The sequence below is a fragment of the Narcine bancroftii genome, chromosome 8 (assembly GCF_036971445.1).
Source record: "Narcine bancroftii isolate sNarBan1 chromosome 8, sNarBan1.hap1, whole genome shotgun sequence".
Taxonomy (NCBI): Eukaryota; Metazoa; Chordata; class Chondrichthyes; order Torpediniformes; family Narcinidae; genus Narcine; species Narcine bancroftii.
The window spans coordinates 133,525,851-133,814,208 of record NC_091476.1 but is presented as its reverse complement, the minus strand read 5'-3'; the positions used below and the strand labels follow the sequence as shown (position 1 = coordinate 133,814,208).

Genomic DNA, 288,358 nt, shown 5'->3' with positions numbered 1-288,358 from the left:
CTGCATTGGTAACCTTGTACTGCTGTCATAAATCTCGTATAACTTGTACAATGACAATAAAAAGCTATTTGATTTGATTTGATTTGATCAAGACCTTGTCAAATCCTTCCTAAAATCCATATGGTTAGTGCCTATTACCCTCCTCCAAATATTCACTCAATGAGGTGACACAGGATTTACCCTGAGCAAAGCCTTGCTCACAATCCCTGATTAGCCTCTGCATTTTCAAATACACATAAATCCTATCCCTTAGAACTCTCCCCAATAATTCCCAATAAGTTTAATATCTCTGGTATAAATCTCGCTGACCTGTTGTTACCTGGCTCTTCTTAAATTAGCTATTCCCTTGTCTCTCCTGTCGATAATAAAGATGGAAAGATCTCTGCCAAGGCCCATGTAATCACCTCTCTTGCTTCCCATAGCAACCTGGATAAGATCTCATCCAGCCCTGGTGATTTATCAACCTTTCTGTTCCATACCATTTAATTTCCCCACTTGATTAAGTCTGACATGTTGCAGAGTACTAATGTACCCCTCCCCATACTCACAATCTTCATCACCCTTCTTCTTGTTGAACACAGATGAGGAATATTCCTTAAGGACTTCCCCACATCCTCAAGCTCCACAAATCAGGGGACTCATTCATTCCCTGTCTACCATCTTGATACATATAAAGAATATCTTGAGACTCTTCTTCATCTTACATGCTAAGGATGTTTCATGACACCTTTTTGTCCTTCCAATTTCCTTGTTACATTCTTTCCCACACCCTCCATATTTATCAAAAGTCTCACTCAATTCCAGTTGCCAATACCTATGCAAACTTTCCATTTTTTCCTGATCAAACCTTCAATAAACGTTGTCACCAAAAGTTTGCTAATCTCACCGTATTTGATTTTCATGCTTACAGCAACATGCTACCCCTGAACTCCTACTAACTAACTCCTAATGGAAAGACCACAGGCTGTCCAGGTTTCTAGCAGAATATTGAGTCACGCTGAGAAGTGGTGCCCTATAGGGCTGTGTTCTCATCCCGCTCCAGTTCACGCTACTGACCCACAACTGCATCAACAGATCCAGCTCCAAGTGTCATCAAGTTTGAAGATGACACAACAGTCACTGGCCTCATCAGCTACAATAATGAATCGCACTACAGAGAAGAGGTGGAAAATCTCGTGCAAGAGTAACAATGTGAGTCTGTTGGGGAAGAGGGCCAGCACCACCAGGCTGAAAAACAGCTTCTTCCCACAGGCAGTGAGAATGCTGAACAACCAAAGGAACTGCTCGTACTAACCATCTGAGAGTCTCATATGTGCAAAACAATATTTATTCATTTATTTATTTGTAGAGATGAAATACTTGTCCTGGATATGTGTGGTTTATCTGTATGTATGTTATTTCTGGTTTTGTGTCTGCAATGTTTTGCACCAGGGACTGGAGAACACTGTTTTGTTGGGTTGTATTTGTACAATCAGATGACAATAAACTTGACTTGAGTAACTCTCATTTAAAAGGGATTTCACTTGTACTGTGTCTCTTTGACTGAACTGATCTATTCTCAAATAATTCACAACTAAAATCAGCTTTCCTCCCAGTAGGAACAAACATTTGTCTTTTACTTGGGAACAAACCTTATCCCTTATCTAAGAAAGAAAAGTTCAGGAGATTGTGCGTGAAGCTTACTGCTTATTCGCTGTATCTCACAAACACTGGGTGAAGGACAAAACAAGGAAGCAAGTATCCTTTTCAAGCCAAGGCATGAAATTATTTTCCATGTACTATCACACTGTCATGGCATGTTCTGAATTTTAAATATAGCCATACAGCATGGTAACAGAGCCTTCTAGCCCTCAAGTTTGTGCCGCCCCAATACCCCAATTAGCCACCAACCCCACCCCCATACATCCTAAACTTTCCAATTTTCAGGCAATGAAATTTGTCCCTGTGATTAAACTTACAGCATATTTCCTTGTCTGGCACAATCATTCTTTAACCTGAAAGAAATGAAATCACTTGGGGTAATTTTATTTAAAAAAAGATTTAAATTAACCTAACGTTATGTTTTAGTAATAAAATTGAAGAGACCAAACCAATAAATATTCCACATAATCACTTCCAGGGACATCTGCAAGTGATAAAGATGATTAAATGCCCAGACAATGATAAAGTTGAGGGTATCTTGGCAGCGCCATTATATAAACCCCATTGACCTATTTAGCAGTCTGTGTGTACCTTGTCTTGAACACTTTACATTTCAATGTATTTTAAGAATTTTTCTTGGAAAAGGTTTTGACTCTCCTCCCTCCAAAGGACGAATAAATCCTGAATGTTCCAGGCCTTCCTTTAATCTTGTTCCCAACTCTTCTTGTGCCAGGATCCAGGCAGCTGATCTCCGTGGTATTGGTGATGACAGAATGAAAGATTATCTTGCTGGTTGGTGTTACATTTCAGGCTGGAAGTTTTTATTGCTGATTACCTTTCCTCTTTTAAGGGGCTCACACACTGGTGCTTCCACATGTGCCTGGAACAGTCCCGGACTCAGACTGGTGACAATGAAAGTCACCACAGAGACTTAGTGCAGATCCTATGGATATGGATCCACCCAAAGATCATGACCACAGAAAGGACCATCAAGGAGCTCCAACTGCAACTGGGGTCTTATCAATTCAAACACATTACCTGTTGTATGAAAAAATCCAAAAGGTTGTGGAATTGATGCAAACATCCACAGAACGTAGTGTAGCCCTCTCTGAGGAAATAAAACACTTGCACAGACTACATTCCAAACTGCATTGGTTTCCTGAAAATTTGTAAAATAGACAAGATTCAGGGGCAAGCTGAGCCACAGTTGCTTACCTACTTACAGTCTCTGCCTGAAGGTACTTTATCAATCCTTTAGCCCCTTTCACACTTGGAAGTGATCCCAGGAATTAACCACCAAATGCCCTTTAAAGTGTCTAGCGTGAAAGCAAAATCAGCTCAACGCCGACGTCAGATGACCTCATGTCACACTGGAGATTGATGGCCTCGACTCCTAGTACAATCCCCAGCCGACGGTGCAATCATGAAAGTGTGAAATGGGCAATTGAATTGTGGGATTGAAATGACCCAAATTTTTGCGTGAGTGCAGGAATGTAAAGAAAAGATTAAAATGAAGGCATAAACATTGCCATGGGAAAGTCTCAGTGAGAAGGAGAGAGAGGAAATAAATAGTCATAAATAGCAATAGCGGACAATTTTTAAACCACGTGGGAAAGTTGGACCTGACTTCCCAGAATTCCATGTGGCAGAGAACCCCCCCCCCCCCCCCCATAAAACCTCCATGCATGCAGCTGTGCATACAGCCTTTTCTCTGTCACAAGGAATTCTGGGAGGGCAGATCTGCCATTGCTTTTTCCCACAGTCTTTATAAATTGTGCACTATAGCACTACCAACTTTCCCACACCGTTTAAAAATTGTCCACTATTGGTATTTATTGATAGCTCCTTTCCACAGTCCCTTATAAAGGTTTATATAGGTTGACACAATAACAAGAGCTGAAGGGCTCATACTGTGCTGTGCATAAAACTTAATTATGCTATAATTAAAAATGATTAATTTTGTTCAAATATAAGATCATAATACATTGATCAGGATTTAGGGCAGGTTCACCATCACTCAATGCATCATAACATCACCGGTAGAAGGTAAAACAGTCCTAACCCCAGGAATGGCTCCTTGCAAGTATGAAAACGTTCACTGTCCCAGTTTGGAATGGTCAAGTGTGAAGAGCCAAACCCCCATTCCTGTCCCAGGACACTGAACATCCAATTTAGTGGGACCCAAGGGTGAAAAGGGCTTTTGAAAAAGGAAGAATTTGCATTTATATAGCAAATAGCACATCAGCAGGACATCAAAGAAATGTGCAGCTAATCAAATACAAATTGCTGTGCTGTCACTGTTATACAGTGGGAAATGGAAGAAGACAGTGGCACATAGGCATCTGATCATGACCACCTGGGAGGGGATAGTGTACTACTGAGGAGGCCAGCATTTATTGCCAGCTCTAATTTCCCTTGGGAAGGTTGGGGGTGAACCATCTTCTTGAAACACTGCTGTCCTTCAGTGAAGGCACTCCCACAATCCCAATGGGGAGGGAGTTTCAGGATTTAAACCGAGAAGATAAAAGGGCTGACAAGATATTCCTATCCTGGCGTGACTTGGAAGGAGACCTGTAGTGGCAGCATTCTCCCTTGTCTGCTGCCCATGTCCATCTTATCCAGGTCATGGTTTTACAAGGTGCAGTTGAAACAACCTGGGTAAACAAATTCCATGTATTTTGTAGATGACATAATCTGCAGCCTCAGGGAGTGATGGAGGAAATTAATATTCAGGGTGGTAGATGGACTACCAATCAAACAGGCTGGTTTGTCGAGGGTTATCCAAGATGCAATTATCCAGGGAAGTAAAGAATATTCCATCACACTCTTGCCTTGTAGATAGCAGAAAGACCTTGGGGTGTTAAGAGGTGAATTACCCTGCAGGATACAGGGTCTCTGTGGCTACAAACTCCAATACAAGGTTTGTAGCCACAGTATCGATATTGCTGCTTTACTTGAGATTCTGATCAAGTGGTGGGCCTCAGGATGTCTAGGAGGTAATATTCTTCCTGCAAATGCTCTCTGCAATTCTTCTCAAAAGGTTGAGAATTTTACAATCTAGATACTGCTGCCCCAGATATACAGTCTGTTATTGCATGCCAAGAGATAACATTTCAACACCTACAGACAGGGAGCAGGGAAGGGGGATTAAGCTAAGGTCCACTGCTGGATAGCAGAAACACAATGAACAAAGTGTCCTCCTTCTGGCCACTCGTGTTCTATGATACAAAGAGGAGTTATGGAAGAAGGGCTTTAGATGTTGGTAGGGAGGTTGCCCAGGCATGTAGATAGTAGTCTCAAGACGACAGGAGCATGGTTGTGCATTTCAGTAACAAATGAACTGAAGCTGGGGTGAACTCTGGCAGAGGGGGGAAAGTACTGATTGGGAAGATGGTGCCAGAGCCTCAGCTCGGCGTCCTGTAGGACATGATCTGTTTTAGCATTCGTGAGGAGCATTACTCATTTTTCACTACATTCCACAATGTGCCTTTACAACTGTAAATCACTCTCTAAGATTCTGAAAAGGATATTTTATTGGAAACAGTCACTGAATGATATGGGCCTGTTGATTTTACACCTTGTTGCTTATTTCCAGGCTGTTTAATTAACCGGAGGAACATTAAACATCAGAATGAACTTCTTTGAGGAAAGTTACCCCTTAAATGTGGACTCATGTTTGAGTTGGGTTAACCTTTTACTGAACAAACCAGAACTGAGTAGCCAGCATTTGATCTGTTGAGGGCACCTGGGACTATAAGCGGTCAAACAAATCTCCGAATTGGCGCAAGATTGCTACTAACCTCAAATTGATGGAGAAAAAGTGCATGAACAAGCTGAGATGACCAAAAATAAATCAGCACCGAAGCACCCGACCAGCTCAGCATAACGTTTGCACTGGCTCTACAGCCAGAGGAAGGTGAAGGACAGTTTTCCGACTCACTCAGTCAGAATCTCTTGACAATCTTTTCTGCCAAATGAAAAATGACATAATACAATTGGACCATTTCAATCAGGCTAAACTCACAAATTAATCCCTCATGAGAATTTCAGTGTCAATTATTTTAATCAGCTGCTGGCGATCAACTTGCAGCTTATGATCATTCACAAGTATTTAATTTACTAGAGAAATAAATCTGGATCAAAACGTCTGTGGACATGGCGTAGACATTTTATGGCTATTGTTTAAGCAGTGCCCCAGTATTCCAGCACAGCTGTGCTGACAGGAAGTAGTTCTATGTCCCTCCTGACACAACACGAACATTTCTCAGCATCTGTGCATGGGAAATGATGGCCAAGCAACTTCCAGCAATCGTGCAAGTATATCATTACAGAAAAATGAGGACAGAATGCAATGTCTCGGACTGATCTTCGAGTGATCCAACAATACCAATATTTTCAAAGGCAGTTGAAATCCATACATTTGTTCACATAGTTGCCATTTGAGGGTCCCAAAATGTTAACAGCCAGTGAGATACTTTTGAAGTATCACCTCCAAAGTCAGCCCACTCTTCCTAGAATCACCATCGTACAGCTCAGAAACATATCTGTTTTCTATCCTTCCTTTGTCCAAGGAAGCATTAGAGGTTGTCTCATTAAATAAAATTAAGACACAGATAGAATCGGAATCAGAAGCAGAATTTATTTTCATTTCATACGTCATTATTTTCCAGGAGCATTATCAGGCAAAAATTGGTCTGTCACATTTTTATTTAAATTGATAAATTAGTGAAAAAATGAGGTAGACTATTGTTCATTGTCCATTCATAAACCTAATGGCAGAGGGGAAGAAGCCATTTTTGTACCATTGAGTGTTGATCTTCACTCAATTTTTGCATTGTCGAGGAATTAAGGATTATAGAGAAAAGATGGGTAAGTGGAGCCGAGTCCACAGCCACATCAGCCATGATGTTTTTAATTGACAAGCAAGTACAGTGGGCCAGATGGTCTACACCTGTTCCTATGTTCTTGCTCCTGTCAGAGATATTCACTTTGTCCTGCCCATCTCTCGTCAGTCCTCTGCAATTTTTCCTGTTCAGTTAAAGAGTCATCAACCTGAACTAGTAACTATTTCTCTCTCCAAAGGTGCTGCCTGACTGGCTGAAGTTATTTTTTTAGCATTTTCTGTTTTTATTCTTCTCTTCTTAAGCTGCATGACAAAAGGGACCATCAGACATCTCAATCATAGATACAACTTCAATTAACGTAATGCAGTAAAAGGAAATGTGGTCGGTAATGTGACCTCTGTTTCACTTAATGAGGAGAAAGATATTCGGTCCACATTTCCCACAGGGATGCTTCAGATTCATTCTCTCGTCTCTGCTGCTAACTTTCAACTGCCTTACTGATTCAATCGTTCGTGAGAATGAAGTAGTACACAATAAAATCATCCTTGAATTCTTCACTTCATCCTCATTTAACTGAATTCCATTTCCAACACACAGAAGTGGCGATTAACCTTAGCCTCCTACTACTGACGACTCAAGGAAGAAAGTTGCTTAAGAAATTTTTATCACATCATACTGAGCATAGAGCAGACCTTTCAGCCCAACTTGTGCATGTCGACCAAGGTGGCATTCTGGGCTGCATTAGGTCCATTTCCTACTGATCCCTTCCTATCTATAAATCTGTCAGATTTGGAATGTCAGAATTGTGCCCACTAATAATGAAATTTTGACTCCAAAAAACCCTCAAATATCCATAATGTATTACTACAGCAACACCTTTCAAAATGGCTCATTCTCTATCCATTTTACATGTCAACGTTTCGAGTGGCTCTTGCAAGCTGAAATCACACATTTTTCATTGCCCAACAATGAATAATTGACACATTACATGTTTTCAGTGTATCCTCAGTCTAAAAGAACACAGAAAACTCCATATCAGGATGATAAAAGCCATATTAAATCTTATTTAGTAGCTTAATGATTAATGAAGCTTAATGAGCTTAATGAAGCTCCGAATCATGGGTCCTCTACCGGCACCACCTACGGCTCCTAGAACGCTTCCACCAGCGTTGTCTCCGCTCCATCCTCAACATCCATTGGAGCGCTTTCATCCCTAACGTCGAAGTACTCGAGATGGCAGAGGTCGACAGCATCGAGTCCACGCTGCTGAAGATCCAGCTGCACTGGATGGGTCACGTCTCCAGAATGGAGGACCATCGCCTTCCCAAGATCGTGTTATATGGCGAGTTCTCCACTGGCCACCGTGACAGAGGTGCACCAAAGAAAAGGTACAAGGACTGCCTAAAGAAATCTCTTGGTGCCTGCCACATTGACCACCGCCAGTGGGCTGATAACGCCTCAAACCGTGCATCTTGGCGCCTCACAGTTTGGCGGGCAGCAACCTCCTTTGAAGAAGACCGCAGAGCCCACCTCACTGACAAAAGGCAAAGGAGGAAAAACCCAACACCCAACCCCAACCAACCAATTTTCCCCTGCAGACGCTGCAACCGTGTCTGCCTGTCCTGCATCGGACTTGTCAGCCACAAACGAGCCTGCAGCTGACGTGGACTTTTTACCCCCTCCATAAATCTTCGTCCGCGAAGCCAAGCCAAAGAAAAAGCTTAATAAGTCAACAGGATTTGCGATTGGCATTGGGTTGTGAAGACAACTTGTCGTGTGGTTGAATTGGTATGTAGGGCCTGTTTCCAATAATTATGATTTTATGACTTCATAATATCTCCTTGAAATAAATATTCATGTTTCTTCACGAAACTCAAAAAGAAACAGAAATATCAAAGTCAGGGAACTGTTGTTATGGATATAACAAAGACAACCTGTCAGTGTCCTCATCCGTCTCTGTTAGAGGCCGTTTACAGTTTTACTCATCTCTCTATAAAAACAGCTGTCAGATCACTGGGCTGATTTCTAATTCTTTCTTCAGGCAACAAAACATTCACTCAATCCTCAACTTCCCATCAAATCTTGACAATAACAAGTGATCAGAACAGAAAAGTTCCTCAGCTCCAGTTACGTTCACTCAGAAGGCCAAACTCAACATGCCTGTGCATATTCTGACATCTCACTTTTCATTTTGAAATTATAAGATGACATGTCCGAGGAACTAGGTTATTAAATTTGCAGTTGACACAAAGATAGGTAGGTAGGCAGGTGAGCTGTGAACAGGACACATGGGTGAACTGAGTTGACAAATGGAGTAGATTGTGAATAAAGTTGAAATTCCCAATTAACGGAAAAAACACAAACAAAGCACATTATCTGAATGGTGAGAGATCTGACATTTCTTAAATCTTCATCAAAAATTTAAATCAGGACAAGACTTCTCATTGCAATCAATCTTTCTAAATCAGAGCAAATGGAACAGTTGAATTGGTTTCTAAAATACCCTTTCAGTTGGTGATGGTTTCGTGGTAGTCACCAAGGATCCATACCACCCAGGACATGCTCTGTTCTCGTTGATGATATCAGGAAAGAGGTACAGATGCCACAAGATGTGTACCCCCAGGTTTAGGAACAGCTGCTACCTCTCCACTATCAGACTCCTAAACAACAAACTCAATCAGAGACTCATTTAAGGATACTTATTTTGCACATAATTTATTAATGAATATTTACTTTCTGTATTGCACAGTTTGTTTATTTTTCCTTTCATTTTTTTTACATTTCTCTCCTTTGTGCACCCATCTTTTCTTGAATATAGTTTGCAGTACCGAACAGTAGAAACTCTGCCTGGCCTGCAGTAAAGAAAATCTCAGGGTTGTATGTGATGTCATGAATGTAATTCTGATGATAAATCGGAATTACCTGTCAAAGACTCACTGTTGTGAGTCCAATGCCAAAGAGGAATGTGAAAATAAACTAGCAAAAGCTGTTTCAATGGGTGGCAATGTGGATTGCCATTGATGGAGTCAGTCGTTGACACTGAGTTGCATCAGTCAGGCTGTTCTAAAGAAGGAGTTTAACTTTGCCAGCATTAGATTTTTCCTACACAGTGCAGCATACCCAATAATCTCACTCAGCCAAGGTAAAACTTCGTTTTTTTTAATTTGCAGATTCTGGTCCGAATCTCAGCAGTTCACCCAACATCTGGCTGTTTTCTCCCTTCACTGTCTCCAGCTGTGAAAACAACCAAACACGGTCATCAAATGGTGTCACCTCAGTCTTTGCTGCTTTCTCAATTATTTGTTCCGAATCATGGACTGCACTCTTTCTTCCTGATGCCAAGTTTGCAATTACTTCTGCCCAACTTCAACACTCAGTTTTTTTTAGAAAATATTTGGAATAGAGCCAATCAATACAAATCAACTGTAAATTGTGCTTGAGTTTTTCTTTTGGTCACAGTGCATGTTATAAGGAGCACTGGGGAAAAGGAGAGCGATGTTGAGAGGCAGAGAAAGAACTCCACAGCATTAGATCTTGACAATTGAAGGCACTGCCACTGCTGGAAAAGTGATTACAACCAGGAAGCTCAGAAGAAGTAGAAAACTGCAGTTAACTTGGAAGAAATGGAGGATGATCGTGGTGCCAAACAGGGATGAGAACTTTAAAATCAAAGTATTGTGTAACTGGGAGATAGTGTAGGTCAATGAACCAGAGGTAACAGGTAATTTTTATACACCATTTGTGTGATGAGGGCAAGCCGTGAGGATAGATGACAACACCTCCTCCACTACAGTCATTAACAAGGGAGTCCTGCATGGCTGTGTACAATCCCCCAGGTTAAGGATGAGTTTGGTTACCTGGATCTGTCCATAAGACAAATTTATACATAAGGTGGAACAGGTAATTACGGTTATTATTTAGTATTCCTGAGGTAACATGATGCTGGTTCAGTATCATGCTGAACCAAGCCATGAAAGACCCCAACAATGAAGACGCTGTTTACATCCGGTACCGCACGGATGGCAGTCTCTTCAATCTGAGGCGCCTGCAAGCTCACACCAAGACACAAGAGAAACTTGTTCGTGAACTACTCTTTGCAGACGATGCCACTTTAGTTGCCCATTCAGAGCCAGCTCTTCAGCGCTTGACGTCCTGCTTTGCGGAAACTGCCAAAATGTTTGGCCTGGAAGTCAGCCTGAAGAAAACTGAGGTCCTCCATCAGCCAGCTCCCCACCATGACTACCAGCCCCCCCCACATCTCCATCGGGCACACAAAACTCAAAACGGTCAACCAGTTTACCTATCTCGGCTGCACCATATCATCAGATGGTAGGATCGACAATGAGATAGACAACAGACTCGCCAAGGCAAATAGCACCTTTGGAAGACTACACAAAAGAGTCTGGAAAAACAACCAACTGAAAAAACTCACAAAGATAAGCGTATACAGAGCCGTTGTCATACCCACACTCCTGTTCGGCTCCGAATCATGGGTCCTCTACCGGCACCACCTACAGCTCCTAGAACGCATCCACCAGCGTTGTCTCCGCTCCATCCTCAACATCCATTGGAGCGCTTTCATCCCTAACGTCGAAGTACTCGAGATGGCAGAGGTCGACAGCATCGAGTCCACGCTGCTGAAGATCCAGCTGCGCTGGATGGGTCAAGTCTCCAAAATGGAGGACCATCGCCTTCCCAAGATCGTGTTATATGGCGAGCTCTCCACTGGCCACCGTGACAGAGGTGCACCAAAGAAAAGGTACAAGGACTGCCTAAAGAAATCTCTTGGTGCCTGCCACATTGACCACCGCCAGTGGGCTGATATCGCCTCAAACCGTGCATCTTGGCGCCTCACAGTTTGGCGGGCAGCAACCTCCTTTGAAGAAGACCGCAGAGCCCACCTCACTGACAAAAGGCAAAGGAGGAAAAACCCAACACCCAACCCCAACCAACCAATTTTCCCCTGCAACCGCTGCAACCGTGTCTGCCTGTCCCGCATCGGACTTGTCAGCCACAAACGAGCCTGCAGCTGACGTGGGCTTTTTATCCCCTCCATAAATCTTCGTCCGCGAAGCCAAGCCAAAGAAGAAGAAAGAAGAAGTATGAGTTGTTTGTAACCTGGATGTTTGAAACCCGGGGACTGCCTATACTCTGTGTACACTCACAATTGTGTGGTCAAACATTGATCTAACTCCAACCACAAGCTTTCAGATGATCAGAGGAGGACGGATGTCAAAGACAAGATGAATTTTAGGAAGGAAGTAGTGTCAGGTGGCATGGTATCAGGATAACAATCTCTCACTCAATGTCAGGCAAAGGAAGGGGAGGGAAAACACATCCCTGTAGACATCAACAGTGCTGAAGTGGAGATGAAGGCACGATTCAAGTTCTTAGCAGTAAATATCACCAACAACCTGTCCGAGTCCAACCACATAAATGTTACAGCCAAGAAAGCTCACCAGAGGCAATACTCACCAGAGACAACTCCCAGTTATGCAATACTCACCAGAGACTTTGTTTTCTGAGGGAATTCAGCATGTTCCTGATGTCTTTTATGAACTTTCACTGATTATATATTATTTGCTTTGAGACCTTGTGAGGTGGCAGATAAAACTGCAGAAGAAGATTTAGGAGTTAACTTGACATATGGAACAACTTGTGTTGTGCCAAAGGACTTTTGGAGAGTGAAGAGTTTCAGCAACATAAATTTACAACCAATGGGATACTGTATATTAACCATCATATGCGGTAGTATGTTTAACCAAAGTCAATCTTATCTTCTTACATATGGAAGAACAAACTCACTTGCCTAAATAAAGTCCACCTTCAATATACAAAATCTTTCCATGAAGACTCTCCAATATGGGTCTCTTTGGAATCTAATTCTAATTCAAAATTTTTTATTATTTCTCTTCTCTGATCTTCACTTCCCTTAACTTTAAATAAATTAACTAGCAATCCAGTAGTTAAACATACTTGATAATCTGGATACAGTTTAGAAAACATTTTGGTTTATTGAGATTTTCTCTCCCTAGTCCAATTTTTTTCTAATTATTTCTTTAAACCTTCCATGATTGATGTAACTTTGAAAGAATGGTATAGGTTAGGCATTAAATGTTTTAAAGGTCTATTTATTGAAGGGAGTCTCAGTTCTTTTGAACAACTGTCAGTTAAATATAATTTATCAATAACTAATTTTTTTAATAATTTACACATTTCTTAAGAGCTTTAATAAGAATTTAACAGATGTAATTTTTAATTTGCAACTTTTTTAAAATGTGGCTCTTTAGATAAAATTTAAAAAGCCTGAGAACAGCATCTCCACTTTACAAACTTTGAAGAAACTGGGAATCTAAATTTATCTCCTCATTGTTATAGATGCAACAATGGAGCTGTTTCACTAATTCATATGTTTTAGGTATGTCCACATCTTGGGAAACACAGGAAGGAAATATTTCAAACATTTTCTGTATCTTTAAAGTAAATTTTAAGCCTACTCTTTTAATTGCCTTGTTTGATATTGTTGGAGAGAGAAGTATAACTTTAATGGCATCTAATTTGCATGTAATAGGTTTTATTTCTCTTATAGCTAGGCATGCAGTTTTACTTAGATGGAAGGACGTTGCTCCATCTACCACCTACTCACACTGAATGGTTACATGACATTATGTCATGTTTAAATCTAGAGAAGATTTGATGCTCAATATAAGATTTGAATATAAATTTTGAGTTTTTGAATTACTTTCAAAATCTTTGATTTGGTATTTATGCAGAGGTCTTGGCTAATAAGGTAATTTATTAAGGCGACAGCTAAATTCTTTCTCTCTCTTTGCCAAACAGCTTTGGTTTTGGTAATGAGATTAGATTTTCTTTTTAGAGTAAAATATTATTATAATATTTGTTTGATTAAGAATTCGAGGTACAGTGGATGAAATAGTATGATTTGAGTGTATTCTGTACTTTTCTATTTTTTGTCTATTCTTATTCACTGTTATATTGTTTATATGGAATTTCAATTTCAATAAAAAAATATTGAATAAGAAGCTCTAGCGAACCCAAAACACTTCCACCTCTCCTTTCATCCAATGAACAGCCCTGATCCTCAAATAACTCCATGTCCATATGGGAAAAACCTGACCTTTCTTTAATATCTTCCACTGATGGAGAGAGGAACAATGTGATTCTAATACTGGAATTAGGACCGGTGCTACCACGAGGCAAACTAGGCAGCCGCCTTGGGTACAAACCACAGAGGGGCACAGTCAGGATAGCCAAACATCCTGTGTGCAAAAGTGTACTTACTTTATTAGTTGGTGTCCTGGAGTCCGTTCACTGGGCGCAGCCATCTTTATTCTTCTGCACATGCATGAGTGCCAGCTGGTGCACAGGTGATGGATTTGAGCAACTCTGGAGCTGCATGAGCCTCAAGCAAGGCAGACACAGGCTGCATCAGAAAGGGGAACAACAATTCATGCAATCTGGACATGTGAGAAAGTAGAAAAATTTTGGGATGATCTCAATCAGATATTAAATAAAATAACAGAAAACAATATACCAAAGAATCCAGAGATCTTTCTCCTAAGTAACATAAAAAATAAAGAATTTGGAATTGACTTGGAGGATGCACAAAAAAGATTTGTTAAGATAGCCCTAGCCGTAGCAAAAAAATGTATTATGTCAACCTGGAAATTGGAAGATAATTTGAAAATACAACAATGGTATATAGAAATGAATAAATGTATTCCATTAGAAAAAATAACATATAGTTTAAGAAATAATATTGAAATATTCGAACAAGTATGGGAGCCTTACATTAAATACAATAGCGAAAACCTACCGGGAACAAACATTACCTAAGTTGATGGAAGGAGAAGAGAAGAAAAGAATGGACTCAGTAGAATTTCTGGTGTATTTTTGTTGAATGACAACATTGTCTGACTGGCTTAATGCAACCTAGATTGTATACCTAAAATGGATGAGAGGGGGGTGTGGGGGGGTGGCTTGCTCCCAATAGCGGGGGAGAAAAAGTCACTGTATATGTGTGAAAAAGAAAAAGTGTATATCATGGCTAACGTGATTTATGGTGTGAAAAATAAAAAATTTAAAAAAAAAAGAAAGTAAATAAGCAACTATTCAGCGAGGGGCCAAACAAACCCAGTGCAAAAAAAGATGCTGGACTGGAAGTGCAGGCATCGCAATATGTCCCACAACATCGGGGCGCAAAATTTGCAAGGTTTGTTGGAAGTGACTCGATTTTATTTCACCCCTGCAATTGGGGAGGCCTGAAGATATAATGTTTAAAAGCGCTTTATAATTATTTGTGAACTTTTAAAGATTGTCTTTTCAGGGTGAGACTTTGAATGATACACACACACATACATTTACATATAGTGGGGTTAAGTTTAAGGTTAAGGTTAGAGTTAAGTAGGAAATGTTATGTTATTAATAGTTTAATAAAAACTATTATTTTGAATTTGCCATTTTCTGGCAAATTTTCCATTGCTGTTTCAGTGTTAGTGCTAACAATGTGCCTTTGTTCCGAAACATAATTAAAAGGGTTGTTAGTGCATAACAGAACTTATAGCAATAGCTCGAAGACTTCTATTGTCTATGCCACCACAAGGAGTACTTCACTTCAAATGACAACAATCATGTTCCCAATGTTTCCGTTGTTCTAAGGATCCTTCTCACACTTCCAGTATCAGTGGCAAGAGATGAACATAGTTTATCAAAGCATAAACTTGAAAAAACTTGCATACACTCAACAATGGCTTGGTAACTATATCAATTGAACATGCCTTGGCATCAGCACTTGATCTGATTAAATGGTGACAACATTTGCAAAGGAAGAGGCTCGCAAGTCAGGTTTGGATGTGCCTGAAATTGAAACTTTTATGAGATTTAAATTATAACAACACAATTCACAAGATTATTACCACCAACAAGGAGTTTATGCTTATAACCCTGTTTGTTTTGTGTTTGTTTCTCTGTCTGGTGTGTGAAGTAAAAGATTTTAATGTGTTGCCTTTGTTGGAGGTATGCATTCTACTGAGTGCCATTTGGTTCAAAATGATTTGTGTGCAAATTTTTGTATTTCAGAAAGATAATCAAAGATTGATGTATTGGTTATTCTTGCAATTTAAAATAAATTTAGCAGTTTCAAGTTTTGTGCCTTTCATTTTTTTTCCATAAAACATCTGTTTTTGAAAATCTAATTTGGCAATTATTTGGGGGGGGGTGAGGTTGGTGCAAGTACTGTAGTTGGCGTTGCCTAGGGTACAAAATAGTCTAGCACCGGCTCTGACTGGAACAATCATTGTGGTCTTTCCATCATCTACTGAGATAAAAGGAAAGAAAACCAGCCTCCTTAAGATCTCCCAAAACATTTGAGAAACAATAGGTCCCTTCTTAAGTCCAGATACTGTTGTAAAGTCGGAAAAGCAGCAGCCATTTTGTACATAACAAGATCCAAAAAACAGCAATAAAATAGTGATTAGATCATCTGCTTCTTATATAATGATTGTAGAATATTAAAGGTAATTCTCCTAATCAAAATATTGTCCTGAACTCTTCAACATCCATCTGGAAGAAAAGACAAAAGCTTGGTTCAGAAAATAAAAATCCTAAAACAGATACAGAAAACTCACAGAGAATACAATTGATTAGATCCAATGACAACTGTTCAAGTGGTATCTCTTTATTTGTTTGTTGTTTTTGTCTCATTGATAATTAAAACCAAGTACAAGATTTTAGACAGAGTGAACAATTACAGAGAGGGAGTGAGGAAATGCATGATTTACTGAAATTAGCATATTATTTAAAAGATTCTATTTGTTACCCGTGGAACTAGCACCCAATAGACCTGGTGTGCATAACACATGTAAGGTTATAGAAATCCCTGTTTATGGTTCAAACCCAAGGAAACTTTGCAAAGCTCAGTGCTAAGACAAACAGTAATTTAAAATTGTACAGCATATTTAATATAGTAAAATGTCCACAGATGGAGCGATTATTTAACATCTTATGAGGAGAACTGGCCAAAATCGATGTCAAAGTCAATTATAAAGCATTTCTTAAAGAAGCAGAGTTAGAGTGGGCAGATTTAGGGAAGGAATTCCAGAGCTTCAGGGCCAAGCAGCTGAAGGTCAATGGTTCAGTGATGAAAATCAGAGGTGCACAAGAGGCCAGAATTGGGGAGAACAAACGAACAAGCTGAGAGTTAGCTCACTCAATTTCTTACCTTATCTTCTGAGAGAGTGTAGGATTTATTTATTCCTATTCTAAATAAAATTAAAATTTACAGAATTTCAGCAGCGAGCTGCAACAATATTGTATAGTATTGTCATGAAGAACAACTATCCAAGAGATAGCTGTCCAGGTGCAAACAATAACCCAAAATGAACAATATCCATTCACTCTGGTCTAAACCTGAACTGGCCAAGCCAATCCAAACTGGAACTGAAGGGTCTAATCCAAACTTGATGTAAACCTGGCCTGACCTCACTAATCCAATCCATACACATCAGTGCAAACTTGAACTGAACCTGATTTGACCAAACAAATCCCAACCCAACCAAAAATAACACCAATCCAATTCAAACCAGACCACATCAATTAACTTGGGCCTAAGAGCTGAACTGATCACTGGTACAGAAAGAACAAAGGCCTCATCCAGTTTGTAAGTGAAACTCCAAATATTGATAAGCGACAAAGGACACATCAAAAGGAAAGCAGAAAGTTGTGAATTGAAAACACAATGGAAGGAGAAACAATGGGAACATTGGAAAGGAATTGTGCAAGTGCTCGAAACAGAAGAATTTACACTTTCTGGAGACTAAGCTAGGAAGGGGGACAGCACATCTTGAGAAAACAGATGTGAACAAGGCTACCAGTCACCATCCTGTCAACTTTCTACAGGACCTCTATTGACAGCATCCTGGATAGCTGTATCACAGTGTGGTACGTTTACTGACTGGAGGTCAGTCCACTGAATGATAAGAGCAGCAAAGAGGATAGAATCATAGAACACTACAGCACAGCCATTCAGCCCTTCTAGTCTGTGCCGAAACATCATACTGCTAGTCCCACTGATCTGCACCCACTCCATAACCCTCCAGACCTCTCCTATCCATGTCCCGCATAGGAGATTAGTCAGCAAAATTAGAGAGCATGGTATTGGGGTAGAGTGCTGACATGGATGGAAAATTGGTCAACAGACAGGAAACAAAGTGTTGGGATTAACGGGTCACTTTCTGGATGGCAGGATGTGACAATTGGGGTCCCACAGGGCTCAGTGCTTGATCCTCAGTTGTTTATCATATATATTAATGATTTAAATAAGGGGATTATAAATAACATTAGCAAATTTGCAGTGTGAAGTGTGAGGAGGATGTTAGGAAAATATAGGGAGAGTTGGACAGGTTAGGTGAGTGGGCGAATGCATGAAAGATGAGTTTAATGTGGCAGGAACAGGAAAGCAGATGATTATTTAAATGGAGTCAAGTCAGGGAGTGGGTAAGTGCCACGTGATCTAGGTGTCCTTGTACATCATTCACTAAAAGCTAGCTAGCAGGTTCAATAAGTTGTGAACAAATAGCCTTCATAAAAAAGGGGAATAGAGTATAGGAGTAAACATGTCCTTCTGCAATTATACAGGGCCCTGGTGAGACCACACCTGGAGTATTGTGTCCAGTTCTGGTAACCTAATTTGAGGAAGGAGATTCTCCCTATTGAGGGAGTGCAGCATAGATTCACAAGGTTAGTTCCCAGGATGGCGAGATTGACGTATGCCAAAAGGTTGAATAAACTGGGCTTGCATACGTTGGAATTTAGAAGGATAAGGGGAGATATGATGAAATATATATTATTAAAGGATTGGACACAATAGAAACTGATTACATGTTCCCGATGTTGGGGGAGATTAGACCTAGAGGCCATAGTTTAAGAATACAGGGAAGGCCCTTTAGGACAGAGATGAGAAAAAGATTTTTACCCAGAGAGATATTGGTTTGTGGAATGGTTTGCCGCAGAGAATGGTAGAGGTGGGTTCTCTGGATAAGTTCAAGAGGGAGTTAGATAAGGTTCTTGTGGACAGGGGAATTAAGGGTTATGGGGGAGAAGGCAGGGCCATGATCTAAATCACACATGTCAAACTCTGGCCCGCGGGCCAAATTTGGCCCGCGATATAAATATATTTGGCCCACAAGATCATTTCAAAAATGTATTAGAGGTGGCCCGCCCTGCAGCGAGAGCCGATGCTGTTTTTTGTTAATGTCACCCCTACCATCCTCCCCCTTCATTGCACATCCTTCCCCACCCCCTAACTATCCCCTCCCCCCTAAAACCACCCCCCTTAAAAGATGGCCAGAATATTCTCAAAAAGGAATCCAGAATGGTAAAGTTCCACAAACCTTCTGCTGGGAATCCTAACAACACCCGGGCATCAGATCCACGGGATGCAGAGGGAGCAAGAGTGTGCAAACTTTGAGAACGGGGAAAACAAAATTGTAATACGAGAAGTCTGTCGATGTCATCAGCCAGCAAGCCAGTTGGAAGGCTCCCCGCACAACCAGTCACTTCTCCCACCTGTCGAGCGGTGCGGCGGATTGGCGAGCGCCTGTGATTTCCTGTCGGCGCGACGGACATGGCAAGCTGCGCACGGCCCCCGCTGTTCCGCAAAGGCTGATCGGCAGCGCGCTGGGCCTGAGTGGGTGGGTAAGCGGGGTGGGCAGAGGGTGTAGATGAGGAGTAATGGGCAGGGGAAATTATGGTGGTGCGAGGGGCAGTTAGAGGGAGGGATGAGTAGAAGGAGGGGTGGATAGGAAAGAGGTAAAAGGGGAGGGGCAGGGTGAGTAGGGGAGGGGTGATTAGAGGAGGGGTGATTAGAGGGTGAGAGACGGGTAGAGGGAGGAACAGGTTGAGGGGAGAGGCAGTAGAGGGGCGTGTATAGGATGGGGTGGGTAAAGGCAGAGCGAGTGGAGTGAGGGGTGAGTAGAGGTTGGGTAAAGGACTGGTCAGGTAGAGGGATGGTGGGTCAAGGGTGAATAGAGGCCTAGAGCCTGAGGAGTGAGCAGGAAATGCTGAGTCCTGATGCAGGCCAAAATAGGCACAGCCTGTGAATGCTGACTACATCTCCACAGGGACCAAATATGTTTCCCTCAGGTCAAGCAAAGGGTGAACTTGAGCTACCTACTCCTGACCTGTAACATTATCCTCCTAAAGTTATATCCTAAAGTTTAACATTACATATGTTGAAAGAAGAGAAAACATGCAGATGTTGTTGAAAATTTTCAATAAATATTTAGTTCGGCCCTCGACTTAGTCCAAGTTTTTAATTTTGGCCCTCCGTGAATTTGAGTTTGACACCCCTGATCTAAATGAACGACAGTGCTGGCTCAATGGGCTGAATGGCCTACTCCAGCGCCTATTGTATCTCTCCAGTTTATTTTTAAAATTTTAGAGTGAGCCCGCATTTATCAAGTCAGATGGCATCTCATTCCACACTCCAGCCACTCTCTGAGTGAAAAAGCTCCCCCTAATGTTCCCCTAAACCTTTCCGCTCTCATACTAAGTGCATGTCCTCTTGTATTTACCTCTCCTAATCTAAGTGGAAAGATCCCACTCGCATTTACTCTGTTTACACCTCTCAAAATTTTGTAAACCTCTACCAAATCTCCCTCATTCTTCTACACTCCAAGGAATAGAGCCCTAACCTGTTTAATCTTACCCTGTAACTCAATTCATGAAGACTCAGCAACATCCTAATAAATGTTCTCTTCACTCTTTCAATCTTACTGATATCCTTCCTATAGTTTGGTGACCAGAACTACACATAACAGTCTAAATTTGATCTCACCAATATCTTGTACAGCTTCACCATAATAACCCAACTCCTGTACACAATACTTTGATTTATAAAGGGCAAAATGCCAAAAGCTTTCTTTACAACTCTGTTTACCTGTGACAACACCTTCAGGGTATTATGTATCTGAGTTCTCAGATCCCTTTGTTCCTCTGCACTCCTCAGTGCCCTATCATTTACTGTGTATGTCCTACCTTGGTTTGTCCTTCCAAAATGCAACACCTCACACTTCTCTGCATTCAATCCCATCTGCCACCTTCTGGCCCATTGTTTCAATTGGTCCAAATCCCTCTGTAAGCTTTGAAAACCTTTCTTGTTGTCCACAATGCCTCCAACCTTGGTGTCATCAGTAAACTTGCTGATCCAATTTTTCTACAATATCCCCAGATCATTAATATAGAAAAGGAACAACAATGGTCCCATCACTGATCCCCTGGAGCACACCACTAATCAAAGGCCTCCAGTAAGAGAAGCAATTTTCCACTACCACTCTCTGTCTTCTCCCATTCAACCAATTTCAAATCCAGTTTACAATCTATCCATGGATACCTAGTCTCTGAAATTTCTGAACTAGCCTCTCAGGAGACCATGTCAAATGCCTTATTATAAGTCCATGTAGACAACATCCACAGTATTTCCTTCATCTACTTTTTTGGTAGCCTTCTCGAAAAACTATGATTTGTTAAACACGACCTACCTCACACAAAGCCATGCTGACTATCCCTAATCAGCCCTTGGCTGTCCAGATACTTGTATACCTGATCTCTCAGAACACCCTCCAATAATTTACCTACTACTGATATCAGGCTCACTGACCTGCAATTTCCTGGTTTACTTTTGGAGCCTTTTTTAAACAATGGAACAACATAATCCCCCTACCCACCAATCCTCTGGCACCTCATCTGTGGATAACGATGTAATGAATATTTCTCCCAGGGCCCCTGCAATTTCTACCCTCATCTCCCTCAAGGTCTGATGGAATATCATGTCAGGCCAGGGGGATCTCCCTCCCTGCTCCACCTCCCATCGATGTGATCTACTGGGATCATTTTCTAAAGAGAGCTGACACCCTTCCACCCAGCATACAGCATCTTCCAGCTATTCCCATCGGGAAAGATATACAGGAGTATCAGAGCCAGAACCGCCAAGCTGAGAAACACCTTCTTCCCACAGACAGTGAAAATGCTGAATCAACAGCTCATACAAACCCTCTGTGACTCAAATATTTGTTTAACAATAAGATTTATTTATTTTAATATTTGTACATATGCACTGTGAATATGGATCATTTGTCTCTTTGTCTGCTATGTCTATGTGTGTGTTTGCAGTATTTTATATCCGAGGACCGAAGAATGCTGTTTCATTGGGATGTACTTGTACAACTGAATGATAAATAAACTTGAACTTGAAATTGAGGACCGTTTATCAATTCAATGGCCAAATAGAATTCTTCCATTTTGAATCACTTGATACAGTGATCTTTCCTGTCCCTATTGAGCTTCTACTGATCATTAGATGAATAATTTTGTTTTCGATGCATTTTCTCTTTATGTCCTTGGTGCCTTTGGTATATTTATGTCCACCTGCTGACACTCCAGGATACCTTTGGTCACTGCACAGTACATCTAGATCACCACCCACCTTCACCTCACCCACCAGCTGAATTCTGAACACCTAAACCAGTGGTTCTCAACCTTTTTCTTTCCACTCACATACCACTTTAAGTATTCCCTATGCCATATGTGCCCTGTGATTAGTAAGGGATTGCTTAAGGTGGTATGTGGGTGAAAAGAAAAACATTGAAAACCACTGTTTTAATTGTTCCTCATTGGCTCGTTATGTGCAGGGTTTCCTAACTCCAAAGGAAATGGGACAATGACAATTTTTTCTCAAGCAAAATATTTCAGTAACCATTGGGTCTAGAGCAGTAGTTCTCAACTTTCCCTTCCCACCTTAAACAATCCCTTACTAATCACATTGCATCAATGGTGTAGGGATTACTCAGTGGAAAGAAAAAGGTTGGGAACCACTGATGTAAAGCAAACTGGTGATGCCAGATGACCTACAGTGTCAAGGAGGATGGTTAAAATGATGGAGTCTATCTTCTGGGGCAGAGGATCACACTACTGGTGCAAAAATATTCTTCGTCAAGAGAGCTGGGGAATTTAAATTAATAGAATGAAATAGATCAAGAGGATGAAGCCCAAGTCATGACACTGGCAAGCTGCTGCTAGTCTTTTCACCTCTGGTTCACAAAGAGATGGAGCCACAAAACCTCCCTCTGAAATGATCCAGCTCAGTTCAGTTCAGCTCAGTTCAAGAGAAATTCAAAATAGGTAAAAAGTGATAACCCAGGCCCAGATCCTGAGAAGGGATGAAGTTCTGCACTGTTTAAAACCTAGCATTTTGTGTCAAATAAAACCACTCATGTTCCAATTCCATTCAGTAAACATGGTGTGGGATTGCAAATTTATAAAACATTACATGCCATTACGTGAAAGCTGGGAATGATTACAGCTCAGTAAACTCATCTCAGGGTTCAGAAGGAATCAGAAAACATGAGACAGAAACTTGGATAAATCACAGCCATCATCTGGTTCATCACTTCCATATAAACTATGGAACTTCATAATGGTTTTAATCCACTTTGAGAGGTCTTTACATATTTGTTACATTGGCCTTTTGTGCTTGTCTCATATAAGATCACATTGCACACCATGTCTTTCTTGTATATCTGTGATAATATTGCTGTGGTGTTTACCAAGCAGGAAGAATCAACTACGGGAAGTAACACTATTGATTTATATTAGAGTGAAATATGGCATGACTGTAGTTATTCCAGAAAGAATGTAAAACTGAGTAACTCCTTCCTGCCACGTTTTAACTGAATACGTTGGTCCAAGATATGTCGGCTTCGTGCTTTTTAGATTCCATGCATTTCACACATTTACTCACGGAAACTAGAATAAAATTCATTATGCCCCCAAAAGAATGCATGAAATGTTTATTCAGAAACAAAACTTGGGATTCTTAAATTTCACGAAAATTCAAACCATTTAAAGTAAAGTGTGTTCAAGTCACCACATTTGCAAATTGTGGAGAATGAATTAAGTTGCAGTTTGGTGCAGATATGCTATTTAAGCAAAGCACACATAAGGAAATGCTTAAAACACAATTTCTTTTAAATGCAGACATTTACTGTAATCATGGATCATAAAGCAGTCCTAAAATTGAATGACCTGAGTATTTATCTCACTATCTTCTGTTACTATGTAGTAATAATAAATTGTAAAATAATTTTATCTCCGTTATAACAGCAATCGTGATCAGTTTCAAAATATGTCTTTGTCCATCATCGCCAGTGCATTGTGTCCATCACCTCTCTCCTTGATCCCCCTTGAAATGAATGAATTCTGAGAGGTGAAATTCATTTCAGAGAGGTGGAGGTCCAATGACATTGCCTTGGATCTGCACTCACATAACGGGCCAGAACGGATAAAGTTGGCAGACATCCTTCACTAAAGAACGTCACTGAATAAAAAGTTTTTGTAACAATTTGGCATGAACATTCGCTATATTTTTCATTTCAGATATTCAATTAATTTAATTGAAACTTTGCAACTGTTATCTGCACTCATTTGTCCAGAAACAAAACCATTTGATCACCACGGTGTTTACAAATGGAAGCAACATCTGGGTAAATTTACTTTTACTCTAAACTGTAATGGAATTAATTGATGAGGAGAATTCAACATGTTTTTTACATATGTCAGACTGAACTCACCCAGTCATTTCAGCTGACATTCAGCAAATAAACTTTGTAAATGTTTCTCTTCATGCTCTGAAGCTCTTCAGACTTTTAACATGAAAACTCATCAACACATAAAGCTCAGGGGTGAGGCAGCAAATAAAAGGTCTGGATTGTTCACTGCACTCTCAGTTGCAACTTTCTTTGACCAAGGTTAGAGGAAATAATTCACTGGAGCCCTTTCACCAACCCCAAGTTATAGCAGCTGGGATTTTGGAATGGCCAAAAAAATGCACCAGTGCTTCTACTTACTCAAAGCCTGAGGAAATTTTGTACCTAACAACTTCTACAGGTGCACCATTGAAAGTATCTTGTCATGTAATAAAACAGAAATGTAATATTACACAAAATTACCTTTAGTCTGCCATGTCAGACAAAGATTCGCCATTAACATTTCCCTGTGCCCCTTACAGTCAGAGAAAGAGAGTCCCCTCAGATTCAGAGTGCCTCCAGCACTCCTGCAGCCTCTGCAGCCACACAAGACTCCAGTTCAGATCAAACTATCAGCACCTTGAGTCCAGATCCACACCTCTGACAGATTGAGGAAGACTTCAGCTCCAGAGCCCTTTGGGAGCCTTTCTTTCCCTCAACACCCTCTTAAATCCTGGTTCTGAAACTTGGTTCTCATGAACCAATCTCCAGCAGCCAGCAGCCTGTGTGAGTTCCTCACCCACAAGTCGGCAACATCTCACAGCCTGTGTGTGTACTTCAGCCGCTGTTCCATCACTTTGGTCACCAGCCTTAGGGCTGTCTCCTCTGTTTCTCCTTCTCCACATGGTTGTTCTCCCTGTTACTGGTGCCCTGCACCAACCAGCTGCTCCCCTGGAGTCTGCAACCCCTTGAGGCCACTGCTGATTGCAGGCATCATCACTTGGGCCCAGTCGCAGGAATTTAAATGAAACATCATCAGTTCCTTTAACAAGTCATTCTAAAGCTTGTCTGGAGCCATCAGCTGTAGGTCTGGGCAGTAGGACCTTTCGGGAAGCCCTGGGTCTCAACTCCCCACTCTCCCTGGGTTTGTACCAGCAGCAGCGCTGCCTGTGGGAAGGGAAAATCTCCAACCAATCCTGCAGGAAACTTCAGAAGGTTGTGACCATGGCTCAGACCATCATATAAACCACCCTTCCCCTCCATCAACTTCATCTATAAGTTCCATTGCCTTGGAAAAGCAAGCAACCTATGAAAGGACTCATCCCACCCCGGCTACGCTCTCTTCACCCCACTCCCATCGGGAAGTTTCAAGAGTATGAAATCACGCACCAACAGATTCAAAGAGTTTCTTTCTTGCTGTTATTAGAGTCCTGAATGAAACTCACACTAGGAAAATCATGTTGCCTTTGTCTGAAATCAACTGAATGCCCTCTTAATTGTACATCTCCACTGTGCCTTACTTGCTGTATAATGTACAAGATGGCTAGCTGGAATGCTCTCTAAACAAACTTCATCACTGAATCTTAATATACGTGACTTGAAACTTGAACTTGAAACACATAGGGCAAGGAACCAGTGTAAAACACCAAACGCTTTGCTGAAGGGAATTTTCCAGATGACACAAAGTGATTCACTAATCAGTTTGTACAAAAGCTACAAAAGAAGGAAAGCCAACTCCAGACACCCTCAATTCTTTTTAAAGGCAGGGACAGAGGGAAGTAGGGACGTGGGGGGAATTGATCAGCTATTGATGGAATGAAGGAACAGACTCAACGTGTTGAATGGCCCTATTTCCCCTATATCTTATGATGTTATATCACAGTGGGTGGTAATTGGTCTCTGTGCCCACGCCCTACACGGTGAAGTAACCTTCCACCATCCACATGGGGTTTGATAGTGTCTGGGTCATCACCAGGCTGCATCTTCACTCCAAAACAAAAGAAAACTGTTTGCTGAGAGGGACACACAAGTCTTTGGAGGGGCACAGACCTGCAGGGCTCAAAATGCTAGTCAGTGTGGGGAGAGGTGTAGGCTGGTAGGGCTTCACCATCTGGTGGGTACCTACTACCATGTGCCCATGTGCTGGCAACAGCATGCACAGCCTACCTGGATAGATCACCTGCACAGAGCACCTGGATGAATCACCTGCACAGCCCACCTGTACAAACCACCTACACGGATCATCTACACAGCCCACCTTCACAGCTCCCCTGCATAGCCCACCTGCACAGCCCACCTGCATGGATGACCTGTACAGCCCACCTGCATGGATCACCTGTACTGATCACCTGCATGGATCACCTGTACTGACCACCTGCACAGGCCACCTTACAACCCACCTGTATAGACCACCTGCACAGGACACCTTACAACCCACCTGTACAGACCACCTACAGAGACCACCTGCACAGGCCACCTTTACAACCCACCTGTATAGCTCATCTATACAGATCACCTGCACAGCCCACCTGTACAAACCACCTACACAGCCCACCTGTACAATCTAACTATACAGCCCACCTCTGCTATCTAAGATGCCAAATTAAACTCATCTGCCTGTGTGTGGCCCATCTCCCTCCATTCCCTCCCCCTGATCCTGCTCGATCTGCTGAGTTCCTCCATCAGATTGTGTGTTGCTCCAGGTTCCCTCCAATCGCTGCCTCTTTCCCTGCCTGTCTAAGTGCCTTTTCAACAATCACCAACCACTCCTCCCCTCCCTCCTTGGAAGTCTGAGCAAGGAACCAACTGCTCTCTATGACCAAAAAAATTGGCTTCTCTGTCTCCTTTAAACTTTTCCCATCGCATCTCAAAGCTATGCCCTCTTGTATTTGAAATGATTGGTTAAAAAAAACCAACACAAAATATTTCAAAGTGCAAAGCAAATCGAAGCAATTTGGTTAAGTTTCCCTCCATTGTATAATACTCTGTGATCAATATTCCATTCTCCTAGGTTTCAAGTCCCACAGTCAAAGCTATTATATGCAAAATGAAGACTCCTCATGTTTTGATGGGAACTATTTGTTCAAGTATAAAAATAAGTTCAAAAATAACAAATTAGTCACAGACTAGTGTTGCTTCTGTAATTATTAAATATATATTCATACTGAACCATTTCAAAAAGTGTTTTCAGATAAATATTCTGCAATGTGCAGACTCATATTTGTTCTTCAAATGTAAAGCGATGGCAAATCTTATCTTCACGATCAGTGAAAGGGAGTGGCTTTCTTGTGGCCTGTTTGATCATTTGTCTGTGCTTCACTCCATTTCCTTCCCATCCAGGTACCTGTCTAAACATCTTTAATGTAAAACACAATGCTGTATAAACATTGTAGGTCGAACAGTGTCCTTTATATAGTTAATATATAACTATATATAATAACCAATGTTTTGGGCTTGAGCCTTTCATCAAGGTGTGAGTAAAATGAAGACAGGCATCCAAACTAAATAGTGGTGGGGTGGGGGGAAGGTGAGGGTGTGGCAGGGGGAGAAGCACGGAGGTGGAGAACTGGAGGAAAGGAGACAGAGGATAGGAGGATAGGGAAGAAAGGGAGAATCGGGAGTGGGCTAACTCCCTCTTCCATCTCCGGCTGTCTCCATGCACAGAGCCAGTACCCCTCCCCCTATTACTGGTGTGCCCTCCCTTCCTTATCCACCTATTACATCCTTCCTCTGGGCCTGTGCTCCTTCCCCTGCCTCTCCCCCACCACCATTTGTTTGGGCCCCTGCCTACATTTTGTTCATACCTTGATGAAGGGCTCACGTCCCAAAACGCAGGTTATGTTTCTTTATCTTTGCTAAAAAAATACGGTGTTTGTCCAGCTGAGTTTCTCCAGCATTGTGTTTTACTTCAATTACAGTGTCTACAGACTTTTATGTTTTACTAGGTTTCTTTAAACATTGTCATTGTATCCAGCTCAAGACAAAGCTCATTTGGGCTGCTGAGTCACACTGAGTAGAGAAGCTTTAAGCACTTCATCTAAAATCTTAATCTTTCAACCATGAAGTAAATATGAATCTACTTGATTGGGTAGAGTCAGGATCTCCAACCAGTTGTAAGATTTCCAGTACATGAAGGGCATCTACCAACCCCTACCTTTCCTCTTCAACAAAATTCAGGGGCATGTTTCAAACAAGCCCCTTCTCTCATGCATTTGTCGAGTACTTTATATTTAATCTCTCTAAACCCATCAATATGTTTTTAAAAGATTCATTCAAAGGCAAATTTATTCAGGAACAAATGAAGCAAATCTGGAGGAGATCAGCAGGTCAGACACCAACCACAAAATAGTGGACAGTCAGCAGTGTAGGTCCAGACCCTTTGTTTGCCAAAAGATTCCAACATCTGCAGTTTCTTCCATGTCTTGAGGAAAGGAGATGGCTGAATTCAACCTTGTTTCACTCAGCCCTCAGCAAGTATAAAATGAAATGTTTGGTGATCTATGGGACCTAAAGATGGGCCCAGATAGAGAGCATTATATTTGCATACACACACTGAAACAAACTTATATTCTTTGACAAATAGCACTTCACCCATGGTTTGTGGATTCAACAAGATTTTTCTGCACAGCAACAATATCTGATCAGTTCTCTCTGCAGTTTGTTTGCTGATGTGGCCTTTTGGTTCATTTTGCAGAGGCCTTCTGGATCCCATCATTTCCACACACAGAAATGTAACATTTTTCATTCCCGAGCCCTGACTTTTGAAGCCTTAAAAGGAGATTCAAACACAACCAACAACCATAAGACATTGCAAAAATATGTGAATTCAATGTTCTCTGTTCAACAGTGAACCAGTGCCCCCTGAAAATTATTTAAATTTGCTTCACCTAAACCCAATAAAATTCATCAGAAGTGTCTCCCTTGTAATGCATTCCTGTGAGAATTTGGCTGGAGCAGGGAAGCAAGAGTGCAGTCAATCAGCTGATTTCTTCCAGCCAAGGAGCACACGACTTGTGGATAACCACATTTCACTATGTGGCCTTGCTCTAAGTGGGAGAAGCAAGTGTGAGCAGAAGCTTTATGCTCACAGACAAAACAGACATTATTCTGCACTTAAACACATCTTCAGCACCTAAATTAGCATGTAATAGAAGACCATGGTGAATATAATCGGTGGGACCATGGAATGGTCTCAAAAGGAGCTCCAACATGTATTTTGTTGGGTCCTTCGTTCAAAGCCATGACATAATCCACTAATCTTCCATAAATCTGCTGAACATGAATTAATATGATCTCTCCTCCATGACTTCTGTCTTAAATTAAGTGCTGAGAGGGTAAACGAAGTGTCTGTGGTGGTTTTGATCTGGCTGCCAGCAGATTCCAAATAACATCTGGATTACAAAGAGTTAAAGTTGACAATACCGCGCAGGCAAGACTGTTAAAAGAGATCGATTGGCATAGCTTCTTTACATTAATCCTTCAGTCAGATTCCGGATGGAGAAGTTTATGTGAATGGATGAATTAGATCATAGAAGTTCGTCTTCTCCCAGAGATCTTTGACAATTCAGTATCATTGGAAGTTAATGCAATTTACTCAAAGAAATGTTGGTGCAGCTCACCAAGTGAGTTCCTCCACTGAAGAGAAAGGCAACATGTTAAATATGAAAAGCAATCAGCATTGGGTTACATCGAATATCAATCATTTTAAAACTATCTAGACCTCTTTACATCAGGAAATAATTTTGTTCTGAGGAGTGTTGGACCATGCCACTCAAAATAATCACCTTGGCACCAGAAGCAAGGAGCAATTCCTGTTCATTTTTCACTTCCTGACTATGCGTATTAATCTGTAAAAACCTCTTGGCCAACTGGTTTTCATTTGTGGCTGATGAATTTGATCAGTTTTGAGTTGCAGCTGAGGTTTTGGAAATTAGAGTTTTGCAGTTAACCTTAGAATTTCAGCCTGAATCCTGAAACACCAGGTCTTTCAAATGTGAATCACAAACAAACCTGGGTCAGCATTAAAGAAAGGAATAATTGAGATTAGAAATAGATTATCCTGTTTATAGTGGACCCGACATGAAGTGTATATATGTCCACAGTTTAAGTACCAGTTTTATCACCATGACTGTCTGCAGCTAGTATTGGAAGAAAACTGTAAAAGGTGAGGGCAGGTAAATAAGATCAATTCATTTATTACACAATTGTGGCAATTCCTATGTTCAGCCAATTCATTTAGAAGGTAGTTCACTCACACAGATCAGCCATCACTGACGTCAGGCTCAGGCTGAGCTCCATTTTGTTGACCATGGATCTCCAACAGTTAGTTAAGGATGGGCTCGGACCACTCACAGAGTCAACAGAGGGCTGACATTGAGTAACGATTGCTTGGACAAGAGTGGAGAATAGCAGTATCCAAAGAATCACTTCCTTCCATCAATGCAGGGATGCAGAAACTGTGATGTGGCCACATTTTTCTGCAGATCGTTGATCCAACGGCATTCCAGAGGAACGTACGTATGACACTGGCGAGTACAATACACAGTGCCCACCAAGTTTGGGATAAAGACACTTTTTTTCCTTCATTTGCCCCTTTGGTCCACAGTTTTACATCTGAAATCAAGCATGTGATTAAGGTGCATATTCCAGATTTTATTCAAAGCTATTTGAATACATTTAGGATTGTACAGCACTTTTTATACATAGCCCCCTCATTGCAGGGCACCATAATGTTTGGGACACAGCAATAGTATGTATATTAAAGTAACCATGTTTTGTATCTTGCTGTATATCCCTTTCATGCAATGACTGCCTGAAGTCTGTGTGACAGATTAGGTTATATTTTATATTGTATATAGATATGCTGTAAAGGAGAAAAATTATGGCAAGTATTTTAGTGTAGGTCACAAACAAATACAAACACCTCAACACAGATCTCACTTAAAATGCAAGAGCTTGGATCAAGCCAGACAATCCGGGCTCCGTGTGCCTTTACAAAAACTTTGAAGAATGCCTGTAAGGACTTCACAAGTAGGAGTTAACTGGACATGCTGTGGAGTAATGGATTAGTGTTTTAGAAAGCAACAGGTGAACGGACTCGAAGATTAGGTCTGGGGCCGCAGTCTGTCTGAGTGCAAAGAGGGTCATGTGGTTTTCTCTGAGAGAGAAAGGGAGAAGAGAGAGAGAGAGAGAGAGAGAGAGAGAGAGTCTACAGTTCTACAGTTCAGCAACAGCAGCTGGGATTGGAACAGGACAAGCTGGCAAGCTTGTGGAAAACCCCATTATGAAGACAGGTTGTGAGTTCTTAGTTCAGCCTGTTTAAAGCCCTTGTGGTCCATACAAGAGGTGATGGCTGGCTGTATAACGTTTCACTTGAAATAAGGGAAACAGAAAAGGAACTCTGTGGTGACCTGAAATAAAGAAGTTATTATCTGGAAAACCCTGATGGGGCAAGTTTCCTCAGCAAGACACTAAAGTGGCTGATCGGAAGGTATCAATTCATTGTGTCCAACAAACAACAAATCTCTCTCTGAAAACCATTTTCCTTTAAAGCACCAAAGCCTGGTGAAGATTCATATATGTTAATTCTGTGCACAGTATAAGAATTGCCTGATACCAGTAAACTTGGAGGAGTGAGAAGTGAGATTGGACTGTGAATCAAAGAACTTTTCCGAACTTATCCACACATTACATACATGTGCGCTTAGAATTAGAAGGGGGGGAGGGTAAGTTAGGTTAAGTTAATAGTAATAAGTTAGAGTATGATCCTGTTTACATGTTTAAAGATAATTAAAAGTTCATTTTGTTTAAGTGACCATTTGTCTCGATGAATTTCTATTGCTGCTGGGTTTTGGAGTCCTTTGGGCTCATAATATCTATGATTCATAAACATCACCAGTTTCTGAATACCTTGTCATGCAAGCTCCTGCTTGTTTTGGGGGCTTGTCCCCTAAAGTTTTCTCTTCAGCATATGGAACATATGCTCAATTGGATTCAGGTCAGGTGTCTGAATTGGCCATTCAAGAATTTTCCTGCTTTTAGCTTGGAAAAACTCCTTTGTGACTTTAGCAGCATGTTTGGGATCATTGTTTTGCTGTCGGATGAAGCACCGTCCAATGGGTTTGGAGGCTTTTGCTCAAACTTAAGCAGATAAGAACTCATCTTGCTCCTGTCATCAATAGTTACATCATCAATGAAGATAAGTGCGCCAGTACCTGTGGCATCCAGACATGTCCAGATCATAACACCCCCACCGCCATGTTTCACAGATGGGGCTTTGGATCTTGGACAGTTCCTTTATGCCTCCTCACTTTGTTCTTGCCATCACTCTGTTACATGCTAATCTTAGACTCATCTGACCACAAGACCTTTTTCCAGAATTTTTCAGACTCTTTTAAATACTTATTGGTAAACAAATCTGGCCATCCTGTCTCTGTGGCTAATGTGGTTTGCATCCTGCAGTATAGCCTCCGTATTTCTGTTCATGAAGTCTTCTGTGAACAAGTAATTGGCATATCTACACCTGCTTCCTGAAGAGTGTTTCTGATCTGTCAGAAAGGCATTTGGGGATTTTTCTTCATTATATTGAGAATTCTTCTGTCATCACCAGTGAAGATCTTCCTTGGCCTACCAGTCCATTTGTGCTAACTTAGCTCACCAGTACACTCTTTCTTCTTAATAATGTTCAAATAGATAATTTTGGTAATCCTAAAATTATAGGATTAAAAATTTAAGGCAGGGGAGATGTCTCTTACCCTTTTGTTCTTGTTTTTATGCTTCATAATGGCTTCTTTGACTTTCATTGGCACAACTCTGGTCCTCATGTTGAAAAATGGCAACTACAGACTCCAAAGGTGATCAAAAGCTTAGAAGCAAGCCTAACTCTATTATACCTGCACCGATGAAGTAATTAAACATACCTGAGTAATCACAAACACCTGTGAAGCCAAATATTCCAAACATTATGGGAACCTGAATGAGGGGACTATGAATAAAGAGTGCTGTCATTTCTACACGGTCAAATCAAAATATATACAAATAATCTTGAATAAAATCTGGAATGTGTACTTTAATCGCATACAAAATGTTTGATTAAGAATTTAAAACTGTGGAGCATAGGGACAAATAAAGGGGAAAAAAAAAGTGTCTTTGTCCCAAACATTATGGAGGACACTGTATCTATTCTGCAATTCAGTCCCATTATTCTGGGAGGTTCCAACAATAATAATGTCCAGGAAACACCAAGAGATTCGAAGCACCATTTTGGAGACTAATAACCAATGTGTGCATCAAATAGACGGCGAAGTCATTAATTACATGCTCACGTCTTACCTCCCTTCTTATATACACATCACACTTCGCATATCCTCAGCAACCACAAGTTCAGTCTGCTAACATGCTTTCACAGATGCCCAGCCTTTCTTAATGAAGTTTGGGCCTTTAACCTTGCTTACTTCATGATCTGGAGATTGGGTGACATCCTGACTAAGCTCAGTGGCAACTGTCTTCTCTTTAGTAGCTGATTGGATATTCATCTGGACTCAGAGCACAAAACAGGCCCTTCAGCCCAACTCATCCATGCTGTCCAAATTGGCATTCAGTGCTAGTTCCATTTGCCTGCATTCAATCTATATCCTTGCAAGCACTTCCTAACTATATATCCATCCAAGTGTCTTTCAAACATCGAAATTACACCCAATACTAGTTTCCTCTGGCAGCGCTTTCCAAATACAGGCCTCCTCTGAGTGTAAAAAAACCCTTAAATCCCTTTTAAATCTTTCCCAATCACCCTAATTCCACGCCTTTGGCTCTAGAATTGCCTACCCTGTGATTTCTGGAATAAATTAGTCATCACATTTCCTCGACCTGTCTCAGTAAATCTCCCTTTGTCACAGATACTTCTGACCAGGTCATACCAATGTTGATCTGGACTGCAGACTTGTAAAATCTCATCCAGATCGATACGTCACACCCACCCATTAGGGGTGACCCTCTCCTCCTCGCTCCTCTCACTGAGGTGCAGTGGTTGTTCTCATGTTTCACCATAACTCTGCTCTGTGATTACAGCAATATGAATGTTAGAGTTGACCGATGAACTGCTCCCAAAAGAACCCCTCTGAATGAACTACTTTCATCTCCAGGCCGGATGGAACCAGTGCATTCGAAGTTTACCGCACTTCAAAAGCTCTGCAGACAAGTTGCACTGCATAATGCTTCAACAAGTTGCCTGACTGTTGGCTCTTCATCAAATTAAAGAACCCTGGGACATTTGTCTCTTTAAAGGCTTCAGTCAAAATCTGTACACATCATCCAGCTGCCTCATCAGAAGCTGGATGGCCAGCGGAAATAACAAGTGCAGGCAATCAACCACAACTGTGATCGCAGCCCGACACGGTCTTCTCAGCTGTGGATCCCATGGGCAAAGTTGCTGAGCCCTGTTTACAGCCCTGTTTACAGCCTGTGATCTCAGACAGCTGTGGGCTGAAACAAACCTCCAGTTTCCGTACCTCCTCTGTGAAAACAACATCTCTGATTTTTTGTGGGACACTCACATAAGAACATCTGCACAAAGTGAAGGGAGGAAAGTTTAGGGGAGACATCAGGGGTAACTTTTTTTAAACAGAGCTGCAGGTCCCTGGAAAGCCTTGCCAGGGGTGGTGGTGGAGGCTATAACATTAGGGGCATTTAACAGATTCTTAGACAGGCACATGGATGAAAGGAAAATATAGAGGGTTATGGGATAGGAAGGGATTCATTTTTTTTTTAGGATGGCTGAAGGGCATGTACTGTGCTGTAGTGTTCTATATTCTACGTACCAAGGACAATGACAGCAGGGTTCCCAATGGAATTTTCTACCTGAGAAATCCTGCTGGTCAAAAGACCTTTACTCTCTTTGCACATGGGCAGTGAGTGACTCACACTATCAGCTGTGAACCTCCAGGCTGTATGTGGCCTAGTATTCGTGTCCTGCTGGTCCTGATTATGTTTCCATCCATGCAATGTACAAAGCAACCCCCTACTATTTTTTTGTCTGATGATGCTGACATTTCTCAGCCCACTCCTTTCACTCCCCAAACACGGAATTGTCAAGACCTGTGGGAATTATTCTCAGTTTTCCATATGTGGCAAAGTTGTTATCCATGGTGGGGAAGTCAAAGACAAGAGGACATAATTTCAGCATTGTAGGGCACCCATTTAAAACAGAGATGCTGAGGAATTTCTTTAGCCAGTATGTGGTCTTTACTGGGATGGCAAGATGTGCTGGAATTTGCTGCCACAGGTGGCTGTGGAGGCCAGGTTGATGGGTGTATTTAGGTAGAGATTGATAGCTCTCCACTGGCCACTGTGACAGAGGTGCACCACAGATGAGGTACAAGGACTGCCTAAAGAAAGCTCTTGGTGCCTGCCACATTGACCACCGCCAGTGGGCTGATATCGCCTCAAACCGTGCATCTTGGCGCCTCAAAGTTCGGCGGGCAGCAACCTCCTTGGAAGAAGACCGCAGAGCCCACCTCACTGACAAAGGGCAAAGGATGAAAGACCCAACACCCAACCCCAACCCACCAATTTTCCCCTGCAACCGCTGCAACCGTGTCTGCCTGTCCCGCATCGGACTTGTCAGCCACAATCGAGCCTGCAGCTGACGTGGACTTTTACCCCCTCCATAAATCTTCGTCCGCGAAGCCAAGCCAAAGAAAAGAAGATAGGTATGTGAATAACCAGTTATCAAGGGTTAAGGGGAGAAAGCAGGGGAATGGAGCTATGGAAGAATGGATCAGCTCATGATGGAATGGTGGGCCGAATTGCCTACTTTTGCTCCTATATCTTATGTCCTTATAGAAATCCAAGGAACCACTTACCCCATCAAGTTAATATCAATGCCATCCTGTTTTATTTTCCTGTAAACTTATCTTTAATTCCCCACCCACCTCTACTGTGCATAATTTACAGCAGCCAATTAACCTCCCACCACCCCCCACCCACCATGTGTGATGTGGGAGGAAACTGGAGCTCCCAGAGACTGTTAGAATCATGCATTAGGACACCCAGATTCCTTTCACCATTTCAATAATCTGCTCCTTTTTCATTTTTCCAGCCAAAATGAACAAATACACATGCTCCACATTACACGCCATTAGCCAGATCTTTGCCCACACACTTAGGTATGTTCAAAATATACTGGGGGTGTAGGTTAATTGGGGGTAATTGGGCAGCACAGACTCGTGGGCTGAAATGACCTGTTACCATGCTGTATGTCGAAATAAAAAATAAATAAATATCCCTTCGTAACCTCCTTACATCTTACATTCCCAGCTATTTCTGTTATTAGCAAATTTACCAGTGTTAGTCACGTCTATAAATTGTAATAAGTTGGATCCTCAGCACCATTCCCTTGTGACATGCCTCTTCTTACATCTTGCCAATGCAGTAAAGACCCATTTATACCACTTAGTTTTCTATCCATGTCAATAGATTGTCCACGTCACTGTAAATGTTAATACAGTAAACCCCCCAGCACCTACAGGAATTGGTAGATGCTGGATAAGTGAATTTACCGGTTGCTTGAGATTGTGTGTTGTATGGATTGGGGAACTGTCTGCTAGGGGGCAGTAATTTTAAACTTTTGCATTTTTTTAACCCATTTATTTTCCACAATTCTTTTTTGCCGGTTGCTTGAATTCCGGATGACAGGGATTTTACTGTACTTACCTTGCATCTATCCTGGTAATCACAGCCAATATGCTTCTTCAAAGAATTTCAGTGAATGTTGACTTTGCTTAATTACTGTGATTTTTTCTGAGGCTGTTGCTATAATCTCTTTAACAACAGGATCTCATATTGTCCCAAGACAATCTAACTTAGAGATTCAAACGTTCCATGTAGCACCTCAAATATCAACTCTAGAAAAAAAATTCAAGAATGAGCAACAGGATTATTTACATCACCTGCGTTATTCTGATTACAAAATTATTTCTCTGAACTTCTTGAATCCTCTACATTCAAGAACAGTTTTTTACCCCCAGCAACTATCTGGTTCTTGAACTTCCCTGTACTACCCTAATCCTAACCATAAACTAGTCCAGGACCATTAGAAGATCTGTCTGTACTACTGAAATCTCGCTTTTCTTGCATTAATTGAATCTGTGAGTATTCACTTATTTGCCCGGTATTTCTCTTTTTGTGTCTCATGGTGTACTGTGGGCATTGTTTTGATATTATTGTTGGTCTATCAGTGCATTTGTACTTTGTACACTGTAAATGACCATCATCTATCATTTTTTTCTTTGGCTTGGCTTCGCGGACGAAGATTTATGGAGGGGGTAAAGAGTCCACGTCAGACATCATACATCATCATAAAATATCCACTTAGGCTTCAAATGCAAATTCAAGTTCAAATTTATTGTCAGAATACGTACTTAACATTATATCCAACCCTGAAATTCTTTCTTCAGTGGGCCAGGCAGAATTTCTACATATCAGTAGTGTAACCTGAACTCAAGAAAAAGAAATGTATACAAAAGATAGAAGTGTAAATTAAGAAAGAAATGTAAACAAACTGACAGTGCAAATACTGAAAAACAATTGAGAAATAAATAATGTGCAAAGTAAGAGTTTACCATGTGTCTCTGATTCATCTGTTGTTTAGGAGCCTGATGATGAAGCCTGAACTTGGTGGTATAAGCGTTGTGGCACCAATAACTCTGTACCTGTTCCTTCTACTGATGGCAGCTGCGGAAACAGAGCATGTCCTGGATGGTGTGGATCATTGATGATTGCTGCTGCTCTCTTACGGCAGCGTCCCATGTAGATTTTCTCAATGGTGGGGAGAGTTCTGTCTCTGATGCTCTGGACTGTATCCACTACCATTTGTAGGGCGTACCTCCATACCAGGCCATGATGCAGCCAGTCAGTACACATTCCACTGCACGTCTGTAGAAGTTTTCCAATGTTTGCTATTGCTAATTACTGAATAGTTGACTGAAATATTTTACAGTTACCTTTTGTGGAATCTTTGTGGTTTCATTTTCCTGCCTTTCTGCGGCCAATTCCTATCAGCAACAACAAACTCCATCAATTCAACAATGGGAAACTCCTTAACAAAATAAATCATTCAAATCTTTCTAGGTGTCACAGAGGTATAGACTGCCTGTGATGGCTTTACATTTCCTGGAAATTGAATTGGAACAAATTTTTAAAAAATCAAATCACATATTAGATTTTTCCCAGTGACCAGTTTTCTTCTTCAATAATCAACTACTGTATCATATATTTACCTCAGTATTACAAGCTGGCTATCTGTAACTTTGTTACTACCTTTTTATGAATTGAATTTGTTCTTTACCAATCATGAGATGCGCATCAACATTGTCTTCCGAAAGATAACTGTGTTCATCCTGGGAAACGATCAGCTTGAATGTTTGCTTGAAATAACTCGTTGGAGAGAGTCTGAAGCACTGGTCAAATACTCTTGTGGTCATTTCTAACAACAGCATTTTTGTGAAAGAGTATTTCAACAGAGACCTTATTGTCACTGAAGACTCTTACAAATTTCTACAGGTGTCATTCTGACTGATTGCATCATACTTCAGGTATGGAGGTGCCATTGCACAGAGCAGGAATAGACTACAGAGAATTGTAAACTCAGCCAGCGCCATCATGGGCATTAGTCTCCGCTCTATTAAGGACATCTTTAAGAGGCGGTGTCTTAAGATGGCAGCCTGTATCCTCAAGACCTTATCACCCAGGCCATGTCCTCTTCACACTGCTACCATCAGGAAGGAGGTATAGGAGCCAGAAGACAAATGCCCAGCTGAACAAAAACTGCTTCTTCCCCACTGCCATCAGATATCTGAATGGACAATGAACCACAGATACAATCTTACTTTCTCTCTTTTCCACTAATCTATTTTTTTACATGTAACTTATAGCAATATTTGCTGATACAGGAGATTGAATTTGGTGATATGTTTACGACAATAAATCCTGATTCTGATTCATTTTAATCGGGGTATTACTATTTAATGGAACAAAAAGGTACTCCATTTTAAAAAGCAGCCACTCAAAAGGAAAATGGAAAGTCAAGCTCCAGAATGTCAATGTCCAGATGGTTACCCCTCTGACCATTGCAGCTGATTTTATGGCTGTAGGCAAAATTCAGTTGGCTTGAAATTGTGGTTGGGGTTAAGTACAACGTGTTGCTCTCTGTGACCAGACATTCCGTTGACCTTTCTTTAACATGTGTGCATTTGGATCCTCTGAATTTTGCTTGGTTTATTAGATGTCTGGAAACAACAGCTGGGAAGAAGAGCACAGCTGGCGCAGGGCAATACACACTCACCAATAGCAGGCCTCCCTGTGACAGTGGCCACGAAAGAAATGATCGTCATTATGTGCTGGAAATATCAGACTTCTGTCAGACTGCCACAAGCTAATGTGTTCTTAGTAAACAGCTAATAAATTGAAAAACAGTAGGTCATGCAGCATTCTTTATGCAGCAATCCAAATTTTGGGCCTGAGCCTTTTATTAAGGTATGAACAAAAAAACAGCCAGGTGCCTGAATAAAATGGTGGGTGGAGGAGCACAGGGTCAATCTGCAAAAAGTCCTGCTGTCACAAGACCAATGACATCAGTTTGAGTATTTAAAGCACACATGTCAAACTCTGGCCCGATATAATTATATTTGGCCCGCAAGATCATATTAAATATATATTAGAGTTGGCCCGCTGGCCGCCGCGCCAGTATAGCGCATGCACACTGAAGGTGAAAATGAAGACGCCGGAGTTGTGGAGGGATCTCAGAGTCCCGAATCCCGGGGATCGGAGCGCCGCACTCAGTCCGCCCGGCTCCCGGACACACAGAGGCGGCTGGAGTTGGGGACCATCCTCACTGGGTCTGCGCTTCAGCGGTGACGCCGGACCGAACGTCTCGTTGGCGATGCCTTCCCCCTCGCTCCGTGCACGGTGGACCCTGCCTCCCGCTCCTTTTGTTGGAGACGAGCCTGGCGCCGTGAGATCGCAGTTTAATCCCTCTTCAACCATGGGAGGGGGGTGGGAGCAACGCGCTCTTCTCAGCCAATTCCTCCACCGCCCCGGACGCCAGCGTTTCAACGGGGGGTTCGGGTGCCTTCATCAGGCAATCGACCTGCTGGTCCAAGACAAGGGGAGAGCGTACAAACTCCACACAGACAGGACCTGAACTCGGGTGAACGTGGAGCTACGACCCCACATTCCACATCAGGACTGTGTGTAAGATTGGGAGCAGTGAGACGGAAGCTTATTTTGTCCCCATGATTTAAGCCTTTCTTGGGGTGGGGGGGGGGGGTCCTTCTCTGACCACTTGCCTAACAATTAACCTAATCAGATGTGGAGTTACCACAATACAACAGTTCTCAACCTTTTTCATTCCACTCGCGTCCCTGTGCCATTGGTGCTCTGTGATTAGTAAGGGATTGCTTAAGGTGGTCTGTGGGTGGGAAGAAAAAGTTTGAAGACCACTGCTTTAATCATCCCTCATTGACTCGTCATGTGCACGGTTTCAGAACGCTAAAGGAAATGGGCCAATGACAATTTTTCTCAAGCAAAATATTTCAGTAACAATTGGGTCTAGAGCAGTGATTCTCACCCTTTCCTTCCCACTCACTTCCCACTCACATCTGCTGGCCGCCACGCCAGTATAGCGCATGCACAGTAATACAACAAATCCCAGAATGCATTGGCGTCAGCCTGCTAATCGCCCCCACCTCCTCTGTTTACGTTGCAGGGTCTCACTGTGGACTCTGGTTTTGGGGCCTGGCCGGTGTCAGGGCAAGCCAAGGCCGCTTCGCAGCGCCCGGAACCGGAGGCCTCGGGTCTGACCTCGCCAGGACCGTTGCCCACTCCCCCTCCCTGCCGCAGGCCGATCCGCGACTCACGGTGACGGGGCTGCTGATCCGCCGAGATGCCGTCCTGCAGCGAGAGCCAATGCCCCCGCACTGTCGTTGTCCAACCCGATCGCCCGCAAACCCCGCCCTCCCGCACACAGGCCTGAGTAAGGATTATGAACTTTAATCTCAGGATAAAACAATCTTCCAATAGTTTCATGTCACAGTGATAAATATATTCCTGGTTAAAAATGGTCCTGCACCTGGATACAAGCTCATTAGGCATAAAACTTGAAAAGTGTGTAAATCAAAGGATATCTGTACCAATGGAAAAATGGCATGGCAAATAACCCTGCTAGAGTTCATGCCCACAATCAGTCACCCATTTGATTGTTTCAGGAATCATGTTATTCTCCCACATACTCAAAAGCCCTCAGATTTTACTATTCGACAGCACACTAGCAACATTTGACAAATCCTCTATAGAGAAATATTATTTATTGAATATTTTATTTCTCATTTGTTAATGCTTCTGGAAAGAGTTTATCCAAAACTATTATTAAACATTTATTTTAATAAGAAAAAGTTTAACATTACATATGTTGAAAGAAGAGAAAACATTCAGATGTTGTTGAAAATTTTCAATAAATATTTAGTTCGGCCCTTGACTTAGTCCAAGTTTTTAATTTTGGCCCTCTGTGAATTTGAGTTTGACACACCAATTTAAAGCTTGCGTATGATCACTTATGACAAATGCACGCTTTGAATAAGAGACTGTATATCTTTGTATCCTAACATTTTCCAATTTTTCCAATTGAACTCAGCAACTATGCAACTCTGTAAAGCTCTTCATTGCCTGAATAAAGCAGACTTTCCAGCCATTGGCACACACCTCAAGCCCAACTGCACTACAAGTTTGAGACAGCCTCTCATCTGCTCCTTGCAATCCTGAGATCACTCAGCTGCCCTGGCTTCAACATGCCACCATCACCTTGTGCTTGCTAATCTGCATCAATTCCTGGCTACCTAAACCTTAATCAGAACATTTTCTCTCTTTTTTTTCAGTTTGCGTGACTTCTCTTTGATCTCTAGCAATGCAATCCTTCCAAACCCAGCCTCTTGATCATTCCTAATCTTAGTTCTTCCACTACCGATGACCATGCCCTCAGTTTCAGATGGGTTGTGCTTTATAAGTATGAAGTGCCATTGACTGCACCAGTGTTTCGTTGATGATTCACCACGTGCTCACGACAGGGACAATATTCTGAGGAGAGAGTAATAACACAAAATACTGGAGAAACTCAGCTGGTCAATGTCCTTTATGTAGCAAAGGTAAAAATACATAACGGACATTTCGGGCCTGAGCCCTTCATCAAGGTATGAAAGAATGTCAGTAGGCGTCTGATAGAAAGTAGGGGGGGGGGGGAGGGTTGGCAAAGGCAGGAGATGATAGGTGGAGAAAGGAGGGAGGGGACAGCAGTGATCAGGGGGAGGAGGGATGAAAAGGAGGGGAGAACTGGAAAACCAGAAAGGAGAATGGGAAAGAAAAGGCAAGCAGGTTAGCAGAAAGCAGAGAAGTCAATGTTAATGCCATCTGGTTGGAGAATTCCCAGACGGAAAATAAGGTGTTGTTCCTCCAATTTGTGGGTGAGTTGGATGCGGAGGCTCATGGGGTGGTAGGTGAGGATGAGAGGAACTCTATATTTGTTGCATCTGGGGGCAGAGGGGGCCAGGGCAGATGAGTAGGAAATCAGGAGTTGCAGGTGAGGGCTGAGTTGATGATGGTGCAGGGGGGAAGCCACGTTTGTGAAAGAAGGCAGACTCTTTGGAAGATTTGAACAGGAAGACCTCATCAGAGATGGAGAAATTGAGAGATAGGGATGGAATCCTTGCAGGGGACAGAGTGTGATGAAGTGTAGTCAAGGTAGTTATGGGAGTTAGAGGGTTTGTAATATATGTCGGTGGAAAGCTTGTCTCCCGAGAAGGAGGCAAAGATCCAGGAAGGGGAGAGTGTTGTCAGATAAAGCCTTCTAGATCATCTTTCAAAGCCTTAAGAACTCTTCAGCCTCATTACACCAAGCAAAAACAGTTTCAAAGTGAGGCGCCAGAACTGTTGTAATCTCAGCCAACTTACACATAACCTCCCATAAATGATCACATGATAAAGGCCAGGAAAATACTTCTTTGATTTGCTTAAGATTTGAATATTGACTTAAGACATAATTTTTAAAAAAATATATAAATTATGGAATGCAAGGGGCATAGCGATTAAAGTAGGTCAGCACGATGAACGTAACAGTTAGTGCAACGCTATTAGAATGGCAGTGTCCCGGGTTCAAATCGCCCCATGACTGCATGAATTTTCCTGGGTGCTCCAGTTTCCTCCCACCCTTCAAAATGTATGGGCTTAGTAGGTTAATTGGTCACATTGGTATATTTGGGCAGCACAGATTCATGGGCCAGAAGGGCCTGCTATTGTGCTGTATCTCTAAATTTAAATTAAATTGAGTTGATATTGGAGAATGCATTTCAAAATAATACTTCTTCCTTTAACGAAGAAAAGTGGAGGGAGAACCCATTGGTGAACGGATCACTGCAGTGGAATGGTATGATGAATGTGACTTCATGACCCAGTATTTGGCTAAAGATGTCCTCTCAACCGTGACCTGCATCCAAATTGCTGAACAATATGATTCCACAAACATCCAATCCAATAAGATGCATTCCTTTGGCAGTAGCAAAAAAAAAAATGACAACATACTGTATTTAATTTCTGAATTGTCTGGGGAGGGATGATCTAAATACAAGGTTGAGACCTGTCTGCAAGTATAGTACATTTTGTATCAAATTAATTGTGTGCTTCCAACTGCTGTGTAGCCAAGACATGTGCAAGTCGTCTGTACTGGGTCATAATTGACCCCATCATCCCAGATCGAGTCCATTGTGCTCTGTAATGACTCTTCAAGGTACACATTTGCAGCCACACAGATGTATATTCAGGATAATGAGAGGCAGAAGGAGATGTGGTATATTTTCCCAATAAGATGTAGAGGTATAGCACATTTGGGTGTACCTATGGTTAACAACTGCAGACACTCTGGAAGTTCAGTCAGGAAGTTGTTGCTCGGTTAAATGGTCTCGTGTCAGGAGACACAAGAGACTGCCAGGTGCTGGAATTGGGAGCAAAAAAAACAAACAGCTGGAGGAACTCAAGGGGTCGGTGGATATTTTGGGTCGAGACTTTGCATCAGTACCCAAACTGTTGACTATACTTTTGCCTCCACAGACGCTGAGTTTGTTTGTTTTTATATCCCATATCAGAGTGATTGCAAATCTTTGTATCAGCTCCAATTCTTCAGCCTTCCTGTAACTCTTTACATCCCTGTTTATGACAATCATATTCTTGGCTTCAATAGTCTTTCATTGAGAGGGGACTGATTACTGAGTCAGGATGGAGATCAGTATTTGAGAAGGATCGGGATATTCTACTATCCCTTTGTGGGAAGCTACTACTTTTCCCCAAATGTAGCCAAATCTACATGTTACTGATTCACTGTTCAACTACAGCCTACTTTTATATAATGCCTTTAATGTAGTAGGTACCCTAGGATATAAATATCATCAGATGTATTTTGAGACCAAGCCGCACAGCAAAATATTAGGGTGGCTGAGCAAAAGCCTTGGTGACAGCGACAGAAATGTGTGCAAGGAAATAAGAGAGACAGAGAGGCAGAGAGTTTTAGGGAGAGAATTCCAGAGCTTAGGATGCAACAAGCTGAAGGCACAACAGAGACTGTACAGTGATCAGGCAATGATCAAGAGGACAGAACTATAGGCAAGAAACAACCTTGGAAGACAAAGAGGCTTGGAAGCAATAAAATTGATAGAGATCAGCTGGGGGTGCTGCAGAATAAAAACAGCTCCCAACCATAAATTGGTCTCATGTTTGAAAATGACTTTGCTGTTGCAGTGCCTGCTCTGAGCACACCTTATCGAACAATCAAACAGGGACACATTTGATTTGTCAGTCCATTGCCCAGAGACTGAAAGGCACATGTGAATGTTTTTTGGTTTGGGAAGGGAAATAAACACTTCTTTTGAAAATCTACCACTGGGATGTTCAGAGGCACTGTCGAATTTCCCAGTGGAACATCACTGTCTGGGCTTGACTTGATGTTCGTCATTGAAACAATGTAGGGGCTCAGAGGCAGTGAGGCCCGAGGTTTCTGAGGTTTAGGAAACCAATTCAGGCAGATCAAGACCTAGTGAAGCAGTAGAGCAGATGTGTGTGGCATTGGATATGTCATCTGATACCACTGAGCACACTGAGGGCCCTTTATGTATCAATGCTTCAGGAAAGGAAAGGGGTGTCATCAGTTCCCAATTTTCCACTTGTTTTAACATTGAAATTCAATGAAGCATGAAGTGAAGAGGCGCTCTAATATTTATATATAATTATTATTAATGCAGATCTATTAATTCCACTGTCCTGCTATTGGAATGCATTCAGGAAATATTTTGGTTGAACACAGAGATACCTCAAACTGATATTTCTTCAATTGTGATTCATTTCACTTTCTGATCCCTCCATGACACACTGCCCCAAGGGCACCCAAAATCTCTTCTGGCCTGAATCCATCTGACATTTTCCTAAACCGACCTCATGACTATTGCTACTTGAAATTATTCCACGATAAGCCATTGTGCAAGGCATCAGGATTCCTTTCCAAAATCTTTTTGCTTCTCTACCTTTTCCTTCAAGATTCTTCAACATCTTTGACCAACAACACCAATACAACATGCAGTCCAGCACCAGCGCTTGTTTGCCAACACGCCTGACTGAGACAGCATTAAAAACAGTATCTTCATTGTATCTCCACAGGACTGATTTCATCAAGGTCACATTCATTCGTATGTGCCTAATTTCCTCAATTAGATAAACTGTTACAGACAATAAATCTGAGAATATTCTTTTCCCTCTTTTAGGGGAATTATTATTGGTTAAACGATAATATTGTTTTAGAACAATAATCATTCCCACTAGAGTACAGCTTATGGGCAGATTTATGGGTCCAATCCATGACTGATAAATGTGGCCCCACAGTTTACACTGGTTGTAGTGAGCTGGCTGCTTTGTTTTACACTGACACTCCTCCATTAAGGCTCACTGAGTGATCTCACTGAAACCTTTGCTAACTGGCGAAACTCACAATCTGACATTGTTTCCACACTTTGGACAAAAATGAAGTGTATTTATTTATACATTAATACATTTATTAATGTATTCAAAAGTATCCTATGTTGGGACGTCAGACACCCAACTGAAACCAGCAAATAAATAAAATATTAAAGATTTATGGTGATCCAAATGGGAGCATCTCCTACAATTTCCTGCCGGAAACATGGCTACAGTGCCACTGGATTCCTAATTGTTGTCTCACCATTTGAAGACAATGTTTCTGCAAACCATCCATAACCTCTTTAGCAACCTTGGTTCTCTGGCCACCTGGTACCATTCCTCAGCCTCACCGAACTTGTGTCTTGTTTTGTCTAACTTCCTTGCCCTCCTCTCTAGATTTCCATCCTAAATTTGCATTGGGTGTTTTTTGCACGTTTAAATTCTTATGTTTTTGATGATCTCTTCCGGTTCTGTTCAATGATTCACTTTACAGTAAAACCCCTGGTATTCAGCACTTGCAGGGATTGGTAGATCCCAGATAAGTATGTTGAGTGAATGGAGAACTAATGGGGAGGTGTACCAATTCTAAACTTCTGTATTTCTTACCCATTTATTTTCCACAATTTTATTTTGCTGTTTGCTTGAGATTGCCCATTGCTTGAATTCTGGATAACAGGGATTTTACTGTAATTTAATTTTCTTCCTGCTGTTTCAAGTACAGTGTGATGTTTTGGGTGTTTAAAAAAACTGTAAAAGTGCTGTTGGATATCCAGGATGTGTATATCTTCAAATTCCACTGGATCACCAAGGCTTATACTCGCTGGAATTTAGAAGATTGAGGGGGGATCTTATAGAAACCTATAAAATTCTTAAGGGATTGGACAGGCTAGATGCAGGAAGGTTGTTCCCGATGTTGGGGAAAACCAGAACCAGGGGTCACTGTTTAAGGATAAGGGGAAAGTCTTTTAGGAATGAGATGAGGGAGAAAAAAAAATTCTTTCAGAGAGTGGTGAATCTGTGGAATTTTTTGCCACAGATAGTAGTTGAATCCAGTTCTTTATCTATATTTAAAAGGGAATTAGATTTGGTCCTTGTGGCTCAGGGGATCAGTGGATATGGAGAGAAGGCAGGTAGACAATCAGCCATGATCAAAATGAAATTCAGTTTAGGCTTGAAGGGGCAAATGTCCTACTCCCATACCTATTTTCTATGTCAACTGACTATAGACAAAACAGAACACAAATTGCGAATGATTCACAAATACCAGCTGCCATGATTTAAAGATCAATTTACAAGAATCCAAGAAAACCTGCACAATTTAGAGTATGAAGATCATTGGATTTAACTGAAGAAGTTTCTTCCAGGTTTTAGTTTAGGTTGTGAGAGAAGTTTAGGTTGTGAGAGAAGTTTAGGTTGTGAGAGAAGTTTAGTCTCATCTAGGATTAATTGACACCAATGGCTAAAAGAAAGTGAAGATGTTTTCTTCCCCATTCAACTTCAAAATTTATCTCAGTAAAATTGCCTGGTTCTAAAATATCTTTCCAGACGTTAGCTTCTATTTCATTTCTACATTGAGAAAATAATCTGAAAATCCACCAAATAAAACAGGATAAACATGTGTCAATATTTGCACCTTGTCCACAGAAACTCTTGGACTGAAATATTTTTAAAGCAAGCCAAATTTTAGCAAGCAGTAGTGGTCTAAAAAAAAGCTGCAAAGTAACTTTGGTGTGACTTTTGCCATAGTTCTCAGTTATGAATACAGACACAAATTCTACTTTGGTACAGCATGGCTGCCTGATGATACAATTATTAAACCAATTCACTAGACACAATTCAAATCCCATTGAAAAATTTGCCAATGACACCATGGTTATTGGCATAATTACTGATGTCAATGAGGAAGTGTACAGGAATGAGATATATCAGCTGGTTGAGTGGCATCACAACCACCACCTTGTACTCAACTTCAGTAAAACTAAGGAATTGATTGTGGACTTCAGGAAGGGGAAACCAGTAGGACACAACCCAATCTTCATCCAGGAGTCAGCAGTGAAGAGGATAAGAAACTTCAGATTCCTGAGTGTCAATATCTCTGAAAACCTATCCTGTGTTAATGCAATCACGAAGAAGGCACACCAGTGATATTTCATTAGTAATTTGAGATTTGGAATATCACCAAAGACCCTTGCAAATTTCTACAAGTGTACCGTGGAGAGTATTCCGACTGAGTGCATCACTGTCTGATATGGAGGTGCCAACAGACAGGACAGGAAGAGGCTACAGAGAGTTGTAAACCCAGTCAGCACTATCATTGGGCATTAGTATTTCCTCCACTTATGACATCATTAAGAGGCGGTGCCTCAAGTAAGTAGCTTCTATCATTAAGGACTGTCACCAGCCACGTCATGTCCTTTCCTCACTGCTACCATCAGGAACGAGGTACTGGAGCCTGAAAACAGGCAATGAACATTATAAAAACAGCTTCTTCCCCTCCGCCATATGATTTCTGAATGGACAATGAACCAATGGACCCTATCTCATTTTTGTCTCTATTTTCACACTATTTTATTTATTTAATCTTGTATTTGCAAAGTTGTAATTTACAGTCACTTTTGCACCTTGTTCTGAACCACGCTGCTGTTGTAAAACAACAAATTTCATGGCACATGTTCATGACATTAAATCAGATTCTGATAACTAATACAATTATTTCCTTCCTAATAAGAAAAAAGCGAAAAGAACACTCACTTGCTTGTGAATGGAATCAGTGGAAAATTGGTAATCTCTTCCTGCTGTATGATGGATGGAACATTTTGCTTGTCACTTCAATATTCTGCCCTACGTCATCCTCTCTGACCCTAACCTCCTGCAACTCAAGGGGAACTGCAACTGGGTGCAATACAGCTTCTGAATTCCAAACTATTCTCAACAATTTCATCTCAGGATCCTGCTGTTCCGTTTACACCTTCACTTGTCCCATTTTCATTTCATTTACTTGTCCTGTTGCCTATTTCCTTGCTTTATTGCCCATTTCACCAAATAATCTCTGCAGTCCTCCACAGTCTCCCTTTCCCTGTAAATTAAAATTACTTTAACTCTAACCTTTCCCACTTGGAATGAAAAATTGCTGACTTGAGATGTCACCTCTGAACATCTTGCTCCATAGTTACCATCCGACCTGTTGAAAATTCCCTCCATTTTGTTTTTATTTCATAAAATGTTTCCCTCATGGATTTTACACCCCTATGGGTCATTATACAGCTACAGTTCCCTTTAATGGGCACCCTGGGGAAATACAGCAAAAGATCCAACAAAGCAATGTTTAAGAGGTTATACAGACAGGAACAAAAACAGACAGGGGATGGAGTTTTAGAGATCATGTTCAGGCAGGTGGTGTTAATTCAAAATTAGCATCAGTTTTGTCCCAGATGTTGTGGACTGAAGGGCGTGTGCCTGTGCGAACTGGTCACATCAGCTGTATATCTCTGTGGTACATAGAATTCTTTAGAAAATTTAACTTGCATAACGATTTTAGAATCAAATTGGCAAGGATTTTTCTTTAATCTGAAAAGCAATATATTTTTTCCCCAATGTACATTTTACATTGTTCTCTCAATACACCGCTACCATCACTGTGGCACCTTGTCATTTCTACACATTGTCATTAGACATACCTTGTCTAAAAAAAATTATAAACAAGAGTTCGTCTTTTTACACTTATAACATCAATCATATCTATAAATTCTCATCAATGTATATTCTTACATTTGTTCTCTCAATACCCCTATACCACCACTGTGGCACCATGTTATTCTCTTCTCCCCCCCACCCCCCCAACTCCTGTTGGTTGAGAGGCTTTCCCTCAGTCTCAGCCCCTCAGTGTCCAGCAATGGGAGGCCTTTAGACTGTGCGCCCTTGCTCAGTGCATCTCTCAGCATGTACTCCTGAAGCCTGGAATGTGCCAGTCGACAACATCCCTGGACCGATATCTCAGTATGCTGAAAGACCAACTGGTTTCAGGCAGACTAAAGATTGCCTTTCACTGAGTTGATGGTCTTCCAGCAATTCTGGATGTCAGACACAGAGTGTGTCTCCAGGAACAGCCCATAGATCAGAAAGTCCTACTTAAAAACAACTCTGAATCTTGCTGCTTATCAATCAATATCAGCAAAGCCAGTGCTGATGTGACCTTTTACAACCTTTTATATGTACTTCACAGATTGACATTTAGGATTTCCATCAATCCCAGCACACACACACAATTTTCAGTGCAGCCACAAGACACAACTCAAAAGAGATTTACCAGCCAAGACATGATGAATTTCATTTCAATACAACACAAAATAAAAATCCCATTTGGAATACCACCCAGGCCTTGTTAAGGAACTCGCTCGTCGACTGTCTGCTTGGCTCCAACAGCTTGCTATTGCTGGGCACAGAGAGCCGCAGACGAAAGAGCCCCCTGACAATCATGAAATCCAACTGACACCTGCATCTGAATTAATTGAAGTTAAACGTCCAGTTTATAAGGAGAGGAAATGACCTGATCTAAAGTGTGTACTGACATTCCTACATTCCAACTCAGTCACTTTGAGTAAAATAAAATGTTACCTTGCTATTAAATGTCAAAAAGTCAGTAAGGTCTGGCCTATCTAGTTAAATGCTAGCATCTGGTAGTAAACCCTCTCCTGGCCATATTCAATATCATGTAATATGCTGCATGATGTTAAACAAGATGTCATAGCCTAATTGTCAAATATCAGGGACATTTTTTTTCTTCACAGACCGAGACTTGCAGAATTTGTTTGCTGCATTTTGGTTCTGTCCTGGAACATAGACATCACAAGCACAACCATTGATCGTGGACCATCCTTTATTGTTCCAAGATAGTGGTGGCCAAATATTCGTAATCAGTGATAGGATTTTGATATGTACATGGGCACAAAATGTCACTGGACACAAATTAACCAGACAGGATCAGGGGGACATTTCTTCATGAACATCAGGTCATTTAATCCTTCAAGCCTGTAATGTGCATAATCAACCCACCTTGGTCTATACCATTCAGTGACTTGGTTTAAGTATTTGTTGGAAAATTGATCGCCAGCCCAATACTTGTTGATAAGAGAGGACTCTCCACTAATTACCATTACTCCACATGACCTCATGCTTGTTATGGTCCCTTTTTCTGAACCCCCAAGAAAGACTCTTGTAAAGGGCATAAGTGAACCATGTTGCTTTTTGTACAAATGTAATAATCTCATGACCATTATATTACTGATTTTGCCTTTATTTTATCTCCAGAATTTTAAATCAATTAAAATATCTACAAAATACCATGCTGAACTCACATATCCAGGTCTATTACTTCTGGCCTCTGGTTTATTCATTTAGTAACATTAGCACCACACTCCCCTACACTGGTGTACAGATTCAAACCGCAGCAGTGTTGGCTTCCTTAATGTTTGCAGAGCCAGTATCCTCATATTTTCTTGTTTCCTTTGGGGAACATTAAAGAGTGTATAACATTACAGAAATATGCTTTTCACTTTTCCTGTGTGTATAAAATGCTTCCTCTCATGTCCAGTTATAATACGATTGACGTATGTGAAATTAATGTGTGCATATAAGATTGCATAAGAGAAAAGGCCAAGAAGATGCTGAACTCTTTCCAATTTGTGCTAAGACTCTTGCTTTTTATTTGGTTATGGAGAGCAAATAACTGGAATGTATCAAGACAGTAGAACATTTTCAGAGCAAGGAAATTAATATACAGTAAAATCCCTGTAATCAAGCATTCAAAGAACTGGCAACCTCAAGCAACCGACAAAAAAATCGTGGAAAATAAATGGGTCAAAAATACAGAAATTTAAAATGAGCATGCCTCACTGTTCGTTCCCCATTCAATCTTAAAAATGGGAAAACTGACTTATCAGGTATCTACTGTAATGGATTTATCTTAATCTTTAATTTAATGTTAAACTATATTTCTCATATATAAAAATAACTTAGTAAATTATAGAGCTAAAGCATTGTAGATGTATTCTTAGTAAGTTAGCTGTGGGTTGGTACAAGGTCACACACAGATCACAGCACATTTTTAGAGAATCATTGTTTTCTGAGAAGTGTTCATTCTCGGAGTCGACATGTCTTGGACAGTCAGAGATAATAGATTTCAAGTGGCTCTTAATTATTCAAGAACTGTTGAAGGAAGCCATCTCCTTTTACTCAAACCCACTGAAAGCCTCTTGAACAGAGATGAGGTCAGAGGTCATTATGGATATGGAATGGTTTTGAAAAAGGAACAGAATTTTGGTAGAGATAAAACTAATGGTTATGTGGTTTCCAAGAATCAGGATTCAACTCAGTGATGATGTAATGGTCACATGGTTTTGAGAAATATATTAACAAATTCAAACATTTTGAGTTCAGTTTTGGAAGAGTTTAGTTTGGAGTTGACAGAAGTCAAAACCTTGTGACATACAGGAGTTAAAACCTTGTGAAAGACAGAGTTGAGTTACAGAAACCAGAATTGGTGCTGTTGTTGTACATTACTCCTGGGAAAGGGGGAACACAGAATCAGTGGCTTTTGAAATAAGGACAAATCTCTATTGGGTCTATTTTTGAGTGGCCACTTGTCTAGGTTTGTGAATTCATTGTGGAATAAAATTATGAGTAAAGAGGTCTGAAGATATAATGTTTAAAAGCATTTTATAATTATTTCTGAACTGAGAATTTAAGACCTTCAAGCAAGACTAAAATGATGCTAACTTTTAAAGATTGATTTTTCAGAGTGGGACTTTAATTATAAACACACACATACATTTGCGCATAGTCTGCCAAATTTGCCATTGTCTGGTGAATTTTCCATTGCTGTTCCTGTGTTAGTGCTAACAAAGTCCTTTTAGTCCCAAAAATAATTGAAAGAGTTGTTAGTTCATAACACTACCAATCCCCATAGGTGCCGGATGCCAGGGGTTTTACTGTTTATATAAAGTATCACAACACAAATACTGTGTTTAAAAATGGGAATAACCATTAGTATTAAAAAAAAAATCACCAAATCAGCTGGCAGCTGCAATGTTAATTGGTATCTTTAAGTATTGTGAATTGTACGGGTTTTAACAATATTTTTACAATGTTACCTATAACACTGAGAAAATTCTCGACTGTATCCATTGACATCACATATTGCAGGTACTTCTGATTTGACCTTGTGAAAGCACTTGCTAAAATCAAAACGTTCAATCAAATTTATGAGGCAGTTTCCATGCACAAAATCATGCCATCTGTAATTTCTCATCTTTCCAAATGCATGTAGATCCTATCCCTCAGAATCACCTCCACCAACTTTCCTTCCCCTGAAATTCTGCTCACCAACCAGTAGGTAGCTTGCTGGCTTGTCCTTGCAGCCTTTCTAAATAAAGGCACACTAATTACCCTCCAGTCTTGCACTACTCATGCATGCCAATGATTTAAATACCTCTGCCTGCTCTCTGCAATTTCTTTTCTAGCTTCTCACAGTATTCTAGGATACACTTGATCAGGCCCTAGGGATTTATCGACCTTAATGTGCTTTAAGATCTCCAACACTTCCTCTTTTCCAATGTGGCCTCTTCACAACATTAGTATATCCTTCCCAAGCCTCCATATCTCTCTCCATAGTAAATACAGATGAGAAATTCTTATTGAAGACCTCGCTCATCTCCTGAGCTCTGCAAAGATGACCTCATTCATCTTCAAGGGGCCCCACTCTCTTCCTATTTGCACATAACACATGTAGAACCTCCTTGGGTTCTTCTTTACCATATATGCCCAAGTCATCCCATGTCCTCCCTTTGTCCTTCAGATCTCCCTCATCAGTGAACTCCTACATCCTCTAAAATTGTCATGGGATTCTTTTGATCCCATGTGACATAAGCCTCCTTCTTTTTCATGGCTAGAGCCTCAATATCTCTGGTCATCCAGGGTTCACCAATCTGGCCAGCCATGCACTTCATGCTACCCCTGAACACTCCCTATCTCTCCTTGCTCAACATCCTGCTTCTAATCAATTTTAGCAAGCTCCTGTCAGATGCCATCAAGGTTAGCCTTGTCCCAATTTAAGACAGAAACGTGGACCCATTCAAGCTTTGTCCAGAAAGGTTTCAAAACTAATAGAGTGAAAGTCATTGATCCGTAAAGTCTTCCCTGACTGACACCTCAGTACTTTTTCCTGTCTTGTTTCAAACCAGGAGGATGCACCCAGGATGCAGAAGCAAGCTCAATGGGCAGATGGCCCACTCCTGCTCTTATTCCTTTCATTCTTATCCAAGCTTTTAAATACTTAAAGCCCTGGAGTCGATTCCTGAATGAAAGAGAACTCAAGTAACAATAGAAACATAAAGAAAAAAACAAAATAAATCCAAAACATTTTCTTGGACATTGCTTTGAAACATGAAAAAAGTGACACAGATGAAGTATTTCTTTTGCCCATTTCACAGTGGTTCTGGAACAGTGATATCATTTGAGAATAAAACTGACCAGAGGAGCTGACCTTTAAAGCTTTATTCCATAGAACTTTAATGCACATGATACATCATAAACTCTTTTACAAAACCCGACCACATGGTTCTCCATATATTAATTATTTATATGTGTAAATATTGGTGTACACATTCTTTGAGCAAAACCAGCCCAGATGATTTTAACTGGTCCATTCGAATGGGATCAGCCACCCATCATATGTGCACCAGTTACCTTTCAAATTATTTCACTGTCTAGAGTGAAAATGAATGAGGGCCTTACTGGGTCTCAAATTTGGCGAATGGTTAAAACTGACTCCATTAATCCAAGACTAATGGGAAGATGATGTTTATATTTGACAGGTTCACAATTCTAAGAAACAGCAGGGCTCGAGTTTTACAACTGGGAACTCACTGAACACAATGATAGAGACAAATAACTATTATAATTGAGCAAGCATTAATATGTATGCCAACATACACTATATCCATGGTTACCCAATAATATTCTGATGCAAAACAGAGGCGCCTAACTGAAGTGTCACTTGGAAAAAACAGAAATGCCCAAAATAGCACCTTGTGCATCTGCCAGTATGGATTTGCCATAGGTTCCATTTTCAAGTACTTCAGCTTCTCATCAAACCGCAGTAATAGAATCAAGTCTTGATGTAATTTTCATCTCTTTATGCATGAATCCATTTCCACGTCTTATTCCTTTAGCCATAAAATGATACAATATTCATAAGTACAGTTGGTGGGCTTTAAAGTTCCAAAGATCAGATCCAAATGAGGAACATGTTCCACAAACACAGGAAAGAAATGAGGAAGGAAAAGAGAATGCAACAAGCTTACTTGGGTCAATTCAGCCTTTGGACTAATTGATTCCTGCTGCTTTTCCATAAATTATACAAAGCTTCTGATTCACTGTTGCACTGAGATACGAAGCTACCTGTTGTTGTTATCAGGTTTTGGGACTTCATATTTAAGGATCAACAACTCTTGTACCCCCTAAAAAGCTAAGAAAAAGTTACTCCCTGAGAGAGATTCAGATGCAGTCTCTAAATAATAATGAATTCTCCAGTTCAGGAAAATCACACGACTGAAGTTGACATTGCATAAACCATGAAAAGATCTAGAACAGCTGGATGTGAGGAAAAGAAAGAAGAGAACAGCCGAGAATCTGACAGAGATGATCAAGTTGTATTTCCTGTGGGTTTATTGTGCACACAAGACTCCGTTGCACCTTTCTGGGTATTAGTGTGAAAGAGGAAAGAGGGCTCGAGTAAATGTTTTAGTTCTGTAAGAAATAGCATTTGTTTGAACTCTCCACAATTTGGAACTTAAGTTCCTACACAATAATGTATTTTCCTGGTTTTAACACAATTACTTAAGATCCCAAATGGAGCTTGCTGGAAATGGAGTTTAAACTCCACAGCTGTTTGATTAATCTACATAATAAATTAACCAAATAGCATTCCCAAAGTCTGTTCTATTTCTAAAGCAAACAGCATGTTCTGCATGATGGGAGCGAATCGCTAACAATGAATTCAGGGAATTGTGCAACCTTGTATTTGTGCTTTGATGCTGCATTTTATTTCACGCCATATCCATGGAAGACAGACTTCCATACATGGTGAAAATAAAATGTTTACCAAAGTGAGGGACAGTGTGGCGGAGCATTCATCAAGGGAGTGGGCTGAGTCAGAGTGGAAAGGCCTTGGCTCAAGGGGCTTCGATGAATAGGAGCTGAGGTGGTGGTGCAGGAGTTCAAGTGAGAAAGAGCCATCCTATTCAAAACGTACCAGGTGTGAGGATAATTCGGCGTAAATTGGGCAACACGGACTAAATTTTTTGTTTAATTAAAAGGATTCAGCAGGTAGGCACAGGTAAGGGTAGGTTTTAGATCTCATTTTTTCCCCTCTAGTCATAAACAGTGGGAATGGCAACCATGGCAGGGGAATTCTCTTCATGTAGAATGTAGGTTGTCAGGGAAGCCAGCAGGATACCTGACGACTTCATCTACAAGAAGTGCATCCAGCTACAGTTCCTGACAAGCCGAGTTAAGGAATGGAGGCTAGAGTTGGATAGACTCTGGAGGCAGAGGGGTTGATAGACAGGAGTTACAGGGACACTATCACACCTAGGAGGCAGGAGGAGGGTAGATGGGTGACATTCAGGAAAGGGAAAGGGAACAGGCAGGCAGTTCAGGCCACTCCTTGTGGCCATTTCCCTCAATAACAAGTATACTGTTTTGGGTGGTGTGGGGTGGGGAGGACCTACCAGCAACAAGCCACAGTAATCAGTTTTATGGCACAGTCTGGTCCTGTGGCTAAGAAGGGAAGGGAGTAAAAGAGGTGAGTTGTAGTGATTGGGGATTCCACAGTTAGGGGGACAGATAAGAGGTTCTGTGGAAGAGATTGAATATCCCAGATGGTATGTTGCTTCCCTGGTGCCAGGGTCAGAGATATCTCAATTCGAGTTCACGGAATTCTCAGAAGGGAGGGTGAATAGCTAGATGTCATTGTTCATATAGGGACCAATGACGTGGGTAGGAATAGTGAGGAGGTCCTGCAAGGAAAGTTCAGGGAGTTAGGCGCTAGGTTGAAGGACAGAATGATCAGGGGTGTGATCTCAGGATTGCTACTGTGTGATTAGAAATAGAAGGATAATGTAGCCTAATATGTGGCCAAAGAAATGTACAGGAGGGAGGGCTTCAGGTTTCTGGATCTTTGGGCTCTCTTCCAGGGAAGATGGGACCTGCTCCAACAGGATGGTTTGCATCTGAACTGAAGGGAGACTAATATCCTTAAAGGAAGGTTTGCTAGTGCTGCTTCAGTGGAATAAAACTAGATTTGCAGGGGAATGGGAACCAGAGTGCCAGAGCACATAGAGGACTGGAGGAGGGAAAAGATTATGTGAAATTTGCATGCACTGTTAGAAGTCAATGGATTGTACATGGTGGAAATGTTCTCAGGTGCATCTATTTCAATGCAAGGAGGGTTGTAGGAAAGGCATGTGGAATTATGACATTGTGGCCTTTCGTGAAACTTTGTTGCAGGAGGAGCAAGACTGGCAGCTCAATGTTCCTGGCTTCCATTGCTTTAGATGTGATAGAATGGGGGGCGGGGGGAGGTGAAATTTTGAGAGTTTCTATGTTCTTGGCAAAGTTACAAAATTGGTCCCTTGAAGATCAGAGTGGTCAGCTTTGTATAGAGTGAAAAGAATGGGGAAGATGTTAAGCTGATTTTTGTTTCATCAATATTCACTCAGGAAATGGCACAGAGTCAGGGAAGTAAGGAAAACAAGCATTGAGGTCATAGAACCTATACAGATTAAAGAGGAGGAAGTGCTTGCTGTCTTAAATCAAATAAAGGTGGATAAATACCCAGATATTCCCTCGGACCTTGAGAAATTGTAGGGGTATGGCAGAAATATTTCAAGTGTCTTTAGTCACAGGTGTGGAGCCATTGGATTGGAGAGTAGCTCATGTTGTTGCAGTGTTTAAAATAGGGTCCAAAAGTAACCCTGGAAATTATAGGTCGGTGAGCCAGAGGCCAGTAGTAGATAAATTATTGGAAAGTGTTCTAAGAATCAGATATGCAATTATTTGGATAGTCAGAAACTGATTAGGGATATTCAACATGGCTTTGTATGTGGTAGGTCACGTTTAACCAATCTTACAGAGTTTTTGAGGAGGTTACCAGTAAAGTTGACAAAGGAAAGCCTGTGGTTGTTGCCTTAATGGACTTTAGTAAGGCCTTTATCAAGGTCTCACATGGGAGGTTAGTCAGCAAGGTTCAGATGCAAGTTATTAATGGTGAAGTAGTGAACTGGATTCGACAATGGCTGGACAGAAGAAATTAGAGAGTAGTGATAGATGATTGCTTCTCAGACTGGAGGCCCGTGACTAGAGGTGTGCCTCAGGGATCGGTGCTGGGTGTTTGTCATCTATATTAATGATCTGGATGATAAAGTGGTAAATTGGATCAGCAAGTTTGCAAATGTCACTAAGATTTGAGGCAGTGTGGACAGTGAAGAAAGTTTTCAAAACTTGCAGAGGGATCTGGACCAGCTGGAAAAATATCAGATAGAATTAAATGCAGACAGGTGTGAGGTGTTGCATTTTGGAAGGACAGACCAAGAAAAAACGTACATGGTAAATGGTAGGGAACTGGGGAGTGTGGTAGAACAGAGGAATCTGGGAAAACAGATACATCATTCCCTAAAAGTGGCATCATAGGTGGATAGGGTTGTAAAGAGACTTTTTGGCATATTGGCCTTCATAAATCAAAGTATTGAGTATCGGAATTGAGATGTTCAGGCGCCTTGCTGTTTAGTGTTGGTGATCAGCAAGGTATGGTAAAGTTGTTGTATAAGACATTGGTGAGGCCAAATTTGGAGTATTGTGTGCAGTTTTGATCATCTAACTACAGGAAATATATCAATAATATAGAAAGAGTACAGAGAGGATTTACTGGGATGTTGTCCAGACTTCAGGAACTGAGTTACAGGAAAAGGTTAAACAAGTTAGGACTTTATATAGGAAAATGAGAGGAGATTCGATAGGGGTATTTAAAATCATGCGAGGGATAGACAGAGTAAATGTAGATGGGCCTTTTCCACAGAGAGTAGGTAAGATACAAACCAGAGGATATGGGTTAAGAGTGTAAGGGGAAAGTTTAGGGGGAACATGAGGGGGAACTTCTTCACGCAGAGTGGTGAAAGTGTGGAATGAACTTCCAGCTTAAGTGGTGAATGCAGGCTCAATTTTAACAATGAAGAAGAGTTTGGGCAGGTACATGGATGGGAGAGGTATGGAGGGCTATAAACTGGCTGCAGATCAATGGGACTAGCCAAAAAAAATGGTTTGGAGCAGACTAGAAGGGCCAAAGGGGCCTGTTTATATGCTATAATGTTCTATGGTTCTACAACCAAATACAGAATGATTGGACACAATTGGGTACCAAAATTGAACTTCAAGGTGATTTTGTAAACTTTAAAATAAATAATGAAATAAGCATCAAACAACAGCTGGAACCACATTTCCTCTGCATTAGTTATTACTTATGAATGCCAACAGTGGAATGTGAAAGAGTGCAGCACAAATTTACAAATAATTAACTTCCATTGAAACTATAATTGGGACTGAAAATACAATTTTGTTAATACTTTATAAGCTATAACTTACACATCAAATTCACAAAAAGAGAAAATACTGCAAATACTGGAAATGTAAAATGAAAAAAATAAATGCTGAAGACAATCAGCAGATCAGGCTCTGATGACAGACCATTAAACAGAAGAAACGGTTCCTTTCTCCACAGAGTCTGCCTGTGCTGCTGAGTGGTTCCAACTTGGTCCATTAACATCATCATTACATCCAATCAAATTTGCAGAACAGTGTAGCTGCTCCTATTAGTCAAACATCACATTGCTCAAGGGATTCAACACACCAGAAAATATGTTACAATTTAATAATTTGTCAATGAATAAAGATCTTTATCCAATCATACCTTGAATAAAACTAGGTTAACTTTGATAACTTCTGTTCGACACAAAACCATTTTTCTACATACTACAAGGATCAACTCTCAGGCATCGTGTTATACCAAGAATGGATTTTTTTATTCCCTTCTTGGCCTGAGAAATACCTCAATGTTGCTCCTCTGTTGAAAGTGCAGAGTGGACGATCCATTTAATGTAAACCAAGAATTTCCTTCACACTTGTAGAATCCATATGAACTTTACTGAAACAATTTGGAATAATTTCATGGATTTTGTGATAGAGTAAGGGCACATTGTGCTACTCCATGTGCATATTTCTGCTTTAGGAATATTTGAATAAATCCTGTTTAATTAGTGCATTTGTGGAGATTGGCCTTGGCAACACAACCATAATAAAACACCTGTCATTAATGTGGAGGAATTATGAGGAGTGGTTTAGAAGCCTGCTATATAAACCACCCTCAGAGGAGTGGCATCTAAGTCACTTAAAACTCACTTTTTTGAGAAGCATATTAAACATACAATTACCTTGATTTCCTTATACACATATTCTCCACTGAAGAGTACCAATATTGTGTAGAAAGGTCATTCATATAATTTCTGATGACCAAAGCTGACTGCTATGCAAGATCATTTTTAACATGCATTACATGTTCAATAACTGGTCATTTGTTTAATGCTGCCATTTTACTATGAAATTGAAATCTATAATTTAGGCTTGGCATTTATCTTTAGAAAAAACATATTTATCCAATCTCTTTCAGCAACATTGCAGTGATAATCTTGAGAAACAATTCCCTTGTGTTCAGTTGATGGGTAGTGATGGTTCTTGGCTAGACAAGAGAGTAAAACCGAAAAGTGAATTCAGAGGTAAATTTTTTTACAACTGTTAATAAACAAAAACATTACAAATTTTCGACTAATTTCAGTGTTATGCAGTGTTATTCCAGGTCAGGTCACTCATCTGAATGCTACTGGTACCAGATAACCCAGTACTACCTGTCGCATGGTTGGGTGGTCGATGGCTAAACCAGCTCCCCTAACAGACTTGCCTGGTGTGGAGGGTGGCTAGACACCCTGCAGGATGAAAAACAAGACATGTCAAAGGGCGGATGAACCCTCTCGCAGGGTCAATGGCCATCCAGCAAGCACGTGCAGTGAAGCGCGGAAAGAGCAGCCCTTGCATCAAAGCTTGGTTTGGCCATTCACTGTAACAGAACTTCCCCCAGTTGTCTTGGACCTCACCATGCCCGCTAGATCCGGGAGATGTCGAGAGGATGGGTCTGGACCTGTGCAACCCCCTACTCACCTAAAATCCATTCACGTACGCGCTGTTCCTTTCTGAGGAGTGAGGTATCCTCAGTGCCTGTCAAGGTCTGGCTTGTACATATCAAACCCCACAAACTTACTGAAAGGATGGATAGCCAAAAGAAGAAGATGCAAGAAAAAATATCTTACTTCATGATTGGAATGTTATTGTGATCCACGGCTGTAGGTATAACTGAATCATACACCAATAGGTTAATGGCTGAAACAACTATTGATATGCCTGAACTGCTAATTTAGAAAATATACAATTGAACATACTTTAGATCGGAAGGCAGGCAACTCTTCTTTTAAGTTGTACCTGTAGCACTAAATCACATAGTTAAGGAGACTCATACCAGGTACCTTTCTTGATTCACAAGATGGAAATACCGTATATTTTGGCATATAAGTCGAGTCGTGAAACTCAAAACAAATCTCTCACAAAATGAGGGTTGACTTATACGCCGAATATACTTTTGAGACCTTAAATTCAGCTCAAATTCTAATCTGCGCTGATCCGGTGTATAAGTCGACCCTTGAAAAAACAAAATATAGCAATATAATTAGCACCCTTCAAACTCGCTATCATTGTCTGAAAACAACAACACGTTTAGAACTCTTCAAAATCACTCTCATTATCATCGTCTGAAGAAAAGATGGCAGCAAACACATCCATACTCTCAGAGTTTAAACAGCCATCATATGGGTCTCAGTCTGTATCTGATGAGATGGTTTCAGCTTTGTCATCAGTGTCCCACAATAAATCATCTTCCGTGCCATCAATTGCCCAAGAGATACCACATTTTTAAAATCATTTTATTACAGTCTCTATTTTAACTTTGTCCCACGCCTTGAGCACAAAGTTACACAGTATATCAAGTGATGCAGCACCCATTGCCTCGCTTTTTGTAAATGACTTTTCTGCACTCGATATCCATGTATTCCATTCCTTGTGCACGTGGTCTTTGAATGGCTTGTTAAAGCAGACATCGCGAGGTCAAGCCACCAGGGATAACTGCCATGTAAGTATGATGTAGTGCTAATCTACTTTTAGTGTTTTCAGTTAAGTGGCTATGAAACATATCCTAGACCAGCAAACTCCATTTTTTGTGTACACCTCTGGCCGTTCATGAAACAGTTGCACCAGCCTAATTTAGCCTCAAAATCACTACTGAGGTCTGGGTACAACTTTGTCCACTGTAGTGCAAATGTTCTTATTTTATTTATAGCAATCTTGCCTCTGTTCACATGTACATTCTGCAGTGTGATTTTCCAACTCTGGCCAATGAGTGATTTCTTTTCTCAAAGAACATTGCCTTTTTAGTATGTTTCTTAAAGTCTCCTTTCTTCCTCCAGTCTCTTACCAACTTCTCATGCCCATCAAATTTTCTTGCAGCAGCCCAGTTGGCCATTTCTATCATTTTCATTTTAAAATTCACTTCATATTTTCGTTGTGTACTGCTTTGTATTAATGGACTCTCCATGATAGCAATCACCTGCAGCCAATGCCCAGCAGATCAATCCGCACGATCTATGGAGTCCATGTATACGACAGTGAACAGCCCACCTCAGGCCTCGTGAGCTTTGGGAGTCAACTTATGTGCCAGTCAATGGGGCGCCTTGGGCAACCAGAAAATGGGGGTCAACTTATACACCAGATGTACCATAAAGCCCTTAAAATGAGACTGAAAAATGGGATCGACATACGCCGAAATATACGGTACTTGCAGATGATGCACTTAGTGGGACTAGTAACTATAATAGCTTGTCCATTAATTATAATTGCTTTTTTCAAGATTGGATGCTTTATTATAAAGGAGAACTAAAGATATTGCACCTTGGAAAGTATACCTTCGTAAAAAAGTAGGTGTGCACCAACATTACAACTTCGTAGAAGAAAATACAAATAATCATCTTCAGAAAGACCACTTACCTCAAACCAGCACTTTCTCTGAGCTTCCTTAAGCAAAAGTTAACAGAGACTTTTGGAACTCTTCGCTAGTAGTTTCTGGGATGAGGAACTCGAGCAGCAGATCCCACATGCAGTATACCAGATGTCTATAAATGGAGAATGTTCAATGATTGCAAAATTAGAGCAACAAGATCATAAAGAAAACAGAGATTTCTCAACAAAGGTTTCTGATTAAATATTGTGAGGCAGTATTGCACACATAGAGCTGCAGGTAACGTGAGCTTGAATGTGAAGGCAATATGCTATATTCATGACTTGAGAGTGTTCATTAAAAGAGTTGGATTATTTTGAAAATTTCACAAATTGTCAGCTGTAGGTAAATATCTGAGATGTGTGAAGTTCAGAGCTTGGGGTACCACCTAATTAAATTTGTCTGAATCAATCATTTCCACTGGAATGAAATATTCACATTGATTATTGTCCCATTAAGAATATACTGCTCCTACACAATCTGACCTACATGTGATGCTATATACAGAGCAATGTTGACACACAACTGTCCTCAAAAATGTCCCAGCAAGTAATTTCAATTGATCAATACCTGGTCTGCAGTAGCCCACGACTGCTTTCTTAGAGGTAATTGGACTAGGTCATAAATGCAATGTTGCTTTACCAAGAACCTATTAGTAAACATACTTGCTCCATACATCATGAGTGAGGTACTGGATATTTATATTTCCCTAGAAATAGAAGTTTAAATTTACAAAATGCATAAATCAATTACTTTGGGAAAAAAGCCACTCAAATTTGATTGAATTGAGAAAATGAGTTACGTTAAGGATAGATCCTTTTAAGATACCAGAAGCTAATGATGCAGGCTAAGCCATAACTGGTGACTGGATAGATTATCATGGAAACAAGTGATTGCAAAGGCACCCATGGTGGATGTTGAGATCCATCTCACCATAGATTGTAGACAGGTCAAGAAGAAATGGATTACTACTTTATACATATAATACACAAATTATAGCCACAGAAAATGTCAAACGTGATTTTAATCAGGGCCATGCCAGGACTGCAGCAATAGCAACTATCTGATTTAAAAGATTCATACAATCAGTTGCAGGTCAGACAGGTGAGCATTTGGTTGATGAATACTTGTTTAAAAATTCTAGATAAAAGGAAATTTGGAGCGGTTTTCAAGGGCTAAGTCTTCAAGGACTGGTTCCTTGAGCAAAGGACTGATGACAGTAGAGCAGGAGAGTACCCATGTGTATAGAACCATGATGAGCAAAATCAGCCAGCATGGAGCGAACAAGGGAAAGTCAGGTGGTCAGAGAATTATACAGAAGTTGAGGGAACAGGTTAGTGAAGATATGTTCAGAGACAGCCTTGAAGGGAGATTGGAGAAAAGTAGAGGAATATGCAAGTGAAAAGTCTTGACAGAAAAGGGTTAGGTCCAATTGCACTTATTTCCTTGTGACACATGAGGAGGCCAGTCACCTTCCTGAATCTGTACGAGCTCCCAGAATACTTCCATTTGTCTTATTCACCTACTTTTTTCCCCTTAAGTTATCTCCTTTCATATATATGTTCATTAACTCTCCTCTCAACAGTTTCTCAACAATTCTCCTGCCATTCACCAGGGGAAGTGTACAGTTGCTAATTTATTTACTTGTCTGGAATGAGGGAAGAAACTGGACCACTGTTCTGCCCATGGCACTTAATCATCCAACTAGTAGTGAATAGTTATATTACTGCTGGTCACATTTTCTTGTCTGTATTCCTTCACCTTTCATCCACTGTCTTTGTAATTAAATATGGCACCCAAAGGTTGTAAAAGGCATTCTAATCCACTGTAGTACATTTTAATTGAGCAGAATCAGAGACATTCTTCAGGCACTGAGACAAAATTTTAAAAATTCAAGAATACCCACAGAGACACTTGAGAAGTGTTTGTCTTTGAGGACTCTCAAAGAATAAAAAGAAACAATGATCATTATTTCTGAACATTGTACATAATGTATTCAAAGGAATTAGAACAAAAGGCAGCTTTGCACCATGTGGTATAGTTAGACTGGAGGCAGATGTGTGCATGAAATCTTGACAGTTCTTTGAATGTAGCTGAATTTCAATTTCAGTCCAAATAAAAACTTTAGGTATTTTTGATTAAAATGCAATACGGTTTCTGGAATTTTGTGCCAAATACTTGCTGTAAATGATGTCCAACACCAATTTAATTAGCATTTGGATCATCTCCCAGGAGGCAGAGGATGGAATCCAACCTGTACAAAATGGTATATACACCTACTGTATACCATTTACCGGTATTATCTACCAAACAATGTTAAAAGTTGCCCAGCTACATTCTGTTCACAAAAAAATCACTGCAATTCCAATCAGGCTAATTACCACCCATTCAATTTTCTCTCTGTTGTGGGCTAAATGATGGGTGATGCCAACATCATGCTTTCACCACTTACCACATCAGATTTCCAAAACAGATGCCAGATGTCATGGACCTCCAGGAAGAGTAAGATTCAAGGATGTGCTCAAAACTTCCTTGAAAATTGCAACATTCCCACTGACTATTGGCATTCTTTGGCCTACAACCATTTAAAGTTGTGAACGAGCATTTGGAATGATATTGAGAGCTCCTGAGTCCACAGAAATCCTGTATAAAGGATGGAAAGAGTGCACCACTTCACAAACCATCCAACCAGCCCAAAGTATCTCCTGCCCCAAATGTCATCTCAGAGCCCACAGGCCAGAATGGAGCAAAAACATCCTCACTCTCAAGAGACTGTCTCAGCAAGGCATCAGGCCCTGATAGCATACCTGGCAGGGCACTGAAAATCTGTGCTAAGCAATTAGCCTGAGCGTTCACTGACATTTTCAATGTCTCACTGCTGCAGTCAGAGGTTCTCATCTACTTCAAAAGGGCATCAATCACCCCAGTGCCCAAGAATGGCAGAGTGAGTGGCCTCAACAACTATTGCCCAGTAACACTCAGATCTACAGTGATGAAATGCTTTGAAAGGTTGGTCATGGCCAGAATTAACAAGTCCTAAGTCTGGGCCCACTGTAATTCACCGATCGTCACCATAACTCCACAGCAGTTGCAATATCTCCACTCAGCTCTGGATCAGCTGGACAATAGCAAATCATACATCCAGCAGAAGGCACATGACAACAATTCTATCTACAGTTCACACACCATCCTGTCCTAGAAACACACCGTTGTTTCTTCATCACTGCTGGATTGATTTCCTGGAACTCCCAAACCCACACCTTTGCAAAAGTATCAGAATCAGCATGAGATTGATTGTCCAGAATATGTGTCTTGAAATCTGTGGTTTTGTGGCAGCATTATTAGACATTGCAGGTGCAAAAAATTGACGTAAATTACATTTCTGTAAATACGCAATAAAAAAAATATTAATGCAAAAGAAGCGGAAAAACAGTATAGGTAGTGTCTGTGAGACTGTTGACCACCCACTTTCACAAGGCAATGCACACCTGCCTTATCAACGATACACATATCTCTAAAGCTAATATTTTAAAAAATGTCATAAAGGATCATTACACAGCAAAATGTCCCAAGGCATTTCACAAGAATGAATTTAAGATCAAGCCATTAAAGAAAGGTTGAAATGCAGAGAAGGTTATGAATTCCAAAATATAGGAGCAATACACAATCTGCTGAAGGAACCCATCATTTCCACATTAATACTATTGAAGGGTTTTAACCCAAAAAAAGTCAACAATTCCTCTCCCCCCCCATACTCCTTGACCTTTTCAGTTCCTCCAGTAGGTTGTTTTTTGCTCCACATTCCATATCTGTAGACTCCTATATCTCCAGAATGTGGGAGCTTAGCAGCTGATATTCAAACCTTGGCAAGAAAAGCAAGGGTCAGTTGCAGCTGTCCTTAGGTTGAGCCACAGACAGTATTATATTGGTGGCCTTTATGACGGTAGAGATCAAAGGCAATGTCAAATATAAGACCAAGGTTCCAATCAATCTAATTCAATGAAAGTAATGGAACTTAAAATTTTGAAATTATTAGAAGCAAGCAAGGTGATGTCAAAATCATTTACAGTGAAGGCTCAACAGTCAAAGATAATTTACCTTGAGATAGCTTATCATTCTAATGGATTTAAAAAGCAGGGTGACTTGGCACCGATGTTTATGGAATAATATAAATTGGCTTTGCTTTCAATTTCAGTCAGGATGGGGATATCTGTGTAGGCAAACACATTTTGCCCTTGGTCTTGTGGCCAAATCAAAAATTCCCCTGGCAGAAATCAGGAACAAGGAAAAGACATAAAGTGGAACCCCGATATAACACAAATTTGGATATTACATGATGAGTCACTGGACCCCTTAATGTTCACGTTCCATTCTTTGAGATAGGACGTTAAGCAAGCCCATTTTAAAAGATGCAGAACCATGGACGGCCGCCCTATAGCGCAACAGATGTTTAGAAGTTGCAAGTCTAAATGATTAAGGTAAGCACAGTAATGTTTATCTTGGTGGGAAATGCATTGCATTGATGGTGGGGGGGGGGGGGGTGGTGTGTGTTGATGTGAACAGGAGTTAAGGGATGAGAACAGGGGGGGGTAGTGAGCGCTCCCATGAACGGGGAGTGGGGGGGTGAGTGCTGCCACAAACAGGGGGGTGTGAGTGCTGCCTTGAATGGGGAGGGGGGGGGTGAGTGCTGCCTTGAATGGGGAGTGGGGGGGGTGAGTACTGCTGTGAATGGAGAGTGGGGGGGTAAGTGTTGCCATGAACGGGAGTGGTGGGGGTGTGTGCTGTCACAAAGAGGGGTTGGGGGGGTGGTGAATACTGCCGTGAGGAGGGGTGGGCGGTGAGTGCTGCCGTGAGGTGGGGTGGGCGGAGAGTGCTGCCATCAATAGGGCTGGGGGTTGGAGGGTGAGGAATGAGTACTGCAGCAAATGGGGGAGGTGGGTGGTGAGTCCTGCCGTAAATAGGGGGGGGGGTGAGGGGTGAGTACTGCAGTGAACAGAGGGAGATGACTACTGCTGAAAACGGGGAGAGTGGTGACTGCTGCAGCAAACAGAGGGGAGTGGTGGGGTTGCTGACACAATCGATGTGTGCATACTATATATTGTACACATTAGTGAATCCCGATTTAGTGCGACCCTACTTTTTCGCGATCCAATTTTTTTTGGATCTGAACCATAGCGTTATAACGGGATTGCACTGTACTATATTTTAAAAAAGGTATCAGGGAGAACAGAAATGAAATATTTAAGTTGCTGAGTGCCGATACATCTGTAAGGACTTGCATGAAAATATTGGTAAAATTTATTTCCTTTTCAAAGCACGTAAATAGTACCATAAAGATTACATACCAATGTGTTACTGCTAATTTTAAATAATGAACTGCTCGATTCAATGTGTAAATCATAAAATTCTGTAGATACCATGGCTGAAGTATTCAATTTGCTGCATGAAAATAGATGCAGATTTCAGATTTATTTCAGAACATACATGACATCACATACAACTTTGAGATCCTTTTTCCTGCAGGCAAGATAGAATTACCACTTAATGGTACTGCAAAAAATTACCACTTAATGGTACTGCAAAAAATTACCACTTAATGGTACACATGTAAGCAAATAAAGAACTGATAACGAATGTAAATACACTGACTGCAATACAGAGAGAATAAAAATAATTAGTAAAGTGCAAAAGAGTCCTTAAATGACTCCCTGATTGATTTTGTTGCTGAGGAGTCTGATGGTGGAGGAGTAGCAGCTGTTCCTGAACCTGGTGGGATGAATTAAGTGATACCTATACCTCTTTCCTGATGGCTGCAGCAAGAACATAGCAGATGCTGGGTGGTGTGAATCCTTGATGATTGCTGCTGCTCTCCGATGACAGCGTTCCCTGTAGATGTTCTCAATGGTGGAGAGGGTTTTGCCTATGATGACCTGCACTGTTGGAGGGCTTTACATTCAGGGGTATTGGTGCCCCCATACCACACTGTGATGCAGTTCATCAGCACTCTTTCCACCACACCTCTGTAGAAATTTGCTAGGGTTTCCAATGTCATATCAAACCTCCACAATCTCCTGAGGATGTCAAAGTGCTCGCGCACTTTCTTTACAATGCCATTAGTGTGTTGGGACCAGGAAAGTAACTCCCAAAAACTTACCTGCTCACCCTCTCCACCTCCAATCCCCCAATGATCACTGGATCGTACTTCCCTGGTTTTCCCTTCCTGAAGTCAACAATCATCTCCTTGATGACATTGAGTGCAAGGTTGCTGTTAGTCCACCATTCAGCCAAGTTTTCAAACTTGATAAGTACCTGGTCCTATCAAGAGAATGATTTAAACATCGTGTATTGAACATTTTGCCCAGAGTTGGTTTTATTGTTTGCCACTTCAGGCTGTCTGAGTTGGAATATATTTCTGTCTTTATATTCACTATTATGTTATCCATTACTTAATCTATAAGTCAAGTTTGGAAGTACAGTCATGATCTGGAGGGAGGGACAGGGTTGCGTCTGGAAGCACATTTGGCTCTGCAAGACTGAGATCAGTTCTCCAGATAACAAAAGCACTCCTTGTCAATGGGTTTGATGACAATATCAAGGATGGTTTCTTGCCAGCACCATCATGGGATTTAGTCTTCACTGCATTAAGGAAATCTTTAAGAGTCAATATCTCAGAAAAGCAACCTGTATCATCAAGGACCCTCAACACTCAGGTTATGCCCTCTTCTCACTGCTATCATCAGGAAGGAGGCACAGGAGCCTGTAGACAAACACCCAATGTTATAAAACAGCTTCTTCTCCTCTGCCATTAGATTTCTGAATGAGTGAGGAAAATGGAACAATCAAGGTCGTCGAGATCATGTCACCAGTTAGTAATAAACAGATCAAAAAACAGTAAGAGGCCAGCAGGATCAAGTGCGCTGGAGAGAGTCGAAAGGTCTGAAGTCTGGGGTGAAGATTCTTGGTTAAAGAAATGGACTCAGAAAGGGCAGTGGCAGAAAGAAGAGCTCAGCATCTTTTCGGGGTTGGAATTCATGAAGATGAGGATGTGGGAAATAAAGCTGAGAATTCTGCTGAGGACTGATCACTCAGTGCCAGAGAGAAAATCAGAAGGGATAGTGAAAACATGGCAGAGAGACGTGAAGTCAGAGGGAAGTAAAGAAAGAGGTCAGGAAAGGTATTGAAATTCAAAGATATTGAAGCCTGTAACATTTGAGATCTGAAAGGAAAGAAAAATGTACTGTGTATACTCGTGTAGTAGTCAAGCTTTTTTGGATTATCTTTCAGGAGGGAGGGCCCGACTTTTACATGGGTCATACTTTTGAACATGTGTACCTGCTTTGTTCAAGGCATTGGGAGCTTAGAAGGGCTGGGATCAGGATGTTAGGAGCTCAAATGACCAGGCAGCTGAGGTGAGGATCCACAGTCAAGTCACTGGGAGCTTGGGCAACCAGCCAGGGCCTTGGTGAGAGTCTGTGGCTGGGTCCTCAGGGGCTTCCATTGGTGGGCATCCACAGTTGTGCTGTCAGGAGATCAGATAGACAGGCGGCAGGACATCAGGAGCTCAGATGGGTGGGCAGTCTGGGCCAAAAATAAGGGGATCAACTTTTATATGGTTCATATGAAAAACGTGATTTTTTTTGGTCATAAAAAGGGGGAGGGGTCAACTCTTACATAGGATTGAGTATTACATGAGTATCAATGGTAGTGAGAAGTAAAGTGGAAACGTGGACCACAGCAGCATTGAAATACTGTTCCATAATGTATGGGTGAAAGACAATTTTTTTTGTTTTATTTGCCTGGTGCTCCATAATTTTAAATTTTTCATCAAGCAATTTACTTGTAATAAAAGTGGACATTCCTCATTTTATGAAAGAGTATTTGTGTACATTTTGGTTTGACCATGTAGAAATTTTAAGCTCTCTTCATACATAGTCATTTCAGGGCACCACAATATTTGAGACTTAGCAATGGTATGTATATTAAAATAGTCAAATTTCGTACTTTGTTGGATATCCCTTGCATGCAATGTCTGCTTGAAGTTGTGATTCATAGACATCACCAGGTGCTGAGTATCTTCTTTGGAGATGCTCTGCCAGGCCTCCACTGCAATTATCTTAAGCTCCTGCTTGTTTGGGAGGCTTGACCCTTAAATTTTCTCTTCAGCATATGGAAGGCATGCTCAATTCAATTTAGATTGGGTGACTGACTTGGCCATTCAAGAATTTTCCAGTTTTTAGCTTTGAAAAAATCCTTTGCTGCTTTACAGTATGTTTGGGATCATTGTCCTACTGTAGGATGATGCATCGTTCAATGAATTTGGAGGATTTGCTCAAATCTGAGTAGATAAAATGTTTCTATACTACACCTCAGACTTCATTTTGCAACTGCCATTGGCAGTTACATCATCAATGAAATGTGCCAGTATCTGTGACAGCCATACATGCCCAGGCCATAACAGCCCTGTAATGGATCTGTGTTAATGTGAGTTTTAGTTTAATGTTGAAAATATACTTTATCTAGATCTGTATTCTTAGTAAGTTAGTTGTGGCCTGGTACAGGGTCATACACAGGTCACATTTACACAGAACCATTGAACTCATGAAGAGGGTTCATTCTCAGAGTCACAGCATCTTGGAAACACAGAGCTAATGAATCTTAAGTGGGTTTTAATTATTCAAGAACAATGAAGTGTTTGCTTTATTAAAAACTGAAGTATCTATGTGCTCATTAAGAACTGCTGAGGAAGCCATCTGTTTTTAAACAAAACCACTCAAGCCTCTTAAACAGAGATGAGATTAGAGATTGTTATGGATTTGGAGTGGTTTTGAAAAAGGAACAGAATTTTGGTAGAATTAAAACTGATAGTCATGTGGTTTCCAAGAATTAGGTTTGACTTTATTGATGAGGTGGTATACTTTGGATCTTGGGCAGTTCCTTTATGCCTCCAACTTTGCTCTTGCCATTAGGGCAGCACATTAAACATAGTGGTTAGTGTTACAGCACCAACAAATGGGACTGGTGCTCTTTTCCCCCGCTTACTGTAAGGAGTTAGTACGTTCTCCCTGTATCTAAGTGGGTTTCCTCCAGGGGGCTCAAATTTCCTCCCACCATTTGAAATGTCCAAGGGGTTGTACATGTATTGGGTGGCATGGGCTCATGTCTATATTTAAACAATTTTAAATTTTAAATTTACTTTATCACTCTGATTCAGGTTAATCTTGGTCTCATCTGAGCATAAGACCTTTTTCCAGAATTTTACAGGGTCTTTTAAATACTTTTTGGCAAACTGTAATCTGGCCATCTTGTTTCATGGCTAACTAGTAGTTTGCATCTTGCAGTGTAGCCTATATATTTCTGTTCATGGTCTTCTGCAGACAGTAGTCATTGATCCAAACCTGCCTCCTGAAGAGGGTTTCTGATCTGTCAGACAGGCATTTGGGGATTTTTCTTCATTAAGATGAGAATTCTTCTGTCATCAGCATTGAAAGTCTTCCTTGGCCTACCAGCCCCTTTGCAATTACTGAGCTCACCATTATGCTCTTTCTTAAGGATGCTCCAAACTGCTGATTTTTATAATCCTAAGATTTGATAGATGTCTCTGACTGCTTTATTTTTGTTTTTCAGCTTCATAAAGGCTTCTCTGAATTTCATCGGTACAACTCTGGTCCTCAAGTTAAAAAATGGCAACTGCAGACTCCAAAGCTTAGAATCAACACGAGCTCTCTTATACCTTCACCAATGAAGCAATTAAACATACCTTAGCAATCGCAAACACCTGTGAAGTCATATGTCCCAAACATTACGGTGTCCTGAAATGGGGGAATTATGTATAAAAAATGCTGTAATTTTTACATGGTCAAACTAAAATGTATTGAAATAAGCTTTAATAAAATCTGGAATGTGCACTTGAATTATGTGAATTGTTTGATTACAAATTCTGGTGGAGCACAGGGGAAAAGAAAGGAAAAAAAAATGTCTTGTCCCAAACATTATGGAGGGCACTGCATGTAACTTGGGACCCAGTTATCAATAACAATAAAATTTCTGGACTTCATGATTGTTAATTCTGCTTAGGTATGTATAAGGTAGGGGATAATAGAAATTGAACGATGTTCAACACTGAAAACATTAAACCAGATTTGGCAATGATGGCATACATTTGGCATGCTTTTCCTATCACATTTTTGAAGGAAATCTAAAATTCTGATGCCTGCAGCCAGAGCCTTCCCAAGAAATGCACTATTTAAGGCAACATAATCTTATTCATGGCTATGATAGCTTGCTTAAATCCAATCCCACATGTCAAAAATGTGTCCACTTTATCATATACTTAATTCCTAATAATTTTTTCAACAAATGTATTCCAATGAAAGTGACAAGTAAATGGATCCAAGTCCTTTACTATGTATAATTTTTTTTTAAATGTTCAATGAGCTGCAGGTTAATTGAAAAATATCTGAACAGCTTTCCAAAACTGAGCTACAAAACAAGGCTTTTTTTTCTTGTTTTCCATTCCTGTGCAATGCCTCGGTCCTCATTGTGCTGATAGCATCTACCAGAGGCCAAGAATACTATAAAAAAAATAAAAGCAGATTTCATTTGGTCTCATAAAGATTGGCAAAGCAGATAACTTTGCTACCAAACATTTGGTTTAACTTACATACAATAATTTCAAACAATTTGATATTACTGTAACCAAAGTCCAATTGCAGCTGAGACTGGGCATTTCTGTACTTTGAGGTTTTGCTATCAATTTTTACTTTAAGCCTTTACAGTGGAAAGCAATAAGAACATCCTTTCAATATCACCACTGAGAAATGTAAAATCCTCTGACTGTTACACCTCGGTACATTCTATTGGAGAATGATTGTGCATTTCCAAAGCTTGTTGCCTTGAAACAAGAGGACACAAGTTGAGGGTAAGGGGGCAACATTTTAGGAGAAACATTAGAGGATGCTTCTCCACTCAAAGAGTGGTGGCTGAATGGAATAATCTTCCAGAGGAAATAGTTGAGGCAGAGTCAATTCTTTCATTTAAGAGGAGGCTGGATATATACATGGATAAGAGGGGGTTAGAGTTTATGGGCGGAGAATAGGCAGAGTTGTTTGAGTAAACTGGCATGGACTTGTAGGGCCGAGGTGGCCTGTTTCCATGCCGTAAATTGTTATATGGTTATATGTTATATGGAAAGGATGGGAAGCCAGTCAACACGTGCTCAGTTAATGTGTCTATATCATCAGATGGGCAAAACAGAAGGCAAGAGCATGAGTAAAAGTAAACAGATTACGAGGAAGGAATAATAATTGTAGGGATGAAACCCATAAAGCGGACAAATCTTTAATTTTAATGTCTCTATAACTGTCATTGGCAATTAACTTCAGTATTTCTGATTTTTTTTTTGCCACTTTACTTAATAGAGCAATTCGCCACTCAATTTAAAGAAAATTATAACAAATTTTGTTCAAAAGAGCAGTCGGCAGATTTTAGATGGAACATCAGTTTTCAAAATGTGTGCATTGCTACCATATTCACTTTGGAAAAGTGGATAATAGAGAAGCTTCAATTATATCATGCAGGATTAAGTGGTTGAAAAGTAAATTGAGTCCTGTGATTGGTTGAAAGAGCAGTTGGCCAACATTTTGCAATTCTCTGATTCTCCTACATTTTGTGAGCACAACTCAAGAAATTATGGAAATACCCTGGGTGAATTTATTTATGTGTCGTATGTTCCGCATTATGTCAGAAGTAACATTTTTTACATTGCAATAGTGAATCTTCTTCAAAAATCTTTGACTGTTTCTAAAGTGTGTTTATTTTGGCAAAAACATGCAGATGCGCTCAACTAGAAATAAAATGCTGGAAGTATTCACCAGATCAGGCAGCCCCCACAGAGAATTAATGTTTCAGATTGATCATTTATAATTGCGTCAGTTGAAAAATCATTTACATGAACATGAACTGTGTTTCTCTCTCCAAAGTTGCTGCTTGGCCTGCTGAGTATTTCCAGCACCCTCTGTCATGGCTTTGAATTTATGTATAGGAATTGGGCCTCACTAGTTAGGTCAAAATAATTTCCTTTTCAAAATTACCCCACCATAGTAGCTTGCTGGTCCATTTTAAAAAACAATTCCATCAATCGCATTGCTAATGGTCACTTTTCAGTCATTTGGTGCAAGAATGACAGCTTTCCTTCCCTACAGGATATTTGCAGACGGACCTTGCCACATTTTGAGATTGGCATATGAAACAAATTCTCTTTCTCTCTCTTTCCACTAAAGAGCAGTCAGTATTCAATTCATTTTAATTCATCCTGGATTCTAAATTTTAAAATATATCTCTGGAAACAACTTGCATCATATTTTATATGTTGTATTGAGATACCAAATTTTCAATCTCATGAGATACTCCATCCATCGCACACTGGCTTTGTGAGACACAAAAGTTCTTAAAATATAAATCAAAACATGGGCTTTTGTGGAAATCTACAAATTAAGTTGAAAATAAATAGATCTAAAATATCATATCATAATAAAGTAGTTTAAATTTTATTGGAGTAAATGTGAAAAAATTATCTTCATTACTCCTAACAGTCAAAATATTTTTCTAAATTTTATCAGGACAACAGTTCTCATTATTTTCATTAATGAAGGAATGTGTTTTGGATCGGTTAATCACTTATTATTGCTCAGTAGGATGCTAGTATGGTTCAATTTGCCTCAAATGTAGATGACTTGTTATGAGGTTAAACACATCACCTGAATGTTCTCTGTAGAATAACCTTATCCAATGACAGCCTCCCTCCACTCTAATATACACTATCAAATATCAAATTGGATCAGCTCACAGAATGATTTGGAAAAGCAAATATCCCATCTGGAAATCATTCTCTTTCTCTTTCTTTCTCTGATGGTTGTACTTATCTAAAACCTTGTGAAAGACTAACAATTTTGAAGGATGCACTGCTCAATTAGCAGGAGCTTTCATCTAAACTATGGAATCATTTGGTTTAAAAATGATTCTTTTTAATGCCAAATAAATTTGTGTTATTTGGCATTAAAAAGAATAATTTTTAAACTGCTTTAATCAATTGCAATTTTAATAAATACCACATACATTTTCCAACCTAATTCAGCCAAATTGGTGAGCTAAAGGGCAACATTCTAATCTGTATAACTTTATAATCATGCCGAATAGTGGAGCAGGCCTCAAGGGCAAAGTGGACCACTTCTAATCCCATTTTATTTGTCCCACAGTAGGCATGTGTGAACGAGAATAAGTTCCAGGGGTACAGAGAAACTAGGAGAAGAAATTAGACAGAGAGCAAAGAGCTGGTGGGCCAAATAGCCTTCTTCTATACTGTTATTGGCTCACGGCACAAACTAGGATGAAATCGCCCATGCCAACCATCTGAAATATATTTCTACATTCCACACCTATTCATAGGAGTTGAACAGGTTAAAAAGAAACAAGAGAGGCACCAACCAATTGCACAAGAACAATTCTTGCCTAATATCTGATAGATACGTATTAGATTTGAGTAACTGGGTACATCTTTCTTGTCATATCACAAGTATTTTAAACATAGCAATCTGAGAATGTTTTCTCCCAAAGCTGGAGCATTAACAAATCATTTCAATTCTGAGTGAATTCTCTGTGTGGCATCCTAGATCCAAGTGCAGAACCAAGCATGGTAAATTCCAAATTCTGTGTAGGGCTTACCTGTTTATCACAGGATTTTGTAGAGACTCCAGCACAAGTTGCCAACTTTTCTCATAACCATCCTCACCAAGAACCTCAGGAATCAGAGCTGTCAAAATAAAAGGCAGTTAATTCAAAAGGAATGAAATTAGACATTGCTTAAGATACTCTGGCTTCAAGAATATGTTATTCGATAATGTCATTAAGGCTTGAATATCATTCAGATTGGATGTCCTCAAGTGATTTGCAATAACCAAATCCATCTTAAAACATCTATCTATTGAAAATGAATGGACTCCAGACACGAAGTCCCCCTACCATCAGAGTGACATTTCCTGATGAGCGTAGTATTCATCAGACATACATTTCAAATGTAAATTCTGTGATTGTAGTGAAAACACAGAAATGCTGGAGGAACACAGCAGGTCTCACAGCATCCATTGGAAGGAAAGATGTATTAATGGCATTTCAGGCCTGAGCCCTTCCTCAAGGAGCTTCAAGGAAATGTCACAAATGAGGCACTGATAATGAACAAAGTATTCTCACAGTTAACAAGCTGATTGATGTAAACTGAAATGTATCTCTCAAAGACAAAATTTACACCGTGAAACAATAGCCTGCAGGCGCTGTGTGTGACTGTAATAAACACACCAAACTCAGTTGATCTTTTCAGCATCTGTAGGAGACAAAGATATAATGCCAATGTTTCAAGCCTGAGCTCTTCTTCAAGGAAAAATCAGAAAAGGCAGAAGCAGGACAAATGAAGTCTCAGAAAATGGGGGAGGAATCCAGACCAACAAAAGGTGTTAATTAGATGTGATAAGAGATTAGATAGAACTTATCACGTTTGTGCAAAAGAAGCCAGGGAATGGAGAGATGACAGGGGTCAGGGCGGGGTGGGGGGGGGGGGGGGGGTGGTATTTAATGAAAGTCAAAGAAGTTGATATTAATGCCATCTAGTTGGAGGGTGCCCAGTCAGAAGATGAGGTGGTGTTGCTCCAATTTATAGGTGGTCTCAGTCTGGCAGTATATGAGCTCATGAACAGACATGTAGGCAAGGGAATGGGATGGAGAACTGAAATGGGTGGCCACTGGGAGATCCACACAGACAGAATCAAGGCGCTCAACAAAGTGATATCCAGACTGCCTCCAATCTCTCCAATGTAGAGGAGACCACAGCGGGCGCACTGGATGCAGCAGATGACCCCTGCAGATTCACAAGTGAAATGTTGCTTGATTTGAAAGGACTGTTTGAGGCCCTGAATTGTGGTGAGGGAGCAGGTGTGGGTGTAAGTGAAGCATGCCCTGCAGTCACATGGGTAGGTCTCAAGGGAACGATTGTTGGGGAGAGAGGAGGGAGTCACAGAGGGAGTGGTCCCTGCAGAAAGTGGAGAGGGGAGGAGAGTTGAATATGTGTCTAGTGATGGGATCATGTAGTAGGTGGCAGAAATGGTGAAAGAGGGTGTGTTGGATCTAGAGGCTGGTGTGTTAGTAGGTGAGAGCAAGAGGAATCCTGTCCTTGTTGTATGAGCGTGCAGAGGGGACCAGGGCAGATGTGTGGGTAATGGAGGATATGTGGGTGATAGAGGGAAAGCCATATTGTTTGAAGAAGGAGGACATCTCTGATGATCTGGCAGGGAAGTCCTCATCCTGGGTGCAGATGTGACAGAGACGGAGGAATTGAGAGAATGGAATGGAATCCTTACAGGGGACAGGGTGGGAACAGAGAACAATTTACACCAAATTGTGCTAGACTTTAAAACCACGTGCTTGACGTCCTGTTTTGCGGAAACTGCCAAAATGTTTGGCCTAGAAGTCAGCCTGAAGAAAACTGAGGTCCTCCATCAGCCAGCTCCCCACCATGACTACCAGCCCCCCCACATCTCCATCGGGCACACAAAACTCAAAACGGTCAACCAGTTTACCTATCTCGGATGCACCATTTCATCGGATGCAAGGATCGACAACGAGATAGATAACAGACTCGCCAAGGCAAATAGCGCCTTTGGAAGACTACACAAAAGAGTCTGGAAAAACAACCAACTGAAAAACCTCACAAAGATTAGCATATACAGAGCCGTTGTCATACCCACACTCCTGTTCGGCTCCGAATCAAGGGTCCTCTACCGGCATCACCTACGGCTCCTAGAATGCTTCCACCAGCGTTGTCTCTGCTCCATCCTCAACATTCATTGGAGCGACTTCATCCCTAACATCGAAGTACTCGAGATGGCAGAGGCCGACAGCATCGAATCCACGCTGCTGAAGATCCAACTGCACTGGGTAGGTCACGTCTCCAGAATGGGGGACCATTGCCTTCCCAAGATCGTGTTATATGGCGAGCTCTCCACTGGCCACCGTGACAGAGGTGCACCAAAGAAGAGGTACAAGGACTGCCTAAAGAAATCTCTTGGTGCCTGCCACATTGACCACCGCCAGTGGGCTGATATCGCCTCAAACTGTGCATCTTGGCGCCTCACAGTTCGGCGGGCACAACCTCCTTTGAAGAAGACCGCAGAGCCCACCTCACTGACAAAAGGCAAAGGAGGAAAAACCCAACACCCAACCCCAACCAACCAATTTTCCCCTGCAACCGCTGCAACCGTGTCTGCCTGTCCCGCATCGGACTTGTCAGCCACAAAGGAGCCTGCAGCTGACGTGGACATTTACCCCTCCATAAATCTTCATCTGCGAAGCCAAGCCAAATAAAGAAAGAAAGAAATCTCACATTATCATACGTGAAGTATTACAGAACTCTTTCCGAAGATTTGTACTTTTACAGTTTGGTGTTTAGGCAGATAGTATTCTACCGATTTCCTTATCAGAAAACAGAACATAACGTATTCAGCCATTCACCAACAACTGCTTTTTGTAGATTGGGAGATAGCGATTTACAAGTATAATTTTTTTTAATTCACAAACCCCAAAACTTGTCATCAAATCTGATGTAGATCTTGCTATTTGTCTATAAAAGGTTGAGCAAGTCAAATAAATGGTTAAATATGCAGGGAATTAAAAGCAGACTTTAAGAAATACATTGCTATTAGAGGTGTGAATATTTGGCAAATGTGCTCAATAACAGAAATTTCATTAAAACATTTAGTTTGGCATTGGATAAGTTACATTATTTGATAACCGGGGAGAAAGATTGTTACGTGCACTGTTGAATTATGGTTAAATTTGCAAGTTAGTCGTGGACCAAATTAATAATTTTCATAGTGAATATAAACATTTTAATTGTTGGGGACATGCATCAATGTAATAACCAAAGGCTTTCAACAAGTACTAATATATAGTACAACTCCGATTATCCAAAATCAGATTTTTGAAAATCCTCATTTATCCAAAACTTTTTTGGAGCCGAACTGACCGGGAATGTTGGGTCCTGGCGGTGGTAGTAGCGGACCTCGGGTTCCCGGTGCTGGCAGCAGCGCAGCGGACCTCGGCAGCAGTGGAGACCTCAAGCTCCTGGGCAGGAGCAGGACCCTCGAGCTCCTGGTACTAACGGGGCCTTGGTGGGGAAGTGTCAGTGATCAGCAGTGGCCAGCATTTTTTGGTAAGAATTAAACTTTATTTTAATGCTTAAAAAGCCTTCCTTTGTTTGTTGTTGTATAAACACTGTTACAAAGGATTTGCTGTTGCTACTGGGCTGTTTTTAAAAAATGACTGTTCTCCGAAAAAAAAACATTTATCCGAAATGGGCCCGGTCCTGACCATTTGGGTTAATCAAAGTTATAAATGCAACATACCAAAAAATCCAGAGATCTTTCTTCTAAGTAATATAAGAAGTAAAGAACTTGGACTCGATTTGGATGGAGCACAAAAAAGATTTATTATGATAGCCTTAGCTGTAGCAAAAAAATGTATTATGTCAACCTGGAAATTTGAAGATAACCTGAGAATACAGCAATGGTACATAGAAATGGATAAATGTATTCCATTGGAAAAAATAACATAATTTAAGAAATAACATCACAGTATTCGAACAAATTTGGGAACCGTACATGGAACACAACAGAGAAGTCCTACTGCGGACCTCCACCGCCTAAAATGACAGGAGAAGAAGACAAAATGAACTGACCCAGTGTGTAAAAGTAGAAGACACAAATTTCTTCTTTATTTTCATTGTGTGATGACATTGTTTAATGGGTTTAATGTATCATATAGGTTGAAAGTTGAGTGGGTGGGGAGGGGGGGGTGAAGGAGGGATGGAAGGGAGGAGGGAAAAGGGGAGAAAATGACACTGTGTATATCCAAGAGGGAAATGTTTATGTGTATTTTGGTCAATGTGGTCCATAGCGTGAAAAATAAAAAATTTAAAAAAACAAAAACCAATACAATTAAAACAACTGGCTGATTATCAATCTAATTGTTGATGTAGTTACTAGTCTACAAAGTAATTCTGCATTTAACTATGAAGCATGTTTGATTGCACTTCAGATTAATATCTGCTGCAAAACTCTTCAGACATGCTGAGGATGAGACATCAGAGAAGCAAAAGAGAAAGCGAGAGAATGAGATAAAGGGGTAAAAAACAAATAACATGCATTACCAGTAAGGTTGCATCTGCTCCCAGGATAACCTCTGCCATTCATCAAAGAAATCCTCCTTCTTCAAAGAACAGGGCTTCCCACCATTAATTGTACCCTTTCCCACACATCTGTTCTGGGCCCCTCTGCCCAAAGATGCAACAAGGCCAGGATTCCCCTTGTCTTCCCCTCCAGCCTCTGCATCTTCTTCTCTACTACCCTCTCCACCTTCCAAAGGAACTGCTCCCTCTGTGACTCCCTCACCCACTTATTCCTTCCCACTAACTGCACACTTGGTGCCTACCCCTGTGACCGCAGGATGTGTTATACTTGCACCCACATCTCCTCCCTTGCTGCCTTTCGGGACTCCAAACAATCATTCCAAGTGAAGCAACATTTAATTTGTGAATCTGTGGGGGTCATCTACTGCATCCAGTGCTCCTGTTGTGACCTTTTCTCTACTTTGGAGAGACTGGATGCAGACTAGGAGATAGCTTAACTGAGCACTTTCGCTCTGTCCGCAGCAATATCAGGGATCTCCCAGTGGCTAACCATTTCAATTCCCACTCTACTCCCATGCCTACATGTCTGTCCATGGCCTTGTGCACTGCCAAACTAAGGCCACCCATAAATTAGAGAAACAACTCGTAATATTCCATCTGAGCACTCTCCAAATGGATGGCATTAGCATCGACTTCTCCAGTTTCCTTTTTGTCACTTCTCTCTCTCTCTCTCTCTCTCCTTTCCTCCAGCTCTCCACCACTTTCCCTTTCCATTCAGAGAACTATCCCCTCCCCCTATCCCTTCTCAGCTATTTTCTTCTGCCTTGTCATCCATATTCACCTATGACCTCTTGCCTCTGGTTGGGCCTGGGCTCCTCCCTTTGCCCCTTTATTCAGGTGCCTGTCTACTTTGATGAAGGGCTCAGGCCTGGAACATGGTTATATATGTTTATCTTTACCCTGGTTCCGAGCTGCATGATTTGCTGAGTTTCTCCAGCATGTTGTCCAAGTTGTTTCAAAACCAAACACAACTTAACTCAGGCATTATTTCTAAGAAATGTGGCCACTAATCTGCACACAGAGAGTTCCCCAAATTAGCAATAGAAAAGAAGTGGCCAAGTGATGTTTGAAAGATAAAAATACTGGAAGATCACCACGAAAAGTCTTCAACTCTTCCTCAAGTAGGGTCCTTAAGTCATTGCAGATAGCAGCTTTTGTATAAGTTAAACAAAAGACATTAGCTCTGACACTGTGGAACCACCTTGGGTGCTCCAATGAGGACTGTTTAGATTTTTAGTTCAAATCTCTGGAGTGCAACATGGACGCATAATTCAGAGCATTGATTCTCAACCTTTTTCTTCCCACTCACTTATCATTTTAAGTAATCCCTATGTCATTGGTGCTCTGTGATTAGTAAGAGATTGTTTAAGGTGGTACGTGAGTGGGAAGGGAAGGTTGAGAACAACTGCTCTCGACCCAATTGTTATTGAAGTATTTTGCTTGAGAAAAATTGTCATTGGCCCATTTCCTTTGATGTACATAACGAGTCAATTAGTTACAATTAAAACAATGGTTTTCAAACTGAGGGTAGGCGGCGGCGGCCCCGATCCGGGCAGGAGCAAGGGGGAGACGGCGGCCCCGGCCTCGGTCGAGTGAGGCAGGAGGAGACCCCGGTCCGGGCAGAGAGTGGGAGGCGGCGGCCCCGGTCCGGGCACAGGGAGAGCAGCGGCGGCCCCTGCCCCGGTCCGGGCTGAGTGTAGGCGGCGGCGGCCTCGATCCGGGCAGGAGCATGGGGGAGGTGGCGGCCCTGGCCTTGGTCGAGTGAGGCAGGCGGAGGCCCCGGTCCGGGCAGAGAGTGGGAGGCGGCGGCCCCGGTCCAGGCACAGGGAAAGCAACGGCGGCCCCAGCCCCGGTCCGGGCAGTATGGACCGACCTAGGAGGGGAGGCAGGCCCCTCCAGCCCGGGTAAGAAACCTGCATAGGAGAAGGCCACTCCGATATAAAACCTACGACCCAAGGACCTCGCTGCCACGTCCCAGCTTGCTTGGCCACGGCACACGGACTCACATACCACCTTAAGAAACCCCATACTAATCACAGAGCACCAATGGCATAAGGAATACTTAAAGTGGTATGTAAGTAGAAAGGAAAAGGTTGAGAACCACTGCTTTAGAGGCTAAATGTTTGACAATTGAGCTAAGGATGCCACCTAAAGGTACAATACCTATATAAGGACTTACCTTCACTTCAATCACTTTAGCAAAGATGCACCAGTTAAAAAACAACTTGCATTATTCAATTATTTCAATTTAAGCCCTTTCAACTTTGAAACAAAAAGCAATACTTCAAAAGTGTTACAAAAGCTCATACAGTACTTTTATGATATGATTTATTGTCTGAGATTAAGAAACACAGACCTTCCAAAACAAATGATAAGCAGTGCTTGGAACTCAAGTACTGTTTTGTCGAATTGTAAAAGTCTCCTCACAGCTAAATGAAGCAAATCACATTCCTGATGCGAAAGAATAAATGGTTTACACAACTGGAAACGAGAGAAGAGATAGGAATAACTATAAAACCACATCTTGGCAGTGGTTTTTATAGATGGGATGCAGAATTAACGAAACAGCCAAATATGGAACATTCGGTCAAAAAGAATTTGTAACCAATTAATGTTTTGAAAATCATAGTATAATTATTTTACACTTCCTCACCAAAATCAGTTAATATGTGCATTCCACACAAGCTATGTTGTGGATAATATACTAATATGCTCGAAAGGAAATCCAAGCAGAACCTCAACCATTCCTTTCACTCCACTCTCCCACCACAGATGCTGCTTGACCCCACTAAGTTCCATCAGCAATTTGTTTTTGTTCCTGATTCCAGCATCTGCAGTATCTTGTGTCTTCCAGACTAACAACTAATTGCTGCAGCTTGATGTCATCTTTGACAGTTTTCTGTACAAATCAGATTTCAGCAATTGAGTATCAAACAGCTGTATCCTTAAATTATACAGAGTTCCTTTTTATTTTTAAACATTGTTATCCCCATATATTACTATGAATGTTTGCTATTGTTAAGTGCTCAAATGCATCAGGTAAGAGAGTTATTTTTAAACCACCTTAGTTAATTTACTGTGTCTCTACTTAGACTCTATCACTAATCAATCGCAACCCCACAAGTACATTAAAAGTCTCCCATGTAATTACAAACATCAAGTTGTCGATTGGAGAAAATAATCAAACCTACCCAAATAACCAAAGCAGAGGATAAACCAAAGTTCTCTCCATTGACATGATCTTCCAGGTTTGTTATCTGAAGAGGGCACGCAAAATCTTTGAGGACCCTTTCCACCTTGCACCCAGTATCTTTCAGCTGCTCCCATCGGGAAAGAGATATAGAAGTATCAGAGCCAACACCACTAGGCTGAGGGACAACTTCTTCCCACAGGTAGTGAGAATGCTGAATGACCAAAGAGAGTGCTTACATTAACCATTTATTTCTTTATTTGTATGGATGAATACTTGTCCTGCATATGTGTTGCTTGTCTCTAAGTGCGTTATGTCTGGTTGTGTGTCTGCGTGTTTTGCTCCGAGGATTGGAGAATTCTGTTTTGTCAGGTTGTCCTTGTACAATCAAGGGACAATCAGTTTGGCCTGATGTGAGTTAATCATCCACTTCACTATTATTAAATTAAAAGATGGGCTCAAGTACAAATTGGTTTTCAAATGATTCATAGTCATATAGAACAGTACCCATCTAAGCTAATCATATTTGTCTGCATTTGGCCCATCTCTCTCTAAATATTTCCTAGTCACTGTTGTGTGTGGAGGAAACATGGCCTCCCTGCCTGTCTGGAATGTGTGCTTTGCAGGAGGTCCTCCCTATCTGAAACTTATTTGGAAGTCATATCCACTGTCATTCAAGGTTGGATTCCACCCACCCATTAGTCCACACCTTGCCGATGGGTCGTTTAAATCATCTAGGGTCATTATTGGCTAGATACCCAGATCAGAACTATATAAAACATTGATACATATAAAATTTCTTTCTCTCTGCTTCATGATCCAAGCTCTGGACATCAGTCCATGCCAGATCACTACTGTGGACGTCGCTGGAAGTGTCAAGAGTAAGGTGTGAACTACACTGAAGCTGAGCCATAGTATTGTGATCGATCAATACTTACAGAGAGAGCAACACCCATTTGTGCAGAGAACTGAGTATGTGTAAGAGTTCCTGTTTGTAGTGTGTGTAATCACATGTGTGAGCATGTCGGGTATAGGTTCACTAATGTCAGAGTCCAACCTAGGTCCAAGGTGAATGTCTATAACGTTGATTAATTGAGTATTGTTTATTGTTTTCCTGTTTGTCTCCTGTGTGTTAATTAAAGTTATGTGTGATTGTAACACTTGTGTCCAGACATGTTTCTCTGTGTATCCACAGAACCTGTTATTTTTCCCACTTGGTAAGCAGGGTTCAATAAGATTCAGCTGGACATATGTGGAGACTTAACCTTGAGGGGGTGGGATTTCGTACTAACAATGTGGGAGATCGTATTAACAAGTGAGAGTGAGTGTCTGTGTGTGTGTGTGTGTGTGTGTGTGTGTGTGTGTGTGTGTGTGTGTGTGTGTGTGTGTGTGTGTGTGTGTGTGTCTATCCTGTCGGGTATGTGTCTAATTGTGTACCTGATCACCAATGCGGTCAGCAGGTGACCCACAAATAGGAAAGGGACCTGGGTTGGATTATAAAATCCCCAGGTGGGCCAATGACCATTAGGGATTCAGCCGTTTGCCAGTGTGGCAGTAAGTCATGCCATGCCAGTCATTTGGGTAAACAGGTTGAATCGGAGAGAAGATAGAGCATCACATGATCTCCCTTCCAGAGGGTTTCCTGGGATCAGGGGGAGTGGTGGGGGAGCCTTATGGTTACTGATATCCCTACTGAGGTGTCAGTGGGGTATCATGTCTGAGTTAAGCACTCGGGACACTCAGAAAGATGAGCAAATAGAATCCATAATAATGCAGTGCAGGTCCCTGCATGAGGCACTGGACGCTGTCAGGGTGCACATCAGCTGCTTAGAAACTAGCTTGCCAGCTGGTCAAAGTGCAGCAGTTTCAGGCAGCCCACTGATCCGACTGGCAGGTTGACCCTGTTAAGATCAGAATGATCATTATGTGAGGGGAGGAAAGTGATGCGTGGTCGGGAGATGGGGATGTGTGGTTGGATGATGATGACTTTGCAGCGGCTAAGTCCAATTATGTGCAGCCCACACCCCCCACCCCCACCACATGCAAGGAAACCTTGCAAGCCCGGCCAGTGACCACAAGGTCCTAGACCTATCATGAGAATTCCCCCGTCATCTCTCCACAATGGGGAGAGTGCCGAGAACAGTGATGGTCCATGCGGATGGGAAAAGGGCTGGTGCAAGGTCTTAGAGAGGAAGTACTCTGCCAAGGAATTGGCTGTGCTGGCAGACAGATACAGCCAGCAATTGGGTAAGCCTGCAGCCGCCTGGCTACTCCGGCTGTGGGACTAAAGGACACCCATATTTGCCTTTCCCATCTAGAGGCTAGCACTTTGGTTAGTCTGTCCACACAGCACACAGCATCCTGCAAGTGCCTCCTGAGGGGATCAAGGAGGGAAACACACTGTGGGACCTGACTGCAATACAAGCCAGGTTCCCCATGCTGTTAGAATAGGATGTGCACAATAGCACACTGTTACTGAGGGCCCGGGGGTCATCAGGGAATGAGCACTTATCACCAATCTCAGGGCTCCTGAGTGCAACCTCCCTGAGGACATGATGGCAACCTCGACTTAGCGGGGCATCTAGTCACCACGGTCCACTCTGACCTCAGATGAGTGCCCTTGACGGAATGGACAAGCAGCAAAACTGTCTGTGAAGCCATTACCCTTCTGGAAGGGCTGGAGTATTTAGAACAGGAGCACCCAAAAAGAGGTGGTGGCAAAACATGGTGAAAGTAGGAATGGCAAGGGCTCATTCCCTTTGTCTTGTAGGTATATTTATTATGCCCTAGCACATGCTGGGGTAGATAATGTCTGCCTATATGGTATCTCCACCGCCACCATGTTCGCCATGTGACAGGAATACAGTTGAAAAAACTGCACATACCCGCAACTCCCATCTCACTGCCCAACACACCACCACCCCCCCAACCCCCCACTACGCGGCCTTCTGCGCCTCCCTCACCTGAGATGGCTCCTGCTACCCTCAGGCCACAGATAATCTCCCTGGTGCAACAGGAAATGACCAACAAAGGCACACTTCCTGAAATTAATGCACTTTCACCCCGACGGATCCGCTCAGCGGTCCTGTTCCACTCAGGTGACCTGAGGCCATGGAGGAGACAATGGCACAGGCACTGGACTGCCTCATCTCTGGGGTCCACAGACTGGGCTATTAATGGCTGGGCTATTACTGGCTGGGCTATTACTGGCTGGGCTATTAATTGGGAGAAGGTACATGGTCCCAGCCAGACAGTCCTCTTCTTGGGCATCCAGTGGCACTCAGGCCAGAGGAACATCCCAGAGACGGCAAGAAATAAAATTCTCAATACAGCAGTACCCACCAACAAAGCTGAAACACAAAGTTTCATCGGCCTTTTGGGCTACTGGCAATATATTCCCCACCTCACCATGCTGCTGCGCCTGCTGTATGCCTTCTCCAAGAAGAAGACCACCTTTCACTGGGGCCCTGAACAGCAGCTAACCTTTGAAAAGGCAAAACAAGCTGTGGAGCAGGCTCTGCTGCTAGCCTCCCTTCAAATTCTAGGTCACAGCCACCACCACAACAGCCAAGTAGAGCCTCTTGCAGAAAATCAATGGCCGCAGAGTTTCACTCGGCTTCTGTTCGAAATCCCAACCCAAGCCCTCCTCCTGCTACAGTGTCATCGAATGCCAGCTCCTGGTGTGCTAATTGGCTCTCTTCATCATGGAGCACAAAACTGCCAATGAGACCGTTATCCTCTGGCCTCATCTCCCCATCATGAGGTGGGTCAAGTCCTCTGATGCCACTCACAGCATTCCTCCATTGTGAAGTGGCATTGATATTTATTGCTGACCAGGCAGACGCAGGGCCAGAAGGAGTCAGCAGGTTGCATGAGAAAGTCCCTCCTTGAGAGTCCTGATTCCCTGTCCAAAGTCCCCACCGTCAATCCTTATCCCATATCCTGGAGTCAGCTGTTCAACTCCCTCACCAAGGAAGAACAGCACCAGCCTGGTTTACAGATAGCTCCAGTTGTTGGAAGAACATGAAGCAGCTATGGCGAGCAGTGGCACTACACCCAGGCACAGATAAGACCCTCCCTTACTCAAGAGGGTGTGGGGGGATCCATCCAGTTTGTGGAATTGCTGCGGTATCACTGGCAATAAAATCGGTGACAGGTCTGGTGCGTATCAATACTGACTCATGGACTGTGGCAAATGGAATGGCAGTATGGATGCCTTGCTGTCACGAGATGGGGTGGGAGATCCACAATCGCCCACCATGGGGTCAATAGCACTGGATATACATCTGGGAGCAGGCCAGGCAGAGGGCACTCACGATCCCTGTGACAGATTATAGATATGTTTTTGGGAGATAAATTTGGGCAGATTTTTTAGTGTAGGTCACATACAAACACTTTAAAATGGATCTTATTTAAAATACTGGAGCTCTGCTCATGTTAGACAGGCTGTCTGGAGTGGAACTTGCTGTTGTAAGTGGGTCATGTGGTTTTGCAAGCAGAGAGAGAAAACACGCTTTTCTCAGAGAGAGAGAGAGAGAGAATTCAGTTCTGCAGTGCTCGTTAGCAGCGGCAGCTGGGACTGGAACAGGACAAGCTGGAAAGCTTGTGGAAAAACTCCATTTGTAAGACGGGTTGTGAGTGCTTATTTCAACCTGGTCAAAGCGCTTGTGGTTCATGCAAGAGGAGAGGACTAGCTGCCTAATGTTTCACTTGAAATAAGAGAAACAAAAAGGAAATCAGTGAGGTCCTGAAAGAAAGAGGTTATTATCTGGTAAACCTAGATGGGTAAAGTTTCTTCAGCAAGACACTGAAGTGGCTGATTAAAAGGAATCAGTTGTGGGTGTCCAGCAAACAACAAATCTCTCTCTGAAAACCGACAAGAATCTTTCAAGCACCAAAGCCTGGTGAACTTTATAAATGTTAAATTCTGTGCACAATACAAGAACTTCCTGCAACCAGTAAACTTGGAGTGAGATTGGACTGTGAATCAAAGAACTTTTCTAAACTTACACACACATTACATACATGTGTACTTAGAATTAGAAGGGGGTTAAGTTAGGTTAGTTAATAGTGATAAGTTAAAGTGTGATCCTATTTTCATGTTTAAAGATAATTAAAAGCAACTTTTGTTTAAGTAACCATTTGTCTTGATGAATATCTATTGCTGCTGAGTTTTGGGGCCCTTTGGGCTCATAACAGGCCATGCAGCTCAAATCTGCACAACTTCCATCTGCTCCTATGATGTCAACTCTGTGCCCTGGCAAAAGGAAGAATGGTCACCTGGGGTCTGACAGAACGTGATAGTGGGCAGAGGGTTGAGGGGTGGCACTAACCCAGGATCAGGTGCGGATGGAGATAATAATTGCTCTACATCACAGCAGGTTAAACTGTAGGGCTGGCTTTCAGGGTCACAGGGGCATATTCGGCATGGCACAGGAGCAGGCCAAGTATGGCAAGTAGACTATGTCAGTCCTCTCCGACGCTAAAAGAAGAAGAAAAAAATTATATATACTAACAATGGTGGATACCTGCTTTGGTGTCCTGGTGGCAGTGCTCTGCAAGTGGGCTGACCAGGACACAAGCCATTTAGGGGCTGAACTACCTCTCTTTCATTTATGGAACACCATGAGAAGTACAGTCCGATCAAGGCTTACATTTTACTGGGGCTAAGATACAAAACTGGGCGAAAGAGGCTGGTATCTCATGGATGTTGTACGTCCCCAACCACCCACAAGCATCAGGGTTTACAGATTGTATAAACAGTCTCCTCAAGCAAAAGATACGCATGTTGACACCCAACAACATGCTCAGCGTGCTGCAAGAAACAGTGGACAGCTAAATTCATTCCCCTCTGCACAGTGGAGGGAGAGTCCCACTTTCTGGACATTTGTCCACATAGGCACATCAAAAATTAGATGAGTTTGACCTTCATGACCCTGAGGAATTTGGTAGGATGTGGGTGCAGTAGCCACAAGGTCCTCTCACAAAGGGGGAGGTGGTAGTGGCTCAAGGACCGGGAAGCACTTGGTGAGTTACATTCCCAGGAGAAATTGCATTAATATGCTATCGCAATGATAAACTCTCCAAGAGGGAATGAAAAACTCCACCCACCCACCCACCCTATAGGGCAAAGATCCATTAGCGATTGCATTTTGAGAGTGCAAGGATATTTCAGAGATTTGTATAAATTGAACATAAAGCTTCCCTTTATGCAGATGATCTCCTGCTTTTCATATCGAGCCCTGATTACTCTTTACCTCCCACGCTGTTATTACTTTCCCAATTTAGACAGTTTTCAGGATATAGGATTAAACCTGCATAAAAGTGAACTTTTCCCTTTCAATGCACCTGCATCAGTGTACACTAGTATTCCTTTTAAAATTGTGAAAAATCAATTTACACCTTGTTATTACAGTTACAAAGAATCATAAGTATCTTTTTAAAGAAAATTTCCTTACTTTATTTTTGCATGTGAAACAGTCCTCAAAACAATGGTCGTCCCTGTCTATATCTCTGGTTGGTGAGGACCATTCCTGAATTATTTCTACAACCTCTAGGCATAATATAAATCCTGAATTTCAGTACTTTGCCGTTTTACTCCAGGAACCTTTCTTTTAACCATTCAAGGTTGGTGTGGAGACATGGTTATTCATGATAAAATTATTAGATTTTCTTTTGTATTATGAATGCGCTCTATGTGCCTTTATATTTTGCTGAGCAATGTAATCTGTCACTTTTATTGTGCATTCCATAAATGTTTTGTACATATATGTTTATTTTTATAAAACCAATAAAAATATTAAAGATAAAGACCACTTGATGGTATGGAAGACCACTCTACAGGACAAAGACCTCTTCAGCACAACACATAGCTCCAATTCCCCACTCTGGTCTTCACAGCAGACTTTTCAATCTCATCACTAATTTCAGCCAGCTCCGTTCCAGCAACCAGCAAGAAACACTTGTCACTTATTATACCAAGAACTTTCAGCAAGACAAGCAAGCGGTGTTGCCATGAAAACCTAAATCTCAACATTGGGCATTCGATCACATCTTTTATTCTGCACATTCCAAGTGCAGATTTTGTAATAGATCTTTTGTTTTTCTCATTTTTAATCACCTTGAGCTATAGTAATAATGTCTTTAAGTCAACTCAGGGAATTTGAGTTATAGTTCATGGTTTCAAAGTTACAGTTTATAAGTAGTGTCACAAATCAAACACGATAAAGGAATGTCTATATTTTGTTTCAACTGACAATGACAGCATTGCCCCAGCCCTCCCATTAACAGAAACAAATACCTCATGGGGTGGGTGCTTCAGGAGCTTTTATTTAAAATCACTAATTGGCTAACTTTCAGTCCTGACTCCTCCTGGCTATCATTATATAGATCCAACACAGGAACAGCATCCGGCTGTTCAGATGACAGCCCAAGAAAACGGTACTCCAGGTACTCCCTGGATATAAGTCTGCTGGCCTACCCCCCTGCCTTACCACAGTATAGCACAGCAATGGCCACCTGGGCTCTGTGCTGAGGGAGCAATCTATCATGAGGGCAAGGCATGGGATGCGCAAGCCAAGAGAGGGCTCTGGCACCTGATGGATGACGTTGGTGGTAAGGGTGCTCACATTTGCTAGCCAAGCCAGAGAAATCAGGCATGCGGGTCGGTGACCAGACAAATTTCTTTCTCAACCCCCTCATCCCCCGACACTGTGGAGCAGCTCCCATAGCACCTTGCTCCATCGGAAACACAGCAACCCTGTTTGTTTTGGGTGAGGGGGAGCTGGTGAGGTGCTGTCATTGAATTTGAGTATGTGATTTGTCCAACATATGGACACTTGTGTGTATATTGATCTGCTTAATTGGTATCTTTTTTTAAAAAACACGTTTTGTTCTTTCATTTCTTTTCCTTTACTTTATAGTAATAACATGTACATGGAGTTATTGATTGCCTTTGTATTGATTGCAGATAATGTGACTTCCAAGAGGTAAATGTTGTGTGTGGAGGAAGCATAGCCTCCCTACCTGTCTGGAATGTGTGTACTGTGGGTGGTCACACGTCCTCTCTGTCTGAAACTTATTTGGAAGTCATATCACCTGTCAATCAAAGTTGAACAATCTACTGGACCAGTGACTAGCAATCAATGGCTTCAAAGGCGCATGAATCTGAATAAGAAGATTCATGTGGATCCTGGTTCTGCTTATCATATTTTCCTTGGTCACCAACTCAAAGATACTTCAAGGCCCTAGGACCACTACTTACTTAGATCCAGGATGCAGGCCACATCTTACTTCTCTATCATTTGACTACTCACCATTCTAACTGCCCAATATAAACTGCCACTGGACCCTATCAATCTGCAGGACAATGCCTACTACTTGAAAGGTGTCTCTGATGTCATCAATGAAAACCAGAAGGAGTATTATGGAGGTTGCAGCTGAAAACTGCAGCTGAAGAACAACACGTGCACTTGAATTTGGAGATAAAACTGATGCCATGAAGTAACTATCTATTGACCTTGGACAGAAAGGAAATGCTTACCCATGAGAAGAAAGGTAAACACAATAAATGTCTCAAAATGAAGACTGAACTGAAAAGGAGAAACTGCCATTGACTCTAACATCACTCCAATTTCGATGAAGATTCTTCACCCATTAACATTAAATCTGTTTCTCTTTCCATAGATGCTTTCATACCAATTGAATGTTACTTGCATTTGTTTTTATTTCAGATTTACAGCATCTGCAGCTTTTATTTTCATTAAATTTCAAATTTTGTATTTCAAATTTGCTTTCATGGCAGAAGTCCCAAAGGCTCAAGTGATGGCTATCTTCAAATTGAAAAACATTTTCCTTATTAATTAGAAAGAAGCTGAAGTGCTGTTAAACAGACCATGGGAGATGTTGAAAACCTAAGCCTGTAAATACAGTACTGGAAACTTGAATTGTCAGTGGCTGATCAGGGTTCCAACTTGAAATGTTGACTGTTGCCTGTCCTTCTCTGCAGAAGTTTTATTTTATGGGTGATTGACCAATGTAGAAAGTGGCAACAGAGTTTTAGTGAATGGAGCAGCAGGTCCGTGGGGAGTGAGCAAGGGGATAGTGAGGAGGCGCTGGGAAGGCAGCAAAGTGGTTGTGAGCGGAAAGACAAGGAGATGATGAGTGTACCGTGAGGAGAAGGTGAATGGAGTAATGAGAACCATGGCAGTTGAGTGTTCAAACATGACACAAAGAACCTAATCCCCCTGATCTGTAAATCTAGCCAACACCATGAAAAAGGTATGCACCATTGATCTAGAATATACTATATCTTTGTCCTGTTATTTTGTTAAGAAGATTATAATTACATATATTGTAGCTCTTAAACTGATGTATTTTTTCCAAATTTAATCAAAACACCCCATTACCTGGGTGTTGATTTGTGCAGTAAGGTTTTATATCATCTTAATTTGGCCTTAATAAATATTATTCTCTCTTCAACACTCCATAGCAACCATTGGAAATCCATTCTTCAGTGTTAGACAACACTTACTTCAGTTCTTGCAATTATTAAAATTTTAAATTTAGAAATAGGGCATAGCAACTGGCCCTTTTGGCCCACGGGTCTGTGCTGCCCAATTACATCAAACTGACCTACGACCCCGGCACATTTTTAAAGTATAGGAGGAAACCAGAGAAACCCCACACAGATACATGGAGAAAGTAAAAGCACCAGACAGACAGCATTGGATTCAAACCCTAATTGCTGGCATTATCAAAGCGTTAAACTAATCGCTAAGCTAACCATGCCGCCCCTTAAGAATTATGAAAAATAAAAGTCGGTTAACCTGGTAGCATCTTCATGAGGCATTTCAAGGCCAGCTCCTGAGTCTGAGTTTTCTGTTCTGGCGTTCTTGCAGGCTTTGGCCACTTAGGTAATGCTCCTCCAGGCCAAATAGCCTCCTGCAGAAGTCTGAGGTACACAACCCAGTACTGAGTGCTGGTCAAGTTAACAATCTGAACTTCAAGCCACCTAGAATGACAAAACATATAATCAGTCACCAGAATCCATCGCAAATGACATCTCAATTGTGTCAAAAACAAACACCAAAAGTTTTTTGGCTGATACATTAGTATTATTTGGTTTAACAATTCAACACCATAATAAAAAGCAAATTCTGTCAATGCAAAGTATTTCTCTTTCCTTTGCAGGTTAGCAAGGGGATGTGTTATTCTTTATAGTGAACATACATGAGGCAACGGTCAGTCTTGTTAGGTCTGCTTTGTTCATGAATGAGTGAGACAAACACCAGGCTGAGTCGAAATCAGGGTTCTTTGTTCTTTATTACCGGATTGTAACACTTGCGACTAAACATGTTAGTCGGAGAATGCATTCTGCCGTTATCAGCAAAATGGTGATTTTTTATACCCTTGGATACATGCTTAGAACATCATCATATCATTACTTGTCCAATAACTAAAACTGTTGCTATCCTTTCCCTGCTAGCTTCCTGCCTCTCAATCCATCAATGTCTCTCTTATCTTGTAAGTACAAGGATGCATTTACATCTTGTTACAGCCCTGTACAGGGCAGGGTAACTCCTTACACATTCCCATCTCATGATGTTTTACCTTACAGTCTACAACATAAAAGCAGCCAGGACTGTGACTGTGATAGACTGCTGATGACCACAACAGTTTTAGGTTACCTGAATACAATTTATTGAATGAAAGCAGCAGGTTCTGCTCAGGGAACTGTCAGGTGATAAAATATTTGACCCAGGGAGATCCTACAATCTGCAAAAATCCAAAAAGCTTTCTGCCTCTGTTTTCAGTTGTCCACATTCAGAAGAATGAGGGGGATCCATAGAAGCATTTTGAATGTTGAAAGGCCTGGACAGAGTAGATGTGGCAAAGTTGTTTCCCATGGTAGGGGTGTCAAGGACAAGAGGGCACAACTTCATGATTGAAGGGCATCCATATCAAACAGAAATGCGGAGGAATTTCTTTCACCAGAGAGCAGTGAACCTTTGAAATTTGCCACTACGTGTGGCTGTGGAGGCCAAGTCATTGGGTGGATTTAAGGCAGAGATCAATAGGTATCTGAATAGTCAGGGTATCAATGGCTATGGGGAGAAGGTAGGGGAGTGGGGCTGTTGGAGAATGAATCGGCTCATGATTCAATGGGCCGGAATGACCTACTCCTGCTCCTATATTTTATGGTCTTATGGAAGAGGACTAAAGTTTCAGAAAAAAAAATGGCTACATTTATCAATTAACTCAAGTAAATGTGAAATACAAAACTGTCACTGATAGAAGTCACACCTATGTGCTATCATTTCGATAGGAAAGTAATCAGACCTAAAATGAAAAACCAACATTCTGCCATGTAATGGTAATAATCATGATAGATGTGACACTGGATTCTTTGGCTTGGCTTCGCGGACGAAGATTTATGGAGGGGGTAAAAAGTCCACGTCAGCTGCAGGCTCGTTTGTGGCTGACAAGTCCGATGCGGGACAGGCAGACACGGTTGCAGCGGTTGCAGGGGAAAATTGGTTGGTTGAGGTTGGGTGTTGGGTTTTTCCTCCTTTGCCTTTTGTCAGTGAGGTGGGCTCTGCGGTCTTCTTCAAAGGAGGTTGCTGCCCGCCAAACTGTGAGGCGCCAAGATGCACGGTTTGAGGCGTTATCAGCCCACTGGCGGTGGTCAATGTGGCAGGCACCAAGAGATTTCTTTAGGCAGTCCTTGTACCTTTTCTTTGGTGCACCTCTGTCACGGTGGCCAGTGGAGAGCTCGCCATATAACACGATCTTGGGAAGGCGATGGTCCTCCATTCTGGAGACGTGACCCATCCAGCGCAGCTGGATCTTCAGCAGCGTGGACTCGATGCTGTTGACCTCTGCCATCTCGAGTACTTCGACGTTAGGGATGAAAGCGCTCCAATGGATGTTGAGGATGGAGCGGAGACAACGCTGGTGGAAGCGTTCTAGGAGCCGTAGGTGGTGCCGGTAGAGGACCCATGATTCGGAGCCAAACAGGAGTGTGGGTATGACAACTGCTCTGTATACGCTTATCTTTGTGAGGTTTTTCAGTTGGTTGTTTTTCCAGACTCTTTTGTGTAGTCTTCCAAAGGCGCTATTTGCCTTGGCGAGTCTGTTGTCTATCTCATTGTCGATCCTTGCATCTGATGAAATGGTGCAGCCGAGATAGGTAAACTGGTTGACCGTTTTGAGTTTTGTGTGCCCGATGGAGATGTGGGGGGGCTGGTAGTCATGGTGGGGAGCTGGCTGATGGAGGACCTCAGTTTTCTTCAGGCTGACTTCCAGGCCAAACATTTTGGCAGTTTCCGCAAAGCAGGACGTCAAGCGCTGAAGAGCTGGCTCTGAATGGGCAACTAAAGCGGCATCGTCTGCAAAGAGTAGTTCACGGACAAGTTTCTCTTGTGTCTTGGTGTGAGCTTGCAGGCGCCTCAGATTGAAGAGACTGCCATCCGTGCGGTACCGGATGTAAACAGCGTCTTCATTGTTGGGGTCTTTCATGGCTTGGTTCAGCATCATGCTGAAGAAGATTGAAAATAGGGTTGGTGCGAGAACACAGCCTTGCTTCACGCCATTGTTAATGGAGAAGGGTTCGGAGAGCTCATTGCTGTATCTGACCCGACCTTGTTGGTTTTCGTGCAGTTGGATAATCATGTTGAGGAACTTTGGGGGACATCCGATGCGCTCTAGTATTTGCCAAAGCCCTTTCCTGCTCACGGTGTCGAAGGCTTTGGTGAGGTCAACAAAGGTGATGTAGAGTCCTTTGTTTTGTTCTCTGCACTGCAGATGTGGCACTGGATTAGGATGTTGTTAATTTAATAAAGTGTCACATAAAGGTTGATCTCATCTAATTTAAACATTGGACGGTCACCTGAATGATCTAAGAAACTTGTGGAAAAGAATGTAATGTTGTTATATGGTCTGTAATGGCTTTTGACAAAAATTGCATAAAGATCAATTATATTTAATGCAAAATTAAGTTTTAAAGTTCAACAATATCAGTACTGAAATTAAAACTGATTTTAATTCAATTCTGAAAAAAAATAGATAGTGGTCTCCAAGTTCCCACTTTGACACACAACAATGATCCAAATACACTAATTAAAATTTCAACATACAGGTACATCCAATGTCTTGGTGTAGAAATATTCATTAAACCAAGGCTTCAGACAAATTCTGACAGCAAAATTAACTTATTACTCACTATTTTTGATTGCGGACTTCCTCTTTAAACCAATAAATGCCAACATCAACATGTCTAACGATATGCACCACAAATGTTTTGGCAACAGGATGAAAATATTTCAACACTTGGTGCTTAATTCACCTGGAGTGTCATATTGATGTGAACAATCCATCTAACTATGGATTCCTTTTATACTCGCATCACCAACTCAGTTAACTGCTGTGCAATATAGATTAATATTATATAATTAAAGTTTATTTGTCATTTTGTTAGAGATAATCTAACAGCAGGTGCCTTTTACATACCATTTTGTAAAGGGCACAATTAATATAAAATAGGATTACAAAGAAATAGAAGATCAACTACACCCACCAAGACAGCAGGATACTACTGTGTGGAATTCATTGAGGAGCCTGAAAGCTGCAAGAAACAAACTGTAAGCCTCACACTCTTAAGCCTTCTTAATTTAACAGAGTGAAGAGGGCATGGCCTGGGTGGTAGGGGTCTTTGAGGATAGAGGCTGCGTTTTTAAGACACCACCTCATGTAGTTGTCCTTGATAGAGTGAAATCTAATGCCTGTGATGTCACAGGCCGAGTTAACAATCCTCTGGAGTTCATTCTTGTCCTAAGAGTTGGCACCTCCCTATCAGGCAGTGATGCAACCAGCCAGAATGCTCTCCATGCTACACCTGTAGAACTTTTGGAGAGTTTTTGGTGACATACCAAATCTCCTCAGACATCTCACAAAGTATAGCCACAGGTGAGCCTCCATTGTGATTGCATCAACATGGAGGTCCAGAACAGATCCTCGAAGATGTTGACACCCAGGAATTTGAAGTTCTTGACCCTCTCCACTACTGAGCCCTCTGGTTCGTCAATTCTTGGTTTTGCTAACATTAAGCACAAGGTTGTTGTCATCGCACCATTCAACGAGCTGATCTACCGGGTATCTACCTCATTGCCATTTGTGATTCTGCCAACAACTGTGGAGCCATTGACAAACTTGTAGATAGCATTGGAATTGTGCCGGGCCACACAGGAAAGATCTCTGAGATAGTGACTCTCAAGAACTAAATTTGCTCACCCTCTCCGCCTCTGATCCCCCATTGATCTCTGGATTGTATACTTCTGGTTTTCCTTTCTTTTAATAACTTTATTTATTTGTTCAACAAGGTTATTACATACAGTAAAAAAAAGTTCATATTATGAACGATAAAAAAAAATTTATATATAAAAAAGAAGAAAAAAAAGAAAAAGAAAGAACCCCCCCCTCCCCCTCTCAGCCAGTTCTCTTTAGGAGAGCCAAAGAAAGAAAAAAAAACTGAAATATATTTACTAAAATCTAATCAAGGTAAATCTAAATGTAAATATTCTGAATATAAAGACCTCTTATTAAGAAAAAAAAGAATAATTATCATGTAAAACATACGTGATTTTTTTCCATTACCGAACAAGTTTTCATCTCATCATGCCATCTATTAATATCAATCACATTAGCATTTTTCCATGTACTTGCTATACATTTTTTTTTGCTACAGATAAAGCTAAATATACAAAACCAATCTGAAATTTGTCTAATCCCAAATCTTTCAAAGGCTTAAATTCACCCAACAAAAATATTGTTGGGTCCAGAGGTATTTTGATCTTATACAAATGTTCCAAAAACAATTGAATTGCTTTCCAAAAAGATTGTATATGTACACATAACCAAACAACATGAAAAAAAGTTCCAACCGAATGACCACATCTAAAACATCTGATTCACTGAAACCATTTTTTTTTAAACTTTTCAGGTGTTAAATACAATTGATGTAAAAAATTGTAATTAACCATTACATAACGAACATTTATCGATCTAGTAACACTATCGTGACAAATATCTAACCAGTCATCCTCGGAAAAAGTAAGGTTAATATCCTTTTCCCATTTAATCTTAGATCTATCCCATCCCTTTTTTTCCATTCTCTCCTGTAATATTTGGTACATCAATGAAATATATCCTTTCTTTGGTGCAATCACAAGAAAATATTCAAATTTAGTCAATTTAGGTAAAATCATATCTCTACCAAATATTTGTTTTACTAGGGATTGAAGTTGATAATAAACGAAAAAAGAATTCTCATTAATTCCAAAATCTTCCCTCATTTGATTAAAGGATAAAAATTGACCTTCTTTAAAACAATCTCCCAAGTTTTTTATACCTTTAGATTTCCAATGTAATAAACATTGATTATACATTGAAAAAGGAATAAGTTGGTTATTATATAACGGTGTTAAAGTCAATAATTTACCCTTAGAACCTATCGTTCTATTTTTCCTCATCCAAAACTTCATTAAATGTTTTCGTATAGGCACATTATATTGTTGTAATAAATTTAAATTCCACCGAAACAAAAATTGATGTATTTCAAATTCAGAAATATTCGCCATCTCAATTTTAGCCCAACTAAGGGGCCGTTCCAAATCCATTAATGAACTAATAAATTTAAATTGAGCTGCCTCATAATAATTTTGAAAATGTGGTGAACATAATCCTCCTAATGCATATTTCCAGGTTAGCTTATTCAAAGCTACTCTCGGAAATATACCCTTTCATAAAAATTCCCTAACCATTTTATTTAAATCTCGAAAAAAATTCTTATTAAGTAAACACGGAATTGACTGAAACAAATATTGTATACGTGGAAAGATATTCATTTTAATTGTATTTATTCTTCCAATTAAATTTATAGGAAGATCCTTCCACTTAATCAAATCAGCTTTGATCTTTTTCATTAATGGTACATAATTTAATTTATATAAAGATTGATAATCAACATCCACATTTATACCCAAATATTTAATTCAATCAGTCCACTTCAAATTAATAATATTCTTATAAATTGAATAATCTCCTTCATCTATCAGTAAAATTTCACTTTTTTCCCAGTTAACTTTATATCCAGACAAAGATCCATATTGTGTTAAACACTCCTTCAAGTGTAAAAGTGACTGAGCTGGATTTGTTAAATACACTTTACATCCAGACAAAGATCCATATTGTGTTAAACATTCCTTCAAGTGTAAAAGTGACTACGCTGGGTTTGTTAAATACACTTTATATCCAGACAAAGATCCATATTGTGTTAAACATTCCTTCAAGTGTAAAAGTGACTAAGCTGGGTTTGTTAAATACACTTTATATCCAGACAAAGATCCGTATTGTGTTAAACATTCCTTCAAGTGTAAAAGTGACTGAGCTGAGTTTGTTAAATACACCAATACATCAACAGCAAATAAATTAATTTTATACTCTTCATCTAAAACTCTCATACCTTGTATCTGTGTATTTTGTCATAGCAACTGTGCTAAAGGTTCAATTACTAACGCAAACAAAGCTGGAGACAAAGGACAACCTTGTCGAGTTGAACAAGTTAATTTAAAAGGTTCCGAGATCTGACCATTTGCCATTACCCTGGCTCTTGGTTTATTGTATAAAGCTTTAATCCAACCAATAAAAGAAGGACCAAACTTAAATTTCTCTAAGACTTTAAATAAAAAGTTCCACTCAACTCTGTCAAAAGCCTTTTTTGCATCAAGTGATATCACCTTTGGATGGTCAGGGCACTGTCGATATTTATTAATCAAACTAATCACTCGAAGAATATTATCTGAAGCATATCTATTCTTTATGAAACCTCTTTGATCAACATGTATCAACTTAGGTAAAAATTTAGCCAATCGATTCGCTAATACTTTAGCTATTATTTTATAGTCTACATTCAACAAAGAAATTGGTCTATATGAAGACACTTTTAACGGATCTTTATCCTTCTGAGGAGTTATAGCAATTAAGGTACTAGAGCGTGATTCAGGTAGATCATAATGTTCATTAATCTGTCATAACACATCTCCCAACACTGTAGATAAATCATCAAATACCTTATAAAATTCAACTGAAAACCCGTCATCACCAGGTGATTTAGCATTCGGCATTTCCAACATAGCCGATTTAATTTCTAAATCAGTAAAAGGAGCCTCCAGCTCCAATATGTCTTCTTCTCCTAGTACCGGTAATTTCAACACCGATAAAAAGGAGTCAATCAATCCGCTCTCCTGTTTTTCCTCAGAAGTATATAATTTCTTATATTCATTTTATATACTTACAAATTATATACTGGTGTTATTGTCACAGTCACAGGTGACAAAGATTCAATTAACTAATTTAAAGGTGAAGTATAATAAGTTACAGTCATATCGATTTGAATGTCTGTTGAATTGTTCAAAAAATAAATTTTATGAATGGGGTGAGAAAGCTCATAAAGTATTAGCTTGGCAATTAAAAAAAGAACAGTTATCTAGGATTATACCAGCTATTAGAAATAAATTGGGTATTACTTTTAGTCAAAAAGAAATTAACGATGAATTTTGTAATTTTTACAAAAAACTTTATTTGACTGAATGTAAAGAGATAAAAGATGCAATAGACTCTTTTTTGAAAAATATTAATTTACCACAGTTATCTCAAGAAGACAGACAAGAGTTAGATAAACCTTTTACGGATAGTGAAATTGAAATGGCTATAAAAAATATGCCAAATGGAAAAGCGCCTGGTGGAGATGGTTTTTCTATTGAGTTTTACAAGACTTTTTATGTTGATATATCTTCCTTATTTAAGAATGTAATACAACAACTTTATGATACTTTTCAATTACCTGAGTCCTGTTCTAATGCTATAATTACAGTTATACCAAAAAAAGATAAATATCCCTTACAGGTAGCTTCTTACCGTCCTATGTCTTTGTTAAATGTAGACTATAAAATAGTGGCTAAAGTTATGGCTAAAAGGTTGGCTTAGTATTTACCAAAGATAATACACCATGATCAAACAGGTTTTATAAAAAATAGGTATGCTTCGGATAATATTCTATGATTAATTACTTTGATAAATAGATCTAAATCTCAGAAGAATTATCCAATGGTGGTTTCATTGGATGCAGAAAAGGCATTCGATAGAGTAGAATGGAAGTTTTTATTTAAAGTACTTGAAAAGTTTTCGTTTGGTCTCTCATTTATTTGTATGATTAGGGCTCTGTATAATGGTCCGAAAGCTAGAGTTGTTACTAATGGTTTGCTTTCAGAATCCTTTAATTTAACAAGATCTACTAGACAAGGATGTCCATTATCACCCGCCTTGTTTGCTTTAGTTATTGAACCTCTAGCACAATTAATACGTCAGAATGATAGTATCAAAGGTATGAGAGTCTTGAATGAAGATTATAAATTTATTTGCGGATGACGTTTTGCTGTATTTGGTGGATCCTGATGTTCCTCTGCCAGCACTTCAAGATTCCTTAGAGATTTATGGTCAATTATCTGGTTATAAGGTTAATTGAACTAAAAGTGAAATTTTATCAATTAGTAAAGATGATTATTCAATGTTTATAAATATTACGAATTTGAAGTGGACGAAACAAATTAAATATTTGGGAATTAATGTTAATACTGACTACCAAAATTTATATTCACTTAATTATCTTCCTTTAATGAAGAAGATTAAGGCAGATTTAGTTAAATGGAAAGATTTACCTTTGGGTTTATTAGGAAGAATTAATACTATAAAAATGAATATTTTTCCTCGTATACAATATTTATTTCAATCAATTCCTTGTTGTTTACAAAAAAGATTTTTTAAGGATTTATATAAACTGTACTTCTTTCAAGGTGTCCACATCAGTCCCAGTTGTTTTTCAGAACAATTAAGTCAAACAGCATGGAAGCAGACCCCTCGGTCCAGTGAGTCCACACCGACCATCAAGCTCCCATCTACAGTTGTGCACCTCTAATATCACACTCTGCTGTTAATCTTTTTCAGTGTGTAATACCTCTTTTTCACCATGAATGCTTGTCACCATCAAAAACAGGAGTTTTCAACAGATATTTATTTATTACTATCGACAGGATTTTATTATTTATTCAGTCCCAGAGAAAGAAAAACAAACCTTAAAGCATTGTGATTCAAAACAATTTTGGTGACTTCCTTACTTCAAAAATTGGACAAGAACAGAGGACCCTTGAGGGTCCCAATCCATACATCTCTCAAGGTTGCCACACTGATTGATAGAGTAGTTAAGAAGGTTGATGGTATGCTGGGCTTCAGTAGTCAGGGGATTGAGTTCAGGAGTTGTGAGATGCTTCAGCTCTATAAATCTCTTGTGAGACCACACTTTGCATATTGTGTTCGGTTCTGGCAACCTCATTACAAGGATGTGGAGGCTATGGAGGGGATGCAGAGGAGATTTACCAGGATCTTGCTTGGATTGGAAATTATGTCTTATGAGGCAAGATTAACAGAGCTGGGGCTTTTCTCTTTGGGACTTAAGAAGGCTACAAGATTATGAGAGGCATAGATAAGGTAGACAGCAGGCACCTTTTCTCCAGGATGGGAATAGCAAAACACCAGAGAATCTGTGAACAAAGTGAAGGGAGGAAAGTTTAGGGGAGATATCAGTGGTAAGATTTTTTTACCCATAAGTTGCTGGGTGGCCTGGAATACATTGCCAGGGGTGCAAGTGGGGCATTTAAGAGACTCTTAGACATGTACATGGATGAAAGAAAAATAGAGGTTATGAGGTAGGCAGGGTGTAGTTATTTTTTAGGTATATATAGGCTGAAGGATCTGTAATGTGCTCTAATGTTTAATACTCTATGTCTGCCCAATAGGAGACCAGTTCTTTCAAACTTCCACCACTTTCATGTGATGGATGAGAACACAAAAGACACTGTTACTTATCAATCTGATGCTATCAGAAGAATTAAAAAATGCATATGTTGATGGTATATGTTGAACAGAAATGCATCTGGTTTTACTCAACTAAGTGCCAGTGTTTCTGACTGTTGCATACAAGAAAATGTTCATCATAAGACGAGCATCATTTTTTAACTTCAAAAAATTTCAGCAAGATCTAAGAATGAATACAATAAAAGCTCTGTAACAAATTTCTACAGTCAGGTTCTGCAATTAAAATGTATCTTTCTTTAAAATCACTATGCTCACTTTGCAGTACGGTACTAACAATACTTCCAATTAGAGAATTTATTGCTCATTGACGTGTCTCATATTTTCTTACAACAGAGGAAGCTATTTGGTGCCATATGCTCATGCTGGCTCTCATAACAATATCAATCCCATTCCCTTATTTCTCTCCCCCTCATAAATTTCCCCCTGCTTCTCCAGCCATGAACCTGGATTAGGAGTTCAAACAAGAATGCAGATGCTGGAAGCTGGAGCAACAATCAATCTGCTGGAGGAACTCAGTGGGATAAGCAGCAATCAACCACCCGAGGTCAGGAGTAGTTTGCAGTAGCCTAGTCCACAAACATGTGATATTAGAAGCGGGTGATCAGGAGCAAGAAAACTGTGGCACCTGGCAGAAACCCATGAAGTAATGAAGAGAATATGTTGAGCATCAGATATCAGGAATGAAACATGCCACCTGAGCTCTAAGGCAGCATTACTTGCTGTGCCAATCAGCTCTACTTGCTGTACCACACTGCAGATGGTAAAATTGAAATGAGGAGACAATCATTGCGATACAATACTAAGTTAAAAGCATGAGTAAGAGAAGTTGAGTTCACATAGGTTTGGCCTTGATCTCACTAAACTGCAGAGCAGTATCAAGCTTGAGCTCTGAAAGTGCATTCCAAGATTCCTCAGATTTAATTGGGGTGATCTACAAATCAAAGGAATGAACACTGAATTTCAGGTAACCCAGATTTCCCCCGTGTTCTTTTCTCATTCTTACTGCTCCACCTGAGTTCTCTCCCTCTTTGGAGGTAGGTAGTGGCATCCATCTGCCCATCATCCTGACACTTATTCACCTGGGTTTCTTCTCCCTTTGCCAATATTTTCCAACTGCCAGCTGATTCCATTTGCCCCATCATTCCTTTCTTTCTGGTTCCACTTTATCAACCACCAAGCCTTTGCATGCACTTCTCCACTGCCCTCTCCTGTCCATATCTTTTTTCCATATCTGTTTTCACCTATCATCCACCAGCCTGTCTCTTAATTTCCCCCACTCCCCTCCTGGCTCCATCATTACCCAACTCATCTGGTTCCACTCATCACCTTCCAGCCCCTCACTCATTCCCCTCTCCTCTTTACACTATCTATCTTCCCTCTTCCCTCATTTTTGATGTAAGGTCCAACCTGAATCGTCAACCTTTATCCCTTTATCCCCTCAGATGCTACTTGACCCACTTACTTCCTCCAGCAATTTGCTTTTGCTCCAGATGCCAGTATTTGTGTCTCCTAAAGCAAAGAACACTTCCTAAAATGTAAACTAACTCAAGATCACAGATACACAGCATTTACATTTTGATATCATCTGCTATTATTCCAAGCATCTCCAATAAAATAAAGTACTTCAATATCTTATTTATTTTACAAATTCATTTATTGCATGCATAGAAATAAACTGTTCTTCAGCCAAGCCTTTTATTGAACATGCAAAACACATTTATTACTTTGAAAGCTTGGCAGCATCAAGATGCATTGCTTGAACTTTTGGAAAGTTCAACACTATACCCTGGATAGAAATTGAAAGGCAGGTAGAATAGTTTTTAGCAAACATAAATTTTAAACTGAGTTCAAACACCTCACCTACTAATGCAAACGCATTTCTGGCTAATCATGTTTCAGAGTTTAACTTGTCACTTCTGTGAACCTAACTCTGCAAGTAATTTTCAGGATATTTACTAAAAAAGTATACACTTAAATATTGTAAAATGAAACTTACTAGTTTCATGGGATTTTATTGTTCTTTTTTTAATTAGCAGAGACATGTAGTGAAAACAGCAGAATGTTTTGTCTAACTATCTGCTCCGGTAATCAAGCAGCCTTTGCCGCACTCAGTGTGGACTTAGAACATTCAATACTGGGGTTAGAAGTGGATAATAATTTAAACATCACACATGCTAAGGAATAGACACCTTCCACCAGAGAGACATCATTCATCTCTTCTTGATATTCAGTGTCACTTACATACAAAGCCATCTTCTATTCCATCTGTCAGGATGGAGGCCAGTGATGAGCAGTGTGCCTCAGGGATGGGTGTTGGGTCCCTTGTTGTTATCATTTACATTAATGATTTGGATAATGGAGTGGTAAATTGAGTAAGTATGTGGATGATACAAAAATAGGGGGAGTTGTGGATAGTGAGGATGGTTTATGGGGACAGCAGAAGGATTTGGACTGCTTAGAGGAGTGGGCTGGAAGGTGGCAGATGGAGTTTAATGTAGATAAGTGTGAAGTGCTTCATTTTGGAAAGAATAACCAAAATAGGACATGTGTAGCGAAGGGGTGGGCATTGAGGAATGCAGAGGAACAGAGAGATCTTGGAATAACGGTTCATCATTCTTTGAAAGTGGAATCGCCTATGGATAGAGTGGTAAAGAAGGCTTTTGGTATGCTGGCCTTTATAAATCAAAGCATGAAATATAGGAGCTGGGAGATGATGTTGAAATTGTTCAAGGCATTGGTAAGTTTGGAATATTGTGTGCAATTCTGGCCACCAAATTATAGGAATGATATCAATAAGGTAGAGAGGGTGCAGAGAAGATTTACTAAAATGTTGCCTGGATTGCAGGATCTGGAATACAAAGAAAGAATGAGTAGACTGGGTCTTTATTCATTGGAACGTAGAAGGTTGAGGAGGGATTTGATAGAGGTAGTTAAAATTATGAGGGGGGGATAGATAGAGTGGATGTGAATAGGCTCTTCTCCTTGAGGGTAGGTGAGATTGGTACGAGGGGACACAAGTTAAGGGTTAGAGGGCAAAACTTTAGAAGTAACATAAGAGGAAGCTTCTTCACTCAGAGAGTGGTGGCTGAGTGGAATGACCATCCTGAAGAGGTGGTTGCAGCAGGGTCAATTTTGTCATTTAAGAGGAGGTTGCTGGACCAACCATGTAAATACTACCACTACAGGCATTAAAAAAAAACAGTATACTGGAAAAATTTAGCGAGTCAATTAGTATGGATGGAGGAAAAGATGGAAGTCAATGTTTCAGGTTGAGATCTTGCATAGGTACTGAGAAGAAAGAAGAAAGCTTGCTGGCATTTAGCAGAACAGTGGAGGAGGTAGGAGTAAGATGAAGCCAAGGACAGCAGGCCTGCTGTGTGAGTGGGAAGGGGAGTGACTGGAAACTCAAAAGAACTGTTGTGAAAAGAATACAGGTGCTCCATAAAATGACCATGTCCTTTTCCATTGCCACAGAGAGGCCAAATGCAAATTGAGAAAATGATATCTCATTTTGCTTGGATAACTTAAATCCCAAAGGTATGAATATTGAATTTTCAAATTTAACGTATCCACACCCTGGGTGTTTTCCTCCACACATATTCACCTGCCAACAAGTAACTCACACCTCTGGTGATCACCACCCACACATCCCCACAGTTAAGGATTAATGAATCTAGTAACTGCTCCGGTTCAATAACATAAGCAATGCCTTCCATAATGTTTGGGACAAAAGTACTTTTTTCCTGCTGTGCTCCACAGTTTTAAATTTGTACTCAAACAATTTTCATGTGATTAAAATGCACACTCCAGATTTTATTCAAAGTTATTTATATATATTTTGGTTTGACCATGTAGAAATTATAACACTTTTTATTCATAGTTCCCTCATTTCAGGGCACCATAATGTTTGGGACATTTGGCTTCACAAGTGTTTGTGAGGACTGATATGTTTAATTACTTCATTAGTGCAGGTATAAGAGAGTTTGGCTGGGTTCTAAGCTTTTTGTCAACTTTGGAATCTGTAGTTGCCATTTTAAAATGTGAGGACCAGAGTTATGTCAATTAAAGTCAAAGAAGCAATTATAAGGATGAAACAACAAAAAATAAAATAGTAAGAGACATCACACAAACAAATAAGTACATGTAGCATATAAAACAAAAAGAAAACCTCTCCCCTTCTATTCCCCTACAAGAAAAAGAGTAAGAAAGGGACAAGGGACTCTAAACAGGGGTACCTGTTACTTAAAAGTTTCTTGTATACTGAGACCTTAAGGAGAAAGGGAATATCAGAGTCTCAATTAAATATTAACACCCATATTTTGTAAAGAAGGACACTATAATAAATCAAAGGGTTGAGTACAGGAGTTGGAATGTTCAGGTGAAGTTGCATAAGGCTTTGGTGAGGCCAAATGTGGAGTATTGTGTGTAGTTTTGTTGCCAAACTATTGGAAGATATTAGTAAGAGTGAAAGAGCAGAGAAGATTTATTAGGATGTTGCCAGGTCTTCAGCAGTTGAATTACAGGGAAAGATTAAACAGGTTGGGACTTTATTCCTTAGAGCGCAGAAAAATGAGGGGAGATTTGATAAAGGTTTACAAAATTATGAGGGGAACAGAGAGAGTAAATGCAAGTAGGCTCTTTCCATTTAGGTTGGGAGAGATAAATACGAGCTAAATGTGAGAGGACGTGGCTTTAGGGTGAAAGAGGAAAGGTTTAGGGGAACTTCTTCTCTCAGAGAGTGGTGGGAGTTTGGAATGAGCTGCCATCTGACATGGTAAATGCAGGCTCACTCTTAAATTTTAAGAATAAATTGGATACATAGATGGATGGGAGAGTTCTGGAGGGTTATGAAATGGGTGCGGGTCAGTGGGACTAGAGGAATGTTTCGGCACAGATTAGAAGGGCTGAATGGCCTGTTTTTTGTGTTGTAATTTTCTATGATTCTATGTAACTGCTGCTAGCAGTAGCATAATTAATTCTGAAGTGTACAGAAACATCTGATATGCTCAAGTTTCAGCAAATGCCTCCAAACCCATTATCTTCCATATGCTGAAGAGAAAATCTAAGAGGATAAATCCCCAAAGCAAGCAGGAGCTGATGATGGCTTCAGTAGCAGCCTGGCAGAGCATAACCAGGGAAGATATTCAGCACCTGGTGATGTTTGTGAATCACAGATTTCAAGCAGTCATTGCATACAAGAGATGTGCAACAAAGTACTGAACATGATGACTTTAATATCCATGCTACAGCTCAATCCCAAATATTATAGTGCCCTAAAATAGGTGGATTATAAGGGGATAAAAGTGCTGTAATTACTACATGGTCAAACCAAAATGTGCACAAATAACCTTGAATTAAATCTACAACGTGAATTGCACAGGGGCAAATAAAGGAAAATATTATCCTTGTCCCAAATGGAGGGCACTGTATTTAGCAGCTCAGAAATATTTCATGTTTGTGAAAATTTTAACCTTCATCAAACTGTTATACTGATGTATAAAAACCAGATTTCACTGACAAAGATGGACTTAATTCAGCCACATCAGTACTTCCAATTTTGTTTGCCTCATTCTTAATACAAGTTTTTACTTCAAAAAAATTTCAATGTTTTATTTAATAGCACTTCATTACTGGAAATAGAGAACAATTTAAACTAGCACCTTTCTGTCTGTAGAATTTATCTAATAATTTCCTCCAAAAAATAAACTCCACCCAGTTAACCTATCCACTGCATCTCGTTGTAATGGATTTATTTTCAACTTGCAATGTGAACCAACTAAAACAAAGAGTGACAGAATGTTTTGGTGCTGATATCGCTTGCAGTGATAGAGGGGATCCCTGACTCTTGCCATATGAGTAATGGTTTTCAAATACATTTCACTATGCTCATGATATTTTATTTCAGGTTTAAGTCTTCATACGATCATCAATTTCATATTATGGAAGAGGTCAGACAAGTTAAAAAAAAACTATTTTGGTGGCACAGATAGAGTAGCACCAGCGACCGGGTTGGAGGTTCATTGGGATATTTAAGCAGCACCGACTTATAGGCTGGAAGGGCTCTTAACAAGCTGGATGTCTAAACTTTTTTATAAAATAACAGGGGCCACTGAACGATTTTCTTGTCAGAGCAAGGTTATCAATCCTTACATGTTTTGATGTGTCATCATACTTGAAATTTTCTCAGTCTTGAAGCAGGTCTGATGGAGAGCCTCAAGTGTTCCGGAAAAAAAAAATATATTTGTAAGTTCTTGACTGGTTAAAGAAGGAATATTCTAATAACAAAACTAATTGGATAGGTAGTCCAACAGTATCTGCAACATGGCAAAGGACTTGGGATATCTAGCATTTTCAAGAATTGGCCCCAAAGAATGAGTGGGGTCAGTTTTGGACAGCAATGAGTTTCTCCCAGGTCCCTCTTTCCTGTGAAAACTGTGAAGATAAACCATCATTTTCACAGAATCCATGTCAGTCCTTCCAGATGATCATTTACAGTTCCTTTAAGTCAATATCTTTTATTTCTATAATTTATTGTGCTCTTCTATTTTCAGTTTTTTTTCCTGCAAGGACTTCAGTTTACGACAGTTTATCACAGACTGATGCTTTGTTTTCACAAACAGCAATCATTTATCTTTCACTTCAGTTTTTTTCCTCTTCTGTTACTCCCAGTTGTTACTACAGTTGCTATGTTGTTATTTAAGGCAATCAACAGTGGCCCTATGAGCAACTTTAGGACATGTTACTGTTATTGGGGGAAAATGAAGAGGGCCCTTTCACCACTTCCCTCAAACAATGCTGTCCTTTTACTAAACATTTCTTTGTTCTAGCAACAGACAGGTTTCCAGTGGGTGCTGCTGCTATCTGTGTTTCCCTTCGGCCAGTGCAACAATTGTATACCATGACACTATTCACTGATCCCATTATGTTCAGATGGATGTGTGTGTTCCATATTTATCTATGTTAGCTATTGGTAATGTTCCTTCAAACTTGAAAGCAGGTCTTCTTGAATGAGAGTAGCACACAAGTTCTTTACATTATCCATGAACACTTCAGTACTCAAGCAACGAACACTGGGTTTAACAGTGAAATCTTTTTTGTCCAAACTTTATTTAAAGATAGAAAAAACATAACATACAGTCCAACAATCATCAAAAATCGATTTTACAAAGATAAACCCCAAACCCACCCTCCCACCCCTTCAGCCAGCTCCCTTAAGGGGAGTCAAAAATATCAATTATATATTTAAAAAATTATAAATGTTAAGAACAATTCAATACATATCTAAATGCATATATTTCAAGCTATAAGTAATTTTTCCATAACAATACAAGCTTTCAATTCATTGTGCCAATGTAGTATATTAATCTCTGATTTGTCTTTCCAAGTACTCGCAACACATTTACGCGCTACTGATAACACCAAACGTACAAAAGCAATTTGAAATTTACCCAAACCTAATCCCCTCAACAAAATCAAATTACCCAACAAAAAATCGTTGGGTCTAATGGTAATGTAAAGTTATACAATTTTTCCAAAACTACCTTGCCAAAATGGTTGAACTTTAACACAAGTCCAAACGGCATAAATCACATCTAAAGCACAAGTCTGAATTACTAAACCCATATTTTTTCAGTTTCTCCGGAGTCAAATATAATTGATGTAAAAAATTATAATTAGCCATTCCATATCTTACATTTGTCAATTTGATTATGTTGTCCTGACACATATCCACCCAATCATCTTCAGGAAAAATAAACACTAAATCAGTCTCCCATTTAAGTTTAGATTTTTCCCAATCCATATTATCTTGTAACAAATTGAACATAACCAAAATATAACCCTTCTTTGGTACAGACTCAAAGACTCAAATCTCGATAAAGTAGGTAAATTCATCTCTCCACCATAATTATCCTTTACCAAGGCTCTAAGTTGGTAATACACAAACAAAGAATTTACAGATCTATTAATCTCTTTCAATTGATTAAAAGAAATGGTCCCTCTTTAAAACAATCCTGTATTGTCTTTATACCCTTAAAATCCCAACTCTTTAAATAATTATTAAACATTGAAAAAGGAATAAGCTGATTATTATACAATGGAGTTAAAATTGATAATATATCTTTTGATCCGAAAACCTTTTTTTTTAATCCAGATCTTTAACAAATGTTTCAATACCGGCATATTATATTCCTGTAGCAATTTCAAGTTCCAACGAAATATAAACTCATGTACCTCGACCTCAGAAATACACGCCATTTCCACCTGAGCCCAGCTAGGAGGATGATCTAAATCAATCAACCTGCTAATAAACTTCATAATAATTTTGAAAATGTGGTAACTGAAGTCCACCTAATGCATATTTCCATGTAAGTCTATACAACAACAGTGAAATCTGATATTGAATTCGAAATTAGACTTGAGTGTTGGCAATCAAACGTAAAAACTGATGGGGATAAAGTAAGCAAACAGGCATGGGCTATGTGTGCTCAAATCTCTAAGTGTAGGAATGGGAAGTAAGAATTCAGGCTGTTACACTGTCTACTCCTATTCCACCTTCTTGAGAAATCTCTTGAACTTGGCTTTGACCCCTATCTGACATCTGGTGAAAAGAGGTGGCAACCAAAGTGAACACAGGTAAACATGATATTAATCTCAGCTGTATTCTATCCCCTTGGTTAAATGGGGATAACAGCAGGGGCTGTCTTATGGAACAATGAAGTCATGGAAGAACAGATATGGTGTAGAATGACCAAAACTGTGGGATTTAAGAGAAGGTTGTATGTGTACATGAAGGGGAGGGGGTTAGAGGGTTATTGGCGGAGAGCGGGAGCTTTGAGCTTGAGAAGTCATTCTAGTGAAAGACTCGAAAGGCCGACATGGCCTGTTTCCGCTCCGTAAATGGTTATATGGTTATAAGAAGCTCATTAATCCAGGTTAAGAATATCATTTTTATCAATACAGATGGATGCAGTCCTTGCCATACCCAATATGCTTGTGCTAGTGGAGTCTTTGCAAATGATTATTGAATTCCCAGTTTCTCTTATACCTTGGGCCAGTTACATGACTTCTGTGTTTGATTTATTTATTACAGCTTCAATTATATTTTTGGCAACCACAACAGTTTCAATTAATTGGTCGAAGTATTTGATTTGCTTCACCCAGTTTAACTAAATTATTTCTTAAAGCCAAAACTCCAAATGCTAAGATGGTAACCATTTGGGGAAAACAAACCCTCCAAACTTGAAAATATTGAAGATAAACACAATAATGAGAAGGCATTTGAATTTTACATAATATTTCATGTCAATACCTACAATTTAAATAGGACAAATCTTTCTCAAACTACTTTCACATTGCCATGGAGGAGATGCAGTCAATGTTTTAGCATAATTCCAATGATCAAATTTTATGAGGACAGTTAGTGAAAATTTAGATTTTATTGAGTGAAGATAAATAAATGATCGACTTGAAGACTTTTGAACAATGATGGGTTTAATAGATTTGATGCTATGTTTGTTCATGTAGCTCCTAGTTGAGCAATTTTAAAATCTTCATATTTATTTTAAATCCTTGCATAGCCCTTGCATCTATTTCTGTAATTTATTCTGGACCTCCAAAATCTTTGCACTTCGATAATTCTGGCTCCCTATCCTTCATTTATGGTTGCTCCTTTATCTTACAAGGACCTAAGCTCCAGAATCTCCAACATCAATCTCTTCATCTCTCAACCTATCTTTCCTTCTTTAAGAAGCTCTTTAAAACTAACCTCCTGATTAGACTTTAAGCCTTCAAACCAAATGTACTTTAAGGACTCAACTTTTCTATTCGTTCTAAAATTCTCCTGGAACACAATTACTCAAATGTTTGTTTAAAAATGTATTTTTCTCTTGATGTTTGTACAAAAAAAGTTTTTACTTTGATGAAGGAAACAGAGTCATTGGTCGATGCAGCACAGAACAGACCTTTTGGCCCAAATCCAACCAACACAATGATTGACAGCTTTGTGAATCAAAGGGTAGGGTAGTGTCCAGAAGCTTGGACTGTTTATTTGACACACAAGTTTAAATTCCACCAGAGCAGCATGGGAAGTTAAATTCAAGTAATTGTCGTTCACAGAGGTTTCTGCTGCACAGAAACAAAATGCTATGGATGCTACTTCTAAAATAAAGCCAAAAGATGTTGAAAGCACTCAGCGAGTCAGGCAGTAGTAATGAAAAGAAAAAGCAAATTTAGCAATTCCAGTTCATATTTTTTCAATAGGGAAGTGCTCTGTTATGGCACTTTATTTTTTGTATTTATCCGTTTCAGAATCAGAAATTATTCTCATGAACATGTCATGAAATTCCTTGTTTTGAGGCAGCGTCATAGTGTAAATATTTATACAAATCAAATAAATTTTTTTAAATAGTGCAAGAAAAAGTCAGTGTCTGTGGTTCATTGTGCATTCAGGAATCTGAATCTCCTGCACCTTTTTCCCAACAATAGCAGAGTTAAGAGGGCATGGCCTACGTAGTGGGGTCTTTGAGGATAGAGGCTGATTTCTTAAGACACCGCCTCTTGTAGATGTCCTCGAAGGAGTGAAGACTGGTGGCTGTGATATCACAAGCCGAGTAAACAACCCTATGGAGTTTTTTTTCTTGTCCTGAGTGTTGGTACTCTGAACTAGACAGTGATGCAACCAGTCAGAATACTCTCCACAGTACACTTGTAGAAGTTGTCAAGAATCTTCGGTGACATATTAAATCTTCTCAAACTCCTCACAAAGTATTGCCGCTGGCGAGCCTTCTTCATGATTGCATTGACATGAAGGCTCCAGGACAGATCACTGGAGATGTTGACACCCAGGAATTTGAAATTCTTGACCCTCTCCACTACTGAGCCCTCAATGAGGACTGGGTTGTGTTCCCCTAACTTCCTCCTGAAGTCCATAATCATCTCCTTGGTTTTGCTAATATTGAGTGCAAGGTTGTTGGTGTGACACCACTCATTTATGGAACATTTGGCATTTATGTTCATCCCAATTGTTCCTGACTCGTTGAACCACTACAGGAAGCAGATTAAGTCACCTAGCCCGCTGGAACCTGGACTCACAGGACTCAAATTCCTTCCCTGAACATTAGCGAATCGGACACTGTGCAATTGTATTAGTGAATCATGCGGGTTTTTAATTACACATTGATTGTTTCAAGGGATCCATTGCTGCTACTACCTTTTTATTCTAGATTTTTTCAATTACTTGAATTTAAATTCCTGATTGCCATGGTGGAATTTAAAAGTGAATTGAATACACAGCCCAAGTCTCTGGATTCTAGTCCAGTAATTCATGCTACCATAACCTCTGATTACCAAAGCTGCTAATCATTGTGTTTTGACCTATCAAAGGAAAAGGCTTTGAAGAAATATTTGAAACATCACAGGAACATCTGCACATTTCACAGTGAGATCAGCTGGTTTACTCATACAGCACATATACATGTGAAACACTTTCAAAGTTTAGAGGAATTCTAACATTATAATCGATAATAATCCTTTTCCATTGACAATTCAAAGCAATTTAGAATTATCTGTCTTACTTTAAAAATACATCTGCCACAATCATCAGCCAAGCCATTAAATTTACAGATTAGATATTTGAAGCTAACTCTGGAAGCCAAGTCTTTAGTGGAAAAAACAATAACTTGTCACTTTCAGTATTTGGAACAACTTTGAGATCATTCCTAAGCGTTATTGTCCTTCGGTGCTTTATTTATAGAAGAAGGCAGGAGTATAAAAGACGATATATTAATACCCGAATAGGTCTTGAGTGGATCACAATAATATTCCATTTCACCCTGCTCCCAGCTGGAAGTAAATCATTTGTGGCTTACTCCCTGCAGGAGTTAAATCAGTGTTGATAATGGCTCCCTGGACACCGAAAAGACTTTGTTCTTCACGTGTATATTAATTTTTTTCTTGGACTTGCAATGCTTTGGAGTTTGACTTGCCAAGAATTATGCTAAAACTCAGAAAACATGGAGAACAGAATGTAAAACAACTGTTTAATATTTTTGCAAAGTTCTAAAAAAGTTCAATAAAGTAAAAGGTCTTCAATTCTGGCTTAAAGCAAAATTGTCCAGTAAATAAATGTTGTGCAGTAACATAATTAAAAAAACAATTTATGAATGCTCAAATATAGTTTCCTTCCCTGATGAAAAATTCCAATTGAAGTGAAAATGCTTTGGAATTGTTCCTTCATTTTACATCCTTAACTTTAGCTGTCATCTGTACCTCTAGACAGACATTCTTTGTTCCAAATATGTGAAAAATTAAAGATTCTCATTCTATACAATTGCAGAGCATTTTATACCCAAAAAAAGAACTTTTGAAGTGTAACTATTGTTGTTACATAGGAAATACAACTGTTAATTTGAATACAATTCATCTGATTGAGAACTAAATAGTGGTCTGGACACCAGGGACAATTTGAAATGCTCAAATGCGAGAAATCTCAAATAAAAACGTAGAGATTTTGAAATCTCAACAGATCAAGCAGCATCTGTGAAGCGAGACCCTTCCTCTGAAAAAGGAAATACATTTAAAGTTGCAGAGAAGAGGGAGAAGTGGCCTCTCCCTCAGCCCGCACCACAAAAACTGCCATTTAGTATCTGGTTCTCCATCCTTTGTTCTCTCCATTCCTCTCCCTTTTCTGCAATTTAAAATGTGTTTGATTTCTAATTGGTTCATTCTGGTAAAAGGTAATTTCCTTCCTCATAGTCCATGTCAGACTTGTTCAATAGATCCTGCATTTTCGCATTTATCTTTTCAACAAAAATCACAATGGGATATTCACTATGCAACTGAGATAAAGTGGAAAAAGTCAAGTTTCTCTGGGCTGCAACAAAGTCCAGATTTGTGGTCTCAAGACCCTGCCATTCAGCTTGAATCCACAATCTTCTCTCATAGAAATGAGAAAGCTACACATGGCAGGGCTAACTTTTCTAAGTTCAGGTCTCCAATGACGTTTTAATTAAGTATTTGATTGTTTTCTTCATCAAATGCAGGACTTAAGAAATGTGCTAAACACTCATTATCTGATTTAAAAATATTCCTTTATTAATTATCATTCCAGTGGTCACATAATCTTCCTAGTTCCAATATAAATGTGAATAAAGGATGTGGTGCCATGCATGACAATCCACTTCACCTTGCTGGCAGAGACCCTATTTACTAAACTTGCTCCAGAGTTGCACCTGACCACCAAGAGGAACAAGTGCAATGCTGGCTGGCAGCACCACTGCCTAATGATATGTAGCATTTACATCAGCACCAAGTATTCCTCCTTCAAGGAAATACTACTTCATTTTTTTTTTAAATTTAAATAAAATAAATTATAAAGTTATAGTTTATGTCATCAGAGGGAGTCAGTCAGCATTTATAGAAGGATCCTTGACTTTTTACCCTTGCCTTTTAAAAGAGCGGTCAGGTCCTAAGGAGCGACTCCATCTATTTTGGAAGCTTTTCAGCTGTCCTCGGCAGTCACCTTTCAGGTCAGGTTAGATCAGATATATTTATTTATAAAGCAGAAATGTAATATTGCACCAAATTGCCTTTAGTGTACCTTAAGGCAGAACAAGATTCACCATTAGCATTGCCTGACGTCCCTTATAGTCAGAGAAAGAGAAACAAAAGAGGATCACTTCAGAGTCACTGAGTATCCATGGATTTGTCTCCAGAGCTCCCTTAGCCTCTGCAGTCACACAGACTCCAGTTCAGTTCAAACCATTAGCAACCTGAGCCCAGATCAAAGCCCCTAATACAATGAGGAAGCATTCAGCACCCAAGGCCCTTCAGGAGCCCTTCTTACCCCTCAACACCTTCTTGAATCCAGATTCCAATACCTGGTTTTTACGAGCCAGTCTCTAGAAGCCTGCAGACTGATGTGAGCCCTTTGACTTTAAGTTGCACAGCCTACGTGGGTTCCTTGCCTGCGAGTTTGCCACCTATGTGTGTCCTTCAGCTGCAGAGCCCCTCGCTGGTCCACCACCATGGTCACCATCTTGAGGTTCATCTCCTCTGCTTCTCCTTCTCCACAGGGGATGTGGGATCAAGAATAGGAATAACTGTTGGTTCCTTCTCCCTAAACCAGCAATTTATGAGGTGACCGAGTTGAGCATCAAATAAAACCTGACACAAATCGTCATATTTGCTCTCATTGTACAGCTACAGCACAATGGAAGAAACAAGACTTAAAATTATATCAAAAAGTTAATGCACAATGTGTTGCTCTACTGCCACCTAAAGTATATTATTATTAAATACAAACTGTAAGTCAAAGATATGTTTAGTTTTCCTGGAACATTTGAATTACATCCAGCAACACATTAATAGGACTCAAATGTTTAAACACTTAACAAATGATCCATTGCTTTCTCAGTATAAAGCTATCATTTTCAATAACTGCAATACTGTGAAATGTGATTATAGTAACATCTTTTATGATACATGTGCATACTCATGAATTCTAACTGACAACCAACCAATTTTTCTTACTGACATCTGCATCTGTCGTATTATTTCAAATGACCATTTATCCTATCTCTGGAGCATCACAAACACTGATGCTGAAGTTATTCATGCAGAAAATAAGAGATTGAAATAAGAGGAGCAAAGCCTAACAATAGAAGAATGAAATGCTTTATCAAATTCTCCAGGAGCCAAGATCAAGTGCAGCCTTAGCCATAATTCTGCAAGTAAAGGCATATGGTAATTAATAAATAACTTATCTCAAACAGTGCATATAGCTGCAGACAAGGACACTTTTTTTCATTTATTTAGCCTGTGCTCTACAGTTTTAAATTTGTAATCAAATGATTCACCTGTGATTAAAGTGCATATTCTTGATTTTATAAAAGGTTATATGTGTACATTTTGGTTTGACCATGTAGAAATTTTTTATAATAGTCCTGTCATTTCAGGGTACCATAATATTTGGAACATGACAATGATATGTATATTAATCATGTTTTATACTTTGTTGTATATCCCTTCCATGCAATGACTGCTTGAAGTCTGTGATTCATTTACATCACCAGGTACTAAATATCTTCTCTGGAGATGCTCTGCCAGGCCTCTACTGCAGCCATCTTCAGCTCCTGCTTGTTTTGGGGGCTTGTTCCTTAAGTTTTCTCTTCAGCTTATGGAAGGTATCCTCAATTGGATTTAGATTGGGTAACTGACTTGGCCATTCGAGAATTTTCCTGTTTGTTGCTTTGAAAAACTCCTTTATTGCTTTAGCAGTAATGTTTAGGATCATTGTCTTGCTGTAGGATGAAGCACCGTCCAATGGGTTTGGAGGCATTTGCTGGAACTTGAGCAGATCAGATGTTTCTCTACATCTCAATTCATTTTGCAACTGCCATCAGCAATTACATCAAATATGACAATAAGCACATCAGGACCTGTGGCACCCTTACATGCCTTATCTCTATCAGCCCACCACCATGTTTTGCAGATGAGGTGGTATGCTTTGGATTTTGGGCAGTTCCTTTACACCTTCACTCTTTCCTCTTGCATTCATTCTGATACAAGATCATTTTGGTCTCACCTGACCACAGGCCATTTCCAGAATTTGCAGTCTCTTTTAAATACTTCTTGGAAAACTATAATCTGACTATCTGTTTCTGTGGTTAACTGATGGTTTGCATCTTGCAGGGTAGCCTGTGTATTTCTGTTCGTGAAGTCTTCTGTGGACAGTAGTCATTGACACATCCACTCTGCCTCCTGAAGAGTGTTTCTGATCTGTCAAGACAAGTGTTTGGGGAATTTTCTTCTGTCATCAACAGTGGAGGACTTCCTTGGTTTGTGAGCTCACCAGTGCGCTCTTTTGATGTTCCAAACAGTTGATTCTGGCGATCCTAAGATCTGAACAATGTCTTTTACTATTTTATTCTCATTTTTCAGCCTCATAATGGCTTATTTGACTTACATTGGCACAACTCTGGTCTTCATGTTTAAAAACGGCAACTACAGACTCCAAAAGTAATCAAATTTAAAACTGTGAGGCACGGGAGGGGGTGGGGGTGGGGGGGAGAAAGGAAAAAAGTGTTTGATGCAAACTTTATGGCGGGCACTGTAAATTACATTTTTTTGTTAGCATTGGGAAAAATATCAATTTTTTTTTTTTTACAAGGTTTTATTTCCTTTAGTTTCAAAAGAAATCAATAGTTTTAACACAACAACCAATTAAGTTCCTTGAAGTCAATCAACTTTATTATGGTTTTAATAATGAAAACTAGATTGAAAGACAATGGGAAAAAATATCACTGCTAATCATATGCTTTTACTGACATACGCTAATTTTTCTCAAATATGCACCAAAGTATTCTTCACTCATAAATGTGTTATTTTAGTCTTCTAAAGGACCATGGGAGAAAAGAGTAGTCCAGTAGATATCCAAATCATACAGAAGATTCCAGAATTAATCACCAAACTGACAATATAATTTCAGTAAAAACACAACAATTCTGGAGGACCTCAGCAGGTCTCGCAGTGTCCATATGGACGACAACTTTCTTCATAAAGTTTGCTTCCTGAAATAAATGGGGATATGATAGACAACTTCAAGCTGAAACACAAAGATAATTTCAGATTTGCGGTATTACGTAGGAGGTGGGAAACATTGTTTTATTGAATTTAGCAGGTTTAATCACATAATGATTACATTAGTTCAACTGACCAAAAAATGTTTTGCAGCTGATTATCAGCATCTGATGCCTCTGGTGTCAGTGTCCAACAATAGTCAGCCAGCACTGATGGATTCCAGTTGACCTGATACCACTTTTCCATGGTTCCAATGCCCTGGTAAAACCTTTCACCTTATTTGTCACTGACTGCACCAAGATCAACAGGGAAGAATGTCCAAGTGTGAATGCAGAAAATGAATTTTCAATTTCTTGTTGTCAATCAGCTGGATGTGGTTTGGTGCTCTCTAGTTGCTAAGAAAATACTCAATAACATCTTTAAATGCCCTCCATACATCCCCAGGCCTAAGACAACATTTTCAAAGCACCTGCACTGAATGTATGCCCAGGTATGATTGGACTGACCAAAACAGCTTGCTTTGTAGGCAATACATTAGTAGACTTAAAATATGGCAGGAAATAAGAAAAATTAATTCTATCTAAAAAATAGTAGATGATAGGTATATTTGAAGGTGATTTTTTGTGGTCAGCAGCCCAAAAATCATTAAATACACCTAAATGTGCTCAGGAAGCAAAATCTTTGTTGTCCAGTGTAGCCACATATATAATTCCAGTCATTATAAATGGCCTATTCTCCTTCTACAATTAAAACTAAGTGCTGAAAGCATTCCGCTGGTCAAGGAGGATCTGTGCAAATAGAAACAGAATTAAAAATTCAGGGCAACAACCATTCATCAGAATTGGAAAAAAGCTTAGAACAACCAGCAGATACCTATTCCATATGTTCAGACTCTATTGGTCTATTATGTGCCAACATATTACTTCTATCTTGGTGCCAGTGTCCACTTCCTTTTCATTTCTATACACTTAAATTTTAGTTCCGTTTTATGATTGCACCACTTTCCCTTTCCTCCTTTACATCCATTTTTCTAATTATTATTTCCATTAAGATTTAATTTTCTGACCTAACTGTTTTGCAGCCAAGTTTAAATAATCCCAATTACATCTAGTTTTACTCAGCGTCTTTAGTTGCATGTTTTGATAGTCATTATATGTATTGCAACGTAAATAATTTATTCATATCTCCAGTATTTGCTCGTTTTTGGAGCAAATTCCCACACAGAGCATCAGCACAAATTAACTCTCAACAGACAGTATGGTGGTTAATGGATTACTTTAATTCAGGTAACAAAAGATGTACTCACATAATCAAAAGTAGTATTCATATCACTTGTGCGTTTATGAAACACCAAAAGCTTTCAGGTGCAGCAGGTAATTGAGAAAGCAATGAGATATTGTCATTCATTGCTGGAGGGATTGAATTTTAAATGCAGGGAAGTTCTGGTCTCTTATCTTGAGAGAGGAATCAGTGCAGAGGAAGTCCTTCAGGTTCATTCCAGAAATGAGAGTTTTAGCCTATGTGGAGAGATTAAAGTCCCTTTCACACTTGCAAGTAGTCCCAGGAATTAATGGCCAATCGGCCTATAAAGGGTCTAGCGTAGAATGAAAATTGTCTCAAGGCCAGAGTGAAATGATGTCATCTCATGCCATGGATAGACTGCCTCGAACCCTAGTGCAATCCTTGGCGTCTACAGATGTCGGTGTTGCAATCAGGAAAGTGTGGAATGGGCAATTGCCTGAAATGACCCAAGTTTTTGCATGAGTGCAAGAACGTGAAGAAAGAAAAGATTAAACTGAAGGTATAAACTTTGCCATGGGAAAGTAACAGCAAGGGAGAGAGAGAGGAAATAAATAGCGGACAATTTTTAAACAGTGTGGGAAAGTTGGTAGCGCTATAGCACACAATTTATAAAGACTATGGGGGAAAAGCGATGGCGGACCTGCCTTCCCAGAATATCATGCAGCAAAGAAACACCTTCATGAGTGCTCCGTGCATACAGCCCTTTCTCTACCACACAGAATTCTGGGACGGCAGGTCCGCCAACGCCTTCCCCCGCCACGGTATTTATAAATTGTGTGTGATAGCACTACCAACTTTTCCATTCTGTTTAAAAATGTCCACTTTCCCATGGTCCCTTATAAAGATTTATATAGATTGGCACAACAACAGGGCTGAAGAGCTCATACTGTGCTATACATAAAGCTTAATAACATTTGAACAAAATTAATTATAACATAAGATCATAATACATTAATCAAGATTTAGGGCAAGTCCACCATCGCTTGATGCGTCATGATGTCACTGGTAGAAGGTAGAACAATCCTAACCCCGAGGATGGCTCCTTGCAAGTGTGAACATGTGCTGTGTCCCAGTGTGAACAGCAAAAACACCATTCCTATCCCGGGACACTGAAAGGCCAATTTAGTGGGATGCAAGTGTAAAAAGGGGTTAAGAAGCTGATCCTTTGCTCCATGGAATTCAGAAAGATGAAGGGAATCTTACAGAGACGTATAAAATTATGAAAGGCATAGATAAGAATGAAGCATGGAGGTTGTTTCTACTGGCAGGTGAGACAAGTACTAGGGAATGTACCTCAAGATATGGGGAAGTAGATTTAATTAAGGAGTGAGAAGGAACTGCTTCACCCAGAGAGTAGTGAATCTGTGGAATTCTCTGCCCAATTAAATAGTACAGGATTGTAAAAACACAAAAATGCTGGAGGAATTCAGCAGGTTTTGCTGGTCCATAGGAGGTAAAGATATATAACCAACATTTGCCTTCATCAGGCCATGGCTTGATAAAGGGCTCAGGCCCGAAACATTCATTACACTGTTTAGCTTTATCTCCTGTGGATGCTGAGAGATCTGATGAGTTCCTCCGGTGTTTTTTGTTTTTAATACCAATCAGCATCTGCAGACTATTGTATTTCATTACATTTAGTTGACACTGCCTCCTTAAATGCTTTTAAGACAGAAAAGTAGATTTTTGATTAAAAGGGGAATTTTTGAAGTTTTTTGTACATTATAGAAGAGAACATAACACACACAGCATTTCATGATGTATCAGATGCACATATTCTAGCTGTCTTGCTTGTGAATCAGTTTGCTGAGGTCACTACATTGTTCAGCAAGAGATGGCATTCAGCTCACACTTCAGGTGAACTAAATGTGGTGTCAATTTCAGATGAATTTCACCTTAAGAATATCATGTTGCTATGAACTCTGAACGACCTTACAAAAACAATAAGGCTCTTGTTGAAACCAAAACACAGCATAACGCTGTTTTGGAAGTATGTCATCCCAATCTAAATGTTCCTTTTGTACCAGTCAAGTGCATATGAGGGAGACAAATGTAATCTTATGCACCCAAAATTGGAACAGAGTTAAGAGTTTTCTTGAACAAATATCCTTGCAGCCAAATGTCAAATAAAAATTGTCAGAGTGAAATAAATTATTTCCAATCCATAAGAGGCCAGCTTTGCAGCAATGTTGCTTTATAAACATGATGCTTCTGGATTGAAATAGATTTTTGGGTCTGATGCAATAGATGGTGAAGCTTGTGCATACAAAAGCAAGACAATATACACCCATCAAGAATGGATTCTTGGAAGAGAGGAAGAAAAACTGTTGAACAGAATTCTTGGATTTCCACCAAGGACTTTTCTTTTTCGGATGAAAGAAATGTGAACTATCCAGGTTTTATAAGTTGCTTATATTGTCCTGTTGGCTGGGGCACCATCACCATACAACAAAAGACATCAAGTCCCTCTTTGGCAGAACGATACCATTTTTGGTCAACAGATTACTTGAGCAGCAACAAGACTAAAAATACACAAAAGATTAATAGAAACAGTCTCATGTCAGAAATGTTCCTGCAGTAACCATCCCTGGGAAGCAACCAAAAGTGGTTCCTGGATCCAGTTATCTGCTGAAATAAGTATGCCTGATATTAAGGAGCATGACTGAGCTGTATTAACTGATGACTTAATGTCAGCTAAAACTTGAGGCTAGTATATATTTGGTTGACTTTGAGCTAATGTTACATGTGCCAGATCATGTTGCCAGTCACAGTCTAGCAATATCCAATCTCAGAGTTTGTATTTTCTCACAAATCATAAATAGAATCGCTTTTCAATTAATTAGATTTGACTAATTAACACATAATCTTAGTGAAATATTTCCTGAAATACCAGTGGATTAATTATACTTGCCCATTCAATGCAGTATGTAAAGCCATAAATTAGCTCCTTTAAAGTAATGCCAGAGGAAAGAGATTTATTTCAGGATGACGACATTATTTGTGCACGCAATGTGACATGTGCTGGGGTGAAGCTGTTCTCTGTCCTGTGCACTGAATCTTGCACTGTTCTGAGAATTGGTTCTTCAATTTCATAAGCACACAACTTACTAGCGCATATAACAAAGTACATTTCTGCTCAGCATTGTAAAGGTTTTCTATATTTACATAATTTAAATCTATTTGAAATTTTAGTATGAGGTAAAACATTTTCAATTACAGATAAGACCATATTTTTAATAATATTGACTTAGACTTTGATAATAAGAGGCCATTTGTCAACAAATTTAACTGGAGATAAATTACAACAACAAGACACAGTATTTATGCATCAATATTCAGATAAAATGAACTTTACAAGTAACTTTTTCACAGGCACATAAAATGGTGTGATATTGTAGTAAATCCTATGAAAAAGGTTAGCTTGCTTTAATTTTTAATCTTTGATCAAATTATGCAAAAGATAAAAATTCATCTTTCTGCTGGGTGGTATATTTAAGCTCATATTTTCATAATTATTTTCCCCAGGTTTAAAGAGATCAAAATAGTTTTTCTCCAGTGGTATGACCATGCCATCTGCTGGCAGCAGAACAAGACAAATTCTTACCTTCATTTTGGATAATTAAGTAATTTTCTGCTCAAACTATTCCCCCCTCTCAATGAATTTTCCAAATATGAGCATTTGGTTTTTTAAAAAAGCATAAAACAACAGTACACACTTGGAATAAAATGCAGAAAAAAAAGATCAATCCCAGTAACTGATTTCATAACTTACAAAGTAAACTGCATTCAAAGTTTAGATTTATTGTCGGATTACCTTAGTGATATCACACATCACTGAGATTCTTTTTCCTGCAGTCTAGGCAGAATTACCATTTATTAATAGTTTTTAAAAATTTTACTCAAGTAGTATACACATAAACAAATTGTGCAAAACAGAGAGAAAAAAAAATCAATAAACTATAGAAGTAAAATTCCTTAAATGAGTCTCTGATTGAGTTTGTTGTTGAGGAGTCTGATGGTGGAGGGGGAGCAGCTGTTCCTGAACCTGGTGATGTGAGTCTTGTGGCACCTATTCAGTGAGAACAGAGCGCGTGATGGGTGATATGGATCCTTGAGATTGCTGTTGCTCTCTGTCGGTAGTGTTCCCTGTGGGGAGGGTTTTACCTGTGATGTACTGGGATATGTCCACTATATTTTGCAAGGGTTTAGGCTGAGGGGTATATTGGTGTCCCCATACCAGACTGTGATGCACCCAGTCAGCTCACTTTGCACCACACATCTGTAGAAATTTGCAAGGGTTTCCAATGTCATACCAACCCCCTGCAAAATGAGGAAGTAGAGCCGCTGATGGACTTTGTACATGATGCCATTAATGTGCTTGGTTCAAGAAAGATCTTCTGAGATGGTGACTCCAAAGAACTTATTTTTGCTCATCCTCTCCACCTCAGTCCTAATGAATAGTTTCAGTCTGAAAGGTCAACTATCTATTTCCTTGCAGGGATGCTGTGTTTCTGTAGATTTCCAGCATTTGCAGTGTCTCTTATTACCCTTTTCTTGATACAAGTAGTATTTGGAACTGCTTTATCACCCAGAAACAGCAGTGTTGTTGCAAGAACCAAAGGAAAATGAAACAAAAATTCCCCTGTCCCAATAGCAGTGAACATTTTCCCCAGTTGTCATTGCCTGTCCTTCTTCCCATAGTGAGCTGGTTTCTGGAGAAAGGCCACCAATTTCAATGTTATGATACCACGGGGCAATGAGAGATACAGCTGGAAAAGCCTTGCACTGCCAGAGATAGAGAGTGGAGCTTCAGCCAAGAGAACCATAGAAATACAGAACAATACAGCACGGGAAAACAGGCCCCTTCAGCCCTTCTAGTCTATGTCAAACTATTATTCTGCCTAGTCCCACTGACCTGCACCCAGTCCCCAGCCCTCCGCACCCCACCCTCCATCCATGTACATGTCCAAATTTCATTAAATGTTAAAATTGAGCCCACATTCACCACATCAGATGCCAGCTCATTCCACGCACCCACCACTCTTTGTGTGAAGAAGTTCCCCCTAAACCTTTCCCTTTCATTGTTAACCCATGTCTTCTGGTTTGCATCTCACCTAACCTCAGTGAAAAAAGCCTTATTGCATTTGCTCCGTCTATTAACTCTTATTTTGAATACCTCTATCAAATCTCCCCTCAGGTATCCTTAATTGCAGCTGAGTAGTTCAGTGAGTCATTAAAAACACATCTTCACCGCTTGATAAACCAAAATCACTGTCCTCCCCCTTACTTTCTGGACAGAGAAAAGCGAGTGCCATGGATCCCTCCAGGGCACTGCCATGCACACTTAATGAAGTAGACTAGAACTTCCATTGGTTTCTTATTCACCTTATGATCAATACTGATATTTTCCTATTGTTACTGGATATCTTTCGTTGCCCTAGCTGCTAAGCACTGGTACAGCTTGAAAGAAGATTTCAACGAAAAATAATTAGCAAACTACAACTTTCTAACTAAACTGCTGTATCTACAGAGCTATGCTATTGGAAATCCATACATAATTGGTGAAGGTATGCTCCATATTCCAGCATCTGCAGTCTCTCCAGTATCCCCATAATTCTGAATGTTTTCATATTATGGCTGATCTTCTAAAGGCATTTTTTTCCTTACATTGCAATCTCTCACAATTTTATTCCTAAGAATCAATTTTTCACAAATTAATCATAGTGTATTATCAGGAGGAATTAGAGCACTACACAAGGAAAGCAACATTTCCCTGAAAATCTATGCAATGAAACATTTCTTAAGTAAGCTACCCTTGTAGCTTCTCTGAGAGAATCACAAATATTTTGGTTCCATGGATTAATAACCACCAGGAATAATTTGAAGGCCAAGTTTCCCCTGACTTGCTTCAGTTAAGGCATCTTTCAACTAAATAACTTTTACTAATTCAATCCAGATCTCCAGCTAATTCAATCCAGATCTCCAGCAAGAACATCTTTTTAAAAATGTCAACTTTCATTCCAAATGAATCTTTATTTCAATGGAATACTGAGCTGCCAAGAGAGGTGCCTGGATCAGTAGAGCAAATGTACAATTGGTCACCTCCCATTTCATCCAATTCTTTCTTCTTTTCTTTGGCTTGGCTTCGTGGATGAAGATTTATGGAGGGGGTAAATGTCCACGTCAGCTGCAGGCTCCTTTGTGGCTGACAAGTCCGATGCGGGACAGGCAGACACGGTTGCAGCGGTTGCAGGGGAAAATTGGTTGGTTGGGGTTGGGTGTTGGGTTTTTCCTCCTTTGCCTTTTGTCAGTGAGGTGGGCTCTGCGGTCTTCTTCAAAGGAGGTTGCTGCCCGCCAAACTGTGAGGCGCCAAGATGCTCGGTTTGAGGCGATATCAGCCCACTGGCGGTGGTCAATGTGGCAGGCACCAAGAGATTTCTTTAGGCAGTCCTTGTACCTTTTCTTTGGTGCACCTCTGTCACGGTGGCCAGTGGAGAGCTAGCCATATAACACGATCTTGGGAAGGCAATGCTCCTCCATTCTGGAGACGTGACCCACCCAGCGCAGCTGGATCTTCAGCAGCGTGGACTCGATGCTGTCGACCTTTGCCATCTTGAGTACTTCGACGTTAGGGATGAAAGCGCTCCAATGAATGTTGAGGATGGAGCGGAGACAACGCTGGTGGAAGCGTTCTAGGAGCCGTAGGTGATGCTGGTAGAGGACCCATGATTCGGAGCCGAACAGGAGTGTGGGTATGACAACGGCTCTGTATACGCTTATCTTTGTGAGGTTTTTCAGTTGGTTGTTTTTCCAGACTCTTTTGTGTAGTTTTCCAAAGGCGCTATTTGCCTTGGCGAGTCTGTTGTCTATCTCGTTGTCGATCCTTGCATCTGATGAAATGGTGCAGCCGAGATAGGTAAACTGGTTGACAGTTTTGAGTTTTGTGTGCCCGATGGAGATGTGGGGGGGCTGGTAGTCATGGTGGGGAGCTGGCTGATGGAGGACCTCAGTTTTCTTCAGGCTGACTTCCAGGCCAAATATTTTGGCAGTTTCCGCAAAACAGAACGTCAAGCGCTGAAGAGCTGGCTCTGAATGGGCAACTAAAGCGGCATCATCTGCAAAGAGTAGTTCACGGACAAGTTTCTCTTGTGTCTTGGTGTGAGCTTGCAGGCGCCTCAGATTGAAGAGACTACTGATACAATATAAATTACACCTCAAAAGTTAAATAAATGGGACCCAACAGTATCTGATAGATGTTTTCGATGTAAAAAAGAAATGGGAACAACAATTCATGCAATCTGGACATGTGAGAAAGTAGAAAAATTTTGAGAAGATCTCAATCAGATATTAAATAAAATAACAGAAAACAATATACCAAAGAATCCAGAGATCTTTCTCCTAAGTAACATAAAAAACAAAGAATTTGGAATTGATTTGGAGGATGCACAAAAAAGATTTGTTAAGATAGCTCTAGCCGTAGCAAAAAAATGTATTATGTCAACCTGGAAATTGGAAGATAATTCGAAAATACAACAATGGTATATAGAAATGAATAAATGTATTCCATTAGAAAAAATAACATATAGTTTAAGAAATAATATTGAAATATTCAAACAAATATGGGAGCCTTACATTAAATACAATAGCGAAAACCTACCGGGGACAATCATTACCTAAGTTGATGGAAGGAGAAGGAAAGAAAAGAATGGACTCAGTAGAATTTCTGGTGTATGTTTGTTGAGTGACAACATTGTCTGACTGGTTTAATGTATCCTAGATTGTATACCTTAAATGGATGGGGGGGGGGTGGGGGGGGGGGGGGGTTGGGAGGAGGGGGGGGGAGAAAATGTCACTGTATATGTGTGAAAAGGAAAAAGTGTGTATCATGACTAATGTGATTTATGGTGTGAAAAATAAAAAAATTTAAAAAAAAGATTGAAGAGACTGCCATCCGTGCGGTACCGGATGTAAACAGCGTCTTCATTGTTGAGGTCTTTCATGGCTTGGTTCAGCATCATGCTGAAGAAGATTGAAAAGAGGGTTGGTGCGAGAACACAGCCTTGCTTCACGCCATTGTTAATGGAGAAGGGTTCAGAGAGCTCATTGCTGTATCTGACCTGACCTTGTTGGTTTTCATGCAGTTGGATAATCATGTTGAGGAACTTTGGGGGGCATCCGATGCGCTCTAGTATTTGCCAAAGCCCTTTCCTGCTCACGGTGTCGAAGGCTTTGGTGAGGTCAACAAAGTTGATGAATCACACTGCTCTCCATTGCAGGCAAAATCTTCGCTAGGATTCTCCTAAATAGAATAATACCTAGTGTCGCCGAGAATATTCTCCCAGAATCACAGTGCGACTTTCGCGCAAACAGAGGAACTACTGACATGGTCTTTGCCCTCAGACAGCTCCAAGAAAAGTGCAGAGAACAAAATTTCATCCAATAATAGAATCTTAACAGCACAGAAACAGGCCCACTCAGCCCTTCTAGTCTGTGCCAAACCATTTTTTTGCCATCCTACTGACCTGAATCCAGTCCATAGTCCTCCATACCTCTCCTATCCATGTACCTGTCCAAATTCTTCTTCAAAGTTAAAACTGAGCCCACATTCACCACTTCAGCTGGCTGCTCATTCCACTCTCCACCACTCTCTGTATGAAGAGGTTCCCCCTAAACATTTTTGCTTTCACTCTTACCCATGTACTCTAGTTTATATGTCACCTACCCTCAGTGGAAAAAGCCAATCTACATTTACTCTGTCTATCCCCCTCATAATCTTAAATATTTCTATCAAATCTCCACTCATTCTTCTACACTCCAGAGAATAAAATCCTAACCTGTTTAGCCTTTCCTTGTAACTCAGTTCCTGAAGTCCAGGTAACATCCTAGTAAATATTCTCTGCCTTCTTTCTATCTTATTGATATCTTTCCTGAGTTAGGTGACCAAAACTGCACCACAATACTCCAAATTTGTCTTATACAACTTCACCATAACATCTAACTCCTACACTCAATACTTTGAATTATGAAGACCAATACGCCAAAAAATCTCTTTACAATCCTATCCACCTGTGATGCCACTTTCAGGGAGTGATGTATCTGCAATCCCAGATTTCTCTGTTCTACCACACTCCTCAGTGCCCTACCATTTACCATATATGTCCTTTGTTGGTTTGTCCTTCCAAAATGCAACACCTCATACTTATCTGACTTTTTTTCCAATAATTTTTTCAGCTGGTCCAGATCCCTCTGCAAACTTTGAAAACCTAATTTATCGTCCATAACATCTCCAATTTTAGTGTCATCTACAAACTTGCTGATCCAATTTACCTCATTATCATCCAGATCATTGATATAGATGACAAACAACAATGGTCCCAGCACCAATCCCTGAGACACACCATTAGTTACAGGTCTCCAATCTGAGAAGCTCTCATCCACCACTATTCTCTGGCTTCTCCCATCCAGCCATTGTCAAATCCACTACTTCGCCATGAATGCCTAGTGTCTGAACCTTCCTGACTAACCACCCATGTGGGACATTGTCAAAGGCCTTATTAAAGGCCATGTAGACAACTTCCACAGCCTTCCCTTCATCAACTCGCCTGGTAAGTGGCTCAAAAAGCACTACAAGATTGGATAAACACAATCTACCATTTACAAAGCCATGTTGACTATCCTTAATCAGTTTCTGGCTAGCCAAATGATTGTATATCCGATTTCTTACAACACCTTCCAATAATTTACCCACAACTGACATCAGGCTTACCAGCCTATAATTCCTAGGTTTACTTTTAGAGCTTTTTTTAATGAACGTGAGCTACCCTCCAATCCTCTGGCACCTCAGAATAGAATTGGACACATTGGAAATATTCCTGGTTTAGACACTAGTGTGTCATGGGTTGGCTGATTTTTGCCTTATTCAGGAATAGCAGCTGCTGTAACTATCCTTAACACCTTGGCAATAAATGCATAGAAGCAGCTAGCTTTTTTATTATTGCAAGTTGACCAGCAATAACTATTGGAATGCAAAATTAAGATCGGAGCAGGATTCACTCCTGATGCTCCTGCCAGCTAAACTTATAAAAGATCACATAAGACTGGCGGCCACTTTGGCAAAACAAATGTACCCCAGCTGGAAGATAACAGTCCAGGAAAACTATCCTTATCTACAAGGTTCTAAGAACAGTAAATTAACTTCTGGGATACCAAAATACTGTTCTTTTTTTTTAACTTTATTTAAGATTTTATAGCATGAATAACATATAGGATTACATTAAAAAAAATTAAGAATAAAATAATAAAATTACAATACAATATCAGTAATCTAAATAAACTATACCCTCCCCAATAATTATTACACATTAATAACCCAACTCAAATTAGTCCAACCCTCCCTTCCCCCAAAATAAAGAGTGAAGAATTAATAAAGTTAATAATATATGTGAGAAAAAAAACCCACTTACAAAAAAAAACAAACATAACCGATTAAAATACTAACAAAAAGAAAAGTAATTAATACTAAAATATCAGACTTAAAAAACATTTTTAAATCAAACTTAAATGCATATATTTAACAAACGGAGTTAAGATGAAACATATATTTAACTCAAACTTAATATACAAAATTAGTAAAGTTAGTAACATTATCTATCAAAAATTCTTAAACAATAATCAATTCTTAAAAAAAATAACATGAAAAAAAGATGAAAAAAAAACTTTCTCTAGAGATAAACCTTCACCAAATATCAACTAACTTCACATCTATCATCATATTAGTCACATAAACCACCATCTTAAAACAAAATTCAAATCTCATTAAGCATTGTACAATTCAATTTTAGTACTCTTCCACCATTTTTCCCTTTTACTCTTAAATAGTTATCCAATAAAAGCTCCAATACCACATTTAAATATCCCCAATCATTAGCTAAAATTCAGATATCCGAATAATAAAAACACATCTACAACGAAATCTATATCTTCAACAAATGGAGCATAAACCACAAAATTCAAGCCTCATTAAAAATTGTACAATTCAATTTATAACTTTCACCATTATTCCCTTCGTTCTATAACTAAAATAGCAAAATAATATACATCAGAATTGCCACTCCTTTCACCTTAAAGTTAAAGAAAAAATATATTAAAAAAAAACTTATCCATCCCATTCACATTTAAATTTCAGATATTCCTTATCTACTGAATAAACTTTACAAAAAAAACCACATCAATTTTTAGTTTTTTAAACAATCAAATACTTTCTTATGCTTTTTTTTATATTTAAACAAAAAAAAACTCCTTCACTCTTTAATCTAATAATACAAAAAAAAAGGAAAAAAAAAAACAGGTAGGAGGTTAAAAATACCCCCTCCTGTCTAAAGCGCACAATGCGGTAACTCCCAAAAAAAATGGGTGTGAGATAACTCACACGTAGCAGATGACTTTCAGGAAATAGTGCCTATCCAGTTCTCTCCCCCAACTCTCACTTCATCTTAAACTAACATCATCATTATTTAATATCCCTTTTTTTAAAAAAAAAACATTAGAAAAAAAAAGGACAACTCTTCTTTTAATCAGCTCCAACTACCGAGTCACCATTACAACCATTCCTTCTTGGAGCACGGCTCTTTTCTTCCATCTCTTGTCTCCTTAGAGATCGTGGCGGACTATGTCTCTGTTGAAACTGAGTAATTCGCAGCTCTTGAGCAAATGCTATAGCTTCCTTTGGAGAATCAAAGATCTTTGGTTGGCAACCATCTTGAAAAACCTTCAAAACAGCTGGATATCTAAAGGTTGCCTTATAACCTTTCTTCCACAACAACTCTTTAGCAGGATTGAATTCCCGTCGTTGGAACATAACTTCTTGACTCAAATCCGCAGAGAAGAAAACTCAATTATTTTGAATCATCAAGGGTGATTTTCTCTGTTGTGCATTTCTAATAGCCACTTGTAAAATTATTTCTCTGTCGTAATAATTCAAGCAACGAACCAAAACAGGTCTTGGACTTTGACCTGAAATAGGTCTTCTACGCAAGACTCCGTGAGCACGTTCCAGTATTATACCTTCCGGGAAATATTCTTGACCCAACACCTGCGGAATCCATTCAGTAAAAAATTTTCTTGGGTCTGGTCCCTCCATACCTTCCGGCAAACCAATAATCTTTATATTGTTCTGTCTGGATTGGTTTTCCAAATAATCAATCTTTTTCACCAAATTTTTATTTTGAGTTTGTAAGTCTTCGACCATTTTGGTCACATCAAAACTTGATCCTGTATTTCGTCTATATCTTCTTTACACAAATTAAATTTATCTCTCACTTCAAGCTTAAAAGCTCCAAACTCAGCCATCTGTTGAGAATGTATTTTCACCAAAGTATTAAACCTAGTACCAAGTTCAGTCATAATCTTGAATAATACCTGCAATGTATAAGATAATTTAGATTCAAGATTCACAAAAATCTTTTCAATTGGAAGAGATTTTGGCTCGACAGATTCCTGCTTCTTCTCCAAAGGATCTTCTATTCCTTCCTTCATTCTGGTTGCCTTCCTTGTAGTATGACTGCTTGTGGAAACCCCAGCCACAGCCTCTCCAGCAATGACTGGAGGACGCTGGCCGGGGTTTTCCCCAGTCCATAATGTATTAAATTCTCCCAGTACATCAAGTTGTATAGGTTCTTATATCTCAAGAGATGTAGTTTGCAACGCCACCTCTACAGCTGACAAATGCCTTTGAGTAACTCTTTGTTCTAAAGGCTGTTTGGCACCCTCTTTAGGGGGTTCTGCTGATGTAACATAGAGCTCTACATCCGAACAATGTACCTCTCTCCTGGGATCCATTTCACGCTGAGTCCCGGTGTCTTTCCTGTAGGTAGGCTCCAAAACTTGAACTTTTGGAAAATGTAGTTTTTTGATAATCTGTTGTCGTTTTTTTTTTGCTCTTTTCCATCAATTGTACCATCATAAGTTAAATTAACAGCACTGAAATTATCTAAATTTTTAAAGAATTTTAACGGGCATTTCTAGACAAAACAATAAGATAGAGTCAGGAGAGGACTGGAAAGCACATCTGATCCTTACGCCATCTTGCCACGCCCCCACCAAAATACTGTTCAACATAGAAGCATACATCCAAATACAAAAATAAATATTTCTAAAGAAGAAAACCAAAGTGGCACTTTCTTTTGAAAGGCCTTCAAAACTGTGAAGGTTTATGGACACCTCTTATTTTCTGAGACTTGCCATCTCGTGAAATACTCCATCAAACTCCTACAGGTGGTCTGGCTGGTTGCACCACAGTCTGATTTGGAAACTTGGATAAACAGAAATGTAGAAGGCTACAGAAAGTGGAAACCTCACCAAGTCCATCATAGGCAGCAAACTTGCATCCACTAAAGGCAATTAGATGAGATGCTGCTTCAAGAAGGTTGCCAACATCATAATCGATTGCCAATCATGCTTTCTTCCCACAATCTTCCAGCACAAGGTACAAGAAGCCTGAAGTCTGTCACTTTGAGGCACAAGAACAGTGTATTTATAACAGTCAACAGGCTCTTGTATCTCCCCATACTACCATCACCATACAGACTTCAAGTACACCTACACTGTCTGCACTAATGACTCGTATCATATTTTTGGACTAAAACCAAATGTGCATATTTATTATTTTTCCCTCTTTCTTCTGAACTATTTTTTTTCGTGTGTTGTTATATGATATGGGTTTTATGTATATGGGACACTGCAGCAAGTAACACTTTCCCTGCACCTAAACGATGTAATGATGTAGATGAAAATGAATTTAAACCTAAATCACAGAAGATGACCAAACCATTCAATGAGCAGACAGCATTTTAGAATTAGCTTTGCTAAATGGCATAGTTTGTCAGTTGTCCCTCACAGATAAGAATAGAATCTGGTCTTTTTCGAGGACACAGGAAGACTTCTTAAATATCTGCAGATGCCGGGCCTTTTTCTAATGTTTTTAAATTTAAAATGTAGACATACAACACAGTAACAGACCTGATATGGCAATTAAGCTACAACACCCGTACGTTTTTTTGAAAGGTGGGAGGAAACCAGAGCACCTGGAGGAAGGCCCACACACACACACACACACACACACACACACACACACACACACACACACACACACACACACACACACACAACACACACACACACACGTGCTAAATGTACAAACTTCTTACAGATTAATGCTGAATTCAAACCTGGGTCACTGGCGCTATAATGGTGTTGCGCTGCTGTTATGCTAACTGTGCATCGTGCAGTTCTTTGCTGATGAATTGCTGTTGAACCATGAGAGGGAATGAAAACAATTCCAGTTTCACAATCAACAAGTAAAAAGTTGCTGGACAGTATTAATAGACCCAATGGGTATAAATGTCCCTGATTAAATAGGGACAGCAACTTTAAGCACTTGCCAAAGAGCATACCCTTCTCACTGCTGAACTGAACAGTCTCCCTGTGTCCTTGAATGTGGTCATTCTATTTATGATTGTTCAAGCTGTGAGTGTGAAATAAAGGTTAATAGGATAAATATCATAAAGGTATAGATTTGTGAATGGTTCTGATGAAATGGGAGTATACACCCGTATCAACAAATTGTAACATAATTTCCTGCAGATTTAGGAGAACAGAAAAACATCCGATGAACAACATGCCTCTATGAAAAAGGGGCTTAAAGGTAGAAAATTTCTCCAAATTATTTTGGTTTGTTTAATTATGCGTTTGTGCCCTCAGACAGAGAAGCCTTGGGTGCATTATAGACTGTTGTGCCGCCAGTGAGTTTTTCAGTGGTCCAGCACAAAAATGAGCCCTTTGGCACAACCTGCCTCTCTAGACTGTGATGCCTGTTCTCAATAATCCCATTTATCTACAATATTTCTGTCCTATTAATATCTCTACAAAGCAGTGATAGTGTAATGAACAACACATTGCAGGAAGTACTTATTCTGTTCTGATTAACAATACATTTAAGACTTTACCCATTAAAATGTTTAACATGCGATTCATAAAAATATTGGAAAAGTAACTGCCTGTAGAAGTCAATTTAACTGTAGAATTTAGGTATTAAAATTTACCAAACAAAGAAATCAAATTAGTGGCAACAAACTGAGGAATTAGGAAATAAATAATATTTGTACAAAGTTTGTACATGAGGTCCTGATGCTTTTTAACCAGTGATACTTTCCAATATATTTTCCACAGTGATTATGTTCTCCTGAAAAAGAATCCAAAAGAAACTACTAAACAAAGATGAACTGAAATGCGCAGAAGTGGATGCCCTAAACAACCTAATGCGACAAGACCAATGACGCAAATGCTTTATCAGAGAGCAGATGGGGAGGTGTCAATTTCAACAAAATGAGGACAAAGACAATATAGGGTTAAATTGGTCCAGGCAATTCCAGGAATTATAAAGTAAATTGTATTACTGGAAAATATTACCTGAAACACTCAACATTAATTGACACCACATGTAATCTTGCGTAGCTAAATGTAAAAACAAGAAATAGACCATCAATAAACTTGGGTCATATGAATAATTCTGATCCTCAGCTTAACTCCAGAGTTTAACTTGAACTGTATTGCTGGCTTCAATGAAACATATTATGAGAAGGACAACTGAAAGAGGATGAGTTTTGTTAAATTTAAAACATGATAAATTCTGTACATTTCCTCAAGCAACTATTTATGAAATGGATAGTGAATCCAGAATCATTCCGCAGAATATTAAAAGAGCTCAGTTTATACGGTGTAGAAATGAATGGCAGAGAACTTGATGGCCAGGGTAATAGAGACATATTCTCAGTATGAATCACTTTTCACTTTCCAAATCAATGTGGCAACAAAATCTTTCTTTCCACAACCATAACTTTTTTATCATGATGAAGGGCTCAGGCCCAAAATGTTGCCAGCCTTTTACTTTCTATGGATGCCGTCTTACCTGCTAAGCTTCTCCAGCACTTTTGTGTACAGGAAAAGTCAGCATCTGCAGATTTTTTTGTTTAACTTCTGTACATAAATCTACTTCTCTGCTCAAGTCATCCATTCTTTCTTCAAACATCACACACGTAAATATTATGCAGTACCATTAATTAATTCAATCCGACCCAGGTGAATATAACTGATTGATAACATATGCAATCTTACAATTCTATATGCAAGTTAACAATTGGCAACAAAGTTGGACTGGAACATTTGTTATTGAGCTGTGGTTATTAAGGAATTAAGCAGTGTTAGGCATTAGTATGTTTAATAGTACTAAAACATAAGGAATTGCTTAACTTAATTTTATTAATACAAAAATTGTCCAAAAAAAAGCTCGTAGGTAATAGTAACCACAGAATATTTTGCCCATAACCCAAATATTTTGAAATGCTGCCTAGTTAAATGCTCGGAATTCCACATCATACCCTATTAGTGTTTTACTGAAGGCATTGAAATAATTGTGAGCAACACTAAATATAACCAAATTAGCTTAATGGGTAAAGCATTAAAATGAAAACTTCCTCATAAGTTTTTCTCCAGAGTGAACAAAAATATAACCAGAAAACACAGCAACTCTTCAAAAAACAATTTCAAATTCATCAAAGATATTTAGTAAGAATAATTGTTTGGAAACTGACTGATTTCTTAACCTAATTAGCCTCTACGATAAACATATTGTGATGGATCATGTTATACTTTATATTGTATTTAGATATGTTTTAAAGGAGATAAATTGTGGGGGTTTTTTTTAGTATAGGCCACAAACAAACACAAACACTTCACAACATAGATCTCATTTAAAATGCCAGAGCTCTGCTCAAGTCAGGCAATCCAGGCTCTGAGTACTTTTGCAAAATCTTTGAAGAATACCAATAGACACTTCACAAGTAGGTGTTAATTGGACATGCTGTGGAGTAATGGAAAGCAACAGATGAACAGACTCTGAAGATTGGGTCCAGTGCCGCAGTCTGTCTGAATGCAATTTGGTGTTCTTGGAAGGTTTTCTCACAGAGAGAGAGGGAGAGAAAATTCAGTTCTACAGTTCCGCAGCAGCAGCTGGGACTGGAAGATGAGAAGCTGGCAAGCTTGTTTGAAACCCCATTTTAAAGGCAGGTTGTGGGTTCCAAATTCAGCCTGGTCAAAACCCTTGTGGTCCATACAAGAAGAGATGGTTGGCTGTATAATGTTTCATTTGAAATAAAGGAAACAAAAAGGAACTCTGTTGTGACCTGGAGGAAAGAGGTTATCAACTGGAAAACCCTGATGGGGCAAGTTTCTTTGGCAAGACACTGAAGTGGCTGATTAGAAGGAATCAATTGATTGGAAGGAATCAATTGTGTATGTCCAACGAGCAACAAATCTCTCTGAAAACCAACAAGAACCTTCCTGAGCTGTTACCATTTACATTTCAAGCACCAAAGCCTGGTGAAGATGCATACATGTTAAATTCTATGCACAGTATAAGAATTGCCTGATACCAGTGAACTTGGAGGGGCAAGAAGTGAGATTGGACTGTGAATCAAATAACTTTTCTGAACTTACATGTGCATTTAGAATTAAAAGGAGGTTGTTAGATTAAGTTAATAGCAATAAGTTAAAGTTTGATCCTGTTTTATGTTTAAAGAAAATTAAAAGTAACTTTTGTTTAAATAACCATTTGTCTTGGTGAATTTCTATTGCTGCTGAGTTTTGGGGTCCTCTGGGTCCGTCACAATATTAAAAAGTAAACATGATGCAAAATGAAATAACAGAATATTCAGTTGCACAGAAAGAACAACAACATGGATTGCAATACTAAGATTTATGATAAAAGTTTAATTTTCACTATTATGATTTTAATATATCCAGCCAGACCATCACACATTGCAGTTGGCCAATTAAACTTCAGAAGCATCCCCATCTTTTCAGTGAGCAGAACTGCAACCATTGGACTATTTCTTTTCTAAAACATTTTAGAGATTCCTTTTGCAGTTCAGATTTCTGCTGGAAAAATTGGCATCGAAGCTTTCGCTCCAGGTTCCAGCATATGCAATGTCTGAGGGGTCTCACAATATTCCAGCTATATTCTGAAATAGGTGAGGGTCAGGGGAACTGTTCTGTCAGCGAGTGGGGGTAGAGGAGTCGGCTCCATTTGTCCATCTCCTAAATGGCTGTGTTTCCTTTCTCTCAGTTCATCTCTCCTGTCTCCTCTATTACATGGTTCTGTCTGCCCACCATGCTTCCTTTATTTGGATTAACCCTGAAATGACACATTTCAACTTTACCTCTTCTGGAAGCTCTGAGACCTCCAGAATTTCTGTGTTTTACCCCTTTACCTCTCAGCTTCTGTCGCAATTCTTACCACAGCCTTCACCTGTCTCCAACTATCTTTCATGATGTCTTCATCTCCCACTTTCTACTCCTAATCTCTTCTACTCCCTATCTCTTCTACATACTGGCTATCTTCCCTCTACAATCTCACTCCAGATGTAAAGTCTCAACCATAGATGATGACTTTCCCTTTGATTCCACAGATGCTCCTTGACCTGCTGAGTTCTTCCAGCTGTTTATTTTTTGCTCCAGATTCCAGCATCTCCAATCATTTATCTTAATTTAGCAGCATTAATCTTCAGATATTATACATGATCCTTTGGATTATAAACTGCCACTCAAAGCCATATGATGGATGGATTGATCAAATCAATGTACAAATATGAATATCTTCACAAATATTTCCTTCTTTCAACTCCTTGCAAAGGACTTCAAAGAGCAAGGAGTTCTCACTGTCTATTGGTGAACAGTTACTGGCCAATTGATATATCCGAAGATTAACAGTACATTATTTTTAATGTGCTTTTTTGTCATTTAGTAAGTAACCGTGTTTTGACTTTAAAAAAGTCAGTCTCTAGCTATGAAGTTTTTTACGGAAGTCTTAAAGACATCAAACACAATAGAAATTCAAGCTTTTTCTTCCTTTCTATCTGGGCTTCCAGTTACAATGCTGCCAGCTTCCAGCCCATCCACAATATACAAAAACTGCTTGGGAAATTTTAAAAGCTTTTCTCCTTTTCAGAAAATTAATACCGAGTTCTCATGTAAAAGGGAGAGGGTTCTGATCAGGACAACAGAAAATTATAAAATTGATGCTCCTTTTCATGAACAAATTCTTAAACTATCACACAGAAAAGTTATTTCCTTTCAATGAAAGACTCAAACTGAAATTTTCCAACATTTCCAGACCAACTACAAACTGTTAGTTTTGGAAGGCTTTGAAATTAGGTTTCAGAGCATCGCAAGTCAAGGGCAGACACATCTGTTGTAGAAACATATATAAAGAGGAAGTGTGAGGAACGTTATGATATTCTGTTTGAATCTCACCCCGAGTGCTGGCAACAATGTGATTATGACCAGCCCTTAGAGTTTCAACTGTCTGTGATGCTGCTGTGATCCTCATCCTCCTAAAGTGAGATGTGCTGGGTTGCAGATGGACAGGAGGATGCAAAATGTGTACAGCAATAGTCCAAAGACATCTGATAAAAAAAAGTTGCAAGCTGCAAATGGTTGATGCACCTCTAAGAATGAATCAAAAACCAGCTACAGCAGAAGAAGAAAGGCAAACACAGAAATTGCTCTGAGGATGATATTCACTGTACCAAGATAACGAGGGAAGAATGCAACTATTGTAATTATCACAGAACAAACCATTCCACACAGCAGATATACAGGAGGCTGGAGATGCCTGGAGCAAAAAAGCAATCTGCTGGAGAAACTCAGTGAGTTGAGCAGCATCTGTGGGAGAAAAAGAATGGACCAACATTTTCGGTTAGAACCCCTCATAAAACTCACTGAATTCATCCAGTAGATTTTTTTTTTATTCCATTAAGCAACATTTGGAACATACAGGTTGGGTACACCATTTCCAAAGTTCTTAAACCGAAAAGATCCAAAAACCAAACTTTTTTTAGCGCCAACATGACATTTTAAGTGGGGGGAAAAAAATTCAACACCTGAATTGCCCATGTGAGGCTCCGACTCTCTGTTGGCGCTGGTTTGATTACAAAAAGAGTTTGAAAAGAAAACAAAATCTCTGCTTCTGGCTGGGAAGGTGCCAAACGGAAAGTCGTCAGCATCGGCTGCAGCCAGAGTTAGCGATGGTGACTCCATTCTCAACATCAGATGTGGTGCCATCCACATCGAAGAAGTCGCTTCAGGCTCCTAGGCAGGAGTGGTGACCATAGTCGGGGACCAGTGTCGGTGGTTGGGAGGTGTTGTGGACCGGCAGCAGAGATCAAGTTTATTTTGGGTACCTATTAAACATTATTTCACATGAATTTTCCTGTTTTTTTGTTGTTGTTTAACAGCTGATACAAGTAATCCTGCTGATGTTTACTGAGCTGATTTTGGGAATTTTTCGGTTTTGTTCAGAAACCAAAAAAATCTCAAAATCCAAACAACATCTGTTCCCAAGCGTTTCGGATACGGGATAGTGTACTGTATTATGTAGTTTTGAGTGCAATCTCCACAGCACATTTTTTTAATGTAATATAGGTGGTCAGTTGGACTGAAGTTCGGAAGAGACCAACTAAACGACTGCTTCACAGGAGAAGGGGCCCGTAAACTTTGAACAGGGTCCTATAAAGGGGCTATAGCCAAAGAAAAGGTTGAGAATGGCCGATGTAAAGAATAATATACAATTCCAGTTCAATTACCTCAAGAAAATCAGTAGAGGCAAATAATGTTGCTGAATGATGAGGTCAGTGACTGAAATTGATGTTCTGTGACACACGAGTGTTACACCTAGGATCAAATCCAGATCCCTGAACCTAAGCCCAAGCAAAGCTCCTCTGCTAGTGGCTGTCCTGTCCGTCCATCACTCACTGCTAAAAATATTTCAATCCCTGAGGTTCGTGACTCCTACTGCTCCCAGTTGAGCCACAGCTCAGCTTTACAATCCTTTCTTTATTTTCTTAGGACTCCATCTTTCCAATATTCCTCCAATTCCAGCTTTATGCACATTCCTCAACTGATTTGCTCCCAAACTCGAGCTGGCAATTGAGTTGTAAAGGCCTGAAGTTCTGAAATTGCTCAGTAAACCATCCCTTTATTTCTCATTTAAGATGCTTTCTAAAATCCATCTTTCTAAGCAGATCTCTAGCTATTGCCCCAATATTCCAATGTGGCTCAGTCTCAAATTTTATATGGTTGTAATTCCGTGTGCATTAATGCCTCTTCTCCTATGAGAGTGTTTCTGATGCTCTGTCATGCATGAAAACAGATAAAAATTAAAATTGTTTTCATATTCTGGTCTCAGTGCCAGATTTAACAATAGATCATTCTTAATTAACATTGTGTGGAATATCTAACTCTACCATAAAATATTTTTGTCATCACCATTTATCCTAGTGCTGACATCAGCACCCATTCTCAATGTGGCATCACTGAGGTATAAAGGAAGTACAAGGTGAAAAGATCCTGCAGCAGAGACTCTTTAACCCCATTCTCGAGTTTCAGCTTAGATTTGTGTGGTAAATTTTTTGGAACGAGATTCTCAACTTTCTGTCCCAAAATGAAGAGTGCTGCCCATTGAGACATTGCCACCACTGAAAGATCAAACACAATGCTCTAAAGGTGGATGTGGCTTCTTATTTCCTCTACACTAATAAACAAAGATGGATTGAGATTCTTCCTGCATCTTAAGTGCTAATTGCACATTATGATTGGGTGAGAGTCCTGCATCTTAAGTGCTAATTGCACATTATCATTGGGTGAGAGTCTTCAACAGGTACAAATTACTACACTGTGCTGAACAGAAAGGACAGCATCGACATTTCTACCTCACAAATTTTTTTTAGTGTCATTCTGTTTTTCAGAAATCAGTGACCAGTACATCAAAGTCAACTGAATGAAACACTAAACTTAGAATGATGTACTTCTACATGCTTCCTGGAATTAATACTCCTCCTTCAGATGTCAGATTGAGATAACTCTCTGTTCCTTAGATATGATTGAAAATAATTTTTTCAATCAGCAGTTAATAATTAAGGTTATCAATTTTACCAACCACCACATCAGGGCTCAATAATGGATAAACAAGATTGGATTAGCAAGATACTGCTGAATACAAAAAGAACAGAATAAAGTATAACAAAGTCATCAAATAATGAGACGAGAATATGGAAAGCTTTGAAAAACTGCAATGACTTCAATATTAATCCCACCTTTTCAAAACTTTCATCTATGGCAGTTGTTGCAACTCTCCATTGCATTTTTTTTAAAAATATTGATATGTCAATTGGTAGATTAGTTGGGACTTTTATCCTGGAGATTAGGAGGAGAGGGCTGTCCTTATAGAGGTATACAAAATTATGAGGGGGAATAGATAAGGTGGATAGTGACAGTGCTATCCGAGGATGGGAGAGTTTTATATTAGAGGGTTTCAGGTGAGGAAGGAATTACTTAAATTTCACACATAGGGCGGAGCATATTTGGAATAAACTGCCAGATGAAGTGGGTGTAATTATTATTTATAGAACATTTGGAAAGGTAGATGAAAAGAATAAACGGAGAGAGTGATATGGACCAGAGACAAATGGGATTGACTTAGATGGGCAATGGACAAATTGGGCTCAATGAATTATTTCTGTGTTGTAACACAGTGATGCAAAGGAGTGCTGTGGCCCTGGTGAAAATAGTGTTTGGAGTGGTAGGGTGACTGACACCAGGAAGCATCTAGTGAGGTGATACAAAATGTCCCAAAAATGGTCATAACTACATTTTAGTCTGAGAAATAAAATAAGAGATCAAAAGAAATACAACATTGTGCTATTGAATTTCTAGTCAACAATTTCTAGCTCTAAACAATCTGTCACAAGAGAAAAGGAAAATTTGACATAGAAACTAAATCAAAAGGTTTAAACTACAGAATCCAGACACATTAATGTTTTATTAAATTATATGGATTTATACCAGATGTTTGAAAATGGTCCTTCATGCAAATTATGGAACCAATATTAAGGCATTTGTTTTGCACCTCAATACAATAACATGCAGTTCACATTTGCTATTAACAATTCTGCAGTGCAATATGGATTGCAAAAATTGGATCCAGATTCCAGCCTCATACAATGCCAGCATTCTCATTCAGTGACATTTCTGCAAAAAGCCCAGCTTACAAGTCCCATTTCTGCACATTTTTTGTCTCACGTTGGTTACCCAAACTTACTTTCCCAGAGGGCTCATGTAAAGCTGAGCTATTACCACAACCCATTTAACACAAGTCCACTCATAAGAATTGGAATACATTCAAAATAACCTATTCCTTCCTTCCTCCCTCTCTCTCTCCTCATTGATGCTGTCAAAAGAGGGCTCACAGAATCAGAGAGGATCTCTGACACCTCGCACACAGCATCTTTCAGCTACTCCCGTCAGGAAAGAGATACAGGAGTATTAGAGCCAGAACTACCAGGCTGAGAAACAGCTTTTTCCCAGGGGCAGTGAGACTGCTGTACAACTGATGACCTGATTGTACAAACCCTCCGTGACTCCACTATTTAATTAACAGTAATATTTTAATATTTGTATCTGTAAGATACAGTGCTTTACACCAAGGATTGGAAAATGCTGCTTCATTGGTTGGTACTTGTACAATCAGACGATAAATAACCAAACTTTTTTTTGTATGACCAGTTAATGTTCTCAATTATTCTCTGTACCTCACGATCACTTTGTTACTGACACCCACAAATTCTCACATTGAGTAATAGTGTATATAAAATATACATTTTGAGGTTTTTTTTCAAAAAAATAAATTACTTTCAAAAGTCACTAAATGGTTTTATTTATTTAATCTTACCTGCAAATTAAGGAGACAACACAACAGGCTCAGCTTCTGAACAAGCATGGAATAGGTGCCATACACATCACAGAAAAACCTTACAACAATGCACATTTCTGCACCTGCAAAACCATCTTGCTTTTGTGTATGTATCAATGGTGCTGAACAATTCACTGACCTTTCTACCAGGGTCCCACACAGCAGACGGATTAGCTTTTGCATGTTCTCAGTACACAGCCAGCTCCAGTGGTCTTTCATCAATAAGCAGAGAAGATCAAGTGCTATATCTGCCAAGACTGTTTCCGAACCCTCTGTCCAAAATGGAAATAAAACCAACTCCATTTTACAAGATCACAAGAAACAATGATCATCTTTAGTAAAAGGTCCATTTTTTAAGAATTTTTACCAAAATATGACTCTGATTTTGACATAAAGTAGATGCTTAATTGGATTTAGCATTAATAAATAGTCAAGAGTTGAAATACAATTGAGTACAAAACCTTAAGTGAACCAAACCCTTCTTGTGAGCTGGATGATGTTCTGGCTCACCCAAGACTTAATGTCAGATGGAGATTGCAAAAATGTGGCAAGACTCATGGAGATGAAGTTGGAATTTCTGGAGCTCATCCAGAATGGCTACAGTTAGGAGTAAGAAAGAAAAATGTATTTTTCAATGTCAACGGCCTGTATCAAAATTTATTTTCCGTCACTGTTCACTCTAAAAGGTGATTTAAAGTTCAGGTTGAAGTACTCTAGGGTGATCTATAGCTCAGGTTACCTCTGATTTATAAATTTTTGGATCAAACCCCATTGAACTCCTGAGCACATTGTCTATGTTGATTCCCACTGAAGATTACAGCTTTCAGATGGAACATTAAACAGATATAGAAGATCACTGACCAGAGACCGTCAGCACAAAACAGACCTTTTGCTACCAAATTCCTACTTCCTCTACATTTTTATGATAAAGTTGAAAAGCAGCAAATATTTTGTGAGCCCCATCCTGGCATACATTCCTTACTGAACCATCATCATTCAAAGTATTCCTTCCAGTTAATCATTTTTGAGCTAAATGTTGGACCTTTCAAAAGTGATCCACTCACAGGGCTAAAGTGTACTTATCTCTGGTTGGGAGTCCTACACAGAACCCCAGTGGGCATTCCCTTGCTAGGTCAGTACATCTCCAATTTCCACAGCTGCACTTTAAAATCCATCTATCGTCAAAGATGAGTTGAATTCTCTGGTTTTTGCCTCCCAGCTTTACAACAGGGATCAGGAATGGTTAGTATGAATAGTGCAACCCTATTCATTGAAATTGGGCCACTTACCCCAAACAATAATGTCAGCAAGAGGTTAGTGGTTTATTTTACTAGAGTTCAGGGTGGTCTAAGAAGAGCAGGGAAACAAGATCCAGTTCCCGAGGTTCCTCCACCACTTGCAACATATTCAACTTCTTTGGAGAATGCATGTGGCTCAAGAAAATGGCGGGTGGTAAACTGGATCCAATACAATATTCCCTTTTTTAAAACCATTTTGAATATACTGAGATCATGATAAAGAACCAGATAAAACATGTTTCTTTTATGCACTTTTTCTAAATCTTATTTTAGATAAAAAAGTAAAATCAAAATAAGGACTGCCAGACTGGGAAACAGCTTCTTCCTGAAGGCTGTGAGACTGATAATCAGTATCATGTAATCGAAATCATCCCAAAATATTAATATTTATTTTAAATTATATTTTTATGTATATATCTGACTATTATGTACTGTGCAGTGTGTGTGTGTGTGTGTGTGTGTGTGTGTGTGTGTGTGTGTGTGTGTGAGCGCACACGTGTAACAACCTGAACATTATGACTTTTTAGAACCAAATTCTTATTTCCTCATATTTTTACGATAATACATCCCAAAACAGTAGTCATTAGTGAGCTACAAACCCATCAATGGGTTTACAATCTCCACAAATGAATCAACAAAAAGTGAAAATGGGAGAAAATTGTCAAGCAATCTCTATATGCTGAATTGTTTGCAGGAAGTAACATTCAAAGGAGGAATGAAACCTAGTATTATCGGGGGAGAGAGAGAGGTGGTTAAAAAAAATCAACTTTTCAAGATTCAAGAAACAACTTTAACCTTTCTCTGGATTTGGAAGAAATGTTATTTATTAAAACTCTTTGTATAATATATAACATTTAGACAACGTTGGAGGAAATATTTTTCAGATCATAGTGTGTCCAGACCGAATTGTCAGGATGGGGATACATGCCACCTGATGGAGATTTGTATATTAGGGGACTCTTTAAGGCTGTACAAAAAAAAATTTACTGGGCTTTTATAGGGTGCTTTTTAACTCTTTATCATTCCAAAACCAATGAAGTCAACCCACTGTTCAAATCTAGAAATGATAGCCAATTTATACACAGATCCATCTTTCAAATAACAATGTGGGAAATGCCAGATAAAGACATGAAAATTGAGGGGTTACTAAAACAGCCAGGACACCTCAGATAGCTTCCTTACTCTTCTTGGAAATAGTGCTACGAAATCTTCAACATCCATCTGCAACTCAGAACCTTGGTTTAAAGTTTCATTTGAAAGTTGACACCTCAACCAGCACACCACTTCCTTAGCACTGCACCAGAATATCATCCTAAATGAAATTATAAAACCTAAGTTTAAACAGGCATCATCATTTCTGATTTTCTCTGGATGTTATTCTCTAGATTGGAAAGATTGTATCAAGTTATTATAGTGGCAAATTGTGAGTCAGCCAAATCAACACGCAAAACTGTGGTTGAAGGCTTTATGAGGATCGGGGAAGCTATTCCTTCTAGTGTACTTCATAACTATATGGCCTAACAACATCAGAGTCAGTACACAGAGAAGACAATAGAAACGTGAAGCCTTTTCGCTCAAAAGGTTAATGAGGTTGGTGGTTAATTAAAAATAGCAACATTGGAATTCATTCATTTTGGAAATTAAAGCTATTGACAGTTGCAGAATAGGGCAGATAGATGGAATGTTGAGAAACTGAATGATCTTTGCTGGGCCTTCATTCTGCAGTAAAGCTTCAGGATATCAAAGAGGATCAAATGTGACATGGGTCATTTTACCTTTGTACAAGAATTGAATAGTCTCTGTTCTTTGGCTTGGCTTCGCGGACAAAGATTTATGGAGGGGTATGTCCACGTCTGCTGCAGGCTCGTTGGTGACTGACAAGTCCGATGCGGGACAGGCAGGCATGGTTGCAGCAGTTGCAAGGGAAAGTTGGTTGGTTGGGGTTAGGTGTTTGGGACAGTACAATTAATAATAGCGATAACCCCAATGCTATGGCAGTGCCAGTAACAAGGGTTTGAATCTGGCACTATCAGTAAGGAGTTGTACATTCTCTCCATGTAGGCTTGGGTTTCCTCTTGGTGCTCCAGTTTCCTCCCATTCTTCAAAATGCATGGTGGGGGGGTGAAGGTTAATTGGGCAACATGGCAATCATCCATATCTTGAAGGAGTTTCAAACTAGTCTCAGGAAACTATCACCACACCCTCTAACTTTTACCTTCTGTATCCATGTCAAATAGAAATTAGCTTTCAGTTTACATTAATCAAATCAGGCAAATTTAAAGTGGTAATTAATAGATTTGAAATAGATTAACTTAAAGTTGTTAGCTTTGAAAAATAGTCACCATGTCCATTCTTCCCCCAAAAACCTATGTGGAAATTGATGTAAATTAACTGAAATTATAAACCAAGTTCAACCACATGATAATGCAGATTTTGTAGATCTGAAGAAAAATACAAAATTGTATTCTTTTCGATACTTCTCTTTAAACCAATTATGAGCAAAGAAAAACAGTGTTTTTACCATGCATCATGGCATCTACACAAAAACTAGAAAAATGAACAGCAACAACAATGTAATAAAACTCATTAGTTACTCGTTTCTTCTTCTGACATTTACTGGGCATTGTTTAAGTGATATTATTTATCACATGATTGAATGCCATGGTGCTTTTATTCTTTTCCGATCCATAAATAAAGATGCTTCCCATAGCAGGAGGCATGTAAGAGCCTGATCTTGTTTTACCTGATGGTGACATAGACACAGTTATACCTAGGCTGCAAAATGGTGAGGAGTAAAAGGGATTTGGACCGATTTCCCAGAAAAATCTGGGAAATAACGGAATGATTCCCATAAGTTTGAGTGACCTTTAAGTTGTCATAACAACCAGTTTATGACCAATTACAATAATGGGCTCTGAATACATTGAAAAACAATAGCATTTACTGGATCTCAATATATTACACCAGGGACTATACCTAAAAAGCTCTTCTTTCTCTGGAACAATCTTTAACACAACTTGAAGTTGTAAAAATTTATTTAACATCCTATACTGACCTATCACGATATTCCCATTGGCATAAACTCAGAAATAAATAAAATTACAAAATAATATTTCCAAACTTGGTCAATTTAAGTGTCCAAGTGAGTAGTCCCCTGAATTATATATATATATGTTTTCCCAGAGAATAGTTATGCCAGGAAAATATTAGTTGAGTTACTTTCCAATCTAGTCAGTGAAAGTATTACAAGCACCCTCACACACTGCAAGTTGAAGTTGGTTAGCAGTGGGGGAAAATGGAAATCAGTCCAAATCCCTTTTACTCCTCACCATTTTGCAGCCTAGGTATAACTGTGTCTATGTCACCATCAGGTAAAACAAGATCAGGCTCTTACTGTGGGAAGCATCTTTATTTATGGATCAGAAAAGAATAAAAGCACCATGGCATTCAATCATGTGATAAATAATATCACTTAAACAATGCCCAGTAAATGTCAGAAGAAGAAACGAGTAACTAAGGAGTTTTATTACATTGTTGTTGCTGTACATTTAGCTGCCAAAGCCTGAAACACTAAAAAACAGGAAGCACTGCATATTCTCAATAAGTCAGGCAGCTTTAGTGGAGAGACAAACAGAATTAAACAAGTCATCAGAACTGAAAAAGTGGCAAAGAATTTTGTTGTCATGAAAAAGGGAAAGAGCAAGAACATGATAAAATATTGAGGTAATGTTTCAAGTGAAGATTGAAATGTCAGAACCAGTCAATTCTGATACAAACAGGAAAGGGTGGGGTTTTTTTAAACAATTGAATTCAACATTAAATATCAAGGCTACAATTTATAAACAAAAATGAAGAATTTTCCTTGAGTTTACATTGGGGTTTGTTGGACTAGAGGTTAGAAATCAGACAGAGGCCATAAATGCTGGAATTCCCCTCATAAACGTCTCCACCTCTTTACCACCCTCGCCAAATTCAGGATGCTTCCCCAATTCTTTATCTAGCCTTTGATAATCCAGACTGATTTATTTTGTGTATCTCAGAGCCATTATGGCTGTGGGAATTGCCTTTGGATGTCTTGCCAGTTTTAAGGTGCCAGTTTTTAGGTTGAGTGAATGATAAACAGCACCAGTAAGTGTCAAGGTCAAATGCTCACCAGAATTCAACTGCTGGTTGAAAGACGATGGCTCACTGCTTTGCAGCCTCTTATCCAAGGAACCATTTTCTTTCTCTCCATCTCCTTTCGACACTCTTCCCTTCAAATTCAGCTGTCTCCTTCCCAGTAGATTTTCTTGTTCCAGGATGAAGTCTTCCATGCCTGCCACACAAAGGCCTTCCGATAACTGAGTAAAGCCAAACAGTTACATAGTCAAGAGCAGTTTCTGCCAAAATCATTAAACTATGTCAAATAATTTATAAGCTGAAAAACTTATCTATACAAAAAGGATGACTTCTAGTTAGAAGGTGTGTTAAAGTTACAGGGTCAATACAAACTAGTTTTTCTTTAAACTAATATATCTTGTTCATTTAAGAATCTTTTGTAACCATTCATGAGGTGTGAATGGTACAATAGGTGATATGCCTTTTCTAACTACGCTGATTAATAATTCCGATCTGAAATAATTTCTTTCCACTGAAAAATCTTTGCAATGCTAGCTTTGATTTAAAAAAAGATTTTATTTTAAAAAATATACTGACACAAGTTTCTTTCTCATACCTTCCAAACTCATTGTGTAACTTACTCCACCAAGTGGAAAAAACATTTGAGCGAGTTCATTGCGACATGAAATTAAGGGACCTCATCCACAAAGAATAGTGGTAGATTCAGAGGGGTTATTTTTTCCAGACAAGGTTGCGGTTGCTGGGACAATGAGAAGTTTTAATGCTGATTGTGGTATAAAGATGAACAAGTGAAACTGATTAAATTTAAACTTAGACATATATGTTCAGCATGGCAACAGGCTCTTCCAGCCCACAAACCCGTGCCACCCAAAGGTAAAGGGTTACCATTCAGGAAGGTCCTTGTTCATTTCAGAGACATATTTGTTGCTCGTTGGACACACACAAACTGATTTCCTCCGATCAGTAACTTCAGTGTCCTGTTGAAGAAACTTGCCCCATCATGGGTTTTCCAAATGATAACCTCTTCATCCAGGTCACCACTGAGTTCCTCTTGTTTCCCTTATTTCAGAAGAAACACTCTAGCCAGTCATTTCCTCTTGTAAGGACTGCAAGGGTTTTCAACCGAACTTGCAACCCGTCTTCAAAATGCGGTTTTCAACAAGCTGCCAGCTTGCCATGTTGCAGTCTCAAAAGCTGCTGCAGAACTGACGCCCCCCCCCCCACCCCTAGAGAAGAATCCTGATTTCTTTCCTCTCTCTCTGCTTGTAAAAACCAGAACCGCTCCCAAGACTCCAAATTCAATCCTTGAAAGATCTTTATCAGCACTTGAGCCTGGATATTGTTCCATTTCCAACTACTTCTGAAGTTCCTTCCAAAGCAGTTCCATTGTCTTTTGCAAAGCCACTGGCGCCTGAATGTCTGGCTTCAGCAAAGCTCTTGCATTTTAAATGAGATGTGAAGTCCAAGTATCTGTTTGTTTGAGGGGGGGAGGGTTGGACTAATTTTAAATTAGATGATTAATGTTGTGTTATAATTATTGGGGGGGGTTAATTTGTGTAGTTTAATGATGTAGTATTCTAATTTTTATTATCTTATTTTTTATTATTTCTTTAAATGTAATTTTTATTTTATTCATATCATAAAAATTTAAATAAAGTTTTAAAAAAAATAAGTATCTGTTTGTAAAGTGGCCTACACAAAACCCCCTACAATCTTTCCCTTTTAAAAACACATTTATATATAATATAAAAAAGTCTCTTACCAGAGTCTGCGGGGAGGAGTCAGCGTCGGAGGCGGCCATTGGTCGAGCGAGCGTACAGGAGAGTGTGACGGGAAGGTAAGGTCCTTTTAAAGACTCTTACTGGGGACAGAGCCTAGCAGTAGGTAGAGGAGAGAGGAGAAGGACAGAAAAGAAGAGTCCGGGGCAGGTAAGAAAACTTTTTAAAAAGTCTCTTACCAGGGTCTGCGGGGAGGAGTCGGCGTCGGAGGCAGTCATTGGTCGAGCAAGCGTACAGGAGAGTGTGACGGGAAGGTAAGGTCTTTTTAAAGACTCTTACTGGGGACAGAGCCTAGCAGTAGGGAGAGGAGAGGAGAGGAGAGAAAAGGAGAGAGGAGAAGGACAGAAAAGAAAAGAGTCCGGGGCAGTTAAGAAAACTTTTTAAAAAGTCTCTTACCAGGGTCTACGGGGAGGAGTCGGCGTCGGAGGCGGCCATTGGTCGAGCGAGCGTACAGGAGAGTGTGACGGGAAGGTAAGGTCTTTTTAAAGACTCTTACTGGGGACAGAGCCTAGCAGTAGGGAGAGGAGAGGAGAGGAGAGAGGAGAAGGACTGAAAAGGAGAGAGGAGAAGGACAGAAAAGAAAAGAGTCCAGGGCAGGTAAGAAAACTTTTTAAAAAGTCTCTTACCAGGGTCTGCGGGGAGGAGTCGGCGTCGGAGGCGGCCATTGGTCGAGCGAGCGTACAGGAGAGTGTGTAGGGTTAATTGGTAAAAGGCCAATAAATAAGAGGGACAGCGAGCGGCCCAGCGAGTGAGTGGCCCAGTGAAGGAGTGGGACTTCCAGGCTTTGGCTCATCAGGCTTCGGCGAAAGCAGGCGGAGAGAAAGCTAAGATAGTCTTTATTACTACTTCATTGGGGTAAGAGATGAGTGTTAAGGCTGTGTGTTGTCGGGAGTGCCAGATGTGGGAGGTCCTGGAGTCTTCCAGACTCCCGGATGTCCATATCTGCACTAGGTGTGTCGAGCTGCAGATTGTCAGGGACCGTGTTAGGGAACTAGAGCTGCAGCTCGATGACCTCAGGCTGGTTAGGGAAACAGAGGTAGTCATAGACAGGAGTTACAGCCAGGTGGTCACGCCAGGGCCACGGGAGGATGAAAGGTGGGTAACTGTTAGGAGAGGGACAAAAGAACGTAAGGTGCCAGAGACGAGCCCTGTGAATGTAACCCTCAGCAATAAGTACGCCTCTTTGAGCACTGTTGAGGGGGACATCAAGGTTGGGGGGAGTGACAGTGGCTGTGCCTCCGGCACAAGGTCGGCCCCTGTAGCTCAGAAAGGGAGGGAAAGGAAGAGGAGGGCAATTGTGGTAGGAGACTCCATAGTTAAGAGGACGGATAGGGGATTCTGCGGACGCAGCAAGGAGAACCGGATTGTGGTTTGCCTCCCTGGTGCCAGGGTCCGGGATGTTGCTGCTCGTGTCCCGGATATCCTAAAGTGGGAGGGAAAGGAGCCAGAGGTCGTGGTACATGTAGGTACCAATGACATAGGGAGAAATAGAGAGGAGGTCCTAAAAAGTGAGTACAGGCAGTTAGGTAGGGAGTTAAAAAGAAGGACCGCAAAGGGGGTAATCTCTGGATTACTCCCTGTGCCACGTGACAGTGTGAATAGAAATAGAATGAGGCGGAGGATTAACACGTGGCTGAAGGGGTGGAGTAAGGGCAGGGTTTTAAGTTTCTGGATAACTGGGACCTTTTTTTGGGGGAGATGTGACCTGTACAGTAAGGACGGGTTATACTTAAATCCCAGGGGGACCAGAATCCTGGCAGAGGTATTTGCTAGGGCTACTCAGGATCCTTTAAACTAGAATGGTTGGGGGGGAGGGAACAAAATAGTACAGAGCAGTAAGGAGAAGGTTAGAATGCAAACAATGAAAGTTTGAATATGGATGGGCAGGTGATAGAGAAGGGAAATGCTCTGGAAGAAGATGAAGGGCAATTGGCAGGAAAAGTAAATAATGTTGTTATTAAAGATGAGGGAAAACAGGGATTAAAAATTGGGAAATCTCTGAAATTCATATATTTTAATGCCAGGAATATTGTAAAAAAGGTGGATGAGCTGAAGGTGTGGATTGATACTTGGAAGTATGATGTGGTAGCGATTAGTGAGACATGGTTGCAGGAGGGATGTGATTGGCAGCTGAATATCCCTGGGTTTCGTTGTTTTAGGTGTGATAGAGTCGGAGGGGCAAGAGGAGGTGGGGTTGCATTGCTTGTCAGGGAAAATATTACAGCGGTGCCTAGGAAGGATAGATTAGAGGGCACATCCACGGAGGCTATTTTGGTGGAACTGAGGAGTAGGAAAGGAGAGGTTACACTTGTAGGGGTGTATTATAGACCACCCAGAGGGGACCGAGACCTAGAGGAGCAAATCTGTAGAGAGATAGTAGATATTTGTGATAAGCACAGGGTTGTAATTATGGGAGATTTTCATTTTCCACATATAGATTGGGAAACACATTCTGTGAAAGGACTGGATGGGTTAGAGTTTGTGAAATGTGTGCAATATAGTTTTTTACAACAATAAGTAGAGGTGCCGACCAGAGAAGAAGCAGTGTTAGATCTACTGTTGGCAAATGGGATGGGTCAAGTGACGGAGGTTAGTGTTGGCGAGCACTTCGGGTCCAGTGATCATAATGCCATCAGCTTCAATGTCATTATGGAAAGAGAGAAGTCAGGGCCAAGGGTTGAGGTTTTTGATTGGGGAAAAGCTAGATTTGAGGAGATGTGAAAGGACTTGCAGGGTGTGCATTGGGACAATTTGTTTTATGGGCAGGATGTAGTAGAGAGATGGAAGTCTTTTAAAGATCAGATTTTGCGAGTGCAAAAGCTTTATGTTCCTGTTAGGTTAAAAGGAGGGGCAAAAGGTTTGAGAGAGCCGTGGTTTTCAAGGAATATTGGAAACTTGGTTCGAAGAAAAAGGGAGGCATACATTAGATATAAGAAGCATGGAGTTAAGGGGATGTTTGAAAGATACATTGAATGTAAGAGGAATCTTAAGAGAGGAATTAGGAGAGCTAAAAGAAGGTACGAGGAAACTATGGCAAGCAGGGTGAAAACTAATCCAAAAGAGTTCTACAAATATGTTAATGGTAAAAGGAAAGCTAGAGACAAAATTGGTCCCTTAGAGAATCAGAGCGGAAAACTGTGTGGAGCTTAGAGAAATGGGGGAGATATTGAACAGTTTCTTTTCTTCGGTATTCACTAAGGAGAAGGATATTGGGAGATGTGAGATAAAAAAAGCAAATTGGGTAAATATGGGGAATATAGAGATTACAAAAGATGTAGTTTTAGGGCTTTTGAAGAATATAAAGGTGGATAAGTCTCCGGGACCAGACGGGATCTTCCCCAGGACATTGAGAGAAGTGAAGGAGGAAATAGCAGAGGCTCTGGCGGTAATTTTCCAAATGTCATTAGATATGGGGATAGTGCCGGAGGATTGGCGCATTGCGCATGTGGTTCCGTTATTTAAAAAGGGTTCAAGGAGGAAGCCTGGCAACTATCGGCCTGTAAGTTTGACGTCTGTGGTAGGTAAATTAATGGAGAAAATTCTTAGAGATAGTACTTATAAACATCTGGATAGACAGGGTCTGATCAGGAGCACTCAACATGGATTTGTGGGAGGAAGGTCATGTTTGACCAATCTGATTGAATTTTTTGAAGAGGTGACTAGGAATGTGGATGAGGGTAGCGCAGTGGATGTTGTCTATATGGACTTCAGTAAGGCCTTCGATAAGGTACCACATGGAAGGTTAGTTAAGAAGGTGCAGTCTTTAGGTATAAATTTTGAGATAGTCAAATGGATTGAACATTAGCTGAAAGGGAGAGGACAGAGAGTGGTAGTGGATAATTGTCTGTCAGGTTGGAGGCCGGTGACCAGTGGTGTGCCTCAAGGATCTGTATTGGGCCCATTGTTGTTCGTTATATACATTAATGATCTAGATGATGGGGTGGTAAATTGGATTAGTAAATATGCAGACGATACTAAGATAGGTGGAATAGTGGATAATGAAGAAGGTTTTCAAGGATTGCAGAGGGATTTGGGCTGCTTAGAAAAGTGGGCTGAAAAATGGCAGATGGAATTTAATGCTGATAAGTGTGAGGTGCTTCATTTTGGTAAGAAGAATCAGAACAGGACATATGTGGTAAATGGGAGAGCATTGATGAATACAGAAGATCAGAAAGATTTAGGAGTAACGGTACATCGTTCCCTGAAAGTAGAAACTCATGTGAATAGGGTGGTGAAGAAGGCTTTTAGTATGTTGGCCTTTATCAATCATTGCATGGAATATAGGAGTTGGGAGGTGATGTTGAGACTGTATAAGACGTTGGTGCGGCCTAATTTGGAGTTCTGTGTGCAGTTCTGGTCGCCTAATTATAGGAAGGATATAAACAGAGTGGAGAGAGTGCAGAGAAGGTTTACCAGAATGTTACCTGGGTTTAAGCATCTGGAGTATAGGGAGAGATTGGACAGATTAGGTCTTTATTCTTTGGAGCGTAGAAGGTTGAGAGGGGATTTGATAGAAGTATTTAAGATTATGAAAGGGATAGACAGAGTGGATGTGGATAGACTATTTCCGTTAAGAGGAGGAAAGATAAAAACAAGAGGACATGAGTTAAGAATTAAGGGGCAGAGGTTTAGAGGTAACATGAGGGGGAACTTCTTTACTCAGAGAGTGGTAGACGTGTGGAATGAGCTTCCGGGAGAAATAGTGGCGGCGGAGTCAATTGTATTATTTAAGAATAGGTTGGACAGGTATATGGATAAGAAGAAGATGGAGGGTTATGGGCATTGTGCAGGGAGGTGGGACTAGAGAGGGGTGTTTGATTCGGTGTGGACTAGAAGGGCCTAATGGCCTGTTTCCGTGCTGTAAAATTGTTATGTTATTATTTAACCTATAACAGTGGATAGAGGCTGCTTTTTTAAGACACCACCTCATGTAGATGTCCTCAATGAAGGGAAGTCTGATGCCTGTGATGCTGGAGTTAACAACCCTCTGGAGTCTATTCTTGTCCTGAGAGTTGGTGCCTCCATACCAGGCAGTGATGCAACCAGCCAGAATGCTCTCTACAGTACACCTGTAAAAGTTTTTGAGAGTTTTCTGTGACATACTGAATCTTCTCAGTCATCTCATAAAGTACAGCCACTGGCGAGCCTTCTTTGTGATTACATCAACATGGAGGCTCCAGGGCAGATTCTCGGAGATGTGGACACCCAGGAATTAGAAGTTCTTAACCCTTTTCACTACTGAGTCCTTGATGAGGACTGGTTCATGATCCCCTGACTTCCTCCTGAAATACAGAATCATCTCCTTGGTTTTGCTAATGTTGAGTACAAGGTTGTTGTTGTTACATCATTCAATGAGCTGATCTATCTCCCTCCTGTACGCTTCCTCATTGCCATTTGTGATTCTGCCTACAACTGCGGTGTCATCAACAAACTTGTAGATGGCATTGGAACTGTGCCTGCCCACACAGTCATGGGTGTATAATGAGTAGAACAGTGGGCTAAGCATGTATCCTTGGGGTGTGCATGTGTTGATAATCAGTGAGGAGGAGATGTTGTTTCCAATTCATACTGATATTGATCTTCCGATGAGAAAATCAAGGATCCAGTTGCAGAGGGGGGTATAGAGGTCTAGAGTCTGTAGCTTCTTGACCAGCACTGAGGGAATAATGGTATTGAAGGCCGAGCTATAGTCGATGAAGAGCAGCCGTAGGTATGAATTGCTATTTTCAAGGTGATCCAGAAGTAATATTGCATCTGCTGTGGAGCGATTATGACGATGGGCGAATTGCACTGAGTCCAGATCTTTGTTTAAGTACATGTTAATTCTGGCCATGACAGCTTCTCAAAGCATTTCATCACATTAGAAGTTAATGTTACTAGGCCGAAGTCATTGAGGCAGTTCACACTACTCTTGGGGTACCGGGATGATTGATGCCCTTCTGAAAGAGGTGGGAACCTCTGACTGCAGCAATGAGAGGTTGAAAATGTCCCGCTAGTTGTTTGGCACAGATTTTCAGTCCCCTGCCATGTATGCTATAAGGGCCTGATGCCTTGCGAGGGTTCACCTTCTTTGAATGATGTTCTGACATTGCCCTCACAGACAGTTATCACAGGGTCCTCAGCCTTTTCAGGGATTCTAGTAGGCACTGTTTGGTCCCTCTTCTCAAAGCAGGTATAGAAGGTGTTCAGTTCATCGGGTAATGAAACATCACAGCCATCTATAGTGTTCGCCTAGGCTGTAATGGCCTGCAGTCCCTGCTTTAGCTGGCATGTTTCCGTCTCTAGCTTCCCTTGGAATTACCACTTTGCTTTAGAGATGGCCTTCTGAAGGCCATACCTGGACTTATTGCAAAGATCTCGATCCCTGGCCTTAAACGCCCTTGTTCTGGTCCTCAACAGGTTGCGAATTTGCTGATTCATCCAGGGCTTCTGGTTGGGGAAAACCCGGTATGTGCGCATGGGCACACACTCATCCATGTAGGTCTTGATGAAGTTGGTGACATCTGTTGCATGTTCATTCAAGTTTATGGATGAGCTCTTGAATATGTTCCAGTCCACTGATTCAAAGTAGTCCTGTAGATGCTCCTCCACCTCACTCAACCATACTTTCACCATCTCCACCACTGGTGCTGTGGTCCTCAGTCTCTGCTTGTACGCCAGCAATTGAAGTACAACCAGATGATTAGATTTGCCAAAGTGCGGTGGTGGTATGGCTCAGTATGTATTCTTCATGGTGGTGTAGCAATGGTCGAGTGTGTTGGTTCACCTGGTTTCACATGTGACATCTTGGTGGTAGTTTGTCAGAGACTTCTTCAGGTTGGCCTGATTAAAGTTCCCTACAATGATCAGGAAGGCATCAGGATGTGCTGTCTCTTAGCTGTTAATCACAGAGCTCAGTCCCTCTTGAAGGTCCTGGGTGATCCCCAGGAGACAGTGGGATGTCACTGAGGTTCAACTCTATTCACATCTCCTCGATGAATGGAGCACTCATGTCTTTATGTACCAAGACAATGTCACTCAGGAAATGATTGATAAATGGAAAGGAATGATCATGTAGCGCAATGACCACCCCCAACTACCTATTTTTGTCATTCAATGACAACACAAGGATCTTTATTTGTATAATGTACAATTTTAATCAACATTTTCCCCTTGATGCACACAGACCTTTTTGTAACCACAGCTTTTTGATGTTGTAATCAGACAAATTATACCTTAATGAGAATAAAGTAAGTGAAGGTAAGATTAGTGTACATGCATGGTGATGGTCAGCAAAGAACTTGGTGGCCGAAAGGTCTGTTTCTATGCTGTCTCTCACGGTGCCTCACTTTTAAAAAAAGAAGCATATCGGCAGCACCTGTGACCCACTATGAGCATATGTACCACTTTTTAAAAAAGATATTCTCGGTCGGGGTGGCCAACCTTTTAATTTAGACATTCAGCACGGTAACAGACCATTTCAGCCCACGAGCCTATGCCGCCCAATTAACCTACACCCCCGGTATGAACTCGTGAGCCAAAATAGCCTGTTACTGTGCTGTATGTCTAAATTAAAAATTAAAAGGTAGGCTACCACTGCTCTGGGCCATATTTCCACCTCTAATCAAATTGCCTGAGCTATAATTCAAACCTATACACTTTAACGATGCTTTAGCACTATTTTTACTGAAGTACAGAGACAATAATACATGGTAGGAAGCAATGGGTGAGATGATGATTAATGACGGTGATCACAGCACAGTAATCTCCCTATTCTCGATTCCTGGCCTCCAATGTTCTCTCATATGTGTTATCTTTTGATTTTTATTGACCAGTAAAAAAATGTCACCGCTATTACAATAATGTGGTGCAAGAGTAACCACCCAAGTCTCAATGTGGTCAAGACGAAGGAGATGATCGTGAACTTCAGGAGGACCAGGAATGACCATCCTCTACTGTACATTAACAACTCTGTAGTAGAGAACGTGGAGAGCATCAAATTCTTTGGAATTCACTTAACTAATGATCTATCGTGTCAGGAAGGCACAATAGTCACTGCACTTCCTGAGAAGACTGAAGCGGACAAGGCTACCGACCACCATTATATCAACTTTCTATCGGAGCTCTATTGAGAGCATCATGGCCAACTGCATCACAGTGTGGTATCAACTTTCTATCGGAGCTCTATTGAGAGCATCATGGCCAACTGCATCACAGTGTGGTAAAGTTGCTGCAAAGAAATAGGTTGGAGGTCAATCCACAGGACCATAAGAGTGGCAGAGAAGAACCCTGGAGTCTCCCTCTCCCCATCGATGATATCTACCAGGATCGTTGAACAAAATCATTGAATCTTCCACCCTGTAAAGAGCATATTTCAGCTGCTCCCGTCAGGGAAGAGATACAGGGGTATCAGTGCCAGCACCATCAGGCTGAGGAACAGCTTCTTCACACGGGCAGTGAGAATGCTCAACGAATAAAGGAAATGTTCACACTAACCATCCAAGACTCTCATATATACAAAATAATATTTATTTGTATAGATGAAATATTTGTCCTGCATATGTATTGTTTGGATGTATGCGTGATATGCCTGCACATTTTGCACCGATGACCGGAGAACGCTGTTTTGTCAGATTGTACTTGTACAATCAGATGACAATAAAACTTGACTTGCTTCACTGTGAATTTCTTTCCCCCACAAGACAATATTACTAACTCAAGTTTGACCTTAAATTTTATTCATTCCTCTTTTTACCAACATTACAAAAATAATGCACAACAGTGAACAGAGGTGTGATGAACTTTCCCATCTATTGGTTAGCAAATCCTTATCGCTGTGGAATAAATTATATAAACACATAACTGCACCTGATTTATTACTGAACAAGCAATATAAAGTTCCTTCATTTAAACATTGACCATCAACCAGGAGGCATGCTATATCAAAATGAAAACCTACAAGAGGATCAATCTGGCCAACTAATTTTGCCATCCCTTTGTTGCACTGATCATATTGCTTCCACAAACATACAAATTAAAATTAGAAATCTGTAATTCATTGTAAGCACAGCAGCACTAAAACCTATTTTTACTTTGAGCTGTATTATTTCTCCAACTTTTGAAATATATTCCAAAATTACTCTTCTTTGCAGTTCTCTGCTGTTGACATCATTTTCATGGTGTAATTGAACTGAGCTCCTACATTTATAACCCAAAGCATGATCACCTTATAAGGCACATAATCAGATCAAAATGACTGAAAGCAAATAAACAATCTCAATTGGCAATTTACATCACAAAAAGTTAATTGCCAATGACATATGGAATTTCCACAGGCATTTTGTCGATAAACATACATATTGGATTAATAGCATCACCAGGACAGGCAATAAAAACTGGAAATCTTTTCCAGTTCCAAATAAAACTTCATTTGTTCTGAATAGAAACCAAACAGATTTTACCACGTAAACCAACTCATCAAAGTAAGATATTTAATACCACAAGAAACAAAACCAAAAGAAGTTGAGGTGCAATACAATCTATCCATAGTCAGTCTCACTTGTAACCCAGTCAAATACAATTATCCATCTGGAAAACACTGGATTATTCAATAAAATAACAACACAAGATCTAAAATTAATGCATCTGACTATCTCATTATTCCATTCTGATTATTTTTACATTTTGGAATTAAGCCATATATAACATTGGTTCTACACCAAATATCTATTTCTCTTCGTGCAATGCAACATCCTACTAGACTTTGGATGAGAGCAAGGAGTGGAAGTAATCTAAATACAGTAGAACTCAGATTCTCTGAAATCCTCATTTATCTGAAATTTTTTTTCAGAGTCAAACTGACTAGGGACGTCGGGCTCCTGGCGGCGGAAGTATACTGCAGACCTCAGGCTCCCGGAACCAGCTGCTTTTAAACTTTATTTTAATGCTTAAAAATACTTACCTTGTTGTTTGTTGTTGTATAAACACTGTTACAAGTGACTTGCAGTTGCTACTGAGCTGTTTTTAAAAATGACCGATTCTCTGAAAAAAACATTTATCTGACATAGGCCCGGTCCCATCATTTCGGATAATCAAAGTTGTACTGTAGTTCCATTTTGGCTGGCATGATACATTAGGCTGAATAGCCTTGTTCTGTGTCATTGATCTGTATGATTCTATAACATTGATAAGCCAACACATATCACAGCCGGTGTAAACGTTATCAACATTTCTTTGAATAAATGAGCATAATACTTACTCTGATATTGGTAACAATTCAAAACGCTAACTCAGTAGAACACTTGTATGTTTATATGATGGTCATGAGGAACAGTCTATATTCACTGCTCTTGGATAATATACTGGTTTACTAAGTTTCACTTTTCAACCATGTTAGTTCCAGACCTATAAAATACCTTCTGTAAATGCAGTGATATAATTTACAGTCTATTTTCTGCAAATGCCATTAGATGACAATGCCTCGAGTTAACTCATTGATGTCTGAAGTTAAAAGTGCCATTGATAGCCACAGAGTGCATATTTCCTGAAGGGATTTCAAGATTAAATTACCTCACATCAAAATTTCACCTCCCTTCTTTAAGGAAAGTTGAGCATTTCAAGAATTTAAATTGGGAATGATTTCACCACAAAATTGGACTTGCCACAAAATCTGATCATTCAGAAGCCCTAATGTCTTAGCATCTGACTCAACAGAAGAAGTTTCCTACACTTCCTTAAAACTCACTGGGTATCCATTTCTCATATTCCCTTTAAAAACACCAGGATATCAGACACTGAATTCTTTTTAAACTCACAGGGGTCCCATTTTACACATCCCATGAAACACACCAAGGTTCTGATTCACAAAGGCCTGTCTTAATGCTCACCATACTCACTGGGGCCATGTTTCCCACACTGCTCCAAACTACCCTGGTGCCATTTCCCTTGCTCTTAAACTTACCTGGGCTCCATTTCATTCACTCCCTTTTAAAATCCCTGAGGTCCACTTCAAACTTAACAAATTCTCGCTGGAAAATTTATGATACATACCAGCTTCACTGGAAAATACACTAAATATACACACACAACTGTGCAACATATAAAAAATGGAATGAGAAGTGTATTGGGGCATTAATAGGAATATCATCCATTGGTTAAGAAAACCTGCCAGTCCGTCACAGCCCAGGACATGGTGGATTAATGGAGCTTTATTGTAAACACTAGAAGAAATTGTAGACCTAAATTGACACGCTATTACTCTATCTCTTTAAAACCTGATACTACAATGTAGGCAAGGTTAATGCCACTTCTTTCCACTGGCCTCCAATGCTGTTGGACATCCACTCAGAGAGAAAACAGTCAGACATCCTAGCCACCTACTGCACACCTGAAAAGGTGCAGTGACTGTACTCCACAGGTATGCCCATTCAATCTACAGGAGAGAGAAGATACTCAGGGATGATAAGTTGGACAAAAGAAGAGTGAGAAAGGTGTAGGAAAAAGAATGCAAGCTGGGAGAGGTCGGCAAAAAAGTACAAGATGTAGAGAGAGAGAGAAAATGATAGAGAGGGTGGGGGAAGGAGACTGGGAGGATATGGGAATGAAGCTTGGTGGAAGAGGTAGAAAGTGGTGGGAAATGCATAATAGACAGTGAGGGGAAGAAGACAGATAGAGTAAGTAGGAGCAGGGGAAATCAGGGAGTTCTTGTAATGTTATGATTTATTTTTCTTTAATTGAACATGGTAAATGAAATGTTCCATTGCAAATTTCAGCTTTGAAAGTTCAGATAAAGTACTTTGCTTTTTCTTTTGTATTTTTAAGCCATAATTTTGCTTTGTTGTGGTTCACTTTTGCCTTTCAGTACATAATTAAATCTCTTTAGGCTTGGAAGATGGGGTTAAGCAATGCTACTTTTATCTTCGTCTGCTTCCACCCATCGTCCACATTTCTCTGCCTCCATCGCCACTTCTATCTCTCCTCCATCTGCCCATCATTCTTCTCAGTCCACCAATCATCCACTGACCTGTCTCACCCTCCTACTTTCCTCTATACTGGCCATCTTCCTTCTCTACCCTCAGTTCTGACGTAGGGTCTCCAGATGAAATGTCAATAATTCCCTTCCATCCAGAGATGCTGCCTGGCTTAGAGTTCCTACAGCAATTTGTTTTTTTTTACTTCAGTAAACACTTTGTGCTCTAAAATAGTATGACTATATCACATTGGACTCTTTACCCCTCTGCATTACATCTCTGTCAGGCGGCATTGGCCAATACCAGAGGACATCTATTTAAGGTGAGTGCAGGAAAGTTCAGGTGAGGTGTTAGAAGTACAGTGTTTTTTTTTAAAACAGACAGAGTGGTGTGTATATGCACTGCCAGGGATGGTGGAGGAGGCTAGCACAACAGAGACATTTAAAAGATTCTTAAATACATAGATGAAAGTATAATGGAGGGTTATAGACTGTGAGAGAGAGGATTAATCATGGAGTAGGTTTATATAGGTCACCACAACACTGTGAGACAGAGGGCCTGAACTGATCTATCATAGCCTTCCTCAGGGTGATTAATGATCAGCAATAAACACTGGTCCTAACAGCTTTCAGCTCAAAGCACGAGGGTCAATGCAGACGACAGGATTAGCAACGTGAGTCCCTGTAGCATACCTTCCACTGAACTGCTTGACTGGCCTTAAGATAAAGGATAATGGGTGCTTATCCTCGTTTAAGGTTTTACGACCACAATATTTCTTAGGAGAAACAATTCTGGACTTTGTGGCAATTGTTTGCCAATGATCTGATTTAATAAAATTCTTAAATTTTCCCAAAAGGGTTTCACTTTAGAACATGACCAGGTAGAATGTGAAAAGGTATACATTTCTTCCCTGCGTCTAAAACATATATCCAACTGTTTCACCAGATGGCCAAAGGCAGTTCCCCTCTCAGACACTACAACCGAATTCTGCTCCAGGGCCCTATTTACAACTTGGGTAGCACATTTCAGCATTCCAACCTACATCACATCGGACAGAGGAGCCCAGTTCACGTCAAGCCTGTGGGCCGCTGTAGCCAGCTCATTGGGGACAAAACTGCATCACACTACAGCCTATCATCCACAATCAAATGGCCTGGTGGAGCACTTCCTTAGGCACCTGAAATCAGCTCTGATGGCCAGGCTGAAAGGCCAAAATTGGGTGGATGAGCTTCCCTGGGTCCGCCCTGGAATACGCTCATCGCCCAAAAAAGACCTACAAGCTTCTTCAACCGAACTGGTCTACAGAACCCATCTGGCAGTCCCAGGTGAGTTCCTACCTGCCCTGAGGGGGCAAAAAATAGTCAACACAGCAACCCTGAGCAAACTCTGCAAGAGACTGGGTAACCTGACACCCATCCCGTCCTCCCGACACTGGCAAGCACTGACCTCTGTTCCCAGAGGTGGGGGGTGGGTTGTGTGGTGACCAACTTGGTTGGTGAACAGGTGAACCGGTTCCGATTGTAACTCGTACACGGTCGGAACAGCCTGCACCAAAGATGGTAGCCGGCACCTTCCCCTTTCCCCAAAGGAAAGAGCTCGCGCACATGTAGGTTGCATCTTAAAAAAGCCTCAGCGAACCAAGTAATAAATCAGCGAGCTTTGCAACGAACCTGTTGACTGCCGGTCTCGTTATTCACTCTGTTAGCGCAAGCACTACAATCCGTTGTTAAAGGAATTATCTATTTTGAATAAAGAGCATTTTTGGAGTTATTTTTCTTTTTTATCCAATTAAATTATTCAATTTATATCAAATATTCAAATATGTTTTATTAATGGCGATTCCTTTCCACCAGAAATCGATTTAGTGTCCCATTTATATATGAAATCTTCTGCTATGCTCTCTCCCACTTTGTGTAGTTCAATTTCCACCTGTGAAGGCTCGTCTCTTCCATCAAAGAGGGAAGTGGCAAAATTTATTTGGGAGTTGTAATCCTTCTGTCTAAGTACCAATTAGAATTTCTTAAAGTTGCATTGGCAGTGGCCAGGAAATGTACTGCAGTTACCTGAAAGTCTGATTCTTTTCTGGACACAGCCCGATGGAATGTGGAAATGCATAGTTATTGTTCCTCTGGAGAAAATTATTTACAATTTAAGAAGTATAATACGTTTTTGCAGATATGGCAGCCATATATGCATAACACAGATTTGAATATTTAAGATATTTATTCTGTTTTTGAGATTTTACATCCCTGCGCTTCCCCATTTTTGAGATCCAGATAAGAAAAAGTGTTAGACTCTCTGGACTGGATTCACGATCCTGTCTGTTCCTCTTTCTCTATTTTCTTTACTCACTTTCTCTTTCCTTTTCTTCTATTTTCTACCTCCCTTCCTTCTATCAATGGACTTATGGGGGGGGGGGGAAAGGAGGGAGGGGGTTAGTTGGAACGAGGACAACCTGTATCAATGTTTTCTTTCTCACCTTATTCTATGTATCTGTAATGGTTAATACTTGATAACTTGTTTAACCACAAAATTAAAATAAAATATTCCAAAAAAAAAGATAAAAGATAATGAACACAAAAATCAGCACACACTTTAAATGTATTCACAATTCTGGTGTGCAACGTTATTGGGAAATGAAATAAATGCAGAAAAGACATAAGTCAGATCTTACATGGACTCTGCATGGGGTTAATGAATGACTTCCAATATTCCGTTTTTAATCGCAGGAATAAAACAAGGAAGCTGGAGACTTACAGCATTGTCATTGTAGCAGTAGGTGATTTTTGCTTGAATGTCTCCAACATTTAGAGCTGGGGCAATCTTACTGGAGGCAAACCTGAGTCGAGATCTGAAAGAAATAAAGACAACATTGCCTCATTTGGTTGCACAGCTTCAGTTTCTGTGGCCTGGACTTTCCACTTTCCAATTTCTATTGACAAAACTTTCAATTCTAGGGAGTTGGTTTGGTGTTCCAGTTGGACTGGAAACCAATCTCACTACTGAAAACTCACAATTAACCAGGAAGTAAAAAGTACAATGCATTACTAACTTTTAAACATGTTGGAGGACATAAAATTAAGATTACAACATAAAGCAAAATATCAAAAACAGAGAAATATTTATTTGTTTGGTCAACAGAAGTTACAAATGAAAATTCACTTATAACTCATGCAATAAAGGAGAGTATTTTCTGGTTTTATTTTTACAGGAGGCAGTAGAGAAAACAAAAGGAACAACCATGCGAGAAACAAAGGCTCAAAGATTCAAAGGTATTTAGCGTGTTATTCAGACACCTACTTAGTAGCTTTCTTTCCATCCCCTTGAGACTTCCCCTCTACTTCACACTCCCCTAATTCTTCAGTTGGACTTTGTGCTTCTGCTCGAGGGAATGCTGTCTTCAATGTATCCACAATGGCACCAACGACAATCTGTAGAAAAGGCAACCCATGCAAGCACAGTCTCTTTGAAACTGGTCCAATCAATATCATTAACATTCATCACCATCATGAATCTCTCTAATCCTGAAATTGCCCTAATCAGTATCTGCAACAGATTTGGTTTTTCCAAAGCTGCATTTATTTTCTATAGCCATGCAGGATTGATCAAGCTGGATGCCTGGCTACAGCAGCAAACCCACAACGTGCAGTCCAACCTAGATCTCGGGTGGAAGATCCTGAGGCACCTCTGGACTGACTGGGTCTTTAGATTGTCGATGACTTCTGGACATTTTCTGGTTATGTAATAATGCTCAAAGGCAGTTCAAATTGTTTTTTTTTAAATTAACGTTTACATAAAAACACCTTAAAATGCTGAGAATTAATTTTTTTTTTAAAAAAGAACCAGTCAAGGTTAGTGTGCACATACAAATGAGGATGTAGTTCATGAGTCTACTGTCTGTGGACTAAATCTGAGAGAACAGCTTGCCCCTCTAGTCTGGCTGGCGCTCTACCTCTGACTCAGTGGGAAATCCTTTGGCTCAAAAACATTTCGCTCCCAACATTCCTGTCATTGCCATATGATGCAGGGGGTAAGTCAGTCCATCAATATGTGCTGGAATTCACAGCAACCCCATTCATTCCCCTGCTTATTTTCCCTATAATCTAATCTTATTCACCTCTGATTTCTCCAGCCACCCACCTGCACTGTGGGAGAATTATAAATCAGCCCATCTTTGGGATGTGAGAGGAAACTGAAGCATTCAATGGAAAACAAGCTCCAGCATCTCTGTTTTGACATCAAATGAAAACCACAATCATAGGAAAAGCATACAAAATTGCTCCAGAGCACTAGAGATCTGCATGGAACCTAGGTCACTGGAGCTGAGCTCCAGTGCCACACTTGATCTTGTTTCTGATTTCTGGTTATATGGTTAAACTGCATCAAATGGAAGTCAAAGAAAAGCTGACCAGCTAGAAAGATGGCAACTACATTTAGACCCATGGCTTCCAGGTTTTACTTAAAATGTTATTTGTAGCAATAATGAAATAATAGCAGCTCTTCAAAAGAGGCTAACCAATAAAAACTTTCCCAAATAACAATACTACCTTGTCAATCCTAGACACAAAGGATTTCTTCACAAACGCAATCCTGGCATCAGTGTTAAGGGCCAGGAACTCCTGCATTTCTTCAGAGTATGCACTTTCAGGAATGGCACACAGTTGCTGCATTGTAAGATGAGAAAATTATTTTTCACAAAGAAAAAAAAAGCTTAAATATTTTACATGTTGGAAAATGTGTCTTTTTCGTAAGTTTCAGTTCCAGAACTTAATATTTACAGAAGTAAACTATTGATCATACCTGGAAGTTGGAATTGCAAATAAATGCAAAACTAGAAGCAGGATCTGCTCTGTCCATCTGCTCTGTCATTCAATATCGTAGCTCAATACCCCAACAAATCCACTTGTCCACCTTCTTCCTGGACATGCCTTCCCCAGATTACCTACCCCAACTTTTGAAAACCTTACACATACACATAAACACAAGTGTTTGGGAAATGTTGGAAGGAATAGGGATGGATTTGCTGTCTGTTGCAGGGATCTTCTACCAGGTGCGAACATGAAATTTCCATGTACCTCTCTACCTGCTCTCAACTCCAACTGAGATTCTATAATCAGGGTTGAGCTGTGCAAATTTGGTGCACTGAGCAGATTCATTTGCACATTCACTGATGCTGGAATCTGAAACTAAACTAAATCTGCTGGAGACCACTCGACCTGCTCAATTCTTCCAGCAGATGGCATTTAGTTTCCATAGCTGCACAGCAGTGCAAGGACAGGCACCTCCTATTCGGAAACTCCTGCAACCTGGTCGATGTTACCCGTCCTCTCCTGCTGCCTCAACGTGGTGACAGCCTCAGGACTGGACAGAGAGGTGCAGCACATAGCTATTGTAACACCCTACCTTGTTTGCCGATGCCGCCACCTGAGGCAGCGAAGAACCAGCTACCATGGAGAGCTCGTATATGCCATCTGGTGCCCACGCCCCGGCGTCGCTACTACTCACCACAGCTCCACTCAATGCGGGATGAATGGGTAAAATGGTCATCTTCCTTACTCACAATCCCCCTCGCAGTTGGAACTGTTCTGCCAGGCGCCAGCAAAGCTCAGAGCGGTTCCAGCTGTGTGGGGGATGATGGGTAAGGAAGATGGCCATTTTGCCCATTCATCCTGCATTGAGCGAGGTGCTGACCATGCTGGAGCGGCCCCGAAGCGGCTCGATGAGATGCCAGCACAGCACTAGACCAGTTGGATGGAGATTATTGGGCTAGAAACTAGGATATTGGGCAGGTACGGTGAGGACAGTGACTCCTCTGTTCTCTGCCCCTCCTGCCATACCCTAGATACGCCTATGGTTCTACATAATATATGTGAAATCAACAAGGAACACTTTTTGCCAGAGGGGAACACTGAGCTACCCAATCTCCCTGAGGAGCCTGATCTAGTTGCTTTTTAGGGTGCACAAGCACAGTCAGTAGGCTATCCCTACTGTAAGCAATTTAAGCAAGTAAATAACAACTTTTAGTAAATTCATATTGCACATGTCAGAGAATTGTAGTAAACAGGAAACGTGTAAATCACAAAAGGTTTAATTCAATGGCGTATAACTATTTACAACTGTGCAAATAAACAAAACACCAATAACCATGTGCAAAAGTATAAGGAACAACGTAGTGTGAACAACTATCACATCACTCCAGCAATTGAAGGAAGAAGGAAGAAGGTAGATGAAATGACATGTATGCCTCATCAGTGTGCTGGATGCTGTCATTCTGCTGTGGTGGCAGAGAATAATACTGGCAATGTGGTGAGGGAGTTTGTTGCAGAAGAGTGGGAGCAAGAGATGTCGTGCAAGAGATGCCATGTGCAATCACTTCTTGCATAAGTTAGGCCTGGTTCCGCATCTCACGCTGAATGTCCTTAAACATGTTGCCGAACCCATTCATTTCATTTGCCCGCTCACATCTATTGGCCTCCAGTGCTGCAATCTCTTCCTCCTGCACCTCTCTCCTCAGCTGTTCCTGTTGGGTCCTCTGCACTTCCAATCGAAGACAATCCCTCTCCACATCCTCGCAGTCTATAGCCAGTAATGTCCTTCATCTCCTTTGTCACCACTTGGGCTTTGGTTAGTCTCTGCTTTTTCTGTGGCAGCTGGCATTCTAAAGAACAACAGAACACAAGCGACATTAGCGAGACCACTCTTTATGGGCAAACACACTTACAAGAACACATGAAAAAAAGTTTTTACCTGATAGATTGTGAGGTGCAGATTCACCATTTTTATTGCTGGCCTCTGTGTCCATACCGCGAGGGACTCTGGCATCAGGACTGCTGCTGGAGGAGGGAAATGCAGCAAGAACGGTCTCAGGGGAAGATGGATCCTCCATGTTGCTCAGAAGAGCACCGGGTTTACAGATTGACTTGTGCCCCAAATGGAATAGTACAAGGAATATGGCAAGTCCAAATGCCCTCTACCACTCCTGTCATTATGGTCGCTCACCTAATGGTATTTTTTTCGTAGGCTTTTCAACTTTCTTGTCATCTGCACCTTGACCCAAGCAAATCCATAGTCTCTGGGTTTTTGTGCCAGCCTTTCCAATATCAGGCCATCTTTTACTGTTCCCATAATGTATAGACTAATTTATTCCTCTGCTCGGAGGGTAAGGAGCTCACAGAATCCCTTTATCCCTCACTTCGCAGACATTGTAACTGTTAGATGATGACTCCTGCCTGCTGCTTTAAAATTTTCAAATTTCCCACTGATGGTCACACACATTACTCGTCATCACAATGTCATATTTCTTACTCCTTTTACACCTCCTTTCTCGTCACCATCCATGGTCTGAAACACCTAAACAGCTCTTCCACATGAGAAAAAGTTTCATATGCACCTTCTGTAACCTCATCTACTGCACTCAATGCTTCCATTGTGGCTTCCTCTACAACAGGGAGGCCAAACACAGACTTGAGGACTATTTTGTAGTGCATCTACATCCTGTCCACAATAGTCATCCTGAGCTCCCACTTGCATGCAATTTCAACTCCTTTCCCCTCTGTCTTGGGCCTTCTCCACTGCCCAACAAAAACTCAAGGAACACCTCATATTCTACCTGTGTGGTGTGCAGCCCAATAGTATGAACGCAGTATTTTCTAATTCAATAATGATTCCCCTCTCTCTTTTTCTGTACCCCATCTGCTCATCCCCTTTTTATCCCACTCATCCACATCCAGCCGCCCACTCATTCTCAGCCCCTCTCTACTTTGGTTCCATCTGGTTTCTCTTTGTACCATCATTTTCAGCTTCTCTTCTCAAATTCCAGTACTGGCAGCCTTTGAATCTCATCACCACCTCCACCATCTCACCCCCTGAATTTACTTGCCTTTCTCCTTTATCTACCCAATCTACTCCCTCAACCCATCATGTTTATCATGTTTCATAGAAATGCTGGAGGAATTCAGGAGGTCTCACGGTCCATAGGAGGCAACAATATATAACTGAGTATGCTTTCAGGGAGGGCCCAGGCCTGAAACGTCAAGTTGGTCCCAGATTGTCAGATTGCCCTTTTACCCAGACTGCGTCCTGGAGCTGTCACTACCTCTATTGCCGGAAAAAAGCCGGAAATGGAATGACCCCCCAACTCATTCCGTGTTGGTGCCTTTTACACAGAAAGCATAGAATAAAAAAGCCACAAATAGCCAGAAAAAAGTGGTTGTGTAAAAGGCATCACAGTCTGCATGAGCAATTCCTGTGGAAAAACAGGGGAGAGGCTTGTTATGTTGTCAAGGTAACCATATCTCTGATATCAAAAGCCACACAGAACTGTCCCTCTCCAGCCTGCCAATCAGGTGTGTGCCCGCCCACCTGTGAGAGTATACACTGTAATTGGCTGATCCCGTACATCACAGCCCCTGCTCAGCAGAGCGGGATATTTAAATCTGAGCACATCATTGTTCATTATCTTTGCCATGTGGTCAGGTCCTGCACTTTTTCCAGGTTGTTGTTGCCACAGTGAATGCCATCTGGAGGGAACACAGGTAAGGAGCTAGAAACCCTGAGGCCAACCAGGGTATCACCAGCAACCCAGTAGATACTGGCATGGTAGCCACAGTCCTCTGTTTACTTGGGGTTAGAGACTGTGTTTCTTCCCTGTAGGTAGCCAGTTAGGGCATGTCATCAGGAGTCAGAACCCCCTGCCCGTGGCAAGCTAGGTGAGGGTTCATGCACTCCATTGTCACTTAGCTTCTTCCTTTGGTCAGTTGGGATTCCAAGGTTGGGGTGCATGTGTGTGTGTGTGTGTGTGTGTGTGTGTGTGTGTGTGTGTGGCTATTTTTATTGAACTTGTTTAGCTTAACCTGTGTGTTGGTGTTGTAGCAGATTAACTGTGTATTCTCTGGGACTGCACCAGAGCCCTTTTTCCATGTTCTGTTTTAATAAATCACGTGTATTGTTGCACCACACTCTGTCCGGACTCGTTTGCCTGCTGTACCCAAGAACAAACCCTTTCCACCCAATACAAGGCTTCAATATAGACTTCCTCTATAACAGGTAGCCAGTTAGGAACACCAGCTATATACAGAGACGAAACACTAGCATTCCTACCTTCAGAAATGTTTCAAGAAGGCTTTTTCGTGCTTCAACTTTATCACTGTCCATATTTCCAAATGGCAGATCAGGAAATAGCTTCTTTGGTCCTTTCACATCTGAAAAGCAACAAAAAGCAATGGATGGGTGGGTGCATGGGGGGCTATCGTCCAGGTGTAGACTAAATGAGGCGGAGGGCTGGTTTCTGTTCTGTAGTGATCTATGTCTCACATTCAGCATATTATCCTCCATCATTTATGCCAGCTACAAAAGACCACAATACCAGACACACCTACCCCTCGCCACCCTTTTTGCCTTCCCCAGAGATCACTCTTTCTGTGATTTCCTTGTTCTCTCATCCCTCCCCACTCATCTCTCCATGACCAGGAAGTGTAACACTTGCTTTTACACCTCCTTTCTCGCCACCATCCATGGTCTGAAACACCTAAACAGCTCTTCCACATGAGAAAAAGTTTCATATGCACCTTCTGTAACCTCATCTACTGCACTCAATGCTTCCAGTGTGGCTTCCTCTACAACAGGGAGGCCAAACACAGACTTGAGGACTATTTTGTAGTGCATCTACATCCTGGTAATGGTAATCCTGAGCTCCCACTTGCATGCCATTTCAACTCCTTTCCCCTCTGTCTTGGGCCTTCTCCACTGCCCAACAAAAACTCAAGGAACACCTCATATTCTACCTGTGTGGTGTGCAGCCCAATGGTATGAACACAGTATTTTCTAATTCAATAATGATTCCCCTCTCTCTTCTTCTGTACCTCATCTGTTCATCCCCTTTTTATCCTACTCATCCACATCTAGCCGCCCACTCATTCTCAGCCCCTTTCTAATTTGGTTCCATCTGGTTTCTCTTTGTACCATCATTCTCAACTTCTCTTCTCAAATTCCAGTACTGGCAGCCTTTGTACCTTATCACCACCTCCATCATCTCACCCCCTGATTTTACTTGCCTTTCTCCTTTATCTGCCCAATCTACTCCCTCAATCCATCATGTTTCATAGAAATGCTGGAGGAATTCAGGAGGTCTCACGGTCCATGTAACTGAGTATGCTTTCAGGGAGGGCCCAGGCCTGAAACGTCAGTTATACAGTATACCTCCTATGGACACTGCCAGGCCTGCTAGGTTCCTCTAGCATTTCAGTGTTTTTACTACAATCATATTGTCTGCAGACTTTCTTGTATCACTCCATCATGTTTCACCTCCAGCTGGTTCATTAATCCCATGGTCTTTTTCCATCAGGTTCTCTTCAATATATCCCAAATCTCAAAGTGTCGACCATTTTTATCTCCCACTGATGCTGCTCAACCTGTTGAGTTCTTCCAGCAGATTGTGTTCAAGCCTCTTTCTATATTGTACATAAAATTTCCCTCCCTCCCTCCACACATCTTGACACATTGTCATGTTTCTTACTTTTGATGAGCTTACGAAGTTCTGTCTTTTCCTCTAGCCTGGTTTGCAAATTCAGAAATTCGCTGTACCTCCGATTAACAGTATGATATGCCACCTGCTGGAGAGTTCCAGGATTGTCAGTGTCCACAGCAGTTTCATACTGTGAACACAAGCAAATTTGTCCATCAGTGCAAAACAAGGAATGTCCCCACAAAAATGCACATACTTCAAAAAATTTATTTTTAATTAAACCTTTTTGAATATTTAGTATGTGTAGTTTCTGCAACATTTTGCATTTCTAAAATTAATTAATTTTATTCTTTGTAAATACAGACATGTATTTTAAAAAATACTAAAATAATTCTGTATTAATAAATTGGTTAATTTCCAAAACTAGAGGAATTTTTTTGTGCTGAATTTATTTTCTCTGGCTTAAGTATCACAATTAAAACCAAGAGGCATTTTTTTCCAACTAATCTTGTGTAATATCCTAATTAAAACTCTTTATTTTGAACATTTCATTTAAAACCTGTGTTCCAAAAGGACAAAAAGACAGAGGAAATCTTTCCATCAATATACTTCCATATTTTTCATTAAATTGATTTATTCATTCCTTCTCTGACAATGAGATGTGTGTCTCTTAAAATAACTCCTTGATCTATTTTGTTCTATTTATTTATTTTCACTGTTGCCCTAACTTTGCTAAAATCCTTTCAACTTGAATTTTTAAATAAATTTATTGGCAATTTAATGCCAATATTTTTTTTGGTCTTTCCTTATGCCATTTAATATTTTGTACACATTAACTTAAATCTTTATTAAATCACCTCAATGCCTTTTTCCCCCAACATAGTTCAATCAATTCACATTTTTGCCCAAAAACAACTTATCCCGATCCACACATTCTAGATCCACTCTTATTCCCTCAAAATTGCCCTTTTTCCAATTTAGAATCTCAACCCGAGGTCCAGACCTAACCTTCTCCATAATTAACTTGAAACTAATGGCATAATGATCACTTGACCCAAAATATTCCCCTGCTCATACTCTGTCACCTGTCCTGTCTCATTTCCTAATAGAAGATCCAGTTTGCACTCTCTCTCGTTGGTACATCTATATATTGATTTAGAAAACTTTCCTGTAAACATTTGATGAATTCCAAACCATCCAGCTCTTTTATAGTCTGGGAGTCCAGTCAATATGTGGAAAATATCTAGTATCACAACCTTATGTCTCCTGCAGCCGTCTGCTATCTCTCTACAGATTTGCTCCTCCAATTCTCGTTGAGTATTGGGCAGTCTGTAAAGCAACCCCATGAGTGTGGTCATACCTTTCCCATTCCTCAGTTGCAAACAAATAGCCTCAGCAGACAAGCCCTCTGGTTTGTCCTGCCTGAGCACTGCTGTGATATTTTTCCCTGATGAGCAATGCCAGCCTGGAACACTGAGCTGCCAGACCAGCCCCTCCTGCAACCAAGTTTCACTATTGGCCACAGTGTCATAATTCCACGTGCCAATCCACGCTCTAACGTCATCTGTTTTTCCTACAACACTCCTTGCATTGAAATAGATGTACCTGAGAACATTTCCACCACATTCAATCTGTTGACTTCTATTGGTACATGCAATTTTCACATCTCGTCCACTCCTCCATCTGCTCTGGCACTCTGATTCCCGTCCCCATGAAAATCTAGTTTAAACCCAGCGGCACAGCACTACCAAACCTTCCCGCAAGGATATTAGTCCCCATCCGGTTCAGATGCAAACCATCCAGGTCCTACCTTCCCTGGAAGAGAGCCCAATAATTCAGAAATCTGAAGGCCCCCCCACACGACGTCTTTAGCCTTGTGTTAAGCTGCATTATCCTCCCATTTCTAACCTCACTAGCACATGGCGCTGGTAGCATTCCTGAGATCACAACCCTGAAGGTCCTGTCCTTCAACTAGCCCCTAACTCCCTCAACTCTCCTTGTAGGACCTCCTCCCCTTCCTAGCCACATCATTGGTCCCTACATGGACCACATCATCTGACTGTTCACCCTCCCTCCTGAGAATGTTGTGAACTCAATCAGAGATTTCTTGGGATTCTCAATCTCTTCCCCATAACCTCTTATCTGTCCCCCTCACTATGGAATCACCTTGCACTACAGCTCACTTCTTCTCCTCCCTTCCCTTCTTACCCACAAGACCAGATTCCATCCAGACACCTGATCTCTGTGGCTTGTTCCAAGTAGGTTGTCCCCTCCAACAGTATCCAAAATGTTATACTTGTTATTGAGGGAACAGCCACCAGTGATCAGTTCCCCGCACTGCCTGCCTGTTCCATTTCCCGCTCCTGTCACCCATCTACCCTCCTTCTGCCTCCTAGATGTGATGGTGTCCCTGTAACTCCTATCACCCCCTCTGCCTCCCGAATCAGAGTTCATCCAACTCTTGGTCCAATTCCTTATCTCTGATTGTCAGAAGCTGCATCTGGATACACTTCTCGCAGATAATAGAGTTGCAGAATGATACAGCACAGAAAGAGGCGATTTGGCACATCCAGTCAACACTGACCAGCAACCACCCTTTTGTACTGACATTTTATTAATCTCATTTTTTTTTCATCCCATTCTCTCCATTTTCTTCCAAGTTGCCTTGACAAAGGACCCAGGCCTGAAACATTGGTTCTCCTTTACTTCTTACTGCAAACCCTGCTGAGTTCCTTTGGGATGTTTGTGTATTGCAGCTGTTCACCATTATCTGCATGGCTGATAAATGTTGGCTTTACCAGTGACACCAAAATGCTTTAAATTAATAAAAAGAAATTGCTTGTCCAATACCACAAGTTCTTTGCAACTGTATTAAAGTAAATTCAAGTTATCAGAGCCAAGTGAGTGTAGCGGCTATCGCAATGCTATTACTGCACCAGCAACCCAGTCTGCAAGTTCTCCTCAAGTTCCTGGGTGGTCCAGTTTCCTCCCACCCTCCAAAGCATATGCGGGTTGTAGTAAAAACACTGGAGAAACTCAGCTGTTCAAAAATTGTACCTTATATAGCCAAGATAAAGGCACATAACCAATGTTTCCGGCTTGAGCCCTTCCTCAAGATATGTAACAATGTTGGCAATTGAGTGGGAGCTGCAAGGGCCTGTTACCATGCTGTATGTCTAAATGTTAAAAAAAAATTTTTAAAGTTACAAACTCTCTAAACCTAACAACATGGTATTCAGCAGTGATTTATTTCATCATCCAAATGACTTGCCTTAATGGTATATAGAGTGTAGGGGTGAAATCCACCTCCTCTATGTTCTTTTGCTGTAATGGTTCCACTGATTCTCAGATTGTGAATTACCACCGGTGTATCTGGACTGCAGATTGGTTCAAAGCTGTAAGTGGGCACACTCACTGGGGATGATGTACGCAGAAGTCCTGCAGGTGCAACCTCTAAGGAGTTACCTGTCGAATCATTTGCTGAAATAGGGTCCTTTTCCTGAAATGAGTGTTGCCTGGAAAGAATTCGGATTGTCTCATGAGCCAGTACAGACGTGGTATTCGACAATTTAGCTAAAGTCTCGTCCTTCTCATCAGCAGCATGTTCAAGCCCCAGGGAAACTAGATTTAGGTCAAATGTCGGCAAAGTACCATCGGTATAAGAAAGCGTTGATTCTCCGATGATTAGTTCATCACTGCTTGCATCTTCTGCTGCATCTGAGGCATTAGTTAATTCTATTGGGAATAACCTGTCTGCAGCCAGTTCTTCAGTCATTGACAATGCTAAAGATTCATTGGAATATTTTCTCACAGCAGAATGGGGAGATTCAGGTTCAAATTCCTCACATGAATAGAAAAGATCTAATTTATCTGGTCTTTGGTGGTCGGAGCAAATGCTTGTACTTTCTGAAGATTTATCAACTTGGTCATTTGATTTCATCACACTTTCATCTATTGGTGCATTTGTCTCCTCCACTTTAGGTTGCAAACTATCAACATCATTACTGAGATCAACTGCTTTCGGAGTGGGTAATTTTTCATCCACTGCCTCTTTTTGGGATGGCAAGTGGAAGGAAGTTGGCATCTGCCGATTTAAAGGCTGCTCCATTACATCAAAAGTCTTTTTGCTCGACTTTGTGACTATTTCTATTATTATGCAATTTATCCAATCTGGGTCTGACATTTTTCCTATCAGGGGGAGAAGCACATTGCACATGATGAGTTCTCTTACAACATACCTCCCAGTCCTAGATTCTAGATTGGGATAGGGCACCAGCACATGCAAGAGCAAATCTACAATGGCCCGTACATAATTTGCTTCAGTTGTTGGGCTCTGAAGGGCATCGTGAGGCTCGCTAAACTTGCAATATGTTTTCCACATGGAGTGAATGCCTTCCTCTTGCTGGCAGGAGATTTTCTCACACTTGGCCTGCTTCTTTGCCCTCATGTAAACCTCCAGGTGGCTGCCGCATAAAAGGAGCACTTTGCGTGCCAGTGTCTTCCTGTCCACTCCTTCCATCCTCCTCTGCAGCTCCACAGCCATGGAACGCATTGCTTTCTGCACCTCGTCCACGAACTCCGGCTCCTGGCTCACTGTCTTGTACCAGCAGCTGACAAAGTCCCTGATGATATTGCTGATGGTGCCTTCAACCTCACGGGCCAACAGCACGCTGGAGGCTGGCTGGGTTGGCCAGGGCTCCAGGTTGATGAACCGGTCCAGGTGAACTAGGCTGGTGGGGCTTAACACCAGCTGCGACCCCAACCAGCCCCCGAGCAGTACCAGCACGACCCAGGCGCATAGCAACCAGACGTTGAGCAGCAGCTGGAGGAGGAGGCAGGCCACCAGCAGAATGGCGAGGCCCAGCCACTTCTTGTGCATCAGCAGTAGGGCGCTCTGCCGCCCGCCCTGCTCCGACATCCTCTCCTGAATGGTGTCGGTCCGTCCGGGCCTCCGCCACGAATCCCCGCCGTCTTCCGTTCCAGCCCGGCAGCCCGTCCCGTCAAGCATCGGCCGATAGTGGAGTGCCCGCCGGTTCCCAGAGCGCCGCCCGCAGCCCGGGAGGACCTGGTGCACCTGAACGTCTGCACCGCCCCCGCAGTCCAGGAGGACCTCTTCCGCGGGGCGAGCCGCTGTCCTGGAGGACCTCGGGTTCACACTGGCCGCGAGACTGAGATTGGCAGGAGGCTGAAAGCCCGGGTCGGAATATGAACTGTTCTTTCCGGCCAGTGCTGCTGCTCAGCCCGCTGCGCTTCTCCGCAGAGTGGGGAGGGACGGGATTCCCGCGGGCTGGTGCGGATGTTGCATTGATCCCAGCACGGCTGGCAGGAGCATCCTTGCTGTTTTCTCTGCTCTTCCAGCCGGGCTGTGGGAGGTCAGTGAAAAAGACACGACTGGTGTGGCCAACCACCTGCTGAGAGCCGGAAAACCTCCATGCATATGCTTTATGGCGGATATTAAGGATTCCATGAAAAACTGCTGGAGGAATGGCCGGTCTCGCAACTCTCCCATTGATGCTGCTCCACCCCAGCAATTACAGCGACTGCTATTGACTTGTCACCCACTGGAGAAACTCAGTGGGCAGTCACAGAATTTAGTGTCAAGAGTATATAAATAACATCACATCCAACCCCGACATTCTTCCTTTCCTGCAGGCGAGGCAGAATTACCCCCCCCAAAAAAAACTACACAACAATGTATCAACAAATAAAGAAATGTAAACAAACTGACTCTGAGATACAGAGTCCTTAAATGAGGCACGCCCTGGTTGATGGCAGGGTAGCATCCATCCCTGAACCTGGTGGTGAGAGTTTCAGATCAAGATCTTTCATCAGAGAGATAAATTTGCCTCTTTTAAATTGCAGGGAGATTGGGTGAAATTCTCAGATGCACATAAACTGTAACATACACGTACAGCAGACCCATCTATTTTTTCACTGCTTCACTCACCTATAGGGATCAATCTTCAGAAAAGTGAGCTGTTTGGTCTTGAAATCTTCTGGTTTCGTAGTTACTATTTTTCCTTTTAAAATAGATACAAATCAAATTATCCAGATGTCACTATGACTAAAAGTTACAATAATCTCTTCACAGAGAATGTTCTTACTTTATTGAATATTGTTAAGAAATCCTTAGTTCAATGGTCTCTTTTTTCAATGTCCTCCAATGGGCAAATTAATATGCCAAGGTGAACATTTTACTGAAATTTTTATACATCTTCCAAGCTGTTCCTGCTTTTGTTCCTAAAACTATCTTTTAATTCTCTTGATTCAAGTATTTCTTCATATATTTGGAAAAATACACATCCTCATATTTTACTAAGTTTTTCTACAAAATCTTAAAAAGAAAGGTGGTTTGGCACCTTTTAGATTTTACTATTGGGCAACTAATATTAGATGGATCATTTTTCTTTGAATCATTATGAAGACAGAATGGACACTTCAAATTGAATTAATTTAGAAAGTAATTCTACTAAAAAAAATTCTCTTATTTCAATACATGAAGCACCATTAACCTTTTCAGCATCCAAGTTGATCAATAATTTTGTTGTTAAACAGACTTTGAGAATCTGGTTTCAATTTAGAAAATCTTTTGGATATCATAGATTTTGTTTTACTAGCTAGCCCTATATTATTTCTTTTTTCTCACCTTCTGTGCAAGATTCGGCTTTTTGTGAATGATTTTGGGTATCCAGTTCTTTCAAATAATTTGAACAAATGTCTTCTAAAATCAAACTACCCAAACACCACATCTTTAGATACCTACAAATTAGGTTTTTTTTGAATTCTTTACTGTTGAGATTTCCTCCAGAAATTTACATAACTATAGGGATCATTTATAAATTTAAACCATATCAAAAAAGCTGCTATCAGTCATATATGCTTTAGTATTAAAGTCTAAAGACAATTCCCCAGATTAGATTAAAAAGTTATGGGAGCAAGATCTTCAGCTTTCATTTTCAGATACTACATGGGATTCTATTTTAAAATTAGTTTAAAAAATTTTGAACCCTTCATTCACTTTCACAATTTAAGATGCATCGAGTGTGCGGGGTATAAGCACGCCCTCTGCTGGACATCATGACACCCACATCATGATGTCACCCTTCCATCTTTGGCTTGGCTTCGCGGACGAAGATTTATGGAGGGGGTAAATGTCCACGTCAGCTGCAGGCTCGTTTGTGGCTGACAAGTCCGATGCGGGACAGGCAGACACGGTTGCAGCGGTTGCAGGGGAAAATTGGTTGGTTGGGGTTGGGTGTTGGGTTTTTCCTCCTTTGCCTTTTGTCAGTGAGGTGGGCTCTGCGGTCTTCTTCAAAGGAGGTTGCTGCCCGCCAAACTGTGAGGCGCCAAGATGCACGGTTTGAGGCGATATCAGCCCACTGGCAGTGGTCAATGTGGCAGACACCAAGAGATTTCTTTAGGCAGTCCTTGTACCTTTTCTTTGGTGCACCTCTGTCACGGTGGCCAGCGGAGAACTCGCCATATAACACGATCTTGGGAAGGCGATGGTCCTCCATTCTGGAGACGTGACCCACCCAGCGCAGCTGGATCTTCAGCAGCGTGGACTCGATGCTGTCGGCCTCTGCCATCTCGAGTACTTCGACGTTAGGGATGAAAGCGCTCCAATGAATGTTTTAGATGAAGCGGAGACAACGCTGGTGGAAGCGTTCTAGGAGCCGTAGGTGATGCCGGTAGAGGACCCATGATTCGGAGCCGAACAGGAGTGTGGGTATGACAACGGATCTGTATACACTTATCTTTGTGAGGTTTTTCAGTTGGTTGTTTTTCCAGACTCTTTTGTGTAGTCTTCCAAAGGCGCTATTTGCCTTGGTGAGTCTGTTGTCTATCTCGTTGTCGATCCTTGCATCTGATGAAATGGTGCAGCCGAGATAGGTAAACTGGTTGACCGTTTTGAGTTTTGTGTGCCCGATGGAGATGTGGGGGGGTGGGGGTGGTAGTCATGGTGGGGAGCTGGCTGATGGAGGACCTCAGTTTTCTTCAGGCTGACTTCCAGGCCAAACATTTTGGCAGTTTCCGCAAAACAGGACGTCAAGCGCTGAAGAGCTGGCTCTGAATGGGCAACTAAAGCGGCATCATCTGCAAAGAGTAGTTCACGGACAAATTTCTCTTGTGTCTTGGTGTGAGCTTGCAGGCGCCTCAGATTGAAGAGACTGCCATCCGTGCGGTACCGGATGTAAACAGCATCTTCATTGTTGAGATCTTTCATGGCTTGGTTCAGCATCATGCTGAAGAAGATTGAAAAGAGTGTTGGTGCGAGAACACAGCCTTGCTTCACGCCATTGTTAATGGAGAAGGGTTCAGAGAGCTCATTGCTGTATCTGACCCGACCTTGTTGGTTTTTGTGCAGTTGGATAATCATGTTGAGGAACTTTGGGGGACATCCGATGCGCTCTAGTATTTGCCAAAGCCCTTTCCTGCTCACGGTGTCGAAGGCTTTGGTGAGGTCAACAAAGGTGATGTAGAGTCCTTTGTTTTGTTCTCTGCACTTTTCTTGGAGCTGTCTGAGGGCAAAGACCATGTCAGTAGTTCCTCTGTTTGCGCGAAAGCCGCACTGTGATTCTGGGAGAATATTCTCGGCGACACTAGGTATTATTCTATTTAGTAGAATCCTAGCGAAGATTTTGCCTGCAATGGAGAACAGCGTGATTCCCCTGTAGTTTGAGCAATCTGATTTCTCACCTTTGTTTTTGTACAGGGTGATGATGGTGGCATCACAAAGGTCCTGAGGTAGTTTTCCTTGGTCCCAACAAAGCTTGAAAAACTCATGCAGTTTGGCATGCAGAGTTTTGCCGCCAGCCTTCCAGACCTCTGGGGGGATTCCATCCATACCTGCTGCTTTGCCACTTTTCAGTTGTTCGATTGCCTTATATGTCTCATCCTGGGTGAGGGCCTCATCCAGCTCTAGCCTTAGGGGCTGTTGAGGGAGCTGGAGCAGGGCGGAATCTTGGACTGAGCGGTTGGCACTGAAAAGAGATTGGAAGTGTTCTGACCATCGGTTGAGGATGGAGATCTTGTCGCTGAGGAGGACTTTGCCATCTGAGCTGCGCAGCGGGCTTTGGACTTGGGGTGAGGGGCCGTACACAGCCTTTAGAGCCTCGTAGAAACCCCTGAAGTCGCCAATGTCCGCGCTGAGCTGGGTTCGTTTGGCGAGGCTAGTCCACCACTCATTTTGGATCTCCCGGAGTTTGCGCTGAAGATGGCTGCATGCGCGACGAAAACCAACAAGGTCGGGTCAGATACAGCAATGAGCTCTCTGAACCCTTCTCCATTAACAATGGCGTGAAGCAAAGCTGTGTTCTCGCACCAACCCTCTTTTCAATCTTCTTCAGCATGATGCTGAACCAAGCCATGAAAGACCCCAACAATGAAGACGCTGTTTACATCCGGTACCGCACGGATGGCAGTCTCTTCAATCTGAGGCGCCTGCAAGCTCACACCAAGACACAAGAGAAACTTGTCAGTGAACTACTCTTTGCAGACGATGCCGCTTTAGTTGCCCATTCAGAGCCAGCTCTTCAGCGCTTGACGTCCTGCTTTGCGGAAACTGCCAAAGTGTTTGGCCTGGAAGTCAGCCTGAAGAAAACTGAGGTCCTCCATCAGCCAGCTCCCCACCATGACTACCAGCCCCCCCACATCTCCATCGGGCACACAAAATTCAAAACGGTCAACCAGTTTACCTATCTCGGCTGCACCATATCATCAGATGCAAGGATCGACAATGAGATAGACAACAGACTCGCCAAGGCAAATAGCGCCTTTGGAAGACTACACAAAAGAGTCTGGAAAAACAACCAACTGAAAAACCTCACAAAGATAAGCGTATACAGAGCCATTGTCATACCCACACTCCTGTTCGGCTCCGAATCATGGGTCCTCTACCGGCATCACCTACGGTTCCTAGAACGCTTCCACCAGCGTTGTCTCCGCTCCATCCTCAACATCCATTGGAGCGCTTTCATCCCTAACGTCGAAGTACTCGACGTCGACAGCATCGAGTCCACGCTGCTGAAGATCCAGCTGCGCTGGGTGGGTCACGTCTCCAGAATGGAGGACCATCGCCTTCCCAAGATCGTGTTATATGGCGAGCTCTCCACTGGCCACCGTGACAGAGGTGCACCAAAGAAAAGGTACAAGGACTGCCTAAAGAAATCTCTTGGTGCCTGCCACATTGACCACCGCCAGTGGGCTGATATCGCCTCAAACCGTGCATCTTGGCGCCTCACAGTTTGGCGGGCAGCAACCTCCTTTGAAGAAGACCGCAGAGCCCACCTCACTGACAAAAGGCAAAGGAGGAAAAACCCAACACCCAACCCCAACCAACCATTTTTCTCCTGCAGCCGCTGCAACCGTGTCTGCCTGTCCCGCATCGGACTTGTCAGCCACAAACGAGCCTGCAGCTGACGTGGACTTTTACCCCCTCCATAAATCTTCGTCCGCGAAGCCAAGCCAAAGAAGAAGTATAATTTTATACATCAATTGTATTTGACACCACAGAAGTTACACAAAATGAATCATATTTATTTGGATTTATGTTTCAGATGTGGACAAGAAGTTGGTACATTTTTGCATTCAACTTGGCAGTGTTCCAGTTAAACGTTTTTGGTTTGCAATAGATAATTTATTAGAACGAATAACGGGGTAAAATTCCCACGAGATCCAATGCTGTTTTTATTGGGAGATATTAGAGGTGTCAACCAAAATTGAAATTGAATAAAAATCAAGTGAAATTTGATCAAATTGCTTTAGGGATAGCTAGAAAATATATCGCAATAATGGAAGCCAAATACTGATTTGGGAATGGATTACTGGCATGCAGAACTTGAAAAAATTACTTATAAGAAATTGGTATCATACGTTTTGGAAAATACGGAGCCCATATTTACAAAGTGTGGGTATTAATATTTAAATGAATCTCAGACATTCCCTTTATCTTATATGTCTCTCTTTCTCTCTATATTTGAAGATATCAAAAATGTACTTCTGTTGTGGTTCTCTTGTCCTGGTCTTTTTCTTTTCTTTTGTGTAGTAGGGGGTTGGAGGGGGAGGGTGGGGTAGAAGGGGGGGTTTTCCTTTCTCCCTCCTACCACATGTATTTGGAATTAATTTTAAATATTGCAATTGCTTATTTTGTGGTTTAAAATATTAAAAAAATGTTTCATTATGTACAGTTAAACCTTGTATTTTATTGTTATAACGAACCATTGGTCGAGATTACAACATATCTTCAGGAAAGAATGGTCAGCTTGGATGTAACAAGATCTACTTTAATAGCCTAAAAATCATTTGCCCTTTCCAGTCAGGTGTGGGAGTCAGTATAATTAATGACTACTTCATTTGTAGTTGGAATTCCATCAGCCACATAAGGAAAATTGACAGGAATATTGTTGAAATTTCATTAAAACTTTTCAAAAAATATTGGATTTGATGTTTGGATACTCAGATGTTTTGCACCACCTTCACTCTTAGTGAATCACATCTAAGGAAGAGATGATTTCAGAGTACTCTGACATGATTTTTTTTACCCAAGTAAATACTTTGATCAATTATTATTCTACCTGAAAAAAGTTTTATTTTTAAATGCTTTTTTGAAATGAAAACTTAGTTTTGTAAATCCATTTAATCAATATTTAAACTGAGGAAATCTTCACCACAAATTGTTAGAAACAATGGATTAGGACACTGCCATGCACATCACCAGTTCTACTTCCAATCTCTTCTTTTGTCCACAAGCCTCTATGGTCAAGATTGGTAAAATCACCTCACATTATCTTCAACTAACTTTAACTTTCAACTTCAAGCCATGCATCCTAACTAGTTTTCATCACTTACTGACAAACAGCACCTTTCTCAGTCAATTGGTTTCTGCTCAACATCATCAATATATTCTTTCCCCAGTGGAACATTTTACTCACTTCCCCACTCCCCCCACCACCACTTTTGTCAACATTCACACAGTTTACTCCTCTTGCCATGGAGGAAGATCATGTTTTTCTATTGACCAAATATTGATTACAGACTTTGTTGTAAACCTTCAGTCTTCATTCATCACAAAGCTGACTCACATTGAAGGGTGGCAAGTTCGGGGAAATACCGCTTCATTATAGTGATAGATTTGCGGAAACTGCCAAAATGTTTGGCCTGGAAGTCGGCCTGAAGAAAACTGAGGTCCTCCATCAGCCATCTCCTCACCATGACCACCAGCCCCCCCACATCTCCATCGGGCACACAGAACTCAAAACGGTCAACCAGTTTACCTACCTCGGCTGCACCATTTCATCTGCTGCAAGGATCGAAAAAGAGATAAGACAACAGACTCGCCAAGGCAAATAGCGCCTTTGGAAGACTACACAAAAAAGTTTGGAAAAAACAACCACCTGAAGAAACACACAAAGTCAGCGTGTACAGAGCCGTTGTCATACCCACGCTCCTGTTCAGCTCCGAATCATGGGTCCTCCACCGGCATCACCTACGGCTCCTAGAACGCTTCCGTCAGCGCTGTCTCTGCTCCATCCTCAACATTCATTGGAATGACTTCATCACCAACATCGAAGTACTCGAGATGACAGAGTCCGCAAGCATCGAATCCATGCTGCTGAAGACCCAACTGTGCTGGGTGGGTCACGTCTCCAGAATGGAGGACCATCGCCTTCCCAAGATCGTGTTCTATGGCGAGCTATCCACTGGCCACCGAGACAGAGGTGCACCAAAGAAAATCTCTTGGTGCCTGCTACATTGACCACTGCCAGTGGGCTGATCTCGTCTCCAACTGTGCATCTTGGCACCTCACAGTTCAGCGGGCAGCAACCTCCTTTGAAGAAGGCCACAGAGCCCACCTCACTGACAAAAGACAAAGGAGGAAAAACCCAACACCCAAACCCAACCCACCAATCTTCCCTTGCAACCATGCCTGCCTGTCCCACATCGGACTTGTCAGTCACCAACGAGCCTGCAGCAGATGTGGACATACCCCTCCATAAATCTTCGTCCGCGAAGCCAAGCCAAAGAAAAAAAAGATAGTGATAGAATAGACCTCTGAAATCATCCCTTTTGGGGAGGGGGGGGGGGGGAGTTACAGCATTTTGATTACATCTTGTTTTTATTTCAGCTTTGTATTATTTTCAAATCAATCACACACAATTGCATACAGAGATAACCTGTTGGTGTGTTCTTAGAACATTGATGAATGAATTTCTCAGCAACTATTTGGACACAAACATCGTCAAAGGTTTTGGGGATGAAACAGGATTTCTGCAATTGACAGTCTCCACAACAGGATTTAGAGAAGGGAACAATTCAAATAAGATCAATACCTCTACTCAATAAACAGCAGTGTCTGTATTTTAGTGGAAAAATTGTAAGTTTTAATTATTTGATAATTCAAGGGAGTAGCATCACTGGTTAGTCATCTATATTCACATGAACTTACAAAATCATATCCAAATATTGACTCTTTCTTCAGCTCTATAATTCATCAAAACAGCCTTCCATTTCTAGTAAATCCCCAAGAGGTAATGACTCAAACCCTGAAGAATTCACACCCACTGGCCCATGGTGATTGAACCCATCAGGTGATGACCCTGTCTGATCAGAATGCAGAGTATGATGACTGGGGAAGAAAAGTTTATCACAGTTTATGGGTTCAAAAGATGGAAGATTTGTTGGAGATGCATATGTCTGTAAAAGAGATAAAGTGCAAAAGTTAATTTATTTTGTTTACCCTTTTAAATGTACCCCAAAACAATTATGCTGGCTCAGCTTGGACAACCATGCAATGAAAGCGATATTTTAAATGGCTTCATAAAAAATTATGACTTCCAAGTCACTAGAGCTTTAATTTATTGAAGGTTTTAAATAAATGTTATAAATAAACTCAGATCCGAATTTTTGAATGGAATGAAACATTTCAATTTGACTGCTCCTTGCAATTAAAATACTTTAGCAATAAATTTAAATGTTTGTGTTTAAAACAAAGTTTTCTCCTTGCTATTGAATGCTATTTCAAAACTAACAGTGCTATTCTTATTCAATAGAATACAACTCCAATTATCCGAAATCAGATTTTCCAAAATCCTCATTTATCAAAAAAGATTTTCACAGCCAAACTGATCGGGGATATTGGGCTCCCAGTGGTGGAAGCAGCCGACCTTGGGCCTCCAGCGGCGACAGCAGCCAACCTCGGCCTTCTGGTGGTAGTGGGGAACTCAGACTCCCCAGCAGAAGTGGGAGCATTGGGCTCCTGGCACAACCGTGGCCTTGATAGGAAGGTGTTGGTGATGGCAACCATTATTTTTGGTGATAATTAAACATTATTTTAATGTTTAAAAAGCCTTCCCTTGTGGTTTGGTGTTGTTTAAACACTGTTAGAAGCAATTTGATGTTGCTACTGGGCTGTTTTTTAAAAAATGACCGGTTCTCTGAAAAAAAATGTTTATCCGAAATGGTCCCGACCATTTCGGATAATTAGAGTTGTACTGTACGTATAAAAACCTAGAAAAAAGCTAAATAGAATCTGACAATCACTGATTTAATATCCTCAACAACAACAACCCACTTTTATGAAATTCCATTCAAAAATGTTGTTATTTATGGACTGGCAAAGTAATCTTCATACTAAAATATGGCAGCAATAATATTTCAATATTACTGCATTGAAAATTTAAGGTGCTAGCTGAATGCGTGATAAACCACCACAAAATATGTTTAACAATGTTGTCCTATTTACACAATGTTCCAGGTGATGTTCAAGTTCCAAGTGAGAAAAAAAATATTCTACAGCAGTGTAAAAAATCTAGAGAACATCAAATGCAGTCAAGGTGAAGAAATTAAAGGCAAGGGTTGTTTTATAATCAGGGGAAAAGCAGCAGGTACAAAACAGGATTGGAGCTATATTTTGCAAAGTCTTATCAGATGATAATTTTAATATACAGTACAACTCCGATTGTCCAAAATTGTATTATACAAAGTCCTCATTTATCCAAATTTTCTTTGGACATGGAGTAACATCTGTTCACCTCTGAAAAATTTTAGATAAATGAGGTTATTCGAAACAATCAGAAATCCTCATTTATCCATAATTTTTTTTCTGAGCCGAACTCCAGGTTGGAAAATAAAATTCACCCAACATGAGATCTGAATGATGATTGCTCTCATTCAAAGTAACTCCCTCCCTCCATTTCTTATTTACCTACCCCTACTGACTTTTCTCCCCAACTCTCTCTCTCAACTACGTGCTACTGTCTCTCAACTGGAAGCAGTTGGAAAAATCCCTTGTCCTAGCATTGTCAAGGAGAGCAGCCTCCCGGGCAGGAACGGGACCTCGAGCTCCCGGGAACCTCGGTGGGGAGGTGTCGGTGATCATCAGTGGCAGTTGGGAGGGGGAGTGTGCATAGATGAAGACTAGGTCTGTGTCAAGCTCCAACATCAAGAACGAGGATGCAAAGCTGGAACAGCTCCTGCCGAAATGAGCCCACAGAGAGACAGGTGCCTGCTGACCCACCTGTGAGTGTTTCACCAGCCTAGGAAGCCTCCCTGAGGATTGGTAGCAGTGGTGGGGACATGTCAATGATCGACTGCAGCATTGGGGGTGGCCGGGGATCAGCGGCAGCCAGCATTTTTTTTTGCTGAGAATTGAACATTATTTTAATGTTTAAAAAGTCTTCCCTTGTTGTTTGCTGTTTAAACATTTATGTTTTTAGATAGCAATAATTTCCTAGAATGCAATGGCTGTGTAAAAAAAAAATGTAAATGATACAAGTGATTAGCTGTTCCTACTGGGCGCGGTTTTAAAAAATATGACAAGTTATCCAAAAAATCTAGTCATCTGAAATAGATCCAATCCTGACCGTTTTGGATAATCAGAGTTGTAACTGTACTATGCTAAACATTACATTCTCTTGTGCAGTTTAGCATCAAGATAATATCATGTCATTGGCAAGGCATTGAAAATAGTACTTACCATCTCTGGAAGGGTGCCCTGGTGAACATGGTAAGAAACCTGCCTTACTAGCTCATGAGCAGATAGACTTGAGAGAGTGCCACCATTTTCTTCTTTCACTTTATTAATATACAAGTGCAATTGCGCTCTGTAACACCAAACAGATAAAGCTAATCCAAATACAGTCCTGCAAGATAGAAGCATCAACAGGGAATGAGAGAATCAATGAGCACCAGTCATGGTACACTCCAAATCGAGGTATCCTGGGTGGTAACGCAGTTCCTATGTCTTTGGGTGTCTCACAATTCCTCCGCACAAGCCATGAATAAACTTGAGGAAACAAAACCAGTTTGTCGTTTTTCCCTCTATATTTGATTAGGGTGGTATGGTCAACACAGTGGTGAGTGCAATGCTGTTACAGTGACAGCAATTGGGACCAGGGTTTGAATCCTCTACTCTTCTCCTCGTATCTGTGTGGATTTTCCCCAATTTCTTCCCACTGTTCAAAAATATATGGGGGGAGGGTGTAGGTCTATTGGGTGGAATTGGGCAGCATGGGCTCATGGGCCAACATGGCTTATTACCATACTGTCTATCTAAATTGAAATTTTTAATTGAAATTAAAGGGGTAGCTGTGCCATTTGCATGGAATTCAGAAATATTTGTTCTGAATCTATCTCAGTACCCTCCCCCCAACTTCATGACTCATCAATTATTATCAATTTTGCTACTAAACTCAACCCTGATCTAAAATTAACTGGAACCATTTCTGATTCTTCCCTTTCTAGATCACTGAGTTTCCATATCAAGAGACAAGGTGCATACCGACATTTACTTGACATCCTCAGCTACCTTGACTTCACCTCCTCCTACTTTGTCTCTTGTAAGGATGTCATCTCTTCCTTCCAGTTTCTCCACCTCTACCACATCAACTCTCAGGGTGGGGCTTTCTATTCTAGGCCATCTGAAATATTTTTAAAGCAGCATTACTTCCCCTCTACTGTGGTCAATAGAGCCATCTCCCACTTTTCATCTATCTCACCCTCTTCCCTTCCCACCCCTAGACACAACAGGAACAGGGTTCCACTGGTCCCTCCCTTTTACCAAACCAGTCTCCGCATTCAGCACATCTTCCTCCATCATTTCTGCCACCTGCAAGAAGACCCCAGGACCAGACACCTCTATCCCTCCTCACCCCTTTCTACCTTCTGCAGGAATTGCTCCTTCTGTCTCTCCAGATCCATTCATCCCTCTCCACTCACCTCTCTGTGATCCCTGATACTTTCCCCTATAACTACAGGAACTATAACAATTTTTGGCACCTCCTCTCTCACAACCATACTGTGACCTAAACAGTGTACTTCCTCAATCCTCATCTACTGCATGCAGTGCTCACGATGTGGCTTCCTCTACGTCGGCAAGACCAATTGCACTCTTGGGGACCATCCTGTAATGGCCATCTGAGCTTCCAGTTGCAAGTGTAACAATATTAATATTTGGGGAGAATTTATAAGATTTGGAGTAGGTCACATATATACACAGATTTTAAAACAGATCTTATTTGAAAGACTGAAGAATTCACATTGCAATATCGTTGGAGAATGTAAGCACCTTTCACAAGTAGATGTTAATTGAACTGATGTCATAAAATGCTTGACCATTGTCTTGTTGGAGTCATGCTGTGTATCAGTACCCTTTCCACAAAGTGCTCACAGAAAGGTCAATTCTGGATTGTTTACCCAAGATTACAGATGGAGCAGAAGAAAGAACTCCTGTTATTTGTTGGAGAAGGTGGGGGTTTTGCAAGACATGTGTCACACGCTCCTTTGGAATTTCAGTGGAAAAGAGAGGGAGTAAAGTTAACAGCTAGGTCAGTCAGTGTTTGGGACACTGACAAGTAACTGAAAAGTGCAATCCAGGGAAAACTGTTTGAAACTGATGAAAGCAAGTTCCAGAGCAGGAGATGGCTGGAAGTGCTATCTGTCTGATGTTTCTCTTGAAATAGAGGAAGGAATAGAACTCTGTGGTAGCTTGAAGAAAGAGGTTACCATCTAGAAGACCCTGAAGGGGCAAGTTTCATCAGCGAGACCCTGAGGTGACTAATGGTGGTACCTCAGTTGTGGAAATCCTGGAGCAACAAATATGCAAACCCTACAAGAACCCTACAAGAACCTTCCTGAGCGGTAAACATTTACCTTTCAAGTACCAAACCTGGTGAACTTTATACATGTTAAATTCTGTGCACAGTATGCTGAATGCCTGCAACCAGAGAACTTAGAAAAAGGAGAAGTGAGATTGAACTGTGAACCAAAGAACTTTTCTTGAATTTACACACACATTTACATACACGTGCTCTTAGAATTAGAATGGGGTCATTTGGGTTAGTATAGAGTATAGTATAAGAATAGAATTAAGTTAAAGTTTGATTCTATTTTCATGTTTGAAGTTGATTAAAAATGACTTTTGTTTTGAAAGCCACTCGTCTTGATGAATGTCTATTGCAGCTGGGTTTGGGGTCCTTTGGGCTTGTAACACATGCCACTTCAACTTCCCTTCCCATTCTCACAGGGATGCTTCCATCCTGGCCTTTATCGACTGCCAGAGTGAGGCCCCATGCAAACTAGTGGAACAATGCCTCAAATTCTGTCTGGGCAGTCTATAGCCCAATTATCTGAACATAGAATCTTCTAGTTTCATGTAACAAGTCCTCTCTCCTGTTTTCCTTCTGCTCTTTCTCCCTTTTCTTTGTCCCTCCACCTCCTCCCCACCCCTAGTTCCATTTGGTCCCTCTTTCTACCAACACTGGCACCTCTTATCATATTCCAGCACGAGCAGCCATTGTCTTCTAATCACCCATCCTCTCTATCTTCCTCCACCTAACCCCTTTGTTTTTCTTGCTTCTCTCCCTTTGTCTGGTATCTACCAATCTACTGCCCCAATCCATACACTGTATCCCCCTGGTTCACAAATCCCACATGGGCCCCATTCTGTTCCTCCCACCTTAACCTCTTTACACCTGCTTCTCTCTCTGCATTCCCAGCCTTGAAGGCCTCCAGTCCAAAACATTGACCAGTCTCCTTTGTGATACACTACAGGATATCTTGATACCAAGAAGCAAAAATAACAAGACGTTCTCATTTAAGTAATAGGCACCTACATCACAAATCACCACCATTGTTGTTTCAATTATGATGATTTGGAGAACCAAAAACTTGCATTTGTGGCTGAAGTTACAGGCACATTCCCGTAGATTTAATCTCAGCTCCCAAACCTGTAACTATAATGCAGGTGCAGGACCAGCTATAACTGGAGGACTTCTACGGTTCTCCACCAACTTCATACAGGTAATTAAAGATCTCTTACCTCACCTCACATCTAGGAGATGGCTCAAATGAATTGCACCAGCAAGACCCAGTAGTTAGATTTCTGTTGGAAGCTGTAAGTTTCAAAGCAAAATAAAACCCAGGTTCTTTTCTCTTGGGGAAAACTCACCTTTCAACACTGAGTGAGATACTTTTTTAATGCTTGTTAGAAAAGCAACTTACTTGCTTATTGCAGGAAATTTGAAGAAAAGTTGTTCCATCACGGCATGATAGGATGATCGTGCTTCATCAGTTTGTGAACTGCTCACTCTGGATGCTCCACCAAATGGCCTTTGAGTCTGCATTGCCTGGAAATCACTGCTGGCATGTATGATTGGCTGTGCAGACTGCAAATGATTGAAATGACCGTTAAAGGATTTAAATTGTACACCACCAGTCTCGTAAAAGTTATTTGGTATATTCCAAGAAACAGAAGAGTTCCATAAGCCAGAGAGGGAACTATCTGGGACTCTGACTTGTTTTGCCTCAGGCAAGGGAGTTGTTATTTCCAAATCATGAGTGGCAAGCTGAAAAGATCTATCAAGAAATGTCTTCTTCTTTGGATCAGTAAACATCCTACATTCCTGCTCAAATTCAGACTGGCTGCCATCAGTGGGTGGAAGTTTTGAATAACTGGAAGGCCAAACAGATGGTATGCAGGCACCTTCTATCCTTGATGATAAATCTGCATCAATGCTTCGAGGTCTAATGCCTGGTGAAAACCATCCAATCTCAGCAGAGGTAGAAGTCCCACCAACTCCAACATTCTTATTCATTTCAATTCTTGTAGGAGATGGTGACAATCTTTGCTGATTTGGCATCCACTTATAGGAATCTGTGTAAGGTGCACCATCAGTATAGTCTCCTGTATCCTGGGGCCATCCAGCAACCTAAATAAAATATACCAGTCATTATTAAACTCCTATCAAATCCACGACAAAAAAAAACATACCTTTTTGGACATTTCAATTCTTGATGAGGGAACTCATACACCACTATACAGAGACAATCTCCAGATGAGAAGGTGGATTTGTTGAAAAAAAATTCCAAGGCTGAGTTGAAAAGAGTGAGCAAGTTAACACTTCTTGTCCAAAGCACCAAGTTAAAGGAATAGAGTTTTAAAGAGGAAATTCTTAGGGGTATTTCAGTGCATCTTTGGGAGAAATTTAGAAAACCTCTGAGGGGTAAAACTTTTCAATCAAAGGGTAGCTTGTATCTGGAATGAGCAATCAGAGGAGGTGATGCAGGAAGGAACAGTTAACATTTAAGAGCCATCTGATAGGAATTGAATGAGTAGGGAATAGGGGGATTGGAGGTTCTTGGAATTAATGCAGACAAGTACCATTAGAATGGATGGGCACGATGAGTGATGCAGATACAGTGGACAGAAGACCCTGCTATTCTGCTGAGAGAATAGCTGAAGGGTGTGGATACAAGTCTGGGTACTAGCAAGTGATAAGATTATGAAAGGAGAGGAGTAATCAGAGTCAAAGAAGGGAACGACAATGATTTGCTACAAAGAAAAAACTGAAAGATAAGATGATAGGCAAGAGGTTAAATAAAATGCCAAAGAGGAATCAAGCAAAAGAAAAAAAAACAAAGAAGAAGAAATGGGCTTTGGTTCAAAGTGGTAGCAGATCAAATGATAAAAGGAGAGATATACTTTGGTGGTAAACAGAAAAAAAACACAAATCAACAAGTACTTCACTCTATACAGGTATACACCACTTTACAAATACTTGCTTTATGCAAATTTGCTTCTTACGAATAAACCTATGTTCACTTTTACAAAAGGATTTTCACTTTTACTGGTGAAACTGTCAGCACGTGGTTGTTAAAACTTGCTGTGTTCCCGATTCTGATGTGAAACTACACTGTACATACATTATTTCTACTTTGATAGGCTGTGAATTAATCATATCATTTCTGCTTTATTATATGTTAATATCATTTTAGGTTTCATGTGCTATTTGGTAATGATTTGGTGGATTATTTTTTGGGTCTGGGAACACTCAAAAATTTTTCCCACAGAAATCAATGGTAATCGCTTCTTCGATTTACACCATTTCAGCTTATGAAAGGTTCTGTAGGAATGCTCTAGTTTCGTAAAGCAGGGCATACCTGCTCAGGCTGCCAGACCCATGACGAACTGGCCTAATCATTTGGATCACTTTTTACAATTTTCGTGCAAATGAAAACAAAAAAAGCAGAGGTGCATCTAAAAGTTATGCTGTGCCTGTGATTATCTCTATCAATGATGATCTATTATCTAATTATTAACTTCAAAATACAAACAGCAATGGATAAACAAAGCATTGCTCATAAATGTAGAAGTTAACAGTTTTGTTCATATTGTCTTTATTTAGTTTTATTTCTCCACAGGGATCTCAAATAATTAATCAAGATTTGTTTCCTCTGACAACCATTTCAACATTCTAAGCAATTTATAGAAGTTTCAAACTGAGCAATCATCCTTCTGCAGAAGATTAAGGAACACGCACAACCTTTCATTCCTTTGGTATTACTGAAAATGCTAAAAATCGCCAAATAAAAACATGCTTACATTTATCAGAGTAATTTGTCTTTGAATTCCTTTCATTCTTTTTTCCCACATGTCATGGCTTGCGCTAACTTCCAAAGAATTCACATTCCTTTAAAGATAAGAAACTTTTTGCATCTGAGTAAGAACCAAGTATTCTATTCATCTTAATAACATTTCTTGCAGTTGGAATTTTTTGGCTAATAAATGCAAGGCAGTCCCAAGTTGCTGCCTACCACCTTTAAACCTATTATGAAATAACACAGCAGTATATATCCAAAAGAATCAAAATAATACTGTGCACCATGTTTTACTTTATTATGACTGGTAATTCCATTGCAAATTGAGATGAGATGATGAGAGCATATTGTCCTATACACAAATACAATGTACAGTTATGTCAAATCATGGATTGCTCCGACAGCACTAGAGGACTGACTTCACTATTGGAAGGCACTTTTTTTTTGCACTAGGATTACTGTGAATATTTATTACCTGATACATTTATTTTAGAATTCAATTAAGTAAAATCCCCAGTATTCGGCACCTATGGGATTGTGGATTTTCCAGTTGACTGAGACACACTCTTACAATGCCTAACTAATACAACTGTATTAAGAATACAGTTTAAAAGACAAGACAGTGCAAAATGTAAAGTAAGTTGAAAAATTAGTATTGTAGTTCATAATTATATAAAGTTCACTTTAATCAGGTAACTTACAAAATTTAAATTCAAACCCTGGTTGCTGGTACTGTAACACTGCACCATCCGTGCTGCTGTCATAATTAAATCCACCCCCCACCCCAACCCAAAGTTACAGATAAAGCCTTATCTGTAAACTACTTAATTCTAAAAAGACACTAGGCAGGGATAAGGAGATACTTTGGCAGAGTCGCCACAGCAGTTGTCGTTTGGTTTAATTCCGGATACTAGGGATTTTACTGCAATTTTATTATTCTAATTTTTTTTTTAAATTCTAAAGTACCTCTAGCAAGTAACAATTTCAGCATATAAACAAAATATATGAAAATAAACTAATAATCAAATCTTTTACTTGCTGCAGCCAAACAGTATGTGAAATGCCCCAACTACAATAGTAGAGGAAATTACCACAAAAATGCCAAGACAGAAAAAATTGAAAAGATAGATTCACATTTGTGATTAGTGAAAGTAAAGTAATACTGTGTTCCTGGAATAGTTTTATCGTTAGGGATAGGACGGTATATGGAAGTTCAAGAGCCTGATAGTTTTTTCCCCACAACAGCTTTCCTTAAACCTTGAGTACTAGGCTTCAGATTTCTGTATTTTACATGTAGCAAGAAGAGATTGTGACCAGGGCGACAGCAATCCTTTATGAAGATGGCTGCCTTTTTGAGGTAACATCACACACAGACATTTTTAATGGTCTTGGCTTTTTGCCATTTTCTGCAGCCTTCTGCATTCTTGGGCACTTGAATTTCCAAACCAGGCCGAAAATAACTGCTGGTTACATTCTGTTTATGTTTAGCTTGTGGCCACTTTCTGTCTGTTATTTGAAATGTAGAATTCATCAGTGAACAGAGTTCACCAAATCCAGCATCACAATGCTGACTGAAAGGGCCAAATGCAGTTTACAACTGAACTTTTAAATAAAATTAAATACGATTTTTCAAATATTCACAACATTCATTGATGTGGTTAAAATCAGAAGCAGCATTTACTCTTTTATGTAATCTTGATGCTTTTCTATTATTTCTAGTTTCTTGATATATTTTTAATTGTAATTATCTTCATGGAATTCTTGACAAACCTCTTTCCACCCAAAGACAAACTGCTGCTTTGTAGACCAGCTGCCGTATCCTGAGGTCACCTCTATATCCTTCACAGATTAATGCAGGTGGGAAAGCAGAATGGCAGAAAGTTCAAGCTAGGAGATTCATGATGATCTGGCCTAATTTTATAAATACAGTACAACTCCAATTATCCAAAATCAGATTCTCCAAAATCTTCATTAGGATATCTAAAACTATCAAACATCCGTTTCAGTTATCTGAAATTTTTTTGGAACCAAATTGACATCAGATTGCAAAAATATTTTCACTCAACATGAAATTAAAACAACAATTGTCCTCGTTTCAAGTTAACTCCCCTCACCTTTCTCTTTCCATTTCTTCTTTACCTTACCCTATTGACTTTTCTCTTCAACTCTCCCTCTCAAACTTCGTGTCACTGTCTGCCAGCCACAAGCAGTTGTAAGAGCTCTTGCCCCGGTGTCATCAAGGAAAGCCGCCTCCCAAGCAGGAGCAGGACCTCGGGCTCAGTGGTGCACCCTCCCTCCTCTCCCCTTCCCTCCCTCCCTCCTCAGCATGCCAGAGTTCCCAATGCCAACCCCTTCCCTTGGCACACCAGCCTCCCTAGTATGCACGTGCAGTAGGGTTATGGGGCAATTCAGAGTCGGGACTCAGGCGTCAGGAGCTCCGGTGAACGGAGAGACAAGAGCCCGCCAACTCCCTAGTGAGTGTTCCTCGGGGATTAGCACCAGCAGTGGGGACATATGGGAGAAAATCAGCAGTGGCGGATGGGAGGTCTCAGTGATTAGCGGTGTGACAGGGATCAGCAGCGGCCAGCATTTTTTTTGGTAAGAATTATTTTAATGCTTAAAAAGCCTCCCTTGTTGTTTGTTGTTATTTAAACAAGTGATTTCCTGTTGCTATTGGGGTGTTTTTAATAAATAACCAGTTCTCAGAAAAAAAACATTATCCGCCATAGGCGCAGTCCCAATTATTTTGGATAATCGGAGTTATACTGTAGCTCTTTTCACAATTTTCAAGTGTAAAAAACATAGGTGTATCTAAAAGCCAAGATATCGATACCAATATTAACTGAAAACTTAAAAACTGCAGATAATAGAAATCTGAAATATTACAAGAATGCTGGATGCACAAAGACCAGGTACACCTGTGAATAGTGTCTGACCTGCTGCTTCAAGTATTTTCTGTTTTCATCCAATAAATGTTGTGAATATTTGAACAAATGGCATTTGATTTTAGTTAGAAGTTCAACTGTGATAGTAGAAATGCTCAACGAAGTGCATATGCCTTTATTTGATTTTTATTTCAGGATTAGGTTGGTGTAAAGAGAATTCAGCCATTTCAATGCAGGGTGTGTTGCATTCTTTGATGTCATATAGACAGAAGTAAGATATCCCCAGTGTTCCTTCAACAGCAGAAAGGCAAATTATGATGACTCGGGGAATACATATTCCTCAACCAACAGCCTCAAATGGATTATGCCATCAATAATTAATGATTATGGGAACTTTACATGAGTAAAATGGCGACACCATTTGCTGAGACAGCAACAGTAACTGCACTTCAAAAATGCTTAGTTGGCTGGAAAGTACTTGGAACTATCACAAGTACAAAAATGCCAGTCTTATTTTCACGAGATACATGGATTGGAATCATTGGTATTTCAGCAGATCTGACAAGGGAAGAGATTGTCATTTTGACAATGAGAACAACCATTGAATGACACTGTTCCTTTCAGAAATGTGTGATAACTTTCCTCAAGAATGTTTCTCAAATGGTGTTTTCAATTCTAAACCACAGGAAACAGCAAAAAAAAAGTAACAGCATAAAAATGTACATTTTTTTTTAAATGCTAAGAGTGAAATTGGTATTGAAACGTACCGAGCTTTCTGTGCTGAATAAAACTTCACATTCTCAACAGCTTCCTTGTGCAGGAAATTGAGAAAATATAACTTTGTGTATTTCTTCCATTCTTCAATGCGAAACTGCAGCAAATCATTTTTAAAAATTATACAGATATCAATGTTACCACTTTCAATATACAATATCCTAGCAAAGAACTGATTTGATTTTTTTATTATCATTTATTCATACTTATCCAGATAAATTTGTCGTTTGATTGTTGAACTAGACAAAATACAGGAAAGACAAAGTCTGGCGGCATAGTGTCAACATAACAGTCTCTCAATCAGAATCAGGTTTATTGTCATGAACATGTCATGACATTTATGGTTTTGTGGCAGCAGTATTGTGCATTAAAGATGCAGAGCTGCTCTAAATTACAATTCTGTTCAATCCTGTAAATTAAAAGATCTTAAAAATAAATAATTAATGTGAAAGACAGAAAAAGTGACGTTGTGTCCATTGGCTCATTGTCAGTTCAAAAATCTGATGGCGGAAGGAAGATGCGGTTTTTCTATGCATTTCAGGCTTCTGGATCCCTTTCCTGATAGTAGAAGTGAGAAAAATGGCCCGAGTGGTGAGGGTCCTTGATGATAGAGGCTGCTGTCTTGAGATACTGCCTCTTAAAGAGGTCCTCAATGGAGAGAAGACTAATGCCCATGAAGGTGCTGGCTGAGTTTACAACCCTTTTCCTATCTTATGCATTGGCTCCTCCAAACCAGACAGTGATGCACCCAGTCAGAATGCTCTCCACAGTATAAGAATAAGGATCTTTTAGACTGTTCTTCTTACAGACCAATTTCCCTTTTAAATTTTGATGCCAAGATTCTGTCAAAGATCCTGGCCTCAAGGTTAGAGTATGTTATACCTCTTATTATTTCTGAGGATCAAACAGGATTTATTAAAGGACATTACTCACAATTCAATATCTCTTAGGTATCCTTCACTACTCTATAGTTTTGTTCTTGAATGTATTATCTCTTTAGATGCCAAAAATGCATTCGATAGAGTGGAATGGGAATATTTATTTTGTGTACTGGAAAATTTAATTTAGGTTCTCAATTTATCAATTGGATAAAACTGATATAGCTATCCCATACATCTTCAATTTTTTTCTAGTTCAGTAAAATGTAAAACCCTTTAAAGTGTACTGTGGAACCAGACAGGGTTGGCCCTTAAGTCTCCTCTTATTTAATTTGGCTTTGGAACCATTAGCGGTCACTTTTTGGCAATCAGCAGAGATCTCTGGAGTCTCTAGAGATGGATATACTCATAAGGTGTCTCTCTGATGATCTTCTGCTATACAAATCCAATCCTGACCATCCAAATCCACATATTTTGCTACTTCTCAATCAATTTGGTCAAATCTCAGGCTATAAACCTGCAGAAGAGTCAAATGTTCTTTTGAATTCTTCCTGCTCCTTAAATATTTCTATTACTTTTAAAATTGTTAAAAATCAATAACTATCTAGACATTACTATTATAAAAAGTTTAATAATTTGTTTAAGGAAAATTTTCTTACCCTACTGAATTATGTTAAGAAGTCCCTATCTCAATGGTCTCCTCTTTTGAGGACTTTAATTGGATGTGTTAATATTATCAAAATGATTATGTTTTCCTAAATTCTTATATAATTTCCAAGCAGTACCCGTTTTTGTTCCTAAATCCTTTGTTGATTCATTAGATTCTCTCATTTCTTCCTTTATTTGGAAAAATAAGCACCTCTGCCTCAAAAAAAAATTTCTTAAAATGGGAGATTGGTATGACCTAATTTTAGATTTTATGACTGGGCAGTGAATATTAGATACAGGTACAGTACAACTCTGATTCTCCGAAATCAGATTCTCAAAGTTGGTTAAAAATTTTGGATAAATGAGGATATGTGAAACAAAGCAGATATCTTCATTTATTCGGAATTGAATTGACCTCACCTGCTGGAAAAAAAATTCACTTGACATGAAATTAGAACCACAAATGTCCTTGTTTCAGGTAACTCCCGCCCCTCTCTTCCTTACCTTCCCCTATTGACTTTTCTCTCCAACAACTGCATGCCACTGTCTCCCAGCCACAAGTGGTTGGAAGAATCCCATCTCCTAGCATCATCAAGGAGAGCAGCTTCCTAGGCAGGAGCAGGACCTCAGGCTCAGTGATGTTCCCTTCCCTCCCTCCCTCCCTCCTCTCCCCAGTGTGCACGTGTGGTAGGCTTAGGAGAGGATTCGGAATTGGTGACCGGGAAGATAGGAGCCTGCCGTCTCACGAGGGAGTGTTCCACAGCCTGGAAAGCCTGGAAAATCTCAGTGATCGGCAACAGTGGTTGGGTCGATTCAGGGAATCCGTGGCGGCCAGCACTTTTTTGGTAAGAATGAAACATTATTTTAATGCTCAAAAAGCCTCCTTTGTTGTTTGTTGTTGTTTAAATATTGATACAATTGATCTGCTGTCACTACTGGGCTGTTTTTTTTTTAAATTGATCAGTTCTCCGAAAAAACTGTTTATCCACATAGATCTTAAAAATAGTAATCCAACTTGTACTGTATATTATTATTTGGATTCATCATACCAAGGTGCTTCAAGATGGGATTGACCAAGAGATTAAATCTTTCAATGCTTGGGAGTACCCTTGCCTTTTTTTTGACTTCCAAGTTAACTGACAATTTGGTTGTCGGACACACTTTAAGAGTTTGGTTTCAATTTAGTTAAGTCCAAATGCTAAAATTAAGCAATGCCAAACCTCCATTTTTAAAAATATTTTGAAGGAAAAAATTTTTTGTGATGGACCACTCATTTTTCCAAATAAAAGAAAAAATTAGACAATTTAATTAATCACAAAAGGATTTGGGAACAATAACCGGTACAGCTTGGAAAATATGGATGAATTTAGGCAAAATGGGAGCGGAACGTAATGGTGTAAGGGAAGGAGGTGGAACTACAACTCTTCTATGGAGATAAAGTTAAAACCTGAATATAAAAACTTTTTTTTAAAAATCAAAGACTACCAAAGGCCTCTGAAACTTGCATCGTTCTGAGCATGGCTTTTAACAGAAAGAAGATAGCAAAAAACAAGAAAAATATAAGTAAAGACCCAAAGTAAATGGTGAAAATGCAGCCACCCTTAATGTTGGGGCCTGGACGACGCAAGTGATGGCGGCTTACTTAATGCCAATGGTGACACCCCTCCAAAGAACTGGAGAAGATGGCACTGAAGCTGTGCAAATCTCTCCTGAAGAGTACCAGAGTAAAGTGCACATGCACGAAGGCTTACTCCAGCGCATGTGTAAAATGGAAGAATATGCTCCTGAATGGAGACTCAACAGTGCCACTACTAGTAGTGCTGTCAGAATCAACGAACTGCATCCAGGGACAAAACTGCTGCCAGAAACATCTGTTTTTTGACAGGTAGTGATCAAGAGGAAAAGGAGACCAAGAAGAAACAGATAAAGGTGAAGAGGATGAACAATGAAGAAGAGAAGGCTTTAGGGTAGGGGTCTCCAAAGTGGTTGATATCCCCAGGGGTTGATGCGACCATTCAGGGAGTCAATAACACCAGGGAGAGTCAATTTAAAATAGCACCTCCACACTGCCCCTCCTGACACCCATCCATCACAGGGGTGGGGGGAGGTTTACCTGCCATGAACCTTTGTGTACCGCCATCACGCTTCCCCCTCATCGTGCATGTGCCAGCCAGCACTTCAAGCCTCGTCGTCACATTTCCCCCTCACTGTGCAGATGCCAGCCAGCCAGCCAGCCAGCCAGCCATACGCAGCCTACGGACCCTGGGACACAGCATTAAACAGGTAAGTGCCTTTTCTGCCCCTTAATTTGTCCTCCATTTGGGGGTGTAGGGCCTACACCTCCAAATGGAAGGCAAATTAACATCCAGTTCAAGGTGGTACTAGATGGAGGACTGAGAGCTCAAAAACCAGACTTCCAGCCTAAAACCAAATATCTGGCCACCCGATCCAGCCCCTTCCCCCCCCAACCCCGGTGCAGCTCCCCCCACAGTCCAACCCTTCACCCTGCCCCCCCACCCCCACTACCCCCATCGAGTGCCAGGATTTTATGCCTGGTGGTCAATGAGAGACCACATAGTTCCTGAAGGGGGTCAACGGTCTGCTGTAGGGGGTTCTTTGGAGGTCAAAGCTCAACTATACAGGCTCTTTCCTCATTAATGATGGATCAATTCCAGATTTTAACAGAAGCGACATGATGAAATATGTTGTGGACAATGTCACTACGTCACAGCAGTCTGCACCCAGCACCTCCATTGTTGTTGACATTACTTCCCAAGTCAATGCTTTTAATACACCAGCTCCTATAAGGAGGCAACATCTCAAATCAGGCAGCCTGTCCACACTTCTATTTGGTGTTTTTGCCCTAGGCATTGGGGATTCAATGCAAATAGATGCCTGCCACTCTGTGCATTCTCGGGAAACGCCCTGGCCAACCGTCATTAATGGCTGTAATGGTTGGCCGAAAATCTACGAACCTTGGGAACAGCTTATCCCAACATAAATATTTGGTGGATACAGGATTGGAGGTTAGTGTTTCTCCACCAACCAGTTTCGATACATGTTATCCAACCCCTAACCTCCAACTCTCAGCAGTCAATAGTTGTAACATACCCACATATGGCACCAAAAATGAATGTTCAGTTCAAGGAGAAAATTCACATATGGCTTTTTATTATAGCTGCAGTGTTATGACAGCTACTCGGGGCCAATTTCCTTTGAGCTCATTTGCTCATGGTAGATTTAAAAGGAGTTTGGTTGGTGGATAGTACCACCTTGCAAGCTATTCACCAGGCAGAATTGCATGTTCCTGTGCTGTGCCTTCAAGCCCTGCTTAAGACTGTTGATAAGTTCTATAGACTTGTAGAAGAGTTTCCCAAAATTACAACTCTGCAGTTTTCGATTCCCATCGCGAAACATGGAGTAACTCACCACATTTCTACCAGGGATCCTCCCATTCATGCTATGGCACATCGTTTGCCTCCAGAGAAACTGCAATTAGCTAAACAAGAATTCCACAAAATGGAAGAGGAGGGGATAATTCGCAGGTCCATCAGCCCACGGGCACCTCCATTACATTTAGTCCAAAAGCACACCAGAGAATGGAGAGCAAACTGGCAATCTTTCAGATTGTTCTCATTTTTACCTATGTCTTTTGGGTTTTAAAATAAATGCAACTCAGACCACTCAGCGAGTTATGGATGCAGTAGGGTGTGGCATGGTCAACGTCTTCATTTATCTAGTACACTGGCAAAACTAAAGACCACATGGATCCAGTAAAGATGAAGATCCTAAAGAGCTGCTGAGCAGACTAAGGGATACCATAGGCAAATTATCCCTGTACCAACACCATCATCACATGGCAAACATGTTTCTTTTGTACCACACGAACTGAAGGACTGTGAATATGTGTTCGTACGTAGAGGAACACGTGAACAGCCATTGCAGATGCCTTACAAGGGACCATATAGGGTGATAAAACGAACAAAGTCAACCTGCTTCTTGGACATTGCAGGGCAGTCTCTGTCATTCACAGTTGACAGACTCAAATCTGCCCACGTTGACAAAACAGCCCCTATTCAACAGCCACAGCAGTCCAATGCCGGGGTTGACCTCCCAAAAAACTACCAGGTGATAGTGCCAGTTTTGGAGTGGGGGACATGTAGCAGGGCTATAGATAGACCACATTCCCAGAAGTCTAGTGAACAGACACGGAACGTCAAAATGTCATGACATGGAGTGCATGGTTCAGTATTTCAAAAGATACGCACGTGACTCAAGTAAACATGCTCTGATTTACCTGCAGCTACGTGTGTCGTTATTTTGTGTTCATGAGTTTTCAGGAGCAGGTTATAGTGGCTCCCAGTGGTGGGGAGTTGTAGGGGAGCGGCAGCGGGGAGGTACTTGCAGCATCGACTTGTATGCTGAATTAACATCACTTCAATGAACCTAAGGTCTCAAAAGTGAAGCCACATAGAAGTTGAGCCCCACTGAGAATTTTTTCTTAGGGTTTCATGACTCAATTTATACGCCGAAATATACGGTAGATAAAAATACGCAAGTTTAAATTTGTCGTTAGTTTGCCGATTACGCCACACATAATCTTAAACAATGGGAAAAATCCACTCATCTGGCATTTATTAATCCCCATGGGTGCTGGATACCAGGGGTTTTACTGTACTTAGAATAGCATTGGAGGCAGCCTAGGAACACCTGTAAATTATCTTGGACTTAAGGCAGAAAGATTAAGGAACATTTCTTTCTAATAAAGCTATTATCAAAGATAATTTATTGAACAAGCAATTATGACATTCCACAAGAAATTGCTCAGCATTTCAAAGATCAACTATTCAAATTTTAATATTTGAAAATAAATTTAAGTACAATTCACAATCAATAAATTATCTGTTTCAAACTTCAATAGATGAACTAATCTGCATTGTCAATGTAACAAACAGAACAGAGCATAACTGAAACATTCATTTTTTTTTTGCAAGTTCTGCACATGTGCTTAATGTGACGAATGCAATCTTTCCAAAAATAAATACCTGAACAGATAAGAGTCTGATTGCTGAATCTTTGCAATTTTCTTTTGTAGTGTCACGCAATTTCTGCAATTTCTCCTCGTCATTAGCCTGTTTTTCTCTGAAACCAAGAATTACTTTAATGAGGTAAATCATAGAAAGGCTGACCAGAGCAGGTTAATTACAGTTCATAACATTGTTCAAGTTGTCTTAATATTTAAACATTTTATATCACTTTTCAAGATTATAAACTTAAAACTATTATGCTGCAGCAAGAATACCTTCTTTCTGTTATTGTCTGAATTTCTGCATCAATTTCATGTAGAGTTTTCTTGTTCCTGAAAAGAAAATATACACACATTTTTGAAATACTGCTCACATCCTCAGTTTTTCACATTGCTTTTTATAATTTTAAATAAAGGGGCTCTTTTAAATTGAAAATATAAGAAGCTCATTTCCAATGTTTGCAGTGTATGACAATTCCTCACTGCTCTTTATTGTCAATACGGCCACAGAAAGTGTCTCCTGTACTTCAGGTCAGGGGACATTTCATGCCAGGACCTTTAATCACGGCTAAATCAAGGACTTTATGAATCCTGATAAAAGATTTCAACCCAATATGTTAACTGACCTTATCTACCATAGATGGTGCCTGACTCGCTAGTTCTTCTAGTTTCTCATTGTTTGGCCAAGATTTCATCTTGTATTGAATAATATTGTATTATCTATATATAATTGAATAATTATTTGGTATTGATACAAGTGATGAATACAACTTGCAAAAAAAGATTTCAGCATCTCTAGCTTTTGTTTCCATTTTCCCACATGGGTAATTGGTCCAAAATTTCAGAATCCAAGACGTTTTGGCAATATGAAATTGATTTCCAAAAGGGAGACTGAGAGCAATAGTTGAAGATTATTTTTACGGGGAAGCCTTTGATCAGAGGTGTACAGCAGGATTTGGTGCAGGAACACTAGATGTTATATACACAGATTGAAACTGTTCTGGCATTCTGTGGTTTGCACTGATTTGTACTTGTTAAAACTGAGTATCACACAGTTCTCTGAACCCTTACATAACATGGGTAGAACGTACAAACTCCTTACAGATTGCATGGGATTTGAACCCCAGTCCGGTCAATCGTTGGTGCTGTAAAGATATTGTATTAACCACTACACCAATCATACCGCCCTATGTGTTATTGTTGAGTTGGTGACATTGAGTTTAATCCAAAAAATGTGAGGTACAGGTACACAATCCTTTATCCGAACATTTAAAATTCGGCAAGTGGGGGGAGAGAGCGGCAAGTGGGGGGAGAGAGCGGCAAGTGGGGGGAGAGAGCGGCAAGTGGGGGGAGAGAGCGGCAAGTGGGGGGAGAGAGCGGCAAGTGGGGGGAGAGAGCGGCAAGTGGGGGGAGAGAGCGGCAAGTGGGGGGAGAGAGCGGCAAGTGGGGAGAGAGAGCGGCAAGTGGGGAGAGAGAGCGGCAAGTGGGGAGAGAGAGCGGCAAGTGGGGAGAGAGAGCGGCAAGTGGGGAGAGAGAGCGGCAAGTGGGGAGAGAGAGCGGCAAGTGGGGAGAGAGAGAGCGGCAAGTGGGGAGAGAGAGAGCGGCAAGTGGGGAGAGAGAGAGCGGCAAGTGGGGAGAGAGAGAGCGGCAAGTGGGGAGAGAGAGAGAGGCAAGTGGGGAGAGAGAGCGGAAAGTGGGGAGAGAGAGAGCGGCAAGTGGGGAGAGAGAGCGGCAAGTGGGGAGAGAGAGCGGCAAGTGGGGAGAGAGAGCGGCAAGTGGGGAGAGAGAGCGGCAAGTGGGGAGAGAGAGCGGCAAGTGGGGAGAGAGAGCGGCAAGTGGGGAGAGAGAGCGGCAAGTGGGGGGAGAGAGCGGCAAGTGGGGGGAGAGAGCGGCAAGTGGGGGGAGAGAGCGGCAAGTGGGGGGAGAGAGCGGCAAGTGGGGGGAGAGAGCGGCAAGTGGGGGGAGAGAGCGGCAAGTGGGGGGAGAGAGCGGCAAGTGGGGGGAGAGAGCGGCAAGTGGGGGGAGAGAGCGGCAAGTGGGGAGAGAGAGCGGCAAGTGGGGAGAGAGAGCGGCAAGTGGGGAGAGAGAGCGGCAAGTGGGGAGAGAGAGCGGCAAGTGGGGAGAGAGAGCGGCAAGTGGGGAGAGAGAGCGGCAAGTGGGGAGAGAGAGCGGCAAGTGGGGAGAGAGAGCGGCAAGTGGGGAGAGAGAGCGGCAAGTGGGGAGAGAGAGCGGCAAGTGGGGAGAGAGAGCGGCAAGTGGGGAGAGAGAGCGGCAAGTGGGGAGAGAGAGCGGCAAGTGGGGAGAGAGAGCGGCAAGTGGGGAGAGAGAGCGGCAAGTGGGGAGAGAGAGCGGCAAGTGGGGAGAGAGAGCGGCAAGTGGGGAGAGAGAGCGGCAAGTGGGGAGAGAGAGCGGCAAGTGGGGAGAGAGAGCGGCAAGTGGGGGGAGAGAGCGGCAAGTGGGGGGAGAGAGCGGCAAGTGGGGGGAGAGAGCGACAAGTGGGGGGAGAGAGCGACAAGTGTGGAGAGAGACTGACAGCGCGAGTCGGGCGGACAAGGAGGAGAGACGGGGGCAGCATGAGTCGGGCGGGAGACTGGCAGCGTGAGTCGGGCGGGTGAGGGGGAGGGGGAGGGGACATGGCAGCGCAACTGGAAGGGGACGGGGTTGGATACGACAGCACAATTCAGGTGGGTTTAAATCTGGCCTTCCGAAATCCAGAAAAATCTGAAATTCTGGACACACTGTACCCCAAGGGTTCCTAATAAAGGATTGTGTACCTGTAATGCATTTCAAGGCCCAATTAAACCAAGAATACCCAAACAAATAATTTATACATTGAACATCATCTCAAAAAACAATTGATACCAGACTTTTTAAACAATTGTTGAAAATTGTTGTATCTCCAGAGATACAAATTGTTAACAAAGGTAGCATTTACTACCAAACTTTATAATTTGGAGGAAACATTGTTATCATACCTTTCTAAGTTATTCTTCATTGATTTAAGTTCTTCCTGTAGTGCACCAAATTCTTGCGATTGATATTCTCTTTTATCATGCAGTTTCTCTTTTATGGACCTGAGCTGTGCCTTTACTGCTATGACATCATTTTTCAGTTTCTATGACAGAGAAGGTTAGAAATGACGGAGAAATTAAAGGCAGCAGAAGAGGAGGACCGAGGCGGCAGCGGACCTAATTCTATGTTCAGTAATTATTTTCATTTTACAACAATGTCAAAAATTTATCCTCCATAACTTTGATATTAACTTAAAAATTGTTTCTTTATTAATGGAATCTTGCATATCATTGAAGTCTGTCTCAAGTTCTACAATTACTTTGGATACAAACAAAACCACAAATAGAAAACTCCAGCCCCAAATCACCAGAGCTCATGAGGATCAAGGTAAGAGTATAACTTGAAAGTAAGCCAACATTCCAGAATCTGAGCAAAATGATGTTGATACAATATAGTGCAGACTCGCAGAGAGCAGAGGAGCACAACGCTCCCCCGCAGGGTGCTGGTTCTGTACAGGCTTTAAACGGCCTGTTAATGGAGACGACAGTAGTTTACTTTAAAATATTGTGACTGCAGAGTCTGGCCCAAGATGGCAACACCTATGATTTTCAGTAACCATGAGGAGTTCGCAGAAGCAGAGGTCTGGCACAGGACACCAGAAAACAGGGGAGACCATTCCTTGTTTGAGAAAGAGAAGCAGAGATGACCCTAGAGGATGGTGACTATGGTGGCAGACCAGCGAGGAGTCTAGGACATTTTGACGGCATACATTTTGACCATCACAGCTTGGTGCCCACAATTTGGTGGCCACAGTTTGGTGCAGGACATTTTGGCCGTCTGCTGGCCAACTCCATCCTGCCACTCTGCCTGAACCCCCTGCATTGCAGACACCCCCCCACCCCCAACAATGGCTTTTCGTAGCTTATTATTAAAAAGTCGGGGAACAATCAAAAACAAGGGCTTTTGGTAAATTGTAACATTTATTATATTTATTGTAAGTCTAATTACATATAATGGAATATATAATTAATTGAATCTAAAATTATTTAATAATTTAAAATACTCATTAAAAGAAACCCAGTTGTCATAAAAATTATTACATATTGTTTATTAAAAAATTAATCTATGGTTCTCTCTCTCCACATACCATCTTCAAGATTCTTTGTTCCACGCATCTGGTGCAACTCACTACAACCACTCTGACTATAACCACTGTATCCGTTTTCTCTGCATGTCGCTCACGCTTTGACAAGAAATTTCAATAAAAACGAATCGAAAGTAAAACCCACCATTAACCAAACAGAGCAGTCTATAATCACAACCCTCAGTACAAGTGATAGGGCACAGATAGGTATTATTAACAAAACTTGCATGCACATACATATAATTATATGTATCCTGCAATATATTATTAATAACAACTACTGCTACATCTGCTGCTGCCAATGCCACCAGAGGAGCAGTTTCCTGCAGGTAGGGAGTTTCTGAAACACCAGGTGTTCAGGCAGTGCAGACAGTGAGTGGGGTGGGGGAGATAGGCCAGTATCAAACTGTGGGCTCCAAAATATCCAAAGGGCTACTGTGATAATACAGATTCCATCACCAATGTGTATATGTACAGATTGTAGTGTAGGATGACTGTGATTGGCTGAGAGCGTAGCCACACCAACTGGCAGGTCTTAAAGGATTGCTCCTAGACAGACCAGGTCGACCTACTTGTGATATGCTCCAGTCTTTTAGTTAATAAAAGCCTTGGTTTGGATCAACAACTCTTTGGTTCTTTTGACACGCTCTACAGCTACAAAAGTATTTTTTCGTCAAAATGTATAGCGCCAAAGCATCCAATTCTGACCAGCAAGGGGCTCTGTCACTGACAAAACACACAGGCGGTGGGCTATTGGTGACTCGAGGCTGCAGAAGACTGGCTAAAAGGGTACCGGGTATCAGAACTGGGGCTCAAGAGGGTGCTGGAAGCTTCCTGATCATGTCAGAGGCTTGCATCGGGAACAGGGGGTTGCTGAAGGTTTGGACTGAAGTCTGTTTCGCTGTGAGGGTGCTGGAAGCTTCCTGATCATGTCAGAGGCTTGCATCGGGAGCAGGGGGTTGCTGAAGGTTTGGACTGAAGTCTGTTTCGCTGTGAGGGTGCTGGAAGCTTCCTGATCATGTCAGAGGCTTGCATCGGGAGCAGGGGGTTGCTGAAGGTTTGGACTGAAATCTGTTTCGCTGTGAGGGTGTTGGAAGCTTCCTGATCATGTCAGAGGCTTGCATCGGGAGCAGGGGGTTGCTGAAGGTTTGGACTGAAGTCTGTTTCGCTGTGAGGGTGCTGGAGGTGAATTTCTGCTGGGAATTCTAAAGGGAATTTTGTGTAATATCACATTTTTGGTTTTATTACATGGCAGTAAAATAATCTTGAATCTAATGTGCTTCAACTAAATAACAGGATATCTCATGCTTATCCTTGAAACAGTAAACTTTAGATTTTTGGAATAAGAGTAGTGCTACCTTCTCATTGAACAAAAGTTGCTCATGCTTTTCCTTGCAGGTTTTGATTTCATTCTGGGTAGCAGAACAAAGTTGATCATGCACATTTTGAGATTTCTCATAGCTCTTCAAAAGGTGAGTTTTCTCATGATATAGAATCATAAACGTTTTCTGTAAAATAAACAATAAACATATAATTTGGATTTCCTTTAGAACAACCATTGATGTGAAATAGTTAATTAGACAAACTGGGGAGAGGGGAAGAGAGAGACTCTCTTACCACATCATATTTAAGCTGTCAACATGCCACCAGAAATATTACTTATATAGTCCAAAGATATATGGGATTAGTAGGTTTATAAGTTATACGAGTGTATTTGGGCAGCATGGGTTCATGGGCCAGACGGGCTGGTTACCATGCTGGATCTCTAAATTATTCATAATATGATCACTAAGATTATAATCATTCAGCAGTTGAATACAAGAAAATATACATATCTGTCATCTTTTTTAAAAAGTCCTTTACATTTAGACACAACACATTGTCCTATTTTTCTCTATATCGTCCTAGAGGAAAATATGGCATAGAGAATAGGGTTCAGACATTAAATCTCAAGACACTAAAACAGAAAATTCTCTGAATCTGCCCTGATTCTCTCTCTCTGTCTTCCCTGCCACACATGCCCCCCCCCCCCCAAAGAAAAGACACCAATGCACAACAAGTATAGGGTTCACATTGTCCTTACTTCTCCACCAGCTTCCACATCCAACAGTGACTTCAATTTCCTTAAACCCCCTCCCTGGTCTCTCTTTCCCTATCCCTCTCTCCTTTCCTCTAGTTATTCACTCCTTTCCCTTCCTTCTCCTATTATAGAGCTACCCTTCTTAGCCCTCTGGTCTTTCCCCCTATAATGTCTTTGCTTTTTTCTCTTCCATCCTCCCACCAATTACCTCTGACCTGTTAGCCTGCACTCCTTCCCCTTCTTCCCTCCTCTCCCCACACATTTTTATTCAAGTGTCTACCAGTTTTTCCACATTCTCAGCAAAGGGCTCAGGCCCAAAATGTTGATAGCCTATTACTTCACATGCATGCTGCAGACAGGATCTGTTGAGTTTCACTAGACTTTTGTAGATTGCTGATAAAACCCAACAATTAACCCAACTACAGTATTGACAATTTGCCCACAAGATTTCCTGTGACCAAGCTTTTCAGTGGTCACAACACTGTAATTTAGTAAACAATGACCATTCTGCTAAGATTTTTCAGCACATTTGTGTATTGCAACAAAGTTAGTGTTTCAGGTTGATGAACCAACATAAAACAACACTGCCACCATTTTCTAGTTTTTTTTAGATTTAAAGCGTCTTCCACTTAACGCTTTTTGATTAAAGTAAACCCGAGAGCCTAAATGCTGCAGACCAACAATGTCAGAGGCTCAATTCCAATTTTTTTTTAATTTCATGTTGCTAACATGCAAAACATTCTGAAATAAAAAAAAATCTGTAGTTTCAAATTTTACCTTTTTGCTTTCAAAAGGTTTGATTGGATCAGTAAGTACTGCTGCATCACAAGTCTTTATGTTCTAATACAAAGTTAAAAAAAATCAATACATATTTTGTAAATAATACCAAACCATGTGGTTTCCCAGACATTAATTTAACATGTGCATTTCAAATTATTGATCAACTTTTCACCAAAATGTTGTAATGTGGTGATTTCTTAGTGCTGAAAAAAAAAAGAATACATGGATCAGACAAGAAAATATTCCATTAGGCACAGCATTGTCCATACTCTATCAAATGGCTATCAGGCCTGAAGGGCTATAATCACTAAACACTGCATTATTTTTTCCAAATGAACATGCCATTTTTTTCCTCCACATTAATGTGGAGAAGAGGAAAAGCAAAGCTCTGCAGAAAACAACAGTATCAATTAAAATTACCATCCACCAGTCAGTTAAATCCTGTGCAAAGCAATAAGGGAAACAATAGTTTCTGAACTATTTTCAGTAAATAGCCATGACAGATGGATAAAAAAAATCATTTTTACCAAGCCAGGAAGATATCCTTTTCTTAATAAGGCATCAAACTTATGCACAGTTCAAATATTAGCTGTACTTAGGGAGGATGAAATGGCATGAAGTTTTTTTTAAAAATCAGCAGATTCAAGGAATTCTTGTAGGTAGAATTATGCTTTTCAAGGAAGAAGTATCACACTCTTTTCACTCATGGTTATTGTCAATGTAACCTCTGACATGGATGAATTATTAGCCAATTTATTAAGGGACATGGAGAAAAATGGTTAGGAGATTGGTCATAAATTGGTCATAGTAAATAGGGAAACAGGTTTCAAATGAATAAAAGATAATTAAGAACATAATTCATTTATCTCACTTCCACACTGCTAATTTTCAATTTTGAATCCTCAGAGTTAATCTGCTTCTTTTCATTCTCTTTCACATCTATGAATGTCAATATATTTATTGTTAGTAAGGAGTTGGATGGCTAGTTATTTTGTGACTGTCCATTTGATTTATTCCTGGCTCCCATAGAAGAAAACGTGGAGAGTTTAATGCAGACAATCATCTACTTCCCTCCACATACAAAAAACATTCAATTGTTTTTTTTTTGTATGACATCCCATTTGGTTTAATTTTGCATTTAAGCTTTTTATTGAAATTTGAACTCACATTAAGTGAGGAAAGCTCATCTTGAAGAACATCATCAATATCCGTTTTTGAAATTGAGTTTTGCATCTTTTCCTCTTTTTGGCAATAATTTTCCATTTTCGAATTCATGTCATTGTTTTCACGCACTTCTGCTGTGGCCTCTTCCAAATACCTGAAAAATGTAATTTTTTTCTTCTTAACTCAGTCTCTACAGAATAACCTAAAGTGCAGATAACTTAATTGAGAAATAAGAATTTATCCCTTCAACTATGAAATTAAAATATATTTACATGACTGCTGTCATCTCAGCAGTCATCACTCCTGATAAATGTTGCCTTTGCTTTTTCTAGACTACATACACACAGAGTAATGCTGGATTCCCATTAAGACCTTAATTTTGAATCCAAAAGCTCCTTGTCTACTTCAACAACTGCCAGTTTCATCATCTGTGAAGTTTTTCACAATAGTCTACAAAAATACTTTAACACGTCAACCTAGTAATTAAAGAATGTGATTTGAAGGAATAGGAAATATTCTATTTCTATGGTGTCACTATTGAGAATTTAGCAGGGTGAAATCACACTGACAGATGGCCAGCATTCCGCAGATTTGGATTTACTTTCACAAATATTCAACGTGCTCACAGTCAGATGTGAGGAGTACAATAGCTGAGGACAAGCAGTCCACTTTCACCCAGATAAATATGGATGGGCAGGGGGGAGATGCAATTCATCCCATTTACTTTTGTTAATGTACAATAGCATGCAACGATACCATTCCCAATTGTGTTGGAACCATCAGCCCCCAAAAAAAAGCTAAATGGTTTATTACAACATAACCACTACTCAAAGATGACTTGTTTAAATACCAATAGTTCTTTTAACAAAATTAAAATTCTTACCCACTATTATTTTTTATCCATTCATTTGAAGGTCCTCTATTTTTCTGAAGGTGGGGAAGAACGTGCAAATAAAAATTAGAATGTATTCTAAACAACAGGTCAAGCATATCAACTAATAATTATGATAATGAATATTAATTTTACAGAAAGACAGATGTTTATTCTTGGCAACAAGTATAAGGTCTCTGGTTTTTCAAATACAACTGTGTGGATAAGTTCTTAGCATATTGCACTTCCACAATTAGAACTAATATCCCTTTTAGAAAATGTATGTAATTGAGATTGTAAAACATCTCTAATCTGTAATATATAACGAAAAAAAATGAGTAGTAGATGGCTTAAAGAAATAATTAGAAAAATATGACTAGAGAGAGTACAATCTCATTAAACCAAAATGTTTTCTAATTGTATCCATATACTCAAAGTATGTTTAACCACAGGATTATTAGTTAATTTATTTAGAGATCTAGGAAGAGGATCCAAGAAGAGAAATTAGAGAAAATTTTGTAACAGAATTCTTTCTTCTTTGGCTTGGCTTTGCGGACGAAGATTTATGGAGGGGGTAAAAGTCCACGTCAGCTGCAGGCTCGTTTGTGACTGACAAGTCCGAAGCGGGACAGGCAGACACGGTTGCAGCGGCTGCAGGGGAAAATTGGTTGGTTGGGGTTGGGTGTTGGGTTTTTCCTCCTTTGCCTTTTGTCAGTGAGGTGGGCTCTGCGGTCTTCTTCAAAGGAGGTTGCTGCCCGCCAAACTGTGAGGCGCCAAGATGCACGGTTTGAGGCGATATCAGCCCACTGGCGGTGGTCAATGTGGCAGACACCAAGAGATTTCTTTAGGCAGTCCTTGTACCTTTTCTTTGGTGCACCTCTGTCACGGTGGCCAGTGGAGAGCTCGCCATATAACACGATCTTGGGAAGGCGATGGTCCTCCATTCTGGAGACGTGACCCACCCAGCGCAGCTGGATCTTCAGCAGCGTGGACTCGATGCTGTCGGCCTCTGCCATCTCCAGTACTTCGACGTTAGGGATGAAAGCGCTCCAATGGATATTGAGGATGGAGCGGAGACAACGCTGGTGGAAGCATTCTAGGAGCTGTAGATGATGCCGGTAGAGGACCCATGATTCGGAGCCAAACAGGAGTGTGGGTATGACAACGGCTCTGTATACGCTTATCTTTGTGAGGTTTTTCAGTTGGTTGTTTTTCCAGACTCTTTTGTGTAGTCTTCCAAAGGTGCTATTTGCCTTGGCGAGTCTGTTGTCTATCTCGTTGTCGATCCTTGCATCCGAAGAAATGGTGCAGCCGAGATAGGTAAACTGGTTGACCGTTTTGAGTTTTGTGTGCCCGATGGAGATGTGGGGGGGCTGGTAGTCATGGTGGGGAGCTGGCTGATGGAGGACCTCAGTTTTCTTCAGGCTGACTTCCAGACCAAACACTTTGGCAGTTTCCGCAAAGCAAGACGTCAAGCGCTGAAGAGCTGGCTCTGAATGGGCAACTAAAGTGGCATCGTCTGCAAATTAGATTCCAGAGATATCCATATTGGACAGTCTTCACAGTTATTATAACCAAAACAAAGGTTTCATATACTGACTGCCCAATAATAAAACATTAAGTTTGGTAAAGCTAAACCTCCATTCTTTTTAAGTTTTTAATTGGGGTAATTTTTAAATTTATAACCTTTCTATAATGATTAAATATCTAACATTTATGTTGGGAACAAGAGAGGCTCCCTCAGATAAAATTTAAAAAGCCTGGGAACAGGACCTACAGCTGAAGAAACTTAGAATATAATTTTCAAATTGGTTAATACCTCTTCTTTATGAGTCCACCACTCTTTCCTACAATTTAAAGTAGTCCATTGGGCTCACATGCCTGAAGTCAAACTATCTCATTTTGAAGTGGATGTATCACCTCATTGTGATAAATGCATCAATGGAAATAATTAATTCATATGTTCTGAACATGCCAGTCTTGAGAAATATTGGAACAAAGTATTTCAAACTTTCTCTGCAATTTTGAAGTTAATTTCAAACCAAATACCTAAACTGCTTTATTTGGTATTGTTGAAGAGAATGACATAATGTTAATGACATCTGAGCTACATGGACTTTTATTTCTCTTATGGTTAGGTGGGTGGTGTTGCTCAGATGGAGGGGTGTTACCCCGCCTAATTATGTATGTCATGTCATGTTTAACTTAAAGATTAGATGCACAATTTCTGATTTGAATTTAAAATTTCAGACACTGTGGGGACTCTTTTATAATCTTTGATTTGCTATGAAGGTAGAAATGTTGACTAATGAGATAAAAATTCTGTCTTTCTTTTTTCGGCCAGCTTCTTTCTTGGTAGTGGGTTTAGACTTTCCATTTTTTATAATATCAATACTATATAATCTGTTTGATTAAAATGTGGAGTACATTGGATGAAATGATATAAATGCAATGTACATTTTTTGACTTTTAACATATATAATCCACATGTACTCTGCATTATTGGATGTGGAGGGAGGGGTGGAGGGAGGGGTGGAGGGAGGGGTGGAGGGAGGGGTGGAGGGAGGGGAGGAGGGAGGGGTGGAGGGAGGGGTGGAGGGAGGGGTGGAGGGAGGGGTGGAGGGAGGGGTGGAGAGAGGGGTGGAGGGAGGGGTGGAGGGAGGGGTGGAGGGAGGGGTGGAGGGAGGGGGGAACGAACAAATGAACAAATATCCATAAAACTGTTCTTCCTCTCATTTTCCTTTGAGAGCTGGGACAGTAGCCCAAATCTTTCATCCACAAATAACTTAACAGCACACAAAGATTGAGAGATCTTTGAGACGTATATTTCACCTTTGTGTCTTACTGCAGACACTACAATTACCTCAGTCATTCCACTGTTTTCATCACCCTGAAGCATACCCATGGACAGCAAAAATATTAAATTTTTTAATAATTTTATAGAGTGATCAGTATAAAATGCAAAGAGAATAATAATAAAGTAATAATTGAGAGAAATTGATATTTGAGGATCATTGAAAAAGTAAAATAAATTTGATGTAGAATTTTGAAATTGTCACAGGGAAAGACAATTTAAAATTTGTTTTATTAGTGCTAAGATTGTTGAACTGTAAGTATGGCTTAGTTCTACAATAAATCCTCAAATAAAGCTCATTTAACAATGCTTCCAATGTCCAACCCTTGCATAAGAATAGCTTGCATGTATTACTAATATATCAGATAATCTAGCTCAGGAACTACCATCAGCAACCTCTCATTTCTATATTTAACTGTGCAGCGGCCACTCAATATGTTGTGATAAAATTTCTTCAATATTAGTCTGAACCTGATCACCTTATTATTACTCTATTAAACATGTCACTTGCACAGATGGGACTACTTCAATTTCAAAGCAGTTCACCAAGAGAACTGCTGTTAAACCTCATCAAATTCCAAGTGAGCAGACATCAGATAATCCATAGCTAGATCAGAGATTTTTGTGGAACAATTGCTGCCAATAACAATGTAAGAGAAAATCAAAGAGGAGCATGCGCAGAAATGAGAGATGGAGAATAGAAAATGAAATGGACAGAGATAAGAAATGCATGACTTGGTAAAAAGGGGAATGAAATTAGTAAGATAAAAGGTGCCAAAAGTTTAAAATAAAGATTTAAAGGCAATATACCTTTTAAACTATGGGTTATTCAAAGTGAGCACAATTATTATTGTGAAACAAAAAAAACTTATCTTTTGTGATTCATACAGTAGGACATCTTGATCCCTCTGCAATTTCTCATTATTTAAATGTTTTTTTTCCCCTTTATAAAATTGGACATTTTCACATTTTTCCACATTGTATTCCATCTGCACACTCATTAAGACCTTAAGATGTAGGAGTGGAATTGGGTCATTTGATCCATTAAGTCTGCTCTGCCATTCATATCATGGCTGATCTATTTTCCCTCTCAACCCCATTCTCCTGCCTTTTCACCATGTTCAACTCGTACACATTGATATTCCTTTGCAACTTTCCAGTCTGTGATATCTGCAACTTTTGCACCCAAATCTTTAGTAATAGATTCTAGTATTTTTTCTACACCAAGGGTAGCGTTTAGTCACTGTTGGAAGAGTGATCTCGACTCTTCGGTAGTACAAATGTTATCTGGCACCTGTCAGACCATTTCCCAACTTGTATCCACTGGGATGTTGCCTGAATTGGAGCATTACAATTATAAAGTGAGACTAGATGGGGGAAGGCAGCTGAGGGGTGACCTGAGAGGTTCGTAAAATTATGAGGGTATAGATAAGGTAGACATCCCCCATAGTGGGGATGCAAGATAAATGGACAAAGGTTTAAAGTGAAACAAGAGGTTGAGAGAGAATCTGGAAGGGGCTACCTGAAAAAGAAAGAATCAGGGATATTTAAGCACCATTGAGACAAAAATCACCAAGAGACTGGAAGGTATCTAATGTATCAGTAAATGGGTTTAGGGAAGATAGATATGATGGGTAGCATGGATATGGGGTGTTGGGGGGGTGGGGTATCAAGAGTGAATTTCTGAGCTCTACAACTCTATTTGCACAAACCTTGAATGACAGCCTCATCGTTCAGGACTCTAAGCTTTGTCAATTGTCAATATAGGTTTCCGATTATCTGAAAACCACTTTACTAAAATTCTCATCCACAAAAATTTAATATCGTCATGACGACACAAGTTTTTACCTGCCATGTGGGACTCTGACATACTGTTAGCACCATTTTGAATCCAATGGAGCTCTTATGTACTCAGTGCTCTGTTAACACCATTTTGAATGTTACTGAATTATCTTATTTTTGTAAGCAGAGATCATGTTTTTTGGTAAGATTTAAACTTTATTTCATGCTTGATAAACCTTCCGAGCAGAAATTCTCATGTATCTTATTTTTACTAGAAGAGTTTGTGTGGTTTTTTTGGTAAAGATTAAACTTTATTTCATCCTTGAAAAACCTTCCCTTGTTCATTGTTGTTTTAACTGCTGATACAGGTATTAAGCTGATGCTACTGTGCTGGGATCAGAACGGGTACCTCGGGCTCCTGGGCAGGGTTCAGCGATGGCAGTGGGGAGGTGTCGGGATCAGCAACTGCCAATACAAGCATTCTGCTGCTTAAATTAGGCGGCTTAAAGCCATTTCTCAGAAATCTGGAAAATGCAGTTAACCGACACTCGCCCAGTCCCAAGCATTTCAGATAATAGGAAACGTACTGTACTGGTTCAACCAATCCAATCTTACGCATGGACACTGAAGATCAACCCATGTAGATTTTTTTTGCTAAATATTCCACTTGATGGATCACTAATACACGAGTTGAAGGAGGGGAAATCGGTGGTAATCATGAAGAGGCTTGTTTTCCATTTCTGACGATGTCACGTCAGATCCTAGGATTTTAAATCAATCATGGGATTCTCCTCCTGCAGCATATAACTGTGCTACCATCCAAGTGAATCTCTGAGACGACAATAGATTAGTCTCGTTTGCTGTTTGCAAGTTACGATTTTGTGACAATGACAATGTTAGACCTGCTGCTTGATGGGTTTGAGGTACAACTCTCCTGGTTTGCACAAGATGCAAGCAACTTTGCCTTGTCAGAGAGTGGTTCCTAGGCTGGTGCAAGTTCCAAATTCATTTTCAATTTGGGTGCAGTGAACATCTCATTGGCCATATAACATATAACAGGGCATTTAAGAGACAATCATAAAGGTCTGGAGTCACGCAATGGATGGCAGACATCGTTCCTAAAAGTACAGTTCAACCCCGATAATCAAAAATGGTCGGGACCAGGCCCGTTTCAGATCAACGTTTTTTTTTTGGAGAACCAGTCATTTTCTAAAAAAACAGCCCAGTAGCAACAGCAAATCACTTGTAAGTGTTTAAACAACAATAACCAACAAGATAAGGCTTTTTAAACACCAAAATAATGTTTAATTCTCTCCAAAAAAAAAATTGCTGTCCACTGCCAATCACCAAGACTTCCCCACCGAGGCTCCACTCCTGCCCAGGAGCCTGAGGTTCACAGAGTTTGGCTCCGAAAAAATTTCGGATAACTGAGGATTTCAGAGAATCAGGGTTGTACTCTAGTGTACAAGGTGGATTTTATACATCAATCTGGTTATTCTTATGGTTATCAATAATTCGACTGAGTAAGAATTAGAGCATAAGGAAATTGCTATCATATTTTCTAATCAAACTAATTTTTTTGATTGAAGGGATCCAAAATATTTTTAGTTTAACATTCAAATTAACTTTTAAAATACCTTATTTTTGCCCTCCTTCTTTCTAGCTCCAAATGTTTCATCCTATTAGAAATTCACAAAAATAAAATACATTCAGAAAGCAACCAGATGAAGATTACGATATCGACTGTCAACTGAACATGAATCAGCAATTGCTCTTAAAAACTACAGTTTTTGAGTATGAATAATCGTGTTATTTCAATTTTTAAAATGTGGAGAGCTAAAAACAAGGCCTTTAGTATTTATTCATCAATATTAAAAACATTCTTATAACAAATTAATATTTTCCTTTAATTTATAAATCTTATGATGCTTAAAAATTAAAAATTACCAAACATGGGGGCTCCTTCCATATGATGAGCAACCCTCCCTCTGATGTCAACATTCCATAAAGGAGTTAAGTTACACTTGGTAATAATCCCTCAGTATAAATTGCACTTCATTCAATTAATACACTGCTTTTAACATATTCATTGGGAACTTCTTCCACGCATTAACCTCGTGTTCACTAAAATTTTGTTTCTACAGAATTTTCTTAAACTTATTTGCATATAATTTCTCGACTTCCCAATTTCTGGGAATAAATATCAATTGAGTCACTTAAAGTTTGATGCTTACAAATATATTTTACACAAGATGTGTAACCAAAACATTGTTAAAGGGTTGTTCACATTTCACCAGCAAACTAAATTTTCACTATAAAAGATGAAGGAAAACCGGGGGGGAAAAAAAATAGCTTTAATGCAACAGTTCTTCAATGAAATTAGAATGAGAAATTAATTCACTTTACCTTCAATTCACTTTGACCAGATTTTCTATTTGGGGTATCTGCATTAAAAGAATTCAAAAGTCATCAGGCTAATATTGGCCTTCTTGTAGCCAAGTCATTAAAGATCAAATTAACATTTCTCTTCCTTTCATCCCGAAATTATAAACATACTTTTATTATTGTTTTAAACCTATTACACAAGACTCAAAAATAAATCCATCTGCTGATCAAAGCCATTCTGATTAAGATTCCTGAAAAGCTCCTTTACTCAGAACCACAGTTTGATAATAATAGAAAAGCACAAATGATCCAAACTCAGTGTAAGCTTGGCCACTGTTATCGAATGCCAAGTTCCTTAAGCTGCATCTTAAGACCACTAAAGGCCAGGCAAAAAACAGTAGGAAATGTTTAATTTTTATCCTGAAAGTCAGCTACATTGCTCTCAACATAAAAATTCTGACTTACTATTGGCTCTTTCATACTACTTTCCCAAATTCCATCTCTCCTGGCCTGACCTATTGGCTTGCTCAGTAGGAAACAGCCAGTTCACTCCTGGCAAGATGCAAAGGATGCAGCCAGCAAATATTGCCTCTCACTTTCCACTGCTAAACACTATCTGCTGGAGGAATTCAGTGGGTTGAGCAGTACCAGTGGGAGAAAAAGAATGATTAATGTTACAGGCTGTACCTTACTGTTTGCTGGTGATTAGTCAAAACTGAAATGTAATTTCAATGGCAGACAGATCTCAAAGAATTGCCTATATTCTCTCCCTTTTTGCGAATATCTTAAATCTAAGACCTTGATAACCCGTGAAAGTGAGTTATTATTGCTCCCTAATACTTACCATTCATTTATTTGTTGTACTTAATTGAATTTAATTATTTTACTATTTTAGCTTTGCATTACAAGTTCCTGTTCAGCTGCAGCTCAAGAATTTTGAGCATATATACATTATACAATGTGTAAGAAAATAAACTCATTATGATCTATCATAAAATTTATACTTTTTATGTACCACACTGAGTAAACACTGAACTCCCTCATGAGTCACAAGGATCCAACTTCTCAAATACCAACAAAACAAAGTCTACCCTGCACTCACACCACCTCTCTCAGCACAAGTTAAATTTTCAACCAACCAATTTGATCTATGTATGGCTTCAGCTGTTTTTAACGTCTTTTTAAACACCAGACTTGTTAATTGAATTCAATTATTTTACTATTTTAGCTTTGCATTACAAGTTCCTGTTCAGCTGCAGCTCAAGAATTTTGAGCATATATACATTACACAATGTGTAAGAAAATAAACTCATTATGATCTATCATAAAATTTATACTTTTTATGTACCACACTGAGTAAACACTGAACTCCCTCATGAGTCACAAGGATCCAACTTCTCAAATACCAACAAAACAAAGTCTACCCTGCACTCACACCACCTCTCTCAACACAAGTTAAATTTTCAACCAACCAATTTGATCTATGTATGGCTTCAGCTGTTTTTAATGTCTTTTTAAACACCAGACTTTGCTGTAAAGCACATAACCATATAAATGTTAGTAAATAGTTAACATTGGCCGCTGCATATGCATGGACCTGTTGTTAAACTACTTACCAAATTGGTGTTGTTGGAAGTTTGATGACCGTTTTCCTGAATTTTGGTACTTTTTTTCTTTTTTGCTGGCGATCTTCTTCAAATTAAAACTAATTAAAGAATCACAAACCATAACATTAACAACTCCTTCTAGAACATTTCAAATTAAAATCAAACTCTCTTCCCAACTCTGCAGACATTGGCTTGTGCACTATGTGTATCATAGTTAAACATAGCTGCGCTGAAAAGATATCCTGAAGACAAAACTTGTATATGAATATTGAAGTTTTATATTAAATATTGAAAAACAGCAATTTCAAATAGTAATGAGATATTTCGACGAGAAATGCATATTTTTCTGCATAAGAGATGATAGACTATTGGCAATTCCATAATTGATATCCAGTTTTGCCTTTGATGAGGAGCAAATGGTTGGAATCATTGAGAATAGCATTAATCAATTTTACGTATTATTATTGTAAGAGCCAAAGGCTTGTTGTTTACCACTGTCAGTTTGATTATAGGCATCGGCAGCGTTGCAGGGTCTGGAGGCTGCACGCAATCAGTATCTTCCAGTGCACATGACTATGGACTTGGGTTCCTACGCATGTCATTCAGGCTCAAGAACGCCGCCCAGACTTTCCAGCGCCTTATGGACACAGTGGGCAGGGATTTGAATTTTGTATTCATTTACCTGGATGACATCCTTGTTGCCAGCAGCGACCGGGCACAACACAAGTCTCACCTGCGCACCATCTTCTCCCGACTGGCCGACTTCGGCCTAACGATCAATCCGGCCAAATCCCAGTTCGAGAAAGAGTCCATGTAATTCCTGGGCCATACCATCACGGCCGAAGGAGCTACACTTGCCGCTACGAAGGTCGCTGCAGTCAGGGAGTTCCCTCGCCCAGACAACCTCAAGGGGCAACAACAACCTCAAGGGGCTACAGGAGTTCGCGGGTATGGTCATTTTGCGCGCTGATTCCCGGCCTCGACTTCGACCAGCTCATCTGGGACCAGAAGTCCGACGAGGAGACGCGGGCCTTCGAGACTGCCATCACGGGCCTGCGGTTCCAGGACCTCCTGACTCCTCATGGCGAGGGCACCGTCCTGTGATGTCTCCATGGGCAACCCGCGTCCAGTGGTTCACCAGCAGTGGCACAGGCAAGTCTTCCACCATATCCATGACCTTTCCTACCCTTCCATCAGGTCCACAGTTCGTATGGTGGCAGAATGTTTCGTCTGGCACTGGATTCGGAAGCAGATTGGGCCAGAACCTGCACCCATTGCCAGCTTTCCAAGGTACACAGGCACACCTGAGAGCCCATACAAGATTTCGAACACGTCCGGGAACGGTTCAGCCACATACATGTGGACATCGTCGGACCCTTACCCGTTTCCCGAGGTAACCGTTATCTTTTCACAGTGGTAGACCGCACCACTCGTTGGCACGAGGCAATCCCGATGCCAGATGCCTCCACAGACTCCTGCTCCCGAGCGCTTTTGAACGGTTAGGTTCCCCAGTTCAGCGTCCCGAGCCATCTCACCAGTGATCGGGGCGCCCAGTGCACTCTGTGCTCTGGGCACAACTCACAACAGGCTGGGAATCGAGCTAGTTGAGCGATTGCACCGCCACCTTAAGTCGGCACTTATGGCCTGCCTCACCGGCTCCAACTGGGTGGATGAGGTGCCTTGGGTGCCCTGGGCATCTGCTCAACACCCAAAGACTACCTACAGGCGTCATCAGCCGAGCTGGTCTACAGTGCACCACTAGCCCTACCTGGTGAATTCGTCAACGCACCTCATAACCCCCAGCAGTCACCACACGGTCTACTTCCCTGCTTCCAGGCCCAGTTGGACTCCTTCACACCCCTACTGACACCCAGACATGGCACATGGGCATCTTATGTCCCCAGTGAGCTGTACTCCACAGAATAAGTTTTTATCAGGCAGTGCCCGTCCACAGCACCTCTACTAAGACCATACGAAGGGCCGTACAAAGTCATCCAGCGCTCAGGATCCACTTTCACACTGGGCATCGGTAGTAAGAGGGAACTGTTTACGGTGGACAGGTTAAAGCCAGCCCACCTCGACCCCACCGAGCCAGTAGTTGAGGCCCAAACCAAGAAGCAAGGCCGCCCAGCAAAAAAGGGCATTGGTGCTGGTTCTGGGGGGGGCTGTGTGGCTGTACACCATTAGGCAGGTGAACCAGCCCCACCTGTCACGTACATGGCAGGGCAGCCGGCCAAAATGGCACCGTCGGGGGGTTTCCTCTCGACCTCTGCACCGGTGACGTCGGGGCCCCCCAGGCGTGGTTCTCAGCCAGGTCCGGGCTGGGAGTATAAGACCAGTCAGGTAGCCTGCAATAAATCAGTTTTGCTCACTGAACTCAACCAGTCTGGTTGTGCGATCCTTCAGTTAGCAGTGTAGCCGCCACTACAATGAATACAATTGAAACATCGTTTTCTGAGTTGTTCAAACGATTTAAGAAACAAAAATAAGTACAGGAATGAATGTGTTGGATTCAGGATCTTCAGAAGCTGGAAAGCTTTATGGTTGACAGATGTTTCAAACCCACAAACTTTGCAATGGTGACATCTGCTCAACTGCATTATTTTGCTGATGCATGCGAGAACAGTTACGGGATTGTTGGTTACCAGTTGCTGCATAACAACTATTAACACAAAATGTAAGAATTAGCCAGATCCAATTCACATTGTTAACACCTATGGAGCAGATGTATTGAGGCTGTTGCAAGAGCAGAAAATTTACAGTTTAAAGGAGGAGAGAGATGTTCTCAAGGTTGACTTCCTACCTTGATTCAATGTATCCAGATTCCTTATTTAGAATATTCAGAGATTGCAGAAGGAAGAGGGTTTTCAATTTATTTTCAATGGAAGTACAGCTGAGGTCAGTGACATCATGGATAAATGGATGCTTTCATTTGCACAAACCCTAATCCATTTTTTCGAAGTAGAAATTGAAACATATAGACTCTACACTATGGTGCCCAGACTAGTCAAATTTGTGGACATTCTCACAAATTGGTATGTGCAAATAAATCATAGAAAGTTAAAGGGTGAAAATGATATTGAGAATTGTGAAAGAGTTTTGGAAACATTGCTTGCTGTTTTATTTGACATGCTGGCTGATAGCACCCTTTATACCATTTATCACTGAACTCGTGTACCAGAACATAAGGCACCTGGTTGATCAAAGGATAATCAAAGCATTTACTAGCTCATGCTCCCACAAGTAAGGGAATCTGTTATTGATAAACGTATTGAGGCAGCAATCGCCCAAATGCAGTCAATTATTGAGCTCGGAAGAGTGATCCGAGACAGAAAGACCCTTCCTATTAAGTACCCTTTGAAAGAAGTTGTGGTTGTTTACCAGAATTCAAAAGCACAGAAAGAGCTGTTCGATTACAGAGAGGTTGGAATTAGTGTTCTGGAAATGAGTCATGGATCAGCAAACTTCAAAGTTGTCAACATTGCAGAAAATTACCTGCAAAAACTAAAAATTTCTGAAAAACTACAAAGTGATCTTTCTCCAGGAGGTGGAACTGGTCAGTTCAGTGTTGTAACTTTAAATCTTACTGGATTAAAAGAGGAGTGCAGATTATGTGGTTACTAGAGCTTGGTCTACCAATGCAGCCAAAGAAGCAGAGAAATATGGAAAAGTGAATATTGTGCATGCCAAGATTGGTGCTTACAGAACTATTCCTAATCCAACCAATTAGAATTTGAATCCAAATGCCTTTTTTGTTACTATATGTGCCAATGTTCATGGTGTGGAATTCCCCTTTGTCCCTGACATAAAGGGAGCTGTGCCTATCTGTGACTTGTTTTTTAAGTTTTCTTTCAAAGCCAGTGGATGTAATCAAGTTTGGTTTGACTTTTGCTGGTGCTTAGAAAAATATTGGATGTTACGGGGTGACTGAAAATAATCACATTATGGGATTGGTCTCGCAATGGATCTAATATTCTGGGGGTGCTGAAGCAATAGGCCAGAACAGTGCTGTGAAATCAAAGGTGATTTATGATGTAAATGATGATCAAGTGGATTCTGTGTGTCTCTGGCTGATTCAACCTGCAGAAGCACAATGATGAACAACCCAATACACATTGGAATGCAAATAGAGACAGTGTCCTTGAAACAGAATTTCTTGACAAAGCTGCTAAAAATAACATGTTATTGTTAAAAAGCCACAGATCTGTCCGGAGGAATTTAAATTTCCTTGTATAATGCTGTGACAGTGAAAGAAAACTAAAAACTGCCTGACTTTATTTTTGTTGTTTTTGGACCTTATCCCTTGTCCACTACACAGACTTTACTGGTCCAGAGTGGTGGTAAAGATCATTCTTTTCAAGGCTATGTGCTAGTAACCTCTGACCTCTGAAGAATGCAGAAAAAAGATCAACATAATATTAGAATTTACTATATATGATTGTTATTTAAAATTGTGTAATTATTATTTGAGATAATATTTAGGGACTGGTGTAAGAGCCAAAGGCCTATTGTTTATCAATGTTGGTTTGCCTGCAGACATCAACGGCATCCCAGGGTTGCACGCGTTCGGTATCTCCCAGTGCACATGCACTATTGATTTGGGTTGGCGCACATGCAGGGGTTGCGTGCATTTGGGGCAGTTAGTTATCCCGTGTTGACTGGTATGGTGGGATAGACGGTGGGTGAGTAAGGCTCCGATATTTTCTGTTCAACGGTACACGTTGGTTGTTGGACGATACATTTTACATTACTGAAGAGACTGGTCGTTATAGTTAGAAATGTTAGCAAGGACATTATCGTTACCATTACCACATTATGAGTCCTTTTGTGTTCACTAATAAACAATTTAAAATGCATCTGGCCTTTGTTAAAAATTTAATCATATACGTCACAGTAAAGAGCCCACTTTGACTCCGAGTGGCTTTTTTTCTGGATAGTAGTTACTACAGTTATCGTTTCACCCATTTGTTTGAAATTAAAATGTGATTGAACTTTTCAGATCAAATACAGTAGACTCCAATTATCCAAAATCCTCATTTATCCAAAATGTTTTCAGAGCCAAACCGACTGGGGACCTTGGGCCCACGGTGGTGGCAGCAGCGGACCTCAAGTTCTCAGGCAGGAGCGGGACCCTCAGGCTCCTGGCACGAGCGGGGCGTCGGTGGAGAAATTTTCGTGATCGGTGATGTCCAGCATTTTTTTTTTTGGTGAGAATTAAACTTCATTTTAATGCTTAAAAAGCCTTCCCTTGTTGTTTGTTGTTGTTTGAACACTGTTACAAGTGATTTGCTGTTGCTACTGGGCTGTTTTAAAAAATAACCAGTTCTCCAAAAAAATGTATCCAAAATGGGCCCAGTCCTGACCATTTCAGATAATCACAATTCCATTTAGCAGCAGACGAGATTGGTTAATTTTTGTTTTTTCGTTTTCTGCTTCCTCATGAACACAACTTGGGCACGAGGAAACACAAAATTGTTCATAGATATTCAGAACCATCCTCTAAAATTCCCCTTTTGTCCTGTCTACAAAGATCAAGCCTTTGGTCCCAATAAAATGACCCTGAGGGGTTTGTTAAAGGAGTCCTCCTCCCACAGAATTCATTGTCAAGCTGTCAGTTTTACCACTTGCCTCCCAGTATCAACTTGCCTTGCATGTCTATTTATGTTGGAGCTGAGCAGCTGTTTGCCTCCATCAAAATGAAGGAAACAGTGGCCTCAGTGCCAGATCTAATCTGATACAAAGTCAGTGCACTGTTCCCACCATGAGTTGTGGCAATGGCACATCAGGCTCACTCGCTGGAGTTAGGAGAACAATTTGGAAAATACTACAAGTGAGCAATTTCCCCCTTTGCCGTTTCTAAAAATGCAAAAATTGGTTGCAGTTGATCACTGGGCACCAGATAGCAAACACCCCAACCTCCCTTCCTTTGAGGAGTAGCAAAGGAAATCACCCTACGGGACAGCAACCACAGTGGCAAATTAGTAAGGGGCTCTAATGCTAAAGAAGACACAGGCTGTTGGTGACTCGAGGCAAGGAACCTATGCAGGCTGTGGGCAAATGCAGTCAAGAGGCTTGTTTAAGACTCGTTGAAAGGGCACCAGGTTTCAGAGAGATGCGAAAGAGTGCCAAGGATACTGATAGCTTCCTGCTCATATCAATGATTTGGATCTGTAGCTCAGGTTGGCGATGGATTGGACTGAAGGCTCTGTGGCTGTGGGAGAACTGGAGGTGAATCCATGGACACTCAGCAACTCTGGAGGGACTCTCTTTTTCTTTTTTTTCCCCTTGGACTATAAGGGATGCTGGGCAATTTCTTCCTGTTGGCAAATCTTTGTCTGCCTTTTGGTAGATTAAAGGAAATTTTGTGTAATACAGATGTTTAATCTTTTATCCGAAATCCTTGGGACCAGACATTTTCAGAATTTTTTGGACAACGAAATAATATTAAAACAGCAGTACTTTTAAGTAATTGCTGTGGGGGTGGTCCACAGCGACATTGGATGGGGGTGGTAAACAAAGTGAGATAGACCACTCTCTCCCCACTCAAGTCGCGCTGCCTTTCTCTCCTCACTCACCAGCCCAAGCCATGCTGCCGCTCTCTTCCCGAGCCACTCCCTCTGTCAAATACCCTTTAACCATGATGGCTAAAATTCTGCTGGAGGACAATCCTTGTATTTTTAAAACATACAGTAAGATTTCAAACTAAAACTGGCTCAAACTCAGCTTAACACCTGAAAATATACTGCACATGCAATAAAAAATGTTTGTTTTTTTGGTTTTCACAATTTCAGATAAAAGATTACATAACTATATTACATTTTCTGTTCTACTAAATGGCAAGAAAATAATCTTGAATCATTGCATTAAGCCAGCATTTTTCCACTATTTCTCTACAAAGTTCAGCCATGCACAAGTCCAGTTCAACAAGCAAAGTACAGAATTTCTAACTGTATTAGAGGGCGAAGCTGGATTGCAAAAGCAGAATTATTCAGCGAGGGGATGTAAACCACAAGGAAACAATTACTCCAGCCTTGCAATGAGAATAACAGCTCCAATACACTTTGCACAACATTCGCAGCACAGCTAGATTCAAAGGCAATGATACATTTTGGGAAGTTAAACCAAGGCAGGACATACGCAGGTCCCCGGGGAATGTAACAGAACAGAGACACCTGGAAGCACAAGTACACTGAAAGTGTGGACAAGGTGGTGAAGAAGTCATATGGCACACTTGCTTTCAACAGATGGGGCACAGAGTACAAGTGTTAAAACAACACATTACAGCTGCACAACCATGACGTAGGGAGAAGATCAGGCACACGTGCAGATATCTTGACCATATTCCCCCATTTTTCTTCCTACTATTCATACATTTGTTTCATTTATACATTTTGTTGTGAATTTAAACATTTATGAAACAAATAAAACAAGTCAATAACTAAACTTACATGTTACCAGATTGTTTGGTTGCTGTGCTCCTACCTCCTTTACTCTCTTTTGATTTGGAACTCTCAATCTGCAGAAGTAGGAGTATGTAAAGATTAATAATAGGCATAAAGTCTAAAACACTTTTGCTGATCCATGAAACTGAAAAATCAGAGACTGAACAAAGAGAGATGGGACTTGATAATAATACCCATTGCTAAATTAAGATTGAGAGGAAATTTAATAAAGTGTCCACTTTGCACAAAGTGACACCAATACCCCTGAGCACAAAGCCCTCCAAAAGGTAGAGCCCAGAACATTGCAGGCAAAACCCTCCCTACAAATGAGAGCATCTACAGGGAATGCTACTGCCAGAGAGCAGCAGCAATCAACAAAGACCCACACCATCCAGCACACGCTCTGTTCTCACTGCTGCCATCATTAAAGAGGTCTAGGTGCCACAAGACTCACGTCAGCAGGTTCAGGAACAGCTGCTACCCTTTTATCATCAGACTCCTCACAACAAATTCAATCAGGGACTCATTTAAGGACTCATACTTGTGCACTTTATTGATTTTTTTTGCTTTCCCTGTATTGCAGTTTGTTTATATTTGTCATCTGTTTACAGTTCTTTTATTTGCTTACATGTTCACGCTGTGTACAGTTTAGTTTTGCACTACCAATTCATGGTAATTCTGCTACACCCAGAGGAAAAAGGAATCTCAGGGTTGTATGTGATGTCATGTATGTATTCTGGCAATAAATTTGACCTTCACAAAATAATGATAAGGAATTTTCTTTTAAAGAGTAGTCATGCAAGTTCACCATCCCAAGTTGCCCTCAAAATAAGTGAACTGCTGGGTGATTTCAGTAGGTAGTTCAGAATCAAGTACAAAACACAGTGAATATGGATCAATAAGGAAGGCAGATTTCTTTTGCAAATGGACTCAAATAAGCAAGAATTTTTCCATGGAGTCTCAGTTGAATTTTTGTAATGATCTATGATTTTACTTCCCTTTGTACATAATTACTGAAATTAACTTTATCCGGATTTGTAGTGGGTCTTCAATTCTTATTTCACTCACTAAACTACTAAACCTCATCCCTGACAATCAAAATTCCCATCATCCCACTGCAGGTATGATGGAAATACAACATTTCAAACCCTATTTTACACTAACACATGCAAATATTTATCCAAACAAACTCACCGTCTTTTGCCGTGAGTCTTGAAAAATATCAACCTTCCAGATTATTCCCATGCAGTCAGGTGTAAGGCAATCTAAACCCAGAATATCCTGAAACATTTCCAAATAAGTTCAATTTTAAAAGTGAAATAGGTTTACTTTTATCATGACTCCAAGCAGGAATTAAGAACATCTTTAATCAATGATAAATCCACAGACCTGTAGTTTGGTTGGACCCACAGATTCTCAGCCCCTTTCTAACCATTGGTCTCAGTCCAGTATCTTTTCCAAAAAAGTAATTTGATTATATGCAAAACTATGTTTTGCATTCGAGTCCTTCAGAAATTGCTTTCAAACAGAAAAACATTACAAGAGACAATATAATACTAACTTTTTCTATTTTATCTTGAAACTCTTTAATTTTGCAGCGTTTCCAGCAATACAAATGATATTCAATATGGCAATCACAGCTGCAGTGAACTCTGACAAATCCCTGTGGAAACAGAAAGTGCATCTTTAATTTTGTCCTATGAAACTACATAGTTCATAGTATATGAACTATAAGAAAAAATAAAAACAAAATATGCTGGAAATACTCAGCAGATCAATTTGAGGTGAAAACAGAAAATGGAGGTCTATAAAGTAAGCATTGTCCAAAGAGCAGTTCCCAAAATATATGGCATTGACTTTTGTGGCCCCATATAACAGTTACCCTTCTGCAGATGATTACAACACATTTGGCCCATCAACTTGGAAACATTTATACAAGAGCAATCCAGCTAGTCCCATTCAACCATTCATTTACCATGACTCTCAAAATTCTTCCTCTCAACTAGGTAAAAAAACATACCAAAATGCCAGTGGAACTCAGTTGGTCTTTCAGCAACCATAGGAGACAATGAAAGATCAGCTGAGTTTTTGGCCTGAGCCCTTCTTCAAGGAAGAAGCAGAATGAGCCAAAAGCAGGAAGTCTCAGAATTCAGAGGATCTGGCTGGGGGAGGAATCCAGACCAACAAAAGATGTTACTTGGATTTAAGGGGAGAGGTGAGAATTGATCATGTTTGTACAAAAGGAGACAGGGAAAAAGAAAAGAGATACAAAGCAGGGGAAGGTAATGGGGGTTTTAAACGAAAGAGAAGTCAGTACAACTCCAATTATCCAAAATGGTCGGGACCGGTGTTGGTCCTCTATTACAGATTACTGAATTTTTTTGGATAATTGGCCATTTTTTTTAAAATAGCCCAGTATCAACAGAAAATTACTTGTATCAATGTTTAAACAACAAACAAGGTAACGCTTTATAAGCATTAAACTAATGTTTAATTCTCACCAAAAAAATGCTGGCCGCCACCAATCCCCATGTCCCCAACGATCACCAAGACCTCTCAACCGCCGCCGCCAAACCCCAACATGTACCCACTGCTTCCACGAATTATTGGGAAGGGTTCCTGGGCCAGTGGAACGCACACTGGTGAGTCGGCAGGCTTCTGTCCCCCTGTCGACTTGTTCTAGCAGGGGCTATTCCAGCTTCGCGTCCTGATTCTCGATGTTGGAACCCGACACAGACCCCGTCTTCTCCTGTGCGTACACCTCCCCCTACCCCCAAATGCTGCTGACAATCACCAACACCTCTCCACTGAGTTTCCCAAGAGTTCAAGCTCCCACTCCTGCCTGGAAGGTTGCTCTCCTTGATAACGCCAGAACAAGGGATTCTTCTGAGAGAGTGGCACGCAGTTTGAGAGGGAGAACTGGAGAGAAAAGTCGATAGCAGTACATAAAGAAGAAATGGAAAGAGAGAGGGGAAGGAGTTACGTAAATCAAGGATAATCATCATTCTAATTTCATGTTAGGTGAACTTTTGTTTTGAACACGAGTTCAGTTTGGATTTTAAAAATTAGGATAACTTAGGATTTTTCATTGTTTCAGATATCCTCATTTATCCAAAATTTTTCGGAGGCAAACAGACATCTCTTCCAGGTCCAAAACAATTTCAGATAAATGAAGATTTTGGATAATTGGAGATGTATTATATCTACGCTATCTTGTTGGAGGATGCCCAATTGAAAGATGAGCTGGTGTTTCTCCAATTTGCAGGTGGTCTCAGTCTGGCAGTGCATGAGACCATGAACAGATATGTCAGCAAGGGAATGGGATGAAGAATTGAAGTGGGTGGCCACTGGGAGATCCATGCTTTTGCCAAGGTGCTCAACAAAGCGATTTCCCAGTCCGCGCCCAGTATCTCTGATGGTGAGGAGACCACAATGGGGGCAAAAGATGCAGTAAGTGACCCCTGCAAGGACTGTTTGAGGCCCAAAATGGTGACGAGGGGGAGGTGTGGGTGCAAGTGAAGCATCTCCTGTGGTCATGGGGTAGGTACCAAGGGGATGATTGGTGGGGAGGGTAGAGTGGACAAGGGAGTTAAGGAGGGACTGGTCCCTGCAGAAGGCAGAGGAGAATGGAATGTGTCTAGTGGTGCAATCACATAGTTTGTGGTGGAAAAGACAAAGAAAGATATGCTGGATGTGGAGGCTGGTGGGGTGGTAGGTGAGAACAAGAGGATTCCTGTCCTTGTTGTACATGGGGGCGGAGGGGGCCAGGGCAATGTGCGGGTATTGAAGTATATGAGGTGAGGGCCAAGTGATGGTGGTAGAGGGAAAGCCACATTATTTGAAGGAGCATATCTCTGATCATCTGGCATGGAAGTCCTCGTCCTGGGTGCAGATGCAATGGAGATGGAGGAATTGAGAGAATGGAATGGAGTCCATACAGGGGACATAGTGTAAAGAGGTGTAGTCGAGGTAGCTGTGGGAGTTGGCAGGTTTGTAGAAATGTCTGTCGAGAGTTCGTCTCCCAAGATGGAGCCAGAGAGAGATCGAAGAAAGAGAGAATGTTGCGAGAGATGGACAGGTCATTGTTTTTTGCTCATTCTGCTTATTCCTTGAAGAAAGGCTCAGGCCCGAAATGTCATCTTCACTTGGTCCATATTTTTCTCTAACTGCCCCCATTCACCCATTGATTAGATGACTACAACTACTTAATCCCATGGCAACCTTGGCCTCACCCGGTCAGATATTTCCGTCCCCACCTACTCTGCAAATGTAACATTATGACAATTCAAATGAATATAAATTTAGCTGATACACATGCCAGTGAACAAATCAAATTATCCCACCTTGAAGTCAGGATCAGACCTATAAATGTCACGTTTGATATGGGTAGAACAGAATCGATAATGGCAAACAGCATCAGGCCTTGGTGGACACAAACAGTCTTTAAGAAGCGAGTTCAATAGGTCCTAAGTTATAAAATACAACAAAATAATTTGGCACACAAGTCAAAATGAAGTCATACTGGAGGTTATAAAGAACAATTATCTTGTCACAGAAGAAATTTCTGCTCAGGACACTTCAATGTACATTCCTTTTTAATTAGACACATAGACACTAGCTGAGAATTACTTCCTGTAGGAAACATTTAATTCAACACATTTATTCTTAGAAAGAAAACTACTTTTATCCCCCGACATATGCCAATTTGATTTGTTCTAGTCAACTCATACTCTAGAGTCAATGAAGGAATTCAGACATCAATGATGCCATCAGACCATCCTTATTATTGGAGGGTTTGTTGCTGGTTATGACATGTAGTAGTTCAGTGAAGTAACAGACTCTGGGGTGAAATCTGGTTATGGCCCAACCAGTGATTCAACCAGTGATTGACAGTCCTTAACAGCATTAATTGTGAGAGTTGTTGATACCCATTTTGTCCCTTTTTCAATTTGGCTCACTGATAATGTCTCAAAGGTCAATCCTGGGACAAGAGGGTGTGATGAGATAAACAAGCTTGTATTGCTGCCTTATTCCAATTAATGGAAATGTATTTATTCTGAAAAGACAGTAATCCCAATAATTAACAATGGTTGCTTCAGGAAACTGTCTGTGTATTCAATGAATTGATTTATGAAAGTGGTAGGCATCACTGGACCTCACTCATCTCCTAAATCTTTCAGTTGTTGGCTCCTTGTGCCACAACCTGGAAACCGCTTCAGCTAGCGGGCGAAAACAAGTGAGGGGGTGGTGTCATTACTACACCAGTAGGTGATCATCTCAACGGCAGAGCAGGCGGAAGAAGAGATATCTCCCAACAGCTGCAGATGAGGATGCCCAACAATGGGTAGGGAGGCTTGCGAGCACGCCGCAAGAACTGCCATGGACCCTCAACACTCAGAGCTTGTCTCGCTAGTGTGTGAAGCATGGATTCGGTGAACTGTGTGGAAGAAACATCACTGATTCAACAAGCAGAAAGGGAATTCTCAGCAATGCATCGTGGAGCCCTAAGAGGGCAGTGAGACACATGCACAACACTGCTGGCTATCCACTGCATCCTGATGTGTCTCCAACCATTTCGACTATATTTGCCACTGGGTCCAGATAGGCCAGGGCTAGAGAGTGAGGCTGACAACCTGCGCAACTCTCCCTCACTTTAATCCAAGTCAAGCACAAGTCATGACTTTATGACCTATGTCAATTTTAGCCAATAATGGTGAGTGAGTGATTTTTTTTCAATCTGGGTACTCCTTTTTATGGCTCAATAGAATCAAAAAAATTCTATATCTCATTTTTGGCTTTACATGGGAAATTAGCACATGCTGACAATTTGGCCCATCCATACTAGCTCATACCCAATTCAAGCCTCCTCCATTAAAATGAGGAGTAAAGCCCTCCATTGCATTCTCACTCATCTGCTTGTCCATTTTGCCCTTTAAATGGACTTATTCTGTAAAGATCCATATTCACTACATTTCCTTCCAGCATTTCTCAGTGAGCATCATCACATATTGATAATGGGTAGTCATGCTCTCACCCAATAGTGGAAAAAAATCTTTGCAATCACACTATTAAAACATTTCATTATTTTAAAGATCTCTCCAATGTAATTCATGGCCTATTGCTCAGAGACCCTTTCCTGATATGTATATCTTTGCATTTCTATTATAATTCTAGTAAATATTCTCTGCATCCACTCCAGTGTCTATGTCCTTTCTATAAAGAATCACATTTACTGTACTAAATATTCCAGCTGAGGTACAATAAAGCATATTTCCCTAACCTTTCAATTCCATGCCTCTGCAAATAAACAAAAGTATTGTACCTAGTTTCCATGTATTATAGCTCTATAACTTTTAAGTGACTGGTACATTTATATGCTCAGATTATTTTATCTACTCTCTTTAAACTCTCAATTGCAATTAAAATGATCTAATCTTCATATAAATTATTTGCATTTTTCAGCATTGAACTTTATTCACCAGTTATTTGCAGTTTCAAGTTTATGAATGTCTTCCTAAAAGAAAAAATAATTCTCAGAATTATTTGTTTCACCCATCTAATTTGTATCAAACACAAGATAATAGTTTTGATTCCAAATCATTCAATTGTTAACAGTAACAATCCTGGTACTGAACTTTGGAATATTGCACTCATTATTCTATTGTAAGAGGCTAACGTTACTCTCATTTTTAGTCTTCTTCCAGAATCACCTATCACTTCATTCTTCTTGATGCCAAAGTCAGTATTCTTTGGCCTTATTTATTTCAAATGTAGCTTGAGTAAACAGTCTATGGACAGGAGTCAATTAATCTTGATCAAGGAATTTGTGCCACAAAGTAGGCCTGAGCAACTGATAATTTTCGAGTCCTGCTCAAGCACGCCCATTCTGTAGTAGTCTATTGAAGAGAAATCTAGTCATAATTCTTAACCATAGGGTCTTGAATTACATGCAACTAGAATACTAGATGCTTAAACAGCTTCAGTTTATTAACTTTCCTAATCATCTGAATTCTCCTCTGTTCACAAAATTCTGGCCAAAAGTATTTGAAATCCCAAAAAGAAAATTGAAGTGGCTATTCTTGGAAATAAGCAGGTCATTATAATTGGTCTCAGGGTCCTTGGGGTTCTGATCACTAGCCAGGTTCTCCCTTGGCACGAGAAGGATTAGGTGCCTATCAATACAAACATAAGTCTAAAGTGACTAGGTACAACCTACTTTTATTGTGAATATTCCATTAGCTCCTTTATACTGATCTGCAAACACCCGTTTCTTCCACCTCCATGCTTATAGCAAATATTACCTTCCAGGAACTCGACTTTGAACAATAACTCTAGATTCAGTTTCTTTCCTACTGTTCTCAGTCTCTTGAAAGAATCTGACTGGCAAAAAAAAAGCACTTGCATATATTTTTATGATATTTTTTCTGATCCCTGCACTATGTTTTTATATATTTCTCCATAAGTTGCACTATGCGAATACTGTTACTTCCTATACCATTGTTTTATTTGTTATTGCACTAACTGATGCATGAGTTGGATGCTTAAATAGCATGCAAAACAAAGCTTTGTACTATATTTCAATACATGTGACAAAACAATTCAATTCCATTTTAATTCCCCAGAAGGCCAAATATAAATGTTCATTTTTATTGATATCATGCCTAGCTGAATTAACATCTCACTCTCCCAGATACTTTTTTTTCCAAAGGAAATTTTCTGCTTCAGAATCGTAGATCAACAAGAGAGCATAAGTTGTTTTATTTCAGAGATGCTTTGTAAACCAGTATATCAAAAGTAGTTTCCCAGAAATTCTAACCATTTAAATATTTTAGGAATTTCTTTGTGTCGCCTGTGTAAACATTGGTGAACAATGTAACCACCCCAAATATATTAAATATCATTCCAACTTTGTACTTTTCTCAGTAATTCTCCTCAAATTATCCATTATCTAGAAAATTTTTTCTCACCTCAGTTTACATACAGGAACACTTTGTGCATCCTATTACTAGGAACATTTAAAAATTCAATTTCATTCAGCATTTACAAGTCATTTTAAGAAAGGAATGCGTCTGAATTGTTCACTTATTGAATGTACTCATTCAACAGCTTAGAGACTCAGGATAGTTTCAGAACAAATGATCGAGGAGCTTGACAAGCCCGCATTGTCATCCCTTACTTTCAGAACACCATCTCTGGTTTCTTCAATTATTGTATCTGTTCCTGGCCAAGTCTGAAAGCTTGGAACTAAATTATTTTCAACCAGCTTCAATGACTTCTCTATAGACGACCTTGCTTCTTTGTATCTGCAAATAAAATGCAACTTTAAATTGACAAAGTAGAAACATCCTTATTATTTTTATATAACAAAACTAATAACACCAGACTACATCTCATATTTCTATATCATCCTAAAATCAACGAAAGCTACATTTTGGTAAGCTTTTTGTTGATACCTGACAATGAAGAACCAAACAGATGAATCAGGCAGAAATTTGGATCTGCTAATCACGTGCAAATTGCTGTGATTCAGTGGACTGGGTACACTCAGCAATAGCCAAAAGGTAAATCTGGAACCCGCTGTAAAATCTGAAGCCTCTGTCACGTTTCCCACTCATTGGAAAACAGCTGAGATTTGGAATAAATTGGACTTCTGAGATTGAAGCAGAAACAAGCTTCACATTGTGGGTGCTCGAGCAGTTGATTTTACACAAGGTTCAATAAATGTTCCTCTTGGGTAGTCTGAAGAAATTGAGGACCACTTGCTTCTTGCTGTTGTGTGAATTTTGAGGTGGCTGATGAGGTCTTTGTGGGTTCAGACTCAAGAGTTCAGGCCCAGAAGAATTTACTGATACTCAAAAAGATGGTGGATTTCTTGAGATGTCGTAATCTCTTTCCACATTCTGCACACCACACACAAGTGCTCAATGCTTTCTTGGGTATTTTTCCTCCATCTTGACTCTCCAATGCCCAAAGATTAAAAAGAGGAATTAAAGACATTACACATTTTCAAGCAGCAAGTGTCGTTTTTTCTAGCCTCCCTGCAATTTCTTGTCATAATGAAGCTCAGAATGGTCAGGATGTTGTTGTAAAGATTAATTAAAAATCATGAGTTCTTCTACCAATGAAGTCAACTTGATTCCACAGTTCTGTGATCTCAGCTGTTTTCCAATGAGTGAGAAACATGACAGAGGCTTCAGATTTTACAGCGGGTTCCAGATTTACCTTTTGGCTATTGCTGAGTGTACCCAGTCCACTGAATCACAGCAATGTGCACTTGATTAGCAGATCCAAATTTCTGGCTGATAAGAACTGTCTAGGATTCACAAATATATCTCTTTTTTTCTTTTCTTTGGCTTGGCTTCGCGGACGAAGATTTATGGAGGGGGTAAAAAGTCCACGTCAGCTGCAGGCTCGTTTGTGGCTGACCAGTCCGATGCGGGACAGGCAGACACGATTGCAGCGGTTGCAAGGGAAAATTGGTTGGTTGGGGTTGGGTGTTGGGTTTTTCCTCCTTTGCCTTTTGTCAGTGAGGTGGGCTCTGCGGTCTTCTTCAAAGGAGGCTGCTGCCCGCCAAACTGTGAGGCGCCAAGATGCACGGTTTGAGGCGTTATCAGCCCACTGGCGGTGGTCAATGTGGCAGGCACCAAGAGATTTCTTTAGGCAGTCCTTGTACCTTTTCTTTGGTGCACCTCTGTCACGGTGGCCAGTGGAGAGCTCGCCATATAATACGATCTTGGGAAGGCGATGGTCCTCCATTCTGGAGACGTGACCCATCCAGCGCAGTGCAGTTGAGCTAAATGATTGTTGATGAGGAAGGTGTCAGGTATGCAGATAATATGACTTGTGCCAGCAGTTGCATGAATGTGCTGGGCACATTAGTCTTGGAGAGGATTTAGATGCTGGAAGAATATGCAAGCTAATGGATTAGGAGGAGTACGCAGCAAGTGCATTGGAACGACTGAAAGGTGCCAATCATTGGTTGTTTGGGACACCCAAGTATATAGTATGCAGCCGTCAGATCATAATCAAGCATTTCCAGAGCCAAATGCAGATTAAGAGGGCGCACCGGACATAATAGTGAATTTAATCACTGATGCCTGCTTTCACTGGGAGTGAAACTTCTCCAATTAAGGTTACATGGAAAGAAAATGAAACCTTTATTTTTGGTCTGGACTGACCAGATTGTCCATTCTTCAGGTGCAAAGATAGTATGATTAACAGGGATTCCTATTAACAGTTCAAAACACCCTAGATTTGACTATGCATTTGGAAATACATAAACAATGTCTTTGTTATACATTTCATAAATTCTATGCTTACCTAATTACCCAATACCCAATTATGAGGTTTCCATTACAAAGGAACTTTTGAGCATGTCGTTGATCAGGAAATTTACTTTGCAGAATTAAAATAAATATATTCAAAGAAAAATCAACATCAATAATAATATTCAATAATATGATATTCAAATACCATCAGAAAACCAGTGTTACTATGTGTTAATCACCAAGAGCTATGAATATCTTTTATGACATATTTGGAAATGAAAACTACAAGACCCAAATTTTAAAATTTGCTTGCATTCGCAGTCAAAACTTGAATATATCCATAGCATAACAAGGGTAGCCAAAGATAAAATAGATAAATGAATTAGTTAGCACAATACTTTTACAATGCCAGCAATCCGGGTTCAAATCTGAAGCTGACTGTTTGTATGTTCTCCCCATGACCTGTACGGGTTTCCTCCACCCTTCAACAAACGTAGAGGAGTGCAGGTTAATTGGTGTATGGGGGGGGGGAAATGCCTCAGGTTCATGGGCCGAATGGGCCTGCAACTGTGCTGGACATTCAAATTTAAATTTAGAAACAATCAGCTTCAACTCAACAAAATGATTATTTTACATGATAAAAGCATGTACCTGTTCCATCTGAGGTGAACCCGGCTTAAACCATAAAATGAGAGACAGTTGAAGTGACTAGAATCTTCATCTTGAAATTCTTCAATAATTTTCTTGAAGTGTTGCTCAGCCTCTAAAAGGTCCTAAGAGCATCAATAAAATTTGGAAATAACTCATGCCTAGCCTTCAAGTTCGTATCATATTCTTTATCAAAAGAAAGCAACATAGTTTAACCTCCAATATTTTATTTACCATACCTTCTTGAATGCTGATTTAAAATTTAGGTTTATCTCATAATTTACTAAAACTATTTATCAAAGCAGCAATTCCAACTATCTTATTGCCTTGCCAAGTAAACTGAGCATTTTATTTCTAAATGGTCATAAGTAAAAATGAGAAATAAAATGAACATAGGACCCAACTCATTGAAATAAATCTTGCCAAATAATCCAATAACATAATTAACAAATTAAATAGTAATTTATTGTGGAAACACCTCCATTCCCCAGTGTTATCCAGCAATCTAATTTAGAACAGTATGTATTAATTTGACACCTTAAATTGCATCACAAACACCAGAACTTTTCACTGCAGAAATAGTAAACAAAAATTATATGAAGCACATAAGGAGATATGGGGCCTGACGGGTGAATCCAAGTGCCCCAATATCAAGTTGAAATTTAAATAGTAGAGGAGTTTTGCTTCACTCTCTGAATTACTGTTCAATCCAAAATTCAAATCTGTTTGCAAAGAAACAGCATTTTTTTTTGTCACCAGTTTTATCCATTCCTCCTCCTATGTGATTGGCACCTCCCTCTGGCAGGCTACTAAAATGGGGTTCCAGGTAAAGTTTGACATCAAAGAAAATCAAATTTTAGCTTGTTTAATTTCTAGCCAAAGGATTTAAAGTCTAGACCATGCCACTTACAGCACAGAATAAATGTCCATACCTGAATTAAATTACAGGTATTTCCTAAAAAGGCCGATCCACAGGCATATTCAATGAGTATGTACTCCATAGTGGTCAAGTTATATACCTATAATGGAAAATCAAATGCAATTAATGAATAATCTAACATCTATCCGACAAGAGATTGCATATGCTGGAAGGTGAAGCAAAAAAAAGGTAGAACAACTCAGTAGGTCAAGATACATTGGTACAAGTGAAAATTTGTCAACATGTCTGGTCAAAATCCACAGTAGGAATGGGAGTGTAGAAGTTAACCAGCATATACAAGTGTCAGGGCAGAGTCTGGTAGGAGAGATGTGGAACCAGGTAAGGGGTGGAATGATGAACCCACATTTGATACGAGAGGCGAGTGTCAAGAAAGCCTCATAGATGATGAGTGGAAACTGATAAGGAAAAAAAATAGGCAGATGGAAGAGGGGACGGGAAGTGTGGAGACACAGGCTAGTAAGTGATATGTAGAATCAGATAAGGGAGTAAGAATGGGCAGCTGGAAGTGTGGAGGAGAGTGAAGAATCACGCGAGGATGGGAAGATAGAAATATGTGGAGGAGAGTGAAGTATCACGCGAGGATGGGAAGATGGAAATATGTGGAGAAGAGTGAAGTATCACGCGAGGATGGGAAGATGGAAATATGTGGAGGAGAGTGAAGTATCACGCGAGGATGGGAAGATGGAAATATGTGGAGGAGAGTGAAGTATCACACGAGGATGGGAAGATGGAAATATGTGGAGAGTGAAGTATCACGCGAGGATGGGAAGATGAAAATATGTGGGCCTTCGGGCTCAGTGGCGTTTCCTCACCTCCCCTGGCACAGCGGAGCTCCCTGATGCCAACTCTGAACCCTCACCTCGGCCTACTACCGCACATTGGACTCCCTGGTGTTTATATATGTGTGGTAGGCCTAGCAGGGGAGGATTTGGAGTCAGGAGTTCCAGTGAATGAGGAGACAGTAGCCCTCTGACTCGCCAGTGAGTGTTTCACTAGTCCAGGAAGCCTCTCCAGGGATCAGCAGCAGTGGTGCATATGTGTCAGGAATCAGCTGTGGTTGGGAGGTCTCAGTGATTGGCAGCAACCAGCATTTTTTTGGTGAAAATTAAACATTATTTTAATGCTTTAAAAGCCTTCCCATGCTGTTTGTTGTTGTCTAAAGATTGATACAAATGATTTTCTGTTCCTACTGGGCTGTTTTTAAAAATTGACCAGTGCTCCGAAAAAGCATTTATCTGACATATGCCCGGTTCCAACCACTTTGGATAATCAGAGTTGTACTTTTTTTCAAAAACTAAATGCAAATTGGAAACCAAGTTCTTTTCCCAGGTTTTTAAACTAATGATGAGGATGATAAAGGTTCATCTGACATGATATAATTTAAATTTTCTAACAGTGAAACTTACTTTCTTTTCTTTGATCAATTTAAGGGCATACAAATAGTTTTCCTGAGCATTCCTAAAATTAGACACCATCAGTGCCTCAGAAGCTTCTTTCAACTTGCATTTCAGCAACCTTTCTTCCACCTGCAATACAAAGAAATTCATCAGTAATTTATAATTATTAAAAAGTAGATCTGGTCTTACAATGAGATTATTCCGGTTTCCCTTTGTCTTCAAAATTGCTGTTCTACATTATCATTAATGCCACAGAAGGCATGATTCAAATCAAACAAACATCAAGATCAGTTGATGAATTAAGTTCAAAATAAGTGACCTTAGAGGATAATTTTGAGGTATTTAAGATAACCTTGTAAATAATCAGAGGTCAGAGGATTATTCTCCTGTTTGTTGAGCCCACTGGATAAGGACGATAAAGCTTTTAAAAATTGCCTTTAGATATCCCACTGTAATAATTATCAATAGCTCCCCACTATAAACTATTCTTGCAGGAGGATTGCAAAACACCACAATTTAAATTACAAACTAATCTCTAATATCATTGAATTATATTGTGTATTTAGTCCAATATTCAATAACTATAGCAATTTGTCTTTCTAGAAAAGAAATTAGAACAATTCTATTTAAAAAATAATTTTGTTTCATTTCAGAAAAATTGAAACAAGAAAGCTTAATCTGATGGATAATTATTTCAAATAATTGCTTTATCCCAGTCCAAGAATCTGAAACACAGAAGCCACTCCAAAGAATAAGTTGGGGATATCAGAAATGATAATGTTCTGTTAAATTAGCAAACAATCTATTTTTTAAAAAAAGTTCTGATTCAAATTTCCAACAAACTGATAGTCAATTTAGTTCTCTACCCAGAACAGACATCACTAATTGAATCTGAACAGGTCAAGAAAAATTTGACCAACCTGTTCAAAAGTGGAAAACAAGTCCAACAATCCTGCAATTCTAAACAATACATTTTATTACAATACCCGTCCTAACTGAAATCTATCCAGTTTCCTGAAATATGTAACCAAATGACTTTATTTGCGTTATTGTTACTATTTGCCATAAAAGGAAAATAAAAATGAGAGAAAACATGAAGCCATATTCATTTTCACAAAATTCCAACACCTCAACACTGATCAATGGAAGAATGATAAAGCACCTCCACTGTGTGTTGACAGACCACCCAGATGGTATGTTTTCCTTCACTTTCTGTTTGACAAACTGCAAATTGCTGTGTCTCATTCTTTTCTTGGTTAAATGGCTTCCCCCTCCCTGGAGACTGTAATAAACTTAACAATCACTAATAAACCAACTCCAGGACCAGCATATAAAGCAATATAAGGAGTTTATTTATCAGCACACAATTTTGTCCTTCAATGTCAATGGGGAAAAAAAATCTATGGTCAAGCAATTAAATTTTTTTTAAAAATCAAGATAAAAAAGTAATATTGAGAAAGGCTTCTTTTTAGGGTAAGCTTATGCCATAATTTTTTTTTTGAAACTTTGATTTGATATGAAGCTTTCCTCTAACAAGGGAGAAAAATAATTGGCATCATTTCAAATGCATTTTCCAAATATGCATTTTTTTGAACTTGCATCTTGTCTTTATATTGTCTGGGTGTATGTGGAGTTCATTATATCATCCACTCCAAGTTTCAAAGATGAATGAAGAATTTGCTCTACACTTTCTGTAAGTATGCTAAATTTCAACATCGTGAATAATATCTTTATAATGAACTAAGCTTTCTTATTCAGATTAATCTCAAGAATAATGCAATTGAAATTATTGTTGCTGTAAATGAATGATAGCTCCTGGTGGTTTAAAGTCCATCTATTAGCAACAATTGGAAATTATTTACAATTATGCACCATATAACCGTTTACAGCACGGAAACAGGCCATGTCGGCCCTTCAAGTCCGTACCGGTTCACTTGAAATCAGATTTGTAATTGTCTGTAAAAATCATAGAAATAGCACAGGCGACAACCATTCAGTCCATTGAGTCCATACTGGCTATAAATTGACTTTTGCTTATCCCAGTTTCACTGGTCATCCATGGCTCCTCCAGATATTCTTTAAATGTGGTTGAGGCTCTCTGCCACCAGCTTTCATTTCAGACATTCCTACTTACAACTTTCACTCATTGAGATGTAGAGACACAGATAATGTGGGCAATGTAATTTCTTCCACAACTACTGAATTCATCACCTCCTTTTGGATGCAACAGAAGCTGCTGTCCCCCTCTTTTTGCTTGATCATGCAACACTCTGCACCCGAGGCCTTCAATGGCAGCAACCTGAACAGCCAGCCATCATTATTCAGTTTATTATTTTTTTATTTCTGTGTGGTAACATTTCCAAAGAGGAGAAACACCCATTTTTGTTTCCTCACATTCAGGTATATTCTTATATCATTTGATCAAAACTCTGATCCTTCCAACCTAACAGCACTCATGGGAACTAGGTCACTACAGCAGGTGTGCAGTGATTCAACAATCATTTTAAGGGGAATTACGATGGACAATAAATTCTTGATTTCCTGGTAACAGACATTCTATAAAATGAGAACAATTTGCAGGTGTTCCAGAAGTGGTTAATATACACTGGTAAATCAAATAATCAGTTGAAAGATAAAATGTCAGTGGTAAAGGCAAAGAAAGTAGACAGTCGATCTTTTTCCCTCAAGTGAAAATCCCAAATACTAGCGGACATGCACTTAAGATAGAATGGGAGGGGAGTTGAAGTTTAAAGGAGATGTGCTACACAAGTATTTTTTAAAAAAGAGAATGGTTGGTGCCTGGAATAGGATTGGTTTGGACCATTGCAAGTTCATAGAACAACACCTCTTAATATGAAGAAAGTGAATGGAGTTTAAGAAGTTGATTACAAACTCCACAGTTAGAAATTACATCTCGAGTATTTACAATAACCTCAGCAGTGGGATTTTTTTTTTAATGTCCTAAAAAGTAATAAATTGTAGCAGACTATGTTGTATTCGGTGCAGCACAATAATAAGTCCTTTGGCCCCCTCGGTCTGTGCAAAGCTTGATGCCAAATTGGACTTCATCTCTGCTCATAACACATGATGCATAACCCTCAAGCATATTCACCTGTCAATCTGGAAGCCTTTTAAAATCCAATACTTACATATTAAGAGGTGTTGTTCGAGTAACTTGCAAGGGCCCAACCAAGCCTTTTTCTGTCTTTTACCCCTAATCAGATTCCTCCTCAGCTCATTTTTCAGTAATATTTGCAGATTTGCTTCACTGAAGGACATAATGGAACCAGATCAAAATCTGTTTATTTTTCTGCATTATCAACACAATTTTTTTCTACCACATATATTTAATTGCTTGAATTAATTCATCAGCGAGCATGGTGGGATTCAAACTCCTAAATCTCAACCATCAGTCCAGGCTGTTCTTACCTTGGTACTCATTTCCAATTTTTGTTCTTCTTGCTGTTCTGTGTTGATGCTACAAGATCTAGGTTGCTTGTTCTCACTATTTACTTGTTCCGTTGCCTTAAGTATTATACCACTGCAATAAACGTAAATGCTTGTTACAAATCAAAATTATTTCAATGGATCATCATGATTCAGGGAGCCACAATTCACTAAAAGTAAATTTTTTTTAATTACAAAAGCTGGTGATATAAAAATGCACTTGAGAGTTACAATTTAATAGATAAATCTTATTTTAAGACTCTCAGATTCATGTTAAAGCATAATGAGAAGCAGAGATTTCTCATCATATATAATATAAACTTCATATTACAATTATTTGAAGGAACAAATCTAAGGACCCTGACCAGACATGATAACTTTATTTCTCTCTCCATTTCTGCTGTCTGACCTGCTGATTATTTCCAGAATTGTCACATTTTCCTGACTTCTACAGCATCTGTGATTTATTACTGAAGGAAATTTCTGGGTTTCATTTAAATTGTTGCAAAGAAATTTCACATCTCTGTATGTGGATAACAAACAAGTCACTCCTGCCCTCAACTCTATTCAATATGACAGGATCAGTCATGGACTGGTGGAAGCACACATGCCCACCTTTTCAACATCCCATCTTTTTTGCTCCCTTTGCCACAACCTATATCCAAATCCCAGTCCCGATTCATTTTCATTGCTTTCTTCCTTCTGGTTTCATCCACTTCTGTATGCACATTCAACCCACCAGCTCCCCTCCTCATCTGGTTCCATCTCTCCTGCAGTGGTTCCCATTGACTTCAACTTATCAGATTCCAAAATTTCAACACCCTCCCTTACAAAAGGATAATTCTGCAACATCAGTTAAAAATCAGGACACCAGAGATGGCAAGGAATTCTTAAAAACATTTTGGATACCTTACCTTTCAAAAGGTAATTGATGTGCTTCAGAGAATAGAGAGACGGAGTTCATGTCCTTTCCAGGATCAGTGGTAGACGATGATCCCATTGACCCAGTACCTGTAGAAGGTATAGAACCATCTTTGCCAGAATCTGTACCGAGAGGTCTTGTACCAATTTCAGGTGGACCTTTTTCTTGATTAATAGAGATGCATGGACCTACTAAATGTTGTTGGTCTTCCCTCAAACTGGAGCCTGATTCTGAATCAGAAGTATGTCCTCCTGATAACATGTTTGATCCATGACCTTGGGTCAATTTGTCAAACCTATCATTTTCAGAGTTGCATGGACCTACTAAATGTTGTTGGTCTTCCCTCAAACTGGAGCCTGATTCTGAATCAGAAGTATGTCCTCCTGATAACATGTTTGATCCATGACCTTGGGTCAATTTGTCAAACCTATCATTCTCAGAGTCAGAGTTGCTCGCGTTGAAATTCAGTGATAAGAAAGGAATCTGAAAAATAAAATCAAGATATTTGAAGGAATAGCTTTAAAAATTTATTCAACTTGTGTACAACTTTAAACTATATTTTACACAATACTCATGAAATCAAAGGAAATTATCTCAAAAAATTAGAGCACAAATTATGAACAAGAATATCTATAAGAAGGTGAGCCAAGGAATGTCAAAATATAACTTAACTCTGACAAGAATGAGGTGTTGCACACAAGTTAAACCAGCCAGACTGGAGAGTGTTATAGAGGTGAGAAACCGAAGAATAAAGGTGAACAGTTCCCTGAAAGTGATGACGCAGGTGGAAAGGGTACTGAACAAGTTATTGGCGTGCTTGCCTTCATTGGACAGGGTATCCAGTACAAAGGTTGGAACATTATGATGTAGTTTGTAAAAATATTTGTTACCACACACTTGGAGCACAGTGCAGTTTTGGTCATCCACCTACAGGAATAATGTCATTAAATTGGAAAAGCTGCAGAAGAGATTTACCAGGAAGCTACCAAGACTTGAGTAAAAGAGAGAGGATGTATAAGCTGTGACTTTATTCCATCAAATGTAGGAAGCTGAGGGATGACTTGATAAAAGGAACATAGAATCATGGAGCAGGGGATAAAGTAAACGGTCATTCTTTCTCCTAAGATTCTCAAACTCAAGGGCAATGGTTTGAGCTGAGTGGGGAGAAATTTAAAAGGGACCTGAGGGGAAACTTTTTTTTTAAGCGAACGGTAAGGCATACCAGGAATGAGCTGCCAGAAGAACCTAAAAAAGCAGGTCCACTTTCAATATCCCAAAGACATTTTGGTAAATATGTGGATGAGAAGGAGTTTGAAGAATAGAGCCTAAATAGAGGCAAATGGGATTAGCCCAGAGTTGAGCTGAGGGGCCTCTCTGTGTTGTATGACTCTATCGCAGTTTGCAGATAAGATTAGAGCCATTTGATTTAGTCTTCCAGCATATCTTTGCAAAAGAACTTGTTAAAAATTATATCTACTTAATCTAAATCTCTATTGTTTTGCAATTTGCCTCTTTCCTCTACTCTTCTTAGAGTGATAGAATTCTTAAGGCATAGATAAAACTAGAATCCTGACCATAAACAATAGCAAACATCTAACTTTTATTTTAAACAGATCTAAGGATCTGGAATTGAAGATGAGACAAAAACTCATGACATCTTAAGATTATGAAATGGGACTAGGTCATTTTTTAGACCAACGTGACAACACCAGGGATTTTGAGCAACGCCAACTAAGAAAAAAGTCTTAGTCCACATCAGAATGGTGAGTGACATGGAGTTAGCTTGACAGCATCTGCAGAAATTAAAGCTGGAGTTTCATTATGCCTTAACGAGCACCTCCTTGAGCAGAAGTTGGAAAATATAGCCACTCTCAAACATATGAATACGTTACTTTTATTCAACCCAGTATGCCAAGATGCACTGAAACTCATCTTTAAGCACATAGTGGTCACTTATTTGGGGCCTCAACTAAACACAATCTGTTTCAGCTGGGATTTCCCTCACTATCCTAACTGGTCTGTTCACATTTTTCTTTAAAATTGCTACATGTTGAAACCTTGATGCAAACCCTCACACTTCTAAACTACTGAAGCACAACTGACATATTGCTCACATGCCAGATTCTCATATGCTGGGAGCATCTGTAGCTTCTCACTCAAGATGACAGATTTAAGTAAATCATTTGGACCAGTCCCTCTCAACAGGGAGCTGTTCGGCCTCCCTGGGGGCCGAACAGCATATTTAAGGAGGGAGGTACGCAATGAAATCATAAAATATGTCAGTAGGAGAGAAATACAAAGGAAACCAACTAAACGTAACTGCTTCACAGGGAAGGAGGCCCATAAAATTTGAGTAGAGACCTAACTTGGCCATAGCCAAAAAAGATTGAGAATGGCTGGTTTATACAATCACATACAGATTTAATATTGTGGGAAAATGTGAATTTTATGCAAAAAATTCAAATTCACAAATGGTCATCCAAAAAATGAAGGAATTGATCAGCACTTTATTGGAATACACAATAGCCTAAAATCTGCTTGGGTGCAAATGTTGCAGAGATAGGGGTTTATGTAATCATCAACTCCTACTTTAGCAGCATGCACATTCATTAAGTGAATACCAACAGAGACACAAACTTGGGCAGAAAGATAGTACTGACAAATGTAAAATCAGGCAACCACTGAATACTTCTAATTGGTCTTTAGAAAGTAAATGCTGCCCCATAGGGGTCCTTTTTTTACATGAATAGACCTCAATTATATCTAGTGCAGTGGGAAGGGTTCCTCTACATGTGATCTCATGTTAATTTTAATATTTATATAACTCAATTTATACAATTTTATTCTATCTGCGAGTTGCAAAAAGCCTTACTCCCCTTGAGAAGGCTCAAGAGTGTAAAATCACAAGATTGAAAGACCTCTTCTTCAACATCAGGCTCCTGAATGGATCCCACAATTCTGCTTTCATACTGCTCTTGCTTGGAACTATCTAATCTTTCTTCATTGCAACTATATACTCTTCTTCCACTTACAAGGCGATATAAATATTAAAGTTAACATGAGATCACATGTAGAGGAACCCTTCTCACTGCACTAGATAATAATGTGGCAAAAAACAAACAAAAGCAGCAAATACAAATCCACATTTCAAATTTCTCTTCCATATGCCAAAATCATTAGGTTAACACTCTTCATCATTGGTTCTGACTTTAGCATTAACTTTTAGAAACTTGTTACAAGATGGCAAGGCGGTGCAAAAGTTATTTCAAATTTAGTTATGTACAAACATTTTCTGGAATAAACAGAAACTGGTTTTAGATATTTATTGAGCTGAGTTCCATTCATTAAAAACAACCCTCCAACAGATACAAATCTATAAAGTGTAAAGCCTAAAAAATGCAAAATAGAGAATAAAATGATGCAAACTGTTAATTCACTTTTAACCATAAAAAATTATTATTACAGTTCAAATTAATAGGGTTGACCAATTAAAATAAATTAAAATAACAGACTCGCCAAGGCAAATAGCGCCTTTGGAAGACTAAACAAGAGTCTGGAAAAACAACCAACTGAAAAACCTCACAAAGATTAGCGTATACAGAGCCGGTGTCATACCCACACTCCTGTTTGGCTCCGAAACATGGGTCCTCTACTGGCATCACCTACGGCTCCTAGAACACTTCCACCAGCGTTGTCTCCGCTCCATCCTCAACATTCATTGGAGCGCTTTCATCCCTAACATTGAAGTACTCGAGATGACAGAGGCCGACAGCATCGAATCCACGCTGCTGAAGATCCAACTGCGCTGGGTAGGTCACGTCTCCAGAATGGAGGACCATCGCCTTCCCAAGATCATGTTATATGGCGAGCTCTCCACTGGCCACCGTGACAGAGGTGCACCAAAGAAGAGATACAAGGACTGCCTAAAGAAATCTCTTGGTGCCTGCCACATTGACCACCGGCAGTGGGCTGATATTGCCTCAAACCGTGCATCTTGGCGCCTCACAGTTCGGCGGGCAGCAACCTCCTTTGAAGAAGACTGCAGAGCCCACCTCACTGATAAAAGACAAAGGAGGAAAAACCCAACACCCAACCCACCAATTTTCCCCTGAAACCGCTGCAACTGTGTATGCCTGTCCCGCATCGGACTTGTCAGCCACAAATGAGCCTGCAGCTGACGTGGACATTTACCCGCTTCGTCCGCGAAGCCAAGCCAAAGAAGAAGAAGATTTCTCTGGTGCAGCCCTGTTGAACATTTAGTTACTGAGCTCAGCATTTCAGTATCTGTTTAGCAAGTGCCTAAAATTACACGTCTACAAAGAATTAAAAATAAAATTTCACCTACTTCTTAAATTACACTAAATGCAAGGATAAATTGTGAACTTACGTTGAAATGCAAAGATCGCTCATTTTGCTGCTGCTCAGCCTGAACATCATCTTTCGTGTTTTCCAACCAAACATCCATATCTTCTACTGAAGGGATTTCGTCTTCTCGAGATTCACCACCTCCCACTTCATCATCCTCTTCAACAGTCGAACTTTCAGAATCAAAGCTTTCTTTTGAACTGTACATTAATACAATTTTTCAAACCTTAGACTTAGAATTTATTTCCTTCCGATATATAATTAATCAGTAAAGTATAATTTTTCAACTTTTTTTTTAAAAAAAAGGACAGCTTAGCTGTAATCAGAAGAACATAATTTAAAAAATAATTACCAGATGCTGTCGCTCGTCTCTTTCTCAATTTGCTTCTCTAAGCACAAACAGAAATACTTGAAAGTAGAACAGTCTTGTACATTAAAATTACAAAAGTGGTGGAATGATTATTTCCTTAGTATTATACAACCTTAACCACCTTATATGTATAATTGGAAATCATATTACCCTGCCCATCACAATAAGAATGTGCAAAAATGAAGACTTAATGATTTGTATTTCTGCCTCAATAATTATAAACACTTCAGGGCTTATAATATGAAAAGACTAAGGTAATTCAGACAACAGAAACTAAGGATCAAAAACTAGATTATGGAAACAAGTTTTCACTTGATGTCATTAATACAGATTCCTCAAGCTTTACTGAAGATTGGATTTAAGATGATACAGCAACAATTGCTTCCTTTAGATTTATCTTGTTACAGTCTATTGTAATGATGCAAAATGCCTTAATTAGAATTATAATAGATTACTGAAATTTCATCCAGTAATTCATAAGATTAAAATAGCTTGGAAATTGGAACTTGCAAGACCCTAATTGAAGGATCTATGGGACAAGGTTCTTAAACTGGTGAAAACATCTTCAATATGTGCCTGACATTCATTAATACAATTCAAAGTGATGCATCGTGTTCACATGTCCAAAGATGAGTTGTCTTGAATTTTTTCTAACATTAACCCTACTGATATTGCTACATTGACACATACAGTTTGGTCTTGTCCATCATTAGTAATCTATTGGAAAGAAATTTTTAATATCTTTTCAACTGTACTTCAGGTGGAGCTACGACCCAATCTAATAACTACTCTTTTTGGGGTTATTGAACCAGACATAGGAAGTTATTCTATTCCTAGGCAACGGGTTGTGGCCTTCTACATTGTTGGCTAGAAGAACCATCTTATTCAAATGGAAAGACTCTAGACCTCCAATGTTTCTCTCATATTATGTCCTGTTTTTAAGTTTAGAAAAAAAAATAGATATCATGTATTTGATTCATCAGTGAAATATGAAGATACATGGTGACCAGTGGAGGGGGAATCGAGTTTATACTATTTAAAGTTTTATCTTTATACCTATGAGATTTTGTATTTTAGATTTTGTTCCCTTTTCTTCATTGAACTGTTTTTATTATAAAAACAAATCAAAAATATGCAGAATATTATGCTTTTGATAATCAATTAGGAAGAAAGAATGAATTGCCTTTACATGATATTGCTCATGTCCTTACCAAACATTCTGAAATAGTTTATTCGCAAGTAGATTTTGTTTGAAGAATAGCTACTGAGATAATGTAAGCAGGCAATTTATTTGCAGTAAAGCTGCAATCGAGGTAATCGGTTTTAGAACTTTTGAGGGATGAATATTTTCAGCACACGAAAGATAATACTCCTAATTTTCTGTGAAATAGCACAAGATATTTTATGCTCTTATGAGAGAGTAGAGAAATCCTAATTTTAACATCTCAGCCAAAAATGCCTATTCCTATATTCAACAAATTCAGTCCAGTACCAGAGCATTAGTCTATGCTTTAATTTTCAAGGCACTTAAAATAGACCAAGTCCCAAATTTCATAAGTGAGGGGTGGAGGTTGTCAATAGTGCCACATCAGACAATTTCTTTCTTGCTGTTATCTGATTCAGCAACAGATCTCTCATTAGTAAATGATGCCTTGCTTGGTTTAACTTTACCTTCACAATAAACAAACCCTACACTTCTGTCTTATTTAATATTATCCCCTGCACTCTTGTTTTTTTTAATTTTGCATTACTTGTTGGTGCTAAGTTTAAAAGTTTTTTCCACTGTATCTTGGTACACATGGCAGTAACCAATTCAATAACTGAATTTAATATTTTTATCGTCATATGTACCAAGAAACTGTTTTCTGTGCTGTCCAAGCAGGTCAACTTATACAGCAGATAATGCAACAATGAACAAAAAAACAAGACAGTTCTCCAATGCTTTTGTATACTTTTTAAAAGTATACAAATCTTGCAGTGTATAGACAGTGCAAGGCCATTAGCTTTTGCCAATTTCTCTTCATTGCAGTTAAGAGTCTGAAGATGCAATAAACAACCCATCATTAAATCCAGAGGTTTGCGCTTTCAAGCACATCTTCTACCCAAATGAAGGCAGAGAAAAGAGTATAAGCATAGTGGGAATTAATTATTTAATATGCTAGCAGCTCTCCCAAGACAGGAGAAACATATGAAATTAGTGGAGGAGACTGGCAGTTTCTTGCTGTTTTGGGCAGAGCAGTTCCCAATCCTATGATGCACAGGGACAGGATAATAAACAAGTCTCATCAAAGTCATCTTTAAATGGAGGACTCACTATCATTCACATACACTAGATTGTGTATACTTGTATAATAAGTTGTACAATGAAAAATTTGGACATTTAAATACTTTAACAATGACGATATTGAACAAAGTTTGACTTAAAAGAAAATTACATTCAGTAAGTACTGCATCATATTGAGATATTAAACATCTTAATTACAAAAACATTTCAACTTTCTTCCCCAATCGAGGTTGATTTTGTTCTAAAAGTTCCTTCAGAAGAGTTGCAGCAAGCAAATGCATCATAAAGGAATTGGGACTAACCTTTTGATGAAAGTAATTGCTCAGTTTGAATTAGTTCTCGCTGTTCTGTCAAACCTTTTATGTTCAACCCTTTCCTCTGACATATTTGAATTGCCAACGAATTCGCTTTCAAAGCACGTGCATACCATCCTTTTCCACACTGTGCTCCAGCAAAGAGGTATTGACCCTAAAAGAGACAAAACAAAAAAGGGATGCAAGTGATTTTAAACTAGCATCAAAAGTGGATCTTTAAAACTTCATTCCACGTTTTTATACTGTTCAAATAGTTAAATACATAATTATTTGGAAACACATTAGAAGAGTCATTACTGATACTTTGGATGTGCATTGCTAGCATCTGAAATTCCCAACAAGATTTAACTACCAATTTTTACCCACCTCTATGGAATGAGGTTTTAGGACAATACAGCGCTTTGCATCACTCCATGCTTTTCTGTAAAACAAAAAAAAATGGCATATGAACTACATGGACAACATTGCAATGATCATGAACAATATTAATAAAGTTAACCCAAATTAACCTCATTGTGACTGAATGGTTCTGCATACCTTTACTCAAAGAAATTAAAGGTAGAACATTTTTTAATTTTATGAACAAGAAAATCAAGGGAACTGATTGAAGTTGAACAATTTCTTCAATGGGAATATTTTATTTCTTCACATGGATAAATAAACAAGAATTTAATAGTTGTGTGTAAAATTAGCCAAGTGCTGTACTAAGAAGAGCCAAAACAAATGTTCTCAATTTGCATGATTTGAAGGATGGTTCTGAACTTAGATTTGTCCAAAACCTAAATGAACAATCATGTATTCTCTGGAATTTCTATACCAGAGGTATCTTAAATCACATTGCTTAATCTGATATTATCAACTTCCCGAGTTGAGACCACCACCAAAACCTCTTCCCCTTCCTTCACATTAATTAAAAAATACCTGCTATTACATAAAGAACAGGTTTTTGAAAAATGTTATCTGGAATTATACTTCATAAAGAATGTTTACAAAAAGCAAATGCTACTTACTTGAATTGACATAACTGCAGATAACAATAAGATCTTTTCTCATACAACAAATGACTGAATGCGCTGTAATAGAAAAATGTAAAGTTCTTTGTTCTGAAACGCATCGCAAATTGCATCAAAATCATAACGTGAATTGTTATCAATAAAGCACTGTGATGAATGCAAGAAAAGAGATTAAAAGATTTAAAATAACTATTACCATTCCAATAGATAATTTGAACTTGCTCTAAAAGTTTTGATCCTCAAAACAAAAATCACAATAAGTCTAAGCCTAGGATTCGAGATCTTGTAAAATTTTTGATAAGCTACCTCAAAGATTAAAGTGCACCATGACACCTCCTCCATAAGCACACCACTTGATTAAATCACAATCTCTATCTGAAATCTTTTCACACCTTGCCTGAAATGCTACACAAACAAACAACTGAAGAGACTGATTTATTTCTGCTGCATTTAAGTCTTGGGAGTTTGAATGTTTGCAGGTTGCAGCTGTTGACATTTGGAAAAGTTAAGCAATTGATTGAAATGTACGAGATCTTGCAGACATTACCTATGAGATAGATGTCTGGAAGACATTTCTGCCTAGTGGGAAAATCTACGCCTGGGGTCACTGTTTGAAAATAAGGCTCCATCCTCTTCAAACAAAAATACGATGGAGGGGAAAAAGGGGAGAAAATGACACTGTGTATATTCAAGAGGGAAATGTCTGTGTGTATTTTGATCAGTGTGGTTCATAGTGTGAAAAATGTTTTAAAAATTTTAAAAAAAACAAAAGTACGATGAAATTTACTACCTCAGAGAATTATGAGTATCTTAGTGAGCAAAATTCTTCCTCAAAAGAGCTGAAATCAACTCTGAAATTTTTCAGGGAATCAGATACTTCTGATAAGCAAGGATGTCAAAGGTCACTGCTGGCTGGTAATGTGGAGTTGAGGGTTACATTCAGATCAACCATGATTTTTTTTTTAAATGCTTTATTTAAAATAAGACCACTTAGCAAACATATCACAATATTTCAAACTTAATCTAAATATACATGGTATTTATAAAAAAGAAAAAGTAAAATACAAAAGAAAGACCTCTTATTAATCCCTCCACCTCCTACAAACTAAAAAAAAGAAAAAGAGGGACAAGAAAACCACAACAGGAGTACTTTACTTTCCAATACTTTTAAACATATAAATATTTATAGAGACCTATACGATAAAGGGAATGTTCAAGATTCATTTTAAATTTTAATACCAACAGTTTGTAAATATGGACTCCATATTTCACAAAATGTATGATATTTAGTTCTTAAATTCTAAGTAATGTTCCCAAGTGGAATACAACTCCAAATTTCTGCATGCCATCTATCCATTCCCAAATCAGTATTCAGCTTCCAAGTTATAGCAATACATTTTCCAGCTATTTTCAAGGAAATTTGAACAAATTTTATTGATACATATTCAGCTTTAATTTAGGTTTAATCCCTCTAATATCTCCCAGTCAAAATAACTATGGATCTTGTGGGAATCTTACTTCAGTTATTTGTTCTAATAAATTACCCATTTCAAGCCAAAAAGGTTTAATTATGGAACATTGCCAAGTCAAATGCAAAAAAAATACCAATTTCTTGTCCACATCTAAAATATAATATGCTTTATATTTATTCAGATTTATGTAACTTTTGTGATGTTAAATATAACTGATGAATAAAGTTATATTGAACTAACTGATATCTCACATTTATTGTACTTTTCATACTCTCTCTACATATCTGAATCCATCTACATTCCTCTTCTTGCTTATTTAAATCTACCTCCCATTTATGTCTTGGTTTATGAACTCTTCCTTTATGAGCCTTCTTTTATAATAATTTATACATCTCTGAAATAAATTTCTTTACATCCCTAGTACATAATTCTACTTCTGTCTCCACTGGTAATACTAAATCTTGACCAAAAATTTCTCAAAATCATTCATAAAATTGGGAAGATGTTAACCTCCTAAATCTTATTTCCACATTAATTTCTCCAAATAAACCCTAGCCTTTACATAAAAATTTTCTAACACAAACATTTAATTGCTTAAAAAAAATTTTGAGGAATTGAAATCGATTTAATATTGTATTTGTGAAAAAACATTAACCTTAACACAATTTACTCTATCCAAAGTATAGGTAACATACTCCATTTTTCCAAATCCTCTAATTTTCTTCAATAAAGATAAATCATTTAAATAACTTTGTCAAATCTGATTGCATACAAATACCTATATAATTTATTTCAAGATCTGGCCATCAGGTTTTAATTACTTCCTTACATTTCTGATAATCTCCATTAACTAAAGACATAATTTCACTTTTCTCCAAATTAATTATATATCCCGATTTGTCTTCATATTCTTTTATTCTAATGTTAAATTCTTGCAAAGAATTTAAAGCAGTAATTCTTAACCTTTTTCTTTCCACTCACATACCAGTTTAATTATTCCCTATGCCATAGGTGCTCTGAAATTACTAAGTGATTGCTTCAGGTGGTATATGGAAAGAAAAAGTTTAAAAACCACTGTTTCAATCATACCTAATTGACTTGTTAAGTGCACGATTTCATAACTCCAAAGGAAATTACCCAATGACAATTTTTCTCAAGCAAAATATTTCAGTAACAATTGGGTCTACAGCAGTAATTCTTAACTTTCCCTTCCCACTCACATACCACCTTAAGCAATCCCTTAATAATCACAGAGCACCGATGACATAGGGATTACTTAAAGTGGTATGTGAGTGGAAAAGAATCAGGTTGAGAACCACTAATTTAAAGCATATATTAAATAAATTAAAACATCATCTGCAAATAAATATATTTTATATTCTTCTTGCTTCACCTTAGAATCCTGTCTTATTAATTCAGCTAATAGTTCTATTCCTAAAACAAACAAGGCCAGTGACAATGGGCAACCTTGTCTACTTGATCTTGTTAATTCAAAAGATATTGAAATCTGCCCATTTGTCACTACTTTTTCCAATAGTTTTCTTTAAATACAACATTTTAACCCAATCTATGAACATTGAACCCAATCTGCATTTCTCTAAAATTTTAAAGAGATCCCATTCTAATCTATCAAATGCCTTTTTAGCATCCAAAGTCACTGCCACACTCAGGTCTCTCCCTTTTTTTTGAACCAAATGTGTCAAACTAAGAAGCCTCGCTGCATTATCTTCAGATTTCTGACCCTTAACAAATCCAGTTTGATCCATATGTATTAATTTTGGTAAATACTTTGCCAATCTATTTGTTAATATTTTATAATCAATATTTAATAAGAAAATTGGTCTATAATACTGGTTTCATTGGATCTCTATCTTTTTTTGAATTACTGTAATAACTGCAATTAAGAAGAATTCTAGCAGAAAATGTACATTCATAGCATAATTTAAAACCTTCATAAATGGAGGTATTAAAAGATCTTTAAATTTTTTAATAAAATTCTACAGGAAATCCATCTTCTCCTGGCGATTTGTTATTTTGCAGAGATTATTACCTCACTAATTTCCTTTGCCGTAAATACTACATTCAAATCTATTTGCTCTCTATCATTCAGACTAGGTAAAGTAATTTGTGATAAAAAACTTGTCAATCTTATTTCAATCTTATTTTCATCATGTGCTGATTCCGAATTATATAATTCAGAATAAAATTCTTTAAATACATAATTTATTTCTTGTGGTTTATATGCAATTGTCCCCGAAGATTTTTTAATTGCATTAATCACTCTAGATGTCTGTTTTGCTTTCAATTGGCATGCTAAAACTTTGAGCTCTTTCTCCTAATTCATAGTATCTGTTTAGTTAATTAGCTTTTGTTATGTGTCTGAATGGTGTTATATTCAAGTTTTTTTATTAATTGCTTTTGCTTATTTTGTAAATCTTTTTTCTAATTTACCTATTTCCTGTTTTAATTGTTGTCTCTTTTATATATTCCTTTTTAATTTTAGCTGAGTAACTTACTATTTGACCTCTTGTATATGTTTTTAATGCATCCCAAATAATATTTATTATCTAATGAATTAAAGTTCACTTCAAAAAATAATTGAATTTGCTTTCTTATATATAACAAAAAAATCACAGAAATCTACTCTTTTTAATTTCTTTTCTTTGGCTTGGCTTCGCGGACAAAGATTTATGGAGGGGGTAAAAGTCCACGTCAGCTGCAGGCTCGTTTGTGGCTGACAAGTCCGATGCGGGACAGGCAGACACGGTTGCAGCGGCTGCAGGGGAAAATTGGTTGGTTGGGGTTGGGTTTTTCCTCCTTTGCCTTTTGTCAGTGAGGTGGGCTCTGCGGTCTTCTTCAAAGGAGGTTGCTGCCCGCCAAACTGTGAGGCGCCAAGATGCACGGTTTGAGGCGATATCAGCCCACTGGCAGTGGTCAATGTGGCAGGCACCAAGAGATTTCTTTAGGCAGTCCTTGTACCTTTTCTTTGGTGCACCTCTGTCACGGTGGCCAGTGGAGAGCTCGCCATATAACACGATCTTGGGAAGGCGATGGTCCTCCATTCTGGAGACGTGACCCACCCAGCGCAGCTGGATCTTCAGCAGCGTGGACTCGATGCTGTCGACCTCTGCCATCTCGAGTACTTCGACGTTAGGGATGAAAGCGCTCCAATGAATGTTGAGGATGGAGCGGAGACAACGCTGGTGGAAGCGTTCTAGGAGCCGTAGGTGATGCCGGTAGAGGACCCATGATTCAGAGCCGAACAGGAGTGTGGGTATGACAACGGCTCTGTATACGCTAATCTTTGTGAGGTTTTTCAGTTGGTTGTTTTTCCAGACTCTTTTGTGTAGTCTTCCAAAGGCGCTATTTGCCTTGGCGAGTCTGTTGTCTATCTCATTGTCGATCCTTGCATCTGATGAAATGGTGCAGACGAGATAGGTAAACTGGTTGACCGTTTTGAGTTTTGTGTGCCCGATGGAGATGTGGGGGGGCTGGTAGTCATGGTGGGGAGCTGGCTGATGGAGGACCTCAGTTTTCTTCAGGCTGACTTCCAGGCCAAACATTTTGGCAGTTTTCGCAAAGCAGGACGTCAAGCGCTGAAGAGCTGGCTCTGAACGGGCAACTAAAGCGGCATCGTCTGCAAAGAGTAGTTCACGGACAAGTTTCTCTTGTGTCTTGGTGTGAGCTTGCAGGCGCCTCAGATTGAAGAGACTGCCATCCGTGCAGTACCGGATGTAAACAGTGTCTTCATTGTTGGGGTCTTTCATGGCTTGGTTCAGCATCATGCTGAAGAAAATTGAAAAGAGGGTTGGTGCGAGAACACAGCCTTGCTTCACGCCATTGTTAATGGAGAAGGGTTCAGAGAGCTCATTGCTGTATCTGACCCGACCTTGTTGGTTTTCGTGCAGTTGGATAATCATGTTGAGGAACTTTGGGGGACATCCGATGCGCTCTAGTATTTGCCAAAGCCCTTTCCTGCTCACGGTGTCGAAGGCTTTGGTGAGGTCAACAGAGGTGATGTAGAGTCCTTTGTTTTGTTCTCTGCACTTTTCTTGGAGCAGTCTGAGGGCAAAGACCATGTCAGTAGTTCCTCTGTTTGCGCGAAAGCCGCACTGTGATTCTGGGAGAATATTCTCGGCGACACTAGGTATTATTCTATTTAGTAGAATCCTAGCGAAGATTTTGCCTGCAATGGAGAGCAGCGTGATTCCCCTGTAGTTTGAGCAATCTAATTTCTCGCCTTTGTTTTTGTACAGGGTGATGATGATGGCATCACGAAGGTCCTGAGGCAGTTTTCCTTGGTCCCAACAAAGCTTGAAAAACTCATGCAGTTTGGCATGCAGAGTTTTGCCGCCAGCCTTCCAGACCTCTGGGGGGGATTCCATCCATACCTGCAATCCACTGAAGAGGTACTGGGCTTCTCCTCCAGGAAAAACAAGGACTGGTTTGATGAAAACAGCCAGGAAATCCAGGAGCTGCTGGCAAAGAAGCGAGCTGCCCACCAGGCTCACCTTACAAAGCCATCCTGTCCAGAGAAGAAACAAGCCTTCCGTCGCGCATGCAGCCATCTTCAGCGCAAACTCCGGGAGATCCAAAATGAGTGGTGGACTAGACTCGCCAAACGAACCCAGCTCAGCGCGGACATTGGCGACTTCAGGGGTTTCTACGAGGCTCTAAAGGCTGTGTATGGCCCCTCACCCCAAGTCCAAAGCCCGCTGCACAGCTCAGACAGCAAAGTCCTCCTCAGCGACAAGATCTCCATCCTCAACCGATGGTCAGAACACTTCCAATCTCTTTTCAGTGCCAACCGCTCAGTCCAAGATTCCGCCCTGCTCCAGCTCCCTCAACAGCCCCTAAGGCTAGAGCTGGATGAGGTCCTCACCCTGGATGAGACATATAAGGCAATCGAACAACTGAAAAGTGGCAAAGCAGCAGGTATGGACTCTTTTTAATAATGCAGTATTAAACCTCCATCTACAAGGTACATTATTTTCCACGATCTTATTTAGTGACAGAGCAAGCTTAAAAGACCTAGAGCACTGCTCCTTTTTCAAAAGACACCAAAATGCATGCACAGCCACTAATTCATTATTCTCATTCATAAGTAGGCCAAAACATTTTATATCATCTGTGGAATCTACTCTTGGAAATTCTTACCAAATTCCTATTGCTTTATTCAGAGTCTTCACAGCTGGTTCATAATGTTGCTTTTTCATATTTTGTTCCCAAAGGTCAAAAAAAGTTTTTGTTTGCTGATTACAAAGAGAAAGTGAAACATAATAGGAACATCAGTCATCCATTAAAATGATAATCATAATGTAACAAGGTTCGATGGTTCAAAAGGAATAAAATTCTCCATGCAGTAAATAACTTTGTAGACATTTTTTTTTAAAACACTTCAATCATGAGCCAGATCAGATTCTCATGCAATTTAACTTCAATATGAAACAACCCTCCTGCATTTGTTAATAGATTTCTACAATCTCAAATAAAAAAAACACAGAATTGTTGGAGGAACTCAGCTGATCTCACAGCGTCTGTAAGAGGTAGATATACCAATGACGTTTTGGGCCTGAGTCCTTCAAGATACTGTATAAGCAAAGAACAGGGAGGCATCAGAATAATGACTACCAGGGCCAGGAATTCAAATCCAATAAAATGTCTGAATTGGATATGAGGAGAGGTATGAATTGATGTTCACTCTAAGACAGAGGAAAAAGGGAAAAGAGAGCAAGTGTGAGAGAGAGAGCGAGTGCTATAGTGTGAGGGGGCACGCAAGATGGGTGATGTGCAAGAGCACACCCGAGTGCCAGGGGATGGCTTAAAACAGAGACCGGATAAGTCCATGTTACTCCCCATCAGTTGGAGGATAAGTAGAGTGAATATAACGTGTTGTTCCTCCAATTTAAGGGTGATCTCAGTGTGTGAGACCATGGACAGACATGTTAGCAAGGGAATGGGACAGGGAATTGAAATGGGAGATCCACACCACTAAGGCAGACAGCCAAGGTGCTCAACAAAGTGATCTTCTAGTCTGTGCCTTGACTCTCCACTGTAGGAGAGAATTGGATAGGTGTCAATGGGACAAATGGTGGAGAGAACGAAAAGACAAAGAAGTCACGGAGGGAGCAGTCCTTGTGGAATCCAGAGGGGAATAAGTGTTTAGTGATAGAATCACGTAGTTATTGCAAGAACATGTTGTTTCTTTCAAAACTGCATTGCTAATGCTAGAACCATGATAAACGGCTCATTACTAATCCCCATCCCTGCATGGGTTTTCCTTGGGGGAGTTCTAGTTTCTTTCCACCATTCAAAATGTACCGGGGGTGTAGGTTAATGGGGTGTAAATTAGGAGGCATGGATTTGTGGGTCAAAATGGCTTGTTACCATGCTGTGTGCATCTATGTCTAATATTAGATTTTGCTATAAGCCTTAAAACGAAGGATAATTATTACTTGTACGTAGTCCAGTTGAATCTCTTACCTTTTCTTCCTGAAAGCACTGATTTTCAAACTGCTCAAATGGATTATTCTGATCGATAGTATATTGCTTTATAAGATTGAAATCTACAGCAAAAAATATAAAATGTTATTTTCATACCAGGACTTTATGTTTGTCAAAATATTTAAATATAACCATCAATATGGCTTTTGTATTTAATTGCTTCATTATGAATCTGGAAAATTTGTTCATATTTTTAATTAGCTCAACTGTGTGGAGGATTTAAATTACAATCAATCAGGGCCCAATCAGTAATTCCAGAAGTAGATCCAATCTTTTATTTCAGTCTTGATCAACTCATCTCAGTAACTCAATATTAGAGTGAAACTGCATGGAAACTCATCCCTGCATATCAAGGTGTCTTTCTGAGCAAATGCGTTTGCATTTGGTCCATCTCGCTCCAAATCTTTCCCATTCATGCACATGTCCAAATGGGTTTTAAATGCTACAAATGCATCCATTACTACTACTTCTGGCAGCTCATTCTATATACCCACCACCTTTTGTGAGGAAAAGCTTGCTCCTTGTGTCTCCTTTTTAATCCTCTCCCCACACCTTAAACCTATATTCTAGTTTAAAACTTCTCAACTTGATGAAAAAGATTGCAATCACCTTAACTATGCCCCTCATGACTTTATAAACCTCAATAAGGTCACCCCTCAGGGATAAAAGGCAAAACAACCACATGCAACCAGCAAAGTCCATGATTCGTCGTTGCTTCTTCTACCACCTTCCTTCCCACCCCATATTAAAGTCATTCATTAACCAAATTAATTAATTCTACATACAGTCATCAATGAAACTCAGATCACTGTATCAGCAAATCCCATGGCCCTGAAGAATCCTTCAAAGTGAAGAAACATCACTGGCATGAGGCCAGTTACTGCATCTGGTGCTCCCGATGCAGCCTCATAAATTGGCAGACTGGGAAATTGTTTCATTGAGCATCTTTGCTGATTGCAAAGGAGGCCGACCATTTTAATTCAATGAAACCCATCTTTTTCAAACAAGCCTCAAAAGGACCAGTGGTGAAGAGTGTGGTAACCTAGCTAAATCACTTGCACTCACATCCACAGTCATTAACTGTTTTGAGAGGCTGGTGTTACATAAAGCCCTTCACCACCTGGATGGCAAAGACACATAAATCAGGATGCTCTTTATCAACTACAGTTTGGCATTCACACCACATCACCTCAAAACTGATCAAGACTGGGGAGGAGTCATGTGATAGAGTAGTGGCCGGTAGGGTAAAACCAGCCCTCTCCAGAAAAGAAGAAAAAAAAAATCAAGAAAAGACAAAGTTCAACAAATATTACATATAAGAAATAAAAGATAAAGTTGCAGAGAAGAGAAAGAAGATGGCACCTAAGAAGGAAAAAGTAAAAACAATGGGGAAAAAAAGAAAAGACACCAGAAAAGAAAGAAGGCCTTACCTCCACGAAGGAACAGGGAGTCATGGTGGCGAAGAGCGCCCAATCTCCAAGGTTAGTGTCGGCCCTGCGGAGTCGTGAACCCCTGACTCTCTGAGCCAAACAAAAGTGCGCAACTGTACAGGCGCGAGGAGTCACGCATGAGCAGTGCGTAATCTAAGGTAAAGGAAAACATTGACGGGACGGGAGCTCAGCCGAGGAGCGGGCAACCACGGCGCAGCCAGCTGAGGGACGCCCGACACCAGGGCTCTCAGCTGGAAGATGAGGAAAGCGGCAGGAGAGGGAGTGAAATACCAGGTGAGAAAGACAGTCGACGGGGAGAACGGCAAGAGAAGCAGCGGCAGGAGGCTCGACAGATGAGCAGCTCAGAAGGAGAGGACCAACAGCAAGAGGCCAAGCAAGAAGAGGCCCAACAAAGTGAGACAAGCAACTCATCAGAAAAATCAGAAGAGACACAGATACAAAGAAGAAGAAGACACAAACACAGGTACAGGCACAGAAGAGGAAGAAGACCAAGATCTTCACAGAAAAATAGGTAAAATAGATGGACAGAATATAGATAAAGCTTTTTTTGAAGAACAAATTAGAGCATTAAAGGAATGGTTGAAATTAAAATTTAGTGGAATTAAAAGAAAAATGAAAAGAACAGATGATAAAATGCAAATATTAGAACTAGTCATGACAGAAATAGGGAAAAGAGTAGAAAATGTGGAAGAACGAGAAACGGCTGTAGAAATGGAAGTAAACTACTTAAGAGGAAAATTGGAAGAAAATTATAAAAAAAATTAAAGAGACAAGACTTGTTAGCTCAGAAAATTGATAAGTTGGAAAATTATAGTAGGCGAAACAACATAAAAATAGTGGGCTGAAGGAAGATGAAGAAGGCACAGCTCTGAAGGAATTTATAAAAGAATGGATCCCGAAGGTCCTGGGAACGACAGAAATGCAGGAAGAAATGGAAATAGAAAGGACACACAGCACACTAGCTCTGAAACTACAGATACATCAAAAACCAAGATCCATTTTAATAAAATTTTTGAGATATACAACAAGAGAAAATATACTGGAGCGGGCAAGGAATAAAATTAGAGAAGACAATAAACCACTGGAATACAAGGATCAAAAAATATTTTTTTACCCAGACATAAGTTTTGAACTCTTAAAAAGGAGGAAGGAGTTTAATACAGCGAAAACGATCTTATAGAAAAAAGGTTATAAATTCATGTTAAAACATCTAACTGTGCTTAAAATATTTATCCCCGGGGAGCAAAACAGACTGTTCTTGGATCCGGAGGAAGCACAAGAATTTGCAGAACGCTTGCAGGAGAGAAGGAGAGATGAAGAGATGTAATAAGAATGAAGAACGGTGATACCAAGTATATAAAAAGATGTAAAAACAATGTATATGTAAAGAACTAAAGAAGGGAAAGAGAAGGGAAGGAAGGAAGGGGAAAAAAAAGGGAGAACTTTGTTATATGTGTATAAAAAGTGTTTTCGGGGGAGGGGGGATTGGGGGGGGGGGGGAAAGAGAATAACCGTCACAGGCTAGAATACTTATTTCAATCGTTGCTAATTCCCTTAACAGAAAAATTCTTTAATGAACGAAAGAGAATAATAAGGAAATTCTTGTGGAAAGGGGGGAAAACCGAGGATAGCGTTAGATAAATTAACAGAGAGGTATAACCAAGGTGGTTTGCAGTTACCAAACTTTTAAAATTATTATAGAGATTATTATATTACCAGATAAGGGAAAAACCAGACTTGACTAAGATAGAACGAGATAAAATAGGGGAGAAAGTACCGGAACATACATTTTAATAGTGGGATGAAAAGCTGGTGCAATATAAAAGCTCACCAGTATTGCATCATTTATTTAATATATGGAAGAAGATCCACTTAGAAAGGAAAAAAACGAATTACCAAATACCAAAATTGTTATTGACACAAAACCCACTAATCCCTTTTACAATAGATAACCTTTCCTTTAGAGAAAGAGAGAAAAGGAATCAAAAGTATAGAAATTTTTTTTTTGGGAAATAATTTATTAACATTTGAACAGTTGAAGTACAAATATGGAATAACTCATGGTTCAATGTTTGCATATCATCAACTGAAAGCTTATTTAAAGAATAAATTGGGAAGCAGACTGAGATTACCAGAAGGAAGCAGCTTTGAATATGTGATGACAGACACAATGATAATTAAAAGATTTATAATGAACATCTACATTAAGCTGCAAGATAAGGAAAATGATGAAATAAACTATAAACTTAAACAAAAGTGGGAAAAGGTGTTAAACATAAAGATAAAAAATGAAGCATGGGAAAAGTTATGTTCTGGAACTATGAAGAATACAATAAACACAAGGTTACGCATGATACAGTATAATTAGTTACACAGGTTACATATCACGCCTCAAAAGTTAAAAGAATGGGATTCAAAGTTATCAGATAGATGTTTTCGCTGTAAGAAGGAATTGGGAACAGTACATGCAATTTGGACATGTAAGAAAGTGGAAATGTTTTGGGAAGATCTAAATCAGATATTAAATAAAATCACAAAAAAATAAAATACCAAAAATTCCAGAGATATTTCTTTTAAGTAATATTAGTAAGGAATTAGGCCTCGAATTGGATAAAGTGCAAAAAAGATTCATTGTGATAGCCTTAGCTGTAGCAAAAAAATGTACAATGTCAACTTGGAAAATGGAAGAGAGCTTGAGAATACAGCAACGGTACATGGAAATGAATAAATGTACTCCATTGAAAAAAATAACAATTTAAAAAATAAAGTCACATTATTTGAACAAATTTGGGAACATAACAGAGTGGGCTTGCCTCGGACCTCCACCTCCTAAAATGATAAGACAAAATGACTTAATCCAGTGTGTAAAAGTAGATGACACATTTTTCTTGTTTATTTTTCATTGTGTGATGACATTGTTTAATGGTTTTATTGCATATGTTGACTATTTATTGGTTTTGGAGGGAGGTGGGAAGGGGGGAGGGAGGGTAGGGGGAAAAAAGGGAGAAAATATTTAATGAGAAACGTTTGTATATATTTTTTTGGTTGATATGGTTCACAGTGTGAAAAATAAAAAAATTATTTTAAAAAAACTGATCAAGACTTGTGAAATTGGATCCTGGATTTCCTCAACTCCAAACCCCAAATCAATGAGCATCTCTTGCACAATCTCCATCAATACTAGACCTCCACAAAGCTGCGAAGTTACCCCCCTGCTCTATTCACTTTACACCTTTGACTATGTGGCTCTTTATTTTAACACATTCATCTACAAATTTGCTGACGATTCCATCGTAGTGATTTGTATAAAAAGGGGTAATGAGTCAGTATACAGAAGAGATTGAAAGCAGTTGAATGGTGTGCTACTAACAACAACTTCTCACTCAATGTCACCAAAACCATGAAGCTGACTGCAGACTTTAGGAAGGAAAAACGAGAAGTGTATGATCCAGTGATCATAGGGTGAGAAAATGTAACCTGCTGGGAGTCACCATCTCGGAGGACCTTTCCTGGACCCAAAAGACTAACGTCATCGCCAAAGAACACATCAGCGCCTCTACTTCCTCAGGAGTTTGCGGAGATTTGATATGGCTTTGAAAACCTTGGCAAACTTCTGGAACTGTGGTGGAAAGTAAGCTGACCAGCTTCATTAAGGTTTGGTATGGGAACACTAACACATCTGAGCAGAAAGCCCTGCAAAAGGTAGGGGACACAGCCCATTAATTACATCATCAGCAAAACTTTCCCCAGAGAGCAGCAGCAATTATCAAGGATCCACACCAGCTAGGACTGCTCTGTTCTTACTGCTGCCATCAGGTGCCCCAAGACTCGCACCACCAGGTTCAGGAACAGCTGCTCCCCCTCCACTCGTCTCTTAAATAACAAACTCAATAAGTGACTCATTTAAGGAGACTTTCTACATTAATTAATGAATTTTTTTTCTATATTGCAGTACATTTATATTTCATTTTTTGTCTACATTTCTCCCTTTTGTATATGTATCTTTTCTTGAGTACAGTTTTTTTTTGCACTCCTTGCCAACAGGTAATCTCAGGGTTGTATGCAATGAATGCACTCTGAAAATTCCACAATAGAAGCATCTCACCAACAATGTAGACAAATTGACCAGATTTTGAGTGGTTGAGTCCAGATTAGTTAAATGAGCAGTTACACACACATTAAGCCACGCTGCTGAAGATCCAGCTGTGCTGGGTGGGTCACGTCTCCAGAATGGAGGACCATCGCCTTCCCAAGATCGTGTTATATGGCGAGCTCTCCACTGGCCACCGTGACAGAGGTGCACCAAAGAAAAGGTACAAGGACTGCCTAAAGAAATCTCTTGGTGCCTGCCACATTGACCACCGCCAGTGGGCTGATATCGCCTCAAACCGTGCATCTTGGCGCCTCACAGTTTGACGGGCAGCAACCTCCTTTGAAGAAGACCGCAGAGCCCACCTCACTGACAAAAGGCAAAGGAGGAAAAACCCAACACCCAACCCCAACCAACCAATTTTCCCCTGCAGCCGCTGCAACCGTGTCTGCCTGTCCCGCATCGGACTTGACAGCCACAAACGAGCCTGCAGCTGACGTGGACTTTTACCCCCTCCATAAATCTTCGTCCACGAAGCCAAGCCAAAGAAGAAAGCTTTGTCTTTGTAAGGATTGGAAAATTCAGTAGGCTATTCCAAAACCACCTTCCAAGCCCAAGTCCTCAATTATCAAACAGGACAAAGACAGAAGATGCTTTGGAATATCACCATCTTTCAGTTCCCACACAAGTCAGAATCAGAATTTATTGTCATAAACAAGTCATGAAGTTTGTTGCTTTGCAGTCACATCATTAGTGCAAATGTTCATATCATAACCATCTTAAAACATTACTATAAAAAAAACTTAAATAATAATGCAGGAAAAGTAAGGCAGTGTCTTTGATTCATTGAACATTCAGAAATCTGATGGCAGCGGGGAAAAAGTTGTCCTTGAGCCATTGAGTGTTCGTCTTTAGGCTCCCGTCCTTTTTTCCCCGCAATGGTAGCAGAGTAAAGAGGGTATGGCCTGGGTGGTGAGGGTCTTTGAGGATAGAGGTTATTTTTTTTAAGACACTGCCTCATGTAAACGTCCTTGATGGAGTGAATTCTAGTGCCTGTGACATTCCAGGCCGAGTTAACAACCCTCTGGAGTTTATTCTCGTCCTTAAGAGTTGGCTCCTCCATACCAGGTAGTGATGCAAACAGCCAGAATGTTCTCCACAGTACACCTGTAGAAGTTTACACACTGAATCTCCTCAGACACCTCACAAAGTATAGCTGCAGACGAGCCTTCTTTGTGATTGCATCAACTTGGAGGCTCCAAGTCAGATCCTCATAGATGTTAACACCCAAGAATTTGAAGTTCTTGACCCTCTCCACTTCCAAGCCCTCGATGAGGACTGAGTCGTGTTTCCCCCGACTTCTTCCTGAAGTCCACAATCATCTCCTTTGTTTTGCTGACATTGAGCGCAAGGTGGTGGTTGTTACAACATTCAATGAGCTGATCCATCTCCCTCCTGTACACTTTTTTCATTTTCCACCTACAGGTATAGTGTGTACAGCATTCTGATTGGTTGCATCACTGTCTGGTATGGAGGTGCTAATGCACAGAACAAGAAAAGGCTGCAGAACTCAGACAGCCCCATCATGGGCATTAGTGTTCACCCCATTGTAGTCATCTTTAAGAAGCGGTGTCTTAAGAAAACAGCCTCTATCGTCAAGGACACTTACCACCCAGACCATGCCCTTTTCTTACTGGTACCATCAGGAAGCGGGTACAGTATCCTGAAGACACACACTTCATATTAAAAAAAGTTTCTTCCCCTCCGCCATCAGATTTCTGAATGGACAATGAACCTACAGACACTACTGCACTTTTCTCTCTTTTTTGCACTAATTTTTAAATATTGTATTGACAGAACTGTAATTGATAGCAATTTTGCACCTATAAGGCACAATAGTTCTGCTACAAAACAATAAATTTTGTGACATGTACATAATAAGCCTGATTCGGATTTGAAAGTCACATGCTTTCGTGACAGGAACAGCAATACATTTTTAATCGCCAATAGGTCAAAATTCTGGAATGTATTTTGCAACAGGCTTATGGAAATATATTGAACAGAAGGTCTATAGTGTTTTGGATAACAGTGCATGACACTCTCTCATGAATAATTTAGGATGAGCAATAAATAATGCTTCTTGGTTCCCCCCCCCCCCTTAAATAATGAATTAAAAAAACCTTCCCATTGCCAAGGTCTTCTCACTGATGAATTAGCATTTTCTCAGGTTAGTTAAAGCTGTTTGATTGGATGTTAACAAAGCAATCAATATTCAGGGGACATAGGTTTGAAATAATTGTAAGAAGGGTAACAAGGAACATTTTATTTTCTAAAATTGGTGGGAATCTGGAATTTTGCCTCGAACATGAAAGTGTCCGCGTGAATGACACTCACGTGAGCTTTTTAGGATTCTCCTTGAGCTGTTTGTTGTGTTGGAACATTTTATGGTCCTCTCAGCTCTATTCCTCAACAGGCGATAGGTTTGCTACAATTCTCTATTCTCTTATTTCCCAAAGTATCAATGGGTTTTCCAGTTAACTTACAAACTAACTGCAATTCACTACTTGATATCTATTCGCCCTTCACCGCCGCGCCCCCTCCCCCCCCCCGGTGCTTTCTGATTATTCACGAGTACTATCCTTTCCAGAGCATTTTCTTTTGCTCTGCCCTTTCCAGCTTTGACCTGCGAGCTGTCACCACCATCATGTGTCTCTGCACCACCTCGAAGGAATATAGTGAATCCACAAATGCTTGATTACATAAAGATCCCTAAACTTGATACAACATCCATTTGTTTAATTCATTGACCTCCTCCAAAGGTTCCTCTCCCCCTTGCTGCCATTAAAAGACAGAAGTACAAATGCAAAAATTGTCATGAGGCACAAATACACAATGCAGCAAAAGCTACAGTTAATAATAGATGTACCATACTATCCACACGATTAGGATCAACACAAGGCCAAAACTTTACAATAATGCTTTCTTGAAGTTTATTTTGCCAACCAACAATTTATTTCAATTATTAGTAACCTGAATTAAAAGTTTTCAGAAAAAATTCAGAGTACTATAAAATCCTGGGATTAAAAAACTCTTCCAGCAATACACATGCTTCCATTCATAAGTTTTAAATGGAGTTCAAATTTCTTCAAAATGTGACCTGGCATGAAACAGTACTCACAATAAAGGCTAGTAAGAGCGAGAATTGAAGCCACTTGCATTTCATTTCCAACAGTCATTTCCCAGGCATGCCGAAAAACCATTTGCTGCTTTACCACCTCTATTGCCTCCTCCAACTTAGAACACTGAAAATAAGACCATCATTACTTTCTGAATGAAACTGCCCCGTGTCTGTCCAAGAAATAATGAGACATAAAATCAATACATTGCACACTACTATTCAGTTCTTGGAATATGGACAGAATGATGCTTAAGCATTATTTTAGTTTTATTAATCTCTGAATAAGAGTCTTTTGTATTCCACAGAACCCATGCTCCTCCTTTTCACAGGAGTGAAGAATTTATTTTTAAGTTTTGTGATGAATAGCCAGGAAATTTGCAGGAATGGACAATTCCCCTTCTATTGCACCCCCCCCCCCGCCCCCCCCCTGTAATTTGTTCATGTCCAACTACAATAATGGGCTCCAACAAAGATATCGAGCCTGTCCAATTGTTACCTGTTCTATATTACAATTTTACTTCAATAATTTCTTATGCCATCGATCTCATGCTCAAAAAACATTTCGCAAAAATGGAAGAGCCAGGTTTACCTTTACAAGGTTTTCATTAACAACACGAACAAATTGGATCAGCAGTGGTCGCTTCAACTGCAAAAGGATTTGAAAATAAATGAAGTCACTCATTGGAAGTGTAGTAGTAAAAGTCATATCATCCGGCCAAGCTTTCAATACTTACAGCATACACAAGCAGAGCTCTGTGTGCAGATTCCAAAAGATCTATGATCTTCAATGTTTTGAGATCAAGGTCCTGGGGATCACTGTAACTACAAGAACAAAAGTTTCTGACCTCCGCATCTACTGAAGAAATTTACAATGCTAGATGCAACACAGTGATATAGTTAAGTGCATTGTGAGCAATGATGGGAATAAAAAAACTGATGATGAGCCATCTTACCAATGGATGCATTGGTAAAGTCAGTAGCAGATAAAAAAGCAACAACTTATTTTACAGGCAAAATAATCACAAAGAGGAGTAAAATCGCCCAGATAACCATTGATTATTGATCTTCACACTGGATCAATTTAGGTTTATCAAAAGTTCCTGTCTCAGAAATGTTTTAACATGTCATCATTCTTTTAGAATAAAATTAGACAGCAGAAAGTAGAAAAAATAAAACAGATTTAATGGTAATAATTTTACACCAACTTTCTCTTTTCCCTGCGAGTAGTGACCCAGAGTCCTCTAGTACTTTATAATCAAGAATTGAACAGCAGCATAGCCTAAAATTACAGCGCATCTTAGCTCCAAGCTAATTTGAATTACATTCAGTTACAACCTGAAAACAAGCAACAGTATTAGGAAGTTCTGGGCAGAAATGATTCAGTTCTGTCAAAATCCAGAACTGAAATGTTCCCTCTCAACCACATATTGTTAAATTTTTCTTTTCGTGTTTTTTTTTTAAATGGTTTCCAGCATCAGTAGTACTTTGCTTTTACATCACTGTATTCAAAATCATTTCAAAATCCATTGCATTCATTCAGATCTAACAAAATCAGACAAATCCAGTGTGCCAAAATATATTTTATTCATTGGCCCACTACATCTTCTTCTTCTTTGGCTTGGCTTCGCAGACGAAGATATATGGAGGGGTAATGTCCACGTCAGCTGCAGGCTCGTTTGTGGCTGAGAAGTCCGATGCGGGACTTGCATTGGTTGCAAGGGAAAATTGGTTGGTTGGGGTTGGGTGTTGGGTTTTTCCTCCTTTGTCTTTTGTCAGTGAGGTGGGCTCTGCGGTCTTCTTCAAAGGAGGTTGCTGCCCGCCGAACTGTGAGGCGCCAAGATGCACGGTTTGAGGCAATATCAGCCCACTGGCGATGGTCAATATGGCAGGCACCAAGAGCTTTCTTTAGGCCGTCCTTGTACCTCTTCTTTGGTGCACCTCTGTCTCAGTGGCCAGTGGAGAGCTCACTATATAACACGATCTTGGGAAGGCGATGGTCCTCCATTCTGGAGACGTGACCTACCCAGCGCAGTTTGATCTTCAGCAGCGTGGATTCGATGCTGTCGGCCTCTGCCATCTCCAGTACTTCGATGCTGGAAATGAAGTCGCTCCAATGAATGTTGAGGATGGAGCGGAGACAACGCTGGTGGAAGCATTCTAGGAGCCGTAGGTGATGCCGGTAAAGGACCCATGATTCGGAGCCAAACAGGAGTGTGGGTATGACAACGGCTCTGTATACGCTAATCTTTGTGAGGTTTTTCAGTTGGTTGTTTTTCCAAACTCTTTTGTGTAGTCTTCCAAAGGCGCTATTTGCCTTGGCGAGTCTGTTGTCTATCTCGTTGTCGATCCTTGCATCCGGTGAAATGGTGCAGCCGAGATAGGTAAACTGGTTGACCGTTTTGAGTTTTGTGTGCCCGACGGAGATGTGGGGGTGCTGGTAGTCATGGTGGGGAGCTGGCTGATGGAGGACCTCAGTTTTCTTCAGGCTGACTTCCAGGCCAAACATTTTGGCAGTTTCCGCAAAACAGGACGTCAAGCGCTGAAGAGCTGGCTCTGAATGGGCAACTAAAGCGGCATCGTCTGCAAAGAGTAGTTCACGGACAAGTTGCTCTTGTGTCTTGGTGTGAGCTTGCAGGCGCCTCAGATTGAAGAGACTGCCATCCGTGCGGTACCGGATGTAAACAGCGTCTTCATTGTTGAGGCCCACTACATAAAACTTCAGTAATGCCCAACCTCAAAGGCCAAAGACAGAACAAATCAGGCATTTCACAGCCTCATAACCAGACAATTGGTGTGGTTAATGAGCTCAGAGATAAAGGAAAGAGATAGGGAATCAGAGGTACTGGGATATGCATTTGTAAAGGCCAAATGGAAACAATTCTCACTTTACGACACACAAGAAACTCCAGATAGTGGAATCTGAAGCCAAACAATCTGATGGAGAAATTTGGTAGGTCAAGAAGCATCAGTGGGGAGGAATCACACGATGGGGTAGTGGCCGGTCGGGTAAAACCAGCCCTCATCAGAAAAAAAAAAATAAAAGTTAGAAAAAGACAAAGCTCAACAAGTATAAAATATAAGAAATAGAAGATAAACTTACAGAGAAGAGAAAGAAGATGGCACCCAAGAAGGAGAAAGTAAAAACAAACGAAAAAAAAAGTAGAAAAGTCGCCGGAGAAGAAAAAAGGCCTTACCTGCAAGAAGGAACAGGGAGCTGAGGTTGGTGCCTGCCCTGCGGAGTCGTGACCTCCTGACCGATGGACTTCAAAAATGGCTCTTGGAGCCAAACAAAAGTGCACAATCAAAGAAAAAAGAAAACACCGACGGGAGGAGGGCACAACAGAGGAGTGGACAGCCACAGCACGACCAGCTGAGGGATGTCCAACACCAGGTTGGGAGGAGAGAGCAAGGAAACAGACGAGGGAGAAAGACGGCGGGGTGACCGACAAGAGGATCAACGGCAGGGGGCCCGACAGATGGGCAGCCCAGGAGAAAAGAAGAAGACACAAACACAGGTACAGGCACAGATGATCAAGATCCTCACAGAGAATAGAAGGTAAAACAGATGAACAGAATATAGATAAAGCCTTTTTTGAAGAACAAATGAGAGCATTAAAAGAATGGTTATCATTAGAATTTAGTGCAATTAAAAGAAAAATGAAAAGAGCAGAAGATAAAATGCAAAGTTTAGAACCGGTCATGACAGAAATAGGGAAAGAGTAGAGAATGTGGAAGAGTGGGAAATGGCTGCAAAAATGGAAGTAAATGACAAGAGAAAAACTGAAAGTGACAAAAAAATTTAAAAGACACAAGAGTTGTTATCTCAGAAAATTGATATGGTGGAAAATTAAAATTGGCAAAACAACATAAAAATAGTGGGTCTGAAGGAGGGTGAAGAAAGCACAGACATGAAGGAATTTATAAAAGGATGGATCCCGAATCCTGGGAATGACAAAAATGCAGGAAGAAATGGAAATAGAAAGGGCACACAGAACATGAGCTCCAAAACTGCAGACACATCAAAAACCAAGATCCATCTTGGTAAAATTTTTGAGATATACGACAAGAGAAAATATACTGGAGCAGGCAAGGAATAAAGTTAGAGAAGATAATAAGCCATTGGAATACAAGTCAAAAAATATTTTTTTTTACCCAGACATAAGTTTTGAACTCTTAAAGAGGAGAAAGGAGTTTAATACAGCAAAAACGATTTTATGGAAAAAAGGTTATAAATTCATGTTAAGACATCCAGCCGTGCTTAAAATATTTATACCCAGGGAGCAAAACAGACTGTTCTTGGATCCAGAGGAAACACAAGAATTTGCAGAACGTTTGCAGGACAGAAGGAGAGATGTAACAAGAATGAGGAATGGCGATAAAGTATATATAAAGATGTAAAAACAATGTATATATAAAGAACTAAAGAGAGAAAAGAGAAGGGAAGGAAAGAAGGGGGAAAAAAAGAGCTTTGTTATATGTGTAAAAAAGTGTTTTCTGAGGGGGCTGGGTAAAGAGGGAATAACCATCACTGCAAAATCAGTTGACGCTTGCGAGCAAGATCACAATCCAAATGGAAAGTGGAGTTGTGGTTGCCCGGCAAGGGATAAGGGGCAACTCAGAGAGGGGGGGAGCATTTGGAGTTAAGGTATTATTGGGAGTGGGAATTGTTGGAGTATTTTATGTTTTAAATGTGTTGTCGTAGATTGAGTTCAAAAAGGGAAAACTAAGACATGAAAATGGGAAAAAGGGGGATGGAGGTGGCGAGGAAGCGGAAAAGTGGTGGAAGCAAGATATAAGATGGCCATGTTAAACTATATGACTATAAACATTAATGGAATACATAACCAAATTAAAAGGAAGAGACTACTAAATTTACTGAGGAAAGAAAAAATAGATATAGCATTTATGCAGGAAACGCATCTAACTGAAGTGGAACATAACAAATTAAAGAGAGAATGGGTAGGACACGTAGCGGCACCATCATATAATTCAAAAGCTATAGTCATATTAGTTAACAAAAATGTACCAATCAAAATAGAGGAGGAAATAATAGATCCAGCAGGGAGGTATGTAATGATGAAGTGTCAGATATATTCAGAATTTTGGAATTTGCTCAATATATATGGGCCTAACGAGGAGGATCAAAAGTTTATGCAGGATATTTTTTTGAAGATTGCAGACACACAGGGAAATATATTGATAGGAGGGGATTTTTAACCTTAATTTGCATCCAATGTTGGATAAAACTGGACAAAAGACAAGCAGAAAGAACAAAGTAGCCAAATTTATGGTTAAATCAATGAAGGAAATGAAACTTATGGATATATGGAGGAGGCAACACCCAAGAGAGAAGGAATACTCATATTATTCAAGTAGGCATAAAACATATTCAAGGATTTGTATGTTTTTGTTGTCAGCCCATATTTAAGGGAGAGTTAGGAAAACTGAGTATAAAGCTAGACTATTATCAGATCATTCACCCGTTATTAGCAATAGAACTGGAGGACATCCCACCAAGAACATATAGATGGAGGTTAACCTCCATGCTACTTAAAAGGCAGGAATTTAAAGAGCTTATTGAATGCCAAATTAAAACATATTTTGAAATAAACACAGAATCAGTGAAAGACAAATTTATATTATGAGACACAATGAAAGCCTTCATTAGAGGACAGGTAATAAGTTATGTAACGAAGATGAAAAAGGATTACAATCGGGAAATAAAGCAGTTTGAAAGGGAGATAGTAAGTACAGAAAAGGAACTAGTAAAAAGATAATATAATGAAAAAGAGAGAATTGGTGGACAAAAAAATAAAATACGAAACATTACAAACGTATAAGGTGGAGAAGAACATAATGAAAACAAAGCAAAAGTATTATGAACTGGGAGAAAAAACACATAAAATATTAGCCTGGCAACTTAAAACAGAACAAGCTAAAAGAACTGTATCGGCATCAAGGAAAAAGGACAAACAAATTACATATAACCCAAGAGAGATGAATGAATAAGGAATTTTATGAACAATTATAGCAAATTGAAAACAAAGGGAAAGATGATAAAATAAAGGAATTTTTAGCTAAAATTGAACTGCCAAAATTGCAAGAGGACTAAAACAAACTAATAAAACCATTTGAAATAGAGGAAGTACAGGAGATATTAAAAAATCTGCCGAACAATAAAACACCAGGAGAGGATGGATTTCCAATAGAATTTTATAAAACATTTAAAGAGTTATTAATTCCTCCTCTCCTGGAAGTAATGAACCAAGTAGAAGAAACACAAAACTTGCCAGCTTCATGTAAGACAGCAATAATTACAGTAATACCAAGGACGGGGAAGGATCCATTAACACCAGCATCATATAGACCAATATCTCTACTTAACTCAGATTATAATAGCGAAATTATTAGGAAACAGATTGGCTGATTGTGTACCAAAAATAGTAAAACAAGATCAAACTGGATTTATTAAGAAAAGATGAAAAGCGGATAATGTCTGTAAACTTATTAACCTAATTCATGCAGTTCAAGGAAATAACAAACCAACAGTGGCTGTTGCTTTAGACGCAGAAAAAGCCTTTGACAGAGTAGAGTGGAACTACTTATTTAAGTATTACAGAAGTTCAATCTACCAGAAAAATATATAAATTGGATTAAAGCATTGTATAATGGACCGTTGGTGAAAGTAGCAGTAAATGGATATATATCAATCCAATTTAAATTAAGTAGGTCAACTAGACAGGAATGTCCATTATTCCCCCTTCTTGTTCACCTTAGCAATAGAACTGATAAGAATAGAAAATAAAAGGGATAAAAATAAAGGAGGAGTATAAAATCAGCTTATTTGCAGATGACATCATAGTATACCTAACAGAACCAGAGATATCAATAAAAGAATTACATTAAGAAATTGAAAGAATCTGGAGAAATATTGGGGTACAAGATCAACGCAAAGAAAAGTAAAGTGATGCCAATGAGTAATGCAGATTATACAGAATTTAAAAAAGAATCACCATTTAAATGGCAAGCACAAGCAATCCTTGGTATCAGGTTAGATACCAAGTGACTTAAGTCACTTGAACAAATGAAATATTCAGCCACTAATAAAGAAATTGCAGGAAGACTTAGAACATTGGAAAGAATTACCACTAACGTTGATAGGGAGGTTAAACTGCATTAAAATGAACGAGTTCCCAAGGATACAATACTTATTTCAAATGTTACCAATTCCCTTAACAGAAAAATTCTTTAATGAACGAAAGAGAATAATAAGGAAATTCTTGTGGAAAGGGGGGAAAACCGAGGATAGCGATAGATAAATTAACAGAGAGGTATAACCAAGGTGGTTTGCAGTTAACAAACTTTAAAAATTATTATAGAGCAGCACAATTAAGGTATTTATCAGATTTTTACCAGAAAAGGGAAAACCCAGACTGGACTAAGATAGAACTAGATAAAATAGGGGAGAAGGTACTGGAACATATAATTTATAAGTGGGATGAAAAGTTGGTGCAATATTAAAAACTCACCAGTATTGCATCATTTACTTAATATATGGAAGATCCACTTAGAAAGGAAAAAAAACAAATTACCAAATACCAAAATTATTATTGACGCAAAATCCACTAATCCCTTTTGCAATAGATAGCCTTTCCTTTAGAGAATGGGAGAGAAAAGGAATCAAAAGAATAGAAAATTGTTTTTTGGGAAATAATTTATTAACATTTGAACAGTTGAAGTACAAATATGGAATAACTCACGGTACAACGTTTACATATCATCAACTGAAAGCTTATTTAAAGGATAAATTGGGAAGCAGACTGAGATTACCAGAAGAAAGCAGCTTTGAATATGTGATTACAGACACAATGATAATTAAAAGATTTATAATGAACATCTACATTAAGCTGCAAGATAAGGAAAATTATGAAATAAACTATAAACCTAAACAAAAGTGGGAAAAGGATTTAAACAAAGATAAAGAATGAAGCATGGGAAAAGTTATGTTCTGGAACTATGAAGAATACAATAAACACAAGATTACGCATGATACAGTACAATTGATTACACAGGGTATATATCACTCCTCAAAAATTAAAAGAATGGGATCCAACAGTATCAGATAGATGTTTTCGCTGTAAGAAGGAAATGGGAACAACAGTACATGCAATTCGGGCATGTATGAAAGTGAATACGTTTTGGGAAGTATTAAATCAAATATTAAATGAAATCACAAAAAATAACATACCAAAAAATCCAGAGATCTTTCTTTTAAGTAACGTAAGTAAAGAATTAGGCCTCAAATTGGATAAAGTGCAAAAAAAGATTCTTTATGATAGCCTTAGCTGTAGCAAAAAATGTATAATGTCAACTTGGAAAATGGAAGAGAGCATGAGAATACAGCAATGGTACATGGAAATGAATAAATGTACTCCATTGGAAAAAATAACATATAATTTAAAAAATTAAGTCACATTGTTTGAACAAATTTGGGAACCGTACATGGAACATAACAGAGAGAGCTTGCCTCGGACCTCTATCCCCTAAAATGATAAAAAGGCAAAATGACTTGATTCAGTGTATAACAAATAGATGATGCATTTTTCTTGTTTATTTTCCTTTGTGTGAAGATATTGTTTTATGGTTTTATTGTATATGTTGAATATTTATGGGTTTTGGAAGGGGTTGGGAAGAGGGGAGGGAGGGAAAGGGGGGGGGGAAGGGAGAAAAAAATGCCACTGTGTATATTTAATGAGAAACATTTGTACATATTTTGGTTGATATAGTTTAGTGTGAAAAATAGAAAAATAGATATAAAAAAGAAGCATCAGTGAGAGAAAAAGCAAATCCAAGAGCCTGGCGGAATGCTAACCTTGAAATCAGGCTACCATCATGCTGCCAAAAAGGCCTGATTAGTTGTATTGTTTACCAAGCTACCAAAATTACTGCAAAACTTACTCTTCATATTCAATGAGCGCTGCTTGAACAGCCCATTTTCTGCACAGTTCATCTTTGTAAGGCCTGCCAAAAAGTATAGGGCTCAGGAGCTGGACCTTTACAATGTGGCAATATCTCTTCAAAACAGATGTCCTCAGATAACACCATCGCTTAGGGATCAGAACTAGAAACAAGAACATGGACCACCTTAGAAAGAAAACTGCAACTAGACAACCCAATCTAATCAAATGAAACTCGGAAGTCTGCAGGCACAGTGATTGCAATAAAAACAGATGCTGGAGGAACTCAGCAGTTCTCGCAGCGTCCATAGGAGACCTACCTTGAAGAAAGGCTCAGACCTGAAACGTCAGTATCAGTATCTTTACCTCCAAGACCTGCTGAGTTACTCCAACATTTGTGTTTAATCAGCAACACAAGTTCAATAGAACCGAGCTAAATAAAAGTATAAAACTTGTATGAAAAGTCATTTTCCCCCTAATGCCATTGTTAATAGCCTTTGAGCTTTTACAGTCCATGACTAGTTTCAAAGCACTGTTACACAATTGTTATTTCTTTCTCAAAGTTTAGTTCATGCACAGGATTTGCAGAACCTATTATTTTCATGACTGAATAGGGCAGAATTTCACTCTATATTTGAATGCTCTGAAAAATAAGAAAAACAAAATATTAATGTTTACAAATGTAGGCCCTCATCCCCACTTTACATTTTTGAAATGATACCATAATATTACAATGAATAAAATTTTGCTAAGATCACAACTTGTCTTCTGTACATTCCTAATTGTCACTCTTAATAGGGAAGTAACAAGCTTATCCCAGTTCCTTAAGCTCAAGGAAAGGAAAACAGAAAGACAAGCACAAATACAATAGCTGGGAAATAAGCTAACTTTAAATTAGTAATTTTGTTATTGTTAGCATTCTGACACCTCCCAGAGTTGTCTTACCTTCATAGCTCAACTGTGGTGGTTTAAATGGTGGAAACCATGGTTTCAATTCCTGCAATCAAAATGGACAATAACTCAAGTGAATGTATTAGTGATTCGTCCATTCCATGTCAAAGAATTTTCAATTTCTGCATAAATATAGAACTAAACTTAGCATCCACAATCAGGAATTTTTAGAAAACAGACTGTTTTATTGGCTAAAGATAAAGTTGTGGGATCAAAAGAACATTAAGAAACTTTGGAATTCTCTACTTCAGATGGTAGTGAATACTCATTCAACAGATCAACTTAAGACTGAGGCTAACATATTCTTGAGCAGCAAGGAAAAGAGTGCAGGATATGGCACCTCTGTAAAACAATTCTAAATCAGCTTTAAGTTCCATTAAATACTTATCATTTAACACAAATAGCATTTGGCAAAAAAAATTGCATGGTTCACCTTGTCAAAACAGTCATGGTTTGCTTTAGATTCATTACATCCTGGGTGAAAAGAGAATGACTATCTTCCAATTTCTTTTCAGGTCAATGAGTATTCCCGAGAAAATGAAAAATTTACTGTATCTACTCCTTTATGTAATTTTGCCAAGTTCTTGGGGAACCTGATCCTTTCACAAAGCAGTAGAAACCTGTATAACATTGCAATTAAGATCCAACTAATAGCAATTAAAATACTTAAATTTTATCAAATATCTTGTTCTAGCTATTTACAAATACAGGCATTCCAACCAGTGGCCATAATATATTCTAGTACACTGTCCAGAAGGTCACGATAAAGCTAATTCCTTAAATGTTTAAATTACCATTTAGACATACAGCATTGTAACAGGCCCATGAGTCTGTGTCGCCCAAATACACCAATTGAACTCTAACCCTGGTACATTTTGAATGGTGGGTAGAAACTGGAGCACCCAGAAGAAATCCAAGCAGACAGAGAGAGAACATACAAACTTCTTACAAACAGTGTCAGATTTAAACCCGGGTTGCTGGCACTGTAACAGCATTGTGCTATCGCTATGTTAACCATGCCACCCTTATTCTGTAGATTGTTCAGAAAAAAAAGACAATGATTACACATATAGATTTAGATATTTTCACAGTGAGAAGGTTATCACAGTGGCTCTCAGCCTTTTTTTCATGCACAGACCTCCTTAAGTATTCCTTTAGACTACACATAATAATCCATGGACTGCCAGTGGTTCACTTCCCATGGGTTAAGAAATACTGCACAAATCCTTATTTTTCAAAATAAAGTCATCAATGAGATTCAACTCGTGACAAACAGAAGTGTCAAATAAACTGTATTTTAATCAGGGAAATTAGTGAATTAAATTGCCTCTTCATTTACCTCATCAGAGGAAACTATATCTGGTAAATCACTTGAATCAGAAGAAGAATCACATTCACTGTCCCAACTTTCCGAGTTCATCGTTGTAATTATGGAACTGGAATGCAAAATTTTGACATTTAATATGTTTATCTTATGGCAATCAAATTTCTCCTATCGAACAAAAGTAGATAACAGAGGCCAAGCACAGAAACATGCCCAGCTTGTCCATGCCAACATGTCCTGGTTTATACCAACTAAACAAAGTTGGCATTTCACCACTGCTACATCGCTGGCGATTCTCCCTCCCTCCCCCCCCCTCCCCCCCTCCCCCCCCCTCCCCCCTCTCTCCCCCCCCTCCCCCCTCTCTCCCCCCCCTCCCCTCCCTCCCTTCCCCCCCACCCTCCCTCCCTTCCCCCCCCACCCTCCCTCCCTTCCCCCCCCACCCTCCCTCCCTTTCCCCCCCACCCTCCCTCCCTTCCCCCCCACCCTCCCTCCCTTCCCCCCCACCCCACCCCGCGCCAGGCGACGCTCCAGGGTCCGACAGTCCCAAAATAGTCTTCCCCGAGCCAAGGCCCAGTTGAAGGAAATCAGGTGAGGGAGAGGCCTCGGGGATGGTCCATTGGCAGGAGGGGCGGAATAAAAAGACAGAGATGCCAAGAATGGGCTGGTGTGATGGGATTATGAGGGTAATTTATCCGCGGCCAAATACCCACCTAAACAAAAAACAAGGATCAGAGCGGCCAAATGCAGGCAGGCGGTCGCTCTCGAGCCGCCGACCCGTTCCGAGAATCCACTGACCCCGCAACGACTGTCTCCTAGACCTCTACTACTTTCCAATCCGTTGCCGTCCTCCACAACAATGGCGTCGCCTCATTACATCTCGCGAGAGCGGGCCGGAATGACCGCGGTGCCTGACGGGGAATGTAGTCTATCGTCAGTTGAGAGGGTAAATTTGAAAACTGTGATATCCAAAAGCTATTAAATATTAAGATCAGCCTGATTGATTGCAATTCGGAATAAATATAGTAAGGAATGGCATAATATCCCTTAAATGCTTCATCAGTTTCAGATTTAGGGCTGGTGATAGAGCAATATTTGGGATAGGGATGCAAACAAGAAAAT

The 288,358-nt window shown here is 40.1% G+C and overlaps 2 protein-coding genes across 10 annotated transcripts; both read right to left on the bottom strand.

The window, feature by feature from the left end:
* Positions 1 to 55,239: 55,239 nt before the first annotated feature.
* Positions 55,240 to 181,182, bottom strand: snx19b (sorting nexin 19b). 6 transcript variants are annotated; one of them, XR_011343380.1, is made up of 14 exons: positions 179,408 to 181,182; positions 176,188 to 176,326; positions 174,774 to 174,874; positions 170,222 to 170,338; positions 168,975 to 169,105; positions 168,432 to 168,525; positions 167,345 to 167,413; positions 151,983 to 152,169; positions 146,671 to 146,803; positions 94,633 to 94,817; positions 77,046 to 77,133; positions 63,317 to 63,441; positions 55,423 to 60,908; positions 55,240 to 55,284 (listed from the first exon to the last, which is right to left on the bottom strand). XR_011343380.1 is itself a non-coding variant. In XM_069894913.1 (13 exons), the coding sequence occupies exons 1-12, from the start codon at positions 181,142 to 181,144 to the stop codon at positions 63,345 to 63,347; spliced, it is 3,078 nt and encodes a 1,025-aa protein (XP_069751014.1). In that variant the 5' UTR covers positions 181,145 to 181,182; the 3' UTR covers positions 55,240 to 60,908; positions 63,317 to 63,344. The 6 variants fall into 6 exon arrangements, 4 of the variants coding, with proteins under 4 accessions (XP_069751014.1, XP_069751015.1, XP_069751017.1 ...); XR_011343379.1 differs by having other exon boundaries at positions 55,240 to 55,586; positions 60,604 to 60,908; XM_069894913.1 differs by having other exon boundaries at positions 55,240 to 60,908.
* Positions 181,183 to 189,495: 8,313 nt separating this feature from the next.
* On the bottom strand, positions 189,496 to 288,109 carry LOC138741195 (golgin subfamily B member 1-like). 4 transcript variants are annotated; one of them, XM_069894911.1, is made up of 39 exons: positions 287,950 to 288,109; positions 287,255 to 287,351; positions 285,910 to 285,961; positions 284,966 to 285,128; positions 276,742 to 276,829; positions 276,597 to 276,653; positions 276,008 to 276,131; positions 267,268 to 267,350; positions 265,942 to 266,036; positions 259,310 to 259,372; positions 258,666 to 258,720; positions 258,288 to 258,453; positions 255,684 to 255,720; positions 255,354 to 255,531; positions 250,959 to 251,449; positions 250,027 to 250,138; positions 246,607 to 246,726; positions 245,193 to 245,279; positions 244,264 to 244,385; positions 241,521 to 241,647; positions 237,688 to 237,810; positions 234,906 to 235,007; positions 234,539 to 234,625; positions 233,351 to 233,418; positions 225,912 to 226,000; positions 224,317 to 224,354; positions 223,548 to 223,589; positions 217,287 to 217,330; positions 216,407 to 216,557; positions 215,237 to 215,299; positions 213,738 to 213,887; positions 211,199 to 211,338; positions 208,500 to 208,556; positions 208,243 to 208,339; positions 201,665 to 201,768; positions 198,017 to 198,104; positions 195,637 to 196,343; positions 192,113 to 192,239; positions 189,496 to 189,831 (listed from the first exon to the last, which is right to left on the bottom strand). In XM_069894911.1, exons 2-39 carry the CDS (start codon positions 287,333 to 287,335, stop codon positions 189,619 to 189,621), a joined length of 4,791 nt encoding a protein of 1,596 aa, XP_069751012.1. In that variant the 5' UTR covers positions 287,336 to 287,351; positions 287,950 to 288,109; the 3' UTR covers positions 189,496 to 189,618. The 4 variants fall into 4 exon arrangements, 3 of the variants coding, with proteins under 3 accessions (XP_069751012.1, XP_069751011.1, XP_069751013.1); XM_069894910.1 differs by lacking the exon at positions 287,950 to 288,109 and having other exon boundaries at positions 284,966 to 285,607; positions 287,255 to 287,288; XM_069894912.1 differs by lacking the exons at positions 189,496 to 189,831; positions 287,950 to 288,109 and adding an exon at positions 195,455 to 195,527 and having other exon boundaries at positions 192,156 to 192,239; positions 284,966 to 285,607; positions 287,255 to 287,288.
* Positions 288,110 to 288,358: the final 249 nt, after the last annotated feature.

Bases quoted from the DNA above. Each gene is read 5' to 3' on its own strand.
- LOC138741195 (XM_069894910.1), bottom strand. From the start codon at position 285,273: ATGGACGCTGCGAGAACTGCTGAGTTCCTCCAGCATCTGTTTTTATTG. The intron at 235,008-237,687 runs GTGGGATAATTT...CTGTTTCCACAG, and splicing joins GGTCTGATCCTGACTTCAAG to GGATTTGTCAGAGTTCACTG. The intron at 223,590-224,316 runs GTAAAGTGAATT...AATTTCTAATAG, and splicing joins CTGGTCAAAGTGAATTGAAG to GATGAAACATTTGGAGCTAG.
- snx19b (XM_069894913.1), bottom strand. From the start codon at position 181,144: ATGCTTGACGGGACGGGCTGCCGGGCTGGAACGGAAGACGGCGGGGAT. The intron at 174,875-176,187 runs GTAAGAAACATG...GTTGCTTTTCAG, and splicing joins ACTTCGTAAGCTCATCAAAA to ATGTGAAAGGACCAAAGAAG. The intron at 167,414-168,431 runs GTAAGTCTCCAG...TATTCAAAATAG, and splicing joins ACTGCTACAATGACAATGCT to ATAATTCCTTTAACAACGGA.